This window comes from Ranitomeya imitator, chromosome 1 (assembly GCF_032444005.1).
Source record: "Ranitomeya imitator isolate aRanImi1 chromosome 1, aRanImi1.pri, whole genome shotgun sequence".
Lineage (NCBI taxonomy): Eukaryota > Metazoa > Chordata > Amphibia > Anura > Dendrobatidae > Ranitomeya > Ranitomeya imitator.
This window is the reverse complement of record NC_091282.1, coordinates 799,214,897-799,503,254: the sequence shown is the minus strand read 5'-3', so window position 1 is coordinate 799,503,254 and position 288,358 is coordinate 799,214,897. Positions and strand designations below refer to the sequence as shown.

Sequence of the window (288,358 nt, the reverse complement as noted above, 5' to 3'; positions counted from 1 at the left end):
GTGGAGGACAACTGGAATGAGAGGCTGACACAGAGAGTAGGCCCAAATCAGTAAGTAGTCGAAATGCAGTTCAAAATTGGCAACCATAGTAAACAGGCGGCACAGCTTTGTTCAGTGGAGGAGAACAGCAAGGAGTGGCAGACACCGATAGTAGGCCCCAACCCAACTAGTAGGCCAAATGCAGTCTAACATTAACAACTACTTAACGAGAGCCTGAAAATGGAATTTCAGGACAGGAAACCAGGAGAACAGCAAGGAGTGGCAGACACCGATAGTAGGCCCCAAACCAACTAGTACGCCAAATGCAGTTGTTCCGTTTAACCACAATTTAATGAGAGCCTGAAGATAGAAGTTCAGGAAAGGCAACCTGGAGAACACCTTGGAGTGTAACACACCATCTCTCTACACCCCATACCCAATTTGTAGGCCTAATGCAGCGTAGTTTCCAACAACTACTAAACGAGAGCCGGAAGATCGAAGCTCAGGAAAGGCAACCTGGAGAACACCTTGGAGTGGAACACACCATCTCTCTACACCCCATACCCAATTTGTAGGCCTAATGCAGTGTAGTTTCCAAGAACTACTAAACGAGAGCATGAAGATCGAAGCATTGGCGAGGAAACCTGGGGAACACCTTGGAGTGGAACACACCATCTCTCTACACCCCATACCCAATTTGTAGGCCTAATGCAGTGTAGTTTCCAAGAACTACTAAACGAGAGCCGGAAGATCGAAGCTCAGGAAAGGCAACCTGGAGAACACCTTGGAGTGGAACACACCATCTCTCTACACCCCATACCCAATTTGTAGGCCTAATGCAGTGTAGTTTCCAACAACTACTAAACGAGAGCCGGAAGATCGAAGCTCAGGAAAGGCAACCTGGAGAACACCTTGGAGTGGAACACACCATCTCTCTACACCCCATACCCAATTTGTAGGCCTAATGCAGTGTAGTTTCCAAGAACTACTAAACGAGAGCCGGAAGATCGAAGCTCAGGAAAGGCAACCTGGAGAACACCTTGGAGTGGAACACACCATCTCTCTACACCCTATACCCAATTTGTAGGCCTAATGCAGTGTAGTTTCCAACAACTACTAAACGAGAGCCGGAAGATCGAAGCTCAGGAAAGGCAACTTGGAGAACACCTTGGAGTGGAACACACCATCTCTCTACACCCCATACCCAATTTGTAGGCCTAATGCAGTGTAGTTTCCAAGAACTACTAAACGAGAGCCAGAAGATCGAAGCTCAGGAAAGGCAACCTGGAGAACACCTTGGAGTGGAACACACCGTCTCTACACCCCATACCAAATGTGTAGGCCTAATGCAGTGTAGTTTCCAAGAACTACTAAATGAGAGCCGGAAGATCGAAGCTCAGGAAAGGCAACCTGGAGAACACCTTGGAGTGGAACACACCATCTCTCTACACCCCATACCCAATTTGTAGGCCTAATGCAGTGTAGTTTCCAACAACTACTAAACGAGAGCCGGAAGATCGAAGCTCAGGAAAGGCAACCTGGAGAACACCTTGGAGTGGAACACACCATCTCTCTACACCCTATACCCAATTTGTAGGCCTAATGCAGTGTAGTTTCCAACAACTACTAAACGAGAGCCGGAAGATCGAAGCTCAGGAAAGGCAACTTGGAGAACACCTTGGAGTGGAACACACCATCTCTCTACACCCCATACCCAATTTGTAGGCCTAATGCAGTGTAGTTTCCAAGAACTACTAAACGAGAGCCGGAAGATCGAAGCTCAGGAAAGGCAACCTGGAGAACACCTTGGAGTGGAACACACCGTCTCTACACCCCATACCAAATGTGTAGGCCTAATGCAGTGTAGTTTCCAAGAACTACTAAATGAGAGCCGGAAGATCGAAGCTCAGGAAAGGCAACCTGGAGAACACCTTGGAGTGGAACACACCATCTCTCTACACCCCATACCCAATTTGTAGGCCTAATGCAGTGTAGTTTCCAACAACTACTAAACGAGAGCCGGAAGATCGAAGCTCAGGAAAGGCAACCTGGAGAACACCTTGGAGTGGAACACACCATCTCTCTACACCCCATACCCAATTTGTAGGCCTAATGCAGAGTAGTTTCAAACAACTACTAAACGAGAGCCGGAAGATCGAAGCTCAGGAAAGGCAACCTGGAGAACACCTTGGAGTGGAACACACCATCTCTCTACACCCCATACCCAATTTGTAGGCCTAATGCAGTGTAGTTTCCAACAACTACTAAACGAGAGCATTAAGATCGAAGCAATGGCGAGGAAACCTGGGGAACACCTTGGAGTGGAACACACCATCTCTCTACACCCCATACCCAATTTGTAGGCCTAATGCAGTGTAGTTTCCAACAACTACTAAACGAGAGCATTAAGATCGAAGCAATGGCGAGGAAACCTGGGGCACACCTTGGGGAGGCAGACACCGTTAGTAGGCCCTACCAAAGTTGTACCCCCAATGCAGTTTTAAAATTCCTAGAGGCTGAAAACAAGACTATTGACGCTCAGCTTTTTTCAAAGGAACACAGCTGAATTGAGTGGCGCAGACAGACACAGGTAGTAGGACTTAACCCAAAAATGTGGCTCACTGCAGCTTAAAAAAGTTACAGGGGTACACAAGCAGCAGTGCTCTGGGCAGTGGGGGACAATTTCAATAGTGGACCACAGACAGACTTTGTACGCCTATTATTAAAAAAAAGGATGCTCTATGCAATTAAAAATAGGTTCCAGGGGTCCACGGGCAGCAGTGGTGTGGTCAGTGGACGAGTATTGGAAGGAGGGACCGCAGACAGGCGTAGTAGGCCTAACATAACAAAATTAGGCTGTAGACACTGTAAAATTGGTTCCAGGGGTACACGGGCAGCAGTGGTGTGGTCAGCGGAGGAAAATTGGAATTAGGGACTGCAGACAGACTTTGTAGGCTGTCCCCTGTGGACCATGCATCCAACACATTAACCCAGTGCGCCGTAATGGACACGTAACTTTTTGTGGACATGCCTACTGGTCCATGCGTCTCTTGTCAGGTGCACCTTTCTACTGTTTGATTGCCTGAGTGCTATGACAATGCAGACTTTTTCATGCCGGTGGAGGGCTGGGATGGCTTTTCTCGCAAAAGAAATGTCGACTGGGTAGCTTGAACCGTTGCACAGCGTAGTTCATCTGGGCTTTCTAAATATAAAACAAAGAAAAAAAGGAGGCTACATGCACTTTCAGCTGGGTTCCAGGGGTACACGGCCAGCATTGGTCTGGTCAGTGGAGAACTATTGGAAGGAGTGACCGCAAACAGGCATCGAAGCCCTAACATAATAACACATTGCTGTTGGCAATTTTAAATTGGTTCCAGGGGAACACGGGCAGCAGTGGTGTGGTCAGTGGAGGCCTAGTGGAAGGAGTGACCGCAGACAGGCATCGAAGGCCTAAAATAATAACACATGGCTGTAGGCAATTTTAAATTGGTTCCAGGGGTACACGGGCAGCAGTGGTGTGGTCAGTGGAGGCCTAGTGGAAGGAGTGACCGCAGACAGGCATCGAAGGCCTAAAATAATAACACATGGCTGTAGGCAATTTTAAATTGGTTCCAGGGGTACACGGGCAGCAGTGGTGTGGTCAGTGGAGGCCTAGTGGAAGGAGTGACCGCAGACAGGCATCGAAGGCCTAAAATAATAACACATGGCTGTAGGCAATTTTAAATTGGTTCCAGGGGTACACGGGCAGCAGTGGTGTGGTCAGTGGAGGCCTAGTGGAAGGAGTGACCGCAGACAGGCATCGAAGGCCTAAAATAATAACACATGGCTGTAGGCAATTTTAAATTGGTTCCAGGGGTACACGGGCAGCAGTGGTGTGGTCAGTGGAGGCCTAGTGGAAGGAGTGACCGCAGACAGGCATCGAAGGCCTAAAATAATAACACATGGCTGTAGGCAATTTTAAATTGGTTCCAGGGGTACACGGGCAGCAGTGGTGTGGTCAGTGGAGGCCTAGTGGAAGGAGTGACCGCAGACAGGCATCGAAGGCCTAAAATAATAACACATGGCTGTAGGCAATTTTAAATTGGTTCCAGGGGTACACGGGCAGCAGTGGTGTGGTCAGTGGAGGCCTAGTGGAAGGAGTCACCGCAGACAGGCATCGAAGGCCTAAAATAAAAAAATTGGGCTGGCTGTAGGCAATTTTAAATTGGTTCCAGGGGTACACGGGCAGCAGTGGTGTGGTCAGTGGAGGCATATTGTAAGGAGTGACCGCAGACAGGCATCGAAGGCCTAAAATAATAACACATGGCTGTAGGCAATTTTAAATTGGTTCCAGGGGTACACGGGCAGCAGTGGTGTGGTCAGTGGAGGCCTAGTGGAAGGAGTGACCGCAGACAGGCATCGAAGGCCTAAAATAATAACACATGGCTGTAGGCAATTTTAAATTGGTTCCAGGGGTACACGGGCAGCAGTGGTGTGGTCAGTGGAGGCCTAGTGGAAGGAGTGACCGCAGACAGGCATCGAAGGCCTAAAATAATAACACATGGCTGTAGGCAATTTTAAATTGGTTCCAGGGGTACACGGGCAGCAGTGGTGTGGTCAGTGGAGGCCTAGTGGAAGGAGTGACCGCAGACAGGCATCGAAGGCCTAAAATAATAACACATGGCTGTAGACAATTTTAAATTGGTTCCAGGGGTACACGGGCAGCAGTGGTGTGGTCAGTGGAGGCATAGTGGAAGGAGTGACCGCAGACAGGCTTCGAAGGCCTAACATAACAAAAATGTCAATACAATGGTATTGTCAGTGGCAGGCATTGAAGGATGTCAGCGCATAGACTAAACATTGGTGGAGCTGTGAGATAATTTTGCAAGTGGTAGAGCACTGTTTGAGCTGGGGTGGGGGGAAACTGTCTTGTGGCCGGCGGTACAGGCCCAGGGCCCCTCATATTACAACGGTGTGTCTGACGTTGGGTGCGCACCACCACCGCCAGAGACACTTTATTGTACTAGGAGGGACCCAGTGGCAGTGCCGTCGACCAAAAGCGGGCTCACCCACCTCTTCAGACAAACTGCACTCTCACGGGTGCTGTCGCCAAGTGTCGATACCACGGCCCCGTGTAGGGAGTTTGGCCATTTAGTGAGGTGTAAACATGTCGTATGCTGGACAATCAGGTGCAGAAAATTACGAGATTGGAAAAGGCATTCAGAATAGTCCACAGGCAAGACCTTTTCATAGGAAAGCTAGGTGTCAGCCGGGCAAGGTGGGGCAAAAGATTTCGAAATCCAGTTGTGGTTCATTTTAATGAAGGTTAGATCATCTACATTTTGGGTAGCCAGACGAGTCCTTTTTTCTGTTAGTATTGAACCTGCAGCACTGAATACTCTTTCTGATAGGACACTAGCTGCCGGGCAAGCAAGCTCCTGCAATGCATATTCTGCCAATTCTGGCCAGGTGTCTAATTTTGATGCCCAGTAATCAAATGGGAATGACGGTTGAGGGAGAACATCGATAAGGGATGAAAAATAGTTTGTAACCATACTGGACAAATGTTGTCTCCTGTCACTTTGAATTGATGCTGCAGTACCTGTCCTGTCTGCGGTCATAGCAAAATCACTCCACAACCTGGTCAGAAAACCCCTCTGGCCAACGCCACTTCTGATTTCTGCCCCTCTAACTCCTCTGGTCTGCTGGCCCCTGCAGCTCGTGTGAGAACGATCACGGGCGCTGTGTGCAGGGAATGCCAGAAGCAAACGGTCAACAAGAGTTGATTGTTTGGTTGCTAATATTAGTTCCAAGTTCTCATGTGGCATTATATTTTGCAATTTGCCTTTATAGCGAGGATCAAGGAGGCAGGCCAACCAGTAATCGTCATCGTTCATCATTTTAGTTATGCGTGTGTCCCTTTTGAGGATACGTAAGGCATAATCCGCCATGTGGGCCAAAGTTCCAGTTCTCAAATCTGCGGTTGTGCTTGGTTGAGGGGCAGTTTCAGGCAAATCCACGTCACTTGTGTCCCTCCAAAAACCAGAACCCGGCCTTGCCGCGCCACCAATTTCCAGTGGCCCCGGAAAAGCTTCCTCATTAAAAATATAATCATCCCCATCATCCTCCTCGTCCTCCTCCTCCTCTTCGCCCGCTAACTCGTCCTGTACACTGCCCTGGCCAGACAATGGCTGACTGTCATCAAGGCTTTCCTCTTCCTCAGCTGCAGACGCCTGATCCTTTATGTGCGTCAAACTTTGCATCAGCAGACGCATTAGGGGGATGCTCATGCTTATTATGGTGTTGTCTGCACTAACCAGCCGTGTGCATTCCTTAAAACACTGAAGGACTTGACACGTCTTGAATCTTCGACCACTGCACACCTGACAACTCCATGTCTGCCATCCTACTGCCTGCCCGTGTATGTGTATCCTCCCACAAAAACATAACAGCCCGCCTCTGTTCGCACAGTCTCTGAAGCATGTGCAGTGTTGAGTTCCACCTTGTTGCAACGTCTATGATTAGGCGATGCTGGGGAAGGTTCAAAGAACGCTGATAGGTCTGCATACGGCTGGAGTGTACGGGCGAACGGCGGATATGTGAGCAAAGTCCACGCACTTTGAGGAGCAGGTCGGATAACCCCGGATAACTTTTCAGGAAGCACTGCACCACCAGGTTTAAGGTGTGAGCCAGGCAAGGAATGTGTTTCAGTTGGGAAAGGGAGATGGCAGCCATGAAATTCCTTCCGTTATCACTCACTACCTTGCCTGCCTCAAGATCTACAGTGCCCAGCCACGACTGCGTTTCTTTCTGCAAGAACTCGGACAGAACTTCCGCGGTGTGTCTGTTGTCGCCCAAACACTTCATAGCCAATACAGCCTGCTGACGTTTGCCAGTAGCTGCCCCATAATGGGAGACCAGGTGTGCAACAGTGGCAGCTGCGGATGGAGTGGTTGTGCGACTGCGGTCTGTGGACGAGCTCTCGCTTCTGCAGGAGGACGAAGAGGAGGAGGAGGGGGTGCGAACGGCTACAGCCAACTGTTTCCTAGACCGTGGGCTAGGCAGAACTGTACCAAACTTGCTGTCCCCTGTGGACCCTGCATCCACAACATTCACCCAGTGTGCCGTGATGGACATGTAACGTCCCTGGCCATGCCTACTGGTCCATGCATCTGTTGTCAGGTGCACCTTTGTGCTCACAGATTGCCTGAGTGCATGGACGATGCGCTCTTTAACATGCTGGTGGAGGGCTGGGATGGCTTTTCTGGAAAAAAAGTGTCGACTGGGTAGCTCGTAGCGTGGTACAGCGTAGTCCATCAGGGCTTTGAAAGCTTCGCTTTGAACTAACCGGTAGGGCATCATCTCTAACGAGATTAGTCTAGCTATGTGGGCGTTCAAACCCTGTGTACGCAGATGCGAGGCTAAGTACTTCCTTTTTCTAACCATAGTCTCATGTAGGGTGAGCTGGACTGGAGAGCTGGAGATCGTGGAACTAGCGGGGGTGCCGGTGGACATGGCAGACTGAGAGACGGTGGGAGATGGTATTGTTGCCGCCGGTGCCCTAGATGCAGTGTTTCCTACTACGAAACTGGTGATTCCCTGACCCTGACTGCTTTGGCCTGGCAAAGAAACCTGCACAGATACTGCAGGTGGTGCGGAAAATGGTGGCCCTACACTGCCGGAAGGGATGTTGCGTTGCTGACTAGCTTCATTGACCGAGGGTGCTACAACCTTAAGGGACGTTTGGTAGTTAGTCCAGGCTTGCAAATGCATGGTGGTTAAATGTCTATGCATGCAACTTGTATTGAGATTTTTCAGATTCTGTCCTCTGCTTAAGGTAGTTGAACATTTTTGACAGATGACTTTGCGCTGATCAATTGGATGTTGTTTAAAAAAATGCCAGACTGCACTCTTTCTAGCATCGGATACCTTTTCAGGCATTGCAGACTGAGCTTTAACCGGATGGCCACACTGTCCTCCAACAGGTTTTGGCTTTGCCACGCGTTTTGGGCAAGATACGGGCCCGGCAGATGGAACCTGTTGCGATGTTGATGCCTGCTGCGGCCCCTCCTCCTCCGCTTCAGAACTGCTGCCGCCTGCACCCTGTTCCCCTAATGGCTGCCAATCGGGGTCAAGAACTGGGTCATCTATTACCTCTTCTTGTAGCTCGTGTGCAACTTCGTCTGTGTCACCGTGTCGGTCGGTGGTATAGCGTTCGTGATGGGGCAACATAGTCTCATCAGGGTCTGATTCTTGATCATTACCCTGCGAGGGCAATGTTGTGGTCTGAGTCAAAGGACCAGCATAGTAGTCTGGCTGTGGCTGTGCATCAGTGCACTCCATGTCAGATTCAACTTGTAATGGGCATGGACTGTTAACTGCTTCACTTTCTAAGCCAGGGACGGTATGTGTAAAGAGCTCCATGGAGTAACCCGTTGTGTCGCCTGCTGCATTCTTCTCTGTTGTTGTTTTTGCTGAAGAGGACAAGGAAGCGACTTGTCCCTGACCGTGAACATCCACTAACGACGCGCTGCTTTGACATTTACCAGTTTCACGAGAGGAGGCAAAAGAGCTAGAGGCTGAGTCAGCAAGATAAGCCAAAACTTGCTCTTGCTGCTCCGGCTTTAAAAGCGGTTTTCCTACTCCCAGAAAAGGGAGCGTTCGAGGCCTTGTGTAGCCAGACGACGAACCTGGCTCCACAGCTCCAGACTTAGGTGCAATATTTTTTTTCCCACGACCAGCTGATGCTCCACCACTACCACTACCCTCATTACCAGCTGACAATGAACGCCCCCGGCCACGACCTCTTCCACCAGACTTCCTCATTGTTTTAAAAACGTAAACAAACTAACGGTATTTGTTGCTGTCACACAAATTACACGGTGAGCTATAACTTCAGTATGATTTAGCTACCCCTTTACAGGTGAGTGAGACCACAACGAAAATCAGGCACAATGTTACACACTCTGTTGTTGGTGGCAACAAATGAGAGAGATGCCACACACGCAGGACTGTCACTGAAGCACAAATGTAAATATTAATCTCCCACTGATTTGTTTTTTTTGTTTTTTCAGGGAGACTTTAGGAAAAAAAAAAATAGAATAAAATGATTTTTTCAGGAAGAATTTAGAAACCAAATAAAATAAAATGATTTTTTCAGGGAGAATTTAGAAAACAAATAAAACAAAAAAAGGCTTTCTATGGCCCACTGAGTGAGAGATGACGCACACAGGAGTCAGGAGTGGCACACAAGCCCAGAGGCCAATATTTATCTCCCACTGATTGATGTAGTGATTTTTTCAGGTAGATTTTGGAACCCAAATCAAGCTAAAAAAATAATAGGCTTTCTATGGCCCACAATTGGAGAGAGAGAGAGAGAGATGGCACACCCAGGAGTCAAGACTGGCACACAAGCAGAAAGGGCAATATTAATCTCCCACTGATTTGTTTTTTTTTTTTTTTCAGGGAGACTTTAGGAAAAATAAATAATAGAATAAAATGATTTTTTCAGGAAGAATTTAGAAACCAAATAAAATAAAATGATTTTTTTCAGGGAGAATTTAGAAAACAAATAAAACAAAAAAAGGCTTTCTATGGCCCACTGAGTGAGAGATGACGCACACAGGAGTCAGGAGTGGCACACAAGCCCAGAGGCCAATATTTATCTCCCACTGATTGATTTATTGATTTTTTCAGGTAGAATTTAGAACCCAAATCAACCAAAAACATAAATAGGCTTTCTATGGCCCACTATTTGTGAGAGAGATGGCACGCTCAGGACTGGCACACAAGCCCAGAGGCCAATATTAATCTCCCACTTTTTTTTTTTTGTTCTAGGGAAAATTTATAAACCCAATAAAAAAAATAATAAATAGGCTTTCTATGGCCCACTATCTGAGAGAGAGAGATGGCACGCTTAGGACTGGCACACAAGCCCAAAGGCCAATATTAATCTCCCACTGATTGATTTATTGATTTTTTCAGGTAGAATTTAGAACCCAAATAAAGCAAAAAAAAAAAAAAAAGGGCTTTCTATGGCCCACTGAGTGAGTGATGATGCACACAGGAGTCAGGAGTGGCACACAAGCCCTGAGGCCAATATTTTTCTCCCACTGATTGATGTAGTGATTTTTTCAGGTAGATTTTAGAACCCAAATCAAGCAAAAAAATAAATAGGCTTTCTATGGCCCACTATTTGTGAGAGAGATGGCACGCTCAGGACTGGCACACAAGCCCAGAGGCCAATATTAATCTCCCACTTTTTTTTTTTTTGTTCCAGGGAAAATTTATAAACCCAATAAAAAAAATAATAAATAGGCTTTCTATGGCCCACTATCTGAGAGAGAGAGATGGCACGCTTAGGACTGGCACACAAGCCCAAAGGCCAATATTAATCTCCCACTGATTGATTTATTGATTTTTTCAGGTTGAATTTAGAACCCAAATAAAGCAAAAAAAAAAAAAAATGGGCTTTCTATGGCCCACTGAGTGAGTGATGATGCACACAGGAGTCAGGAGTGGCACACAAGCCCTGAGGCCAATATTTTTCTCCCACTGATTGATGTAGTGATTTTTTCAGGTAGATTTTATAACCCAAATCAAGCAAAAAAATAAATAGGCTTTCTATGGCCCACTGAGTGAGAGATGGCACACACAGGGATGGCACTCTAGCAGAAATGTCAATCTTAATCTCCCACAAAAAAACAAAACAAAACAAAAAAAAAACAGGGAGTGTCCAACAATTACTATCTCCCTGCAGTAATCTCAGCCAGGTATGGCAGGCAGCAATAAGGAGTGGACTGATGCACAAATTAAATAAAAAGTGTGGACAAACAAAAAAGATAGCTGTGCAGAAAGGAAGGAACAAGAGGATTTGTGCTTTGAAAAAAGCAGTTGGTTTGCACAGCGGCGTACACACAGCAATGCAGCTATCAGGGAGCCTTCTAGGGCAGCCCAATGAGCTACAGCGCTGAGGGGAAAAAAAAAAAAAATGTAGCTTCCACTGTCCCTGCACACCAAAGGTGGTGTTGGGCAGTGGAAATCGCTACAGCACAAGCGGTTTGGTGGTTAATGGACCCTGCCTAACGCTATTCCTGCTTCTGACGAAGCGGCAGCAACCTCTCCCTAAGCTCAGATCAGCAGCAGTAACATGGCGGTCGGCGGGAACGCCCCTTTATAGCCCCTGTGACGCCGCAGACAGCAAGCCAATCACTGCAATGCCCTTCTCTAAGATGGTGGGGACCAGGACCTATGTCATCACGCTGCCCACACTCTGCGTTTACCTTCATTGGCTGAGAAATGGCGCTTTTCGCGTCATTGAAACGCGACTTTGGCGCGAAAGTCGCGTACCGCATGGCCGACCCGCACAGGGGTCGTATCGGGTTTCATGAAACCCGACTTTGCCAAAAGTCGGCGACTTTTGAAAATGAACGACCCGTTTCGCTCAACCCTAGACCAAACAACTCAATCTTGGTTTCATCAGTCCACAGGACCTTCTTCCAAAAAGAAATTGGCTTCTCCAAATGTGCTTTTGCATACCTCAGCCGATTCTGTTTGTGGCGTGCTTGCAGAAACGGCTTCTTTGGCATCACTCTCCCATACAGCTTCTCCTTGTGCAAAGTGCGTTGTATAGTTGACCGATGCACAGTGACACCATCTGCAGCAAGTTGATGCTGCAGCTCTCTGGAGGTGGTCTGAGGATTGTCCTTGACTAATCTCACCATTCTTCTTCTCTGCCTTTCTGATGTTTTTCTTGGCCTGCCACTTCTGGCCTTAACAAGAACTGTACCTGTGTTCTTCCATTTCCTTACTATGTTCCTCACAGTGGAAATTGACAGGTTAAATCTCTGAGACAGCTTTTTGTATCCTTCCCCTGAACAACCATGTTGTATAATCTTTGTTTTCAGATCATTAGACAGCTGTTTTGAGGAACCCATGATGCCACTCTTCAGAGGAGATACAAACAGGAGAACAACTTGCAAGTGGCCACTTTAAGTAGCTTTTCTCATGATTGCATACACCTGGCTATGAAGTTCAAAGCTCAATGAGGTTAGAAAACAAAAAAAAAAGTGCTTTAGTAAGTCAGTAAAAAGTAGGTAGGAGTATTTAAAACAAGAAAATGATAAGGGTGCCCATACTTATGCACCTGTCAAATTTTGTTTGAATGCAGATTGCACATTTTCTGTTAGTACAATAAACCTCATTTCAAGGCAGAAACATTATTGTGTCCAACAGTTATTAGATATATGAAACTGAAATAGCTGTTGCAAAAAAAACAATTTTTATAAAACATTAAGCTTAAGATTAATAGGGATGCCCAAACTTTTTCATATAGCTGTATATATTCTCAGATAGGGTCGATTATAAATTCATTTTTTCTGTCATATTTTTGTTGCATATTTTCCTATTTGCTACAGGAAATTATTATTGTTAGTATCTATTTAGGGTCTACAGAGGTTCCTAAGGTCGGACAACTCTGAGCGGGTGCCTTTTCTTCCGTTGCCTGTTGGGTGCTCACCTCTGTGGACAGGTAGGGCCATTATTTTTTCATAAAAATTGTCACCCAATTTCCCTTATATTACTTTTGTCCTCTATTAACTTGCCAGTGCTATATTTTTTTTCTGGTGCTTTTAATATCTATCCACTAAAGTATTTGATACTTTCATTCATATAACAGGGATTTTTTCTTTGGTTACTACTGGGTTTTGGTTTTTTTACTTTTTGGATCCATGGATGGATTATGTTTTGTTAGCTTTTTTTGAAAATAATAACGCATAGAATAAAATAATAGGTCATTTGGATGCCATTAAAAAACAAAACCCCAAATTATGGTGGGATTGTTTTTTTTTTTTCCTTTACACCTCAATTTATTATTTTTTATTATATATTATGCAGTACATTATTTTGGTCCATTAAAAGATACAACATGTTTTTCATTAAATAAAAATCAAATAAATAATCAAATAAAAACAAGCCCCCCTCCCCAATACAGCTATGTGATCACTGACTGTTCTGGGAAAATTGCCCTGCCCCTGTCCACAAACCCAGCCCCCGAGGAGCAGAGATGGCAATTCTGAGAGTCCGTGGAAATATAGGTTATATGTCCACTAGGATATTGAGCCAATTAATGGTTTATCATTGTACTTACTTGCCAGGGCTCAGAGATATGGCGCCATCGTCAGGATAAATGCCTTGCACAATGTGATGATTCTTCTGACTAGTCCTAATGGAGTAAAGGTACTGGACGAACAATGATGGGTCAATAAAGGGATTGCCCAGGAATAAAATAACAAAACATGTCTGCTTTCCTCCATAAACAGCGCCACCCCTGTCCATGGGTTGCATTGAAGATCAGTTTTATTAATTTGACTGAGTTGCAATACCCAACACAGCCAGTATATAAGGGTGGCGCTGTTTTTGGAACAGATCAGATTTTCTAATCCTGGATATAAAAACATTTCTTGATCCATTTTTTTTATTATAATGGTGCGCAGGAAATTCTGATGTCACCAAAATACACAAAGGACAACACCTATCGGCGGGCGTTCAGCCTCTTCGGTGTAAGGTTGGTGAACTAGTATTTTCTATGGACGATGGATGGCGCCATCTTGTGATGAAGCTCCCTTATGAAATTTCCGCTTTGTTTTATCCTTTTTCTCTCCAGGTTTCTGGGATCCGGATTGCTGACTGATTGCGACTATGACCACTGGCACAAGCAGAGGAGAATCATGGACCCCGCGTTCAGCAGAATGTAGGTTAACAGTAGCCTCACAGAAACAGGCAGTCCCATGTAAAAAAGAGGACTGTTTGTCGGAGGCGATATGTGATTAATCTGGTGTCGGATGTTTCTGGATTATCAGGCAATGTGCTCTAACCATGCCGGATAACCAGATGCAATATGGAGGGAAACATACAGGGGGCGCTGTACAATCAGACCTCTAGATGAAAATCGGCCATATTGATGACGTCGATCTTCCCTAGTTACATTATAGTCGCCTTCCATCTTCCAAATCTGCAGATACTTGATGGGACTGATGGGGACCTTTAATGAGAAGGCGGAGGAGCTGATGGAGAGATTGTCAGAAAAGGCGGCTGGCAAATGTGAGATCTCCATCCACGAGGTGATGAGCAAAGTGACGCTGGATGTCATCGCAAAGGTAAATCCTGCCGGGCATCACATGGGCCAAACAGTGAGAGGAGACTGGGCCGATGCTGGTCCTACTGGGGCGCCATACTGAGGAGGATCTGTAGGTTGGGGAGACCCGAGGGCTAAATGTCGGGGTTGTAGCCCCGGTATAACTGTCTTATGAACTGCAGGTGGCATTTGGGATGGACTCTGCAGGACGATCAGACGCCGTTCCCACGAGCGATCTCACTGATCATGAAGGGAGTGGCAGCGACACGAAACCCACTGGCACAGGTTGGTATCAGCACGAACAGCAGGGACTATTGATCGCCATCATGATACCGTCTGTCAGTGTATCTAATCAGTGGCATAACTTGAAACTCATGGGCCCTGATGTGAAAGCGCCAACGGGGCCCCCAAATATTATCTTTAATAGCAGTAGTCTTTTTCTATAGGCCAAAGGGACTTTTAGGGCCCCCTAGGCTTCAGGGCCCGGGTGCGAATGCAACCCCTGCACCTGTTGTAGTTACACCCCTGTATTTAATCCTGTCACGTGTGACACTGTCTGCTGAGCCATGTATCTAATCCTGTCATGTGCGATACTGACTGCTGAGCCGTGTTTGTAATCCATCATGTATGACACTGTCTGCTGAGCCATGTATCTAATCCTGTCACTTGTGATACTGTAGGATCTGTATCTAATCCTATCCTGTGTGATACTCACTGCTGAGCCGTGTATCTAATCCTATTCTGTTATACTGACTGCTGAGTTGTGTATCTAATCCTCTCCTATGTGATACTGTCTGCTGAATCGTGTTTCTAATCCTATCCTGTGTGATACTGTTTGCTATGCTGTGTGTCTAATCCTGTCAAGTGTTATACTGTCTGATGGACTGTGTATCTAATCCTATCACGTGTGATACCACCTTTCAGTGTATCTAATCCGGTCAAGTGTGATACTGACTGCTGAGCCGTGTATCTAATCCATCACGTGTGACACTGTCTGCTGAGCCATGTATCTAATCCTGTCACGAGTGATACTGTCGGATCTGTATCTAATCCTATCCTGTGGTACTGTCTGCTGAACTATGTATCTAATCATATCCTGTGTGATACTGTCTGCTGAGCAGTGTATCTAATCCTATCCTGTATGATACTGTCTGCTGAGCCGTGTATCTAATCCTCTCCTGTGTGATACTGACTGCTGAGCCGTGTATCTAATCCTATCCTGTGTGATACTGTCTGCTGAGCCATGTACAGTATCTAATGCTATCCTGTGTGATACTGTCTGCTGAGCCATGTATCTAATGTTATCCTGTCATACTAACTGCTGAGCCGTGTATCTAATCCTCTCCTGTGTGATATTCTCTGCTGAGCCGTGCATCTTAACCTAAACCTGTGTGATATTGTCTTCTGAGCCATGTACAGTTAGGTCCATATATATATTTGGACAGAGACAACATTTTTCTAATTTTGGTTATAGACATTACCACAATGAATTTTAACCCCTTTACCCCCAAGGGTGGTTTGCACGTTATGGACCGGGCCAATTTTTACAATTCTGACCACTCTCCCTTTATGAGGTTATAACTCTGGAACGCTTCAACGGATCCCGGTGATTCTGACATTGTTTTCTTGTAACATATTGTACTTCATGATAGTGATAAAATTTCTTCGATATAACTTGCGTTTATTTGTGAAAAAAACGGAAATTTGGCGAAAATTTTGAAAATTTCGCAATTTTCCAACTTTGAATTTTTATTCTGTTAAGCCAGAGAGATATGTGACACAATATAGTTAATGAATAACATTTCCCACATGTCTACTTTACATCAGCACAATTTTGGAGACAACATTTTTTTTTTCTACAAAGTTATAAGGGTTAAAATTTGACCAGCAATTTCTAATTTTTACAACAAAATTTAGAAAACCATTTTTTTTAGGGACCACCTCACATTTGAAGTCATTTTGAGGGGTCTATATGGCAGAAAATACCCAAAAGTGACACCATTCTAAAAACTGCACCCCTCAAGGTGCGCAAAACCAAATTCAAGAAGTTGATTAACCCTTCAGGTGTTTCACAGCAGCAGAAGCAACATGGAAGGAAAAAATTAACATTTTACTTTTTAGTCACAAAAATGATCTTTCAGCAATAATTTTTTTAATTTCCCAAGGGTAAAAAGATGAAATGGACCTCAAAAGTTGTTGTCCAATTTGTCATGAGTACGCTGATACCCCACATGTGAGGGGGAACCACTTTTTGGGCGCACGGCAGGGCTCAGAAGAAAAGGAGCGCCGTTTGACATTTTCAATCTAAAATTGGCTGGAATTGAGATCGGACGCCATGTCGCGTTTGGCGAGCCCCTGATGTGCCTAAACAGTGGAAACCCCCCACAAGTGACCCCATTTTGGAAACTAGACCCCCTAAGGAACTTATCTAGATGTCATGAGCACTTTTATCCCCCAAGTGCTTCACGAAAGTTTATAATGCCCGGGCATGAAAATAAAAAATCCTATTTTTTCCACAAACATGATCGTTTAGTCCCCAATTTTTTATTTTCTCAAGGGTAAAAGGAGAAATTGGACCCCAAAAGTTGTTGTCCAATTTGTCCTGAGTACGCTGATACCCCATATGTGGGGGGGAACCACTGTTTGGGCGCATGGCAGGGCTCAGAAGGAAAGGAGCGCCGTTTGACATTTTCAATCTAAAATTGGCTGGAATTGAGATCGGACGCCATGTCACGTTTGGCGAGCCCCTGATGTGCCTAAACAGTGGAAAACCCCTACAAGTGACCCCATTTTGGAAACTAGACCCCCTAAGGAACTTATCTAGATGTGTCATGAGCACTTTTATCCCCCAAGTGCTTCACGAAAGTTTATAATGCCCGGGCATGAAAATAAAAAATCCTATTTTTTCCACAAACATGATCGTTTAGTCCCCAATTTTTTATTTTCTCAAGGGTAAAAGGAGAAATTGGACCCCAAAAGTTGTTGTCCAATTTGTCCTGAGTACGCTGATACCCCATATGTGGGGGGGAACCACTGTTTGGGCGCATGGCAGGGCTCAGAAGGAAAGGAGCGCCGTTTGACATTTTCAATCTAAAATTGGCTGGAATTGAGATCGGACGCCATGTCACGTTTGGCGAGCCCCTGATGTGCCTAAACAGTGGAAAACCCCCACAAGTGACCCCATTTTGGAAACTAGACCCCCTAAGGAACTTATCTAGATGTGTCATGAGCACTTTTATCCCCCAAGTGCTTCACGAAAGTTTATAATGCTCGGGCGTGAAAATAAAAAATCCTATTTTTTCCACAAACATGATCGTTTAGTCCCCAATTTTTTATTTTCTCAAGGGTAAAAGGAGAAATTGGACCCCAAAAGTTGTTGTCCAATTTGTCCTGGGTACGCTGATATCCCATATGTGGGGGGGAACCACTGTTTGGGCGCATGGCAGGGCTCAGAAGGAAAGGAGTACCGTTTGACATTTTCAATCTAAAATTGGCTGGAATTGAGATCGGACGCCATGTCACGTTTGGCGAGCCCCTGATGTGCCTAAACAGTGGAAAACCCCCACAAGTGACCCCATTTTGGAAACTAGACCCCCTAAGGAACTTATCTAGATGTGTCGTGAGCACTTTTATCCCCCAAGTGCTTCACGAAAGTTTATAATGCCTGGGCGTGAAAATAAAAAATCCTATTTTTTCCACAAACGTGATCGTTTAGTCCCCAATTTTTTATTTTCTCAAGGGTAAAAGGAGAAATTGGACCCCAAAAGTTGTTGTCCAATTTGTCCTGAGTACGCTGATACCCCATATGTGGGGGGGAACCACTGTTTGGGCGCATGGCAGGGCTCAGAAGGAAAGGAGTACCGTTTGACATTTTCAATCTAAAATTGGCTGGAATTGAGATCGGACGCCATGTCACGTTTGGCGAGCCCCTGATGTGCCTAAACAGTGGAAAACCCCCACAAGTGACCCCATTTTGGAAACTAGACCCCCTAAGGAACTTATCTAGATGTGTCGTGAGCACTTTTATCCCCCAAGTGCTTCACGAAAGTTTATAATGCCTGAGCGTGAAAATAAAAAATCCTATTTTTTCCACAAACGTGATCATTTAGTCCCCAATTTTTTATTTTCTCAAGGGTAAAAGGAGAAATTGGACCCCAAAAGTTGTTGTCCAATTTGTCCTGAGTACGCTGATACCCCATATATGCGGGGGAACCACTGTTTGGGCGCATGGCAGGGCTCAGAAGGAAAGGAGCGCCGTTTGACATTTTCAATCTAAAATTGGCTGGAATTGAGATCGGACGCCATGTCACGTTTGGTGAGCCCCTGATGTGCGTAAACAGTGGAAAACCCCCACAAGTGACCCCATTTTGGAAACTAGACCCCCTAAGGAACTTATCTAGATGTGTCGTGAGCACTTTTATCCCCCAAGTGCTTCACGAAAGTTTATAATGCCTGGGCGTGAAAATAAAAAATCCTATTTTTTCCACAAACGTGATCGTTTAGTCCCCAATTTTTTATTTTCTCAAGGGTAAAAGGAGAAATTGGACCCCAAAAGTTGTTGTCCAATTTGTCCTGAGTACGCTGATACCCCATATCTGGGGGGGAACCACTGTTTGGGCGCATGGCAGGGCTCAGAAGGAAAGGAGTACCGTTTGACATTTTCAATCTAAAATTGGCTGGAATTGAGATCGGACGCCATGTCACGTTTGGCGAGCCCCTGATGTGCCTAAACAGTGGAAAACCCCCACAAGTGACCCCATTTTGGAAACTAGACCCCCTAAGGAACTTATCTAGATGTGTCGTGAGCACTTTTATCCCCCAAGTGCTTCACGAAAGTTTATAATGCCTGGGCGTGAAAATAAAAAATCCTATTTTTTCCACAAACGTGATCGTTTAGTCCCCAATTTTTTATTTTCTCAAGGGTAAAAGGAGAAATTGGACCCCAAAAGTTGTTGTCCAATTTGTCCTGAGTACGCTGATACCCCATATGTGGGGGGGAACCACTGTTTGGGCGCATGGCAGGGCTCAGAAGGAAAGGAGTACCGTTTGACATTTTCAATCTAAAATTGGCTGGAATTGAGATCGGACGCCATGTCACGTTTGGCGAGCCCCTGATGTGCCTAAACAGTGGAAAACCCCCACAAGTGACCCCATTTTGGAAACTAGACCCCCTAAGGAACTTATCTAGATGTGTCGTGAGCACTTTTATCCCCCAAGTGCTTCACGAAAGTTTATAATGCCTGGGCGTGAAAATAAAAAATCCTATTTTTTCCACAAACGTGATCGTTTAGTCCCCAATTTTTTATTTTCTCAAGGGTAAAAGGAGAAATTGGACCCCAAAAGTTGTTGTCCAATTTGTCCTGAGTACGCTGATACCCCATATGTGGGGGGGAACCACTGTTTGGGCGCATGGCAGGGCTCAGAAGGAAAGGAGTACCGTTTGACATTTTCAATCTAAAATTGGCTGGAATTGAGATCGGACGCCATGTCACGTTTGGCGAGCCCCTGATGTGCCTAAACAGTGGAAAACCCCCACAAGTGACCCCATTTTGGAAACTAGACCCCCTAAGGAACTTATCTAGATGTGTCGTGAGCACTTTTATCCCCCAAGTGCTTCACGAAAGTTTATAATGCCTGAGCGTGAAAATAAAAAATCCTATTTTTTCCACAAACGTGATCATTTAGTCCCCAATTTTTTATTTTCTCAAGGGTAAAAGGAGAAATTGGACCCCAAAAGTTGTTGTCCAATTTGTCCTGAGTACGCTGATACCCCATATATGCGGGGGAACCACTGTTTGGGCGCATGGCAGGGCTCAGAAGGAAAGGAGCGCCGTTTGACATTTTCAATCTAAAATTGGCTGGAATTGAGATCGGACGCCATGTCACGTTTGGTGAGCCCCTGATGTGCGTAAACAGTGGAAAACCCCCACAAGTGACCCCATTTTGGAAACTAGACCCCCTAAGGAACTTATCTAGATGTGTCGTGAGCACTTTTATCCCCCAAGTGCTTCACGAAAGTTTATAATGCCTGGGCGTGAAAATAAAAAATCCTATTTTTTCCACAAACGTGATCGTTTAGTCCCCAATTTTTTATTTTCTCAAGGGTAAAAGGAGAAATTGGACCCCAAAAGTTGTTGTCCAATTTGTCCTGAGTACGCTGATACCCCATATCTGGGGGGGAACCACTGTTTGGGCGCATGGCAGGGCTCAGAAGGAAAGGAGTACCGTTTGACATTTTCAATCTAAAATTGGCTGGAATTGAGATCGGACGCCATGTCACGTTTGGCGAGCCCCTGATGTGCCTAAACAGTGGAAAACCCCCACAAGTGACCCCATTTTGGAAACTAGACCCCCTAAGGAACTTATCTAGATGTGTCGTGAGCACTTTTATCCCCCAAGTGCTTCACGAAAGTTTATAATGCCTGGGCGTGAAAATAAAAAATCCTATTTTTTCCACAAATGTGATCGTTTAGTCCCCAATTTTTTATTTTCTCAAGGGTAAAAGGAGAAATTGGACCCCAAAAGTTGTTGTCCAATTTGTCCTGAGTACGCTGATACCCCATATGTGGGGGGGAACCACTGTTTGGGCGCATGGCAGGGCTCAGAAGGAAAGGAGCGCCGTTTGACATTTTCAATCTAAAATTGGCTGGAATTGAGATCGGACGCCATGTCACGTTTGGCGAGCCCCTGATGTGCCTAAACAGTGGAAAACCCCCACAAGTGACCCCATTTTGGAAACTAGACCCCCTAAGGAACTTATCTAGATGTGTCGTGAGCACTTTTATCCCCCAAGTGCTTCACGAAAGTTTATAATGCCTGGGTGTGAAAATAAAAAATCCTATTTTTTCCACAAACGTGATCGTTTAGTCCCCAATTTTTTATTTTCTCAAGGGTAAAAGGAGAAATTGGACCCCAAAAGTTGTTGTCCAATTTGTCCTGAGTACGCTGATACCCCATATTTGGGGGGTAACCACTGTTTGGGCGCATGGCAGGGCTCAGAAGGAAAGGAGTACCGTTTGACATTTTCAATCTAAAATTGGCTGGAATTGAGATCGGACGCCATGTCACGTTTGGCGAGCCCCTGATGTGCCTAAACAGTGGAAAACCCCCACAAGTGACCCCATTTTGGAAACTAGACCCCCTAAGGAACTTATCTAGATGTGTCGTGAGCACTTTTATCCCCCAAGTGCTTCACGAAAGTTTATAATGCCTGGGCGTGAAAATAAAAAATCCTATTTTTTCCACAAATGTGATCGTTTAGTCCCCAATTTTTTATTTTCTCAAGGGTAAAAGGAGAAATTGGACCCCAAAAGTTGTTGTCCAATTTGTCCTGAGTACGCTGATACCCCATATGTGGGGGGGAACCACTGTTTGGGCGCATGGCAGGGCTCAGAAGGAAAGGAGCGCCGTTTGACATTTTCAATCTAAAATTGGCTGGAATTGAGATCGGACGCCATGTCACGTTTGGCGAGCCCCTGATGTGCCTAAACAGTGGAAAACCCCCACAAGTGACCCCATTTTGGAAACTAGACCCCCTAAGGAACTTATCTAGATTTGTCGTGAGCACTTTTATCCCCCACGTGCTTCACGAAAGTTTATAATGCCTGGGCGTGAAAATAAAAAATCCTATTTTTTCCACAAACATGATCGTTTAGTCCCCAATTTTTTATTTTCTCAAGGGTAAAAGGAGAAATTGGACCCCAAAAGTTGTTGTCCAATTTGTCCTGAGTACGCTAATACCCCATATGTGGGGGGGAACCACTGTTTGGGCGCATGGCAGGGCTCAGAAGGAAAGGAGCACCGTTTGACATTTTCAATCTAAAATTGGCTGGAATTGAGATCGGACGCCATGTCACGTTTGGCGAGCCCCTGATGTGCCTAAACAGTGGAAAACCCCCACAAGTGACCCCATTTTGGAAACTAGACCCCCTAAGGAACTTATCTAGATGTGTCGTGAGCACTTTTATCCCCCAAGTGCGTCACGAAAGTTTATAACGCCTGGGCGTGAAAAAAAACAACCCTATTTTTTCCCACAAAAATGATCATTTAGTCCCCAATTTTTAATTTTCCCAAGTGTAACAGGAGAAGTTGGACCCCAAATATTGTTGTCCAATTTGTCCTGAGTACGCTGATACCCCACATGTGGGAGAAAACTACTGTTTGGGTACACTTCGGGGTTCGGAAGGGAAGTAGTGACGCTTTGAAAAGCAGACTTTGATGGAATGGTACGCGGACATCATGTTCCGTTTGCAGAGCCCCTGATGTGCCTGAACAGTAGAAATCCCCCACAAGTGACCCCATTTTGGAAACTAGACCTAACTGGGAACTTATCTAGGTGTGTGGTGAGAATTTTGAACCCCCAAGTGTTTCACTTAAATTTATAACGCCCGGGCGTGAAAATAAAATATCCTATTTTTTCCTACAAAAATGATCATTTAGTCCCCAATTTTTAATTTTCCCAAGTGTAACAGGAGAAATTGGACCCCAAAAGTTGTTGTCCAATTTGTCCTGAGTACGCTGATACCCCACATGTGGGAGAAAACTACTGTTTGGGTACACTTCGGGGTTCGGAAGGGAAGTAGTGACGCTTTGAAAAGCAGACTTTGATGGAATGGTACGCGGACATCATGTTCCGTTTGCACAGCCCCTGATGTGCCTGAACAGTAGAAATCCCCCACAAGTGACCCCATTTTGGAAACTAGACCTAATTGGGAACTTATCTAGGTGTGTGGTGAGAATTTTGAACCCCCAAGTGTTTCACTTAAATTTATAACGCCCGGGCGTGAAAATAAAATATCCTATTTTTTCCTACAAAAATGATCATTTAGTCCCCAATTTTTAATTTTCCCAAGTGTAACAGGAGAAATTGGACCCCAAAAGTTGTTGTCCAATTTGTCCTGAGTACGCTGATACCCCACATGTGGGAGAAAACTACTGTTTGGGTACACTTCGGGGCTCGGAAGGGAAGTAATGACGCTTTGAAAAGCAGACTTTGATGGAATGGTACGCGGACATCATGTTCCGTTTGCACAGCCCCTGATGTGCCCAAACAGTAAAAAAAAAAACCACAAGTGACATTTTGTAAACTAGACCCCCAATGAACTTACATAGATGTGCCCCCTTTTTGGAACTAATCTACTGTTTCCTGTAAAGTAAATTAGTAGTGCATGGAGGTGTGGTACAATCTGAAGCAATCCTTCATACACAGGCCAGGTTTTTCGGGGCAGGTGTCGCATTGATAAGTGGTGTCCTTGCGTATTCCCCTTTTGTAACACACTCGGCACCTTTTTTGCGACCTACCTCTTTTTGCAGTTTGCGGGACCTCCCCCGGGAAATGCTGACCTGGTACGATACGAGCACCTTCAGTTCCGGAAGTACTGGGGCCCGCTCCTTCCCTCGTGCCAAATAACAGGGCCTTAACCACTACCTCCTGGAACTGAAGGTACGACGTATCGCTGTGGCGTGCACATTGTGACAGCAGGAAAGCGTTGAGCATTGCCATTTGTACGATGTACACGGACAGCTTTTTGTACCACACCTTGGCCTTCCTCAAAGCACTGTACGGTTGGAGGAGCTGATCGGAGAGATCAACGCCCCCATGCTTTTGTTGTACCCCAGTACACAGTCCGGTTTGCAGACCTGTGTAGAGGTACCCCGTACAGTGCTGAGGGCACTGCCATCACCGTGTATGGTGGTCAAGAGAAGGACATCCCTCTTGTCCTTGTACTTGACCACCAGCAGGTGGTCGCTACATTGGGCTCTGCTCTCACCTTTTCTGAGCATCTGCCCAAGTAGCGTCTTTGGGAGGCCTCTCTGATTTTTGTGGACAGTACCGCAGGCTGCGGTACCTCGCGCAGAGAGGGATTTGTAGAGTGGGATGCTGGTATAAAAGTTATCAGTATAGAGGTGATAACCTTTATCCAGCAGTGGGTGCACCAAATCCCACACTATTTTCCACTCACTCCCAGGACAGGGGGACACTCAGGCGGTTCAATCCTGCTGTCCTTCCCCTCGTAGACTCTAAAGCTGTAGGTGTACCCTGAGGTACTCTCACACAGCTTGTAGAGTTTGATTCCGTACCTGGCCCTCTTGCTGGGCAGGTATTGACGGAATCTGAGCCGCCCCTTAAAATGAACCAAGGACTCATCCACGCAGATGTCCCTTTTGGGCACGTACACTTCACCGAACTTTTTGTTGAAGTGTTCGATGACAGGCCGAACTTTGAACAGACGGTCAAAGTTGGGGTCATCTCGTGCGGGACACTGTGCATTATCGGAATAATGCAGGAATTTATGGATGGCCTCAAAACGCGTTCGGACCATGACCATTCGGAACACTGGAGTGTTGAATAAAATATCAACACTCCAATATTGCCGAACTTCTGGCTTCTTCAGGAGCCCCATATGAAGCATCAGGCCCCAAAACTGCATCATTTCAACTGCGTCTACAGGAGACCAGTTAGAATATGATGAACTGGTGTTTTGCTCCAAAAATTGACGAGCATACAAATTAGTTTGCTCCACCATGAGGTTAACAAAATCCTCAGAGAAAAAGACTTTGAAAAAGTCTATTTCTGTGAGGCCGGTGGTGTCAAAACTGATTCCTGATTCTGCCACAAAATCAGGAATCAGTGGCTCGTAATTTTCGGGGGGCGAGGTCCATACGGGGTCCGAAGAGGGGCGCGCTGGTTCATCTTCAGGAGTGGGCCCTGCCTCATCTTCATCTTCATGAATGATGGGCACTTCTGTCCTGCGGCGTCTGCGTGGCGGTTCCGCAGGGCCGGAGGAGGAAGATGAGGAGGAGGAAGAGGATGAGGAAGAATCAGAAAAATAATGAAAAGTGGGATCCTCTCCCTCGCTATCAGTGTCGGAGGCAAGGAAAGCATATGCCTCCTCCGCTGAATAGCGCTGTTGGGACGAACGGGACGAGCGGGACATTTTTTTTATGAGTATGGTGCTTGGGTGTAATTTATTGGGAACTATGTGTACGTGTGGGGGGATAGTGTTTGGTGCAAACTATTCTTAAAAGAAAAAGCTAAAGGAAAAGAAAAAGTAAAGGGGAGAAAAAAATACCTGTGAAAGGAAAAGTCTAAAACAGCAGGCCCTAGCTCTGATAAGTGAACCGCGTCAAATTTCGGCGCCTGCTGGGTGTCCGAACGGGGATGTGGAAAAAGCGCCAGGCACGAGAGCTCTAAGTGACACGGTTCACTTATCAGAGTTCGGTGGCTGCTGGGTGTGCGAACGGGGATGTGAAAAGGGAAGGCACAGATTAGACGCGGCGGCTGGGGGAGCGCAAGGGGATGGGGGAAAAAAAAAAAGAAAAGGCACGGATTAGACGCAGCGGCTGGAGGAGCGCACGGAGATGGGGAAAGAAAAAAAAAGAAAAGGGAAGGCACAGATTAGATGCGGCGGCTGGGGGAGCGCAAGGGGATGGGGGAAAAAAAAGAAAGAAAAGGCACGGATTAGACGCAGCGGCTGGAGGAGCGCACGGAGATGGGGAAAGAGAAAAAAAGAAAAGGAAAGGCACAGATTAGATGCGGCGGCTGGGGGAGCGCAAGGGGATGGGGGAAAAAAAAAAGAAAAGGCACGGATTAGACGCAGAGGCTGGAGGAGCGCACGGAGATGGGGAAAGAAAAAAAAAAGAAAAGGGAAGGCACAGATTAGACGCGGCGGCTGGGGGAGCGCAAGGGGATGGGGGAAAAAAAAAAGAAAAGGCACGGATTAGACGCAGCGGCTGGAGGAGCGCACGGAGATGGGGAAAGAAAAAAAAAAGAAAAGGGAAGGCACAGATTAGACGCGGCAGCTGGGGGAGCGCAAGGGGATGGGGGAAAAAAAAAAGAAAAGGCACGGATTAGACGCAGCGGCTGGAGGAGCGCACGGAGATGGGGAAAGAAAAAAAAAGAAAAGGGAAGGCACAGATTAGATGCGGCGGCTGGGGGAGCGCAAGGGGATGGGGGAAAAAAAAGAAAGAAAAGGCACGGATTAGACGCAGCGGCTGGAGGAGTGCACGGAGATGGGGAAAGAGAAAAAAAGAAAAGGGAAGGCACAGATTAGATGCGGCGGCTGGGGGAGCGCAAGGGGATGGGGGAAAAAAAAAAGAAAAGGCACGGATTAGACGCAGAGGCTGGAGGAGCGCACGGAGATGGGGAAAGAAAAAAAGGGAAGGCACAGATTAGACGCGGCGGCTGGGGGAGCGCAAGGGGATGGGGGAAAAAAAAAAGAAAAGGCACGGATTAGACGCAGCGGCTGGAGGAGCGCACGGAGATGGGGAAAGAAAAAAAAAAGAAAAGGGAAGGCACAGATTAGACGCGGCAGCTGGGGGAGCGCAAGGGGATGGGGGAAAAAAAAAAGAAAAGGCACGGATTAGACGCAGCGGCTGGAGGAGCGCACGGAGATGGGGAAAGAAAAAAAAAAAAGAAAAGGGAAGGCACAGATTAGACGCGGCGGCTGGGGGAGCGCACGGGGATGGGGAAAAAAAAAGCGAGCACGAGTGTTGATAGGTGAACTGCGTCACCAATCAACGCTCGGCGGCTGCTAAATTTGGGCACGGATACGGCGCAAGGAGGGGGGATTGGAGAAGGGGGGATGGGAGAAGGGGGGATGGAAGAAGGGGGGATGGGAGAAGGGGGGACGGGAGAAGGGGGGATGAATAGAGATCGGGCCGGGATCAGGGTATCAACACTTACGGTTTGTAGTCTCTCTTCTTTCTTCTCTCTTCTTTCTTTAGCTAGAATTGTGGTGTCACAGGCTACTGTGGCACCACAATTCTCAGCACAGGAGGGGATCTCAAAGCGTGACCGCTCTGAAGGAATCCTCACCAAGTGTGAGGATTCCTTCAGAGCAGTTACACAGGTCAGGGGCAGGTGAGACAGGTCACAGAGCGGTCACACCGCTGCTGTGACCTGTGATTGGTGGGATCGATGATCACATCGATCCCACCAATCAAAGAAGGCCCTGGTGACGCTGGTGTTGCTATGCACCAGCCTATGATCGGAGCTCACAGCTCCGATCATAGGCAGGTCACCGGCAGGTCACCAGCAGGTGACAGGCAGGTGACCGGCAGGTCACCGGCAGGGCACCGGCAGGGCACAGCGCGGTCACACCGCTGCTGTGCCCTGTGATTGGCGCGATCGACGATCACATCGATCGCGCCAATCAGACTGGGAACACGGGGCTGCAGAGCGCGCAGGTAGGCAGGACACAGCAGCGGCGGTAACACCGTCGCTGTGTCCTGCGATTGGCGCGATCGATGTGATCGTCGATCGCGCCAATCAGAGTTGAATGCTCCGGAGCCATGGCAGGAGATCTGGAGCCATGGCCCGGGGCTGCAGAGTGCGCAGATAGGGGCAGGGCACAGAGCGGTAACACCGCCGCTGTGCCCTGCGATTGGCGCGATCGATCTATCGCGATCGCGCCAATCCCGGGGGGGTTTGGGCACATGCCTGGCATTGCCAGGCACTGGCCTAGGATCGAGTACATCGGTACTCGATCCTAGGCTGGGACCTCACTGTTTCAGCCAAATTGATTGGCTGAAACAATGAGAAAGGCTGCGATTGGCTGCTCAGAATTGAGCAGCCAATCACAGCGATCGGGAGGCCGGGGGGGCGGCGACAGGCCCTAGGATGCCGACACCATCTTCCTGCAGGTAAGATGGCGTCGGAATTTTAATGCGATCACTGCGACTTAAGTCGCAGTGTCGCATTAAAGGGCATGACGTACTATTGCGTCCTTGGGAAGTAGGGCCCACCCCACATGGACGCAATAGTACGTCAGATGGCAGAAAGGGGTTAAACAAAACAATTCAGATGCAGTTGAAGTTCAGACTTTCAGCTTTCATTTGAGGGTATCCACATTAATTAAAATTGGATGAAGGGTTTAGGAGTTTCAGCTCCGTAACATGTGCCACCCTGTTTTTAAAGGGACCAAAAGTAATTGGACAATTGACTCAAAGGCTATTTCATGGATAGGTGTGGGCAATGCCTTCGTTATGTCATTCTCAATTAAGCAGATAAAAGGCCTGGAGTTGATTTGAGGTGTGCTGCTTGCATTTGGAAGGTTTTGCTGTGAAGTAAACATGCGGTCAAAGGAGCTCTCCATGCAGGTGACACAAGCCATCCTTAAGCTGCGAAAACAGAAAAAAAACATCCGAGAAATTGCTACAATATTAGGAGTGGCAAAATCCACAGTTTGGTACATCCCGAGAAAGAAAGAAAGCACTGGTGAACTCATCAATGCAAAAAGACCTGGGCGCCCACAGAAGACAACAGTGGTGGATGATCGAAGAATAATCTCCATGGTGAAGAGAAACCCCTTCACAACAGCCTAACAAGTGATCAACACTCCCCAGGAGGTAGGCGTATCAATATCCAAATCTACCATAAAGAGAAGACTGCATGAAAGTAAATACAGAGGGTTCACTGCACGGTGCAAGCCACTCATAAGCATCAAGAATAAAAAGGCTAGACTGGACTTTGCTAAAAAACATCTAAAAAAGCCAGCACAGTTCTGGAAGAACATTCTTTGGACCGATGAAACCAAGATCAACCTCTACCAGAATGATGGAAAGAGAAAAGTATGGTGAAGGCGTGGTACAGCTCATGATCCAAAGCATACCACATCATCTGTAAAACACGGCGGAGGCAGTGTGATGGCTTGGGCATGCATGGCTGCCAGTGGCACTGGGTCACTAGTGTTTATTGATGATGTGACACAGGACAGAAGCAGCCGAATGAATTCTGAGGTATTCAGAGCCGCCATCCTGTGTGCTCAGATCCAGCCAAATGCAGCAAAACTAATTGGTCGTCGTTTCATACTACAGATGGACAATGACCCAAAACATAAAGCAAAAGCAACCCAGGAGTTTATTAAAGCAAAGAAGTGGAATATTCTTGAATGGCCAAGTCAGTCACCTGATCTCAACCGAATTGAGCATGCATTTCACTTGTTAAAGACTAAACTTCAGACAGAAAGGCCCACAAACAAACAGCACCTGAAAACCACCGCAGTGAAGGCCTGGCAGAGCATCAAAAAGGAGGAAACACGGCGTCTGGTGATGTCCATGAGTTCAAGACTTCAGGCAGTCATTGCCAACAAAGGGTTTTCAACCAAGTACTAGAAATTAACATCTTATTTAAAATTATTTAATCTGTCCAATTACTTTTGGTCCCTTTAAAAACAGGGTGGCACATGTTAAGGAGCTGAAAATCCTAAACCCTTCATCCAATTTTAATGTGGATACCCTCAAATGAAAGCTGAAAGTCTGAACTTCAACCGCATCTGAATTGTTTTGTTTAAAATTCATTGTGGTAATGTCTATAACCAAAATTAGAAAAATGTTGTCTCTGTCCAAATATATATGGACCTAACTGTATCTAATGCTATCCTGTGTGATACTGTGTGCTGAGCCGTGCATCTAATCCTCTCCTGTGTGATATTGTCTTCTGAGCTGTGTATCTAATCTTATCCTGTGTCATACTGACTGCTGAGCCGTGTATCTAATTCTATCCTGTGTCATACTGACTGCTGAGCCGTGTATCTAATTCTATCCTGTGTGATACTGTCCGCTGAGCTGTGTATCTAATCCTATCCTGTTTGATACTGTCTGCTGAACTACAGTGGGTACGGAAAGTATTCAGACCCCTTTAACATTTTCACTCTTTGTTTCATTGCAGCCATTTGGTAAATTCAAAATAGTTCATTTTTTTCTCATTAATGTACACTCTGCACCCCATCTTGACTGATAAAAACAAAATTGTAGTAATTTTTGCAAATTTATTAAAAAAGAATAACTGAACTATCACATGGTCATAAGTATTCAGACCCTTTGCTCAGTATTGAGTAGAAGCACCCTTTGAGCAGCCATGAGTCTTCTTGTGAATGATGCAACAAGTTTTTCACACCTGGATTTGGGGATCCTCTGCCATTCTTCCTTGCAGATCCTCTCCAGTTCCGGTCTTACATGTATTTGATATACTAAAGGGTCCAAAACAACTGCTTACTAACAAAAGCCCTTTCTAAAATATAACTTTTATTAAGTTTGGAATAAAACAACCTAAATACCCATTAAGTGAAGGTAAAGAAGGTGTGCACAACAAGGAAAAATTAAGGAAAAATTAAAAAGTAATTTTAAGGGGCTAGTTCCCGCCCTAGGAAGTAATAAAAAATAATTATTTACTTCCTTGGGCTACCTGTCTTGCCAGTATACTATTTTTCTGGCTGATAAATCTGGCCCTATAGCCCTGGGTACTTATTAGAACTTCTTCTCAATACTATAAACACATCATCGTGGTAACATAAAATTGTGCTCTGACCACCACACTCACTCAGCCGATGTGCAGAAATGAGTGATCAACCCCTACATATGCATCTGCCTGAACACCGACCTAGGTGCGGAGGTTGGCACCCTAAGGGCATGTGTCCACGTTCAGGATTGCATCAGGATTTGGTCAGCATTTTATGTCAGTATTTGTAAGCCCAAACCAGGAGTGGGCGATAAATGCAGAAGTGGTGCATATGTTTCTATTATACTTTTCCTCTAATTGTTCCACTCCTGGTTTTGGCTTACAAATACTGACATAAAATCCTGACCAAATACTGATGCAATCCTGAACGTGGACACATACCCTTAGATGACGAGAACTGGCATCCCCGCTCGTACGTCGGCTATCCCTCCGCTCCTATCTGACCCTATGAGAAGGTACAGTCAGAAAAACAGGGCCAGGTGGCCTGTGCCTGATATATGTACACAGTACGTTAGTAAATAGCCCCCAAAATTTTTGGGACCGAAAAAAAATGATGTGAGGAAAAGAAATAGTTCAGACAGCTGCAGATCATTCATAACAAATGCAGGGGATGAATACCAATATATTGATAGAGTACCCTAGGACCAGGGACACAGGATAGTCTGCTGATATCTCAGTACTACTTAACACCATGCAGATATATTACCAGATACAAAAAAATATATAATATATACAGTGGACATACATGTCACATAATATACAAACAGAGTTATACAGGATAATTAGCTCTCACATAAATAGATAACAGATATTCCCTAATGGAAATAATAATGACCGCACGAGGATACCACCATATAAATTCAAAAGTACAGTCATGGCCAAAAGTATTGACACCCCTGCAATTCTGTCAGATAATACTCATTTTCTTCCTGAAAATGATTGCAAACACAAATTATTTGGTATTATTATCTTCATTTAATTTGTCTTAAATGAAAAAACACAAAAAGAATTGTCCTAAAGCCAAATTGGATATAATTCCACACCAAACATAAAAAAGGGGGTGGACAAAAGTATTGGCACTGTTCGAAAAATCATGTGATGCTTCTCTAATTTGTGTAATTAACAGCACCTGTAACTTACATGTGGCACCTAACAGGTGTTGGCAATAACTAAATCACACTTGCAGCCAGTTGACATGGATTAAAGTTGACTCAACCTCTGTCCTGTGTCCTTGTGTGTACCACATGGAGCATGGAGAAAAGAAAGCAGACCAAAGAACTGTCTGAGGACTTGAGAAACCAAATTGTGAGGAAGCATGAGCAATCTCAAGGCTACAAGTCCATCTCCAAAGACCTGAAAGTTCCTGTGTCTACCGTGCGCAGTGTCATCAAGAAGTTTAAAGCCCATGGCACTGTGGCTAACCTCCCTAGATGTGGACGGAAAAGAAAAATTGACAAGAGATTTCAACGCAAGATTGTGCGGATGTTGGATAAAGAACCTCGACTAACGTCCAAACAAGTTCAAGCTGCCCTGCAGTCCGAGGGTACAGCAGTGTCAACCCGTACTATCCATCGGCGTCTGAATGAAAAGGGACTGTATGGTAGGAGACCCAGGAATACCCCACTTCTTACCTCGAGACAAAAAAGCCAGGCTGGAGTTTGTCAAAACTTACCTGAAAAAGCCTAAAACGTTTTGGAAGAATGTTCTCTGGTCATCAACATAGAGTTTACAGGAGAAAAAAAGAGGCATTCAAAGAAAAGAACACGGTCCCTATAGTCAAACATGGCGGAGGTTCCCTGATGTTTTGGGTTGCTTTGCTGCCTCTGGCACTGGACTGCTTGACCGTGTGCATGGCATTATGAAGTCTGAAGACTACCAACAAATTTTGCAGCATAATGTAGGGCCCAGTGTGAGAAAGCTGGGTCTCCCTCAGAGGTCATGGGTCTTCCAGCACACAATGACCCAAAACACACTTCAAAAAGCACTAGAAAATGGTTTGAGAGAAAGCACTGGAGACTTCTAAGGTGGCCAGCAATGAGTCCAGACCTGAATCCCATAGAACACCTGTGGAGAGATCTAAAAATGGCAGTTTGGAGAAGGCACCCTTCAAATATCAGGGACCAGGAGCAGTTTGCCAAAGAAGAATGGTCTAAAATTCCAGCAGAGCATTGTAAGAAACTCATTGATGGTTACAGGAAGCGGTTGGTCGCAGTTATTTTGGCTAAAGGTTGTGCAACCAAGTGTTAGGCTGAGGGTGCCAATACAATACTTTTTTCTGGCCCATTTTGGGAGTTTTGTGTGAAATGATCAATGTTTTGCTTTTTGCTCCATTCTCTTTTGTGTTGTTTAATTTAAGACAAATTAAATGAAGATAATAATAGCTAATAATTTGTGTTTGCAATGATTTTCAGGAAGAAAATGAGTATTATCTGACAGAATTGCAAGGGTGACAGAAAAAAGACTCGCACATCCAAACTAGTGTGAATAGGTGCATACCAGGAGCAGCTACCTCCATACATAAATATATAAAAAAGGTTGCACTCTATCGTGCAAAAGCATGTCTAATATGACATATGTGAAATATGAATAGCAAAATGGCTTTTGAACATTAGGAAAATATTTAAGAGACGCTTTGCACAGAATTTGATATAATCAAATAGTGTGAGCCCATCAACCAATCGTCAAGGTGGTCTCATAAAACTGATGGGTCCCTGATCTCCCTGTCCAAATGTGAACACTTACCGAAGGCCAATGTCTGTATGCCTGGGTGAATGTGGACACCTCTGTTCAGCAAAGCCTACATATGGGTTGACCGGGACCAAGTGTGATGAGATGCAATTAAAAACCACATGGTGATGGGAGGAGTGCGCAGTCAGTCAGCTAACATAGAAATGACAGAAAAAAGACTCGCACATCCAAACTAGTGTGAATAGGTGCATACCAGGAGCAGCTACCTCCATACATAAATATACAAAAAAGGTTGCACTCTATCGTGCAAAAACATGTCTAATATGAAATATGTGAAATATGAATAGCAAAATGGCTTTTGAACATTAGGAAAATATTTAAGAGACGCTTTGCACAGAATTTGATATAATCAAATAGTGTGAGCCCATCAACCAATCGTCAAGGTGGTCTCATAAAACTGATGGGTCCCTGATCTCTCTGTCCAAATGTGAACACTTACCGAAGGCCAATGTCTGTATGCCTGGGTGAATGTGGACACCTCTGTTCAGCAAAGCCTACATATGCTCCTGGTATGCACCTATTCACACTAGTTTGGATGTGCGAGTCTTTTTTCTGTCATTTCTATGTTAGCTGACTGACTGCGCACTCCTCCCATCACCATGTGGTTTTTAATTGCATCTCATCACACTTGGTCCCGGTCAACCCATATGTAGGCTTTGCTGAACAGAGGTGTCCACATTCACCCAGGCATACAGACATTGGCCTTCGGTAAGTGTTCACATTTGGACAGGGAGATCAGGGACCCATCAGTTTTATGAGACCACCTTGACGATTGGTTGATGGGCTCACACTATTTGATTATATCAAATTCTGTGCAAAGCGTCTCTTAAATATTTTCCTAATGTTCAAAAGCCATTTTGCTATTCATATTTCACATATTTCATATTAGAATTGCAGGGGTGTCAATACTTTTGGCCATGACTGTATATGTTGATAGATAGTATCACCAAGACTAAAAAGGCCTTATAGCGTATTTTACTTATCTGTCTGATTGTGGTACATTACCCAAGCGACTTGAGGCCATGATGATTTAGACTCTCATATCATACTTGTAAGCTCTCGACGCGTTTCCCCCATAGACAGGTTCATCAGGAGAGATTGATAAACGATAACATGGCAGTGGAGAGTTGTCCATACGATGAGGCTGCCATTTGTATATTATGTGACATGTATGTCCACTGTACACTGCGTGCAGAATTATTAGGCAAGTTGTATTTTAGAGGATTATTTTTATTATTGATCAACAACTATGTTCTCAATCAACCCAAAAGACTCAAAGCTTAATATTTTTGGAAGTTGGAGTGTTTTCTTTTTTTTAGATTTGGCTATCTTAGGAGGATATCTGTTTGTGCAGGTAACTATTACTGTGCAGAATTATTAGGCCACTTAATAAAAACCAAATATATTCCCATTTCACTTGTTTATTTTCACCAGGTAAACCAATATTACTGTACAAAAGTAAGAACTAAACATTTCTGACATGCAAAAACAAAACCCCAACAAATTAGTGACCAATATAGCCACCTTTCTTTATGATGACACTCAACAACCTCCATCCATAGATTCTGTCAGTTGCTTGATCTGTTTTCGACCAACATTGCGTGCAGCAGCCACCACAGCCTCCCAGACACTATTCCGAGAGGTGGACTGTTTTCCCTCCCTGTAGATCTCACATTTTATGAGGGACCACAGGTTCTCTATGGGGTTCAGATCAGGTGAACAAGGGGGCCATGTCATTATTTTTTCTTCTTTGATACATTTACTGGCCAGCCACCCTGTGGAGTAGTTGGAGGCATGTGATGGAGCATTGTCCTGCATGAAAATCATGTTTTTATTGAACGATACCTGTTGTGAATTCTGTGGCAGAGCTCCCTCCTGTGGTCACAAGTGGTACTTCGGCTGATTCTCTCTGTGAGCTTCCATTGGTGGAGGAAAGTGGTACTGCGGCTTCTGAGTTTCCTTCCTCAGGTGATGTGGTGAAGTCGTTCGGTGCTGCTCTATTTAACTCCACCTAGTGCTTTGATCCGGGCCTCCAGTCAATGTTCTAGTATTGGACCTGTTTCCTCCTGGATCGTTCCTGTGGCCTGCTGCTCTGCATAGCTAAGTTTTGCTTTGCTATTTTGTTTGCTGTATTTTTCTGTCCAGCTTGTCTATTTGTTTTTTCCTGCTTGCTGGAAGCTCTGGGACGCAGAGGGTGTACCTCCGTGCCGTTAGTTCGGTACGGAGGGTCTTTTTGCCCCTTTGCGTGGTTTTTGTAGGGTTTTGTGTTGACCGCAAAGTTACCTTTCCTATCCTCGCTCTGTTCAGAAAGTCGGGCCTCACTTTGCTAAATCTATTTCATCTCTACGTTTGTCTTTTCATCTTAACTCACAGTCATTATATGTGGGGGCTGCCTTTTCCTTTGGGGTATTTCTCTGAGGCAAGGTAGGCTTATTTTCTATCTTCAGGCTAGCTAGTTTCTCAGGCTGTGCCGAGTTGCATAGGGAGCGTTAGGCGCAATCCACGGCTGCCTCTAGTGTGGTTGGAGAGGATTAGGGATTGCGGTCAGCAGAGTTCCCACGTCTCAGAGCTCGTTCTATGTTTTTGGGTTATTGTCAGGTTACTGTATGTGCTCTGACCTCTATGTCCATTGTGGTACTGAATTACCTTATCAGAACAGTACTGGAGGCCAAAAGTACTAATGATTCTCAATAGAGGGAAAAAAGAAGTTCTGAGACCATTTTTTTTTCTCTGCACTGTGTTTTGCCTTTTTTTTCCCCTAGACATTTGGGTGGTTCAGGACACAGGTGTAGCGATGGACATTAAAGGTCTGTCTTCATGTGTGGATCAGCTCACGGCAAGAGTACAAAATATTCAAGACTTTGTGGTTCAGAATTCTATGTTAGAACCGAGAATTCCTATTCCTGATTTGTTTTTTGGAGATAGAACTAAATTTCTGAGTTTCAAAAATAATTGTAAACTATTTCTGGCTTTGAAACCTCGCTCCTCTGGTGACCCAGTTCGACAAGTTAGGATCATTATTTCTTTTTTACGTGGCGACCCTCAGGACTGGGCATTGTCTCTTGCGTCAGGAGATCCTGCATTAAGTAATATCGATGCGTTTTTCCTGGCGCTCGGATTGCTGTACGATGAACCTAATTCAGTGGATCAGGCAGAGAAAAATTTGCTGGCTCTGTGTCAGGGTCAGGATGAGATAGAGGTATATTGTCAGAAATTTAGAAAGTGGTCCGTACTCACTCAATGGAATGAAGGTGCGCTCGCAGCTATTTTCAGAAAAGGTCTCTCTGAAGCCCTTAAGGATGTCATGGTGGGATTTCCTATGCCTGCTGGTCTGTATGAGTCTATGTCTTTGGCCATTCAGATCGGTCGACGCTTGCGTGAGCGTAAATCTGTGCACCATTTGGCGGTATTACCTGAGCTTAAACCTGAGCCTATGCAGTGCGATAGGACTTTGACCAGAGTTGAACGGCAAGAACACAGACGTCTGAATGGGCTGTGTTTCTACTGTGGTGATTCCACTCATGCTATCTCTGATTGTCCTAAGCGCACTAAGCGGTTCGCTAGGTCTGCCACCATTGGTACAGTACAGTCAAAATTTCTTCTGTCCGTTACCTTGATCTGCTCTTTGTCATCATATTCTGTCATGGCATTTGTGGATTCAGGCGCTGCCCTGAATTTGATGGACTTGGAGTATGCTAGGCGTTGTGGGTTTTTCTTGGAGCTCTTGCAGTGTCCTATTCCATTAAGAGGAATTGATGCTACGCCTTTGGCCAAGAATAAGCCTCAGTACTGGACCCAGCTGACCATGTGCATGGCTCCTGCACATCAGGAGGTTATTCGCTTTCTGGTGTTGCATAATCTGCATGATGTGGTCGTGTTGGGGTTGCCATGGCTACAAGTCCATAATCCAGTATTAGATTGGAAATCCATGTCTGTGTCCAGCTGGGGTTGTCAGGGGGTACATGGTGATGTCCCATTTCTGACTATTTCGCCATCCATCCCTTCTGAGGTTCCAGAGTTCTTGTCTGATTACCGGGATGTATTTGATGAGCCCAAGTCCGATACCCTACCTCCGCATAGGGATTGTGATTGTGCTATCGATTTGATTCCTGGTAGTAAATTCCCAAAAGGTCGACTGTTTAATTTATCTGTGCCTGAGCACGCCGCTATGCGGAGTTATGTGAAGGAGTCCTTGGAGAAGGGGCATATTCGCCCGTCATCGTCGCCATTAGGAGCAGGGTTCTTTTTTGTAGCCAAGAAGGATGGTTCGCTGAGACCTTGTATAGATTACCGCCTTCTAAATAAGATCACGGTTAAATTTCAGTACCCCTTGCCATTGTTATCTGATTTGTTTGCTCGGATTAAGGGGGCTAGTTGGTTCACCAAGATAGATCTTCGTGGTGCGTATAATCTTGTGCGTATTAAGCGAGGCGATGAATGGAAAACTGCATTTAATACGCCCGAGGGCCATTTTGAGTATCTAGTAATGCCATTCGGACTTGCCAATGCTCCATCAGTGTTTCAGTCCTTTATGCATGACATCTTCCGAGAGTACCTGGATAAATTCCTGATTGTGTACTTGGATGACATTTTGATCTTACCGCTGTCTCTAACATCATGTCCTCCCTCTATCTGAAACTTAACCTGTCAAAAACTGAACTCCTCGTGTTCTCTCCCTCTACTAACCTACCTTTGCCTGACATTGCCATCTCCGTGTGCGGTTCCACCATTACTCCAAAGCAACATGCCCGCTGCCTTGGGGTCATCCTTGATTCTGATCTTTCATTCACCCCCCACATCCGATCACTGGCTCGCTCTTCTTACCTGCATCTCAAAAACATTTCTAGAATTCGCCCTTTTCTTTCTTTCGACTCTGCAAGAACTCTTACTGTTTCACTTATTCATTCTCGTCTGGACTATTGTAACTCTCTACTAATCGGCCTCCCTCTTACCAAACTTTCCCCGCTCCAATCTGTCCTGAATGCTGCTGCCAGGATCATATTCCTCACCAACCGTTACACCGATGCCTCTACCTTGTGCCAGTCATTACACTGGCTACCCATCCACTCCAGAATCCAGTATAAAACTACTACCCTCATCCACAAAGCACTCCATGGCTCAGCACCACCCTACATCTCCTCCCTGGTATCAGTCTACCACCCTACCCGTGCCCTCCGCTCCGCTAATGACCTCAGGTTAGCATCCTCAATAATCAGAACCTCCCACTCCCGTCTCCAAGACTTTACACGTGCTGCGCCGATTCTTTGGAATGCACTACCTAGGTTAATACGATTAATCCCGAATCCCCACAGTTTTAAGCGTACCCTAAAAACTCATTTGTTCAGACTGGCCTACCGCCTCAATGCATTAACCTAACTATCCCTGTGTGGCCTATTTATAAAAAAAAAAAAAAAAACTATCAGGTTCCTCGCATCATGTTCTCATTCACTTTATGCAGTTAATAGCCCACTGTGTCTGTACTGCTACATACTTAGGCAGTTAACTGGTTCATGCAGCTTTACATGAACACCCGAGCCTTACACTATGGCCGGTCCGAATAACTAAAGCAATTGTTACCATCCACCTCTCGTGTCTCCCCTTTTCCTCATAGTTTGTAAGCTTGCGAGCAGGGCCCTCATTCCTCCTGGTATCTGTTTTGAACTGTATTTCTGTTATGCTGTAATGTCTATTGTCTGTACAAGTCCCCTCTATAATTTGTAAAGCGCTGCGGAATATGTTGGCGCTTTATAAATAAAAATTATTATTATTATTATATTGATCTTCTCGGATGATTGGGAGTCTCATGTGAAGCAGGTCAGAACGGTGTTTCAGGTCCTGCGTGCTAATTCTTTGTTTGTGAAGGGATCAAAGTGTCTCTTTGGTGTGCAGAAGGTTTCATTTTTGGGGTTCATCTTTTCCCCTTCTACTATCGAGATGGATCCTGTTAAGGTCCAAGCCATCCATGATTGGACTCAGCCGACATCTCTGAAAAGTCTGCAAAAGTTCCTGGGCTTTGCTAATTTTTTTCGTCGCTTCATCTGCAATTTTTCTAGTATTGCTAAACCATTGACCGATTTGACCAAGAAGGGTGCTGATGTGATCAATTGGTCTTCTGCTGCTGTGGAAGCTTTTCAAGAGTTGAAGCGTCGTTTTTCTTCTGCCCCTGTGTTGTGTCAACCAGATGTTTCGCTTCTATTCCAGGTCGAGGTTGATGCTTCTGAGATTGGAGCAGGGGCTGTTTTGTCGCAGAGAAGTTCTGATTGCTCGGTGATGAAACCATGCGCCTTCTTTTCCAGGAAGTTTTCGCCTGCTGAGCGAAATTATGATGTGGGCAATCGAGAGTTGCTGGCCATGAAGTGGGCATTCGAGGAGTGGCGTCATTGGCTTGAAGGAGCTAAGCATCGCGTGGTGGTCTTGACTGATCATAAGAACTTGACTTATCTCGAGTCTGCCAAGCGGTTGAATCCTAGACAGGCTCGTTGGTCGCTGTTTTTTGCCCGTTTTGACTTTGTGATTTCGTACCTTCCGGGCTCTAAAAATGTGAAGGCGGATGCTCTGTCTAGGAGTTTTGTGCCCGACTCTCCAGGTTTATCTGAGCCGGCGGGTATCCTCAAAGAGGGAGTAATTGTGTCTGCCATCTCTCCTGATTTGCGGCGGGTGCTGCAAAAATTTCAGGCTAATAAACCTGATCGTTGCCCAGCGGAGAAACTGTTTGTCCCTGATAGGTGGACGAATAAAGTTATCTCTGAGGTTCATTGTTCGGTGTTGGCTGGTCATCCTGGAATCTTTGGTACCAGAGAGTTAGTGGCTAGATCCTTTTGGTGGCCATCTCTGTCGCGGGATGTGCGTTCTTTTGTGCAGTCCTGTGGGATTTGTGCTCGGGCTAAGCCCTGCTGTTCTCGTGCCAGTGGGTTGCTTTTGCCCTTGCCGGTCCCGAAGAGGCCTTGGACACATATCTCTATGGATTTTATTTCAGATCTTCCCGTCTCTCAAAAGATGTCAGTCATTTGAGTGGTCTGTGATCGCTTCTCTAAGATGGTCCATTTGGTACCCTTGTCTAAATTACCTTCCTCCTCTGATTTGGTGCCATTGTTCTTCCAGCATGTGGTTCGTTTACATGGCATTCCAGAGAATATCGTTTCTGACAGAGGTTCCCAGTTTGTTTCGAGGTTTTGGCGAGCCTTTTGTGGTAGGATGGGCATTGACTTGTCTTTTTCCTCGGCTTTCCATCCTCAGACTAATGGCCAGACCGAACGAACCAATCAGACCTTGGAAACATATCTGAGGTGCTTTGTTTCTGCTGATCAGGATGACTGGGTGTCCTTTTTGCCTTTGGCTGAGTTCGCCCTTAATAATCGGGCCAGCTCGGCTACCTTGGTTTCGCCGTTTTTCTGCAACTCTGGGTTCCATCCTCGTTTCTCTTCAGGGCAGGTTGAGTCTTCGGACTGTCCTGGTGTGGAAACTGTGGTGGACAGGTTGCAGCAGATTTGGACTCATGTAGTGGACAATTTGACCTTGTCCCAGGAGAAGGCTCAATTTTTCGCTAATCGCAGACGCTGTGTGGGTCCCCGACTTCGTGTTGGGGATTTGGTTTGGTTATCTTCTCGTCATATTCCTATGAAGGTTTCCTCTCCTAAGTTTAAACCTCGTTTCATTGGTCCGTATAGGATTTCTGAGGTTCTTAATCTTGTGTCTTTTCGTCTGACCCTTCCAGATTCTTTTTCCATACATAACGTATTCCATAGGTCATTGTTGCGGAGATACGTGGCACCTATGGTTCCATCTGTTGATCCTCCTGCCCCGGTTTTGGTGGAGGGGGAGTTGGAGTATATTGTGGAGAAGATTTTGGATTCTCGTGTTTCAAGACGGAAACTCCAGTATCTGGTTAAGTGGAAGGGTTATGCTCAGGAAGATAATTCCTGGGTCTTTGCCTCTGATGTCCATGCCCCCGATCTTGTTCGTGCCTTTCATATGGCTCATCCTGGTCGTCCTGGGGGCTCTGGTGAGGGTTCGGTGACCCCTCCTCAAGGGGGGGGGGTACTGTTGTGAATTCTGTGGCAGAGCTCCCTCCTGTGGTCACAAGTGGTACTTCGGCTGATTCTCTCTGTGAGCTTCCGTTGGTGGAGGAAAGTGGTACTGCGGCTTCTGAGTTTCCTTCCTCAGGTGATGTGGTGAAGTCGTTAGGTGCTGCTCTATTTAACTCCACCTAGTGCTTTGATCCGGGCCTCCAGTCAATGTTCTAGTATTGGACCTGTTTCCTCCTGGATCGTTCCTGTGGCCTGCTGCTCTGCATAGCTAAGTTTTGCTTTGCTATTTTGTTTGCTGTATTTTTCTGTCCAGCTTGTCTATTTGTTTTTTCCTGCTTGCTGGAAGCTCTGGGACGCAGAGGGTGTACCTCCGTGCCGTTGGTTCGGTACGGAGGGTCTTTTTGCCCCCTTTGCGTGGTTTTTGTAGGGTTTTGTGTTGACCGCAAAGTTACCTTTCCTATCCTTGCTCTGTTCAGAAAGTCGGGCCTCACTTTGCTAAATCTATTTCATCTCTATGTTTGTCTTTTCATCTTAACTCACAGTCATTATATGTGGGGGCTGCCTTTTCCTTTGGGGTATTTCTCTGAGGCAAGGTAGGCTTATTTTCTATCTTCAGGCTAGCTAGTTTCTCAGGCTGTGCCGAGTTGCATAGGGAGCGTTAGGCGCAATCCACGGCTGTCTCTAGTGTGGTTGGAGAGGATTAGGGATTGCGGTCAGCAGAGTTCCCACGTCTCAGAGCTCGTTCTATGTTTTTGGGTTATTGTCAGGTCACTGTATGTGCTCTGACCTCTATGTCCATTGTGGTACTGAATTACCTTATCAGAACAGATACCGACTTCTTCCTGTACCACTGCTTGAAGAAGTTGTCTTCCAGAAACTGGCAGTAGGTCTGGGAGTTGAGCTTCACTTCATCCTCAACCCGAAAAGGTCCCACAAGTTCATCTTTGATGATACCAGCCCATACCAGTACCCCACCTCCACCTTGCTGGCGTCTGAGTCGGAGTGGAGCTCTCTGCCCTTTACTGATCCAGCCTCTGGCTCATCCATCTGGCCCATCAAGAGTCACTCTCATTTCATCAGTCCATAAAACCTTTGAAAAGTCAGTCTTAAGATATTTCTTGGCCCAGTCTTGATGTTTTGTCTTATGTTTCTTGTACAAAGGTGGTCGTTTTTCAGCCTTCCTTACCTTGGCCATGTCCCTGAGTATCGCACACCTTGTGCTTTTTGTTACTCCAGTATTATTGCAGCTCTGAAATATGGCAAAACTGGTGGCAAATGGCATGTTGGCAGCTTCACGCTTGATTTTCCTCAATTCATGGGCAGTTATTGTGCGCCTTTTTTGCCCAACACACTTCTTGTGACCCTGTTGGCTATTTGCCATGAAACGCTTGATTGTTCGGTGATCACGCTTCAAAAGTTTGGCAATTTCAAGACTGCTGCATCCCTCTACAAGACATCTAACAATTTTGGACTTTTCAGAGCCCGTCAAATCTCTCTTCTGACCCATTTTGCCAAAGGAAAGGAAGTTGCCTAATAAATAAGCACACCTTATATAGGGTTCTGATGTCATTAGACAACACCCCTCCTCATTATAGAGATGCACATCAACGGATTTACTGTATTGGTAGTTGGCTCTCAAGCCTGAACAGCTTGGAGTAGGACAACATGTATAAAAAGTATCGTGATCAAAATACAACTTGCCTAATAATTCTGCACACGGTGTATATATTATATACATTTTTTGTATCTGGTAATATATCTGCATGGTGCTAAGTAGTACTGAGATATCAGCAGACTACTTAGCACCATGCAGCTATTTTAGGGAATATCTGTTATCTATTTATGTGAGAGTTAAATATCCTGTATAGCACCATTTGTAGCACAAGGAAGTAAATCATTCATTATTTTTTATTACTTCCTAGGGCGGGAACTAGCCCCTTAAAATTATTTGTTTAATTTTTCCTTGTTGTGCACATCTTTTTCACCTTCACTTAATGGGTATTTAGGCTGTTTTATTCCTCTCCAGTTCCGTCAGGTTGGATGGTGAACTTTGGTGGACAGCCATTTTCAGGTTTTTCCAGAGATGCTCAGTTGGGTTTAGGTCAGGGCTCGGGCTGGGCCAGTCAAGAATGGTCACAGAGCTGTTCTGAAGCCACTCCTTTGTTATTTTAGCTGTGTGCTTAGAATCATTGTCTTGTTGGAAGGTGAACCTTCGGCCAAGTCTGAGGTGCAGAGCACCCTGGAAGAGATTTTCATCCAGGATATCTCTGTACTTGGCCGCATTTATGTTTCCTTCAATGACAACCAGTAGTTCTGTCCCTGTAGCTGAAAAACACCCCCATAGCATGATGCTGCCACCACCATGTTTCACTGTTGGGATTGTATTGGGCAGGTGATGAACAGTGCCTGGTTTTCTCCACACATACTCCTTTGAATTATCACCAAAAAGGTCCATCTTCATCTCATCAGACCAGAGAATCTAATTTCTCACAGTCTGGGAATACTTCGTGTTTTTTTTTAGCAAACTATGTAGGCTTTCATATGTCTTACACTCAGTGGCGTAGGAAAGAGGGTGCGGGGGGGGGGGCCGGCCGCCCCGGGCGGCACAATGCAGGGGGCGGGCATCTAGCCCTGCTGGCACAAGCATCTTTTCAGTCAGTGCAGGCACATCGGGGTTAACAAGGCAGCCAGTGTGACATTGTTTGTGGGCGGAGAGTTCTCCTGCTCTGCTCTCCCGCCCGCCCCTCGCTGACTGCTGAACTTACATCAGGACAGGCAGATTCTGGAGGAGCTCCTTGGTTAGCCTTGCCGCCCTGAGTGAGTGCGATGTATCCCTGTATTCTGACAGTCTGGGTGACCTGGGGCGGCCACAGCTGATATACTGTATATTATATACTTCAGCAGCCGCCCAGGTTCCCAAGCACCTGTCCTGTATATGTATATACTGTATCTGTACAGCCTGTATGACAGTATATATAATATATATACAGGACAAGTGCTGGGGGCCTGGGCGGCTGCTGAAATATATACACTGCACAGTACCAATGCCCTGTATATATACACTGCACAGTACCTCTCCTCCTGTATATATACACTGCACAGTGCCACTGCCCTGTATATATACACTGCACAGTACCACTCCTCCTGTCCTGTATATATACACTGCACAGTACCACTCCTCCTGTATATATATACACTGCACAGTACCACTCCTCCTGTCCTGTATATATGTACACTGCACAGTACCACTCCTCCTGTATATATACACTGCACAGTACCACTCCTCCTGTATATATATACTGCACAGTACCACTCCTCCTGTATATATATACTGCACAGTACCACTCCTCCTGTATATATATACTGCACAGTACCACTGCCCTGTATATATACACTGCACAGTACCTCTCCTCCTGTATATATACACTGCACAGTGCCACTGCCCTGTATATATACACTGCACTGTACCACTCCTCCTGTATATATACACTGCACAGTACCACTCCTCCTGTCCTGTATATATACACTGCACAGTACCACTGCCCTGTATATATACACTGCACAGTACCACTGCCCTGTATATATACACTGCATAGTACCACTGCCCTGTATATATACACTGCACAGTACCACTGCCCTGTATATATACACTGCACCGTACCACTGCCCTGTATATATACACTGCACCGTACCACTGCCCTGTATATATACACTACACAGTACCACTGCCCTGTATATATACACTGCACTGCACCACTCCTCCTGTATATATACACTGCACAGTACCACTCCTCCTGTATATATACACTGCACAGTACCACTCCTCCTGTATATATACACTGCACAGTACCACTCCTCCTGTATATATACACTGCACAGTACCTCTCCTCCTGTCCTGTATATATACACTGCACAGTACCGCTCCTCCTGTATACACTGCACAGTACCACTGCCCTGTATATATACACTGCACTGTACCACTGCCCTGTATATATACACTGCACAGTACCACTCCTCCTGTATATATACACTGTAGAATTTACAATAGCTGTCACTCATGTAAGAAGTGAAATCTGGCATTGTACTATACCTAGATTTCTCTGCCGTATCTGGGCATCATGAATCGTGGTATGTGTTAAAGCGGGAGACCCACTGAGACTCTTTTGCCCGGGGCCCTCAAAAACCTGGAGCCGGCCCTGGGGGTGGGTCACCGGGCCGCGGCCGGCGCTGCAGCTGTTTAACGCTATTGACGTGTGGGCCCGCGCCCGCACGTCAATAGTTAACAGCCGCCAGCCAATCTGAGGCTGGCAGCTGACGTCAGTCCCAGTGTGCATGTCGCCGGCGTCTGACATCATTGTCAGTCGCCGGCGAGTGCACGTTTCAGCTGCGTGGAGAGAGCAGGAGCGCGGTCAGGTAAGCAGAACTTGTTTTTTTTTGCAGTCCCGATCATGTGATGGTAACATTCACCGGCGAAACAATTAAAGTTCTACATCTGAGGTCTTATTCCTGCTGGGGGGGGGGGGGGGGGCGCCAAGCTCGGGACCAGCCCCGGGCGGCAAAAGCTCTAGCTACGCCTCTGCTTACACTGAGGAGAGGCTTCCGTCATTCTGCCATAAAGGCCAAACTGGTGGAGGGCTGCAATTATAGTTGACTTTGTGGAACTCTCTCCCATCTCCCTACTGCATCTCTAGAGCTCAGCCACAGTGACAGTTCTTCTTTATCTCTCTCACCAAGGCTCTTCTCCCACAATTGCTCAGTTTGGCATGGACGGCCAGGTCTAGGAAGACTTCTGGTGGTCCCAAACTTCTTCCATTTAAGGATTATGGAGGCCACTGCGCTCTTAGGAACCTTGAGTACTGCAGAAATTCTTTTGTAACCTTGGCCAGATCTGTGTCTTGCCTCAATTCTGTCTCTAAGGCTACGTTCAGACTAGCGTTGTGCGCCGCTGCGTCACAACGCACGCAAAAACGCGGCAAAAACGCTGCGTTTTGCGACGCGTGCGTCGTTTTTTGCCAAAAATCGGACGCAAGAAAAATGCAACTTGTTGTGTTTTCTTGGTCCGACGCTTGCGGCAAAAAAGACGCATTTGTCGCAAAACGCAACAAACAAAAACGCATGCGTCCCCCATGTTAAACATAGGGGCGCATGACGCGTGCGTCGCCGCTGCGTCGCCCGACGCACACTAGCACAACGCTAGTCTGAACGTAGCCTAAGCTCCTTGGCCAGTTCCTTTGACCTCAAGATTCTGATTTGGTCTGACATGCACTGTGAGCGGTGAGGTCTTATATAGACAGGTGTGTGCCTTTCCAAATCAAGTCCTATCAGTTTACATTCATGTGAAAAAAATTAACTTTTTTGAATTTACCAAATGGCTGCAATGAAAAATTTAAAGGAGTTTGAATAAATTCCATACCCACTGTATGTATTATTTCTATCCTGTGTAATACTGACTGCTGAGCCGGGTGCCTAATCCTCTCCTGTGTGATACAGTCTGCTGATCTGTGTATCTAATCGTATCCTGCGTGATCTTGTCTGCGGAGCCGTGTATCTGAGCCTATCCTGTATGATACTGACTGCAGAGGTATGTATCTAAGCCTATCCTGTGATACTGCCCACTGAGATATGTATCTAAGCCCATCCTGTGTGATACTGTCCGCTGAGCTGTGTATCTAATCCTATCCTGTGTGATACTGACTGTTGAGCCACGTATCTAAGCCTATCCTGTGTGATACTGTCCACTGAGATGTGTATCTAATCCTATCCTGTGTGATACTGTCTGCAGTGGTATGTATCTAATCCTATCCTGGGTGATACTGATTGCTGAGCCGTGTATCTAATCCTATCCTGTATGAAACAATCCTTGAAGATGATTGGTGTGTTCACTATTCAGTACACCCCAGGGCGACGAGCTTTCATCAGAGACGTGCGGGAGAGCGGGAGACTGCTCCGCCAAACAGGGAAGGATTGTGAGAGAGGAGACGAAAGGCGATACAAGATGGAGACGACATCCCAGCAGACATACTGTCACAGATACTTACAGGGGCAGATACCGCACCGTAGGAGGAGGGAGTGGGTGATAAGTGGCTGATACAGGAAGAAGACAAAGGGTGGAGAATAAGGCTACGTTCACATTGGCGTTCCGCCAATGTGCGTCGCTGTTGCGCCGGCGACGCAGCGGCGACGCGCCCCTATGTTTAACATAGGGGACGTGTGCGTTTTTAGGGTGGCGTTTTTCGACACTTGCGTCGTTTCCGACGCTAGCGTCGGACGCAAGAAAATGCAACAAGTTGCATTTTCTGTGCGTCCGATTTTGGTCAAAAAACGACGCACGCGTCGCAAAACGCGACACGTTTTTTCGTGCGTTGCGTCGCCGACGCAGGGCGGCGCAACGCTAGTGTGAACGTAGCCTAAGTGTGGTTTCTTCTGAATCTTTACAGCCCCAGAAGATTCCTATGACCTGGAAATTCTGCTGGATAATTTTGTGACTTTCTTCATAGCAGGTCGGTATAAAGCTATTGCTGGAGACGTCAAATTTTCATTGCTATTACCTGACCTCTCCGCGACAACACACTGTACTATGCTTCTATGCCAAGAGACCACAACAAACGAGCTGGCTTTTGCTGTAATGGAGTTAGCATGGTATCCTGATGTACTGAAAAGGTGGGCCAAATGTTCACTAAGGGTACCGTCACACTATACCATTTCGATCGCTACGACGGTACGATTCGTGACGTTCCAGCGATATCGCTGTGTCTGACACGCAGCAGCGATCAGGGATCCTGCTGAGAATCGTACGTCGTAGCAGATCGTATGGAACTTTGTTTCATCGCTGGATCTCCCGCTGTCATCGCTAGATCGGTGTGTGTGACACCGATCTAGCGATCTAGCGATGCGATCCAGCGATGCGTTCGCTTGTAACCAGGGTAAACATCGGGTAACTAAGCGCAGGACCGCGCTTAGTAACCCGATGTTTACCCTGGTTACAAACGTAAAACTAAAAAAAAAACAAACAGCACATACTTACATTCTGGTGTCCGTCAGGTCCCTTGCCGTCTGCTTCCAGCACTGTGACTGCCGGCCGTAAAGTGAAAGCAGAGCACAGCGGCTGTGCTTTCACTTTCACTTTACGGCCGGCAGTCACAGTGCGGGAAGCAGAGACTGCAAGGGACCTGACGGACACCAGAACGTAAGTATGTGCTGTTTTTTTTTTTTTAGTTTTTCGCTTGTAACCAGGGTAAACATCGGGTTACTAAGCGCGGTCCTGCGCTTAGTTACCCGATGTTTACCCTGGTTACCCAGGGACCTCGGCATCGTTGGTCGCTGGAGAGCTGTCTGTGTGACAGCTCCCCAGCGACCACACTACGATTTACCTACGATCACGGCCAGGTCATATCGCTGGTCGTGATCGTAGGTAAATCGTATAGTGTGACGGTACCCTTAGTCCTGCGTATCAGGTGCTATTCTATCCGCCAGAGCTGCACTCACTATTCTGCTGGTGCCTTCACTGTGTACAAACATTACATTACTGATCCTGAGTTACATCCTGTATTATACTCCAGAGCGGCGCTCACTATTCTGCTGGTGCAGTCACTATGTACATACATTACTGATCCTGGGTTACATCCTGTATTATACTCCAGAGCTGCACTCACTATTCTGCTGGTGCAGTCACTGTGTACATACAAAGTCCATATATATTTGGACAGAGACAACATTTTTCTAATTTTGGTTATAGACATTACCACAATGAATTTTAAACAAAACAATTCAGATGCAGTTGAAGTTCAGACTTTCAGCTTTCATTTGAGGGTATCCACATTAAAATTGGAGCAAAGAAGTGGAATATTCTTGAATGGCCAAGTCAGTCACCTGATCTCAACCCAATTGAACAGCATTTCACTTGTTAAAGACTAAACTTCAGACAGAAAGGCCCACAAACAAACAGCACCTGAAAACCACCACAGTGAAGGCCTGGCAGAGCATCAAAAAGGAGGAAACACAGCGTCTGGTGATGTCCATGAGTTCAAGACTTCAGGCAGTCATTGCCAACAAAGGGTTTTCAATCAAGTGCTAGAAATTAACATATTACGAAACTGTAGATTTTGCCACTCCTAATATTGTAGCAATTTCTCGGATGGATTTTTTCTGTTTTCGCAGCTTAAAGGGACACTGTCACCTGAATTTGGAGGGAACAATCTTCAGCCATAGGGGCGGGGTTTTCGGGTGTTTGATTCACCCTTTCCTTACCCGCTGGCTGCAATATTGGATTGAAGTTCATTCTCTGTCCTCCGTAGTACATGCCTGCACAAGGCAATCTTGCCTTGTGCAGGCATGTACTACGGAGGACAGAGAATGAACCCGAAAACCCCGCCCCTATGGCTGAAGATTGTTCCCTCCAAATTCAGGTGACAGTGTCCCTTTAAGGATGGCTTGTTTCACCTGCATGGAGAGCTCCTTTGACCGCATGTTTACTTCTCAGCAAAACCTTCCAAATGCATGCTCCACACCTCAAATCAACTCCAGGCCTTTTATCTGCTTAATTGAGAATGACATAACGAAGGGATTGCCCACACCTGTCCATGAAATAGCCTTGGAGTCAATTGTCCAATTACTTTTGGTCCCTTTAAAAACAGGGTGGCACATGTTAAGGAGCTGAAACTCCTAAACCCTTCATCCAATCTTAATGTGGATACCCTCAAATGAAAGCTGAAAGTCTGAACTTCAACTGCATCTGAATTGTTTTGCTTAAAATTCATTGTGGCAATGTCTGTAACCAAAATTAGAAAAATGTTGTCTCTGTCCAAATATATATGGACTTAACTGTACATTACATTACTGATCCTGAGTTACATCCTGTATTATACCCCAGAGCTGCACTCACTATTCTGCTGGTGCAGTCACTGTGTACATACATTACTGATCCTGAGTTACATCCTGTATTATACCCCAGAGCTGCACTCACTATTCTGCTGGCGCAGTCACTGTGTACATACATTACTGATCCTGAGTTACATCCTGTATTATACCCCAGAGCTGCACTCACTATTCTGCTGGTGCAGTCACTGTGTACATACATTACTGATCCTGAGTTACATCCTGTATTATACCCCAGAGCTGCACTCACTATTCTGCTGGTGCAGTCACTGTGTACATACATTACTGATCCTGAGTTACATCCTGTATTATACCCCAGAGCTGCACTCACTATTCTGCTGGTGCAGTCACTGTGTACATACATTACTGATCCTGAGTTACATCCTGTATTATACCCCAGAGCTGCACTCACGTTGTGCTGCAGTGACATTATGACAGTTTCTACACTTATAACTTCCTTTCTTATAATTAGGGTCCAGGGTGAAATAGACGTCTTCGGATCACATAGAGACATTACATATGACGACCTGCACAAGCTGCAGTACCTGGCCCAGGTCAGTGTGAATTGCAGCTTCTATTGAATTAATCATTTCTATTTCTAACCGCTTTCTAATTTCGCCATTAGGTTCTTAAAGAGAGCCTCCGTTTATATCCCACGGCCCCGGGCACATCACGTCTTCTGGATAAAGAATTAGTGATTGAGGGGCTCCGCATCCCACCTAATGTCTCCTTAGTGGTAAGTGGGTAGACTACCCTATCCATTATCCTGCCACACATCCATGCACGCTGGTTAGCGGTTATCTTCTGGAACAATAGTATCAGATGATTTTCCGACTGCAGAATTTAATGGCCCCAAAAAGCGGCTGCAAAATGAGTCCCTCCGTCCGACCACGTGTAGTACAAATGGTGGGAGGGCCCCCTCAGGTATAGGGGTCCTGTGCGACTTGTACCTCCACATTCCCTGTAGATACACACCTGATACATGATATGATAGACTACTAACTTGCGTTCCCGTTATTGATTTCTGGGGTCATCCGCTCCACAGTTTAACTCCTATGTCTATGGGAGAATGGAGCAGCATTTTCAGGATCCTCTCAGCTTTGACCCAGATCGATTTGCTCCTTAATCTGAGAGGTGAGTGCACCCTACAATACCCAAGCTTGACATGTCCTCGTCATTATCCCCGAGTACGGGGGTCTCCAACTACAGTCCCCCGCATATAACATGTATCTCATTGCTCCCAGGCCGCACTTCACCTATTTCCCATTTTCCTTGGGGCCGCGGTCGTGTATAGGACAGGTGTTCTCACAGGTAAGGACACACCTGTATGTGTGAGCCATGTAGTGTGCGGCCAGGCCGCAGACCTGCTGCCTCCCACTACGGCCCAGCAGTAGGCTGGTCACCGCCACTGGTTGCTGGGAAGTGAAGGCTAAAGAGGGTTTCTCTTCTAACAGATGGAAGCGAAAGTGGTGATGGCAAAACTTCTGCAAATATTTGAGTTCCAGTTGACGGACGGACAAAGCTTTGACATGGTAGACAGCGGGACCCTGCAGCCAAAAGATGGAGTCATGTGCCGGGCGCGGCCACGAAGTACCAAGAATTAAGTAAACCCTGTACTTTATCACACTATTAAAGGATGAGTTGTATGATAAACAGATAATGGCATTAATAATGGAGTCTGCCTTCTTTTTGTGAAGGGTAATCTATAGCTAGCAGGTAGGATGGGTAACAGGAAGTGGGGGCGGAGCTTAGTGTGGCACTGTGAAGCAAGGGCGGGGCTTGGCACATCTGCAGGAAGTGGGGGCGGAGCTTAGTGTGGCACTATGAAGAGGGTGAGTCTTGGCGCATCTGCATGAGGAGAGAGCGAGGCTTGACATATCTGTAGAGGGCGGGCAGGGCCGGCGTCAGCACCCGGCCAAATGCCGGGGCCCTGGGAAGAGAGGGGGGCCCACTCACGCTGTCATAGATACAGCTGGGAGAGCAGAGCAGGAGAACATGCTCTATCCGCCCACAAAGTCACTGCTGGCTGCGTTCTCTTAACCCCTATGTGCCAGCTCTGACACAAGCATCTTCTCACTCAGTCAGTGCAGCCAGGCAGGCACACATAGGGGTTAAGAGAAGGCAGCCAGTGTGACATTGTTTGTGGGCGGAGAGCGCACATTCTCCTGCTCTGCTCTGGCCCCTGGCTGGCTGCAGTGCTGAGCTGAACTTATCAGGCAGATTCTGGAGGAGCTCCTACCAGTGCCTGAGTGAGTGCAAAGGTATCCAGCAATAATTGCAGTTGGACTTGTGGCTCAGTCTGCTGCTGTCTGTCTCCGCTGCCTAAAAATGTGGGTGATGTCTGGAGGAGCAGCTGGTGGGGTGCTGCCTGCAACCTGCAGCCGCCCAGCTCACCCAGAACCCCAGAATACATGCATGCCCCACCTGAACCTGCACCAGTGGGGTAGGAAGAAGCTTAGATAAAGGAAAGAGAAAAGACACTGCTACAAAATTGCACACCACCCAATATATGAACAAATAACAAAAAACACTTTATTGGCAAAACAATAAAAACAATTAAAAACACTATATCACCACAGACCACCTGGATACAAAATACATGTTCATATATTATAACAGTAATATAGCCTGTCACCAGTCCCATAGGATAAACTAGGCATATATAACAATATAGTCCTACCTAATGGCTCATGGGGAATCTAAGAGTCACCGAAAGGTAACTCACACACCCTCAGATGAAAAGGCCAAATAGCCACAAAACACCCATACGAACCGATGGAGACCGAAAATCCCAAACATGGATCAAAAAAGCATAATACCTGTAATCGAACACAAGCCAAACTAAATGCTGGCAGGCCAAAGTATCCAGGGAACTGGGTGGACCATAGCCCCACGCGTATCGCCTCCCAAATGAGGCTTCGTCAGGGGAAGTATGTGCCCAGCCAATAGACTAGTGTTTATATAGAACCTCAATTATGTCTTAAAGCTCTTACCGGTGTGAATACATGTCCGGCCATGGAAGCTGCAGCGCCACCTCCAAAACCGGAAGCGGAAATGACGGACCTAGAGGCTCGAAAGCCCGGCGTACAGAGTAGCCCCAGAATAATGCACACAAAACGCGCGTGCGCAAAAAAGTCCAAAGCCGCCCCATAGCAACAGGAGCTACGTCCCAAACAGCGCACCCAAATGATCATAAAGACCGGCGTACCAAGCGCCCACATATAGATGCCCACATATAGGCAGAGAGGTGCACACAAGGCACACCTACATAATATAACGCCATAATAACAAAAGGGAACTACAGTCACCCTCAAACCAAGGACAGCGTACCTTGAGGACTACATGGCCCAGCATGTCCAGCGCCACATCAAGGCAAAGGGCGCATAGGCCCGCGCATGCGCAATAATATTAGGGACGTATAACCAAAATACAGAAACGCCTGTATAGTATAAGCGCCTGTATAAGAATAGCACCACGGTGCAGAAACCAATTGAATAAATAAGTAAACTAGCGCGCGTCCGCGACTAGTATCAAACAGAGTATCTCTCATATGATGTATACCAACTAACATGAGTCGTATGATGTATACCAACTAACATAAGTCCCTCCCTGCGTATGCCCGGGAAATATTCCCGAGCCAGCGCAGTCAGGTTACAAAAATGAATAAAAAAAGACTGAAAAAGAAAAAGAAAAAGGGCCCATGTAGGGGAAAAGCAAAAGAAGAGAATGCATGACACTGCAGTCCCCCACAAATAAATGGAAGCCGAAAGGGCGATAGAACCTACAGATCAGGAGACATATTATATCTCACCCACATATGGATACTAATCCACACCTGTACACTCAAGGGACCACATATACAATCATACCCATATATACACCATCCATGTAGGGGTCTCACACATACCCATACCACCACACAACACATATACCCAAAACAACCCATATATACAACATGTATCCATACACCTAAAAAGGAGAGAAGGGAAGAGGTAAGGGTGGACGGGAAAGAGGAAAAGACATACAACATGAATCACCACACTACCAACATAATAATTAAATATTTATTGTATATAATATATAATATAGTGTATCTTAATTAGACACTAGTCCAAAATTAGGTCTATTCAAGGCCACAAAAGAGAATAGTTATGTGGGACCAGCCCATCCTAAATGAGACTATTTATATTTCCAGAGGCCTGCCTAAAAAAACTATCCCACATAACCGGAAGCCATACCACGAAACCCCCCCCATACATACCTCCATATGCATAAAATCCAAGCCCGTCCCCATGAGCCAACCTAAATCACCAATACTCCCTCCATGAGCGAAACAAACATATACACTGTACTCAATGGCACAATATCCAAGGAGGAAGGGCAAAGTTAGTGTTGAAAATAAGGCCACTATTAAAGTCCCACGGCAGCCTTGAATCCAAAATTGGGATGATATCCAAGTGAAGAAAGTCCATGATGTAAACTTCATGCTCATCTCAGATACCGTATATGTAGCATCTCGTCTCCGACTCCACATAAGGGCAAGAAGGAAGGACACAGTCCAATAGTCCACATATGCGTAGATTAACCAAGGAATCCGGTGAATAGCAGCTCCTCATTCAAACCTGTAGGAGCAACAGATCCCAAATTAAAAATCCACCGTGACTCTACTTGGAGTAAACGTTTTTTGGGGGAGCCCCCCCTCTCCGACATAAAGATCTTTTCTAATCCAATCACCCGTATGTTCCTGGTGCTCCCAGAATGGTGTATTAGGAAGTGGGCCACCACCGAGGTCAGGGTCCTCCCTTTATCCCTGTCACTTCTTGCCAAGTTGATAGTGGAGAAGTGTTTTTGGACCCTCCGTCGTAATTCCTGAGAGGTCTGGCCTACATAGACCATCTTGCAAGGACAGATAAGAGCATTAATGACACATCTAGTCCTGCAGTTGATATACCCCCCAAGCTTATATGTCACACCATCGACGGGATTTTGGAAAAATTCCCTAGTTGGACCCATGTGGGGACAGATGTTACAGTCCCCACAGGGAAAGGACCCCCTAAGCCTCACCCCACGATTAAGCCGGGTAGTCTGTCGTCTGTAATGACTTTTGACCAGGAGGTCCCTCAAATTGGGCGCCCTCCTGGCTACCAAGAGAGGCCGTTCACCAACAATATTAGAGGTGTTCAGATCCGTGGTGAGAATACCCCAATGTCTACGTAAAATGCCTCCCAATTGTGACCAGTGCGTGTTATAATTGGTTATAAACCTGGGAGCATTGTCCCGTACCTTGCGTGTCGAGTTCAATAAAGACTCCTGTGTCTCACTCCTCGCCCTCTGGAAGGCAGAAGATATACACCTCTGCGGATAGTTTCTCTCTTTAAAACGAGAAGTCAACGCCAGGGCCTCTGACTTAAAGTCTTCATCACGTGTACAATTCCTTCTTGTTCTTAGAAACTGTCCAATGGGGACTCCGTGTCTCGTGTGCTGGGGATGGAAACTTTTGAAATCCAGGAGACCATTAGTTGCTGTAGGTTTACGATACAATTTCGTAATAATGGTGTCATTTTCCATCACCACCTCCAGATCCAGGAAAGCGACTGAGGATGAAGATAACGAATATGTCAAAAAGATGTTATAGGAATTCTGGTTCAACCTTTCCATAAATGTCCTACACTCAGCCTCCGTCCCAGACCAAACGAAAAACACGTCGTCGATAAAGCGCATCCAATGATGCACTTTATCTTTAAACATGTCAAGCACATATACCACGGTGGCCTCCCACCAACCTAAAAATAGGTTGGCGAGGGCCGGGGCACATCTGGCCCCCATGGCCACACCTGAGGTTTGGAGATAATACGTCCTATCAAATGTGAAATAATTGTGCTTCAGGACAAATTCCATGAGGTCCACAATTAATGAATCGTGCATTCTATCAGAATGCCCTACCTGGTCCAAGAAATAGAGGACCGCTCTAACTGCATCATCATGATTGATGTTGGAGTAGAGGGCCTCTACATCACACGCAACCAGAAACGTCTCCTTTGGTAACACAATGCCCTGGCAACTCCTGATGAAGTGGGAGGAATCAAGTATAAAGGAAGGTAGTTTCTTAACCAGGGGCTGCAGGAAGTGATCAACATATATGCAGATTTTCTCGCATAGACTCCCAATACTGGCCACAATTGGGCGACCTGGTGGTTTACAAAGATCTTTATGTACCTTGGGGAGCATATAAAAGGTAGCTGTAATTGGGTATTCCACCCACATGAAATTAAATTCATGACCATTAATGATCCCCAGGTCCCGGGCCCTTTCCAAAAGACCCCTTAATTTAGCTGAAAACACCCCTGTAGGGTCAGATGGTAATTTTCGGTAAAACCGGGTGTTATCCAGCTGACGATGGGCCTCCTCCAAATAGAGGGTATGTGGCCACAAGACCACATTACCCCCTTTATCCGCCTCCTTAATTAAGAAGGCCGGATTGGATTTCAAATTAAAAATGGCTCGTTTTTCTTCTTTCCCCAAATTACTCGGTGTACCAGAAAAGGGACGTAACTGAAGAATATCCTTCTTCACCAGCTCAAAGAATACCCTTATAGCCGGCACTAGAGAGAAAGGGGGGGCCACCATGGATTTATTCTTATGGGGAAAACGATTCTTACCACTCTCGATGGTATCCTCCTGTAACAGTTGTAATAGATCTTGAAGCACTCGTTGGTCCGTTTGGTCCAATCCATCCCTGTCCTGTGGTCTGCTGTGAAGAACTTGTAGAACCAAGCACCTACAAAATAAATACAGGTCCTTGACCAATGTAAACTTATCTATATTATGTACCGGGGAAAATGTCAAACCCCTTTGTAACACCGATAGTTCAACCGAGGTGAGCTGGTATTCTGATAAGTTAATGACCTGCAATTTACCTGATGGTTCCTGTGAGGTAGGTGATGGAGACCCGGACTCCAATGGTGCTTCTATTTGTGGAAGAATTTGTGCCGTTTCGGTGTCCTGCGGCCCCCAAATCTGGTGAACCGTCGAGTCGGCTGGGCGGCGTTTGAGACCCCTTCTAGTCCGGCGTCTGGCTCGCTGTCGGCCGATGATAAAAAAATCACTGCTAGACGAATGAACACCTCCTCCTTCGCCCCTAGAAGGCCCTGATGCTGTCCCAGGCTGTCTGGAAATCTGAAGGACCTGCCTACGATTCCCTTGATGTTTCCACTGGAATGCTTGTTGGGTATCGAAGTCCTTACGATCACGAAAAAATGTAGACCTCTTCTTCTCCCTAATCTCATGGTCGTATTTATCTAAGGTATCCTTAAGCCTAATCTTGAAGGGCTGAACCTGCGTCTTATCGTCATAGTTGGACAATTTTGACTCCAGATCTTTAATATGGTTCTTAGTGCTCATAAGTAACTCCCTATCATGCTCAAGAGGCATGTTCATTATAATATTTGAACACCGTAGCAGTCCTTGTTCCCATGTAGAGCGAAAGGACACAGAAGGTTCCCATGCAGGATAAATGGGAACTAAGGCCCCGGGGTACAATATTGGCCTTGATATACTCTTCCAGGCTGCGGATGTTCCACCACAATCTGATCCCCAATCTGTGGGCCGAAGTTCATTCAGCTGACAATGTGGTAAACTCAGAGCCTGGTATATAAGTATCCGTGGAGGAGAAGACATTAATAGATTCAGCGCGCCAGGCTCCCTCCCGCGCATCCCAGTCCATGGCGTACTAAACACCGGAAAGAGCTACAAAACACAATTATATAATTACCTTTTCAGTAAACAAAAATAAATTTACTGATATAAATACCCCAAAATAGGGTGTGTGCTGCCAAAAAGAAAAACCTGCTAACAGAGCCAGGCTACAGATGATGTAAGAACTTAAAAAGGAGTAGGCGCACAACCATAATAATCATATATGAACAGGGGGTGCATGTAGCAGAAAAATAGCATAGATAAAGGAAAGAGAAAAGACACTGCTACAAAATTGCACACCACCCAATATATGAACAAATAACAAAAAACACTTTATTGGCAAAACAATAAAAACAATTAAAAACACTATATCACCACAGACCACCTGGATACAAAATACATGTTCATATATTATAACAGTAATATAGCCTGTCACCAGTCCCATAGGATAAACTAGGCATATATAACAATATAGTCCTACCTAATGGCTCATGGGGAATCTAAGAGTCACCGAAAGGTAACTCACACACCCTCAGATGAAAAGGCCAAATAGCCACAAAACACCCATACGAACCGATGGAGACCGAAAATCCCAAACATGGATCAAAAAAGCATAATACCTGTAATCGAACACAAGCCAAACTAAATGCTGGCAGGCCAAAGTATCCAGGGAACTGGGTGGACCATAGCCCCACGCGTATCGCCTCCCAAATGAGGCTTCGTCAGGGTAAGTATGTGCCCAGCCAATAGACTAGTGTTTATATAGAACCTCAATTATGTCTTAAAGCTCTTACCGGTGTGAATACATGTCCGGCCATGGAAGCTGCAGCGCCACCTCCAAAACCGGAAGTGGAAATGACGGACCTAGAGGCTCGAAAGCCCGGCGTACAGAGTAGCCCCAGAATAATGCACACAAAACGCGCGTGCGCAAAAAAGTCCAAAGCCGCCCCATAGCAACAGGAGCTACGTCCCAAACAGCGCACCCAAATGATCATAAAGACCGGCGTACCAAGCGCCCACATATAGATGCCCACATATAGGCAGAGAGGTGCACACAAGGCACACCTACATAATATAACGCCATAATAACAAAAGGGAACTACAGTCACCCTCAAACCAAGGACAGCGTACCTTGAGGACTACATGGCCCAGCATGTCCAGCGCCACATCAAGGCAAAGGGCGCATAGGCCCGCGCATGCGCAATAATATAAGGGACGTATAACCAAAATACAGAAACGCCTGTATAGTATAAGCGCCTGTATAAGAATAGCACCACGGTGCAGAAACCAATTGAATAAATAAGTAAACTAGCGCGCGTCCGCGACTAGTATCAAACAGAGTATCTCTCATATGATGTATACCAACTAACATGAGTCGTATGATGTATACCAACTAACATAAGTCCCTCCCTGCGTATGCCCGGGAAATATTCCCGAGCCAGCGCAGACAGGTTACAAAAATGAATAAAAAAAGACTGAAAAAGAAAAAGAAAAAGAAAAAGGGCCCATGTAGGGGAAAAGCAAAAGAAGAGAATGCATGACACTGCAGTCCCCCACAAATAAATGGAAGCCGAAAGGGCGATAGAACCTACAGATCAGGAGACCTATTATATCTCACCCACATATGGATACTAATCCACACCTGTACACTCAAGGGACCACATATACAATCATACCCATATATACACCATCCATGTAGGGGTCTCACACATACCCATACCACCACACAACACATATACCCAAAACAACCCATATATACAACATGTATCCATACACCTAAAAAGGGGAGAAGGGAAGAGGTAAGGGTGGACGGGAAAGAGGAAAAGACATACAACATGAATCACCACACTACCAACATAATAATTAAATATTTATTGTATATAATATATAATATAGTGTATCTTAATTAGACACTAGTCTTCTTTTGGGTAGGAAGAAGCTTAACCCCTTCCCATCGGTCTAAAGGTTATTGCTAAACCTTAAAGATAACAATCCGACCCGCATAAATGGGGTTAACCAGATGCCAGGAGGAAGGGGAGCTGCTTCCATGGATAAAACTGAGCTGTGGGCTGTACGTTGGGGCCCCGTGGCCCCAGGCTGGTGACTGGAGGGACTCTGCCCAGTGCTGGCATATGGGTGATTTCTGCTCTGGAGTCTCAGCTTCTCTCCTCCAGGTCACACTGTGCAGTCACAGCAACATTGGTTGTGTCTGTCCAGGTCCCAGCAGCTGCCACTGCTCCCACCACGGACATGGCATCACTTAACCCTTCCCCTGCAGCCACCGGCAACAAATCCACATTATTCCTTGATTAAATCAGGTTCCAACCCAATAGAGGAGCAGACATTTCCTGCTGCCATTAGGGTCCGGGAGGGGGTGACCTGTGATATTGGCTGCCCTGCTACTCTGTAGTGGGGGGTGACAAGTGTAACATGGGGTAACGATGAAGGAGAAATGCACAGGATAATAGTGAGCGCGACAGAGGGCAGTGTATGGTATGGAGCAGTCAGGGGGTGGGCTGCAGGATCCCCCATACTGTACATGACTGCTCGGGACAGGGAGGCGTTTAAAGGGACACTGTCACCTGAATTTGGAGGGAACAATCTTCAGCCATGGAGGCGGGGTTTTGGGGTTTTTGATTCACCCTTTCCTTACCCGCTGGCTGCATGCTGGCTGCAAAATTGGATTGAAGTTCATTCTCTGTCCTCCGTAGTACATGCATGCACAAGGTAATCTTGCCTTGCGCAGGCGTGTACTATGGAGTACAGAGAATGAACTTCAATCCAATATTGCAGCCAGCATGCAGCCAGCGGGTAAGGAAAGGGTCAATCAAAAACCCCAAAACCCCGCCTCCATGGCTGAAGATTGTTCCCTCCAAATTCAGGTGACAGTGTCCCTTTAATGAGCTTCTAATGACGGGGCACTAATTGGGTCATTAGGGTTTGTGGAAAGGATTCAGCATCAGGTCCCTCATTAATGCCAGAGCCGCCTGTTACTTTGTAGCACAGATCTGTTAGGGCCGCAAAACCAAACAACGTTGTTTATGTAGAAAAGTCTTTGTTTCATAGAAAAACTCAAAACAGAAAAGATTTTCTGATACAACAACGCCCTGCTCACGACACTGCACAGCACCTCTCCCCCTGTATATATAGGTATAACCAAAGGACTGAAAAAAATTAATCTTACCGATAATTGTATTTCCAGGAATCCATCCTGACAGCACCATGGAGGACGTCCTTCTTATACACAGTGGGACAGGAAACACGAGAGTTTAAAAGGACCCTCCCCCTTCCACCCTTCAGTGGCTTTCCAAAGTAACACATCTGGATGGATGCAAACAGAAAATTTATTTTGAACATAACAAGATTAATACAAATGTTACTTCACATAAGTATAACACATATTTGCCATGGGGAGGGAACTATCCGTGCTGTCAGGATGGATTCCTGGAAATACAATTATCGGTAAGATTAATTACCGTTTTCCAGGTCACCACCTGACAGCACCATGGAGAAGTACCAAAGGAAACTTCCTAGACCTAGGGTGGGACTACCGCCTGAAGCACTTTCCTGCCAAAGGCTAACTGAGAAGAAACTACGTCTAATTTGTAGTGTTTTGAAAAAGTGCTAATGTTAGACCAAGATGCTGCATTACAAATCTGATCTACTGAGGCCCCCCCTTTTTCGGCCCAAGATGTGGCCATAGCTCTAGATGAATGAGCTTTAAGGCTATCTGGAGGATCTTTTCCCTGTATCTGATAGGTCGTGGAAATAGTGGATCTAATCCACCTGGCAATAGTGGATTTTGATGCCTTTTTTCCCCTATTAGGACCCCCGTACAGGACAAAGAGATTACTATCTTGTCTCCAGGCCCTAGTCATGTCCAAGTATTTCAGTACCGTCTCCCTGACATCTAAGTTATGGAAGAAGGCTTCTTTTTGGTTTTTAGGAGATTGGCAAAAAGACGGAAGAACGACCTCTTGGTTAATATTTGATACAGAGGCTACTTTGGGAAGAAACCCTGGGTCAAGCCTCAAAACCAACCTATCATCAAATATCTGTAGATAAGGGTTTTTGATGGAAAGGGCCTGAAGTTCCCCCAATCATTTGGCTGATGTAATGGCTACTAAAAACACTGCCTTTAGGGACAGATTAGCGATATTTATATCCTTGTTTATATCAAAGGGCTCTTTGCATAGAACGTTAAGGACTAAATTTAGGTCCCATGGAGGTACAGACTTTCTAATTGGAGGCTTTAGCCTCGAGACCGCTCTAGAAAAACGAGCGATCCAAGGGTGGGCGGCAAGGGAAGAGTCATAAAATACGCTGAGGGCTGCAATTTGAACCCTCAAGGTACTTGGTTTGAGCCCGATCTTAAATCCCTGCTGTAGGAAATCAAGAATTTTTGGTATGTTAGGGTGATCAACATCGATTGTTGTGTCTCCACAAAAACTGCAGAATTTTCTCCAGGTTCTGAGGCATATTGCTGAAGTCACCGGTTTCCTACTTGCTTGTAGAATCGAAATTACTCCTTCTGAAAGGCCTTTTGCCCTTAGGATCTGCCGCTCAGGATCCAAGCTGTTAACCGCAACTTTCCTGGGTTCTGATGGAGGATCGGACCCTGAGAAAGTAAGTCCCCCCTGACTGGAAGATGGTAAGGACTGTCCACTGCCAGCTTCTTTAGAAGGGGGAACCAGCTCCTTCCAGCCCAGAAAGGGACCACCAGGATCACCCGAGCTCTGTCCTCGCAGATTTTCCTGAGTACCCTTGGTACTAATGCCAGAGGGGGAAAGGCGTATAGCAGACCCGAGCTCCACGACTGAGAAAGGACATCTACCCCTGCTGGATTCTCTTGAGGATTCAGGGAGAAGAAGGTCTTTATCTTTGTATTTCTTCTGGTCGCGAAAAGATCCACGGACGGGGTTCCCCAACGCTGACACAGGGTATCGAAAATTCCGCTGTTCAGTTCCCACTCTATGGGTGATAGTTTTTTCCTGCTCAGAAAATCCGCAACCTGGTTCTTTGAGCCTTCTAAGTGGACTGCTGAAATTGAAAGTACCGAACCTTCTGCCCATTCGAAGATCTGATCCGCCAGACGTTGCAGTTTCGGATGTCTCGGGCCCCCTTGATGGCGAAGAAAAGCTACCGCCGTCGTGCTGTCCGATAAGATCTTCAGATGTTTGTTCTTTAATAGGGACCGGGCTGCGCACAGAACCTTCCAAACCGCCTGTAGCTCTCTGTGGTTTGAGGAATTGTTGCTCTCTTCCGAATTCCACTGTCCTTGGTAATATCTTCCGAGTACCTGGCCGCCCCAACCTTGTTGACTTGCATCTGTGGTTACCATGACTGCTGGGGTCTGGATCCATGGGACCCCCACCTGAAGGTTTCCTGACACCATCCACCATCGTAGGGATTTTCTGACTCGATAGGATAGGACAAACTGTCTGTCCAACGAAGACTGTCTTCTGTCCCATGTTGTTAGAACCGCTCTCTGCAATTGACGAGAATGAAATTGGCTCCAGCTGACACATGGGATACAGGCTGTCATCAGGCCTAGGATCGTCATTGCATCTCGTATTGTTACCCGAGTTCTTGCAAACTGTCGAACCTTCTTCACCAAATCTGACCACCTTCTGTCCGGAAGAAAAGACTTCCTGATGTCTGAGTCTAGAATTATCCCCAGAAACTGACGTCTTGATTTTGGGGTTAAGTGTGATTTCTCCCAGTTTACCACCCAACCTAGTTTCTGCAGTGTGGAGATCACTAACTGAGAATCGATCTTGAGTTGGGATACTGAGTCTGCCACTAACAGGAAATCGTCTAGATATGGTATTATAATGATACCCTGTTTCCTTAAAAAAAGATACGATCTCTATTATGAGTTTTGTAAAAACTCTTGGAGCTGATGCTAGACCAAACGGAAGGCAACGGAACTGATAATGTAAGACTGAACCGTCTTTCTCTATCGCAAATCTTAGGTATTTTTGATGTTGCAAAGAAATTGGAACGTGATAGTACGCACTTTTTAGATCCAAAGTGCACATTACCACGTCCTTCCCTAATAGGGGAATTGTGGAGCGAATGGACTCCATCTTGAATCTCTTGTACGATAGCCATTTGTTTAGTGGTTTGAGGTTTATGATAGTTCGGGATTCCCCCGATGGTTTTATTATAGAGAAAAGACCCGAGTAGTGATCTGTTCTCCTTTGGTGAGGAGGTACGGGAGATATTGCCTCCATGCGGAGGAGATCCTGAATGTCTGACCACATTGGAGAGACTGAAGAGAGACGGGCGTTGGAGATGAAAAATCTTTCTGGGGGACGAGATATGAACTCTATCCTGTAGCCCAGAGATATAACCTGAAGGACCCACGGATTTGAAGTAATTTTTTCCCATTCCCCCAGATAATTCAACAACCGACCCCCTATTCTGGTGGCGTCACTTTCTCCGGAACTCAGATCTAGGGTTTGAGGGACCCGGATCTCTATTTCGGTTCCTATTATCCCCCCCTTTCTGGTAACTCCATCTCCCTTGTTTACCTTTACCCCTATAGTCTGACCTCTGACTGTAATAGGGTCTACGAAAGGGCTGGAATTTTTTCTTTTTCTCTTCTGGAAACCCCTTCTTTTCATCAGAAGCTTTTTCCAAAATGTAATCTAATACAGGGCCAAAAACCCGGCCACCCGAAAAGGGAATGGAACATAGTTTGTTCTTAGAGGGAACATCCCCCGACCAGCGTTTTAACCAAATAGCCCTACGGGCTGCATTAGATAGCGATTGCCCTCTGGCTGAGAACCTGACCGATTCTGCCGTAGCATCTGCTAGAAATCCTGTGGCTAGTTTAAGTAAGGGAATAGCACTAATGATAGACTCCCTAGAAGTTTTGGCTGACAATTGATCTTTTAAATCATCAACCCACAGATGCATAGCTCTCGCCACGGATGTCGCCGCAATATTTGTGCGGATCACCGCGGCCCAACTTTCCCAAGTTTTTTTTAAGGAGACCATCTGCCTTTCTGTCCATGGGCTCCTTTAAGTTTGAGGAGTCCTCAAATGGTATGGCAGTTCTCTTAGACACTTTCGCTAGTGGGATGTCAATCTTTGGTACATCTTCCCAGTCTTTGACCTCTCCATGGTCAAAGGGAAGACGGAGTCTAAAGTCTCTCGGTATTGATATCTTCTTCTCTGCCTCCTCCCACTCTTCCAAAATCATTGAGCGAATGTGGGCATTAACTGGAAAGACTTTTGAAGTCTGTGACCGCAACCCCCCGAACATCTCGTCCTGCACAGAAAGAGAGGTCGAAGGTTCCTCAACCAGCATAGTCTGTCTGACCGCTCCCAGTAGTTCGTCAATATCATTGGAAGAAAAAAGATACTTTTTCCCTTTCTGAGGGAAATCTCTACACACTTCTTCCTCTATGTCAGATTCTGATTGACTGTTCTCAGAAGACGAATCTGACTCTCTTTGCCCCTGGGTGGATGCTGGACCTCAGGCTGGAACTGCTGGGCGGCAGATAGGCTAGATATAGAAGCTTGTACTTCTTCTCTAACCATGGCTCTCATGTTTGTTATTAGAGAGGCCTGTTCCTCTCCTACAATGCGGGCGGTGCAGGGCTCGCACAGAGGCTTCTGGCACAAGGCATTAAGTTTTGAGGCACATATAGGGCATCTCCTGGTTTTACCAGTCTTCTTATCCCCAGATGAAGGACGCCCCTGGATTATATAAAAGGACCACCACTAGTACCTTTAATAGGACTATAAGGAGCGCACCTTTAAATGAGGACTCACATGTGCAAGGGAATCCTGCTTCCCCGTAGCCTCTAATTGACCGCTGGTATGGAGCCTGGATCCATTATAGCTGCGGTGTCTAGCGCTATATTCACTTACCTCTTTATCCTTTTCGCTTGTGTCCCGGCGCTCCTACAGGAGCGATGAGGAAGGCTGCCCCCCTGCTGCCGCTGTGACCCGGAAGTGACGCGGCAGCGGTAAACCGGAAGTCCAACGCACGCTCCGCCGACGAACCCATGTCTGGAGCGCTCTGCCGTACCTGCCCCTCCTCCGGACTGTCTGCCAAGGGACTACCCTGCAGAGATCCACGCAGGTACGCTTGGGGTAGCCATCCGAGGTCGAGAGCCCCCACCAGGGGGAAGCGACCTCTTAGCCAGGAGCAGCGCTACACCGGCGTCGCTGAGGGACCCAATAAATTAGGTGTCGGCGATACAGAGTTACGGCCATGGGAAGGAAGAGGCTGAGCCCCTCCGATCCGCACGCTCTGTAGGGACAACGCTCTCGTCGTTCCTATCCACAGTGGGACAGGAAAAACACTGAAGGGTGGAAGGGGGAGGGTCCTTTTAAACTCTCGTGTTTCCTGTCCCACTGTGTATAAGAAGGACGTCCTCCATGGTGCTGTCAGGTGGTGACCTGGAAAACCCTTTAAAATATAACTTTTAATAAATACTGAGTAAAAATACCCATAAAAACAGGTCAGGAGACAGTAACACCTAAATCTATCTTAACATAAACAATATATGAAAGGATAGAGACTAGACGGTGGGGGGGCGTGATCTTTCCTTCACTCACCCTACCTCACGCGGAGGTTGGCACCCTAAAATCGATGTGGCGCCCCCACTCGTCGACGGCTCTCCCTTGTGACCCTACAGGATCTTATCAAAAATGAAACCACCACCACACCATAACTTAATATAAAGTGTACAAACACTTATAAGGTGTAAAAGAATAGTTTTAAAGATCTAATGTGGGATAGTTTCCACAAGAAGAGGGTCATATAGACTGTTACCCTTCAATTGATCTTAATAAAGGAAAGGTGCACAAGGTGTCTAATATATAGAGGCAAAATAATCAGTTGCAGTATACAGGAATAATGAGCCTTTTATCAACACCTTGTGGTATACCCTAATCATAAGCACAGTGTGTTCACAGGAGTATACCTTATGTTAGCAGATTAATATACTACAGTGACAATTAAATGCCAATATGCCAAACACTAGCACCTCTCAAATAATAAAGCAATGGTCAAAAAAATAAAGGATGTACTCATGCATATGCTGCCGCCCATCCCGACGCGTTTCCCCCAGGATAATGCACCAGGGTTCATCAGGGGAAGGAGTGGGGCCTCTAGCGGACCGAGGAAGCTATAATAAGCTGCGTCCCGAAGTAACCGCTCAGCAAGTCCGGGGCAACTATAATGAGCTGCGTCCCGGAATGACCGCTCTCAGTGAAGGGCTGCACGTGTCTTACCAGAATGTGTTTCTTATACACCGCCATGACAGAGCGCCTGAAGAAACCGGAAGTGTCGCTTAGTCTATGACGCCAGAGCACTTCCGTTCTGTGGAGCACACAGCGTTCCACGCTGGTCTGTCAAACTTGTACCAAGCCTCATACAAGCTTGCTTGGCCTATGACATCAGAGCATACTCGGCCAATAGAGCTCACCACATTGTACACTGATAGAAGAAAGAGGTGGTACCATGTATTGTATACAACACCGCAAATATATAGGAGCTCTACTAATTCAAAACTTGTAATAAAGTAATACTAGAACTATAACCTGGGCCCAAAAATAAAGGGGAAGGTAATGTTTTAAAAAAAATGACCGTGCAGCAAAAATAAAATCAGTGAGAGGGTCGAAAACAGACCATCATACAAAATAGGTATGATTCCATTTAGAAAGATCTATTAATCATGTTCACACCATAGGGTGCTGAACAAATTGGTGGTCACTAGGAGGACCTATACCAATAAACAGCTCTCATCTTGTAAACCAAAGTGAACACAACTTTAAATAAAACTGGTAAAGCTAAGTTGCTCGTTTAATCCCAAAGGGGACATGGAGTCTAGGAGGTAAATCCACCTCGTTTCTCGCTGTAATATCTTGCGATCCCAATCACCTAGCCTGACAGATTGGGGGACGGTCTCGATAACTTGAAAGTGGAAAGATGTTAGGTCACATTTATGCTTCTCCACCCTGTATATATACACACTACACAGTACCGCTCCTCCTGTATATGTACACTGCACAGCACCTTTCCTCCTGTGTATATACACTGCACAGCACCTCTCCCCCTGTATATATACACTACACAGCACCTCTCCCCCTGTATATATACACTACACAGTACCGCCCCTCCTGTATATATACACTGCACAGTACCACTCCTCCTGTATATATACACTGCACAGCACCTCTCCCCCTGTATATATACACTGCACAGCACCTTTCCTCCTGTATATATACACTGCACAGCACCTCTCCTGTATATATACACTGCACCTTTCCTCCTGTATATATACACTGCACAGCACCTCTCCTGTATATATACACTGCACCTTTCCTCCTGTCCTATATATACACTGCCCAGCAACTTTCCTCCTGTATGTATACACTGCACAGCACCTCTCCCCCTGTATATATACACTGCACAGCACCTTTCCTCCTGTATATATACACTGCACAGCACCTCTCCTGTATATATACACTGTACCTTTCCTCCTGTCCTATATATACACTGCCCAGCACCTTTCCTCCTGTATATATACACTGCACAGTACCACTCCTCCTGTCCTGTATATATACACTGCAGAATTTACAATAGCTGTCACTCATGTAAGAAGTGAAATCTGGCATTGTACTATACATTTCTCTGCCGTATCTGTGCATCATAAATCGGGGTATGTGTTAAAGGTGGGGGCCCACAGACTCTTTCGCCCGGGGCCCTCGAAAACCTGGAGCCGGCCCTGAGGGCGGGATTTGGCAGGTCTGCAGGAAGCGGGGGGTGGGGCTTGGAGCATCTGCATGAAGAAAGGGCAGGGCTTGGCACAGCCGCATGAAGAGACAGCAGGGCTTAGCGCATCTGTATAAAGGGCGAGGCTTGGAAAATCTGAATGAAGAGGGCAGGGCTTGGCACATCTGCAGGAAGTGGTGGCAGGGCTGAATGTATCACTGTACAAAAAAGTAGAAGCTTGGATACATCGCTCTACAGGAAATGAAGTGTCCTTGTCTCTTTTACAGTAAGTGGGGTGAGGGATTTGTATTTAGAGAGTGGGTTCTTGCTTTTTTGAGTAAGGGACAGGGGTTAGCTGCGCTACATGAAGTGGTCCATGGCTGTCTCTGGGAAGAGTAGTCTCACAGAGTCGTGCGGCCTGGAAACTAAGCAGCATTTACAACATGACACCTGAATTAATATTTACAATGGCTACAGCTGCTCTTCAGCAGAGTTCCCCTTTATCCCGACCTCTATGTATCAGTATAGCAGATTTATTGCAGGAATTTACAGTAGAGTCCAGTAATGGATTGTGAGGGAACAGAACTTTACAGACTGTATCTGCGCTGTCACAGAGATTGGAAAAGTCACTAAAAATCGAAGGCCAGTTTCCTGGGAGTCATGAACTGTTTAACCGCTTCCTCCGTCAGCCCTTTCCTCCGCTCCTGGTGTGTTGCGATTATCGGTTGTAAGGTTTCGATCAGGATTTTCTTCAGTTCTCCAGTGAGTAAAGCTCCGCTGGTGTAATCCTGAGGAAGAGATCACAGAGAGGGGGCCAGTGTGACAAGTAATTCAGTACGGGGCAATCAGCGATATCCCAGTGGGTAGGTGAGAAGTAGAGATGAGTGAGGGTGCTCTGATAAGGTGTTATCTGAGCATGCTCAAGGGCGATTAGAGTGTCTTTGGCACGCTCTAATACTATGTTCGAGATCCTGAGGCTGTATGTCACACGCCTGTTTGTCAATACATAGTATTTGAGCATGCTCGCTCATCAATAGTGTTAAGTGCTTCAGGCTAGAAATCAGAGGCGTATCTAGGGGAGGCATAAGCTGGCAGGGGGGCGCAGTCAGACCGCCAAATGCGGTAGTCCGAAGAGCCTCCCCCGGCTCTGCTGCTCACCCAGACTGGGAGTGAGCTGTTCTCTGTGCCGGCTAAAAGAAGCTGCAGCGCCCCGGCCCCCACCCAACAATTGTACTTGCGTCTTTTAGATGCGAGTACCATTGGAGCTCTGACCGCTGGGTCAGAGTGACGTCAGCCTCGTGATCAGGTCACGTGATCACTTTTCTGACGTCACTCACTGGTGCAGAGAGCATTGGGGCTACGTGCTCCACATTAGTGGAGCGGAAGACATTGAAGATGGGGGGTGAGATTTAGTGTATTCCTTGCTTGGGAGGATATTTAGTGCCTGCCTATTTACTGTGATGGCGAGATTTAGTGTAATGAGGAGGATGATTTGAGGACACAAGTTTAAGGAGCAAACGAAGAGACAGGTGCAGGCACAACATGGGGAGCGGGAGAAATTTGAAGACACAATAAAAGAAGGAAGGTGTGAGATGGAGGCAGACAGAATGGCGGTATGGGTGCGGATACAGTAAGAGGAATTAAGGGAAATACATGTGGACACAGTATGGGATGGGTGCAGCCCCAGTATGGAATGTGAGAGTGGAAACGTGTGAGGAGACTATTGAAGGGAATAGTGTGCGGAGACAGTATGGGGGAAGAAAAGTGTGAGTGGGTACAGAATAAGAATGAGTAGTGTGTGGGGAGTAGCATGTGGGGAAAGGTATAAGGGCACAGCCAGGAGGGGACAGTGTGATGAGGGGTCACAGTATAGAGACTGGACTCTATAGGGGGTACACAGTATGTAGAGGGGGCCAAGTATGAAAAGGAGGGGGCAGTGTAGAGAGCATGTACCATTAATAGCACAGCGTGGGGTCATATTTTGTGCATGGAATATAGTGAGAGGCAATATTTATTCAGGGGCTCAGTGTAGGGCAGATACTTTTATTCAAAAGCGTTATAATAACACTGCTATCTTTACGGGCATCATGTCGGGATGTGCTGCAGGAGACCGGAGAAGATGGAAGTCTGCAGAGACAACCTGTGGATGAGAAAACTCATCAAGGAGTCTGGAAAAGATGAAGAAAAGAAGAACGACTCCAGAGACGACGTCATCTATAAGGTGACCTTATTTGTGATACTGACTAATTCTCATATTTTTGTTAGGAGCATTAAAGGGGTATTTCAAGTCTGTGATAATTCTGCAGTTATTCCATGTGACTGCAGACTTCTGGATTCTAACAGTGCGCACTGCACTGGTGATTTACATACATACATTCACATGCTGACTAGACATGCGTGGCCTAACTAAATGAAAATGAACTGAGAGAGGCCGGACACGTCTCATCGGAATGTGGACAGAAGTATACAAATCGCATGCTTGTGCAAGGGAAAATCCTAACAGTGTGCAGTGCATGCACTGTGAGAATTCAGAAGCCTGCAGCCACCTATAGTGACTTTAGACCTTCACATTAAACCTGGACAAGTCCTTTAATTATAATATGAAGCCTTGCAGCCCATCCCAACAGCGTGTACTATCCTCACTGCCAGGATTCAGCTCTGCAGGTTCCAAGTCACTCATATGCGATTTTCATACTTACGGTCACAACGAGCTTCTCTACTGCTTCTCTCAGTTTTACACTGAACATTGAATTAGGGCCCCTAAGTGTGCAAATCGCATATGTGAAGGGGAAGGAGGGGAGGGGGGTATGGGCGCCAAACTGAATTCTTGCCACGGGTGCCAGAAAACCTAGATACACCTCAGCTGGAAACCACAAGTCCCATGCAGCACTGGCAGGTGCAGTCTATCAGTGCATGCTGAGAGTTGTAGTTCCAGATGGAGAACTGCTTACTGTAAACCAGTGTTGTAGGAGGAGGGGGTTACGTGTTTTAGTGGGGTCTGTATTGTGACTGATACATATAATCTGCTTCTTCTCACCTGCTTGATTTTTTCCAGCTTCTCATCATCTTCAAGGAAGAAGGTCAGGTACATATAACAGACGTCGACTTCACAGTTGCCGCCATATTTCCGGTGGTCCTCAATTGTATCTTTACCCCCCGAAAATGCGTGTTTATTGATCTGTAACAGGGAAGAAAAGGGGTTACTGATATAATAGGGCAGAAATCTGGCTCCTCCATGCTCTCTGCGAGTGATGATGGGGACATAGTGTGCCCCGATCAGTTGATGCCATATGACTGAGAACAATGGTACAAAGCAGCTCGCGCTGGAGGATTTTACCGTCGGCTTTTACACGCGCAGCAACTATGATTTGCGCTTGCACAGCTAGATATCTAGTGCAGAAACAGGGGGAAATGTCTGGTCACATAGCCAATGAAGGGCACATGGCTCCAGAAATGGCGATAATGGCACAGTGATCACGCTACTAAATCACTTCTATTTGGTAATATTTGCTTCAACATCACCGATTCCCCCTGGAACTGAACATGAAATTCGCCCCATTCTCTGAGCCACACCTTATTCTTGATCTGCTTGGGGGTGTCTGTGAGAAATATGGATGAATTGGCATCGCTGGCGCTCATTTTTGTCTGTGCCCCTTGCAACGCGGGAAAGAAGGTTGAATGCAGTAGAGCTGGTTTAAGGTAATTGATCCTGGGCGCCACATCCCGGGTCATTCTGAAGTATGGATCCTGGAAAAAAAGACAGTATTTTAAGGCTTAGTTTTTCAACAGACTGAACCTACTTTGTAGTACAATAGAAAAGTTTTTTCTTTTAATATACTTATTCACAGCATCCACCCCTCCTCCCTCCATTATGTGTGAACTATAGGCAATTCCACAACATACAAGACAATAGAGGAACAAACCACTGCGCACCAATAATAGGGGTGGCTCGTGTGGGCCAAGACCTGAGCATTTTACCCTTTTTGAACTAGCGCCCTACCTGGTCGATGGCACAGGGAATGAGACACTGAATATCCTTTCTGCCATTGAATATCTGTGGGAAGGAGCTGCTGAAGGATGGAGCGGCCTGAATGGCTGGGAAACTGATTTTCCCTGAAAGACAATGGGACAATGAACAAATTACCACCAAGGACACCATCCGCAAGGAGTCTGCATGTTCTCCCCGTGTTTGTGTGGGAATTTAGATTGTGAGTCCCAATGGGGACAGTGATGATAATGTGTGCAAACTGTAAAGCGCTGTGGAATATGTTAGCGCTATATAAAAATAAAGATTATTATTATTATTATTATTACCGAGCACTGCAGGCCAGGATAACTACTCCCAGCAGACAGGTCAGATCTGGGGTATTCACACTTTCACTTACCAATGCAGTCACTGTCTGTGAAACCGAATATCCCTTTAACCTGGTTGAACGTCACGTGTTTCTGCACTCGGACAACATTTTTGTAGAAACCTGAACTCATCCTGTTGAACCAATGAATGCAGAATGTTATAAAGTGTTCACAAGCCGTCGGCTAACTCTCTAGGACTCCTCCACCTCTCCCCATACTCTGCTGCGCTTATTATTATTATTAAAGGAGAAACGATGGAAAGAATTAACTACGTGTACAGTGGATGTTCAGAAAGGGTTAATAATACAATTCTATCTGCCTGCAGCCACCACCAGGGGCAGCTTCCTGAATACGGATTCTGCATTGTACCCAATAATTCAGTACTCTGTATACAGGGAGCCCCCCCTTATTCTGGCTGCAGACAAATCTTATCCTGTATCTCTGTATACAGGGAGCTCCCCCTAGTGGTGGCTGCAGACAAAGCTCATCATGTATCTCTGTATACAGGGAGCTCCCCCTAGTGGTGGCTGCAGACAGGATCTTATGTATATCTGTGTACAGGGAGCTCCCCCTAGTGGTGGCTGCAGACATTATCTTATTATGTATCTCTGTATACAGGGAGCTCCCCCTAGTGGTGGCTGCAGACAAAGCTCATCATGTATCTCTGTATACAGGGAGCTCCCCCTAGTCGTGGCTGCAGACAGGATCTTATCCTGTATCTCTGTATACAGGGAGCTCCCCCTAGTGGTGGCTGCAGACAGGATCTTATCATGTATCTCTGTATACAGGGAGCTCCTCCTAGTAATGGCTGCAGACAGGATCTTATCATGTATCTCTGTATACAGGGAGCTCCCCCTAGTGGTGGTTGCAGACAGGATCTTTCTATCTCCGTATACAGGGAGCTTCCCCTAGTGGTGGCTGCAGACAGGATCTTATCATGTATCTCTGTGTACAGGGAGCTCCCCCTAGTGGTGGCTGCAGACATTATCTTATTATGTATCTCTGTATAAAGGGAGCTCCCCCTAGTGGTGGCTGCAGACAGGATCTTATCATGTATCTCTGTATACAGGGAGCTCCCCCTAGTGGTGGCTGCAGACAGGATCTTATCCTGTATCTCTGTATACAGGGAGCTCCCCCTAGTGGTGGCTGCAGACAGGATCTTAGAATGCATCTCTGTATACAGGAAGCTCCCCCTAGTGGTGGCGGCAGACAGGATCTTAGCATGTATCTCTATATACAGGGAGCTCCGCCTAGTGGTGGCTGTAGACAGAATCTTATCATGTACAGTGGGGCAAAAAAGTATTTAGTCAGTCAGCAATAGTGCAAGTTCCACCACTTAAAAAGATGAGAGGCGTCTGTAATTTACATCATAGGTAGACCTCAACTATGGGAGACAAACTGAGAAAAAAAAAATCCAGAAAATCACATTGTCTGTTTTTTTAACATTTTATTTGCATATTATGGTGGAAAATAAGTATTTGGTCAGAAACAAAATTTCATCTCAATACTTTGTAATATATCCTGTTAGCAATGACAGAGGTCAAACGCTTTCTGTAAGTCTTCACAAGGTTGCCACACACTGTTGTTGGTAAGTTGGCCCATTCCTCCATGCAGATCTCCTCTAGAGCAGTGATGTTTTTGGCTTTTCGCTTGGCAACACGGACTTTCAACTCCCACCAAAGGTTTTCTATAGGGTTGAGATCTGGAGACTGGCTAGGCCACTCCAGGACCTTGAAATGCTTCTTACGAAGCCACTCCTTCGTTGCCCTGGCGGTGTGCTTTGGATCATTGTCACGTTGAAAGACCCAGCCACGTTTCATCTTCAATGCCCTTGCTGATGGAAGGAGGTTTGCACTCAAAATCTCACGATACATGGCCCCATTCATTCTTTCATGTACCCGGATCAGTCGTCCTGGCCCCTTTGCAGAGAAACAGCCCCAAAGCATGATGTTTCCACCACCATGCTTTACAGTAGGTATGGTGTTTGATGGATGCAACTCAGTATTCTTTTTCCTCCAAACACGACAAGTTGTGTTTCTACCAAACAGTTCCAGTTTGGTTTCATCAGACCATAGGACATTCTCCCAAACTCCTCTGGATCATCCAAATGCTCTCTAGCAAACTTCAGACGGGCCCGGACATGTACTGGCTTAAGCAGTGGGACACGTCTGGCACTGCAGGATCTGAGTCCATGGTGGCGTAGTGTGTTACTTATGGTAGGCCTTGTTACATTGGTCCCAGCTCTCTGCAGTTCATTCACTAGGTCCCCTCGCGTGGTTCTGGGATTTTTGCTCACCGTTCTTGTGATCATTCTGACCCCACGGGGTGGGATTTTGCGTGGAGCCCCAGATCGAGGGAGATTATCAGTGGTCTTGTATGTCTTCCATTTTCTAATTATTGCTCCCACTGTTGATTTCTTCACTCCAAGCTGGTTGGCTATTGCAGATTCAGTCTTCCCAGCCTGGTGCAGGGCTTCAATTTTGTTTCTGGTGTCCTTTGACAGCTCTTTGGTCTTCACCATAGTGGAGTTTGGAGTCAGACTGTTTGAGGGTGTGCACAGGTGTCTTTTTATACTGATAACAAGTTTAAACAGGTGCCATTACTACAGGTAATGAGTGGAGGAAAGAGGAGACTCTTAAAGAAGAAGTTACAGGTCTGTGAGAGCCAGAAATCTTGATTGTTTGTTTCTGACCAAATACTTATTTTCCACCATAATATGCAAATAAAATGATAAAAAAACAGACAATGTGATTTTCTGGATTTTTTTTTCTCAGTTTGTCTCCCATAGTTGAGGTCTACCTATGATGTAAATTACAGACGCCTCTCATCTTTTTAAGTGGTGGAACTTGCACTATTGCTGACTGACTAAATACTTTTTTGCCCCACTGTATCTCTGTATACAGGAAGCTCCCCCTAGTGGTGGCTGCAGACAGAATCTTATCATGTATCTCTGTATACAAGGATCCCCCCCTAGTGGTGGCTGTAGACAGAATCTTATCATGTATCTCTGTATACAGGGAGCTCCCCCTAGTGGTGGCTGCAGACAGAATCTTATCATGTATCTCTGTATACAGGGAGCTCCCCCTAGTGGTGGCTGCAGACAGAATCTTATCATGTATCTCTGTATACTGGGAGCTCCCTCTAGTGGTGGCTGCAGACAGGATCTTATCATGTATCTCTGTATACAGGAAGCTCCCCCTAGTGGTGGCTGCAGACAGAATCTTATCATGTATCTCTGTATACAGGAAGCTATTCCTAGTGGTGGCTGCAGTCCCTCCTTGATTATAAGGTTGTAGGGTTAATATCCCTTTAAGTTTTATTCTAAGGACTCGCTCACCCCATATATTCCAGGTCGGAGAAGATGAAGGTTTTATTAACATCGAAGCCACATGCAATAATGTCCTTGGCGTTTTCTATAGTGTACTGATAGGCTTTCTCTAAGGTCAAGTCCTTCCACAGATACTTCTCATCATCGGTCATCTGGACGACCAGCGGGACATTAAAGACGTCCTGTAACCACCTGAAAAAAGAACAAGCTTGGTACCCTCCGAACAAGACCTTAAACCTAACATATACAGGCCTGGGAACCCTTCCCCCCTTTAAGGGACACTAAACTCAGTTATAAAAACTATGGCGCTTATCACAATTTAGAACTGGATGAAAACAGAGAACAATAGCTTTACTTTACCGTCCGCTACTTACTTGGTGAAGATGAATGGAACGAGGTGACCGACGTGCATCGAGTCTGAAGACGGGCCTCTCCCTGTGTAGAGGTAAAACGGCTGCTTCTTCTCAACAGCATCCAGAATCTGGTGCATGTCTCTGATGTATAAAAATAATCGCATATATAATTATTACTAAGTGTGCTGGGTGCGTAGACTTTTGCAATTATTTCATTTTTGATTCAGGCGATCGATAGATAACAAATTCAGAAACTCTATAACCAGTCGCTAGTAAAAATCTCCAGTTGTTTTAGGTACCGAGCTCCTAGACCTATGCGTCTCCATGGTGACAGACTACAAACTCTATGTAGTCTGATTCTCTGGTCAAGTGTTTCTAAATAATCTCTTTCCAGAAGCTGCGGAGTATAAGCGTGACTACACAGGATCAGACAGTACAGGCTTGGACTGTAACCGTAGAGACAAATAGTCTGCACTGGAGCTGTATACACAAAACTCTGCAGGTTTATTATTTTCATAGGATAGTTTACAGTCACTTCATTAAGCTGTTGCAAAACCCTATGTAAAGTTTGAAGTGAATCCTAGTTGTGGAGCCATCCCATAATACAATGCGCCAATAACATGTTTGCCGCCTTTCCTTCAGAGCTGTAAGCAGAACACAGGCTGGCGCTTACAGAAGCCTTGAGTCTGCCAATTAAGTATTCTTATCGGATACATTGATGATAAAGAAGACTGGGATTTGCCATCACTTATTTCCTTGAGAGTGAAGGGGCAGAAGCGCAGAATTAATGCTGGACCCCCTTCAGAGCAGCGCTCCTGCAAACATACAGGCGAAGGAGGAGGACTGCAGACCTCGGTCACAAACGCCTCTGTGAGGAAAAACCTCAAGCACTGAAGGCCACCCAATCAATGGGGACCCCAGAGGTCAGACCCCTAATGACAAGGTGGTTACCGCACCTGTGTGAAAAGAAGGTTCCTCTCCGTAAGAAGTGGTGCGCCTTGTTCCCCGTAACTCGCTCGATTCGATCAATCAGATCCTTGTCGATTTTGCTGCTTCCAAACCGAACTGCAGGAAAGGTACAACTATGTAGTACAGGGTATAAAGTACCGAAGTAGCATGAAGCTCATGAGAAAGTTAAAAAAAACCTCTGAAATTCCTGCAATCTGGCATCAAATGACATTTTCTATGATCATTTCACAATCCAGAATCTGATAGCCCAGCACCTGCTGATGCCAAATTAAATGGGCTGTGTACTTTAACCCCTTAATGACCGTCAATACGTCTTTTAACTGACCTGAGATATAAGAGAATAGCCTCCCCATACAGATGACAATCCAGCATCTGTCGGTTGTACACTATAGCTGACAACTTGCTGTACCAGCCACGATCAGTATTTGCACCATCTAAATCTGTTTAACCCCTTAGATGCTGCTGTCAATAGTGACTACATCATTATAAATGGTTAACAGAGTGTGGGGGCTTCTTCTTTGTCACAATTGGTGCCCTCAGATCATGATTTTGTTGTCCTGATGTTTGCGATGGCAATTCATGACCAAATCGCGGCCTTAGAGTCTGACGGCTGTAGTAATCTGTTTAGAAGTTAGCAACATTTAAGTGGTAAAAGTACACATTTTCATTTCTGTCATACCACTTTGCATTAATTCCTGTAAAGCACCTGAAGGGTTAATAAACTACCTGACAGCAGTTTTCAATATGTCAGGGGGTGCTGTTTTTAAAATGGTATCACGTTTGTGGGTTTCCCAATATCCGAGACCCCTAAAGTCACTTCAAACATGGATAAGTCCCTAAAAAAATAAATTTTGTAAATTTCTTTGAAAAAATGAAAAATTGCTGCTACATTTTTAAACCTCCTAAAATGCTAACAAAATGAAATAACATTTTACAAATGGTGCTGATGTAAAGCAGACATGTGGGAAATGTTATTTATTAATGGTTTGCTGTTGTATGACTATCTGGATTAAAGGGATAATCATTCAAATTTAGAAAATTGCTAATTTTTTAACATTTTTCTCAAATTTTTGATATTTTTTATAAATAAACATAAAAAATGTTGAACAAAATTTACCATTATCATAAAGTATAATGTGTCACGAAAAAACAATCTCAAAATCACTGGGATTTGTTGAAGCTTTGCAGAGTTATTACCACATAAAGTGACACTGGTCAGATTTACAAAATTTGGCTCGGTCACTAAGGGGTTAAGACAACCTGACCTCATTTGATAGGTAATGTGATAAACAGGCAATCTGCAGATCACTGTTACTCCCCCCCAAAAACCTCCGAAGTGCCGGCCACTAAGTGGCTCCTTTCTGTCTACAGTAACTTGTTGCCCACTGCCTGTCATCAAGCCTCGGACTCTTGGCTCCTTCTCTCCTGTCAGAGTCATACACAGAGGCAGCTTTCAGTTCAGCTCCAGTAAACCACTGGTCAGTGTAAGGACTAATGCATGCCAGGAAGGTCCAGCACCTATAGTGCTGGCAGAATGCTGATAAACAGGAACTGCCCCCTGAATAAGGATAGATGGCAAATTGCAGAGCAGGAGAATAGGGAGAGTTCCTGCACATGACGTGTATTGTGTATCGACTCTCACTTACCTATAAGTTTATCATAGTCCACCCCTTTTGCGCTGCCGGTTTGCACAGTCCAGGGATCCACAAAGTCGCTCTCATCACTTGTGGCAGGCAGCCCGTTGTAGGTAATGGGGGCGTCACTGGTGGGTGGGGAGCCCGGCTTGTAGTCCTCTCCTGTGGCATTCTTATATTCGACTTTCAGAGCCAGCAGAAGCTTCACCGCGGCATCGATTTCAGCCTTCAGAGAGAAAACAACGTAGGTTATCCAATAAGCCCCTCCGGCTCAGATAGGAGAGATGGGGGAGGGGAGAAGGCGGAGGCGACCCTCAGTGACAAGGAGCGATTCTTACAGTCAAAGCGATCACAATGATGGAACTGTACGGAGAGCCACTAGTGCCCACTGCAGGAGAGATGTGGTATTACATCACATGCAGTCCAATGGAATGGACGTCTAGTCACTCATGGTTGTGGGGAGTCTTTATGCGGAATGAGGATTTACACAGAGGTTTTCTTAATAGGTCAAAAAGTTTCTGATGTACTTTGCTTTTAAAAGGGTTGTCCCCAATCATACAGGATACATGGTAAGCTGCTGATCACTTCTGGCCTTCGATCACGAAAATAAGGGTCCCATCTCTCCTATCTGAAGGGATCTACAGTTGAGTGTGCAATCTATCCAATATCTATGAGACGGACTGCTATCCCCGTCAGTCCCATACTCAAGAATGGATCAGCAATAGCATGTGACCCCTGTTCTAATTATTTGTGGGGGTCTCAGTACACAAAGTACAAATATACAGAACCTATAGCCACATTACACACATACAGAACCTATAGGCAGACACAGCACACACACAGAACCTATAGACAGACGCAGCACACACATTACACACATACAGAACCTATAGACAGACGCAGCACACACACAGAACCTATAGACAGACGCAGCACACACACACAGAACCTATAGACAGACGCAGCACACACACACAGAACCTATAGACAGACGCAGCACACACATTACACACATACAGAACCTATAGACAGACGCAGCACACACACAGAACCTATAGACAGACGCAGCACACACACAGAACCTATAGACAGACGCAGCACACACACACAGAACCTATAGACAGACGCAGCACACACACACAGAACCTATAGACAGACGCAGCACACACACAGAACCTATAGACAGACGCAGCACACACACAGAACCTATAGACAGACGCAGCACACACACAACCTATAGACAGACGCAGCACACACACAGAACCTATAGACAGACGCAGCACACACACACAGAACCTATAGACAGACGCAGCACACACACAGAACCTATAGACAGACGCAGCACACACACACAGAACCTATAGACAGACGCAGCACACACACACAGAACCTATAGACAGACGCAGCACACACACACAGAACCTATAGACAGACGCAGCACACACACACAGAACCTATAGACAGACGCAGCACACACACAGAACCTATAGACAGACGCAGCACACACACAGAACCTATAGACAGACGCAGCACACACACACACAGAACCTATAGACAGACGCAGCACACACACACAGAACCTATAGACAGACGCAGCACACACACAGAACCTATAGACAGACGCAGCACACACACACAGAACCTATAGACAGACGCAGCACACACACACACAGAACCTATACACAGACGCAGCACACACACACAGAACCTATAGACAGACGCAGCACACACACAGAACCTATAGACAGACGCAGCACACACACACAGAACCTATAGACAGACGCAGCACACACACAGAACCTATAGACAGACGCAGCACACACACAGAACCTATAGACAGACGCAGCACACACACACAGAACCTATAGACAGACGCAGCACACACACACAGAACCTATAGACAGACGCAGCACACACACACAGAACCTATAGACAGACGCAGCACACACACAGAACCTATAGACAGACGCAGCACACACACAGAACCTATAGACAGACGCAGCACACACACACAGAACCTATAGACAGACGCAGCACACACACACACATAACCTATAGACAGACGCAGCACACACACATAACCTATAGACAGACGCAGCACACACACAGAACCTATAGACAGACGCAGCACACACACAGAACCTATAGACAGACGCAGCACACACACACAGAACCTATAGACAGACGCAGCACACACACACATAACCTATAGACAGACGCAGCACACACACACAGAACCTATAGACAGACGCAGCACACACACACATAACCTATAGACAGACGCAGCACACACATATAGAACCTATAGACAGACGCAGCACACACACACAGAACCTATAGACAGACGCAGCACACACATATAGAACCTATAGACAGACGCAGCACACACATATAGAACCTATAGACAGACGCAGCACACACACAGAACCTATAGACAGACGCAGCACACACACACAGAACCTATAGACAGACGCAGCACACACATATAGAACCTATACACAGATGCAGCACACACATTACACACACACAGAACCTATAGACAGATGCAGTACACACATACAAAACCTTTGAATATATATAGTACACATATTAGACAACCTATGGACACATAGATTACACACATACAGAACTTATAGACAAACAATACTTGCTTTTGTAGCCTTTTCGGTTTTCAATACTCGGACTTTCTCCCCTTGTTCTGACACCCTGTTATACAGTTCCAGGGGTGGGAGTGTGCCACCTGATCCAGGGTCAGCCATGATGGGGTGGTGTGTGATGAGAGAATCTGATCAAAGGTCAAATAAATCAGCACCACTGGAGATTCTTCCTAAACGGAAGAAAACTAAAAAAAAAAAAAAAAAATCACATCTCAGCTTTTATAATGATCTTAAGATTGTTATCTAATGATCTATAATCTATTATTGTAGAATATATATCTAGATCACGTGCAGTAATTGTCCCCCTCTTCTCCTCCTTGTTAAGTAAGTATGTCCTACGAAGAACGGTTAAAGGATTTGGGAATGTTTAGCTGCAAAAAGAAGGCTAAGAGGAGACTTAATAGCTGTCTACAAATATCTGTGGGCTGTCACAGTCTAGAGGGGTCATCATTATTCTCATTTGCACAAGGAAAAATGAGAAGCAATGGAATGAAACTGAAAGGGAGAAGATACAGATTAGATATTAGAAAAACTTTTTGACAGTTAGAGTGATCAATGAGTGGAACAGGCTGTCATGAGTGGTGGTGAGTTCTCCTTCAATGGAAGTCTTCAAACAGAGGCTGGACAGACATCTGTCTGAGATGATTTAGTAAATCCTGCTTTGAGCAGGGGGTTGGATACGATGACCCTGGACGTCCCTTCCAACTCTAACATTCTATGATTCTATATGTCTGTAGAATTATCAATACCCGACCGACTCCCAATGAAAAAATAACACTGTCAGATTTTCCGCTACGTACTTCATAGACTTAACTCTACTCTGTGACATAAAGGCCAGATTGAACCAAATTATCATTGGTCACATGCAATATCAAATTTCGGATCAAGTCTTGCAGGATGATTGTGTGATTCCTTCTCTTCGGTGGCAGTTACCGCTACTTACTACAAACGGAGAGGGACAGAATTCCTGTACAGAGACCCCTTGGTTTATCACACACCACGCATTGGAGGCCGCAATGCTCAGCTTTGCAGTGTTTAGGAGAACGATGATGAACTGGAATGACCACAAGAGGTGGCATGGAGGTCTGTCCTGTTCAGCAATGGCAGCCTATAATGGGTCTGGAGACCATGTGGCAACACCATGATGAAACCTTCATGCATGCGCACTAATGCTTTTTGGCTTTGCCCGCAGTTGGGCAAAGCATACTGCGCACGCGCAGAAGGCAATTTGAAGGCGCACGCGCGAGACGCTATTCACAGGACGGAGTGCGTACAGCACGCTGATTTGGGGTGGGGAGAGGGGCCAGAACAGCACGGGAGAAATATAAAAGGTTCATATGGGGATTCATGGGGAGTCAGGGGGCTTCACAAGTAGTTGGGGAAGTCACACTCTGTTAGATGATATTTTTAGTTGATAGGCAAAATAACTGGTGACAGGTTCCCATTAACCCCTTAAAAACATCAGTTACTTATTCAAATCTGTGAAAATGGGCTGTTTGCCCACTTTGATGCCAATTCTGGTGCCCAGAACCCATTCGGGCCAGGCTGGAAGGACCTGAGTTTGATGCAGGGCATCACTGTCTGTGCATTTTAAGTGTCAGATCAGTGGCCCAAGGGCATTTAACCCCTTAAAAACATCAGTTACTTATTCAAATCTGTGAAAATGGGCTGTTTGCCCACTTTGATGCCAGTTCTGGTGCCCAGAACCCATTTGGGCCAGGCTGGAGATAATTGGTTTGGATGTGGGGCGCCCTGTTCTATATGTCTGCAGTGTGAGATCCGTGACCCAAAGGCATTTAACCCTTTCTTCAGCGCTCTTTGGTGCCTACTTTGATGCCCATTTTTGTGCCAGTTTGATGGTTTTGGTAGCCGTTTTTAAGTGTATTCACATCAGGGCTCCTCACTGCATTGTCTTTTATTATTGTGATGCCTATTTTTGGTTGTTAAACCTATAAAAAAAAACAGAAAAGAAAAAATTGCCGATTAAGAAACTGAACGAATAAGAAACCAACTTCAGCCTCGTCTCATCTTTGTACTTTTGCCAGATGTTTTTACAACTGGAATAAAAGCTGTTTTATCTTGTGAGAATATTCTGGGGCCTCGGATCTTTCTGAATTCGTGTGAACGTGGCCGAATACACAGGATCAGACCAGTGACCCCGTGTAACACCCGGACCCGGGCAGGCTGCCCCCACACAAGCCGCTTACCTCTCATCAGCCGCCACCTTGCCTTCCCCGTGTGACACAAGCAGCCGGTGTCTGGATGCTGCAATCCCAGGTTCCGCCCACCGTGCACCCTGCAATACGTCCTTGCGGAAACATAGCGATGACAAAGGTTCCTACTCTCTCCCAGGAACCCCTCACAGCGGAACAGCTGCTGACAGAATTAAGCATATACCGCGTTATAGAGAACTGAGCTAGAGCGGAAGAGATTCCCAGTGCACAGCTTGGTGCTTGCAGATCGGAACTCTTTGCTCAGAGCTCTGTTTTCCGGGGGAATGGATTTGCATCTGGACATGATCAGTGCAGTGTCAGTGATGGATTAGAGCAGTTCCCAGCATGCAGTGCAGCTGTCACTGAGTGAGTGGGGTCCTGTGTGTACAGTGTGGGGCGATGGTGTCTCTCCTACCTGTCAGTGGCTGGATATGTAATGTACAGTGCTGGCAGAGTGGTGGTCTCTCATTACAGGTGCCGGCAGAGTGGTGGTCTCTCATTACAGGTGCCTGCAGAGTGGTGGTCTCTCATTACTGGTGCTGGCAGAGTGGTGGTCTCTCATTACAGGTGCCGGCAGAGTGGTGATCTCACATTACAGGTGCCGGCAGAGTGGTGATCTCACATTACAGGTGCCGGCAGAGTGGTGGTCTCTCATTACAGGTGCCGGCAGAGTGGTGGTCTCTCATTACAGGTGCCGGCAGAGTGGTGGTCTCTCATTACAGGTGCCGGCAGAGTGGTGGTCTCTCATTACAGGTGCCGGCAGAGTGGTGGTCTCTCATTACAGGTGCCGGCAGAGTGGTGGTCTCTCATTACAGGTGCCGGCAGAGTGGTGGTCTCTCATTACAGGTGCCGGCAGAGTGGTGGTCTCTCATTACAGGTGCCGGCAGAGTGGTGGTCTCTCATTACAGGTGCCGGCAGAGTGGTGGTCTCTCATTACAGGTGCCGGCAGAGTGGTGGTCTCTCATTACAGGTGCTGGCAGAGTGGTGGTCTCTCATTACAGGTGTCTGCAGAGTGGTGGTCTCTCATTACAGGTGCCGGCAGAGTGGTGGTCTCTCATTACAGGTGCTGGCAGAGTGGTGGTCTCTCATTACAGGTGTCTGCAGAGTGGTGGTCTCTCATTACAGGTGCCGGCAGAGTGGTGGTCTCTCATTACAGGTGCCTGCAGAGTGGTGATCTCTCATTACAGGTGCTGGCAGAGTGGTGGTCTCTCATTACAGGTGCCGGCAGAGTGGTGGTCTCACATTACAGGTGCTGGCAGAGTGGTGATCTCTCATTACAGGTGCCGGCAGAGTGGTGGTCTCTCATTACAGGTGCCGGCAGAGTGGTGGTCTCTCATTACAGGTGCCTGCAGAGTGGTGGTCTCTCATTACAGGTGCCGGCAGAGTGGTGGTCTCTCATTACAGGTGCCGGCAGAGTGGTGGTCTCACATTACAGGTGCCGGCAGAGTGGTGATCTCACATTACAGGTGCCGGCAGAGTGGTGGTCTCTCATTACAGGTGCTGGCAGAGTGGTGGTCTCTCATTACAGGTGCCGGCAGAGTGGTGGTCTCACATTACAGGTGCCGGCAGAGTGGTGATCTCACATTACAGGTGCCGGCAGAGTGGTGGTCTCTCATTACAGGTGCCGGCAGAGTGGTGGTCTCACATTACAGGTGCCTGCAGAGTGGTGATCTCTCATTACAGGTGCTGGCAGAGTGGTGGTCTCTCATTACAGGTGCCGGCAGAGTGGTGGTCTCTCATTACAGGTGCCTGCAGAGTGGTGGTCTCTCATTACAGGTGCTGGCAGAGTGGTGGTCTCTCATTACAGGTGCCGGCAGAGTGGTGATCTCACATTACAGGTGCCTGCAGAGTGGTGATCTCTCATTACAGGTGCCGGCAGAGTGGTGGTCTCTCATTACAGGTGCCGGCAGAGTGGTGGTCTCTCATTACAGGTGCCTGCAGAGTGGTGGTCTCTCATTACAGGTGCCTGCAGAGTGGTGGTCTCTCATTACAGGTGCCGGCAGAGTGGTGATCTCACATTACAGGTGCCGGCAGAGTGGTGGTCTCTCATTACAGGTGCCGGCAGAGTGGTGGTCTCTCATTACAGGTGCTGGCAGAGTGGTGGTCTCTCATTACAGGTGTCTGCAGAGTGGTGGTCTCTCATTACAGGTGCCTGCAGAGTGGTGGTCTCTCATTACAGGTGCCGGCAGAGTGGTGGTCTCTCATTACAGGTGCCTGCAGAGTGGTGGTCTCTCATTACAGGTGCCTGCAGAGTGGTGATCTCACATTACAGGTGTCTGCAGAGTGGTGGTCTCTCATTACAGGTGCCGGCAGAGTGGTGGTCTCTCATTACAGGTGTCTGCAAAGTGGTGGTCTCTCATTACAGGTGCCTGCAGAGTGGTGGTCTCTCATTACTGGTGCCGGCAGAGTGGTGATCTCACATTACAGGTGCCGGCAGAGTGGTGGTCTCTCATTACAGGTGCCGGCAGAGTGGTGGTCTCTCATTACAGGTGCCGGCAGAGTGGTGGTCTCTCATTACAGGTGTCTGCAGAGTGGTGGTCTCTCATTACAGGTGTCTGCAGAGTGATGGTCTCTCATTACAGGTGTCTGCAGAGTGATGGTCTCTCATTACAGGTGCCGGCAGAGTGGTGGTCTCTCATTACTGGTGCCTGCAGAGTGGTGGTCTCTCATTACAGGTGTCTGCAGAGTGGTGGTCTCTCATTACAGGTGCCTGCAGAGTGGTGGTCTCTCATTACAGGTGTCTGCAGAGTGGTGGTCTCTCATTACAGGTGTCTGCAGAGTGGTGGTCTCTCATTACAGGTGCCTGCAGAGTGGTTGTCTCTCATTACAGGTGTCTGCAGAGTGGTGGTCTCTCATTACAGGTGTCTGCAGAGTGGTGGTCTCTCATTACAGGTGTCTGCAGAGTGGTGGTCTCTCATTACAGGTGCCTGCAGAGTGGTGGTCTCTCATTACAGGTGCCTGCAGAGTGGTGGTCTCACATTACAGGTGCCTGCAGAGTGGTGGTCTCTCATTACAGGTGCTGGCAGAGTGGTGGTCTCTCATTACAGGTGCTGGCAGAGTGATGGTCTCTCATTACAGGTGTCTGCAGAGTGGTGGTCTCACATTACAGGTGCCGGCAGAGTGGTGGTCTCTCATTACAGGTGGTCATTACAGTGGTCAAGTATACCATTTGTGAATCAATATGTACACTTATTTCATTCACTGACTACAAGCATGGCTCTTGATAATGGAGAGGATATGTATTAGAAAGCTGCAGTAGGTTTTAATATTTGGTAACCCTGCACCTATTGGGCCCCTGATGCCGAACTATAAGAATGTCATTACGTGTGATGATGTATCCTGTGAATATGCATATATTTCTGTATATGTGTGTATATATACTTATGTTTCTCTGTATCTTTATATCATCAGGGTCTTTCCTTCTTGTTTCCAAGAATGAACCCTTTAGTGGCTTATGACGACTCCGATTCTGAGACAGAAGATGACGGACACCCCCATACACCCCAAGTCACTGAAGTTCCTTGCATGAATGTTTTGCATCACCAGACACAAGGTGACCCTTCTGTGCGCCCCACAAGCTTTGCTAGGTTGCTTGACTCCTCGTCTTGTGGTACAGACTTCATCCTGACACATCAGACCTCTGCGCACAGCTCAAACTATAATCCTACATATAAGAAGGGACTGAGTAATTCTGCAATGGAGACCTCTGTTCTGTCCTCTCAGAAGAGACCTCTGTCCTGCGGTGGAAGGGTGGTGAAGCCTTACGTTCCTAAAAGACAGAGATCGGAACAATCCAACATGGCTGCAGAGATTAAAAGTGATGCATCCACAGCATCTCATGACCACATAAGCCACTCTGCTAGGAACATCTACAGAGTCTCTGATTACCTTGGACCTCATTTACCTCTAAAATACAGCAGCAGTGGAATTCCTAAAAAGGTGATTTTCCAGATGAAGGGGCATACGGGTCCGGTGAACCGGGTCCAGTGGTGTCCGGTAAAATCATCCAGTCATTTACTGCTCTCCGCATCCATGGACGGAACATGCAAGGTAACAATATAACTCCTTCTAGATACATTATATAACTTTTTAAAGGGGTATTTCCATCTTACAAAGTGATGGCATATCAGTAGGATATGGTGATGGTTTGACAGCTGTGACCCCCGCTGATCCTGAGAACCAAGGGGCTGCAGTCCTGATAAAATGGTGTCGCCCCTTCATTTTCAGGATTGGTGAGGTTAGACCCCCTTCAATCATAAATTCTAGATCTCTAGAATTTGCCATTACTTTGAAATGAGAAAACTGTTTTTAAGTCATATTGACTACTTTAAAGGGAGTGTGTCACCTGTGTTATAGTGTAGATGTTGGTGCACTCTTGGTGTGGCCAAGAGTTCAGTGCACTATTACGCCCCCTCAATTATAATGCTGAGCACTGTCCTATCTTGATTGCCGATGCCGCAACTCTCTAGCCTTGCTCACATAGTGTTAGTGCTGGCTCCTGTCTGCAGTACTGTATCGAGCATTGGTCACAGACAGGAGGCAGCGATGAGTCAGCAATAACGCTACGTGAGTGTGGCTCCAGTGTCCATGCGGTGGTGCAGAGCCACTGATTAAGTTCAGCGCTGTCAATCAAGATATGATAATTGGTGTCTCTGCACCCCCTGCATGGACACTGGAACCTTCCTAACATAGTGATGCACTTTGTAGAAGCTTCAAATATTAATTGTGGATCAGGCAACTGTGATCTCCGACCTGTCCCTGTACCCTCATGTTATGGTGGTGGACAGGGTTCCTTCCCTGTCCTCTCGGGGTTAATTTGTAAAGCATTCTTTTGGTTCTGTTAGGGCTATATTTACCCGCCTTCATCTGGGGATCCTTGTCAGTTATACATCTGTGTTGGCTGTGTGTCTGACCCCCTGGTGTTCTTGCATACTGTTTAGTCCGATTGCTTTCTTGTGTATGACTCGGCCTGTTTTCTCATCCTGTGCTTTGCCTTGTGATTCTGTGCTAATTGTCTATTTCTGGCTTTGACCTTTGGCTTGGAACTTCCCTCCTGTCCGCCCCGTTTGTACTGCACCACTATCTTCGGCTCCCCGACCTTTTTGCTACGTCCCGACCACGCTTACGTCTCACCCTTTTGGCACTTCATCGACCTCCCGGCTTGACTTCGGCTCGTTCAGACTACTCTCCAGCTCCGCAGTTCACAGCCGCTACTCGACATCTGGCCCCGCCTCCGTCCACTCCCCCGGAGGTCACGTGCTTCAGGTCCTGCGCTCCGGCAGCTCACCACAGCGCTCCTACCCTCTCTCTGTCCTTCTGTAACACGTGCACAGACTCCTGCTGAAAGTCTGCAGCAGGGCTCTTGGTCATTCCATTCAAGCCTAAAATGGAATCACCCCTTAAAGTGCTCCTGTCAGCCGGACTGTGCTGAGTAACCTACAGACCGTGTCAGGTCGGAGCAGTTATACTGATTACAATGATACCTGGTGATGAACTCCGTCTTGTGGTTGTTTAATTTTTATTTTCAGTGTTGAGTTAACAATCTGTTCGTCCTCCGGGGTGGGCTGTGGGGGTCTTCATGTGATGCCCTGATTAGGTAGTCATAATGCAGCCTGCTGACAGGTCACTGACCTTTCACTGTCCCTTCCCCTAGTTTACTTAATGAATATTAAATACATATTGGAAAAAAAAACCATTCTGCAGGCAGGCTCCGGCCGTGGCCCCTGCACTGCAACATAATCACATGTGTAATGTGCATATAATTAATATGCTTCTGCTTATGCTGATAATCAAAAAAGAAAAAAAATCCATTTGAAAATGGCGCCCGCCGTGCCCGTGCAGTAGCAGCTATCGGTATATATTGAGGTGATCCGATAGCTACTACTGCGCAGGCACCGATGGCGCCATCTTGGAGGAGGATTTTTTTTTCTCTAGCTAGATGGTGCTGGATCACATCTCTATATACACCGATAGCTGCTACTGCACAGGCGCTCACCAGTTCGAGTTTGTCCACTCTGCCTCTTCCTACATACCTCTGTAACCTGCGTGTCTTGTTCATGTCCAGATCCCACAGTATGAAATGAAAGGACTATTGTATTACTCGAACTGGTGAGTGCCGCATACATTCTTTTTTCCACTTTGACAATTTTGTATATTCAATGCAGAGCACTTAACACTTGTTGAATCAGCTGCTGTAGCTCTAAAGTGTTGTCTATTCATCCTTCCATGGAACTTTTCCACGTTGTCTGGTGCTGCTACTTGCCTCTTTGAACATTTCTTATATTAATTATATACACATGTGATTATGCTGCAGCGCAGGGGTCACGGCTGCCGCCTGCCTGTGGAGGGGGATATTTTTTTCATTATGTATATATAATATTCATTATGCAAACTATGGGAAGGTCAGTGTGGGATCAGTGACCTGTCAGAAGCCATACTAATGAATACCTAATCAGAGCACCACATGCAGACCCCCACAACCCCACCCTGGAGCACGAGCAGACCATTAACTCAAAACTGAAAATACAGATTCCGCAACAACCACAAGACAGATTTCATCACCAGGTATCAGTGTAATCAGTATAACGGCGCCGACTGTAGTCGCTGAGCACAATCCTGCTGACAGGGGCAGTTTAAATTTACCTGGTTATATTCATTCCAAACTGTTCTTGGTGGCCATATTAACCAATCGCAGTGTAGTGAGTTCTGGCGGTTGTGTAAGGTGCAGTCCTATTGAAGAGATTACAGGTAACGCCACCCCCATAATTTTGCAATATGCCATAAATTGGAGAATAAATTCTAAAACTGTTGGCGAAACAGTAGCTTCAAATTAAATATTGGCATTTTATTTGTAGAGGTCATTCCACCTCTTAGAGATGACGAGTATCTACTTTTCTGTACCACCCCTAAAGGTACCGTCACATTTAGCGACGCTGCAGCAATCTAGACAACGATCCCGATCGCTGCAGCGTCGCTGTGTGGTCGCTGGAGAGCTGTCACACAGCTCTCCAGCGACCAACAATGCCGAAGTCCCCTGGTAACCATGGTAAACATCGGGTTACTAAGCGCAGGACCGCGCTTAGTAACCCGATGTTTACCCTGGTTACCAGCGTAAACGTAAAAAAAAAACAAACACTACATACTTACATTCCGGCGTCTGTCTTCTCCAGCGCTCTGCTTCTCTGCACTAAGCGCCGGCCGGAAAGCAGAGCACAGCGGTGACGTCACCGCTGTGCTTTCCGGCCGGCGCTTACACAGTGCAGAGAAGCAGAACGCTGGGGGACAGACACCGGAATGTAAGTATGTAGTGTTTGGTTTTTTTTACATTTACACTGGTAACCAGGGTAAACATCGGGTTACTAAGCGCGGCCCTGCGCTTAGTAACCCGATGTTTACCCAGGTTACCAGTGAAGACATCGCTGAATCGACGTCACACACGCCGATTCAGCGATGTCTGCGGGAGATCCAGCGACGAAATAAGGTTCTGGACTTTCTGCCCCGACCAACGATGGCACAGCAGGATCCTGATCGCTGCTGCCTGTCAAACACAACGATATCGCTATCCAGGATGCTGCAATGTCACGGATCACTAGCGATATCGTTCAGTGTGAAGGTACCTTAACACTAAGAGCACTGTACTCTTGAATAAGCCCCTCTTATAGTGGTAGTCGTCATTCTTGATGGCATAATCGTCAGGATTTGTAGAAGCATTGAAAAATCCTCAGGGCAGTCTCATGTGCTCCTAAATGTTGGCAGCACCCACCAAAGTGTCGAGGCTGACCGGCCATCTAATGTATGTAATGCCTCCTAACTTACCCTTAATGGCAGGTGTCTAAGGAAAGAAAGATTGGGCATGTTCAATTTCAACATGCTTGATCTTTTTTTTATTTTTATTATTATTATTTCTTTATCCTCATGGGAGATAAGCTGCCGCCAGAGTTATCTAACAGCTGCTTACCCCCTTGTCCTATAAACCAACCCGTGGTGCTGATTGACAGCCCCAGTATTAATTACCATGCTAAAGGGATTTTTTTCACTTGGATTTAAAAGTGAATTCTGTCCTAAAAGCCACCTAAAAATCCACTTCATTGAATATCTTTCCTATTCATCCCAAATGAATGCCCCGATTCATCAAGTCTGCTGCTGTATGATGCACCAAATTGTTTAGAAGTGCGCCTTTTGATGAATTTGTCCCGTTGCCCAGCTCTGGGGCGTCACTGTAAGAAATGTACGTAAGTCAGGAGCGGAGAACACTTTTGATGGAATTTACATCACTTTTATGGTATAAATTATGATGAATTTGGGGTGTTTATCTTTTACCTCAAGAGGGCGACATTTCATTTAAAATAAAATGGTATTTTTTTTACCGTTCTGCATTAGTGACCCTGACCGTGCATCATGGTCTAACTTTGGACCAGTGTCCGATTTCCTTTTTTTTTGCGTGAAAAATGTTAATATGTCGCACATTTCTCCGGAAAATACTATGTTGGTTCTTATTAGTTGGCCGCAGCATTGTGACGTTTAATTAAAGGGAACCTGTCACCCCCAAAATCGACGGTGAGCTAAGCCCACCGGCATCAGGGGCTTATCTACAGCATTCTGTAATGCATTCTGTAATGCTGTAGATAAGCCCCCGAGGTATCCTGAAAGATGAGAAAATTAGATTATACTCACCCAGGGGCGGTCCTGCTGTGGTCCGGTCCGGGGCCTCCCACCTTCTTACGATGACGTCCTCTTCTTGTCTTCACGCTCCGGCGCAGGCGTACTTTGCCCTGTTGAGGGCAGAGCAAAGTACTGCAGTGCGCAGGTGCTGGGATGGTGCTGGGATGCTTTAGATAAGTCCCTGATGCTGGTGGGCTAAGCTCACCTTCGATTTTGGGGATGACAGGTTCCCTTTAAGGCTGTGTAGCAGCCTACATCTTGGGCCTAGTTTCCCGGTACTACCTCAGAGAAGCTGGGACATTGTTGTTTGTGGCAACCAATGATATTGCAGCTTTCATTTTGTAAATCATCTGTAAAATGAAATGTTAGCTCTGATTGGTTGCTATGGGTGATGAGGCCAGCCATTTCTCTGTACATGAGGCCCAGTGTAGATAATGGCAGGGAACTGTATTCTTTGACGTCAGCTTATTCTGTCCTACCTATCTATTTATATAGAGCACGTCTCTGACAAAAGGCATGCAACATCAAAAAATGAATAGATGTCTTAAACATGCACAGTTCCCCTTAAATAAATACCGCACAGGGAATAGAGTTCTCCTGACAACTGTGACCGGACCCCCTAAATACAGATCCTAGAACAGATCCCTTAATAAATTAGACCCTGCATCCATCCCTACTGAAGAAATACAGACCCCAGACCGGACACCCTAAGCAAATACAGTCCCATAAATAATTACAGACCTGATCCCATTAAACCGTACCCTCAGACTAGATCCCTAAACTAAGAGAACAAATACAAGACTTCCTAAAATTACACACTCCATATCGGCCCACCCCTCAAAAATCCTCCCCAGACCAGATCCATTAAACTAAGAGAACACAGGTCAGACCCCACCACTGTAAAAATACACACCCTCTAAAAATAAAAAAGTACAACCTCCAATCTACAACAAAACCCTCTAAAAACGTCAGAACAGCCCCCCAAACTAATGCAGACCTAAATCAAGACCCGGTTGCAGACATTCTGATAACTGACCCTTATTTTTCCTCTATTCCCAAAGCCCAGGAGCTTTTCGTATGTATTTCAGCAACTGAATCGCCATCGATCAGTCCACTCATAGGAGAGCTGCCACCATTTGGGAGGACGTAAGGTTAGTTGTGGTTGGACATCCCCTTTAAGCAGCCGTTTAATACCTTGTTCCCTGCCTTCCCTGACTTGTGTTGTGCGGATCGCTGGAAATTAAGCCATCCAAATAATTTGTCTATTATTTATTTTGCACTTGCAGGACACTTAGGCTGTGTGCACACTTTGCAGATTTTTCGTGTTTTTTTTTCACATTTTTCACTATAAAAACGTGGTAAGAATGCGAAAAAAATACATACATTATGCATCCCATCATTTACAATGCATTCCACAATTTTTGTGCACATGATGCGTTTTTTTCCGCGAAAAAAAGGCATCGCGGTAAAAAACGCAGCATGTTCATTAATTTTGCAGATTTCCCACTATATTATTGCATTGGGAACCTCCAGAAAAATCCGCCAAAAAAAACGCACCAAAAAACGCGTTAAAATCGTGGTAAAAACGCATGCGGATTTCTTGCAGAAAATGTCCCGTTTTGCACAGGAAATTTCTGCAAGAAATCCTGAACGTGTGCACATAGCCTAAGTCTTAATGATGGCTGAATTGCTGACTGTTTATTTTGCTTGTTTGCAACAGAATAATCGTTACTTTTCTTCTGAAGTGTTTTTTTTTATATAAATATGGAGATCATGTTCTGTGGTGTAATTTCTCTCTTATACAGAAATGCCCAAAACTTACCAGACAAATATAAATCTTTGGGTTGTTTTCTTTTGTAAAACTATGAAAAATGTTATTCTAGCAGAGATACGTTTGATACAGAGTTGCAGAGTCAGCAGTTATACAGCATGGGATGACGGTAACATAGTAACATAGTTATTAAGGTTGAAGGAAGACTAAGTCCATCTAGTTCAACCCATAACCTAACCTAACATGCCCTAACATGTTGATCCAGAGGAAGGCAAAAAAAAACCATGTGGTAAAGAGTAAGCTCCACATTGGGTAGGTGGGTGTGGATCCACTGCGCCACGAGTTGGGCTTACACACGTGGGGCATGACTAAGCGACTGCCTGGTTTTCGCTACAGCCTCTGATGGTGAGGATGGGCTTGGCCACAGGTAGTCACCAGGCGTCACCTGCAGCATCTGACCCTCAGGTCAGAGCAGGTATGCGAGGTAAAAAGGGTGAGGCAGAAGCGTAGTTGCACTGTCCAAGGTCTGGGGCAGGTAGCACGGGTTCACTATACAAAGCTGGGGTCATGAATGGAGAGGTCAAGCAGAACAGGTAAACGAGCCAGGGCAGAAACAGTTGAGGTGAGACAAGAAAACACACAGACAGAGCGCTGGAGATGGACAGGAACCTAAGTTCATGCCAGGATCGGGAAGAGGAGCAGCCTAATATGCTGGCAGGGGATAGACTGGGGAAGGCAAAGCCTGCAGGACACAGCAGGGTTAAATTCTTGCAGGATCTTAACACTCCTCCTTATAGCCAGGTGGAGACGGCAGGGATAGGAAACAGAGTTGAAAATCCTGCATGAGGACTCAGTGCCTTGAAAATCCTGCATGAGGACTCAGTGCCTTGAAAATCCTGCATGAGGACTCAGTGCCTTGAAAATCCTGCATGAGGACTCGGTGCCGCGGCCTGACACGGGGAGGAGCAGAGCGGTGAAAGTTGTGCGAAGCGCCCTGAACTCTGGTGCATTACCGCCGCGACACATGGTTGACTCATCAATGTAGCAGAGATGAGGTTGTAATGGACCAGTGCAGAACTGGCAGCCTTAAAGCAGAGTATGCCGTGATATAGCAGAGCTGGGTTTGTCAGCCAGTGCAAGGCAGTATTGGCCAGTGATATAAGGTACCAAGATATATATCAGGATTTTTTAGGCCGCATATGCAGAACTGGCATAGAGAAGTGGTATGTACACAAACTGGACGAGCTCGCTTATGTGGCCTGTTAAAGTCATGTCACACGTGTGTGCAAGGTTGCCATTGCCACCTGACACATAGAAGAGCATTGGAATCCAACCATGACGGGAAGGTGCATTGCCCAGCACTGGAGTCAGTAACAGATCAGGAGGAAATCATCTTTTACGTTTGCTTCAAAGTGGAATTTCCCTTTAATCATATCCTTTTAGAAACTTCTAAGGCTACTGATTGACTCCAGGCTGAGGTGGGGGGACGCCCCGATCATCTGACAGCTGACCCTATAGCCAATCAGTAGCTTCAGCTATCAGGTGACTGAACAGATGAGACATCACCACGTGCAATCATGGCGGAGACCACTGGAGTGTTGGGACTAGAGTGATGGGGGACTGGAGAGGCAAGTAACACCTTATTATTCTTTAAACTTTTCATCACTCTGGCAAGGTGAGGGATTGCAGTGCTCACGCTTTTTTTATTTTTATGACCCCCTGAACATCCTTGCTGATGTGTAATGACTCCCGAGAGGCGAGGGGTTAAAAATCCGTTTTTGGTACTGACGTTTCCTCGCCAGTTTAACAAACAAGGGCAGACTTCATTAATTTTCAGCTCTATAGTCTAGAAATGATAGCGCAGGATTTCCAAACATAATTAAAACAGACCATTATTATATCTCTCGGATGAGACTCAATTATGCCCTTATATCGTGCCAGGGAGGATTGCTGCCTGCCAGTCACTGTGTCACATTTGATGACTTTGTTAGCAGACGTATGCAAATCTTCCGCTTGTTTATGAATTGACAATGAAGCTATAATTTCTTGCAATTAGCGGATAGAACGCCAACTGTTAATAAACCGAGGCTGAGAAATCACAAGAGGTGTGAGGTGTGGCGAATATACGGCTATACATGGCTTGTATTTAGGCTTGGGATAAGTTCTTTACAACTAGTGCTTTACTCAGAAGTTGGATACTTTCTAATACTGTATGTATCACATATAGTATCTGTTTTTATTTTCTAATTATTATTTTTATCATTATTATTTATATACATGATGATCTGGCGGCCACCTTACTTGAATGGTTGTTACCAGCTTTTAAAGATAAAGGGCCAGATTCATCAAAGATTTTACGCGTGCCAGAATTCTGGTGTAAAAAGTTTTGAAAAATCACAAAGTTTGGATGCAGTGCGCGACTGCTATAAAATTTTGCAAATATTGGTGATCTCGTGCCATTTCTACTCGACTCCAACAAAGTAGGCAAAACAGGGGTGTGGCAACCACTTCTCGTCAAATTCATGATGAATGTAAGCGTTTGTTGCACAACAAATCTTATTCCAGTCCCCAAAGAGAGTAAGATTTGTAGCAAGGTACACACGGAGGCGAACACCATTTTTCAGATGCTCATGATGGATTAGGAGTGTAGATGGGCGAATCTGAACAGTAAAGTCTTCACCAGGAATTCCGTGTTACGGTTCGGGTTCAGTCCTCTAAACACCGGGTGTTTCTCGCACTGTCATGTGCATGACAGCCTAGCAAACACTACTTCTGATTGGTGGTAAAATGACAGCGTGAGCCCACAACTGTGATGAGAAGTAAAAGGATTAACTCCGGTCACTGGCATTGTCTGATGGGACTACTACTCCCATTAGCCGATGCCTGCTGCCACTAATAAAAGCGAGAGCAGGCAGCGGCTGATGGGAGTATTTTTCAGCCAACACCTGAACTACAAATAAATAGTTAAAAAAACAAACAACAAAAAAAAAACAGCAGGGGTTCCCCCTTTATTTTTGATAACCAGCCAGACAAAACTGACAGCTGCAGGCTGCAACCCTGAGTTGTCGGCATTACAAAGGCTGGTTATCAAGAATGCAGGGGTCCCCACACTGTTTTTTTTTTTTTTTTTTTTTTAATGATTTAAATAACTAATTAAAAAAAAAAGAAAAAAAAGTGGTGTGAGGTCCCCTCCATTTTTGACAGCCAGCCAAGATAAGGCTGGTTTCACATTTGCGGATGGAGGTGCTGCAGAGGGCTGTGTACATCCTCCGTGCAGCTCCGCCCAGTGTCGCATCTCCTCCTGTCAGCTCCACCTACGTCGGCATGCGGCGTGCGTACTCTATCTTTACCATTAGGTACGCAGGCCATGCCGATGTATGCAGATGCTTCCGCATGCGTCATTTTGATGCAAAACGACGCATGCGGAGCCATCCGCATATATCGGTATGGCCTGCGTACCTAATGGTAAAGATAGGGTACGCTCGCCGACGTAGGCAGATCTGACCAGAGGAGGTGCGGCGGTGGGTGGAGCTTTACGAAGGACGTCCGTGAACTACCATGGCAAATATCAGGCCCACACAATCATGATCTCAGGGTGCCGATGCCGATAAATAGGAAGCCCCCACACTCTGTTGACCATTTATATGATGACAGCAGCATCTAAGGGGTTAAACAGATATGGACGGCACCAGCACTGATCATGGCTGATGCAGCAAGTTGTAAGCTTTAGCCGGCAGCTGCTGGATTGTCACCTGTATGAGGATGCTAGTCTCATATCTCAGGTCAGTAAAAAGACGTATTGGCGGTCATTAAGGGGTTGATAAAAAACAAAACCCAGTTTGTCAACTGTTACTGCCATAAACCGTTGAGCAATGCTCTCCCCTTGGCACCTATGAGGCTGTGATGTTCGGGTCAGAAGACCTGTGGCTGCAGGATATGTCACGGCCCATCCTCAGACTGTGACACATGGATGTTTGAATGGAGCATAAGAGTTTTCATGTGATCACTGGGTTTAATCGGCCATACATACTGAGGAGAGACGCGTTCTCTTTCCCGGTCACTATTTGCTGTGTGTATATACATACTGAGGAGAGACGCGTTCTCTTTCCCGGTCACTATTGGCTGTGTGTATATACATACTGAGGAGAGATACGTTCTCTTTCCCGGTCACTATTTGCTGTGTGTATATACATACTGAGGAGAGAGACGTTCTCTTTCCCGGTCACTATTGGCTGTGTGTATATACATACTGAGGAGAGATACGTTCTCTTTCCCGGTCACTGTTGGCTGTGTGTATATACATACTGAAGAGAGAGACGTTCTCTTTCCCGGTCACTATTGGCTGTGTGTATATACATACTGAGGAGAGAGACGTTCTCTTTCCCGGTCACTATTTGCTGTGTGTATATACATACTGAGGAGAGAGACGTTCTCTTTCCCGGTCACTATTTGCTGTGTGTATATACATACTGAGGAGAGATACGTTCTCTTTCCCGGTCACTGTTGGCTGTGTGTATATACATACTGAAGAGAGAGACGTTCTCTTTCCCGGTCACTATTTGCTGTGTGTATATACATACTGAGGAGAGAGACGTTCTCTTTCCCGGTCACTATTGGCTGTGTGTATATACATATTGAGGAGAGATACGTTCTCTTTCCCGGTCACTATTGGCTGGGTGTATATACATATTGAGGAGAGATACGTTCTCTTTCCCGGTCACTATTGGCTGTGTGTATATACATATTGAGGAGAGAGACGTTCTCTTTCCCGGTCACTATTGGCTGTGTGTATATACATACTGAGGAGAGATACGTTCTCTTTCCCGGTCACTGTTGGCTGTGTGTATATACATACTGAGGAGAGTGACGTTCTCTTTCCCGGTTACTATTGGCTGTGTGTATATACATACTGAGGAGAGACACGTTCTCTTTCCCGGTCACTGTTGGCTGTGTGTATATACATATTGAGGAGAGAGACGTTCTCTTTCCCGGTCACTATTTGCTGTGTGTATATACATATTGAGGAGAGAGACGTTCTCTTTCCCGGTCACTATTGGCTGTGTGTATATACATACTGAGGAGAGACACGTTCTCTTTCCCGGTCACTATTGGCTGTGTGTATATACATACTGAGGAGAGAGACGTTCTCTTTCCCGGTCACTGTTGGCTGTGTGTATATACATATTGAGGAGAGAGACGTTCTCTTTCCCGGTCACTATTTGCTGTGTGTATATACATATTGAGGAGAGAGACGTTCTCTTTCCCGGTCACTATTGGCTGTGTGTATATACATACTGAGGAGAGATACGTTCTTTCCCGGTCACTATTGGCTGTGTGTATATACATACTGAGGAGAGATACGTTCTTTCCCGGTCACTATTGGCTGTGTGTATATACATACTGAGGAGAGACACGTTCTCTTTCCCGGTCACTATTGGCTGTGTGTATATACATACTGAGGAGAGACACGTTCTCTTTCCCGGTCACTATTGGCTGTGTGTATATACATACTGAGGAGAGAGACGTTCTCTTTCCCGGTCAATATTTGCTGTGTGTATATACATACTGAGGAGAGAGACGTTCTCTTTCCCGGTCACTGTTGGCTGTGTGTATATACATACTGAGGAGAGAGACGTTCTCTTTCCCGGTCACTATTGGCTGTGTGTATATACATACTGAGGAGAGACACGTTCTCTTTCCCGGTCACTATTGGCTGTGTGTATATACATACTGAGGAGAGACACGTTCTCTTTCCCGGTCACTATTGGCTGTGTGTATATACATACTGAGGAGAGAGACGTTCTCTTTCCCGGTCACTATTGGCTGTGTGTATATACATACTGAGGAGAGAGACGTTCTCTTTCCCGGTCACTGTTGGCTGTGTGTATATACATACTGAGGAGAGAGACGTTCTCTTTCCCGGTCACTGTTGGCTGTGTGTATATACATACTGAGGAGAGAGACGTTCTCTTTCCCGGTCACTGTTGGCTGTGTGTATATACATACTGAGGAGAGAGACGTTCTCTTTCCCGGTCACTATTGGCTGTGTGTATATACATACTGAGGAGAGATACGTTCTCTTTCCCGGTCACTATTGGCTGTGTGTATATACATACTGAGGAGAGACACGTTCTCTTTCCCGGTCACTATTTGCTGTGTGTATATACATACTGAGGAGAGAGACGTTCTCTTTCCCGGTCACTATTGGCTGTGTGTATATACATACTGAGGAGAGATACGTTCTCTTTCCCGGTCACTGTTGGCTGTGTGTATATACATACTAAAGAGAGAGACGTTCTCTTTCCCGGTCACTATTGGCTGTGTGTATATACATACTGAGGAGAGAGACGTTCTCTTTCCCGGTCACTATTTGCTGTGTGTATATACATACTGAGGAGAGAGACGTTCTCTTTCCCGGTCACTATTTGCTGTGTGTATATACATACTGAGGAGAGATACGTTCTCTTTCCCGGTCACTGTTGGCTGTGTGTATATACATACTGAAGAGAGAGACGTTCTCTTTCCCGGTCACTATTTGCTGTGTGTATATACATACTGAGGAGAGAGACGTTCTCTTTCCCGGTCACTATTGGCTGTGTGTATATACATATTGAGGAGAGATACGTTCTCTTTCCCGGTCACTATTGGCTGGGTGTATATACATATTGAGGAGAGATACGTTCTCTTTCCCGGTCACTATTGGCTGTGTGTATATACATATTGAGGAGAGAGACGTTCTCTTTCCCGGTCACTATTGGCTGTGTGTATATACATACTGAGGAGAGATACGTTCTCTTTCCCGGTCACTGTTGGCTGTGTGTATATACATACTGAGGAGAGTGACGTTCTCTTTCCCGGTTACTATTGGCTGTGTGTATATACATACTGAGGAGAGACACGTTCTCTTTCCCGGTCACTGTTGGCTGTGTGTATATACATATTGAGGAGAGAGACGTTCTCTTTCCCGGTCACTATTTGCTGTGTGTATATACATATTGAGGAGAGAGACGTTCTCTTTCCCGGTCACTATTGGCTGTGTGTATATACATACTGAGGAGAGACACGTTCTCTTTCCCGGTCACTATTGGCTGTGTGTATATACATACTGAGGAGAGAGACGTTCTCTTTCCCGGTCACTGTTGGCTGTGTGTATATACATATTGAGGAGAGAGACGTTCTCTTTCCCGGTCACTATTTGCTGTGTGTATATACATATTGAGGAGAGAGACGTTCTCTTTCCCGGTCACTATTGGCTGTGTGTATATACATACTGAGGAGAGATACGTTCTTTCCCGGTCACTATTGGCTGTGTGTATATACATACTGAGGAGAGACACGTTCTCTTTCCCGGTCACTATTGGCTGTGTGTATATACATACTGAGGAGAGACACGTTCTCTTTCCCGGTCACTATTGGCTGTGTGTATATACATACTGAGGAGAGAGACGTTCTCTTTCCCGGTCAATATTTGCTGTGTGTATATACATACTGAGGAGAGAGACGTTCTCTTTCCCGGTCACTGTTGGCTGTGTGTATATACATACTGAGGAGAGAGACGTTCTCTTTCCCGGTCACTATTGGCTGTGTGTATATACATACTGAGGAGAGACACGTTCTCTTTCCCGGTCACTATTGGCTGTGTGTATATACATACTGAGGAGAGACACGTTCTCTTTCCCGGTCACTATTGGCTGTGTGTATATACATACTGAGGAGAGAGACGTTCTCTTTCCCGGTCACTATTGGCTGTGTGTATATACATACTGAGGAGAGAGACGTTCTCTTTCCCGGTCACTGTTGGCTGTGTGTATATACATACTGAGGAGAGAGACGTTCTCTTTCCCGGTCACTGTTGGCTGTGTGTATATACATACTGAGGAGAGAGACGTTCTCTTTCCCGGTCACTGTTGGCTGTGTGTATATACATACTGAGGAGAGAGACGTTCTCTTTCCCGGTCACTGTTGGCTGTGTGTATATACATACTGAGGAGAGAGACGTTCTCTTTCCCGGTCACTATTGGCTGTGTGTATATACATACTGAGGAGAGATACGTTCTCTTTCCCGGTCACTATTGGCTGTGTGTATATACATACTGAGGAGAGAGACGTTCTCTTTCCCGGTCACTGTTGGCTGTGTGTATATACATACTGAGGAGAGAGACGTTCTCTTTCCCGGTCACTATTGGCTGTGTGTATATACATACTGAGGAGAGATACGTTCTCTTTCCCGGTCACTATTGGCTGTGTGTATATACATATTGAGGAGAGAGACGTTCTCTTTCCCGGTCACTATTGGCTGTGTGTATATACATACTGAGGAGAGATACGTTCTCTTTCCCGGTCACTGTTGGCTGTGTGTATATACATACTGAGGAGAGTGACGTTCTCTTTCCCGGTTACTATTGGCTGTGTGTATATACATACTGAGGAGAGACACGTTCTCTTTCCCGGTCACTATTGGCTGTGTGTATATACATACTGAGGAGAGAGACGTTCTCTTTCCCGGTCACTATTGGCTGTGTGTATATACATACTGAGGAGAGAGACGTTCTCTTTCCCGGTCACTGTTGGCTGTGTGTATATACATACTGAGGAGAGAGACGTTCTCTTTCCCGGTCACTGTTGGCTGTGTGTATATACATACTGAGGAGAGAGACGTTCTCTTTCCCGGTCACTGTTGGCTGTGTGTATATACATACTGAGGAGAGAGACGTTCTCTTTCCCGGTCACTGTTGGCTGTGTGTATATACATACTGAGGAGAGAGACGTTCTCTTTCCCGGTCACTGTTGGCTGTGTGTATATACATACTGAGGAGAGAGACGTTCTCTTTCCCGGTCACTATTGGCTGTGTGTATATACATACTGAGGAGAGAGACGTTCTCTTTCCCGGTCACTGTTGGCTGTGTGTATATACATACTGAGGAGAGACACGTTCTTTTTCCCGGTCACTATTGGCTGTGTGTATATACACACTGAGTAGATGTAGTATTACATGCTGAGATGATCATTTATAAAGCAAACCTTAACCTCCCAACATATGATCACGGTAGCTGCGTCTCTGTGATGTTATCTTGTATGACCCCCGTAGCAGCGCACGTTATATCTGTGTGGTTTTAATGCTGCTCATTGATTTGCAGCCTTGTGGAAATGATGACAAAATCTTTTTCTTTTCTTTTATCTTCGTTCTGGATTGATGTTGATTCTGTGTTGCTATGGCAACACAAGCTTCCTTCAGCTCTGTCCTTCAGCTCTGGCGGCAGAGATGGGAACAGAGGGATATGCTGGGCTTCTGTTTGTCCTCTAGTCGGCACCATGAGCGTAGTTTTTTATATTTTCTCCAACTTCTCTTTTATATTTTTTGTTCTGTGAAATAAAGATCATCTCCCCATAGAATAAATTAATCCACTGTAAACAGAAGTTGCCAGCCGCCGCTCACTATTCCATTACCGTTGGTTCTTCATTGAATCAGTTTGTGGAACATCTTTGTTGCTGGCAACACTGAAGTCATTATAACCCAGTTAGTAGCATTCAGCTTTACCTGAGTGTTATGTAGTAATTATACCCTCCCCAAAAAACTCATGAAATGTCCTGGAGTATCCCAATAAAAAAGAAATCTCCTTGCCACCTTGAAGAGCTGGCCTGTCTTCTCTACACCCAGACATTCATCAATCCCTATGTCTGCAGATCACTCTGCTCCCGGGATTAGGCACTGCAGGCACTGTGTTTGGATCTGTAGTCGGTAAACTGGGAAGGGGCTCTTGGTCTGTAATTGTTGAGATGGGGGTTCTGGTCTGTGGTTTGTAAATAACGAGGGGTGGCGAGGATAGGTCCTTAGTCTGTATACTAGAGAGTTTGACATCTGTGGTTTGTAACCAGAGGGATATGGTCTCTGTAAATGGAGGGTTGTGGTCTGGGGTCTGTAAATGGAGGGTTGCGGTGTTGTCTCTGTAAATTGAGGATTGTGGTCTTTTGGCTGTAAATGGAGGGTTGTGGTCTGGGGTCTGTAAATGGAGCAGGTTCTCATCATAGTTTTGTAAACTATGATGGTTGTTTCTAGTCTGCAGCCTACGAGATGGGATGGTCATCCGTGAGGCTGGTGTCTGTGTCCAGAATTGGTATTCTAGGGTCTGTTGTCTATATTGAAAGCTGTGGTCTTGGGTCTGTAAATAAGTGTGTGTGTGTGTGGGGGGGAGGGGTGATTGCTGTACTATTTTTGTTTTCATTAAAGGGAACCTGTCACCCCCAAAATCGAAGGTGAGCTAAGGCCACCGGCATCAGGGGCTTATCTACAGCATTCTGTAATGCTGTAGATAAGCCCCCGATGTATCCTGAAAGATGAGAAAAACAGGTTGGATTATACTCACCCACAGGCGGTCCAGGTCCGATGTGCGTCGCGGTCCGGGGCCTCCCATCATCTTATGATGACGTCCTCTTCTTGTCTTCACACTGCGGCTCCGGCGCAGGTGTACTTTGCCCTGTTGAGGGCAGAGCAAAGTACTGCAGTGTGCAGGTGCTGGGCCTCTCTGACCTTTCCCCGCGTCTGCGCACTGCATTACTTTTGCTCTGCCCTCAACAGGGCAAAGTACGCCTGCGCCAGAGCCGCAGCGTGAAGACCAGAAGAGGACGTCATAGTAAGAAGATGGGAGGCCCCAGACTGGACCGCGATGCCCATCGGACCAGAACCGGACCGGGACCGCCCCTGGGTGAGTATAATCTAACCTCTTGTTTCTCATCTTTCAGGATACATCGGGGGGCTTATCTACAGCATTACAGAATGCTGTAGATAAGCCCCTGATGCCGGTGGGCTTAGCTCACCTTCGATTTTGGGGGTGACAGGTTCCCTTTAAATATTTGAACTGTTTTGTATCTGCAGCCTGCATGCATTACAATACAATCCTATGTGCCTGGTGCAATTCAGCTTAAATTTTTTTTTTAAACTCGTTTATTAATTTCAGAGTGGACAAACATTGCACATATTACATTTATCATTATTAAACATACCATCAGATACAAATGATTACAAAACATCATCGCATCCAAAGTTCAGAGGTAATAGACTGTGCATGTTGAATCACTAGTACCTATAAAATACCTACTATACAACTTAAACAACTTTAACCTTTAGTAATAAGTTGCCAAAAGAAAACAGATTCAAGTTTGCTCTGCAACGATGTCCCCGAACCACATGCCCTCCCTCCCGTGCATATATCTAATCCGCGCAGACTACAGAGTATGCTGAGATGAGTTCCATCTACCCCAAATTTTTTCGAATTTACCTGGGCATCCTCTATTATGGTACAGTGTTCTTTCATATGGGATAACCGAGTTCACCAGGTCAATCCAAGCTCCGAGAGACGGGGAGGAGCTACCCATCCACCTTAACGCCAGTACCTTTCGTGCTAAGAAGAGCGTTTCTCGAAGGAAGATCCCAGTATGGTGATCCCAGGTCTCTGTATCCCACACCCCAAATAGGCAAGTCAATGGTTCAAGTGGGACAGGGATTAACAATAAAGACGTTAACAATGTCGTGACTTCTTTCCAATAGTGAAAGATTACCAGGCACCTCCATATCATGTGGATAATATCCGCATCATACGCGTGACATCTTAGGCAGTCTGACGTCTGAAGGCGGCCCATTTTAAAAAGTCGTGTCGGAGTCAGATAAGTCTGATATATAATATATAGCTGCGTCATCCTATTGTTAACTGAGGGAGAAACTTTAGTTGGAGATTCCAAAATATCTTCCCACTCCTCTCCCAGTGTATCGGGAAGGAGTCCCTCCCATTTCTTTTTTAAGGAGTTAATAGTGAACCCATCTCCCACGGATAATAGATATGTGTATAAAGAGGAGATGAGTCCCTGAGGACCCTGTGATTTGAGAATGCCTATAAGGGGTAGAGATGAAATTGCTCGACTTGCACCCATATTTCGCATATGTGACTGGAAAGCTGACCTCAGCTGTAAAAAACGGAAGAATTGAGATCTTGGGATATTGTAGGTATCCCGCAATTGCTCAAAGGACACAAAAACATCCTGGTTATATAAATTACCTACCGAGAGAACACCATATGAGATCCAGAACTCAGTAGATGGGTGATTTAGTAATTCTGGAAAATAACTATTATACCACAGTGGCATTTCGGCTATTATATCTGTACATTTAATAACTTTTTAAATTTGCCTCCATATTAATCTCGCTTGTCGAAGCAATGGCAGCAAACGGGGAGCACTGACTTTCTCCATTTCCAAAAAAACCCAGTGGACAGTCAATCCGGGCAGAATGGATTATATGGCTTTCTGAATTGGGTAGGGGGTTGCTAGGCATCCACTTGCTTATCGCTCTAGCCTGCCCGGCAAGATAATATAGATAAAAGTCTGGTAAGGCTGCCCCTCCCCCCCTTGTCGGTCTCTGTAGAGTAGATAGCTTGAGTTTGGGTCTAGTCTTCCCCCATATAAAGGACGTGGTCAGGGAGTTTAAGTTTGCAAAGAAAGATTTGGGTATTGGCACAGCACTATGTTGGAGATAATAATTAAATTTGGGGAGCAATATCATCTTAACTAAATTAATGCGACCTGCAACGGAGAGAGGGCGTTTGCTCCAAGTTATGAATTTAGATTTGGCCAGGTCCAATAGTGGATAAATATTAAGTTGTAGATCCAGCTGACTATATTGAGACATATGTATTCCTAGATATTTGAAATTGGAGACTACAGGTAGTGACGAGAGATTTTTGAGACAGGGCATCGGCGCATGAGACAGAGGCATCAGAGCAGATTTATCCCAATTTATATAGAGACCAGAGAATTTGCTAAAATTATCTATAGTCGTTATTACTCGTGGTAGTGTTTCTTCTGTTTTATCCATAAATATGATCATATCATCAGCATATAGACCGATGGTATCCACACGATCCGCAATACTTATTCCTTTGATATCCGTGGAGGACCTTATGCGTATTGCCAAGGCTTCTATCGCGAGGGCAAAGAGGGCCGGGGACAGAGGACATCCCTGACGGGTTCCCCTATGTAAAGTAAAGGAATCAGAGATAGAGTTATTCACAATTACCCGTGCCCTAGGATTCCTATATAGTGTATCTATCCCTCTAATAAATTTATCTCCAAAACCGTATTTCTGCAGACATGCGGAAAGAAAAGGCCATTCGAGGGAGTCAAACGCTTTAGCTGTGTCTAGGGATGCCAGAGCCCAGTTATTGTCCAATTCTAGGGAACTATATTGAATCACTGATTGGACCCGCCTAATATTAATAGAGGTACTTTTCCCGGGCATAAAGCCTGTTTGGTCTGGGTGTATAAGGTCTAATATGATTGTATTTAGTCTAGTGGCCAATATTTTAGTGAAGATTTTATAATCTACGTTCACCAATGATATGGGGCGATATGATCCACATTCCAAGGGGTCTTTTCCCTCCTTCTTAAGTACAATGATATTTGCATCATAAAATGTTTCAGGCATAATTTCTCCCTCCCATATATTCTGAAGCACCTTCAATAAAAGTGGTGCCAGGTGGTCCCGATATTTTTTATAGAACTCAACGGGAAACCCGTCAGGTCCAGGGGCCTTCCCGGTGGCCATGTCCATTATAGCCTGTTCCACCTCCTCCAGAGTAAACTCGGCTTCCATAAAAGCTCGCTGGGTTGGGCTCAGTAAGGGGAATGCTATGTTTGATAAATAGTCTGTACATTCAGGGACCCCAAGACCACTACCCGATTTGTACAGTGACTTATAGTAATTACAAAAACTTTGAAGGATTTCCTCGGTGGAGGATACCAACGAACCATCGAGTGTCCTAATCTGTAGTACCGTGTTGGAGGTGTTATGCTGACGTACCAAAAAAGCTAGGAGTGTACTGGCCTGATTCCCCAATTCAAAATAAGACTGACGGGTAAAAAATAATTTACGTTTTGATTTAGTGTCTATATTTTGGGTGTATAATCTTTGGGAAGTGAGCCACTCCACCCTGTTGCCGTTAGTTTGATTGGCCACATAGGCGGCTTCCGAGTCCTTCAGCCGTCACTCCATCTCGTCATCCTCCCCCGCCGTCACCCTCTTTATATAGGAAATTGTAGAGGACAGACATCCCCTTAAATATGCCTTTAGAGTGTCCCAGAACAGATTGAGATTCGAGGGGTCTGGGTGAGTAGAGACAAAGCAGTTTAACTGATCAACCGTTCTATCACTAGCATCTATCAGTTTTAGCCAGAAGGGATTCAATTTCCAAGGTATATTATTATTTGACTGACCGTATTTAAGTTTGAGAACAACTGGGCTGTGATCTGATATCCCCCTGCTACCATGTTCGACACTATTCACCCATAGCGCTAGGTCACTAGATCCAAATATGTAATCTATACGGGATAGAGACTGCCTAGTTGAAGAATGACAAGTATATTCCTTTGTCTCAGGGTGACGTGTTCTCAATAGGTCTAACCATCCGCTACCGTTCATAAATGATGCCAATTGAGAGGGAGATTGAGAAAGGGGCCCCCTTGATATCTCGCCGTCTAGTCTCAGTCTGTCTTTAAGATTATCCATGACTAAATTAAAGTCTCCCATACAGATAACACTAGCATTAGGATAATTTAGGGAGAAACCCAGTGCCATGCGGAGAACCGATATGCCGGCCGGGGGTGGGTTATAAACACATAATATCAAATATTCCCGCATATTAATAAAGGCATGAACAAAAACAAAGCGACCTTCGGGATCGCGTCGTGACTCTCTAGCCTCCCACCTGACATTCCTATGTACCAACAGGGAGACCCCTCTGGAGTAACTGGTGTGAAATGCGTGAAGGGACCACTGCACCCACGGCTTTTGCGTACACTTAGCTGTGTCTCTGGTCAAATGCGTCTCCACAAGTGCTACAATATGTGGATGATACCTTTTTAATTTGTGAAAATACCTTAATTTTCTTTCGAGGAGTCTTAATACCCCGTATGTTCCATGTCATACATACAATCTCAGATTCCATATCTACGTTCGGGAAAAGGCATAATATACACCACAGCCTGGGCGGGAATCAGGAACATCATACAGAGCATAAGGTTATCACTGGCGACTAACAAACATAACAAACAATCAAAACTGGTGTAAAATACCAAACCAAACAACATTTAAACGGTGGGGGAGTGTAATCCTACACTCCTATAGTTGAGTAGAATAGGGGATACCCTCACTGGAATCAGCGTCCGGTATAGTTGACAAACTCAGCACCCACGTAGAGAGCTCTAGATTGCGTTGCCATCAGATAGAAAGAGCTACTCAAGAGTCCGGGGTACTAGGCCCCTTGTATGACCGTAACCACTCGACCGCCTCCGCCGGGTCAGTAAAGAACAAGGAGGAGCCTTCATGAACAATACGGAGTCGAGCTGGATAAAGCATGGAGTAAATGATGTTTTTATCCCTGGGCTGCTTTTTGACTTCCATAAATCGAACTCGCTGCTTTTGAAGTTCCATAGAAAAATCCGGGAAGATTGATATGGTGGCGTTATTGAATTTAATAGGGGTCTTCTGCCTTGCCAAGCGAAGAATTGCATCCCTGTCTCTGCAGTTAAGGAGACGTGCCAGAAAAGGTCGAGGCGGAGCTCCGGGGGGAAGAGGTCTCGTTGGGACCCTATGGGCCCTTTCCACAGAAAATGTTGAGGAGAATCCGTCTCCCAGGGAGGTTTTAAGCCAGTCCTCTAGAAATTGCTCAGGTTGCTGACCCTCCGAGCGTTCCGGCAGGCCAATAATTCGGATGTTATTACGACGCAGTCTGTTTTCCAGGTCATCTGCCTTTTGCTTCCAGGCATTCACAGAGCCAGTGGCCTTTGATAGCTTAGCCTCTATTGGGGCAATGGTGTCCTCTATCTGAGACACCCTTGTTTCAACCTCTGAAATACGCCCTCTCATAGTTTGTATATCTTGACGCAGACGGCCCACTTCAGTATGCACGTCTTCTATTTTCTCAGTGAGAGAGGACCTGGTGAGAGATATGGCCTGCATCAACTGCTCAGATGCTTGTTTAAGAGTCAGTTCGTCTTGTTCTCCCTCCTCATTACTGTCAGAAAGACGATTTTTGCGTTGACTCTGCGTAGGATTATTTCTGAGAGAGCGTGTATTATCTGGGGCATCGTCTCTGGCATATTTCCTCAACTTGTCAGCAGCCCCCGCTCCTTTAGGATGGTGCATGGTGATTAGCAGAAGATCCCCACCAAAGGACCAGATTTATTATTATGGCAGTCTATTCTCCACTAGCAGACCGGACAGGGCCAAACACCGGGATGCACCCCAGAGAGGCAGCAAACCAAGCAAAGAGTCTCAGATATTTGCAAATGTATCAACTTAGGAATTTGCCCAGGCACTGCGTCCCAGAGCAGCCACAGTTCCCCAGGCAGAACAGCAGGGAGGGGGGACGATCCCTCCAAAGTTATGGTGCAAGCAGGGGTTTTTGATAAGGGGAGTGCAGGGCCCAATTTTTTCAGGGCGCACACCGCTCTGCCCCTTTTAGCGTTTCAGGCCGGTAGCTCACCTCCTGAATGCACCGCAGTCTTGCTATATAGCGCCTCTCTCCTTGCTGCTGGAGAGTGCGCTGTGGTAATGACCGCCGTCCCCCAGGGCCCGCCCGCCGCTCCAGACCCGGCACCTGCCTCCTGCTCCTCGATGTTCCACAGCGTCCCCGCTGTATATAGGTGCCTGCCGCGCTCCCAGGAGATCCACCCGGCTTCAGCCGCCGCCGGCACTGCGTCCCGCCCGCCGGAGCCGCGCTCAAAGATGGCCGCCGCTGCTCAGGGACTTCGCTGCTCTTCCAGGCCGCCACAGATATCGGCTCTCCAGCGCTCCACCGCCACCGCTCGAGGGGTCGCCGGTCTCCCGAGCTCTCAGAGCACCGCTTCAGCCGGTTCAGCTGCAGTTCAGGGGGATTAATGGCCGGATTCGAGTCAGGATGATGGGAGCCTCCAAAAGGTGCGTCTTCTCTCTTGGCTTACATAGCCACGCCCCCAATTCAGCTTAAATTTTGATAACAAGATCCTTTTCTAAGTTCATTTCTGATCTTATCAAGTCATAGTTGAGTTTAGAATTGCATTCCTGAGGAAAGTTAATGACTGGTGACTGAGCTGCACAGGTAGCCAGCTACCGAAATAGGCACTGAACAGTCTTGAGCAGCTTGCAGTGTATTGTAATTCCTGCTTATTGCAGAAGCAAAAAGATTAACGATTTAATGGAAATGAATACAGAAATTGTTTGTTTGTCCCACATTATGTTGTGTAAGGTTTACAACTTATAACTTCCTCCATAGAAATGAGAAATGCCACTTCTACCCTAAATCTTATGGAAAGTAATGAGGGAACGCAAACCGTTAAACATCACACTTCCTTGCTGTCAACTATTTGTGTCGCTTGATTAAAACAGTTTGTCAATGCCTTTTGTCAGCACCATATGGCGGTCCAAGTTTCACAAATGTTTCAAATCTATGTAGAGACCATGCAGTAACCGGATGGAGAAATACAAGGCTACAGCGAAGTGGAAACATATGTTATCGCACCACCACAATGATGACCTAATCAGGGAAAGGATCGTTGTTGAGATTTTTTATGTCAAGGAAAGCCCGCTACTAAATGTAGATGTGAAGCCACTTCATTGCATGATCAGCAACTTTCTCTGTCCGTGCAGAGCTGACAATTTGCATAGCATGGGGATGCTGCTGCATCCCCATGCTATACAGGAGATCAGCCTGCAAAAAAAAGATTGTCCCATAGTGGGACAAAGTAGAAAAAAAAAAGCTTAAACAGTAAAAAAAAAATGTTTTTAAATAATTGTAAAAATAATACAAAAACCCAAATATATTGTATCTATAAATAAAATATATTTCTATAAATAAAAATAAGTAAGCAATAAAACTACGCATATTTTATATTGTCCTGTCTGGAATGACCTGACCTATAAAACTGTCCAACTATTTAACCTCTTTAGTGAACACCATAAAAAAAATAAAAAGCAATGCTTTATCTTCATACTGCTGAAAAAAAAAGTGGAATAAAACGCAACCAAAAAGACAGATATATATAAACATGGTGCCATTGAAAACCTTCTTGTCCCGCAAAAAAACAGCTGCCATACAGCTCCATCAGCAGAAAAATAAAAAAGATATAGCTCTCAGACTAAAGGGATGCAAAAATAATTATTTCTATATAAAATAGGTATCGCTGTAATCGTACTGACCTGAAGAATAAAATCTGCCTTATCAATTTTCCCACACATGGAACAGCATAGCCCCCCCCCCCCAAAATCAAAATAAAAAGCAATCAGAAAATGTCACGTGTCCGAAAATGGTACCAATAAAAACGTCAACTCATCCCACAAACAAGCAGTCACATGACTGTCAACCAAAATGTGGAAAAAAAATTATAGCTCTCAAAATATGGTTATGCAAAAACTGGTTTTCGCAATAAAAAGCTTATTTAAGTGTGTGACAGCAGCCAAACATAAAAACCCAATATTAATCTGGTATCGCTGTATTTGCACCAACCTGAAGAATAAAGTCACCTAATCACTTATACCGCACGAGGAACGGCGTAAAAAAATAAATCAAATCAATTCTTCACCTGCTGTTGATTTTTTTCATTCTGCCTCCCAAATATCGCAGTAAGGCTCGGCTCACATTTATCCTGTGCTCTGCACTGAGCACTTTCCCCTGGTTCTCGGTGTAAATCTCTGAAATACTTGACTCAGACAGAAAGCCCAGCGGAAGATTCCCTATAATGAGGCAGATGGAGGCACTGTGGACGCCGTCTGACCAGTGCCGTCTGTCACAGTTTTGTGCACATTTGAAAAGAAAGCGCCGCTAAACAGAGGCCAGAGTAACTCTGCTGCCTCATTATAGTAAATGGATCGCACAGGAGTTTCATCTGAATCATGACACTCGGAGATGGAAGCCACAAAGTAAGTGCTCAGCGCAAAACTCTGGATAAATGTGATCCCAAACATTATGTAAACTGTTCCCAATAAAAGTTTCAACTCAATCCACAAAAAAAAGCAAGTCCAAGCTCAGGTCCGTCATCTGTTAATGAAAATATATGGGGCCTCCACATTACTGGTAGCACAAAGGCTCTGGAAAAGCAAAACGGCTACTCACCCACCAAAAGAAGTTCAGCAAATTCTCTGCTCTCAAATCCAAATGCCCCCTCCCTTCTGAGCCCCACAGTGTGCCCAAACCACATATAGCATCCACTTTTGGCATTTCTGAAGCGATGAGAGCCCGCCTAACTTACGAATGCATGCCTCCAGAAGCACGGGCTGGGCATAACGTACTAGTGACTACATCACACTGGTCACTACAGCGTACTGGACACTACAATGGCAGTTTGCAATTTTCACTTGGCAACATTCATTGCTGCTTGTTTCAGGAAAACACCCATGGAGTCAAAATCATCACTACATCTTTAGATAAATTCCCCAAGGGGTATAGTTTCCAAAATGGGGTCACTTGAGAGGGAATTCTGCTCTTCTAGCAATTAGAGGCTCTGTATATTGAGTCCGCAAACTGTTCTAGGAAAATCTGCGCTCCAGGAGGCAAATAGCGCTCCGTTCCTCCCGAGTCTCTCCATATGGATAAGTAGTACAGTACAGCCACATATGGGGTATTGCCACGTTCAGTAAAAATGGTGGGACACATTTTGGTGCCATTTTTACCCACTTAGTGTGTGAAAATGTAAAATCTGGGGCTAAAACAGAATTTTGGTGGTAAAAAATGTAGTTATTTTTCTTCACCTCCCAATGGTATAAAATTCTGTTACACACCAGTAGGGTCAATATGATCACTGCACCCTTAGAATAATTCACTGAGAGGTGTAGTTTGTGAAATGGGGTCACTTATGGGGGGTTCTGCTGTTATAGCACCTTATGGGCTCTCCCAGTGGGTCACGGCACCTGCAAACCATAACAGTAAAATCTGGCGCTCCTTGCCTTCTGAGCTTTGCACTGTGTGTGAAAAATATTTCCCAATTACATGTGGGGTATTGGTGCACCCAGGAAAAACTGGACCTCAGTCTGTTGAAAAAAAAATCCTATTAGCCCTTAGAAAAAAATAAAAACTTGGGACTAAAACAACATTTTAGTGGTAAAAATGTAATTTATCCTTTCTTCACCGCTCAATAATATAAAACTATTTTGTGTGACCTATTTCTGTGATTTAAGGACCTGAAAATTCATCGTTGGAAAATTGCAACATTTTCAAAATTTTCGTTAAATTTCCCTTTTTTCACAGAGAAACGCTAGACATACCGAAGAAATTTTACCACTATCATGAAGTACAATATGTCCTGAAAAAACAATGTCAGAATCACCAGGATCCGTTGAAGCGTTCCAGAGTTATAACCTCATAAAGGGACAGTGGTCAGAATTGTAAAAATTGGCCTGGTCATTGACGTGCAAACCACCTTTGGGGGTAAAGGGGTTAAAAGTCAACTGCTCTTTCAATTTCCTATTTCTTTAATTAATAAGGATGGTTACAGGTTGTCATTGCAGATTTAGATGATACCATGATAAGCTCCAGACCTCTAAGGTTTAAAATGGTATTTAATTTGCCTGAAGTGCAGTGGAAATGTATAATGAATATGCGGGAACATGCCTCCAATACGACCATATGCCACATAGTGCTGCCGCGGTGGAATAATATCCTTGTGGTGGTCCTGCGTTCTCTCCGGCGATGCTGTTGTCATAGTTACGGGGATTGGTGTGCAATTTGTCTGGAGATATTTACATGTTTATCTGTTGTCTCTTATTTATCTTGAAGACACCCCCTTGTAAACGAAGGGACGGTGCGACCATCAGCTGTTACAACCGGGACAATGCCCCACTTTGTAATGCATGGATGTACTGAGCCCATCAGATCCAGTTTTTTTTTTTTTTTTCATTTATCTTGCCTGTTTCAAATTTAGTAAGACATGCACTCTAATGCTGCATTCATTGCATATGGTTCTGCCATAGAAAGCTGAGTATAGAGCTCCACAGTTTCCAGCAGTCCCATGGGCAATGAATTGGTGGAAAGTGATATGCATAGTCAACCCCGTCCTTGGTATCTCTGGGGGTCTCCATGAACCCAAAAAAACATGCTGACCCGTGACCAGTGATTAATTTTGCTGCAGGATGTGATGTTCGCTGTGATCGTATGATCCAGCCTCCAACAGCTGAAAAACTGTCTTGGGGTAACCTGCTTAATGTCTCTCACCTCTAAAATAAAATATTTTACTAGCATCACGCTGGGGACTCACTTGTATATTGCAATCCTCTAATGTAATATTCCAAGCTGGTTGATTGATGTTGGTCAAAGAGACGACTTCAATGTGAGCAGCCAGTATACAGATTATCAAGGCCGATCTGTCAGGAGCCGCTCATCTCCAGTGACAGCTTGTCATTTATGATTTTTAATTTTCGGTCTCGAGGCAATCATGGTAGCGTCTAATTAGTTTAAATTTGCATTTACCGGCAGTGTCAAAAGAGACATGAAATTCTGACGCTGCCTCTTTTCAAACAGTCTTTTCAAACAGAGATTCCACCCAGTTTATAAATACACACGGCTGTATACAGAATATATAAGATTATAGATGGTGGGCTGCTGTGGCTGCAAGATCTGGAAAGTGCGAAAGAATTTAGAAAGTTCCAGAACTTTTAGTTTTGAAATGATTGATCCTGGACAGTCGATGATGATGATTCTGGGAAGGTGGCGGAGTTTCGGCAGAGTATACACATACAACCTGGCACACTTTTTAATCAGTTTGTGCGGACAGTTATCGGAATATTTGCCCAGTTTATCTATAAATACCGTAGTTGTCCAGTTTCTATGACAATTCAGTTTTTGTATGCTCAATACTCCCAGCCAGCGGAGAACAACCTATCCGTGGTAAAAATATGTGTCCCCCACATTCCACCTCCCGGGAGGTTTTATAACCTCCTGTTCTACATCCATAGGCATTGATACAGAGTTGGTCCCTTTACAGCTTTAACAGCTTCCACTCTTCTGGGAAGGATTTCTACAAGATTTTTGGAGGAGTCTGTGAGAATTTTTGGCCATTTATCCACATGAATATTTGCAAGGTCAGACACAGAGAGTGTCTGGCCCATAATCCTGATTCTGGTTAATCGCACAGGTGTTGAATTGGGTTGCGTTTAGTTAGGTCTCTGAGCAACCGATCATATTCTTCACCCCCCCCCCCCCCCCCCAAACTCCTTCAACCATGTTTTTACCGATCTTGGACAAAAAAAAGGTCCTTCTCCAAACTGTTCTCACAAAGCTGGAAGCTACAGTTATTCAAAATGTCTTCTACTGAGGCATTATGATTTTCCTTCATTTGAATTAAGGGGTCGAGGTCGAAGACTGAAAAATAAGTCCATTGTATTATCTGTACTCCACCAAACTGTACGGGGGACACAATGCAGTCCTCTGCTCTAAAGTCTAGTGGTGTCTGCTTTACACCGCTCCATCCGACGCTCAGCATTGTGCTTGGTGATGTATGGCTGCATGCAGCTGCTCTGCCATGAAGCAGTATTTGTGCTGATGTTAATCCCAGAGGAGGTCTGGACTCTGCAGTTATGGGGTCAGTATATCGTTGGTGACTTTAATGCCCTCTGCTCCGCAGCACTCACTCTGTAACTTTACGTTAACTCCACATTGTGGCTGTGTTGCTGCTGTGGTCTTTAAAAACTCTCAGATTGGTAGTACCCACCAGCGTCGGCCTTGTTGTATTCCACATTTCTGTGGTCTGTACAGATCTGTGAATCTGGCCAGCGATCACCTCTGCAGTGCGATATAGAGCAGCAGTCCCATCCCCATAATGTGACTGGTATCATCATGTCTAGCCCTGAGCATTGTATCACAGTCTAAGCAGCCGCTTCCTCTAATGCTGCAGATTACTGGACCCACATCGAGTTCTGCGCTCTCCAAGGAGATCCGCATCCCCAGCTGCAGCTTTGTTCCTCTACTCCATACTTGTCAGGTTAGGGATTCACTTTTCTCACTCCAATTTCTGATCATCTTGTTAGTTATCAGAGCACATGGTCCTGGGGGCCAGCGAGGCCTTACTACATCACTGTGCACTAGTCTCAGGAAAGGGATGATCAAATCTGATGGTAAGCAGCAATCTGACCACTCATGATGTCAATGAGGACATTAGTATCCGGGTGTCAAAAGAGGTAATCGGGGCTAGTGGGAGCTCACATACAATTATGTTCTGGGTCACAGCAGCTAGAAATAGAAGCAAAATACTTTCTGCTGTTCAGGAAAAGCTTATTATAAGTGCAAGGTGAAATCAGCAGCCCTCTTTCTAAAATACCTTGCTGCTTACTGCTTCCGGTTCTGCTCTTTTGCCATTGCAGCTCTGTGATGCCCCACCTGTCTTTGTTCCTCTTGTGACAGCGGGATTTATGTCTATCCTGACTCAATCTTGGCTTCTTCTACATGCATGTTTCCTTGCAAGATGGGTTCTATGACCAGATAAGGTGGTCTCAGGGATGTCTTTGTCTAAATACATAGAGATAACAGAGAAAAAGGAAACTAAAGGTACCGTTACACTTAACGATTTACCAACGATCACGACCAGCGATACGACCTGGCCGTGATCGTTGGTAAGTTGTTGTGTGGTCGCTGGGGAGCTGTCACACAGACAGCTCTCTCCAGCGACCAACGATGCCGAAGTCCCCGGGTAACCACGGTAAACATTGGGTTACTAAGCGCAGGGCCGCGCTTAGTAACCCGATGTTTACCCTGGTTACCATTGTAAAAGTAAAAAAAAAAAACAGTACATACTCACATACCGGTGTCTGTCATGTCCCCCGGCGTCAGCTTCCCGCACTGACTGTGTCAGCGCCGGCCGTAAAGTAGAGCATAGTGGTGACGTCACCGCTGTGCTTTACGGCCGGCGCTCACAGTCAGTACGGGAAGCTGAAGGCGAGGGACAGACACCGGAATGTAAGTATGTACGGTTTTTTTTTTTTACTTTTACAATGGTAACCAGGGTAAATATCGGGTTACTAAGAGCGGCCCTGCACTTAGTAACCCTGATATTTACCCTGGTTACCAGTGAACACATCGCTGGATTGGCGTCACACACGCCAATTCAGCGATGACAGCGGGTTATCAGCGACCAAAAAAAAGGTCCTGATCATTCCCAGCGACCAACGATCTCCCAGCAGGGGCCTGATCGTTGGTCGCTGTCACACAGAACGATTTTGTTAACGATATCGTTGCTACGTCACAAAAAGCAACGATATCGTTAAAGAAATCGTTATGTGTGACGGTACCTTAAGGGTTGGTAGGACAACACCTAGACCGAAAAGCTGGGTGTCAATAATGTTAACTTAGCCAATTAGAAGTATTTATGCTAATGCCAGCACATATTTAGAGAGAATCTGAGCCAATTATATCGTTACAATGTATGAATACTAATAACCCATATAAAGACTGACCGAATGATTCCCTATAGAGAGATCTGCTTTGATGCCCAAAGTATCGGCGTAGTTTTTTCGTGCACGTATTTGAATTTTACAATGTCTCAGAGCGTTCCACATTACGTGGTGACAACACTCCAGATATTTAGCCTAAGTCCTAGAGAAGTGACCGTTCAACAATCCTGCAGTCAAACTTCTTTCTTTCTGCAAATGCGGTAAAGTTAGATGTGGGAAATACGACCACAGGATGAGGCTACAAAGGGCTGAGTTTTCTGTTACCATGAAGATGCACAAGCGTGCTATAGACACAGAATAGCAGGACTTATCATTAAGACCATTTTAATTTTAGCATTGGCTGCAAAGGTGGAGACAACCTGACATGCCGCATTAATCGAGCACCTGCCAAACCGGAAAGCGAGGGGCTAATGATGAATGTTTAAGAGCAAAATGATTAATGGATTGAGCTGCCCACGCAGGAACATTGGGTTCGGGGCTAAGCTGAGTAAATGTAGAAAAAAAAAAATGCAAAAATATCTAGGGACTGATGTACAGCAAGTCTAATAGCAGAATCAATGGGGGACGCTGTCGGGTACATGTGTCACAGGTGGACGGGAAAACTGAACCTGTAACACACAAGGACGCAGCGGGAAGGGCTTTATTTTCACTTTTTATTAGCCTTGGACTCGGGATCCGACGGTGGTAATCCATTATTATTTCTCACGGATACGTTCTCTTTTCTCTGCGGCTTTTGACCCACGATCGAAAATAAAACCTGCGAATAATAGAGGCTTGTGTAACACACACTGGTACTGAGTCTATAGGAAACTTAGTGGCAAGTTGATAATAGCTGCCGTGCTGGTATCGCAACTCCCCTCTCGTACGGAGAGAAGAAAAATCTATTTATAACGTCAGATTAAATACTTAATTATAGGCCATTAATGGAAAAAAAAACCCTTCTATGATGCTGTTTTACCAGGTTGGACATGTGGCTGTGAATCAGTTATAGAAATCTCATGTCGATATTTGGGGTCCTGCTGTCACTTTTGCCTGATTTCCATCTCCAGCAGTGGCCACGGATGTTGAGGTCGCTTTTCTCTTCTTCCACAAAGCTTCTCCATTTTACAATAAAAAAAAAGTTATTGAAAGTTCATGAAGAATTGCTCAAGGTCTCTGATTGCTGTAAGTGAATGGAAACTTTTATTTATTTTTTTTCATTCGGAGATTGAAACCCCTCCTGACCGAAATCTTAACTTCTTTTGTTTGTTTTTTTTTAAATTCACTTTAAAAAAAATTGCATACATGCACATTGTAGATGGGCTTAACCTAAAGGGGTGTTCTTACTTTGGTCTTTGGCTGATTCTAAACCATTTATTATGGAGGTGTTCGTTTCATCATCAAAGGCAGACCTACGTACAATTCTCTGCTTTATGTATGTTATGTAAACAGGTGCTGTCCCGAATCTAAGATCATAGAAAATATACAATTTATGCCTGGACAATGATGGTGGTCTATAGAAACCCTGAAACAAGTTTTCTATTCCTATGAACTCCCATTTTAGAGAAGCTTGATATATGGGTGGCCAAAGTGTTCAATAATTCATGCCCAACATTGATAATTCAGCTTAGATATGTTTACTGCTTTGAAAAGCATCTTTGAACAGGCTGTAATGTGACAGATCTTGTTGCTGTGTTCCAAGAAAAGCCTAATCAAGGATGAAGGATCACTGGCTGGGAAATACTGCACTAACTTCAAGCAAACAGCCCACTAAACACAAATAGGTCAGTACTGGTATATTGTATGTTAGTGTCTACAATTCATGAGGTTGCTTCCAGGTGTGCTGCTCTACCCAACAGCTGTTGCTGGATGGCTGTTTTTCCCTCCAAGGAAAATGTAGTTGGCAGATCAGATTCCTGCCAACTCTTAACCTTCACGCTTTTGCTTCTGAACATAACCTACGTGCATAAAGACAGGAGAGCAGAAATCCCTTATGTCGGTGTGCTACATAGAGAGGAGACAAGGGATCCCTGATATCTGTGTTAAATAGAAAGGAGACAAGGGATCCCTCAGGTCAGTGTGCTACATAGAAAGAGAAGACAAGGGATTCCTCATGTCTGTGTGCTACATAGAGAGAGGAAACAATTAATCCCTCATGTCTGTGTGGTACGTAGAGAGGAGACAAGTGATCCCTCTTGACTGTGTATTACAATGAGAGGAGTCAAGGAATCCCTCAAGACTGTGTGCTACATGGAGAGGAGACAAGGAATCCCTCATGTCTGTGTGCTACATGGAGAGGAGACAAGGAATCCCTCATGTCTGTGTGCTACATGGAGAGGAGACAAGTGATCCCTCATGTCTGTGTGCTACATGGAGAGGAGTCAAGGAATCCCTCAAGACTGTGTGCTACATGGAGAGGAGACAAGGAATCCCTCATGTCTGTGTGCTACATGGAGAGGAGACAAGGAATCCCTCATGTCTGTGTGCTACATGGAGAGGAGACAAGGAATCCCTCATGTCTGTGTGCTACATGGAGAGGAGACAAGGAATCCCTCATGTCTGTGTGCTACATGGAGAGGAGACAAGGAATCCCTCATGTCTGTGTGCTACATGGAGAGGAGACAAAGGATCCCTCATGTCTGTGTGCTACATGGAGAGGAGACAAGGGATCCCTCATGTCTGTGTGCTACATGAAGAGGAAACAAGGAATCCCTCATGTTTGTGTGCTACATGGAGAGGAAACAAGGAATTCCTCATGTCTGTGTGCTACATGGAGAGGAAACAAGGAATCCCTCATGTCTGTGTGCTACATAGAGGAGACGAGGGATCCCTCATGTCTGTGTGCTACATGGAGAGGAAACAAGGAATCCCTCATGTCTGTGTGCTACATAGAGGAGACGAGGGATCCCTCATGTCTGTGTGCTACATGGAGAGGAAGCAAGGAATCCCTCATGTCTGTGTGCTACATAGAGGAGACGAGGGATCCCTCATGTCTGTGTGCTACATGGAGAGGAAACAAGGAATCCCTCATGTCTGTGTGCTACATAGAGGAGACGAGGGATCCCTCATGTCTGTGTGCTACATGGAGAGGAAACAAGGAATCCCTCATGTTTGTGTGCTACATAGAGGGGACAAGGAATCCCTCATGTCTGTGTGCTACATGGAGAGGAGACGAGGGATCCCTCATGTCTGTGTGCTACATGGAGAGGAAACAAGGAATCCCTCATGTTTGTGTGCTACATGGAGAGGAAACAAGGAATCCCTCATGTCTGTGTGCTACATAGAGGGGACAAGGAATCCCTCATGTTTGTGTGCTACATGGAGAGGAAACAAGGAATCCCTCATGTTTGTGTGCTACATAGAGGGGACAAGGAATCCCTCATGTCTGTGTGCTACATAGAGGAGACAAGGGATCCCTCATGTCTGTGTGCTACATGGAGAGGAAACAAGGAATCCCTCATGTTTGTGTGCTACATAGAGGGGACAAGGAATCCCTCATGTCTGTGTGCTATATAGAGAGGAGACAATGGATCCCTCATGTCTGTGTGCTATATAGAGAGGAGACAAGGGATCCCTCATGTCTGTGTGCTACATAGAGGAGACAATGGATCCCTCATGTCTGTGTGCTACAATGAGACATGAGTCAAGGAATCCCTCAAGACTGTGTGCTACATGGAGAGGAGACAAGGAATCCTTCATGTCTGTGTGCTATATAGAGAGGAGACAAGGGATCCCTCATGTCTGTGTGCTATATAGAGAGGAGACAAGGGATCCCTCATGTCTGTGTGCTACATAGAGGAGACAAGGGAAACCTCATGTCGGTGTGTGCTGTATATGGGAGACATCTTAGCAGCTGGTCTTCACCCTCTAGCTTAGAGACAGCTGAAGTTGAAGGTTCTCTGCAGAGGCGAAAACTGGTAAAAGCAAAATGCAAGATGCAAGTCATAATGGCCATAGATAACGTTATTCCTCACGCACACACAACAGCTTATTCTGAATTGACAGGTACGCTTTAAATCTGTGGCTACGCAGGGGATTTGGATTTGTTAATTGTACCTCAATAAAGATATATAAAGAGGAAGTAGCCCACTTACAGTTTTGATCTTTTTTTGATTATTGTTTACAATTATGGAATTTATCCAATTTTCTTCTTTAGTTGTAACCAGGATATTACAGTACATCGTATTCCTTTAAGAAACCTGCAGAGCATTTGTACATAATTAAAGCCAAACCTTTTATACAAGGTAGCGATAATTATTTTCTAACACGGGTTGATACTTTTGAAGATTATGTTAAACCGCTCAACAATTAATGCCGATTGACAGTAAAAGAAGCAGTGGCCGATAACCGCGAGCACTGGTGGGAGTTTTTTTTTGTATTGTGAGTCTGTTATATAAGGTTCACATCACAATGCTGAGGGGAATTTATTCCTAATCTGAAACCTTCAAGTTTAAATGGATTCGGCTTCTTTCATCTCTTGGGAAACGTTAGGCTCATTTCTTTTTGTGTTTGAAGGCAATTCAACATATATTCATTGGCAGGAACTGTGCATTCCTCTTTAAATGTCCCATTTTAATTGCTTGTACTTCACCCGCTCGCTGGTAGCTTGTGCCACTGAACGGTTGCAAATGTAAAGTATCATTCACAAAAGAGAAGAAAGAGCGCTACAGCTGCCATTATTCACTTCCCCAAATGTGTTGACTAGCTTTCTGAATGTCCAGATGTGGCAGGTGCACCTAGGATTTGTTGCTTTAGGGGGTCCAATACCTCTTCTGCCACATAAGACAACACCAATGTTATAAAAGGCAAATTGTAGCCAAGGGCCTTTGTGGGGATGGGTGAGGGTGGGATTGGTTTAGGACCCCTATAGGTGGCTCCACCAATGTTGGCAATTATTTTGCTAAGTTATTGTTGCTCCATGCATCAAATGTTATATTGCACCATTGGCATAGCAGGACATGGTTGTGGCAATTGGACCACAAGGTTTCATATTGCAAACATGGAATCTAATATATAATTGCCTAGAATACTACTTCCTGCAATTTGTGCCAACTTCCGTGGCTTTGTCCGGAGCTAATGTCCGGAGCTAATGTCCGGAGATAAGTGACGTCAACAGTGTCCAGTGTCTGATTGGTTGCCGCCTGCTGCGAGCGACCAATCAGAAACGTGCCGTACTGTGACACACTCCGCCCGTCATTTTGGTGTGATTTTTGAATTTTTACCTCACAGCAAGTTTCTACTGCGTGGAGGCGGGCCCAGTGACGTTGCTCTTCAAGCTCCTGCCGAATTTCGTCAAAAAAATGATACCATTTACCAAAACTATATATATTTAGTTGTGGAGTGGTTCAGTGACATTTTCACACCAATTTTGAACTTTTATTTGGTGTTTTCTCCATATACTGCCTATTATTTTTGTTCTTTCTTACTATTATTTATTAATTGTATTATTCTTACATTTGAATAAATAAAGTATATATGGATTCTAGACTCCCGATTCTTTAGAATCGGGCTGCCATCTAGTAGTTAATAAACACTTTTCTCCATCTAACGAGGAGAGAAAAATAGAGGAATGCACAAGAGAAATAAAAATGTATGAAATTTATTACAAAATATTATACAATATGTAAATGGCAACAGATTCAAACAATACAAAGGAATCTAAATTAAAAACATACGGCAAATGGGCAAGTAGTAATCATATAGATATTTCATAGCACCTAATATACAAGAGAGAAATGATGGTATAATTCAGACCCTCTATATCCCAAAATCTGATGGAAAGCAACACGGCTATAGTCCTATACTGATATAGGCAACATATGAATTAACAGCAAAAAAATGTATTAATAAAAAATAAAGCAAGGGATAAATAGATATGGTCAAGGAAAGCCGACAAATAGGATATTTGAAAAATACACCGATAGTATAAAATATCAGAGGATCAATCAGTTCAAATTGAACAAACCTGATCACTCTATGGAGTGAGACAATGCATAGCTATGCCTATAAGACCTTAAGTCAGCTAGAGTGATGTGCTAAATACCTATCATAGTTGTTAAAACCAAAATATAAGTTAACTTACATGATATGTTTAGATAGTGCAAGTGCTGCGCCCGTGCCTTTACCCCGACAGCGCCGTTTCGCCTACCAGGCTTCTTCCATATGGGGGCCGAATGTGTGTCTGCCATGTGAGCCTTGCGTTATATAGTGCCTCATTAGATGTAATCTAGGAATCAGCTGAACCGTTACGTCGCATAGCGACCCACTTAGTAGCGCATGCGTCCTCCACATAGCTTCCCATGATAATCCAATACTGACTTCCGGTCTCCGCATCTGGAACGCAAGCGTGGAACGCTCGCGTCACCTAGTGAGCGGGACCGGAAGTCACTAGGAGCTAAGGACGAGGCATGCGCAGTCTGGATCAGAAGTGGCAGAGGACACCGCTAATCACAGGGGGCGTGTATATGATAATAAAGGGCGTGTATAACAAGGAAAAGAAAAGAAAAAGGGGAAGGTGTAAGTATGATAAATATTGTGCAGTAAATAAGGACGGGAGTGTACCGAACTAAAGAAACAAAGGGGGGGAAGGAAGTGAATGAAGGTAAAAGAACGTGTCTAATAAAGTGTCTTTTATATTTTGCCTGGAAGCGATTCAGACATAGAAAGAACATGCCTTTACCAGCATTGTAACGGATCACAGAGTACAGACACCACTAATGGTCACAATTAAACAATACTGGATATATATGCATAGAGAACATATATATATGAACTTGCACATATAAATATATCGCTTCCAAGCCATAAAAAATTCCAAAAGCACACGAATATATATATAAACAAATGTAAGTGTGCTATAATAATACAGGTCCTTCTCAAAAAATTAGCATATAGTGTTAAATTTCATTATTTACCATAATGTAATGATTACAATTAAACTTTCATATATTATAGATTCATTATCCACCAACTGAAATTTGTCAGGTCTTTTATTGTTTTAATACTGATGATTTTGGCATACAACTCCTGATAACCCAAAAAACCTGTCTCAATAAATTAGCATATTTCACCCATCCAATCAAATAAAAGTGTTTTTTAATAACAAACAAAAATACCATCAAATAATAATGTTCAGTTATGCACTCAATACTTGGTCGGGAATCCTTTGGCAGAAATGACTGCTTCAATGCGGCGTGGCATGGAGGCAATCAGCCTGTGACACTGCTGAGATGTTATGGAGGCCCAGGATGCTTCAATAGCGGCCTTAAGCTCATCCAGAGTGTTGGGTCTTGCGTCTCTCAACTTTCTCTTCACAATATCCCACAGATTCTCTATGGGGTTCAGGTCAGGAGAGTTGGCAGGCCAATTGATCACAGTAAAACCATGGTCAGTAAACCATTTACCAGTGGTTTTGGCACTGTGAGCAGGTGCCAGGTCGTGCTGAAAAATGAAATCTTCATCTCCATAAAGCATTTCAGCCGATGGAAGCATGAAGTGCTCCAAAATCTCCTGATAGCTAGCTGCATTGACCCTGCCCTTGATGAAACACAGTGGACCAACACCAGCAGCTGACAAGGCACCCCACACCATCACTGACTGTGGGTACTTGACACTGGACTTCAGGCATTTTGGCATTTCCTTCTCCCCAGTCTTCCTCCAGACTCTGGCACCTTGATTTCCGAATGACATGCAAAATTTGCTTTCATCAGAAAAAAGTACTTGGGACCACTTAGCAACAGTCCAGTGCTGCTTCTCTGTAGCCCAGGTCAGGCGCCTCTGCCGCTGTTTATGGTTCAAAAGTGGCTTTACCTGGGGAATGCGGCACCTGTAGCCCATTTCCTGCACACGCCTGTGCACGGTGGCTCTGGATGTTTCCACACCAGACTCAGTCCACTGCTTCCTCAGGTTCCCCAAGGTCTGGAATCGGTCCTTCTCCACAATCTTCCTCAGGGTCCGGTCTCCTCTTCTCGTTGTACAGCGTTTTCTGCCACATTGTTTCCTTCCAACAGACTTACCATTGAGGTGCCTTGATACAGCACTCTGGGAACAGCCTATTTGTTGAGAAATTTCTTTCTGGGTCTTACCCTCTTGCTTGAGGGTGTCAATGATGGCCTTCTTGACATCTGTCAGGTCGCTAGTCTTACCCATGATGGGGGTTTTGAGTAATGAACCAGGCAGGGAGTTTATAAAAGCCTCAGGTATCTTTTGCATGTGTTTAGAGTTAATTAGTTGATTCAGAAGATTAGGGTAATAGGTCGTTTAGAGAACCTTTTCTTGATATGCTAATTTATTGAGACAGGTTTTTTGGGTTATCAGGAGTTGTATGCCAAAATCATCAGTATTAAAACAATAAAAGACCTGACAAATTTCAGTTGGTGGATAATGAATCTATAATATATGAAAGTTTAATTGTAATCATTACATTATGGTAAATAATGAAATTTAACACTATATGCTAATTTTTTTAGAAGGACCTGTAGATATCACAAAATTACCAATAAAAACACCGTTTATATTATATACATGTTGTACAGACTAGTATCATATAAATATTGAGATAGAAAAAGATCTCCTATTAATAAAATGCTATATGCAAATTTACCACAAAGTGACAGGAATTGTGATATACAAAAGAATATAATTAATAATATACACATCCTCCCTATAATGACAAATTAAGACTTCACATAAGGGCAGAGATAACAGTCCACAACTATATTAAATAAATACACATAAAAACACAGAAATGACTTCAACCAATCTTCTTTATTATTGATAGTAGAAATTACGGTCCACCTAAGTTTCAGCTTCCGCCATGACTCAAAAAAGGCTGAATACGGCTCCATGTAAAGAACCATAGGAGAAGAACCGCAAAAGGATTAAAACTGCAAAAATAAAAAACACAATGAAAATCATACCACAAGACACACACACATATAATAAAATTAAAATCAGGAACCAGGATGTGGAAAAACAATGGAACATTAATATTAAACCAAGTAAAGGTAGGTAAAGAAAAAAAACAAGAGGAAATCACCATATCTACAAAAAGGAGCTAAAACCCATGGTTTCATTCAAACCTTGGGGTGCCATGGTGCCCAATTGGACATGGAATAGTATAGTGCATATAAAGCCTGTGCAACACTGTGTCTTTCCATACTTTAAAAAACTTACGGAAAATCTTCTAGATATGTTGGCGATTTTGGAGTTTTCCCACCTGCAAAGAATGCAGAGGTTTGTAATTTTTACTGTAGGTACACTTCACCTGTAAGAGACAGAATCTAAAAAAAACCCCAAAAAAACAGAAAATCACATTGTATGATTTTTAAATAATTAAATTGCATTTTATTGCATTAAATAAGTATTTGATTTCCCACCAAATAGCAAGAATTTTGTCTCTCACAGATCTGTTTTTCTTTAAGAAGCCTTCACTCCAACCTTTCCACCATGGCCAAGACCAAAGATCTGTCTGGTTTCACATTTGCGTTTTTGCCGCTGCGTTTTAGCGCAAAAAACGAATGCGTTTTTTCCCCTATACTTAACATTAAAAACGCATGCTTTTTTTTGCATGCGTTTTGCCGCCGCATGCGTCTTTTGTATGCATGCGTTCTGTTGCAGAAATGCAACATGTAGTAATTTTTAGCGCATGCGTTTTTTTGACGCAAAAAATGTATTGCTGTCTATGTAAACGCATGCGTTTTTAAGCACATGCATTTGGTTGCGTTAAAAACGCATGCGTTTTTATAAAAAAAACAAGAAAACACACTGATAAGCCACCCCACACCATAAAATTGATAAAGGGATCCTAACCCTAACCCTTGGGATCCTAACCCTAACCCTAACCCTAAGGGTTAGGGATAGGGTTAGGGTTGGGTTAGGGTTAGGATCCCTTAGGGTTAGGATTAGGGTTAGGATCCCTTATGTTTAAGGGTAGGGTTAGGGGTAGGGTTAGGGTTAAGATCCCTTAGGGTAAGGGTTAAGGTTAGGATCCCTAGGGTTACTAGGGATCCAAACCCTAAGCCTAACCCTAACCCTAGCTATTTCTGTTTATAGTGGGTTTTCTTGTTGATTTTGATGATTGGCAGCTGTCACACACTTCTCATCATGCGTTTAAAAAACGCAAACGCATGAAAAACGCATGTAAACGCGTCAAAACGCCGCGTTTGTAATAAAACATGCAAAAACGCATGCGTCTAAAAAAACGCGGCATTTTACCGCGTTTACATGCGTTTTTTTCACCACATGCGTTTGCGTTTAAAACGCTGCGTTTTTAAACACAAATGTGAAACCAGCCTAAGGACACCAGGGACAAAATTGTAGACCAACTTAAGACTGGGTTGGGTTGCAGGACAATAGGCAAGCAGCTTGGTGAGAATGCAGCAAATGTTGGCACAAGTATTAGAAAATGGAGAAACACAAGATGAAGGTCAATCTTTTTCGCTCTGTGACTCCATGCAAGATCTCGCCTCATGGGGTAAGGATGATTGTGAGAAAGGTCATGAATCTGGGACCACAGTCTCAAACATTACCATTAGTAACACACCATGCCATCATGGATTAAAATTCTGCAGGGCACGTAAGGACCTCCTACTCACGCTAGCACATGTCCAGGCCTGTTTGAAGTTCGCCAATCACCATCTGGATGATCCAGGGGTGGCATATGATTAGGTCATGTAGTCAAATGAGACCAAAATAGAACTTTTTGGTATCAACTCCACTCGCCATAATTGGAGGATGTGTACAACCCCAATAATACAGTCCAATCCATGAAGCATGAGGGAAACATCATAGATTGGGAGTGCTTTTCTGCAAAGGGGACAGGATAACTGCCAGGGCTGGCATCAGCAACTGGCGCACCCAGGCAAGTGCCGGAGCCCTTAGCAGGTGCACTATGGGATCCCAGTGCCCGCACCCGCAAGTGGGCCCCCCCCGCACCACTTGGTCAGGGCCGCAGACCTTGCAATACTTATCTCTCCTTGTTCCTCCTTTTCATTGTCTTCCGCCTCTTCTGACTCTGAAGTTTCAGGTCAGAGGGCACGATGACGTCACGTCTGTGTGCCCTCTGCCTGAACAGCCAGTGCAGAGAGCTGCAAGACGACAACGCTGAGGAGTCCGGAGCAGAGCAATGGCCAGCTAAGACAGGTGAGTATTTATTTATTTTTGTAATGTTTGAAGCAATATGCGGCCCATTATATACTGGAGCATCATATGGGGCCCATTATATACTGAAGCATCATATGGGGCCCACCATATACTGAGGCTTTATATAGGGCCCATCATATACTGGAGCATTATATGGGGACCATCTTAATACTGCATGGTGCATTATATGGGGCTCATTATTATGGAGCAACATATGGAACCTATCATATACTGTATGGAGCATTATATGGGGCCCATTCTGTATGGAGCATTATATAGTTGTGCTCAAAAGTTTACATACCCGGCAGAATTTTTGCTTTCTTGGCCTTTTTTCAGAGAATATTAATGATAACACCATAATTTTTTCTCCGCTCATGGTTAGTGGTTGGGTGAAGCCATTTATTGTCAAACTAACGTGTTTTCTCTTTTTAAATCATAATGACCCTGATCAAAAGTGTACATACCCTGGTGATTTTGGCCTGATAACATGCACAGAAGTTGGCACAAATGGGTTTGAATGGCTGTTTGCTTGTAATCAGTGTGTGTGCATAAAAACTGAGTGATTTTCTGGGATCCAGGCAGACGTGCATCTTTCATCCAGCCACTGACATTTCTGGATTGTGAGTCACGGGGAAAGCAAAAGAATTATCAACGGATCTACGGGAAACTAGTTGAACTATGTAAAACAAGAAAGGGATACAGAAAGATATCCAAGGAACTGATAATGCCAGTCAGCAATGTTCAAACTGTGATTAACAAATCGAATGTAGGGGCCCTGTAAGAACAAAACCACGGTCCGGTGGACCAACAAAAATGTCATCCACAACTGCTAGGAAAATTGCTCGGGATGCAAAGAAACACCCACAAATAGTATCACCTGAAATATAGGACTCTCTGAAAACTAGCGGTGTGGCTGTTTCAAGATGCACAATAATGATGCACTTGCAGAAACATGGGCTGCATGGTCGAGTCACCAGAAGAAAGCCATTGCTGCACAAATGCTACAGAGTATCTTGCCAACAATATGCAAAACAGCACAGAGACAAGCCTCCAAACTTCTGGAACAAGGTAATTTGGAGCAGTGAGACTAAAATTGAACTTTTTGGCCACAACCATAAACGTTACATTTGGAGAGAGGTCAACAAGGCGCATGATGAAAGGAACACCATTCCTACTGTAAAGCACGGAGATGGATCACTGATGTTTTGGAGATGTGTGAGCTACAAAGGCACAGGAATCTTGGTCAAAGTTGAAAGAAAAATGAATGCAGCTTGTTATCAGAAAATACTGGAGGCAAATTTGCAATCATCAGCCCGGAAGCTGCACATGGGACGTTGTTGGATGTTCCAACATGACAACAATCCAAAACACAAGGCCAAGTCAACCTGTCATTGCTTGCAGCAGATCAAAGTGAAGGTTCTGGAGTGTCCATCTCAGTCTCCTGACCTCAGTATCATTGAGCCACTCTGGGGAGATCTCAAGCGCACAGTTCATGCTAGACAGCCCAGGAATTTACAGGAACTGGAGGCTTTTTGCCAAGAAGAGGGGGCAGCTTTGCTATCTGAGAAAATTAAAGAACCTCATCCACTACTACCCCAAAAGACTACAAGCTGTCATTGATGTTAGAAAGGGCAATATACGATATTAAGAAATGGGGTTATGTAAAGTTTTGATCAGGGTCATTTGGATGTTTTGGGTTGTCATTATGATTTAAAAAGAGAAAAAACAGTAGTTTGACAATATGGCTTCACCCAACCACTAACCCAGAGTTAAGAAAATTTTTTGAATGCAATCATTCATATTCTCTGAAAAAAAGGCAAGAAAGCAAAAATTCTGCTGGGGTATGTAAACTTTTGAGCACAACTGTATGGGTCTAATTATTTATGGAGCATTATATGGGTCTAATTATGTATGGAGCATTATATGGGGCCCATTATGTATGGAGCATTATATGGGGCCCATTATGTATGGGGTCCATTATTCTATATGGAGTATTATATGGGATCCATTATATTGTATGCAGCATTTTATGGTGCTCATTATATTTATAGAGCATTATATGGGGTCCGTTATTCTGTAAGGAGCACTATGTGAAGCCCATAATACAGTATGGAGGACTATACTGTTCGGTTTCTGAGCCTTTCATATCACTCATGTAATGTAAGAAGTAAGTGAAATTTTTGACATTGTACTATGCCTATATTTATCTGCCGTATCTGTGCATCATCAATTATTATTATTTATTTATATAGCACCATTAATTCCATGGTGCTGTATATGAGAAAGGGGTTACATACAGGGTTATAGATATCGTTTACAGTAAACAGGTTTACAGTGACAGACTGGTACAGAGGGGAGAGGACCCTGTCCTTGCGGACTTACATTCTATGGGATACTGGGGAAGAGACAGAAGGTAGGGGTGAGGCGCCGGTGAGGCGGCGGCTCTGGCGGCGGTGAGGCGGCGGCATGGTTATTGTAGGCTGTAGGCTTTCCTGAAGAGATGGGTTTTCAGGTTCCGTCTGAAGAATCCGAGGGTGGTGGATAATCGGACGTGTTGAGGCATGGAATTTCAGAGTGTCACGGATCCCTACTACGTGGTGTCGCTTATTCATCACGTGCCTGCTCTCACACGTGACTTGGGTTGTGCCTGCAAGGGTTAATCTATCTCCCCACTCTCAGTCCAGCATTCAACCTCTGTCCTATGCTGTAATGGGAGCATAAATCACACACCGACCCAGGCCACACACCCGCTCATAAGCGCTGCCACCACTCACCGAATACACGGGCGATGAGTCCCAGAAGTAATAATACTAATAAAAATATGTCTATCACTCATAAGGCTCACACACCTTAGGCTAAGGATTCTTTTAGAACATTCAAGGTTCAACTTGTTAAAGTTTTATACTTTAATAACAAAAGGGTCAGTGCTTACAATAAGAAAAGGTATAAAAATATGATAATAAAAAGACATACAACTTATGCAAAACAGTGTCAAAATAAACAGGAGAAAAACTTACAGAAATCATCTAACTGGTAGTTTGCTTTCTGCTCCCTGAGGGGGGTGAATGGAGTTGGTGGAACACATCAGCTTCTCAGGCTGCCCTCACATGTGAACACACTTCTCTGTCGGCAGCCTAAATTTATAACTTTGGTCTGAGGTCAGTTTTCTAAGCCGGCCCCTCAGGTTAATATCATAATTGCGGGCTGTTTGATTGGCCACGGCCGCTCTACTAATGAATATATTATTTTCTCTTTTGAGACACTTGTGAAAAGGTTTTCAGGAATAGATCACCTCAGGCCGCAAGAGGTGCCAAATGTTACCTTCTTCTTGGCTCTAGCTAGACCTCCTGGTGAGATATGGAGACCGAATTTCTACTAGTCCCAAGGAAGTACCTATTAACACCTAGGTGCGACTTGCCTTCAGGACAGATGTTACATTATCACTAGTCACACATATAACCCTAGATGTCACACATATAACCCTAGATCACTACACACACACACACACACACACACACACACACACACACACACACACACACACACACACACACACACACACACACATATATATATATATATATATATATATATATATATATATATATACACACACATATTTCACCACACAGAGGATGGGGGATATTCGGGAGAAATCTTGGAGGCAGTTGTGTGAGGAATGAATAAGTATGGAGGAGAGTAGGAGATCTTGGGAGGATCGAAGATTATGTGAGGGAAGTTATTGGGAGATTATTTCAGAGATATAGGGAGGGGACAGGTTGTGGATGGCTTTGTAGATCAGTGTTAGTAGTTTGAACTGGATTCATTGGGGAATTGGGAGCCAGTGGAGGGATTTGCAGAGGGGAGAAGCAGGGGAGTAGCGAGGAGAGAGGTGGATTAGCCGGGCAGCAGAGTTAAGGACAGACTGGAGTGGTGCAAGAGAGTTAGCTGGGAGGCCACAGAGGAGGGTGTTGCAGTAATCGAGGCGGGAGATGGTGAGAGCATGCACAAGAGTTTTGGTAGATTGTGGGCTGAGGAAGGAACGGATTCTGGCAATATTTTTGAGTTGGAGGTGGCAAGAGCTTGGACGTGAGGCTTGAAGGACAGGGCAGAGTCAAGAGTTACCCCGAGGCAGCGGATTTCAGGTGCGGGAGAGAGCGTGATGCCATTTACCATAATACATAGATCGGGTAGGGGGGATACGTGAGGTGGGGGAATACGTGAGGGGGAATATGGGGGAATACGCAATTATGATATGTATTAAAGGAGCCCACTGAGACGAAAACCTGGTGCTGGCCCTGACAACTGCACTTTATTGAAGAGGATGAATGGGGTCATGTATCGTGAGATTTTGGACAATAACTTCCTTCCTTCAGTAACCACATTGAAGATGGGTCGTGGCTAGGTCTTCCAGTATGATAATGACCCGAAACACACAGCCAGAGCATCTAAGGAGTCGCTCCGTAAGAAGCATTTCAAGGTCCTGGAGTGGCCTAGCCAGTCTCCAGAGTTGAACCCAATAGAAAATCTCTGGTGGAGCTGAAACTCAATGTTGTCCAGCGACAGCCCTGAAACCTGAAAGATCTGGAGAAGATTTGTATGGAGGAGGGGGCCAAAATCCCTCCTGCAGTGTGTGCAATCCTGGTCAAGAACTACAGGAAAAGTCTAACCTCTGTAATTGCAAACAAAGGTTTCTGTTCCAAACATTAAGTTCTATTTTTCTATTGTATCAAATACTTATTTCATGCAATAAAATGCAAATTAATTATATACAAATAATACAATGTGATTTTTTTTTTTTAAATAGATTCTGTCTCTCACAATTGAAGTGTACCTATGATTAAAATTACAGACCTCTCCATTCTTTACAAGTGGGGAAACTTGCAAAAAAATCTAACAAATATTACAGGGTGAAATTGGTTTGTGCCAAGAATATGGAGAAATTGAGTAATAGGTTGCAGGATTGTGGCCATTAGGTGCAATATCGAATAACAATGGTTTGGAGCACAATACGCACCCATGTAAAACTATAGGGGGTGCAGTGATACCCCTGACCCTTATGCCAGAGAAGTACAAAAACTCCTCTTTCCCCAGAGAAGATGGCAGTATCTTAAATTAATAGGTGCTTCTATTGCATGGTGTAGAGCTTTTATTATTTCCAGCTATTTTGGGACTTGTCTGTTGCCCGTTAAATCTCAGCTTGCCAGGTAAATACCAGCTATTTTTCCTATTATAGAGAACAGTCGCTTACAATCTGTCACTGGCAGAATTGTTTTTGTCCCTGTAATTCTCAATGAAAAAGTAAATGATCATTACATAGTATGTAACCACTCCAGCAATATTAAGAGCAGTGGCCTAATCCACCACTGCTGAGCCAGGATTATTGGGCGGTGAAGACCCATATTTCTTCTTTATGCTGGCTTGTGTTTTCTAAGATTGCTGCAGAGAAAAAGGTGAAGATTGTTTCTTAAAGTGGCAGTCATATACAAAGGCTGAAAGCTACACATCACATGTTTTATTTATGTATATTGTTGCAAAGAATGTCCTCTATAATATAATGTCCTCTATAATAATATAATATGAAGCTTCATATCCGCACTTGTGTTCCCGGGACTCATGTGAAGTTATGTCATGTGAGCCCTATGCCCAACCAGCACTGCCATCACTGTCCCCGCCTTTGGACAAGTCGAACATCAAGATGAAATGCGAAACCAGCCACAGCCCTGGCTTCCTTTTGATGTTTAATACGTCTGAAGGCGGAGACAGTGAACTGGCACTGATTGGGCGTAGGGCTCACGTGACGTAACAACCTCACTTGAGCCCTCATGTGAATACTTGCACACCATCGTTGAAATCTTAAACACCTTGATCTACACTCGCTGCCTGAATTCCTTCTCCCTCTTACAGACATAAGTTCCCTACACAATGCAGATGCCGCTTTATATGACAATAGCTGTAGCTTTGGAGTCGGTTGCCTCTCTCACACATACCAAAGCTCGTAAAATCAACAACTGCCCTGGCACACCAGCCTGACCAAAGAACTGAGATGGGCTACTGGGGTTGCTGGGCGGAGATGGAAAAGATCCACTCGAACGAGCACTTTGTTGCATTCAATCAATCTCTCACTACTTTCAAGGCTACACTTGCTGCAGCAAAATAAACCTACTTCTCTTCTCTCATATCCTCCATGTCTCACAATCCTAAACAGTTATTCAACACTTTCAATTCTCCCCTCCATCCCTCAGCACCCTCTCACTCATCAAAGCTGAAGACTTTGATGTTATCAATCTTTTGCTTGAAAAATGAGGCAGAGACAGTTTTGGTCGACAATCCCCAGAACCCTTCCTCCTAACTGCTCAGCCCTCCCCCTTCAAAACCAACTTCTGCACCACCATTAGAGAAGATCGACTCTCAACCCTATTCTCAAGATCACATCTCACCACCTGTGCACTTGACCCGATCCTATCCCACTTCATCCCAAACCTCACCATAGTCTTTATCCCAACCCTAACCCATCTCTTCAACCTATCACTAATAACTAATGTTTTCTCCTCAAGCTTTAAACATGCTTCAATCACACCCATCCTCAAAAAACCCTCTCTTGACCCATCTTCTTTATCTAGCTATCGACCCTTATCACTTCTCCCCTATACCTCAAAATTGCTGGAACACGTGCATGTGGAACTGTCCTCCCACATCTCTTCTTGCTCCCTCTTCGATTGCTTACAATCTGGCTTCCGGCTGCATCACTCCACTGAAACTGCCCTAACTAAAGTCACCAATGACCTATTAACTGCAAAAGCCAAGTGACACTACTCTGTCCTCCACCTGGACCTGTCCTCTGCCTTTGACACAGTGGACCACTCCATATTACTACAAACCCTATCATCTCTTGGCATCACTGACTTTGTCCTATCTTTGATCTTGTCATACCTAACAGACCGGATATTCAGTGTCTCGCACACCACCTCCTCACCTCGCCCCCTATCTGTTGGAATCCCGCAAGGTTCAGTCCTAGGGCCCTAACTTCTCCATTTACACCTACGGCCTCGGACAGCTCATATAATCTCACGGCTTTCAGTATCATCTCTATGCTGATGACACACAGATCTTCATCTCTGTACCAGATATCACCTCCCTACTAACCAGAATCCCACAATGTCTGTCTATTTCATCCTTCTTATCCACTAGATTTCTAAAACTTAATATGGACAAAACAGAATTCTTCATCTTTTCCCCATCCTACTCAACCTCCACAACGGACCTATCCATTAAAGTAAATGGCTGCTCTTGTTCCCCAGTCCTACAAGCTCGCTGCCTTGGGATAATACTTGACCCTGATCTCTCCCTCAAACCATATATCCAAGCCCTTTCCACTTCCATGCCCTCATCATCTCCCGCCTTGACTACTGCAACCTCCTGCTCTGTGGCCTCCTCTCTAACACTCTTGCACCCCTCCAATCTATTCTAAACTCTGCTGCCCGACTAATCCACCTGTCCTCCCGCTATTCCCCGGCCTCTGCCCTCTGTCAATCCCTGCACTAGCTCCCCATTACCCAAAGACTCCAGTTCAAAACCCTAACCATGGCATACAAAGCCATCCGCAACTTGTGTCCTCCATACATCTGTGACCTCGTCTCCAGATATTTACCTGCACGCAACCTCCGATCCTCACAAGATCTCCTTCTCTACTCCCCTCTTATCTTCCCTTCCCACAATCACATACAAGATTTCTCCCACGCAACCCCCCCTACTCTAGAACTCTCTACCACAAACATATCAGACTCTCACCTATCGTGGAAACCTTCAAAAAGAACCTGAAGACCTACCTCTTCCGTCAAGCCTACAACCTGCAGTAACCAACGATCAACCAAACCACTGCACAATCAGCTCTACCCTTGCCTACTGTATCCTCACCCATCTCTTGTAGGCCTGTCCCACACGTCCAGATAATTCCGGTACCGGAAAAATCGGTACCGGAGTTATCCGTGTCCGTGTGCTCACGTGGCAGCCGTGTGCCGTCCGTGTGCCGACTGGGTACCACACGCACCGTGCAGGAGACAGCGCTAGAGTTAAGCGCTGTCCCCTGCTTTGGGTGCTAAATCCAGAATTCATTCCTTCCCAGCAGCGTTCGCTGAAGCAAAGGAATGAAAAATCATTTTATTTTATTTTTTGCGGTGTAAATAAAGTTCCCGGTAATCTCCCCCTTCCCTCCCCCTGTGTGCCCGCCCACTGACATTAAAATACCTCCCATAGGGGTGGAGCCGCATATTCATCACTGTAATAAGCGGCACCACGTGACCGCTCATACAGGAAGAGCTGCGACGCTGAGAGGAAGCATCGAGGGAGCTGGGTAAGTATTTTAATGCCAGTGGGCGGGCACACAGGGGGAGGGAGGGGGGAGATTACCGGGAACTTTATTTACACCGCAAAAAAAAAAAAATATGATTTTTCATTCCTTCGCTCCAGCGAACGCTGCTGGAGAGAAGAAATGAATGGGACTTCAGCACCACAAGCTGGGGGGACAGCGCTTAATGTAGCGCTGCCTCCTGCACGGCACACGGACTGCACACGGACGGGCATCCGTGTTCAGTACGTGTTTTACACGGATCCATTGACTTTAATGGGTCCGTGTGTTCCGTGCGATCCCACAAACACTGACATGTCTCCGTGTTTTTCAAACGGACACACGGTCCGTGAAAACACGCTGACATGTGCAGAGACACATTGATTTTAATGTGTCTACGTGAGTCAGTGCCTCCGGTACGTGACACCTCACGTCCTGGAGCCACTGACGTGTGAAACCGGCCATAGATTGTGAGCCCTTGCGGGCAAGGTCCTCTCTCCTCCTGTACCAGTTGTGACTTGTATTATTTAAGATTACTGTACTTGTTTTTATTATGTATACCCCTCATCACATGTGAAGCACCATGGAATAAATGGCGCTATAATAATAATACTATAATACTGCTCCTATGTGCAAGAATATAACTACTATAAACTGCCCCGTGTACAATAATATAACTATTATAATACTGACCCTTTGTATAAGAATATGACTACTATAATGCTGCCCCCTATGTATAAAAATATAACTACTACAATACTGTCCCCTATGTACAAGAATATAAGTGCTATAATACTGTCCCTGTGTACAAGAATATAACTACTATAATACTGCTCCCATGTACAAGAGTATAACTGCTATAATACTGCCCCTATGTACAAGCATATAACTGCTATAATATTGTCCCTATATACAAGAATATAATGATTATAATACTGTCCCCTATGTATAAAAATATAACTACTACAATACTGTTCCCTATGTCCAAGAATATAGCTACTATACTACTGTCCCCTTTGTACAAGAATGTAACTATAATACTGCCCTCTATGTCCAAGAATATAACTACTACAGTATTGCTCCTATGTACACGAATTTAACTACTATAATACTGCTCTCTACAGTTGTGGCCAAAAGTATTGACACCCCTGCAATTCTGTCAGATAATACTCAGTTTCTTCCTGAAAATGATTGCAAACACAAATTATTTGTTATTATTATCTTAATTTAATTTGTCTTAAATGAAAAAACACAAAAATAATTGTCCTAAAGCCAAATTGGATATAATTACACACCAAACATAAACAAGGGGTGGACAAAAGTATTGGCACTGTTTCGAAAAATCATGCTTCTCTAATTTGTGTAATTAACATCACCTGTAACTTACCTGTGGCACCTAACAGTTGTTGGCAATAACTAAATCACACTTACAGCCAGTTGACATGGGTTAAAGTTGACTCAACCTCTGTCCTGAGTCCTTGTGTGTACCACATTGAGCATGGAGAAAAGAAAGAAGACCAAAGAACTGTCTGAGGACTTGACAAACCAAATTGTGAGGAAGCATGAGCAATCTCAAGGCTACAAGTCCATCTCCAAAGACCTGAATGTTCCTGTGTCTACCGTGCGCAGTGTCATCAAGAAGTTTAAAGCCCATGGCACTGTGGCTAACCTCCCTAGATGTGGACGGAAAATAAAAATTGACAAGAGATTTCAACGCAAGATTGTGCGGATGTTGGATAAAGAACCTCGACTAACGTCCAAACAAGTTCAAGCTGCCCTGCAGTCTGAGGGTACAACTGTGTCAACCCATACTATCCGTCGGCGTCTGAATGAAAAGGGACTGTATGGTAGGAGACCCAGGAAGACCCCACTTCTTACTCAGAGACATAAAAAAAGCCAGACTGGAGTTTGCCAAAACTTACCTGAAAAAGCCTAAAACGTTTTGGAAGAATGTTCTCTGGTCAGATGAGACAAAAGTAGAGTTTTTTGGGCAAAGGCATCAACATAGGGTTTACAGGAGAAAAAAAGAGGCATTCAAAGAAAAGAACACGGTCCCTACAGTCAAACATGGCGGAGGTTCCCTGATGTTTTGGGGTTGCTTTGCTGCCTCTGGCACTGGACTGCTTGACCGTGTGCATGGCATTATGAAGTTTGAAGACTACCAACAAATTTTGCAGCATAATGTAGGGGTCAGTGTGAGAAAGCTGGGTCTCCCTCAGAGGTCATGGGTCTTCCAGCAGGACAATGACCCAAAACACACTTCAAAAAGCACTAGAAAATGGTTTGAGAGAAAGCACTGGAGACTTCTAAGGTGGCCAGCAATGAGTCCAGACCTGAATCCCATAGAACACCTGTGGAGAGATCTAAAAATGGCAGTTTGGAGAAGGCACCATTCAAATATCAGGGACCTGGAGCAGTTTGCCAAAGAAGAATGGTCTAAAATTCCAGCAGAGCATTGTAAGAAACTCATTGATGGTTACCGGAAGCGGTTGGTCGCAGTTATTTTGGCTAAAGGTTGTGCAGCCAAGTATTAGGCTGAGGGTGCCAATACTTTTGTCTGGCCCATTTTTGGAGTTTTGTGTGAAATGATAAATGTTTAGCTTTTTGCTTCATTCTCTTTTCTGTTTTTTTCATTTAAGACAAATTAAATGAAGATAATACCAAAGAATTTGTGATTGCAATCATTTTCAGGAAGAAACTGAATATTATCTGACAGAATTGCAGGGGTGTCAATACTTTTGGCCACAACTGTATGTACAAGAATATACGGCAAGGAAGAGAAAACTGAGTTGATGTCCATAAATCTTAACAGTATTTATTGGTTACAAAATGACAACCATAGCCATAAACATACATAATTCATAATTCAATAAACATTAAATATAAGCAAAAAGAAGAGGGTGAAGGTAGCAAAAGATGGAAAACAAGCACGGTGTGGATAATCCTTAGGATCCTTAGGATTATCCACACCGTGCTTAGGATTATCCACACCGTGCTTGTTTTCCATCTTTTGCTACCTTCACCCTCTTCTTTTTGCTTATATTTAATGTTTATTGAATTATGAATTATGTATGTTTATGGCTATGGTTGTCATTTTGTAACCAATAAATACTGTTAAGATTTATGGACATCAACTCAGTTTTCTCTTCCTTGCTGCTAACTAGAGGAGTGTCCGCTTGATAATTGCATTCTAAGAATCTCCCCGGGTGGCTCCCCCACTTGGGGTGTGAGCATGGTGGAGGTATTTGGTAAAATTTCTTCCAATTTGGTCTTTTTATGTTATGTACAAGAATATAACTGTTATAATAGTGCCCCATATGTACACATATATAATTACTAGAATACTGCTCCTATGTACAAGAATATAACTACCATAATACTGCCCCCTGTGTACAAGAATATAACTGTTATAATAGTGGGGATATGTACAAATATATACGGTAATTACTAGAATACTGTTCCTATGCACAAGAATATAACTACTATAATACTGCCCTATATACAGGAATATAACCACTATAATACTGCCCTGTGAACAAGAATATAATGATTATAATACTGTCCTCTTTGTACAAGAATGTATCTACTATAATACAGTTCCAGAGGGTGGTTATAAATGGTATAGTCTCTAACTGGGTCGCTGTGACCAGTGGGGTACCGCAGGGGTCAGTATTGGGACCTGTTCTCTTCAACATATTCATTAATGATCTGGTAGAAGGTTTACACAGTAAAATATCGATATTTGCAGATGATACAAAACTATGTAAAGCAGTTAATACAAGAGAAGATAGTATTCTGCTACAGATGGATCTGGATAAGTTGGACACTTGGGCTGAAAGGTGGCAGATGAGGTTTAACAATGATAAATGTAAGGTTATACACATGGGAAGAAGGAATCAATGTCACCATTACACACTGAATGGGAAACCACTGGGTAAATCTGACAGGGAGAAGGACTTGGGGATCCTAGTTAATGATAAACTTACCTGGAGCAGCCAGTGCCAGGCAGCAGCTGCCAAGGCAAACAGGATCATGGGGTGCATTAAAAGAGGTCTGGATACACATGATGAGAGCATTATACTGCCTCTGTACAAATCCCTAGTTAGACCGCACATGGAGTACTGTGTCCAGTTTTGGGCACCGGTGCTCAGGAAGGATATAATGGAACTAGAGAGAGTACAAAGGAGGGCAACAAAATTAATAAAGGGGATGGGAGAACTACAATACCCAGATAGATTAGCAAAATTAGGATTATTTAGTCTAGAAAAAAGACGACTGAGGGGCGATCTAATAACCATGTATAAGTATATAAGGGGACAATACAAATATCTCGCTGAGGATCTGTTTATACCAAGGAAGGTGACGGGCACAAGGGGGCATTCTTTGCGTCTGGAGGAGAGAAGGTTTTTCCACCAACATAGAAGAGGATTCTTTACTGTTAGGGCAGTGAGAATCTGGAATTGCTTGCCTGAGGAGGTGGTGATGGCGAACTCAGTCGAGGGGTTCAAGAGAGGCCTGGATGTCTTCCTGGAGCAGAACAATATTGTATCATACAATTAGGTTCTGTAGAAGGACGTAGATCTGGGGATTTATTATGATGGAATATAAGCTGAACTGGATGGACAAATGTCTTTTTTCGGCCTTACTAACTATGTTACTATGTTACTATGTATGTACAAGAATATACTAGAATACTGCTGCTATATACAAAATATGGATCTGATATGAGGTTCTTCATATTTTAACCTCTCGCTTACAGTTTTATTCTACACTAGATGGTGGCCGATTCTAATGCATCGGGTATTCTAGAATATGCATGTATATTGCCCAGCCACGTAGTATATTGCCCAGCCACGTAGTATATTGCACAGAGCCACGTAGTATATTGCCCAGTGACGTAGTATATTGCCCAGCTACATAGTATATTGCCCAGTCACGTAGTATATTGCCCAGCCACGTAGTATATTGCCCAGCCAAGTAGTATATTGCCCAGCCACGTAGTATATTGCCCAGTCACTTAGTATATTGCCCAGCTACGTAGTATATTACCGAGCCACTTATGTCACAGGTTAAAAAATAAAAAATAAACATACTCGCCTTCAGATCCAAGGGCCCTTGTAGCACGCGGCTGCCGCCATCTTCCATTCCCAGGATGCATTGCGAAATTACCCAGATGACTTGGCGGTCTCGCGAGGCCGCTACGTCTTCAGCGTAATTTCGCAATGCATCGCCGGGAACGGAAGATGGCGGCCGGCTCGGCGAACAAGGGTGAGTATAGCAGGTTTTTTGTTTTTTTTATTATTTTTAATATTACATTTTTTACTATTGATGCCCAATAGTCAGCATCAATAGTAAAAAAGTTGGGGACACACAGGGTTAATAGCGGCGGTCCGTTACCGCCGGCATTAACCCTGTGTTAGCGGTGGCTGGACGGGAGTATGCGGGCGCCGGGCAGTGACTGCGGAGAGTAAGGAGCGGCCATTTTCTTCCGGACTGTGCCCGTCGCTGATTGGTCGAGGCTGTTTTGCCGCGACCAATCAGCGACTTGGATTTCCTTGACAGACAGAGGCCGCGACCAATGAATATCCGTGACAGAAGGACAGAAAGACGGAAGTGACCCTTAGACAATTATATAATAGATTTCTTTGCCTTGACTTTCTATAATAAATATATATATATATATATATATATACAGTATATATATATAATATAGGTGCCTCTCACAAAATTAGAATATCAAAAAGTGAATTTATTTCAGTTCTTCAATATAAAAAGTGAAACTCCTATATTAGATAGTCATTACAAACAGAGTGATCTATTTCAAGTGTTTATTTCTGTTAATGTTGATGATTATTGCTTACAGCCAATGAAAACCCAAAAGTCATTATCTCAGTAAATTAGAATACACCAGCTTGAAAAAATGATTTTAAAATCCAAAATGTTGGCCTACTGAAATGTATGTTCAGTAAATGCACTCAATACTTTGTCGGGGCTCCCTTTGCATCAATTACTGCATCAACGCGGCGTGGCATGGAGGCGATCAGCCTGTAACACTGCTGAGGTGTTATGGAAGCCCAGGTTGCTTTGATTGCAGCATTCAGCTCGCCTGCATTGTTGGGTCTGGTGTCTCTCATCTTCCTCTTGAAAATACCCCATAGATTCTCTATGGAGTAAAGGTAAAGTTTGCTGGCCAATCAAGCACAATGATACTTTTTAAACCAGGTATTGGTACTTTTGGCAGTGTGGACACGTGCCAAGTCCTGCTGGAGATTGAAATTTCCATCTCCAATAAGCTTGTCGGCAGAGGGAAGAATGAAGTGCTCTAAAATTTCTTGGTAGACTGCTGCGCTGACTTTGGTCTTGATAAAACACAGTGGACCTACGCCAGCAGATGTCATAGCTCCTGAAACTATCATTGATTTTGGATACTTCACACTAGACCTTGTAAATCAAGGTCCCAGAGTCTGGAGGAAGAGTGGAGAGGCACACAATCCAAGCTGCTTAAGGTCTAGTGTGAAGTTTCCACAATCAGTGATGGTTTGGGGAGCCATGTCATCTGCTGGTGTAGGTCCACTGTGTTTTATCAATATCAAAGCCAGTGCAGCCATCTACCAGGAAATTTTAGAGCACTTCATGCTTCCCTCTGCCGACAAGCTTTTTGGAGATGAAAATTTCATTCTCCAGCAGGACTTGGCACTTGTCCACACTGCCAAAAGTACCAATACCTGGTTTATAAACAACAGTATCACTGTGCTTGATTTGCGAGCATACTCGCCTGACCTAACCTTATAGAGAATCTATGGGGTATTGTTAAGAGGAAGATGAGAGACACCAGACCCAACAATGCAGATAAGCTGAAGGCTGCTATCAAAGCAACCTGGGCTTCCAGCACACCTCAGCAGAGCCACAGGCTGATCGCCTCCATGCCACGCCACATTGATGCAGGAATTGAACATACATTTCAATAGGCCAACATTTCGGATGTTAAAATAATTTTTTTCACGCTGGTGTTAAGTATTCTAATTTATTGAGATAATGACGACTTTTGGGTTTTCACTGGCTGTAAGCCATAATCCTCAACATTAACAGAAATAAACACTTGAAATAGATCATTCTGTTTTTAATGACTCTATATTTAGGAGTTTCACTTTTTGTATTGAAGAACTGAAATAAATGAACTTATTGATGATATTCTAATATATAATACATATACTGCCTGCTATATAGCAGAATATAACTACTATAATACTGACCTCTATGTACAGGAATATAATCACTATAAAATCGCTCCCAATGCACAAGAATATAGCTACTATAATAAAGCCCCCTATGTGCAAGAATGTAACTATTTTAATACTGACCCTTTGTCTGAGAATATAACCACTATAATACTGCCCCCTATTTATAAAAAATATAACTACTACAATACTGTACCCTTTGTACAAGAATATAACTACTATAAAACTGATCCCTATGTACAGGAATTGTACTACTATAATGCTGCTCACTATGTATTACAATATAACTACTATAATACTGCCCTCTATGTACAGGAATATAACTGCTATAATACTGCCCCTGTGTACAAGAATATAACTGCTATTATAGTTCTGCCGACTATGTACAGGAATTGAACTACTGTAATGCTGCCCACTATACATCAGAATATAACTACTATAATACTGCCCTCTATGTACAGGAATATAACCACTATTATACTGCTCCTATGTACAAGAATATAACTACTATAAAACTGCCCCTATGTACATGAATATAACTACTATAATACTGCTCCTATGTACAAGAATATAACTACTATAATACTGCCCCTATGTACAAGAATATAATTACTATAATACTGCCCCTATGTACAAGAATATAACTACTATAATACTGCCCTATATGAACAAGAATATAACTACTATAATACTGCCCCTATGTATAAGAATATAACTACTATAATACTGCCCCCTATGTACAGGAATATAACTACTATAATACTGCCCCTTATGTACAAGAATATAACTACTATCATACTGGCCCCTATGTACAAGAATATAACTACTATAATACTGCCCTATATGAACAAGAATATAACTACTATAATACTGCCCCTATGTATAAGAATATAACTACTTTAATACTGCCCCCTATGTACAGGAATGTAACTACTATAATACTGCCCCTTATGTACAAGAATATAACTACTATAATACTGCCCCTATGTATAAGAATATAACTACTATAATACTGCCCCCTATGTACAAGAATATAACTACTATAATACTTCCCCTATGTACAAGAATATAACAACTATAATACTGCTCCTATGTACAGGAATATACGTAACTACTATAATACTGCTCCTATGTACAAGAATATAACTACTATAATACTGCCACTATGTACAGGAATATAACTACTATAATACTGCTCCTATGTACAAGAATATAACTACTATAATACTGCCCCTATGTACAAGAATATAACTACTATAATACTGCCCCTATGTACAGGAATATAACTACTATAATACTGCTCCTATATACAAGAATATAATTACTATAATACTGCTCCTATGTACAAGAGTATAGCTACTATAATACTGCTCCTATGTACAAGAATATAGCTACTATAATACTGCTCCTATCTACAAGAATATAACTACTATAATACTGCTCCTATGTACAAGAGTATAGCTACTATAATACTGCTCCTATGTACAAGAATATAGCTACTATAATACTGCTCCTATCTACAAGAATATAACTACTATAATACTGCCCCTATGTACAAGAATATAACTACTATAATACTGCCCCTATGTGCAGGAATATAAGTACTATAATACTGCTCCTATGTACAAGAATATAACTACTATAATACTGCTCCTATGTACAAGAATATAACTACTATAATACTGCCCCTATGTACAAGAATATAACTACTATAATACTGCCCCTATGTACAGGAATATACGTAACTACTATAATACTGCTCCTATGTACAAGAATATAACTACTATAATACTGCCCCTATGTACAAGAATATAACTACTATAATACTGCCCCTATGTGCAGGAACATAACTACTATAATACTGCCCTCTATGTACAAAAACATAACTACTATAATACTGCCCCTATGTACAGGAATATAACTACTATAATACTGCTCCTATGTACAAGAATATAGCTACTATAATACTGCTCCTATGTACAAGAATGTAACTACTATAATACTGCCCCTATGTACAAGAATATAACTACTATAATACTGCCCCTATGTACAGGAATATAACTACTATAATACTGCTCCTATGTACAAGAATATAACTACTATAATACTGCCCCTATGTACAGTAATATAACTACTATAATACTGCCCCTATGTACAGGAATATAACTACTATAATACTGCTCCTATGTACAAGAATATAGCTACTATAATACTGCTCCTATGTACAAGAATATAGCTACTATAATACTGCTCCTATGTACAAGAATATAACTACTATAATACTGCCCCTATGAACAAGAATATAACTACTATAATACTGCTCCTATGTACAAGAATATAGCTACTATAATACTGCTCTTATGTACAAGAATATAACTACTATAATACTTTCCCCTATGTACAGGAATATAACTACTATAATACTGCCTCTATGTACAAGAATGTAACTATTATAATACTGCTCCTATGTACAAGAATATAACTACTATAATACTGCTCCTATGTACAAGAATATAACTACTATAATACTGGCCCCATGTACAAGAATATAACTACTATAATACTTTCCCCTATGTACAGGAATGTAACTATTATAATACTGCTCCTATGTACAAGAATATAACTACTAGAATACTGCTGCTATATACAAAATATGGATTTGATATGAGGTTTTTCATATTTTAACCTCTCTTTTACAGTTTTATTCTGCATTTCTTTCCTTTGACTTTCTATAATATTATTTATATATACTAGTTGAAGAGCCTGGCGTTGCCCGTGCATAGTAACAAACTGTCGTTAGTTATAACAAATTATAATGATTATATTGCACATAAAAACATTTCACATCATATATTCAACACTACTGATTTCCAACACAAATTAACTAAATGATTACCCAAATATTGTTTAGTGATGTATGTCACCTGGACCTGGTTGCATAGTGTGAGGAGTGTATTATCGGTAGATACTTTGTTGCAGATCTTGATTCCTTTAAGCAGGGGTCAGCTCTTCATTTGTCATTATCTCTCCAGTGCTGAGGAGAGTTTATAACTCTTTCAATGCTTCAACTGTTAAGAGATTTATATCTTGATGTTCCCCGTGGGAGGTGATAGCCCTCATCTTCTGAGTCGACCATTCATATTTTGGTAATTATTGTATCAAGAAAGACCTTCAGACTCTACTGAAAGGATCAGACAGATCTGTAACTTGGATTTTTGATGGATGATGGATCTGTTGGCCATGACTGTCTGAAAGCAGTCTGTCCATGTATCTCTGCTGTCTTCACGGGTGCCCACGTAATTTTCCCTAGCAATGTCCAGTTAACCATAGGTCCACCTTCACACCATAGATGTTTTTTTGCCATGTGAGATTACAGCTCCCAGTAAGACCTGAACAATTGTAATGGATTTTGAGAGAACTTGTGATACCTTCCCATCTAGTACTGAACCTATGGAGTCAGAAGTAGAATATACAGTGACATCCAATGATCCACGGGTGACGCCTTTTATGATTTGGAGCAATAATTTTGTTCTCCGTCTGATCCAGATATTCATTACTTCTTAGGCTATGTGCATGCGTTCAGGATTTCTTGCAGAAAATTCCTGAGAAAAACCTGAAATTTTCTGCAAGAAATCTGCATGCGTTTTTTGTGCGTTTTTTTCCGGACATTTCCCAATGCATTTTATAGTGGGAAATCCGCAAAAAAACCCGCAAAATTAATGAACATGCTGCGTTTTTTACCGCAATGCGTTTTTTTTCACGGAAAAATGTGCACAAAACATGAGGAATTCATTCTAATAGATGGGATGCTTATTGTATGCTGTTTTTTTGTGGTTTTATAGCGTTTTTATCGCGAAAAAAACCGTGAAAAATCAGCAACATGTTCACACAGCCTTATAGTGAGTGCCCCCTGAAAATAATGCTTCCACATACTGTGCTCCTTTTGGAGACCATAGTGGCATAAGCTGTGCCTTCTGAAAATATTAGCACCAGGTACCCTAAAAGAAATCTTTAATCTACACCTTGACCCCAGAAGTGAAAAAGTTGCAGTGTACCAAAGAAATTAAATTATACACTCTGCCTCCTGAAATTAATCTGAAAACACACTATGCCTTCTGAAATAAAACCTAATATAACTACGCAACCTTCAATAAAATCCACACAGTGCTGCACCCTAAAATTAAAATGCACAATGTGCCACTTTGGGAAAATGAGGATACTCTTCCCCTCCCCCAGCCCTCCTAATACTCAGCTGATCTTGTATAGTCCTCGCCTGTTATAGGGAGGTGACGGTACTGCACTGTCCGATTCTTGAAGCACTGGTGGTGAATAGTGGGACAGGCAGCTGGCTACTGGCCAAAATGGTGCCATAAAAAAATTCTGTACCTTTTTTTCTGTAAAAGGAAGCAAGCCTTATGGTTATGTTCATGACAAAAGCAAAAAAAAAAAAGCTTTTTCAAAGCTTCCTAACATACCCCTTATATGTACCGCGCATACTGGGTGCAGATTTATGGAGCTGACTCAGGCTGAACCTGCGCCATTCTCAGCAGATGCTGGCTGTATTATACAGCTAGCATCTGCCAGTAACAGCAGTGACTGGAGCTAGCTCCGATCGCTGATGTTGAGCCAGATAAATGGCATTGTCAAGGTCTCACTGCGTCACTTAAGGTGCGATCCTGGGGCCATGCAGTTTCAGGTGCTCTTCGACCACATAATGATCACAAGGTGCCAATTGGTTGTTGTTGGTTCAAATCCCTAAGTGGACAGGAATAAAATACAGTAGTTAAATATTAAAATAACAAACTCGAGTCATCCCTGTTTCCCCCTTTTAAAGATATACAATGTGTACAGAAAATAATCAGACCCCTTTACATTTTTCACTCTTTGTTTAATTGCAGTCATTTGGTAAATTCAAAAAAGTTCATTTTTTTTCTCATTAATGTACACTCTGCATCCCATCTTGACTGAAAAAAACAGAAATGTAGACATTTTTGCAAATTTAATAAAAAAAAACCTGAAATATCACATGGTCATAAGTATTCAGACCCTTTGCTCAGTATTGAGTAGACGCACCCTTTTGATCTAGTACAGGCATGAGCTGGCCTCCAATGAGGGAGTAGAACCATCTCAAGGAGGATCACAAGGAAATGGACAGCATGTGACTTAAATATGAGTGTCTGAGCAAAGGGTCTGAATACTTATGACCATGTGATATTTGTTTTCTTTTTATTAAATTTGCAAAATTTCTACTTTTCTGTTTTGTTTTTTTTTTCCAGTCAAAATGGGGTGCAGAGTGTACATTAATGAGAAAAAAATGTTACAGAAAACTGTGATACAAACTGATTTTTTTTTTTTGTTTTGAACAAACTTCAAAAAAATGTTATGACTATGTGAAGAAGGGGAGTAAAAAGCGAAAATGAAAACTGTCTGGCATTTAAGGTTGAGGGGAGAAAAATAGTGCAGTCTTGTTCATTCCAGATTTCTTTTTACATGATTTTATCTTTTTTTTCGCTTAAATTCTTTATTTTAATACATAAGCGTTAGATGACAATGTTCTGTCTCTACAATCTGCGACCTTCACTGCCCGTCCAATGTGGCAGCCGCCTGTAAATTTATGAATCGCTATTTTATGCCTAACGACCTTCCTGCAAGTTGTCACTCACAAGTGGATGTCGATACTGGCATATTTATTTCTAGGGGAAAACCATATTTTAGGTTTTCACTAGTGACATCCACTTTTTCTAATTAAACTTTTGCAGACAGTCTAACTTTCTGGAGTGTCACATTCATTATCTTAGTTTTTCAGAAATATATTTTTTCCCCCAAGTATTTCATTTCATATTTAAAGAGGAACTTCACTATTCGGGTCAGCAAATGTAAAATCCAACCATGAAGAATGGCAATGGCTATTACGTCATGCAGATCACGTAATGCGGTCTCCCCACTTTTACCAACTTGATGTTCCGTACCCCATGGGGGACACGCAAGGTCAGGTTGGTACAGTTTTACACAGACACCCACTGTCCCCACAGGCCAAGGAGGCCCGGGAAGTGAGATGTGGCCCATGCAGTCACGGACGTGGCACCACCCTCGCTCACAAACTTGACAGGCTGAGAGGCCCCTTTCACTAGCATCAGTGAAACAGTGCCTAGACAATCCTGTAGGATTGCCATTAGTTCCTCGTTAGGTATAAAACGGGTTGTATCAGACCAGAAGTCGAGAATAGGGACGTGTGGATTCGTGGATCGAGAGCTGCCCAAGGTAAAATTATTCATTTAATTCCCTTAAGGGCACACTAGACAAAACACAATATACACAATGGTTATACATATACAATGGTCAGATGTGCAAATACAGATGGCGATAGGACAAAAGATATAAGCAGATGGATCATGTCAATTAACAGGTTGATGTTCAAGAATTTGTGTGCTGGGCCGCGGGGGGCATGGGCTGCCAGCTTTTTCCTACGTCTTTCACAGCACGTTACTTGAAATGACCCACCTTTCGGAAGTTGACCACACGCATAACAGAGAGAGGGACTACGTGGCCTTACACTAGCCTATATCCCCTTTAAGTCACTCCCTTCCTGCCATCTGGGATTAATCTAAATCCCATCCCCTTGTCTCTAGCAGCTAAAAACTCCAAAAATTAAGATGGGTCATAAATACTTAATGGACGGTTCCAGGTAGGCAGTTTTAGCCCCATCGAATTTGGCCAGGCCCCTGCTACTCGTTGACACTAAACACATCTTTTCTAGCTGTTTTTTTCTAGCCATGCTACATATCTTCCCGCCCTTTGCTGGTAGAACGGATCGAGACCCTGGAAGGTGTTCTTCCCGTTCCAGAGATCTCGAAAACGGTGTGGCCAGGACGTACAAGAAGTCCATATCCTCCTTATGAAATCATAGCTGTTGAAACAAAGAAGTTACATTTCAAAAACCTGACCGGCACATCCAAACATAGACTCAGCGTGAACAGGTGCCGAACCCAGAGTCGCCAACTCGTACATAGTTAAGTAAATAAGGCAGCACACTGCAGCGCTAGAACATACAAACTTGAAAAACGAAATTTGAACTGCATTACTGAAAGAGGTAAGGCAAGTTTAGGACCTGGTATAGGAGAGATGCCGTAACGGGGCTACCAGGTACACATGGAATTGGCCATTTTTGCGCGCTAAGAGCTCTCATTTTTCATATTTCTAGTGCAGTAATGCAGTTCAAATTTCGTTTTTCAAGTTTGTATGTTCTAGCGCTGCAGTGTGCTGCCTTGTTTACGAAACAAAGAAGTTAGACTGCATGGTACCCACATGGCAAGCTCATCTTTTGTTCTGAGCTTAGCTGGCTCAAGGCATGAGATCTGTCACTCAGAGCCTTTGGAGGCTTGATCCCCCTTCCTCCGCTGAGCTAGGTGTTGTCATACAGCTGCATACTGAAGGGGGGTTTTATGATCACAGCCAAATAGGATACAAATTATTGACTTGAAATGATATCTTTCATATTCTTCACACCACCATTTTCGGGATATATTTTAAATTCAGTTAGGTTTTTGTTTTTATCACTTCTGTGCATATTGAAATTGGTTGTGAAATGGAAACAATAATCAAGCTGGTACTGATGGATCTGGTATATTCTGGATGCAACTTTAGTATTTTTAGTTGCACTGGGTCTCCAGACCAATCTTCTTCTGTCATTGCATCCAAGACAAGATTTGGATTCATCGCTGAAGAAGACTCCACTCCAGCCTTTATTACTCCGTTTCATCCTCCAGGAGTTCGCATATGCAATTTCATGAAGAGGCCTGCACTAAGAAACCTCACATAGGACTTGTACTCGGGAATAAGGTGTGAGTTCGCATAACGTACGATAGATGGACCCATCTAGTCTTTATTCCAGGTAAACAAACAGCTCGGTGTTAAATTGATTTTCATGGAGCCAGTGATGCAGGCATTTCTCCAGAGTCTCAAGAGCTGTTTTTCAACAGTGCCACGCCAAGCTGCTTGTTGCTAGTGCTACTATTAGCAACCTGTGTGGCCTAAACCTGCTATCATGCCTGCAGCATCTTTGGACTTGTCTGCTATTGAGCACGTCAGTGATTACACAGGAGCTGCCAGCAGCAGATCTTGATGATTTACCCAAGTGCATTCAGCAGCAGAACCTTCCTCAGACGACCATTAATGACCTCATTGTTAGCGGCCGAGGCTGTAAGGCTAGTTTCACATTTGCGGTTGAGTCTTCAGCGTCTTATCCGAAACTGCAAACACATGCAAAAACGCATGATAACGCAGTATTTTTTATCCGCATCAGCTTACGCATGACGGGGAAAAAAACACTGCGTTTCCATGCGTTTTTGCATGCATTTACGTTTTTTTGCACATGCGTTCGATAGGAAAATGATTTTCCAGGAGAATTTCCTTGACACAAGCCACGCCAAATCAGCATGTCTGATGGGATTTCTGTATATAGACCTTTGTACAGATGATATCCTCAGATTTTGCTTCTGTATCCAGCGTCAAGATGGATCTTCGCATGCAGAGTTTCTATCGGAATCTGGATATGGATGTCAACTTGTTTCTTGCATTTGCTTGTGAGCAAGAACGGAAAAGAGACAGAGAAGACGGCGTCGGCGCTTTTGGCAGCACCCCATTGTTGAACTCTGACAGAGCCGTGGAGCCTACCACTCCTTATACAGTGAGCTCCGTGAAAACCCAGAGAAATATTTTGAGTACACGAAGATGAGAGCTTCATGGATTTGATGTACAAGGAGCCATCAGCAGGCATGACACCCAGCTCCGTAGAGCGATTCCTGCTGAGGAACGTCTGCTGGTGACACTAAGGTACGTAATATTTAAAAATTAACGCCTGTCATAATTATTATTGTTCTGCAATTAACTTCATTATTTTTCCTTTTTTTGTTTTGCAAAAAACTGTCCTAAATATTATTGTTCTAAAGGCTGTCCTTGTCCTTTTCCTTTTTCTGTTTTTCTTTCTCTGTTTTGCAAAACCCCCTGTGATAAATATTGTTCTGAAATTTTTTTTCCTCTTTTCTTCTCTCTCTGTTCGGCAGATTCCTGGCTACAGGAGAGAGCCTATCATTGCTCCATTTCCAGTTCCGATTGGAATTTCAACACTATCTGGGATTGTTGCAGACACCTGCCGGGCTTTGTGGGATGTTCTCCGTGAGGAATTTATCCCCCTACCCACCACGGAAATCTGTCAGGAACCTGCAGAAAATGTTTTTGAAGTTTGCAATTTCCTCAACTGTTTTGGAGCAGTGGATTACTAAACCGGCTGGAAGCGGATCCGAGTACTTTAAATATTAAAAATATTTTTCCATAGTGCTCATGGGTTTGTCGCCGTGGATATTGGATCTTTTGGCCATGGTAATGACTCCTTTAATGTTTGCTGAAAATAAAACACCTCTAGTGAAACACTTGTTCCAAATGCCCTCTACGTAACAATTCTTTTTTTTTTTTACAGTTTTAATAAGGTGATCACCGGTTCACAACTACAGTCTTTATAAAATCCACTCCCAGTTTAATGCAGATGGCATGAGACATAACCCAAATACCACCTGTGGCTCCTGTAAGTACTGAGTCTACTGCATAGCCTGAACGTAAGCAGCATTGCAGGACTGCATCACATTGTGCTGGAGTTCAGGCGTAGCCGCGTAAGGTGTTCCGACATGCCCCGCTCTATCTTATTTAAAAAATGGTGTGCCGGTCTCTGGAGGTTGGCTTCCAGACGGTCAAGGCGTTGATTGACAACCTGGAAAAGTGTGTTAATATGGGTCTGACCACTTTCCAGTCTATCTCCCAGCGCCATCAGGCCATTCTGGAAGACCGAGCTCAAGTGAATAAACTCCTGCATCAGTGACCTGTCCGAGGCCGCCTGCCGCTGGCGGGAAGACCCCCCCCCAAAAAAAAGAGGCAGAAGACTGGGACAGGGGAACAGTTGAAGGAGCAGCTGCCTGTTCTCCAGCCTGTGATGCCGGCGCACTTGCTGCATCGCTGGTGGATGGCTTGGATTGGCCCGTGGCTATTCGATGAGGGACCGCTCCAGAAGACAATCCAGGTTCGAGGGTGCTGCTCCATGGTTCTGTGAAAAGAAAAGTAAAACATTACTACCAAAAATTAACAATTGTAAAAGTGCCAACTCCTGTGGAATACAATGGAATACAACACAAAAATACTTACGTTCTCTGAGCAAGAACAGGCCTCAGGAAAGCCAGCATCCGGAGGTACTTATATTTCCCGATCCTTGCTGCAGCACCACTGCGAACTTGGATCTCCTGTCTAAGGTCCTTGTTGAAGCGATCCTTCATCGAACGCCAACGGGTTTTGACTTTGTTCACTGTGAAGGGGGAAAAAAATTGTTAAACAATGCACTTGAGGCCGGGATCACACAACCGTGTGTGATGCGAGAAACTCGCAGGAGTTTATCGCATCACACACGGTTGTGTGATCCTGGCCTTCCGGTTCACTGCTGCATCAGACCACATAGCAATGCTACAAAATTCCTTTCAGACTCATGGCGTGGCATTGTCCCAGTCATCCATCAGCGCTTCGGCCACCTCATTCCACAGCCGCCGAATCACCACAGCGTCTGAGTGCTGCTTCTCCTGGGTGTCCCACAACGCAACTCGCTCCTGCACAAGTGTGATGAGGAGGTCATTGTCAATCGCTTCCTCCTCCCGTTGTAGAACCTAGAAATGGAAGAAAGACATTAATGTTGTAAAGATAAAACACTTAAGCCAAAAATAGTCAGGAATAACCCAAAACAGTCAAGAATAACTAAAAACAGTCAAGAATACTTACACGCTGTCTTGCCACCGGAACTTAGGCCAGAGTCTGCTGCTCCTGCTCATCTGCACTGGAATGGTTCTGTAAAGAAAAATAAATATTTTGCCACATGTGTAATAGTGACAGTGAATACTTACCAATCAGTAGCAAATGTACTCACTTCAGTCTCCTGTCCACTGTGTGAGGTCTGCTCTGCACTGGAGGACATGATGAGGAATGCTGCAAGAGAGGCAGAAATAATTACAGACTGCAGGGAGGAAAAACAGACAGGCAGACATATAGCTTGTATACTCAAATTTTGATAGGGTCTTCCAAAAAAGATGCTGCAATGCCTTGATTCGCTTCCAGAGTGAGAGAAATGGACTTCTATTGCCCACACCTTTTATAAGATTTGTTTTGGGGGGGGGCTTAAAACCAGTTCCTGGACATGTTTACTCATAAAAACGCATGCGTACACAAACGCAATCGTACGCATGTCCTTGCGTACCAATGCGTTCCCATAGATTGTAATGCGTTTTTTATGTACTCCTTCCGCAAGCTTCCTCATGCGTATGGTGACGAAAATTTGACACCTCAAAAATTACATCATGTTGCATTAGCCGCGCTCGCCGCACACTGTGAAACGACGCATGCGTAAGCAAATGCAGGCGAACGCATTCAAACGCATGTACCTGCGTCCACAATGTAAAAGATATGAAATCAAGACGCATGCGGATATATGCGTCAGAAACACTGCGGACACAACCGCAAATGTGAAACCGGCCTTAGTACGTGTTCTTTATTTTGGACTGTGGTGGGGATCGTTGGTAGATCTCCTTGTTATTTATTTACGGTAGACCCCTTTTGGATTATTTTATTTTTAAATATTATTAAATGGGTAAAAGAGGGTCGGAAAGTGCCTTTTACAATCAAAGGACTGTTCTCTGTGTGTTTTTTCTTTTGACTACAGTGTTAGTAATTCGGGGTGTCTTATAGATGCCTCTTCGTTACTAACCCCTGGGCTTGATGTCATCGGACATTACACAACTGACATCAACCCCAAAACCATTACCCTAATTGCCAAGGCACCAGCGCCATCGTGAAGAGCATAAGCGCCATTTCTGTGGTGGCTGATGACTTGTGTTATTAGTTTGGGAGGGAGGCAATATCTCCTTTCCAGCCTATTAACCCTTTCACCCTGATGCCTGTTTTTACCTTCCTGACCAGTCCATTTTTTTTTTATTCCGACCACTGTCACTATGAGATCATAACTCTGGAACGCTACTATAGATCCCACTGATTCTGAGATTTTCTCATGATAGTGGTAACATTTATTTGATATGACTTTAGGGGGTGACTGTTAGGTATATTAGTGCACAAAAGATACTATTCTGTATGCAGCGTTATTCACATACAGGTGATGCAGAGCATCTGGGTTATAGCCTATTAATGACGCCCATACGCTTAGATCAGGCAGGCTGCCCAGTGCTAACCAAAAGCGTCCTGTGCGAACAGAGGCCACAGTTTACACAGTTTACAGAGCCATCTGGGCCCAACTGCACCCTGCAAACAGAATAGTATCTTTTGTGCACTAATATACCACACAGTCACCCCCTCCATGGATTGGTAGGTTGAGAGCGGCTGTTCATCGGTATTACTGCACCTGTGTTGCTGCTGTCTATAATCGGGTCCACTGCACCCTGATAGTGCATTTGTTTGGAGGCCTGGGCAGGTAAGGGCTCTGCCTTTTTTCTGGTGTTTTTTTTATATGTTTCATAATTTACTTACAGTTTGTAAAGTGGCGCTGTGCTTCTTTTTTCAGGTCATGTGATCACTGGGCACTTTCCCCAATTTATGTCTTGCTGGTTTTCCATTCAGGAGGGCCAATAAAGTAATTCTAACAAATAGGCATGTTTGTTGTCTCCAGCAGTGTGCTGTTAAATGCTCTGCAGGGGACGGCATGCAGCAAGTGGGTGCAGCAGTTGCATAACAGAAGCTCTATTTTACAGCAAGACATAGCAGGAGTTGCTGTGAGATATAATATCTTTGGCCTAATGTCTTGGGAAAAAAAATAGATAAAACAACCTGGAAGAATACTGAATGCAGCTTTGGATGTGACCAGAGTAAAACATAATTTCAGCAAAGTATTTACAAAATTGCGTGACATTTGTGAGAATGTAGAACAATAGAGCGCTGGCTGTATCCTGCCTTGTGCTGTTCATATTACCTTCTGCAGATGTTATCCAGTATCTACAAAGGATTCGTCTCCTGCTGCTACAAGCCTTCGGAAGGCGCCAATTTGTGGAATCCTTCTGTGTTTGATTCAGTTGTGATAAGGAATAAAAAATAGTTCACAAAACTGTCAAGCCGTCATGGATCGGCACATCAGACGCAATGCTTTATTTCTGTGCTCGAGAGGAAGCTGGCGACTGAGCGTTGATATTCCAGTGGCATCCCCTCTGAGCGGAGCGCCAAATAATTTAATTTTGGTCTAAGAATTTTTTATTGTCTTGCAGAACACTCTGTACTTCACACAACCAATGAAACTAAATAAGTGTTTACATATTTTATGTCACGCATGAACGGTTGCAGCCCTGCACTGCGTTCAAGCCGCAGATAGCAGACGCCCGTCATGTGGGATAAAGACAAATATCCCTTGTTCAGTTCATCAAAACTTATCATGCCCCATAATATGTAGTCATACTGCACAAGAATTTTTTATTAAACACACTGGCGCTCACCCAACAAAATAATCCATCAGCTTGGATCAAGACAGATAAAGTGCCAATTCTGCCACTGGAAAAGCTTAGAAGTGATAATAGATGATACCGCGCTTAAGGATGAATGGTCAGGAAGAACACCTAGATAGACACAACCAGTGCCCACTTAGTGATACAGTATGGTACTCCACAATGAAGACCCCTTGCTGCAATACCACTGAGTTTCTAATTGTGGTTACTACAAATTACCTATCAAAGAGGGTTAATACATATGGCCCCTTTAAGAATTGGTGCAGATTCAATGCTGCCCGGAGTGTTTGGAATACTTCATGCGGTAGAATGCAAAATTAAGAGAAATGGCACTCACCACAAAATGGGGCAGACCTTTAACCCCTTCATGACCCAGCCTATTTTGACCTTAAAGACCTTGCCGTTTTTTGCAATTCTGACCAGTGTCCCTTTATGAGGTAATAACTCAGGAACGCTTCAACGGATCCTAGCGGTTCTGAGATTGTTTTTTCGTGACATATTGGGCTTCATGTTAGTGGTTAATTTAGGTCAATACATTCTGCGTTTATTTGTGATAAAAACGGAAATTTGGCGAAAATTTCGCAATTTTCACATTTTGAATTTTTATTCTGTTAAACCAGAGAGTTATGTGACACAAAATAGTTAATAAATAACATTTCCCACATGTATACTTTACATCAGCACAATTTTGGAAACAAAATTTTTTTTTTGCTAGGAAGTTATAAGGGTTAAAATTTGACCAGCGATTTCTCATTTTTACAACGAAATTTACAAAACCATTTTTTTTAGGGACCACCTCACATTTGAAGTCAGTTTGAGGGGTCTATATGGCTGAAAATACCCAAAAGTGACACCATTCTAAAAACTGCACCCCTCAAGGTACTCAAAACCACATTCAAGAAGTTTATTAACCCTTCAGGTGCTTCACAGCAGCAGAAGCAACATGGAAGGAAAAAATGAACATTTAACTTTTTAGTCACAAAAATTATCTTTTAGCAACAATTTTTTTATTTTCCCAATGGTAAAAGGAGAAACTGAACCACGAAAGTTGTTGTCCAATTTGTCCTGAGTACGCTGATACCTCATATGTGGGGGTAAACCACTGTTTGGGCGTACGGCAGGGCTTGGAAGGGAAGGAGCGCCATTTGACTTTTTGAATGAAAAATTGGCTCCACTCTTTAGCGGACACCATGTCACGTTTGGAGAGCCCCCGTGTGCCTAAAAATTGGAGCTCCCCCACAAGTGACCATTTTGGAAACTAGACCCCCCAAGGAACTTATCTAGATGCATATTGAGCACTTTAAACCCCCAGGTGCTTCACAAATTGATCCGTAAAAATGAAAAAGTACTTTTTTTTCACAAAAAAATTCTTTTAGCCTCAATTTTTTCATTTTCACATGGGCAACAGGATAAAATGGATCCTAAAATTTGTTGGGCAATTTCTCCTGAGTACACCAATACCTCACATGTGGGGGTAAACCACTGTTTGGGCACATGGTAAGGCTCGGAAGGGAAGGAGCGCCATTTGACTTTTTGAATGAAAAATTATCTCCATCGTTAGCGGACACCATGTCGCGTTTGGAGAGCCCCTGTGTGCCTAAACATTGGCGCTCCCCCACAAGTGACCCCATTTTGGAAACTAGACCCCCCAAGGAACTTATCTAGATGCATATTGAGCACTTTAAACCCCCAGGTGCTTCACAGAAGTTTATAACGCAGAGCCATGAAAATAAAAAATAATTTTTCTTTCCTCAAAAATGATTTTTTAGCCTGGAATTTCCTATTTTGTCAAGGGTAATAGGAGAAATTGGACCCCAAATGTTGTTGTCCAGTTTGTCCTGAGTACGCTGATACCCCATATATGGGGGTAAACCACTGTTTGGGCGCATGGCAGGGCTCGGAAGGGAAGGCACACCATTTGGCTTTTTAAATGGAAAATTAGCTCCAATCATTAGCGGACACGATGTCACGTTTGGAGAGCCCCTGTGTGCCTAAACATTGGAGATCCCCCAGAAATGACCCCATTTTGGAAACTAGACCCCCAATGGAACTAATCTAGATGTGTGGTGAGGACTTTGAACCCCCAAGTGCTTCACAGAAGTTTATAACGCAGAGCCATGAAAATAAAAAAAAAAATTATTTTCTCAAAAATGATCTTTTAGCCTGCAATTTTTTATTTTCCCAAGGGTAGCAGGAGAAATTTGACCCCAAAAGTTGTTGTCCAGTTTCTCCTGAGTACGCTGATACCCCATATGTGGGGGTAAACCACTGTTTGGGCACATGCCGGGGCTCGGAAGTGAAGTAGTGACGTTTTGAAATGCAGACATTGATGGAATGCTCTGTGGGCGTCACGTTGCGTTTGCAGAGCCCCTGATGTGGCTTAACAGTAGAAACTCCCCACAAGTGACCCCATTTTGGAAACTAGACCCCGAAAGTAAATTATCTAGATGTGTGGTGAGCACTTTGAACCCCCAAGTGCTTCACAGAAGTTTATAATGCAGAGCCGTGAAAATAATAAATACATTTTCTTTCCTCAAAAATAATTATTTAGCCCAGAATTTTTTAATTTTCCCAAGGGTAACAGAAGAAATTTGACCCCAATATTTGTTGTCCAGTTTCTTCTGAGTACGGTGATACCCCATATGTGGGGGTAAACTACTGTTTGAGCACATGCCGGGGCTCGGAATTGAAGTAGTGATGTTTTGAAATGCAGACTTTGAGGGAATGCTCTGCGGGCGTCACGTTGCGTTTGCAGAGCCCCTGATGTGGCTAAACAGTAGAAAACCCCCACAAGTGACCCTATTTTGGAAACTAGACCCCGAAAGGAACTTATCTAGATGTGTGGTGAGCACTTTGAACCCCCAAGTGCTTCATAGAAGTTTATAATGCAGAGCCGTGAAAATAATAAATACGTTTTCTTTCCTCAAAAATAATTATTTAGCCCAGAATTTTTTATTTTCCCAAAGGTTACAGGAGAAATTGGACCCCAAAAGTTGTTGTACAGTTTCTCCTGCGTACGCTGATACCCCATGTGTGGGGGTAAACCACTGTTTGGGCACACGTCGGGGCTCAGAAGGGAAGTAGTGACTTTTGAAATGCAGACTTTGATGGAATGGTCTGCGGGCGTCACGTTGCGTTTGCAGAGCCCCTGGTGTACCTAAACAGTAGAAACCCCCCACAAGTGACCCCATTTTAGAAACTAGACCCCACAAGGAAGTTATCTAGATATTTGGTGAGCACTTTGAATCCCCAAGTGCTTCACAGACGTTTACAACGCAGAGCCGTGAAAATAAAAAATCATTTTTCTTTCCTCAAAAATGATGTTTTAGCAAGCAATTTTTTATTTTCACAAGGGTAACAGGAGAAATTGGACCCCATTAATTGTTGCGCAGTTTATCCTGAGTATGCTGGTACCCCATATGTGGGGGTAAACCACTGTTTGGGCACACGTCGGGGCTCGGAATTGAGGGAGCACCATTTGACTTTTTGAATACGAGATTGGCTGGAATCAATGGTGGCGCCATGTTGCGTTTGGAGACCCCTGATGTGCCTAAACAGTGGAAACCCCTCAATTCTACCTCCAATACTAACCCCCCCACACCCCTAACCCTAATCCCAACTGTAGCCATAACCCTAATCACAACCCTAACCACAACCCTAATTCCAACCCTAACCCTAAGACTATGTGCTCACGTTGCGGATTCGTGTGAGATTTTTCAGCATCATTTTTGAAAAATCCGCGGGTAAAAGGCACTGCGTTTTACCTGCGGATTTTCTGCGGATTTCCAGTGTTTTTTGTGCGGATTTCACCTGCGGATTCCTATTGAGGAGCAAGTGTAAAACGCTGCGGAATCCGCACAAAGAATTGACATGCTGCGGAAAATACAACGCAGCGTTTCCGCGTGGTATTTTCCGCACCATGGGCACAGCGGATTTGGTTTTCCATATGTTTACATGGTACTGTAAACCTGATGGAACACTGCTGCGAATCCGCAGCGAAAGCCGCACCGTGTGCACATGAAATGCGCAGAAGAAACGCGGTAAATCCGCCATAAATCAGCAGCGGTTTAGCACTGCGGATTTATCAAATCCGCAGTGGAAAAATCCGCAGAGGAACAGAATACGTGTGCACATACCGAAACCCTAGCCCTAACCCTACCCCTAACCCTAACCCTAGCCCTAACCCTAGCCCTAACCCTAGCCCTACCCCTAACCCTACCCCTAACCCTAACACTACCCCTAACCCTAACCCTACCCCTAACCCTATTCTAACATTAGTGGAAAAAAAAAATTCTTTATTTTTTTTATTGTCCCTACCTATGGGGGTGACAAAGGGGGGGGTCATTTATTATTTTTTTTATTTTGATCACTGAGATAGATTATATCTCAGTGATCAAAATGCACTTTGGAACGAATCTGCCGGCCGGCAGATTCGGCGGGCGCACTGCGCATGCGCCCGCCATTTTGGAATATGGCGGCGCCCAGGGAGAAGACGGACGGACCCCGGCAGGATCGGTAAGTATGATGGGGTGGGGGGGGATCGGAGCATGGTGGGGTGGATCGGAGCGTGGGAGGGGTGGAACGGAGCATGGGGGTGGTGGAACGGAGCACGGGGGGGCTGGAACGGAGCACGGGGGGTGGAACGGAGCATGGGGGGGTGGATCGGAGTGCAGGGGGGGTGATTGGAGCACAGGGGGGTGATTGGAGCACGGGGGGAGCGGACAAGAGCACGGGGGGGAGCGGAGCACAGTACAGAGGGGAGCCGGAGCAGTGTACCGGACAGATCGGGGGGCTGGGGGGGCGATCGGTGGGGTGGGGTGGGGGCACATTAGTGTTTCCAGCCATGGCCGATGATATTGCAGCATCGGCCATGGCTGGATTGTAATATTTCACCCGTTATAATAGGTGAAATATTACAAATCGCTCTGATTGGCAGTTTCACTTTCAACAGCCAATCAGAGCGATCGTAGCCACGGGGGGGTGAAGCCACCCCCCCTGGGCTAAACTACCACTCCCCCTGTCCCTGCAGATCGGGTGAAATGGGAGTTAACCCTTTCACCCGATCTGCAGGGACGCGATCTTTCCATGACGCCACATAGGCGTCATGGGTCGGATTGGCACCGACTTTCATGACGTGGCGTCATGGGTCGGGAAGGGGTTAAAAGTAGCTCCACCACTCCACCACAGGGAGCTAATTATAATAATAATCTTTATTTTTATATAGCGCTAACATATTACGCAGCGCTTTACAGTTTGCACACATTATCATCGCTGTCCCCGATGGGGCTCACAATCTAAATTCCCTATCAGTATGTCTTTGGAATGTGGGAGGAAACCAGAGTGCCCGGAGGAAACCCACGCAAACACGGAGAGAACATACAAACTCTTTGCAGATGTTGTCCAAGGTGGGATTAGAACCCAGGACTCCAGCGCTGCAAGGCTGCTGTGCTATCCACTGAGCCACCGTGCTGCCCGATTGCACCAAAGAAACTAAATAAGTGTTTACATTATTTATGTCACGCAAGAACGGTTGCAGCCCTGCACTGCGTTCAAGCCGCAGATAGCAGACGCCCGTCATGTGGAATAAAGACAAATATCCCTTGTTCAGTTCATCAAAACTTATTATGCCCCATAATATATAGTCATACTGCTATATACAAACTAATGCTAGTCATCATCATGTAACTAATGGGCAGTTTTAGGCTATGTGCACACACGTTGCAGATTTGCCTGTGGAATTTTCTGCGCAGATTGTGCATCTCTTGGCAGAAAACGCAAGTAAAAATCCGTGTGGATTTGATGCATTTTTGATGTGGATTTTCTTGCGTTTTTTTCATGCGGATTTGTATCCATTTTTGTAGGCTAAATAAAGATCTATTATTTAACAAAAAAAAAAAGAATTCTGATGTAATTTCTTGTCCAACCTCTTCTTTTACATACTCCATTGAAGGATAGTGTTTACACACAGATGGATTAGATATATCTATAGATAGATCGATATATCGATAGCTAGATGGATAGAACGATCTATAGATAGATGGATAGATCATACCAAGCCCGATGTTTAGTAATAAATATAATTAAAGGGTACATAAAGAGTTAAATAGAGAGACACACAAAATCTGCGTTAGGCTGGGGTCACACTTGCAAGAAACTCGCACGAGTCTCGCACCTCAGTACGTGCGAGGGCTCCCACGCAATTTTCTGTGCCAGAGAGGGAAAGCCAGCGACTGGGGGCCAATGTTTATAGCGTAGGAAGGGGTTAATACCCATAGATCTTCCCAGGCTATGAATATCAGCCCGCAGCCGTATATTTAGCCTTTTACTGGCTATTAAAATAGAGGGGGCCCCCCAAAAAAACAACATGGGGTCCCCCTATAATTAATAGCCAGAAAAGGCTATGCAGACCGCTGCGGGCTGATATTAATAGCCTAGGAAGGGGCCATGGATATTGCCCCCCCGGCTACAAACACCAGCTCACAGCTGCCCCAGAAATGGCGCATCTTTAAGATGCGCCAGTTCCAGCACTTAACCTCTGTCTTCCCACTGCCCTGTAGCGCTGGCATATGGGGTAATATTTGTGGTGTTGATGTCACCTTTGTATTATAAGGTGACATTAAGCTGGCTTAGTAATGCAGAGGCGTCAATAAGACACCTATCCATTACTAATCCTATAGTTGTTAAAGGGTTAAATAAAGACACAGCCAGAATAAAGTATTTTAATGAAATAAAACATTAAGGACAGTTTGCCATCTTTACTGTTCTCCTAATCCATGCGACGCCCTCTATCACCTGTAAAAATAAATAGATAAACCAACACAAATACTCCCTGGTCCGACGTAGTCCATTTAATAACGACTGTCCCACGATGATCTCCTCTATAGAGCTGTCACATCAGAAGATGTGACCGCTCTACAGGGCCTCCAGTGTTATCACTGAGGGTTCAATGAGTTCATGCTCTCACTTTACAGCACTGCTGCGTGAGAATTTTCCCACACAGCGGTGCCACAAGTGACATCTTGAATTCAATTGACCTCTGACGGCAGAGTGAAACACTGCAGAAGGATACCTGCCATCATTGTATCACTGGAGGCCCCTGGAGAGCGGTCACATCTCCCAAAGTGACAGCTTTACACGGGAGATCGTCGTGGGACAGTCGTTATTAAATGGATTATGTCGGAACAGGGAGTATACTGTTGGTTTATTATTACTTTTTTATTTATTTTTTTTACAGGTGATCAAGGGCGTCGGGATTAGCTGTATGGTGAGTATGTGTACTGTATATGTGTGTATCTGTTTTTTTTTTTTTTTTTACACTTGAACACAGTAGCCGGATGATGGGACTACTGTCACTGTAGCAGGCATAGCCGGATGGGACTAGTAGTCCCATCGGACGATGCCTGCCTACATACAGTCATGGCCAAAAGTAATTTGTGTAATTAACAGCACCTGTAACTTACCTGTGGCACCTGTGTTCAGGTGATGGCAATAACTAAATCACACTTGCAGCCAGTTGACATGGATTAAAGTTGATTCAACCTCTGTCCTGTGTCCTTGTGTGTACCACATTGAGCATGGAGAAAAGAAAGAAGACCAAAGAACTGTCTGAGGACTTGAGAAACCAAATTGCGAGGAAAAATGAGCAATCTCAAGGCTACAAGTCCATCTCCAAAGACCTGAATGTTCCTGTGCCTACCGTGCGCAGTGTCATCAAGAAGTTTAAAGCCCATGGCACTGTGGCTAACCTCCCTAGATGTGGATGGAAAACAAAAATTGACAAGAGATTTCAACGCAAGATTGTGCGGATGTTGGATAAAGAACCTCGACTAACGTCCAAACAAGTTCAAGCTGCCCTGTAGTCCGAGGGTACAACAGTGTCAACCCGTACTATCCATCGGCATCTGAATGAAAAGGGATTGTATGGTCGGAGGCCCAGGAAGACCCCACTTCTTACCCCGAGACATAAAAAAGTCAGGCTGGAGTGTGCCAAAACTTACCTGAAAACGCCTAAAACGTTTTGGAAGAATGTTCTCTGGTCAGATGAGACAAAAGTAGAGCTTTTTGGACAAAGGCATCAACATAGAGTTTATAGGAGAAAATAAGAGGCATTCAAAGAAAAGAACACTGTTCCTACAGTCAAACATGGCGGAGGTTCCCTGATGTTTTGGGGTTTCTTTGCTGCCTCTGGCACTGGACTGCTTGACCGTGTGCATGGCATTATGAAGTCTGAAGACTACCAACAAATTTTGCAGCATAATGTAGGGCCCAGTGTGAGAAAGCTGGGTCTCCCTCAGAGGTCATGGGTCTTCCAGCAGGACAATGACCCAAAACACACTTCAAAAAGCACTAGAAAATGTTTTGAGAGAAAGCACTGGAGACTTCTAAGGTGGCCAGCAATGAGTGGAGACCTGAATCCCATAGAACACCAGTGGAGAGCTAAAAATGGCAGTTTGGAGAAGGCACCCTTCAAATATCAGGGACCTGGAGCAGTTTGCCAAAGAAGAATGGTCTAAAATTCCAGCAGAGCATTGTAAGAAACTCATTGATGGTTACGGGAAGTGGTTGGTCACAGTTATTTTGGCTAAAGGTTGTGCAATCAAGTATTAAGCTGAGGGTGCCAATACTTTTGTCCGGCCCAATTTTGGAGTTTTGTGTGAAATGATCAATGTTTTGCTTTTTGCTTCATTCTCTTTTGTGTTTTTTTCATTTAAGACAAATTAAATGAAGATAATAATACCAAATAATTTGTGTTTGCAATTATTTTCAGGAAGAAAATGAGTATTATCTGACAGAATTGCAGGGGTGTCAATACTTTTGGCCATGACTGTACATACAGACACACACAGCCCCGCAGACACCCGCACACAGACATGCGCATCTTTTCCGCACACGCACAGTCTCCGCCCACATACTCTTCCTCCTCCCGATCTGCAGTGTTTCCTGCACGCAACTCCGCAGCAAAACCACAGATCTTTTTAAACCTGCAGTTTTGCTGTGGATTTGCCTAACTCAAAAGTAAGTCAATTGGGTGCAGAAACGCTGCAGATCGCAAAAAGAATTGACATGCTGCGGAAAATAATACGCTGCAAATCTGCGCGTATTTTTCCACAGCATGTGTACACCAATTCTCAATTTCCCATTGACTAACATTGGTTGTGCACTACACTGCAGATTTGATGCAATTCCGCATGTCCAAAAACGCAAGGGAAACGCATCAAAATCCGCAACGTGTGCACATAGCCTAATAGTGGTTATATTCTTGTACATAAGAGGCAATATTATATAAGTTATATTCTTGCACATAGGGGCTGTATTATAGTAGTTTTATTCTTGTACGTATGAGCAGTATTATAGTAGTTCTATTCTTGTACTTAGGGGCAGTGTTATAGTAGTTATATTCTTGTACATACAGAAGGGAAAAAAGTATTTAGTTAGCCACCAATTGTGCAAGTTCTCCCACTTAGAAGATGAGAGAGGCCTGTAAATGACACCATAGGTAAGCCACAACTATGAGAGTCAAAATTGAGAAAACAAATGCAGAAAATCACCTTGTCTGATTTGGCAAGATTTATTTTTCAAATTATGGTGGAAAATAAGTACTGTATCTGGTCACCTAAAAACATGCAAGATTTCAGGCTGTCACAGACCTGTAACATTCTTTAAGATGCGCCTCTGTCCTCTACTCTGACTGTAGTAATTCCACCTGCTTGAACTTGTTATCAGTATAAAAGACACCTGTCCACAACCTCAAACAAACAGTCACACTCCAAACTCCAGTATGGTGAAGACCAAAGAGCTGTTGAAGGACATTAGAAACAAAATTGGAACTCTGCACCAGACTGGGAAGACTGAATCTGCAATATGCAAGCAGCTTGGTATGATGAAATCAACTGTGGAAGGAATAATAAGAAAATGGAAGACATACAAGACCACTGATAATCTCCCTCGATGTGGGACTCCACGCAAGATCTCACACCGCGAGGTCAAAATGATCACAAGAACGGTGAGCAAAAATCCCAGAACCACATGGGGGACCTAGTGAATGACCTGCGTAGAGCTGGGACCACCGTAACAAAAGCTCCCATCAGTCACACAAAACGCCGCTAGGGACTCAGATCCTGCAGTGGCAGACGTTTCCCCCTGCTTAAGCCAGTACATGTCCGGGCCCATCTGAAGTTTGCTAGAGAGCATTTGGATTATCCAGAAGAGTATTGGGAGAATGTCATATGGTCTGATGGAAAAAAAAAAAAAGTAGAACTCATCGTGTTTGGAGGAGACAGAATGCTGAGTTGCATCCAAAGAACAACATGCCTACTGGGAAGCATGGGGGTGGCAACATCATGCTATGGTGCTGTTTCTCTGCAAAGGGACCAAGACAACTGATCAGTGTACATGAAAGAATGAGGGGCCGTATATTGTGAGATTTTCAGTGCAAACCTCCTTCCATCAGTAAGGGCATTAAAGATGAAATGTGAATTGGTCTTTCAGCATGATAATGATCCCAAGCACACCACCAGGAGATCGAAGGAGTGGCTTCGTAAGAAGCAAATGAAGGTTCTGGAGTGGCCTAGCCAGTCTCCAGACCTCAACCCCAGAGCAAACCTTTGGAGGGAGTTGAAAATCTGTGTTGCCCAGCTACAGGCCCAAAACATCACTGCTCTAGGGGAGATCTGCATGGAGGAATGGGCCAACATACCACCAACAGTGTGTGCCAACCTTGTGAATACTTACAGAAAACGTTTGGCCTCTGTCATTGCCAACAAAAGATATATAACAAAATATTGAGATGAACTTTTGTTAATGACCAAACACTTATTTTCCACCATAATTGCCAATTCAGACAAGTTGATTTTTTGGATTTGTTTTCTCAATTTTGACTCTCATAGTTGTGGTCTACCTATGATATCAATTACAAGCCTCTCTCATCTTTTTGAATGGTAGAACTTGCACAATTGGTAGCTGACTAAATACTTTTTTCCCCACTGTAGGAGCAGTATTATATTACTTATATTCTTATACATAGGAGCGGTATTATAGTAGTTATATTCTTGTACATAGGAGGCAGTATTATAGTAGTTATATTCTTGTACATAGGAGGCAGTATTATAGTAGTTATATTCTTGTAAATAGGAGCAGTATTATAGTAGTTATATTCTTGTACATAGGAGCAGTATTATAGTAGTTATAGTCTTGTACATAGGGGCAATATTATAGTAGTTATATTCTTGTACATAGGAGCAGTATTATAGTAGTTATATTCTTGTACATAGGAGGCAGTATTTTAGTAGTTATATTCTTGTACATAGGAGCAGTATTATAGTAGCTCTGTTCTTGTACATAGGAGCATTATTATACTAGCTATATTCTTGTACATAGGAGCAGTATTATAGTAGTTATATTCTTGTACATAGCATCAGTATTATAGTAGTTATACTTTTGTACATGGGGCGGTATTATAGTAGTTATATTCTTGTACATTTGAGCAGTATTATAGTAGTTATATTCTTCTACCTAGGAGAAGTATTATAATAGTTATCTTCCTGTACATAGGGGCAGTATTATAGTAGTTATATTCTTGTACCTAGGAGCAGTATTATAGTAGTTATATTCTTGTACTTAGTAGCAGTATTATAGTAGTTATACTTTTGTATATAAGGGCAGTATTATAGTAGTCATATTCTTGTACATAGGAGCAGTATTATAGTAGTTATATTCTTGTACGTAGGAGCAGTATTATAGTACTTATACTCTTGGACATAGGAACAGTATTACAGTATAGTAGTTATAGTCTTGTACATAGGAGCAATATTATAGTAGTTACAGTTATATGAAAAAGTTTGGGCACCCCTATTAATCTTAAGCTTAATGTTTTATAAAAATTGTTTTTTTTTTTTGCAACAGCTATTTCAGTTTCATATATCTAATAACTGTTGGCCACAGTAATGTTTCTGCCTTGAAATGGTTTATTGTACTAACAGAAAATGTGCAATCTGCATTCAAACAAAAATTGACAGGTGCTTAAGTATGGGCACCCTTATCATTTTCTTGTTTTAAATACTCCTACCTACTTTTTACTGACTTACTAAAGCACTTTTTTTGGTTTTCTAACCTCATTGAGCTTTGAACTTCATAGCCAGGTGTATGCAATCATGAGAAAAGCTACTTAAAGTGGCCACTTGCAAGTTGTTCTCCTGTTTGAATCTCCTCTGAAGAGTGGCATCATGGGCTCCTCAAAACAACTGTCTAATGATCTGAAAATGAAGATTATTCAACATAGTTGTTCAGTGGAAGGATACAAAAAGCTGGAACATAGTAAGGAAATGGAAGAACACAGGTACAGTTCTTGTTAAGGCCAGAAGTGGCAGGCCAAGAAAAACATCAGAAAGGCAGAGAAGAAGAATGGTGAGATCAGTCAAGGACAATCCTCAGACCACCTCCAGAGAGCTGCAGCATCAACTTGCTGCAGATGGTGTCACTGTGCATCGGTCAACTATACAACGCGCTTTGCACAAGGAGAAGCTGTATGGGAGAGTGATGCGAAAGAAGCCGTTTCTGCAAGCACGCCACAAACAGTCGGCTGAGGTATGCAAAAGCACATTTAGAGAAGCCAATTTCTTTTTGGACGAAGTTCCTGTGGACTGATGAAACCAAGATTGAGTTGTTTGGTCATACAAAAAGGCGTTATGCATGGTGGCCAAAAAACACAGCATTCCAAGAAAAACACTTGCTACCCACAGTAAAATTTGGTGGAGGTTCCATCATGCTTTGGGGCTGTGTGGCCAATGCCGGCAGCGGGAATCTTGTTAAAGTTGAGGGACGCATGGATTCCTCTCAGTATCAGCAGATTCTTGACAATAATGTTCATGAATCAGTGACAAAGTTGAAGTTACGCAGGGGATGGATCTTTCAGCAAGACAATGATCCAAAACCGCGCTCCAAATCTACTCAGGCATTCATGCAGAGGAACAATTACGCAATGGCCTGCGTAGTGTTACTGGCTTTCAGGAAGTGCTTCACTGAATTCCACATGCTGTGGTCTGCACACAGCTGCGACCAGGACAGACATCATCAAACTTTTATTTAAGGTAAAGCTCACACAGCGGTAGGTACCCTGACGAAGCCTCCTGAGTGGGGCGACACGCGTTGGTTCTCCGCTTCACCTGCGCCATTTTTTGACCAGTTACACACTTCTAGCCCATGGTATTATATTTGCTGGGCTGGTTTCAGGGCTCTGTGATATTTTCACTTGCATTTAACCCCTTGTGGTGATGCAAGTTAGCATTATTGCCCATGGTATTGTATTTGCAGGGCTGGGTTTAGGGCTCCGTGGTATTTTCACTTGCATTTAACCCCTTGTGGTGATGCAAGTTAGCATTATTGCTCTTATGCTATGCCAGACAGGGACTTGTTTTCATTTAGGGGCAGTCCTTTACGGCTGCATTAGTTATTGTGTTCATTGTATTATGTGATACTCTGGTAAAGTTGCCCTTTACTCTGTCTTCTGTTATACATATAACAAGCTTGTTTTATTGAACTGTGTGTATTTTTGTGGTGATGTCCACATAAGTATTGCCTCATTAGGTATTGATCTATGGTCTATGGCGCAGGTGTTAGTCCTATTTCGGGCTGAAGTTACAAGGGACAAGAATGTTGCCTTTTTTAATTTGTTTTTAAGTGTGTGTTCACTTTATTACCTGTTTTCATGTGTACTGTAGTGTACTAATAAAAATTGTATATATCCTAGCTGAATCCTTGTTGTGGTGATCCCCATTTGTATGACCTTTACTTTTTCTCTTGTGTCCTACTGTTCTGGAATGGCCATCCCAGTCTCCAGACCTGAATATCATTGAACATCTGTGGGATCATTTGAAGAGGGCTGTCCATGCTCAGCGACCATCAAACTTAACTGAACTGGAATTGTTTTGTAAAGAGGAATGGTCAACAATACCTTCATCCAGGATCCAGGAACTCATTAAAAGCTACAGGAAGCGACTGAGGCTGTTATTTTTGCAAAAGGAAGATCTACTAAATATTAATGTCACTTTTCTGGTGGGGTGCCCATACTTATGCACCTGTCAAATTTTGTTTCAATGCAGATTGTACATTTTCTGTTAGTACATTAAACCTCATTTCAAGGCAGAAACATTACTGTGTCCAACAGTTATTAGATATATGAAACTGAGATAGCTGTTGCAAAAAAAAACAAACAATTTTTAAAAAAACATTAAGCTCAAGATTAATAGGGGTGCCCAAACTTTTTCATATAACTGTATATTCTTGTACTTAGGAGCAATATTATAGTAGTTATATTCTTGTACAAAGGGTACAGTATTGTAGTAGTTATATTTTTTCATAAATAGGGGGCAGTATTATAGTGGTTATATTCTTAGACAAAGGGTCAGTATTATAGTAGTTATATTCTTGTACATACTGGCAGTATTAAAGTACCGTAGTTATGTTCTTGTTACACCAGTATCTCATTGAGTTGTTTTTTTATGGTGCTATGTTGTATTTCAGGTGTGGGATGCAGTGGACTCTGGTAAATCTTTATGTACACTCTCCTGCCACCGGGCCGCAGTCCGAGATGCACAGTGGTCACTGTGCGGAAGGAAAATCCTTACTGGGGGCTTTGACTCCTTCTTGCATTTAACAGATGTAGAAACAGGTCAGTTCAATTGGATGTGACAATTGATCACAATGTTTCTTGGTTTCTATATATGTACCGTATTCATGGTGTTGAAGTAAATATCTTCCTCTGTTTCTCAGAGAATACTCCATGAACCACCTTGCAGGGTTTATGAATATAATACTACTAGATGGTGGCCCGATTCTAACGCATTGGGTATTCTAGAATATGCATGTCCACGTAGTATATTGCACAGCCCACGTAGTATATTGCCCAGCCACGTAGTATATTGCCCAACCACATAGTATATTGCCCAACCACGTAGTATATTGCCCAGCCAGGTAGTATATTGCCCAGCCAGGTAGTATATTGCCCAGCCACGTAGTATATTGCCCAGCCACGTAGTATATTGCCCAGCCACGTAGTGTATTGCCCAGTGACGTAGTGTATTGCCCAGTCACGTAGTATATTGCCCAACCACGTAGTATATTGCCCAACCACGTAGTATATTGCCCAGTCACGTAATATATTGCCCAACCACGTAGTATATTGCCCAGTCACGTAATATATTGCCCAGCCACATAGTATATTGCCCAGCCACATAGTATATTGCCCAGTGACGTAGTATATTTTCCAGTCACATAGTATATTGCCCAGTCACGTAGTATATTGCCCAGCCACATAGTATATTGCCCAGTCACCTAGTATACAGCACAGAGCCATACAGTATATTGCACAGCGACGTAGTATACAGCACAGAGCCACATAGTATATAGCACAGCGACGTAGTATACAGCACAGAGCCACATAGTATATTGCCCAGCTACGTAGTATATTGCCCAGCCACGTATGTCACAGGTTAAAAAATAAACATATACTCACCTTCCGAGGGAGCCCTTGTAGTCATGTCGCCTGTGTGCGGTGCACTCGGCAGCTTCCGGTCCCAGGGTTGGTAGCGCAGGACCCGTGAGACGTTGCGGTCGCATGACCGTGATGTAATGGCAGGTCCTTCTCGCGCAGGACCTGTGATGAGGTCGCGGTCACATGACCGTGACGTCATAGCAGGTCCTCGTCGCATACCATCCTTGCCACCGGAACCTGCTGCTTGCATGGAGCGGTTACCGGAGCGTCGTGAGGTGCGGGAAAGGAGGCAGAAGGTGAGTATATAATGATTTTTCATTTTTTTAATTATTTTTAACATTAGATCCTTTTACTATTGACGCTGCATAGGCAGCATCAATAGTAAAAACTTGGTCACACAGGGTTAATAGCGGCGGTAACGGAGTGAGTTAACCACGGCATTACGCGGTCCGTTACCGCTGGCATTAACCCTGTGTGAGGGGTGACTGCGGGGAGTATGGAGCGGGCGCCGGGCACTGACTGCAGAGGAGTAGGAAGGGACTAATTGGACTGTGGCCATCGCAGATTGGTCACGGCAGCCATGACAGGCAGCTGGCGAGACCAATCAGTGACTTGGATTCCATGACAGACAGAGGCCGCGACCAATGAATATCCGTGACAGAAGGACAGACAGACAGAAAGACGGAAGTGACCCTTAGACAATTATATAGTAGAAATGCAGTAATGAATGACACACACAACAGAAGGTGTTCGGGAATATAACGTTTTTTAGTGAAGCTCAGTCAACGATCGCTGTATCAGTGGTTACTTGTTGCTTTTCACCCACGGCTCTTGGTGTCTAATGGGTATGTGACACGATCAGAAATGGCTCAGTGTTTGGTCAGGATTTGACGCAGGTGATATCTGCACCAAATCTGCATCTGGACTGGCAGGTCACCTGCGTTTTTTATGCGTTTTTCCGCGTGTGTTTTTGATGCGTTTTTTCATTGCATGCATTTTTTTGCCACTTGAAATAAAGCTAATTGAAAGTTGGCTTCTGGGAAGGAAAAAAAAGTGATTTCCTGTTAGCAGATATATTGAGGTATGTTCCCACGGTCAGTAAACGCTGCAGGTTGGACCCTGCCTTCATCATCAGCGTCCAACCTGCAGCATCCAGCTGTTACAGGATAGTGGATGGGATTTCAAGAAATCCCATGCCCCCTATGCGTGCACAGATGCCCGCGGCTCACCCACAGAGACGGACATGAGGCGTGTCTTTCCAGAGCACAGCATGTCAATTTATGTAGAGGAGGCGCTCAGTCTCTGCTGCGTAAATGACCTATAGACTTTCATTAGATGCAGTAAAGCCGCATTATCTTCCTAGTCATATGCGTATTAAGTGCGGTAATGCAGCTTACTACGCATGTGTACTAATTTAAATAATGGTGAATTTTGGGACACAGCCTGAAGTACATGACACAGGAAGTGGAAGAAAGCACAGAGAGAGGTCCCCTCCTTTTTTAATAAATAATAATAATAAAAAAATAAAAAAATAGCGTGGGGTCCCCCTATATATGTTAACCAGCCAGAGTAAACCAGACTACTGGGACTGGAATTTCAGGCTGGCAAGGATCCAATATCCATGAACCTTACCATTCTGATAATAATTATCAGGCTGCAGCAGTCTGCTTACCTTGGATGGTTAGCAAAAATAGTGGGATCCCCTACAAAGAGAATAGATTGGGTTCCCCCTATTTTTTTTTTTTTTTTTAACCCGCCAAGGAAAAAGCAGGCAGCTGCGGCCTGGTATTCTCAGGCTGGCGAGGCCATGGATTTTGGCCCTCACCAGCCTAAAAAATAGCAGCCCCCTGCCGCCCCACAATTGGCACATCCATAGATGCACCAATTGTGGCACTTTACCCGGCTCTTCCCACTTGCTCTGTAGCAGTGGAAGTGGGGTAATATTTGTGGGGTTGATGTCACCTATGTATTGTCAGGTGACATCAAGCCCATGGCTAAGTAATGGAGAAGCGTTTATTAGACACCAATCTATTACTAATCCTATAGTTGTGTGGTAAATAAAGGCACAGCCAGAATAAAGTCATTTAATTGAAATAATGACACAGACTCCTTTAATAGATCGTAATTAAACCATACTTACTGCATCGCCTATTCCACCAACGTCCTTGTCTCCTGGAAGAGAATTAAAATAAAAAAGCAACAATATTGTTACCTGTCCGCCGAGAAGATATACATACTGTCCCACAATGAGTCCAGCTCTGCTACATCTGGATGCCTTTGGCTGAACGGTGGCATTATGCCACCATTCAGCCTGACATCCAGAACACAGATGATGAAGATGTTGACCGGTGATAACCCGATCCCCGGCGGTCAAGTGCACTGTAATTCTCGTGATCAGCTGATCTTGAGAACTTGGCTAGTGACCGAAGATAACCTCGTCCCCGGTGGTCACGTGCACGGCAGTTCTCGTGATCAGCTCAGCTCATCGCGAGAATTGGAGTGTATTTGTACACCATTATTTAAATTAGTACACATGCGTAGTAAGCTGCGTTCCCGCACTTAATACGCATGTGATTAGGAAGATGCCAGATCTAATGAAAGTGAATGGATAATTTAGGCAGCGGAGACTGAGCATCTCCGCTACATAAATTGACATGCTGCGTTCTGGAAACTGGAAAGACGTACAGCATGTCCGCCTTCGCAGGTAAGCCAGAGGCGTCTCAGTACGCATAGTGGAGACGGGATTTCTTGAAATCCTTTCCACTATGCTGTAACATCTGGCCACTGCGGGTTGGAGGTTGCAGATGTACGCAGCGTCCAACCCGCAGCATTTACTGACCGTGAGAAACATATCCTCTGAGTAATTTATTGCCCATTGTCCTTTTTAACATAACGCCGAGGCATTTAGCTCTGTGACGTTCCCGTGATTTCTACTTGACTGTGATCTCATCAGATTTTGTGCGCACAATTACCTGCCCCATTTCGGCGCCTCGCTATACTGCGTGGCGGCACTGGTAGGCTAATTACTAAGTCAGGTGCAATTTGTTACATCCTGTCAGTACAATACTGGGTGTGAAAACTGTTGTGAGTTCTGTTTTTGGGCTCCCTCTGGTGGTTACTGATGGTACTGGGTGACTTGTGTTCTCTGCGGTCTCTGGTGTCCACCTGTTCCATCAGGTTTTGGGAGTTTCCTATTTAACCTGTCTTTTTTGTCATTTCCTCGCCGGCTATCAATGTAATCAGCGTGTCTTTTTACCTCTGCTCCCTGCGTCTGTTATCTTCAGGACAAGCTAAGTTTTGATTTTCCTGTTCCACGTTTTGCTTAATTTTTGTCTTAGTCCAGCTTGCAGATATGTGATTCCTTGCTGCTGGTTGCTCTAGTGGGCTGAAATTACTCCTCATGTTCCATGAGTTGGCACATGAGTTCAAGTAATTTCAGGATGGTTTTTTGAAGGGTTTTTCGCTGACCGCGCAGTTCACTTTTGTATCCTCTGCTATCTAGCTTCAGCGGGCCTCATTTTTGCTGATTCTATTTTCATAACTATGTATGTGCTTTCCTCTCATTTCACCGTTATTACACGTGGGGGGCTGCTATTTCTGTGGGGTGTTTCTCTGGAGGCAAGTGAGGTCTGTGTTTCTTCTGATAGGGGAAGTTAATCCTTCGGCTGGCGCGAGACGTCTAGGAATCATCGTAGGCACGTTCCCCGGCTACTGCTAGTTGTGTGTTTAGGTTCAGGATCGCGGTCAGCTCAGGTTCCATCACCCTAGAGCTTGTTTTGTTTTTGTGCTTGTCCTTTTGTGATCCCCTGCCATTGGGATCATGACCGTATAGCCGGCCGCAAAAAAAAAAAATTGGTCATCGTTTTGGCTGAAGTAGGAGGAAAAGTAGTCTGATGAAGTTTTTTTTTTTTTTTTTCTCCTCTTAATCCTTGAATGGCTCTGACCTCAGCTGTTTATCATGGACGTCCAGAGTTTGGCTTCCAGCCTGAATAATCTTGCTGCTAAGGTTCAAAATATACAAGATTTTGTTGTACATACGCCTATGTCTGAACCTAGAATTCCTATCCCAGAGTTTTTTTCTGGAGATAGATCTAGTTTCCTGAATTTTAGGAACAATTGCAAGTTGTTTCTTTCCTTGAAATCTCGCTCCTCTGGAGACCCTGCTCAGCAGGTCAAGATTGTTATATCTTTCCTGCGGGGTGACCCTCAGAATTGGGCATTTGCATTGGCACCAGGGGATCCTGCGTTGCTCAATGTGGATGCGTTTTTTCTGGCATTGGGTTTGCTCTATGAGGAACCTAACCTAGAGATTCAGGCTGAAAAAGCTTTATTGGCTCTCTCTCAGGGGCAAGATGAAGCAGAAATATATTGTCAGAAATTTCGGAAATGGTCGGTGCTTACTCAGTGGAATGAGTGCGCTCTGGCTGCAAAATTCAGAGATGGCCTTTCTGGGGCCATTAAAGATGTTATGGTGGGGTTCCCGGCGCCTGCAGGTCTGAGTGAGTCCATGACTATGGCTATTCAGATTGATCGGCGTTTACGGGAGCGCAAACCTGTGCACCATTTGGCGGTGTCTTCTGAACAGGCACCTGAGATAATGCAATGTGATAGAATTCAGTCCAGAAGTGAACGGCAAAATTATAGGCGGAAAAATGGATTGTGTTTTTATTGTGGTGATTCAGCTCATGTTATATCAGCATGCTCTAAACGCACAAAAAAGGTTGATAAGTCTGTTGCCAATGGTACTTTACAGTCTAAGTTCATTCTGTCTGTGACGCTGATTTGTTCATTATCATCCATTTCCGTCGATGCCTATGTGGATTCAGGCGCTGCCCTGAGTCTTATGGATTGGTCATTTGCCAATCGCTGTGGGTTTAGTCTGGAACCTCTGGAAGTTCCTATTCCTTTGAAAGGAATTGACTCTACACCTTTGGCTATGAATAAACCTCAGTACTGGACACAAGTGACCATGCGTATGACTCCCGTTCATCAGGAGGTGATTCGCTTCCTGGTACTGTATAATTTACATGATGTCTTAGTGCTTGGTCTGCCATGGTTACAAACTCATAACCCAGTCCTGGACTGGAAAACAATGTCTGTGTTAAGCTGGGGATGTCAGGGGGTTCATGATGATGCATCTCCAATTTCTATCGCTTCATCTACTCCTTCTGAGGTTCCGGTATTTCTGTCTGATTATCGGGAGGTTTTTGAGGAGCCTAAGCTCAGTTCGCTTCCTCCTCACAGGGATTGCGATTGTGCTATAGATTTGATTCCTGGCAGTAAATTCCCTAAAGGTCGTTTGTTCAATCTGTCAGTGCCAGAGCATACTGCTATGCGGAATTATGTTAAGGAGTCCTTGGAAAAGGGACATATCCGTCCATCTTCGTCCCCTTTGGGAGCAGGTTTTTTTTTTGTGGCCAAAAAAGATGGTTCCTTGAGGCCTTGCATAGATTATCGTCTTTTGAATAAGATTACAGTCAAATATCAGTATCCTTTGCCATTGTTGACTGATTTGTTCGCTCGCATTAAGGGGGCTAAATGGTTCACTAAGATTGATCTTCGGGGTGCATATAATCTTGTGCGGATAAGGCAGGGTGATGAGTGGAAAACCGCATTTAATACGCCTGAGGGCCATTTCGAGTATTTGGTGATGCCTTTTGGACTTTCTAATGCTCCTTCTGTCTTCCAGTCTTTTATGCACGATATTTTCCGTGAATATCTGGATAAATTTATTATCGTGTATTTGGATGATGTTTTGTTTTTTTCTGATGACTGGGAGTCTCATGTTCAGCACGTCAGGAAGGTGTTTCAGGTCCCGCGGGCCAATTCTTTGTTTGTAAAAGGGTCTAAATGTCTCTTTGGAGTCCAGAAGATTTCTTTTTTGGGGTATATTTTTTCCCCTTCTACTATTGAGATGGATCCCGTCAAGGTTCAGGCTATTTGTGACTGGACGCAGCCTAAATCTCTTAAGAGTCTACAGAAGTTCTTAGGCTTTGCTAATTTTTATCGTCGCTTCATAACTAATTTTTCTGGTGTTGTTAAGCCTTTGACGGATTTGACTAAAAAGGGTGCTGATGTTACTGATTGGTCTCCTGCGGCTGTGGAGGCCTTTCAGGAACTTAAGCGCCGGTTTTCTTCTGCTCCTGTGTTGCGTCAGCCAGATACATCGCTTCCTTTTCAGGTTGAGATTGATGCTTCCGAGATCGGAGCGGGGGCGGTTTTGTCACAGAGAAGCTCCGATGGCTCAGTGATGAAGCCATGTGCGTTCTTTTCTAGAAAATTTTCGCCCGCTGAACGGAATTATGATGTTGGTAATCGGGAGCTTTTGGCCATGAAGTGGGCATTTGAGGAGTGGCGTCATTGGCTTGAGGGTGCTAGACATCGTGTGGTGGTCTTGACTGATCACAAAAATCTGATGTACCTTGAGTCTGCCAAGCGTCTGAATCCTAGACAGGCTCGTTGGTCACTGTTTTTCTCCCGTTTCAATTTTGTGGTTTCATACCTGCCAGGTTCAAAGAATGTGAAGGCGGATGCTCTTTCTAGGAGTTTTGTGCCTGACTCCCCTGGAAATTCTGAGCCCACTGGTATCCTTAGGGATGGGGTGATTTTGTCGGCTGTCTCCCCAGACTTGCGACGTGCTTTGCAGGAGTTTCAGGCGGATAAACCTGATCGTTGTCCGCCGGAAAGACTGTTTGTTCCGGATAATTGGACCAGTAGAGTCATCTCCGAGGTCCATTCTTCTGTGTTGGCAGGTCATCCTGGAATATTTGGTACTAGAGACTTGGTGGCCAGGTCTTTTTGGTGGCCTTCCTTGTCGAGGGATGTGCGTTCTTTCGTGCAGTCTTGTGGAGTTTGCGCTCGGGCTAAGCCTTGCTGTTCTCGGGCCAGTGGATTGTTGTCACCTTTGCCTATCCCGAAGAGGCCTTGGACGCACATTTCCATGGACTTTATTTCGGATCTCCCTGTCTCTCAAAAAATGTCCGTCATATGGGTTGTGTGTGACCGCTTTTCTAAGATGGTTCATCTGGTACCCTTGCCTAAGTTACCTTCCTCCTCTGAGTTGGTCCCTCTGTTTTTTCAAAACGTGGTTCGTTTGCATGGCATTCCGGAGAACATCGTTTCTGACAGGGGATCCCAGTTTGTGTCTAGATTTTGGCGGACGTTCTGTGCTAAGATGGGCATTGATTTGTCCTTTTCGTCTGCATTCCATCCCCAGACGAATGGCCAGACGGAACGAACTAATCAGACTTTAGAAACTTATTTAAGGTGTTTTGTTTCTGCTGATCAAGATGACTGGGTTTCCTTTTTGCCGCTTGCCGAGTTTGCCCTTAATAATCGGGCTAGTTCTGCTACCTTGGTTTCTCCTTTCTTTTGTAATTCGGGGTTTCATCCTCGTTTTTCCTCTGGTCAGGTGGAGCCTTCTGATTGTCCTGGAGTGGACATGGTGGTGGATAGGTTGCATCGGATTTGGAGTCATGTGGTGGACAATTTGAAGTTGTCCCAGGGTAGGGCTCAGCAGTTTGCTAATCGCCGTCGCCGCGTGGGTCCTCGACTTCTTGTTGGGGACTTGGTGTGGTTGTCTTCTCGTTTTGTTCCTATGAAGGTCTCTTCTCCTAAGTTCAAGCCTCGGTTCATCGGTCCCTATAGGATCTTGGAAATTCTTAACCCTGTGTCGTTTCGTTTGGATCTCCCGGCATCGTTTGCTATTCATAATGTGTTCCATCGGTCGTTGTTGCGGAAGTATGAGGTACCTGTTGTTCCTTCGCTTGAGCCTCCTGCTCCGGTGCTGGTGGAGGGTGAATTGGAGTATGTTGTGGAGAAGAGCTTGGATTCTCGTGTTTCCAGACGGAAACTCCAGTATTTGGTCAAGTGGAAGGGTTATGGTCAGGAGGATAATTCTTGGGTGATTGCCTCTGATGTTCATGCTGCCGATTTGGTCCGTGCTTTTCATAGGGCTCATCCTGGTCGCCCTGGTGGTTCTCGTGAGGGTTCGGTGACCCCTCCTCAAGGGGGGGGTACTGTTGTGAGTTCTGTTTTTGGGCTCCCTCTGGTGGTTACTGATGGTACTGGGTGACTTGTGTTCTCTGCGGTCTCTGGTGTCCACCTGTTCCATCAGGTTTTGGGAGTTTCCTATTTAACCTGGCTTTTTTGTCATTTCCTCGCCGGCTATCAATGTAATCAGCGTGTCTTTTTACCTCTGCTCCCTGCGTCTGTTATCTTCAGGACAAGCTAAGTTTTGATTTTCCTGTTCCACGTTTTGCTTAATTTTTGTCTTAGTCCAGCTTGCAGATACAGTGTGGCAAAAAAGTATTTAGTCAGTCAGCAATAGTGCAAGTTCCACCACTTAAAAAGATGAGAGGCGTCTGTAATTTACATCATGGGAAGACCTCAGCTATGGGAGACAAACTGAGAAAAAAAAAATCCAGAAAATCACATTGTCTGTTTTTTTAACATTTTATTTGCATATTATGGTGGAAAATAAGTATTTGGTTAGAAACAAAATTTCATCTCAATACTTTGTAATATATCCTTTGTTGGCAATGACAGAGGTCAAACGTTTTCTGTAAGTCTTTACAAGGTTGCCACACACTGTTGTTGGTATGTTGGCCCATTCCTCCATGCAGATCTCCTCTAGAGCAGTGATGTTTTTGGCTTTTCGCTTGGCAACACGGACTTTCAACTCCCTCCAAAGGTTTTCTATAGAGTTGAGATCTGGAGACTGGCTAGGCCACTCCAGGACCTTGAAATGCTTCTTACGAAGCCACTCCTTCGTTGCCCTGGCGGTGTGCTTTGGATCATTGTCATGTTGAAAGACCCAGCCACGTTTCATCTTCAATGCCCTTGCTGATGGAAGGAGGTTTGCACTCAAAATCTCACGATACATGGCCCCATTCATTCTTTCATGTACCCGGATCAGTCGTCCTGGCCCCTTTGCAGAGAAACAGCCCCAAAGCATGATGTTTCCACCACCATGCTTTACAGCAGGTATGGTGTTTGATGGATGCAACTCAGTATTCTTTTTCCTCCAAACACGACAAGTTGTGTTTCTACCAAATAGTTCCAGTTTGGTTTTATCAGACCATAGGACATTCTCCCAAAACTCCTCTGGATCATCCAAATGCTCTATAGCAAACTTCAGACGGGCCCGGACATGTACTGGCTTAAGCAGTGGGACACGTCTGGCACTGCAGGATCTGAGTCCATGGTGGCGTAGTGTGTTACTTATGGTAGGCCTTGTTACATTGGTCCCAGCTCTCTGCAGTTCATTCACTAGGTCCCCCCGCGTGGTTCTGGGATTTTTGCTCACCGTTCTTGTGATCATTCTGACCCCACGGGGTGGGATTTTGCGTGGAGCCCCAGATCGAGGGAGATTATCAGTGGTCTTGTATGTCTTCCATTTTCTAATTATTGCTCCCACTGTTGATTTCTTCACTCCAAGCTGGTTGGCTATTGCAGATTCAGTCTTCCCAGCCTGGTGCAGGGCTACAATTTTGTTTCTGGTGTCCTTTGACAGCTCTTTGGTCTTCACCATAGTGGAATTTGGAGTCAGACTGTTTGAGGGTGTGCACAGGTGTCTTTTTATACTGATAACAAGTTTAAACAGGTGCCATTACTACAGGTAATGAGTGGAGGAAAGAGGAGACTCTTAAAGAAGAAGTTACAGGTCTGTGAGAGCCAGAAATCTTGATTGTTTGTTTCTGACCAAATACTTATTTTCCACCATAATATGCAAATAAAATGTTAAAAAAAACAGACAATGTGATTTTCTGGATTTTTTTTTCTCAGTTTGTCTCCCATAGTTGAGGTCTACCTATGATGTAAATTACAGACGCCTCTCATCTTTTTAAGTGGTGCAACTTGCACTATTGCTGACTGACTAAATACTTTTTTGCCCCACTGTATGTGATTCCTTGCTGCTGGTTGCTCTAGTGGGCTGAAATTACTCCTCATGTTCCATGAGTTGGCACATGAGTTCAAGTAATTTCAGGATGGTTTTTTGAAGGGTTTTTCGCTGACCGCGCAGTTCACTTTTGTATCCTCTGCTATCTAGCTTTAGCGGGCCTCATTTTTGCTGATTCTATTTTCATAACTATGTATGTGCTTTCCTCTCATTTCACCGTTATTACACGTGGGGGGCTGCTATTTCTGTGGGGTGTTTCTCTGGAGGCAAGTGAGGTCTGTGTTTCTTCTGATAGGGGAAGTTAATCCTTCGGCTGGCGCGAGACGTCTAGGAATCATCGTAGGCACGTTCCCCGGCTACTGCTAGTTGTGTGTTTAGGTTCAGGATCGCGGTCAGCTCAGGTTCCATCACCCTAGAGCTTGTTTTGTTTTTGTGCTTGTCCTTTTGTGATCCCCTGCAATTGGGATCATGACAGAAAACATAAGGACATCAAGACATGCAACAGCTCCACCGGCAATACTGACGTACGCTGCTGAAATATATTTCATACAAGGTAATGCACAGTGATTGTGTCAGTGGCATCAGAAGTGCACAATACCAAATATGTGCTGTATATAGGAAAAAAATGTTAAATCTGATCTGTGCTAGTGTTTAATTTACCCAATATTCCTCAATCTGTGATTTCTGAGCAGATCTGCGTCCAGGCTGTGGAGGACGCCGCTCTGTCGCCTCTTCCAGAACCAGCCAGTAGTTGAAATGGCGCTGTATTCTATATAAACAGAGCCATATTTTGTACTTTGATCCCCTGTGGCGATACAGACCACTTATAAGCCGGACATTAGCTCTTCATGCATATTTAGCAATGCATCTATGCTCAGTCGGGTTGTAACATTAAATTCTCCTATGCACTTAACTAGTAGCAAAGCCACAAAAGAGGACTGAAAATCCTGCATAAAATTCTAAAATACAACTGAAAAAGGGGGAGCACCGCTTACCTGCCCAGGTCTCTGAACAAATGCACTACAGGGTGCAGCCAGCTCATGTAGCGAAGATGTTTGCAACACAGGTGCAAAATACTAAAAAGACAGCCACTCACAGCCTCCCAATTAATGGAGGATTTTCAGTCCTCTTTTGTGGCTTTGCTACTAGTGTAGTGATAGGACTCGCATGCGTGAGGATCCTTGACGTTGGGTTGTGACCTTGCATATCTTGGCCAAAATATCGACCAATACCTCACATATTTATATGTATTTTGTGCACTTTATTTTTCAGGGTGAAGCCAAGCCCAGCATGTTGAGTCTTGTATACAGGGGTGTTCACATGGGATGCATTGAGAGAGTGCTGGCCAACCTGCCTAATTGAATAGTATGGGTGTGACTAGTAGACTGTGAACCAGACACTATGCATTACCTGCATGAGAACAGAGCCCCATGCAGGCCTTTATTGTGCAAACATATACTAAGCAGTCACCCTCTCCATTAATTTGGTAGGCTGTGAGTGGCTGTCTATTTAGTATTTTGCACCTGTGTTGCCAACATTTTTGCCACATGGGCTGGCTGCATCCTGTAGTGGATTTGTTCAGAGACCTGGGCAGGTAAGCGGTGCTGCCCCTTCTCCTATGCACTTATAGAGGTAAATCTGTGACTTGTTCATTTACCAAATGTAATGAGCTAAATTCTGAATACTGCACCAATGGCCCAATTTCAGAGCCCCTCTTGTAGTCCCGGAAGCTCCAGATCTCTAGGCATAGAGCTTTCTTCTCCAATTTGTGTAGGCGCTGTGCTAAGCCATCCCCCTTTTCTGTCTCAATTGGTACAACGTTCTGGCCTACAAATGAAGCTTAGCCCCAAAAAACAATATGTCGGCTTTTTCTGTCATACTCTCTTCTCAGTCTTTACATCAGCCATAGGGAAAGAAATGGTCTGATCAACTGGAAATTATATGTGCCCAAAAGAATGACCTCAGGTCAAAAAGTATGAGTCACTTTGGCTCTGAAAAAAATGCAAGAAAGGTTGATAGTCTCTTCAGTCTCCCTGGCCTTTGTCAAGGTTTATCTGAATGGTGCCGATGTCGGCGTCTATGTGGGGTGGTCAGTATATGGGACTCAACTTTCTTGCATTTTTTCAGTGCCAAAGTTACTTTAAAAAAAAAAAAAAAAAATCCAAGTCTGGAGTCTTATGTGATGATGTCATATGGACCCATGATGAGCTCCCTACAGTGGTGTCTCGTGATGATGTCATATGGACACACGATGAGCTACCTCAAGTGGTGTCTGATGTGGTGATATCTCATGGACCCACGATGAGCTCCCTCTAGTGGTGTCTGATGTGATGTCACATGGACAAATGAGCCTCCTCTAGTGGTGTCTGATGTGATGTTGACAAGTAAAATGGTGTGCACTCAGGTCAGGGACAAGGAGGTGCTGGTAAACTGACCGTGAGGTCAAGTCAATCATTCAAAAAAGATTACCGCACACTCAAGACTGGTAAGATGCAAAAGGTGTATGCCAATTTTATTGAAGAAAACAAAACAAAAAAGAAGTGGTTGCCACATTCATATTCATTTGAAATAGACAAAAACCCGACGTTTTGACCCTCCCGGGTCTTACTCATGGGGTTACTCAAGTCCTTTGACATAGATGCATAATAGTGGCAGTGGTAGGGGTTGTACGACCGATCCCTTGTTAAGGCACAACCTTATAATAAAGCCAGTCCGGGCAGAAGTGTCCCGGGAGCACAGAATCTGGGTGGTGAGGGCCGTCAGACACCTAGTGGATCTGAAAAGGGTCCCTGGGAGGATTAGCGGCGCATCCCGCGCCTTGCTGATGTGATGTTGTCACATGGACAAATGATTAGCTCCCTCTAGTAGTGCCTGTTGTGATGTCACATGGACCCATGATGAGCTCCCCCTGGTGGTATCTTGTGTTCATGTGACAAGGACAAATGATGAGCTCCCTCTAGTGGTATCTCGTGATCATGTCACATGAACCTATGATGATCTCCCTGTAGTGGTGTCTGATGTGATGATGTCACATGGACACATGATGAGCTCCCTGTAGTGGTGTCTGATGTGATGTCACATGAACCTGTGATGATCTCCCTGTAGTGGTGTCTGATGTGATGATGTCACATGGACACATGATGAGCTCCCTGTAGTGGTGTCTGATGTGATGTCACATGGATCCATGAGGAGCTCCCTCTAGTGATGTTTGATGTGATGTTGTCACATAGACAAATGATGAGCTCCCTGTAGTGGTGTCTGATGTGATGTTGTCACGTAGACAAATGATGAGCTCCCTCTAGTGGTATCTCGTGATCATGTCACATGGACACATGATGATCTCCCTGTAGTGGTGTCTGATGTGATGTCACATGGATCCATGAGGAGCTCCCTCTAGTGATGTTTGATGTGATGTTGTCACATAGACAAATGATGAGCTCCCTGTAGTGGTGTCTGATGTGATGTCACATGGATCCATGATGAGCTCCCTCTAGTGATGTTTGATGTGATGTTGTCACATAGACAAATGATGAGCTCCCTGTAGTGGTGTCTGATGTGATGTCACATAGACAAATGATGAGCTCCCTCTAGTGGTGTTTGATGTGATGTTGTCACATAGACAAATGATGAGCTCCCTCTAGTGGTGTTTGATGTGATGTCACATGGGCCCATGATGAGCTCCCTCTAGGGGTGGCTGCAAACTACTAGAGTTTCAGTCTTTCCTCTGTCTTTGCAGGAGATTTGGAGCCCTGTATAGGGTGTAAATCTGATGTTGGAAGCAGTTAATAAAATTGCCAGGAGGGCGGATTGTGACATCAGAACATGTCGCAGCGAACACAAGCTGTAATTAGGCTCGAAAGCCGTTATAAATTACAGTGGGCGCCGAGTCTTCTACCACCGTTTATATGGCGCAGTCTTCCTCAGCTGTCAGACATTGTGCTAAAGGTTTTGTTAATAAACTTTTTGTATCGAACTGTGCTCTCATAATTCCATACATAATTACATCTCAAGCAGTGTCGGCATGGTAACGGTGTCCCCCCCCCCCCCTTTCTTTAATATCGCAATGCAATTTTCCTTGGGGAAATTAAGTGAGTCCGTTCACACGTTTAGTTTTGTACATGAAAACTCGGGATTGAATGCAATTTGCTCTTAATTTGATGCATGGATGGAAAAAAAAAAATAAAAATGAACCTGAAGTTATACACTTACTATTTTAATAATGGGTTAATTAAAGAAGTTGTTAAGTTATTTAGTCATTTGCACTTTTTTTTTTTTGTTCCAGGGAAAGACCTGTTCACTGCCAAGAATGAGTGCAGAATTAGTGCCGTACGGTTTCACCCATGTGACCCGAATCTGTTCCTATGTGGAGGATTTTCTCCTGTGATAATGGCCTATGACGTACGGGTGGATAAGGTAAGTTACCGGTTCATTAATTGCTACCCTGTTTCTGGCATTGGTTCCACTTTATAGGGTGCTGCAAGTCTAGAAAGAGTACAGTATTTGTGCCGTCTGTCCAAGTATCTGCATTGTTAAGTTATATGTGGGAAAAGTCTGTGCACCCTTGTAATATCTGTATTATTTACACATCATAAAACTTGGTTCAACCATTTTTTTTTTTATTTCCCCTTTAAATATAAAAGAAGAGACATTTTCTTCCGCTTTGTTCGAACTTCTTTCAGTATCAATCTGTGCAAAAAAAAGAGAAGCGCAAGGAAATAAAAGGGTCTACAAAGGCGCGCTCCTCTGTGCAATATATGCAAATTGGTAAATCGTAACTTCAGAGGCGTCGTCATAGTAACTACTTTGCTAATGATTGCATTTTTATTTATTTTTTCTTTTTTTTTCTTTTTTTTCCAGTTTTCCATTATTTGTTCTTTGTATCTTCATGAATCCGGGACGGCTGCGAGTTGTATACAAAATCCGAAGTGGCAGGAGAAATAATGTTTTATTGTGGGGATCGGGTGAGCTGAGGTTGTGACATGTCCCGGTAGTTACGTAGGGCTAGCGTAAGGTCCCTCAGCGACCGATGCGAAGTAAAGGCGACAAGCACTGGGTCAGATGTCACTTTTGAGGTCTTTTGCTACAATATTTCTAAGGTTTTTCAGTTTGCCTCTGTATTCTCCCATACCCGATCATAGACACCGTTAACGCTTTTAACCGCTTTAAAGTTTCACATTAGTGATTCCTGTTGTGAATTCTGTGGCAGAGCTCCCTCCTGTGGTCACAAGTGGTACTTCGGCTGATTCTCTCTGTGAGCTTCCGTTGGTGGAGGAAAGTGGTACTGCGGCTTCTGAGTTTCCTTCCTCAGGTGATGTGGTGAAGTCGTTAGGTGCTGCTCTATTTAACTCCACCTAGTGCTTTGATCCTGGCCTCCAGTCAATGTTCTAGTATTGGACCTGTTTCCTCCTGGATCGTTCCTGTGGCCTGCTGCTCTGCATAGCTAAGTTCTGCTTTGCTATTTTGTTTGCTGTTTTTTTCTGTCCAGCTTGTCTATTTGTTTTTTTCTGCTTGCTGGAAGCTCTGGGACGCAGAGGGTGTACCTCCGTGCCGTTAGTTCGGTACGGAGGGTCTTTTTGCCCCCTTTGCGTGGTTTTTGTAAGGTTTTGTGTTGACCGCAAAGTTACCTTTCCTATCCTCGTTCTGTTCAGAAAGTCGGGCCTCACTTTGCTAAATCTATTTCATCTCTACGTTTGTCTTTTCATCTTAACTCACAGTCATTACATGTGGGGGCTGCCTTTTCCTTTGGGGTATTTCTCTGAGGCTTATTTTCTATCTTCAGGCTAGCTAGTTTCTCAGGCTGTGCCGAGTTGCATAGGGAGCGTTAGGCGCAATCCACGGCTGCCTCTAGTGTGGTTGGAGAGGATTGCGGTCAGCAGAGTTCCCACGTCTCAGAGCTCGTTCTATGTTTTTGGGTTATTGTCAGGTCACTGTATGTGCTCTGACCTCTATGTCCATTGTGGTACTGAATTACCTTATCATAACAGATTCCGTGCCAAATGCCCCTCAACCGCTTATCCCTCCATAATTGTCCGCGCCATGGATCCTCCACGAGCCGAATGCCAGTTGTGTGGTGAACGTGCACAAGCATTTCATGATCAAAGGCGCGGAATATTTGGCCACAGTCCTGAGCTGAATTATACTGGGCAGGAATAATCCTGAGTAATTACCGTGGACGCGCCACTAATTACCATCATGTTGGCTTGACGAACCCAGACAAAGTTCTGGCCGAGGTCTCGCCTGTTCCTGTGATGATATGTTCATTTTTTTCTTTTGCTAATCTAAACACCTTTTTATATGAGTCATGTTAAACAGGGGAACACTTGGCCCCTCCAGACTGAGGGCTGTGGCAGGAGGGGTCCGAATCCATCTGGGGTCTAATCTATTCCTATTTGTAGATACCCAATCATGCTCAAGGGTTGGTTCATATTAAAAGATGTGCGTTAGTAGCCGTGCCACATTGTATAGAGACGCTAGAGAAGGGAATGTGTGGAGCAAAGGTTACATAGGGGCGTGATGACCCATATCTTCGGCTGGCTCCATGTCGTCCCCACCATTCTTGGACTAAAGGGTTGAATGCTTCTTCCAACTCATCCATCTTATCACTTTGCTGAAGGGGAGGATCTTGCAGAGAATGGGACCGACGTAGGATTGGGACTCCATCTACATGATTACCATAAAGTGGATATTTTTGGCCACATCTGGCTATCCCGCATCCTTTATGATTAAGACATTACAGTGGATTCCTCATAGACTTTGACGTTCTATTAATACCATGTGCCAGCAACATCCAAGCGGCGGTGGTCTGTCCCCTCACAAAGAAGTGACTGGATTTAGGAATGTGCTCTGACGAGTCGTCCCCATAATATCCAACCACGTAGCTTCCAATGAAACCCAAGTGGATGATGATGACCCTCTGATCAGAGGGGATATGACCACCCATACTTTGACATTAGTGGATAACCCATAGACCAGCCATTGGCCTCCAATTATCATACAAAGACAACCCCTTTAATAGATCCAGTAGGGGCTCCTGTTATGGATACTGAGTGAATGTGGTCTGTTTAATTCCACTTCTTATATGGTGATAATAGAAGATATTGCCACCACCAGGCTCTGGTCTCACTTAATCCCATCAATACAAAAAAATTGCACAGTTGCCTGTGACATGGATGAGGCTGCACCCAGCGCAGTCTGCAGCCTCTCCTGAGCTTTTTCTAGCATCCCTTAATCTCTAGCGTTTTGCCCAAAATTTGGAGCCCTCCGAATCAGGGACAGGATAGAGGTAGAATATAAGGAGATACTGTAGATGGGCGTTATATTGGTGGTGGATGGGAATGATTTAGTGTTAGCTTTAGATAAGTGATGGGACCCGCATCCATCACCCACCTGTGCCATAAATATGTGAGACTGGAATACCCGTTTAAGAGACCTACCATATGCACTAACTAAAATCTCCTTCAATTGCCGCAGAAAATGTAGATTTTTCAATACTCGACCAGTGCGGAGACTGCAGTGAAAGGAGTTAGGTTTTATGTTTGTCCCCATGACAACCCTCCCTGTTCTCTCTTGTAAAATGTATTTATTTAATAACTTAAGATGTAGTATTGCATGCTATGTGAGGAGGGGGTTAATAGGACATAATTATGAGATTGATAAGGGTCCACCACCCCCTTTCACCCCGGTGATTAACTGTGTAAGGGGTCCGCAGTGGTCATGTGATTGCTGCGGCCTCGTCTATGTTTATATTGCGCCGTGTAGTACCTGCACGCCATCTACTATATAATTGTCTAAGGGTCACTTCAGTCTTTCTGTCCTTCTGTCTTTCTGTCTGTCACGGATATTCATTGGTCGCGACCTCTGTCTGTCATGGAATCCAAGTCGCTGATTGGTTGCGGCAAAACAGCCACGACCAATCAGCGACGGGCACAGTCCGGAAGAAAATGGCTCCTTCCTCCCCGCAGTCACTGCCTGGCGCCCGCATACTCCCCTCCAGTCACCGCTATTAACCCTGTGTGTCACCAACTTTTTACTATTGATGCTGCCTATGCGGCATCAATAGTAAAAAATTGTAATGTTAAAAATAGTAAAAAAACAAAAAACCTGTTATACTCACCCTCCGTACTCCTCCGAGCCGCTCGCGCCTGCTGCCATCTTCCGTTCCCAGCGATGCATTGCAAAATTACCCAGAAGACTTAGCGGTCTCGCGAGACCGCTAAGTCTTCTGGGTAATTTCGCAATGCATCCTGGGAACGGAAGATGGCGGCAGCCACGCGCCCGTCGCCACTGCGCCGTTGGATCCCAGGGGGTGAGTATGTAACTATTTTTTATTTTAATTCTTTTTTTTTTTTTTTTTTAACAGGGATATGTGCCCACACTGCTAAATACTGCGTGGGCTACATGGCTGCTATATGCTACGTGGGCAGTACTATATACTACATGGCTGCTATATACTACGTGGGCAGTACTATATACTACATGGCTGCTATATACTACCTGGGCAGTACTATATACTACATGGCTGCTATATACTACGTGGGCAGTACTATATACTACATGGCTGCTATATACTACCTGGGCAGTACTATATACTACATGGCTGCTATATACTACGTGGGCAGTACTATATACTACATGGCTGCTATATACTACGTGGGTAGTACTATATACTACATGGCTGCTATATACTACGTGGGCAGTACTATATACTACATGGCTGCTATATACTATGTGGGCAGTACTATATACTACATGGCTGCTATATACTATGTGGGCAGTACTATATACTACATGGCTGCTATATACTACGTGGGCAGTACTATATACTACATGGCTGCTATATACTACGTGGCCAGTACTATATACTACATGGCTGCTATATATACTACATGGGCAGTACTGTATACTACATGGCTGCTATATACTACGTGGACAGTACTATATACTACATGGCTGCTATATACTACGTGGGCAGTACTATATACTACATGGCTGCTATATACTATGTGGGCAGTACTATATACTACATGGCTGCTATATTCTACGTGGGCAGTACTATATACTACATGGATGCTATATACTACGTGGGTAGTACTATATACTACATGGCTGCTATATACTACGTGGGCAGTACTATATACTACATGGCTGCTATATACTATGTGGACAGTACTATATACTACATGGCTGCTATATACTACGTGGCCAGTACTATATACTACATGGCTGCTATATACTACGTGGCCAGTACTATATACTACATGGCTGCTATATACTACGTGGCCAGTACTATATACTACATGGCTGCTATATACTACGTGCGCAGTACTAGATACTACATGGCTGCTATATACTACGTGGGCAGTACTATATACTACATGGCTGCTATATACTACGTGGACAGTACTATATACTACATGGCTGCTATATACTACGTGGATAGTACTATATAGTACATGGCTGCTATATACTACGTGGCTAGTACTATATACTACATGGCTGCTATATACTATGTGGGCAGTACTATATACTACATGGCTGCTATATACTACGTGGGCAGTGTTATATAATACATGGCTGCTGTATACTACGTGGCCTGTGTTGGATACTGCGTGGGCTGCGTTATATACAACGCATCGGGTATTCTACAATATGTATGTATGTATATAGCAGCCACATACTATATAGAACAGGCCACGTACTATTTGTATGCTATATACTACATGGCTCCTATTTACTACGTGGCCTGTGCTATATAGTATGTGGCTGCTATATACATACATATTCTAGAATACCCGATGCGATAGAATCGGGCCACCATCTAGTCTTACTAATAATCATGGTGCAGTGTTGTAGCTTGGTCTTCTACTGTAGAATCAGCTCATTTGTGAGGATGCCCAGAATTGGCCCCCACAACTTGCAGTGTACAGGGATGAAATTTATTGGGAATCTACAGCAAATGTAAGCACAGACTTTGCAGCCAATCTCGAGATTTCGTCTGTCTCTACACGCCAGGGGCATAACTGTAGGGAAGCTGATGACACATAAGCCCCAGGTGTCAGGGTCACCAAAAAGCCACTCTACCGGGGCAAGTGGAGCAGCCGGGTCCTGTACCCTTCACCACGCCTGTGCCAGAGCCGCCTATGTATGATTCCTATAGGAACACTGATGTATTTATCACCCATTAATACTACAATTCAGAAATAATCCTCAGCAAAAACCCCAAATCCCGGTTTACAAAGGCAAGAACCGAATCCTCAGTTTCCATAGTAACCATTTGTGCACATTAGGGCCGAGTGTTACCGACTACTCCACCGCCGAGGTGAGAATGCGTGCAGTAATTGTTTGTGCTCAAGAGCACACAGTAAACCCCTCAGAGTCGCCATTTTTGACCTTATTATCTTCTGCTCTCTCACCGTAATTACGTTTGCCATTAAACTCTACCAACAAGGTAACGGGAGTTAATGCTCCGCTCGTCACTTCTACAAGACGTCTGCGAAGTGTCCTGAGAGCATCGGAGCTTGGCGCCTATTTACTTGGCAGTCTTTGTATTTTTCTTCATGGAGTATTCACACACAGGAAATACTAATATGCCAATAATACAGCAATAATGGCCGCCCGACTATCAGACGTCGTGCAGGTCTGGGCCATACTGCCACCATTTTTGGATCCATGAATAGATCACTCCCTCATTGACACTGTGGCTCAATTCTTCACCATTTTTCAGATCTCTGAGTGGTACCTAAATGTATTGGCTATCCGGAGGATATGTGACCACCTGCGAATCAATGGGGGCCTGACGGCTGGTCTCAGAATGGCCCCTCGGAGTGTGCCACCGCGCCACTCATTCCTTGTCAGTGCCTAAGATAACAACCGAGGACATTGAGAAGCTGGAGACCTCTCACCTCCCGCTTCTGCCTGGGGCCGGTCTCCATGCTTCCTGCAGCTGAAGCCGTGTTCATACGCAGTCTGCAATGGCCCCAAGATTTTTAAGATAATGTCCAATTAGAACCATAAAATCATGTGCCCATTGTCCACGTCGGAACAGTAGCCCAACCATAGCACACCGTAACGAGCCATTTGGCAGGTTCTCTTTGACATGTTCAGGATAGAGATTACCGGACTACTGGGAAAAAGAAAAGTTTTAAAACAAAAAAACTCTCTTCCTTCCTCCAGGGGTAACGCTCCGACAGTGCCCTTAGTCTGTAGGTACAGGTGTCCAGCTGGTGACTGCTGCCGGTCAGTGGGGTTCAGCGAACACCTGCCCTATTATCAGTAGCGATGCCATGAAATTACCACCCATGGTCACTGTGGCCAGCTGCTTGCAACCAAAGCCTGAGGGACCAGTAGAGCATCTGAGCGAGATTGCTGGGGGGAGAAGAGGGCAGCGAGTTTATCTTTTGTTTTAGTTTTTTTGTTAAAAACATTGGACAGCAACAATAAATGTTTCCATTCACTGATAGCATTCAAAGATTGCAAAAATAGTGAAAAATTTCAACACAGAGAAATTGGCTGCTGTCAATTTTCTGATACAGACAGCTCAAAAGATGCCCCAAATTTATTAAGAGGAAGATGTCAATTAAATGTTGCTTATTTAATGCAAGTGGATGGACCTAATATCATGCCCCGTCTGTCTCTCATTTCTGTGGTAAAGCCTGGCACATGATATGTATACATAGTAACATTGTGTATGGAAGAGGCCATGTAGGATTCAAGATCTGGGAGATTTCTGATCAAACTACTGAGACATTTCACCCTCAAGGGAATGTTGCACTTTCATTCCTGCAGCCCGGAGCTACGCAGCGAAACCACTGACCTCCAATTACTGCAAATCAATACGTGTCCGTTTAATTATTTCCTGTCACATGGGGACGTGCAAAGTAAATGGGTTGTATCTGATTATAGAAGTACAGTCTGGTGCTGTCCTGATTATAAACCCACATTAAAGGGCTGCACAATGTAAGAGAATGGTCAGTCATAATATACTAAACAGCAATTAGAAAAACATGGCGGCTTTCTTCTAGAAACAGTGCCAGGTCTGGGCATAGGTTGTTTACTATTGCAGCTCAGCGCCATTGAAGTGAATGAGACTTACAATACCAAACCCAATCTTTGTACAGGTGAGAGCAGTACCTGAAAGAAAGCTGCTGTTTTCCTAGTACTGTACAACCGCGTTTAAAGTAGTCACTCAGCTCCTGCATTGCATTGAAATATTATTGCCAAGGGGATCCACATATGCCCATGCATTGCCGGGTGGAAATCACTCCTCAGTAGTTTCACCTCTCCCTTTCTACCAAATCTCTGCATCAGACCCCCCATCTTTTTTCCAGCACTCTGCAGCATATCTCCCATTCTTTCCCTGCCACTCTGCGGCAGATCCCCAATCCTTTCCCTGCCACTCTGCAGCAGATCCCCCATCCTTTCTCTGCCACTCTGCGGCATTTCCCTAATTCTTTCCCTACCACTCTGCAGCAGATCCCCCATCCTTTCTCTGCCACTCTGTGGCAGATCCCTGATCCTTTCCCTGCCACTCTGCAGCAGATCCTCCATTCTTTCCCTGCTACTCTGCAGCAGATCCCCAATCCTTTCCCTGCCACTCTGCAGCAGATCCCCCATCCTTTCTCTGCCACTCTGCGGCATTTCCCTAATTCTTTCCCTACCACTCTGCAGCAGATCCCCCATCCTTTCTCTGCCACTCTTTGGCAGATCCCTGATCCTTTCCCTGCCACTCTACAGCAGATCCCCCTTTCCCTGCCACTCTGCAGCAGTTCCCGCATCCTTTCCCTGCCACTCTGTGGCAGATCCCCTATCCTTTCTCTGCCACTCAGCAGCAGATCCTCCATCCTTTTCCTTCCACTCTGCAGCAGTTCCCGCTTCCTTTCCCTGCCACTCTGCAGCAGATCCTCCATCCTTTTCCTTCCACTCTGCAGCAGTTCCCACTTCCTTTCCCTGCCACTCTGCAGCAGATCCTCCATCCTTTTCCTGCCACTCTGCAGCAGATCCTCCATCCTTTTCCTTCCACTCTGCAGCAGTTCCCGCATCCTTTCCCTGCCACTCTGCGGCAGATCCTCCATCCTTTTCCTTCCACTCTGCGGCAGATCATCCATCTTTTTCCTTCCACTCTGCGGCAGATCCTCCATCCTTTTCCTTCCACTCTGCGGCAGATTCTCCATCCTTTTCCTTCCACTCTGCAGCAGTTCCAGCTTCCTTTCCCTGCCACTCTGCAGCAGATCCTCCATCCTTTTCCTTCCACTCTGCAGCAGTTCCCGCTTCCTTTCCCTGCCACTTTGCAGCAGATCCTCCATCCTTTTCCTTCCACTCTGCAGCAGTTCCCGCTTCCTTTCCCTGCCACTCTGCGGCAGATCCCTCGTCCTTTCCCTGCCACTCTGCAGCAGATCCTCCATCCTTTTCCTTCCACTCTGCGGCAGATCCCCCATCCTTTACCTGCCACGCTGCGGCAGATCCCTCATCCTTTCCCTGCCACTCTGCGGCAGACCCCCCATCCTTTACCTGCCACGCTGCGGCAGATCCTCCATCTTTTTCCTTCCACTCTGTGGCAGATCCCCCATCCTTTTCCTTCCACTCTGCGGCAGATCCCCCATCCTTTACCTGCCACGCTGCGGCAGATCCCTCATCCTTTCCCTGCCACTCTGCGGCAGACCCCCCATCCTTTACCTGCCACGCTGCGGCAGATCCTCCATCCTTTTCCTTCCACTCTGTGGCAGATCCCCCATCCTTTTCCTTCCACTCTGCGGCAGATCCCCCATCCTTTTCCTGCCACTCTGCGGCAGATCCCCCATCCTTTACCTGCCACTCTGCGGCAGATCCCCCATCCTTTCCCTGCCACTCTGCGGCAGATCCCCCATCCTTTACCTGCCACTCTGCGGCAGATCCCCCATCCTTTACCTGCCACTCTGCGGCAGATCCCCCATCCTTTACCTGCCACTCTGCGGCAGATCCCCCATCCTTTACCTGCCACTCTGCGGCAGATCCCTCATCCTTTCCCTGCCACACTGCAGCAGATCCCCCATCCATTGTCCACTAGACCTATTGCACTATAACAAGATGGACATGATTTTTTGTCTCCAATAGAGCCAAGAATTTAAAACAACTTTTTCTTTTGGGGCAGGGGCCCTTTAATGTTGGATACAACAAATCCGTCCATATTGTCATAAACCCAAGCAGCTGTCAGCAATCAGCCTTCACATATGAGGGATGACAGTTTTGCTTCACCCTCCTAGCAGCCCCTTCTCCGTGACATATTGCAGAACAAAGCATTTCTGAGATGAAGGTTTCATCTCTACAAAGGTGTTTTATTTCTGCTCAGCAGGAGAAAAAATGGAAGAAAGCCAAATCTGTGCCTTGTGTATTCTAAATATAGTGCCAAGCAGGGGGGCATTGCATTCCCCAGTGTAAATCTGCAAGCAAATATAAGCCAGCATCCCAAATATAACCTAGTAACATCGACTATTAGTTTGTGGTTAGGTAGAAACTGATGATCACGTGTGCAGGGGCAGGGTGATTGGCTTATGTAAGTGTTTCTGGTGACTTTTCAGAATAAGTTGTGTGTTGTGACAAAGTCACTGGAAAAGTGCTGGAGGGGAGATGTTTTTCACTTAGACTATTAGCTTCAGTGATTTGAAACCCAGAAGATTTTTCCAGCACACTGTGTGTAGAGAGGGGTGAATCAGCCACTTTAAGGGCTGGGTTTTTGTGGACAACCATAGAGCGGGTGAGGGTTGTCCACCTTCGTTCCACCTGAGTGTGTGGTCTGGGGTTTAAATAGTCAGTCTTCTGAGGCATTCTGTCATTACTCTGTTTGGTGTTCTGGGAGCAGGTGCACCTTCACTGTCCCTAACGCTAGGGGGCAGACTAGCCCGCCTTGCTCCCCGGATTACTTCTGATGTGAGGTACCTTGCTTTAGGTCCTGAATCTGCCCTCAGTCTGTACCCTTCCCCCACCCATGGAAGAGGGGAGTAGTAGTGTACTGTAATATACCAACCAGACTAACAAGGTAGTATGAACAGAGATAACGAAATTTACCACACATACAAATATATTCACACATACAACAGAGGAATGCACTGGGGAGTGGAGGATGGGGTTAAACCAAAATAGAAGAAAGGGAATTATCACACTCTCAAAACCTAGCAAGTCTGAGATAAATCCACCAAACACCTTCTCCATCAACAACCATCATCATCATCAGCCATGCAACATAAGCTCGCTCTGACAATGAGTGCTAGCCAGGACCCAGATTATATAGGAGATGAGAGTGGCTAACAGTGCACAGCTGAGAGCCTAAACGCTCCAGGAGCTCTCAACAGAGCAGATTACCCCGTGCACTGCCAAAAAAAATGTACACCATTTAATAAGAAAGTGAAGTGCTTCTAATCAGTGCCGGAGTAGGAGAAATCAGACGTTTACTAGAAAGCAACAGCATGGTTTTTCTTTGTTTTTTTTTCTCTCTGCTCCTCCACACGTCCTATATCATTGAGCTTTCATTCCAACTTGTATTGAGCAGGACTGATTTTAGCAGTTTTTCTGAGTAGATGGTGAGTTCAGATGGTGAAGATGAAGTGGTTTATAAGTGAAGCAAGCAGGTTTCTCTGATAAGATATACAGTCATGGCTGAAAGCGTTGGCAGTCTTGAAATTGTTCCAGAAAATTAAGTATTTCTCCCAGAAAAATGTTGCAATTTCACGTTTTGTTATGCATATGTTTATTTACTATGTTTGTATTGGAATAACATAAAAAAAGAAATCAAGGCTTATTGGCCATAATTTTACACTCAAAAATGGTCTGGACGAAATTGTTGCGCTCTATTAATTGGCCTCCCCCTCACTCGACTTTCCCCTCTCCAGTCCATCCTTAATGCAGCAGCCAGGGTCGTCCATCTGGCTAATCGTTACTCGGACGCGTCCGCTCTTCGCCAGTCGTTACACTGGCTGCCCATTCATTACAGGATACAATTCAAAGTACTTGTTCTCACCCACAAAGCTCTCCACAGTGCGGCACCCCCTTACATCTCCTCCCTCATTTCTGTCTATCAGCCTAACAGACCACTGCGCTCTGCAAATGACTTTCGGCTAACCTCTGCACTAATCCGTACCTCCCACTCCCGACTCCAAGACTTCTCCCGTGCTGCGCCAATCCTCTGGAATGCTCTACCCCAAGATATTAGGACCATCCATAATTTGCATAGTTTTAGGCGCTCGCTCAAAACACATTTGTTCAGAGCGGCCTATCACGTTCACTAATCAAAGTTATGTTATGTTTGTGTGTAGCCCATTCACTATCCCCATCTATTCCCCAACCCCTGAAGATGGCTGGACCATGATTGTAAATACATCATTGTAAATACACACCTGTACTTTGTATCTCCCCCACCTCATTGTAGATTGTAAGCTCTCACGAGCAGGGTCGTCTTATTTTGCTTTAATTATTGTATTGTTAACGTTGTTACTTATGACTTTTGTGTTTGAAACTGTTAAACTGTAAAGTGCTGCGGAATATGTTGGCGCTATATAAATAAAGATTATTATTATTATTATTATTATTGTTGGCACATTTCCAAAATTGTAAACAACTTTTGTTTCAAGCCTGTGATCCTTGTTCAAACTCATCTGTGGCAAGTAACAGATGTAGGCAATATGAAAATCACATCTGAAACCAGATAAAAGGGGACAAGTTGACTCAACTCAATCTTTACATTGTGGGTCTGTGTGTGCCTCACTAAGCATGGAGAACAGAAAGAGGAGAAGAGAACTATATGAGACCTTGAGATCCAAAATTGTTGAAAAATATCAACAATCTCAAGGTTACAAGTCCATCTCCAGAGATATTGATGTGTCTTTGTCCACGGTACACAACATAATCAAGAAGTTAACAACTCATGACATTGTAGCTAATATACTGAACGTGGCTGGCAGAGAAAAATTGATGGAAGGTTATTACTTACTACGCAGGATGGTCAGGATGGTGGATAAGCAGCCCCAATCAAGCTACAAAGAAATTCAAGCTGCCCTGCAGGCTCAGGGTGAATCGGTGTCAGAGCATACTATCCGACCACATTTGATTGAAATGAAACGCTATAGCAGGAGATCTAGAAGGACCCCACTGACTGCTGACACAGAGACATAGAAAAGCTAGACTCCATTTTTCCTAAATCTTTGTGGGAAAGCGCCTTGTGGACAGATGAGACTAAGATGGAGCTTTTAGGTAAAGCACATCATTCTACTGTACCAAAAATGGAATGAAACCTAAAAAGAAAAGAACACAGTACCTATAAGCAAATATGGTTGAGGTTTAACCCCTTAACGACTGCCGATACGCCTTTTAATGGCGGCAGTTAGGGGGACTTATTCCTCAGCGCTGCTTTTTAATGATGGTGAGAAATAAGGCTATAGTTCCCCCCGTGTCTGAAAATCTCCATGGTCTCGGCTAATGAGGGTAGCTGAGACCTCGGAAAACATGATTCAGGTCGGTTTTTACCGTCCCCTGTGTTGCGATCTCCGGTATTCACCAAATAACATTGACCGCAAAAAAAGTCAGATTTCCCATTTATTTCTCTCTCCTCTGATATTATCTAGCATACCGGTGTGCCTGGCTCTGTCTCCCGACCCTCGGTGTCTTCCTGGAAGAAAATGGCCGGCGCATGTGCAGTGCGCCCGCTGAGAACTGATGGCCGGCACCTGGCAACAATCGGATATTTTCCCTATTGGTTCATTTTGATCACTGTGATAGACTTTATCACAGTGATCAAAATAAAAAAATTGTAAATCGAACCCCCTTTATCATCCCCTTAGTTAGGTAAAATTAATAAACTAAAAAAAGTTTTTTTTCCCTTAGAATTGGGTTTGGGGTTAGTTGAGGGTGGGCTAGTGTATGGTCTGGGGCTAGGGTTAGGGTTGGGATTAGGGTTGTGTTGGGGTTAGGGTTGTTGTGTTAGGGTTGGGGTTAGATCTAGGGTTACGGTTGGGCTAGTGTAAGGTTTGGGGCTAGGATCAGAGCTAGGGTTGGGGTAGGGGTGTTGGGGTTAGGGTTGTGGTGTTGGGGTTGTTGTGTTAGGGTTAGGGTTGTTGTTATGATGGGGATTACGGTTAGGGTTGAGATTAGCATTAGGGGTGTGTTGCGTTTAGGGTTATGGTTGTAGTTGGGATGGGGATTAGGGTTAGGGGTGTGTTGGGGTTAGGGCTGTGTTAGGGTTGAAGTTAGAATTGGGGAGTTCCACTGTTTAAGCACATCAGGGGATCTTCAAACGTGATTCCAGCCAATTTTGTGTTCAAAAAGTCAAATAGTGCTCCCTCCCTTCTGAGCCATGCCATGCAGCCAAACAGTGGCTTTTCCCCACATATGAGGTGCCAATGTACTCAGGAGAAACTGCACAACAAATTTTGTGGTCCATTTTCTCCTTTTACCCTTGTGAAAATAAAAAAGTTTGGGTCTAAAGTAAATTTTTTGTAAAAAAAAAAAAAATTAAAAGTAAAAATGTTCATTTTTTCCCACATTGCTTTAGCCCCTTAACGGCCGCCGATATGCCTTTTAACCTCAGCAGGTAAAGGTACTTATTCTTTGCTTTTTGCTGAGAAATAAGGTTATAGCGCCCACCAGTGTCCGAAAATCTCCAGGGTCTTCAATTTCCCATTTTTTTCTCTATCCTCTGATATGATCTAGCACATCAGAGGAGAGAGAAATGGGGTCACCTGAGCCCCCCGGTACTTCTGGCACCTCCTGCATCCCCCGGTACCGTTCACCGGCCGTTCGGGTCTTCTTCCCGGAAGAAAATGGCGGGCGCATGCGCCAAGATCTGCCACCCGGCAACAGTAGAAGATTTTTCCTTTTGATTAATTTTGATCACTATGATAGACCCTATCACAGTGATCAAAATGAATAAAAAAATAGTAAATCAAACCCCCTTTATCACCCCCTTAATTAGGTAAAAGTAATACAATTAAAAAAATGTATTTTTTTTCCATTTGGGATAGGGTTGGGGTTAGAGTTGGGGTTGGGCTAGGGTTGGGATTAGAGCTAGGGTTAGGGTTGGGGATAGGGTTGGGGCTAGAGCTATGGTTAGGGATGGGGCTAAGGTAGGGTTAGGGTTGGGGCTAGGGTTAGGATTGTGTTGGGGTTGTGGTGTTGGGGTTAGGATGGTGTTGGGGTTAGGGTGGTGGTTAGGGTTATGGTTAGGGTTGGGATTAGGGTTAGGTGTGTGTTGGGGTTAGGTTTCGGGTTAGGGCTGTGTTAGGGTTGGAGTTAGAATTGGAGGGTTTCCACTATTTAGGTACATCAGGGGGTCTCCAAACGCGACATAACGGTCGCTATTGATTCCAGCTAATTTTGCTTTCTAAAAGTCAAACGGTGCTTCCTCCCTTCTGAGCCCTGCTTTCCCCCACATACGGGTATCAGCGTACTCAGGAGAAATTGCACAACAAATTTTTGTGGTCCATTTTCTTCTGATACTCTTGTGAAAATAAGTTTGGTTGCAAAGCAAATTTTTTGTGAAAAAAGTAAAATGTTCATTTTTTCCTTTCTCATTGTTTTTAGTTTTTGTGAAGCACCTGGAGAGTGATAATCTACTTGAATGTGGTTTTGCGCACCTTGAGGGGTGCAGTTTTTAGAATGGTGTCACTTTGGGGTATTTTCTGTTATATTGACCTCTCAAACAATTCAAATGTGAGTTGATCCCTAAATAAAATGGTTTTGTAAATTTTGTTGGAAAAATGAGAAATTACTGGTCAACTTTTAACCCTTATAACGTCCTGACAAAAAAAAATTGTTACTGCCCCTTGTTTTTAAATTCTTTTTACAACCATTATGGTTCTCAAATCCGCAGCCTTGTAGCGTTATCGTTGTGGCTTATTATGATTGTATTTTTGTTTGTTAGTTTTTCTATACTTTTACTATTTCTGGAAATTATTTACCTTTTTTCCTTTCCTGTTATATTATTGAAATTTTCTAAATAAAGAATATATACAAAAAAAAATAAAAATAAAAATTGTTTGCAAAATTGTGCTGATGTAAAGTAGACATGTGGGAAATGTTATTTATTAACTATTTTGTGCAATATGACTCTCTGATTTAAGGGCACAAAAACTAAAAGTTTGAAAATTGCAAAATTTTCAAATTTTTTGCCAAATATCCGTTTTTTCATAAATAAACGCAAGTTATATCGAAGAAATTTTACCACTAACATGAAGTGCAATATGTCACAAAAAAAACATTCTCCAAATAAGTGAAATACTTTGAAGCGTTCCAGAGCTATAACCTCATAAATTAACAGTGGTCAGAATGGTAAAAATTAGTTTGGTCATCAAGTACAAAATTGGCTCAGTCACTAAGAGAAAGATGTTTTGGCCTCTGGCACTGGGTGCCTTGACTGTATTCAATGCATCATGAAATCAGAAGATTACCAATGGATTTTTGGTGGCAATGTAGTGCTCAGTGCCAGAAAACTGGGTTTGCGTCCTAAGTCATGGGTCTTCCAGCAGAACAATGACCCCAAACATACTTCAGAAAGCCCCCAGAAATGGATGGAAACAAAGCACTGGAGAGTTGTGAAGTGGCAGCAATGAGTCCAGTGTTGTGAATTCTGTGGCTGAATTCACTCCTGTGGTCACAAGTGGTACTGCAGCTTCTGAGCTTCCTTCCTCAGGTGTTCTGGTGAGCTCATTAGCTGCTTCGTTACTTAACTCCACCTGATGCTGCTATCCTTGCTCCTAGTCAATGTTCCAGTGTTGGATCTGAGCTTCTCCTGATTGTTCCTGTGACCTGCTGCTCTGTATAGCTAAGTGCTTTTTTGCTATTTTGTTGCCTTTTTTCTGTCCAGCTTGTCTTTTGTTTTGCTGGAAGCTCTGAGACGCAAAGGGTGTACCGCCGTGCCGTTAGTCCGGCACGGTGGGTCTTTTTTGCCCCCTTTGCGTGGGTTTCGCTTTAGGGTTTTTTGTAGACTGCAAAGTTCGCTTTACTGTCCTCGCTCTGTCTAAGAATATCGGGCCCCACTTTGCTGAATCTATTTCATCCCTACGTTTTGTCTTTTCATCTTACTCACAGTCATTATATGTGGGGGGCTGCCTTTTCCTTTGGGGTATTTCTCTGGGGGCAAGTCAGGCCTATTTTTCTATCTTCAGGCTAGCTAGTTTCTTAGGCTGTGCCGAGTTGCATAGGTAGTGGTTAGGCACAATCCACAGCCACTTTTAGTTGTGTTTAGGATAGGATCAGGTGTGCAGTCTACAGAGTTTCCACGTCTCAGAGCTCGTTCTTTTGTTTTTGGGTATTTGTCAGATCACTGTGTGCGCTCTGATCGCTAGGCACACTGTGTCTCTGGATTGCCTTCATTACACCTTTCATTAGCAGACATGGCAGTACTAGGAGCCTACTAATGATTCTCAATAGAGGGAAAGAAAAAGTTCTGACATCATTTTTTTTTTTTTTTCTCTGCTCTGTGTTCACTTTTTTTTTTTTTTTTTTTTTCCCCTAGACATTTGGGTGTTTCTGGACACAGGTGTGGACATGGATTTTCAGGGTCTGTGCTCTTCAATGGATAATCTCGTTATAAATGTACAAAAGATTCAAGATACTATTGATCAGAAATCTATGTTAGAACCAAGAATTCCTATTCCTGATTTGTTTTTTGGAGATAGAACTAAGTTTCCAAGTTTCAAAAATAATTGTAAGCTATTTCTGGCCTTGAAACCTCATTCTTCTGGTAATCCTATTCAACAGGTTTTGATTATTATTTCTTTTTTGCGCGGCGACCCTCAAGACTGGGCATTTTCTCTTGCGCCAAGAGACCCTGCATTGAGTAGTGTCGATGCGTTTTTCCTGGTACTCGGATTACTGTACGATGAGCCTAATTCAGTGGATCAGGCTGAGAAAAATTTGCTGGCTTTGTGCCAGGGTCAGTATGATATAGAAGTATATTGTCAGAAATTTAGGAAATGGTCAGTACTCACTCAGTGGAATGAATCTGCGCTGGCAGCTTTGTTCAGAAAGGGTCTCTCTGAGGCTCTTAAGGATGTCATGGTGGGATTTCCTATGCCTGCTGGTTTGAATGAGTCTTTGTCTTTAGCCATTCAGATCGGTAGACGCTTGCGCGAGCGTAAATCTGTGCACCATTTGGCGGTATTGCCTGAGGTTAAACCTGAGCCTATGCAGTGCGATAGGACTATGACCAGAGTGGAACGGCAGGAATACAGACGTCTGAATGGGCTATGTTTCTACTGTGGTGATTCCACTCATGCTATTTCTGATTGTCCTAAGCGCACTAAGCGGTCCGCTAGGTCTGCCGTCATTGGTACTGTACAGTCCAAATTCCTTCTGTCCATTACCTTGATATGCTCTTTGTCGTCGTTTTCTGTCATGGCGTTTGTGGATTCAGGCGCTGCCCTAAATCTGATGGATTTGGATTATGCTAAACGTTTTGGGTTTTTCTTGGAGCCTTTGCGGTGTCCTATTCCATTGAGAGGAATTGATGCTACACCTTTGGCCAAGAATAAACCTCAGTACTGGGCCCAGCTGACCATGTGCATGGCTCCTGCACATCAGGAAGTTATTCGCTTTCTGGTGTTGCATAATCTGCATGATGTGGTCGTGTTGGGGTTGCCATGGCTACAAACCCATAATCCAGTATTGGATTGGAATTCCATGTCGGTATCCAGCTGGGGTTGTCAGGGGGTACATGGTGATGTTCCATTTTTGTCGATTTCGTCATCCACCCCTTCTGAGGTCCCAGAGTTCTTGTCTGATTATCAGGATGTATTTGAAGAGCCCAAGTCCGATGCCCTACCTCCGCATAGGGATTGTGATTGTGCTATCAATTTGATTCCTGGTAGTAAATTCCCTAAAGGTCGATTATTTAATTTATCCGTGCCCGAACACGCCGCTATGCGCAGTTATGTGAAGGAATCCCTGGAGAAGGGACATATTCGCCCATCGTCATCACCACTGGGAGCAGGGTTCTTCTTTGTAGCTAAGAAGGATGGTTCGCTGAGACCGTGTATTGATTACCGCCTTCTTAATAAGATAACTGTTAAATTTCAGTATCCCTTGCCATTGTTATCTGACTTGTTTGCTCGGATTAAGGGGGCTAGTTGGTTCACTAAGATAGATCTTCGTGGTGCGTATAATCTGGTGAGAATCAGGCAAGGAGATGAATGGAAAACTGCATTCAATACGCCCGAGGGTCATTTTGAGTATCTAGTGATGCCGTTCGGACTTGCCAATGCTCCATCAGTGTTTCAATCCTTTATGCATGACATCTTCCGTGAGTACCTGGATAAATTCCTGATTGTTTACTTGGATGACATTTTGATCTTCTCAGATGATTGGGAGTCTCATGTGAAGAAGGTCAGAATGGTTTTTCAGGTCCTGCGTGCTAACTCTTTGTTTGTGAAGGGATCAAAGTGTCTCTTCGGTGTGCAGAAAGTTTCATTTTTGGGATTCATCTTTTCCCCTTCTACTATCGAGATGGATCCAGTTAAGGTCCAAGCCATCCAGGATTGGATTCAGCCGACATCTCTGAAAAGTCTGCAAAAGTTCCTGGGCTTTGCTAATTTTTATCGTTGCTTCATCTGTAATTTTTCTAGCATTGCCAAACCATTGACCGATTTGACCAAGAAGGGTGCTGATTTGGTCAATTGGTCTTCTGCTGCTGTGGAAGCTTTTCAGGAGTTGAAGCGTCGTTTTTGTTCTGCCCCTGTGTTGTGTGAGCCAGATGTTTCTCTTCCGTTCCAGGTCGAGGTTGATGCTTCTGAGATTGGAGCAGGGGCGGTTTTGTCACAGAGAGGTTCTGATTGCTCAGTGATGAAACCATGTGCTTTCTTTTCCAGGAAGTTTTCGCCCGCTGAGCGTAATTATGATGTGGGCAACCGAGAGTTGCTGGCCATGAAGTGGGCATTCGAGGAGTGGCGTCATTGGCTTGAAGGAGCTAAGCATCGCGTGGTGGTATTGACTGATCATAAGAACTTGACTTATCTCGAGTCTGCCAAGCGCTTGAATCCTAGACAGGCCCGTTGGTCGTTATTTTTTGCCCGCTTCGACTTTGTGATTTCGTACCTTCCGGGCTCTAAAAATGTGAAGGCGGATGCTCTGTCTAGGAGTTTTGTGCCCGACTCTCCGGGTTTATCTGAGCCAGGGGTATCCTCAAGGAAGGAGTCATTGTGTCTGCCATCTCCCCTGATTTGCGGCGGGTGCTGCAAAAATTTCAGGCGAATAAACCTGATCGTTGTCCAGCGGAGAAACTGTTCGTCCCTGATAGGTGGACTAATAAACTTATCTCTGAACTTCATTGTTCGGTGTTGGCTGGTCATCCTGGAATCTTTGGTACCAGAGAGTTAGTGGCTAGATCCTTCTGGTGGCCATCTCTGTCACGGGATGTACGTACTTTTGTGCAGTCCTGTGGGATTTGTGCTAGGGCTAAGCCCTCCTGTTCTCGTGCCAGTGGGTTGCTTTTGCCCTTGCCGGTCCCAAAGAGGCCTTGGACACATATTTCGATGGATTTCATTTCTGACCTTCCCGTTTCTCAAAAGATGTCAGTCATTTGGGTGGTCTGTGATCGCTTTTCTAAAATGGTCCATCTGGTGCCCTTGGCTAAATTGCCTTCCTCCTCTGATTTGGTACCTTTGTTCTTTCAGCATGTGGTTCGGTTGCATGGCATTCCTGAGAATATTGTTTCTGACAGAGGTTCCCAGTTTGTTTCAAGGTTCTGGCGAGCCTTTTGTGGTAGGATGGGCATTGACCTATCCTTTTCCTCGGCTTTCCATCCTCAGACTAATGGCCAGACCGAACGAACCAATCAGACCTTGGAAACATATCTGAGATGTTTTGTTTCTGCAGACCAGGATGATTGGGTGTCCTTTTTGCCGTTGGCTGAGTTCGCCCTTAATAATCGGGCCAGCTCGGCTACCTTGTTTTCTCCATTTTTCTGCAATTCTGGGTTCCATCCTCGTTTCTCTTCAGGACAGGTTGAGTCTTCGGACTGTCCTGGTGTGGATTCTGTGGTGGACAGGTTGCAGCAGATCTGGACTCAGGTAGTGGACAATTTGACCTTGTCCCAGGAGAAGGCTCAACTTTTCGCTAATCGCAGACGCCGTGTGGGTCCCCGACTTCGTGTTGGGGATCTGGTTTGGTTATCTTCTCGTCATATTCCTATGAAGGTTTCCTCTCCTAAATTTAAACCTCGTTTTATTGGTCCGTATAGGATTTCTGAGGTTCTCAATCCTGTGTCTTTTCGTCTGACCCTCCCAGACTCCTTTTCCATACATAATGTATTCCATAGGTCATTGTTGCGGAGATACGTGGCACCTATGGTTCCATCTGTTGAGCCTCCTGCCCCGGTTTTGGTGGAGGGGGAATTGGAGTATATTGTGGAGAAGATTTTGGATTCTCGTGTTTCTAGACGGAAACTCCAGTATCTGGTTAAATGGAAGGGTTATGCTCAGGAAGATAATTCCTGGGTTTTTGCCTCTGATGTTCATGCTCCCGATCTTGTTCGTGCCTTTCATGCGGCTCATCCTGGTAGGCCTGGGGGCTCTGGTGAGGGTTCGGTGACCCCTCCTCAAGGGGGGGGGGGTACTGTTGTGAATTCAGTGGCTGAATTCACTCCTGTGGTCACAAGTGGTACTGCAGCTTCTGAGCTTCCTTCCTCAGGTGTTCTGGTGAGCTCATTAGCTGCTTTGTTACTTAACTCCACCTGATGCTGCTATCCTTGCTCCTAGTCAATGTTCCAGTGTTGGATCTGAGCTTCTCCTGATTGTTCCTGTGACCTGCTGCTCTGTATAGCTAAGTGCTTTTTTGCTATTTTGTTGCCTTTTTTCTGTCCAGCTTGTCTTTTGTTTTGCTGGAAGCTCTGAGACGCAAAGGGTGTACCGCCGTGCCGTTAGTCCGGCACGGTGGGTCTTTTTTGCCCCCTTTGCGTGGGTTTCGCTTTAGGGTTTTTTGTAGACTGCAAAGTTCGCTTTACTGTCCTCGCTCTGTCTAAGAATATCGGGCCCCACTTTGCTGAATCTATTTCATCCCTACGTTTTGTCTTTTCATCTTACTCACAGTCATTATATGTGGGGGGCTGCCTTTTCCTTTGGGGTATTTCTCTGGGGGCAAGTCAGGCCTATTTTTCTATCTTCAGGCTAGCTAGTTTCTTAGGCTGTGCCGAGTTGCATAGGTAGTGGTTAGGCGCAATCCACAGCCACTTTTAGTTGTGTTTAGGATAGGATCAGGTGTGCAGTCTACAGAGTTTCCACGTCTCAGAGCTCGTTCTTTTGTTTTTGGGTATTTGTCAGATCACTGTGTGCGCTCTGATCGCTAGGCACACTGTGTCTCTGGATTGCCTTCATTACACCTTTCATTAGCAGACATAACAGTCCAGATCTAATTCCCATGGATCACCTGTGGAGAGATCTTATAATTGTTGTTGGGAGAAGACGCCTTCTGATGTGAGAGGCCGGGAGCAGTTTGCAAAAGAAGAATGGTCCAAAATTAAAGCTGAGAAGCACAAGAAGCTTGTGGATGGTTATAGGAAGCTATTGATTGCAGTTATTTATTCCAAAGGGGGTGCAACTAAATATTAATTTGAGAATGGCAATCATTTTGTCGGGCTCATTTTTGGGGTTTAGTAAAATTATGTCCAATTTGCCTTTTTTTGTGTGGTTTTTTTTTGTGTGTTCCAGTGCAAACAAAAGAAATAAAAGTGTTTATAATAGAACATGTGTAATTGCAATAATTTTCTGGGAGAAATACTTCAATTTCTGGAACAATTTCAAGGGTGTCAATACTTTTTGCCGTGACTATACTATAATATATTGTCTTGTACTACAGATTTATGCACAGTTTGTACAAACATCAGTGACTCTTAGTCCCTATTTTCCATGCATGTCCTTCCACAGTGTCGTACAATGCCTAGAAAGTGCCACACAGTACCCTAGAGCCAATGCATGCACATAAAGTGCCAATATTTGCTTATATAGTCGTACAGTGCCCAAATGGTACTATGCTGTGGACAGATAAATATTCATGTAGTGCCAACGGTGCCCATACTGTACCTAGAATAACGTGCAAGTTCCATGCTTTACCAACGTAATCATACAGTGCTGACAACGCTATGGTACGCACAGAATAGAAGTGCATTTAGTGCCCTGGACTCCTGTGAATCACTGTGTTATTATTGTAGTATAATGCTAGTTACATTTGGTTACCCTATAGTCCCCTCGCTGTTTACCCTCGTTTTCGCTCCTGGTAGGTGTCCCCTTCGATAGATCTTTGGGCAACGAACACCAAGAGCGTTGTGAGGATTTTATATGCTACTGCCGTTTCACATGCAAAACAAATGGAGCAGATATCTCAGTGATCCACAAGCCACTTCCATGGACTTGCCGTGTTATTATTCCCGATCCCCGTGGAGTGGCGATGCACTCACTGAATTTTGTCTGCAAAAATCACAGCTGGAAAACACATCAAAATGTTTTAAAAAAAAATAGATATAAAAAAGAAATCCATAGAGAGTTTTGCTTTCTTTCTATTACCGTATGTTTTTATAGGCATAAGCACTTAATGTAGGGCTGTATAGCACTGTGTGCACTGTATGGCGCTAGGTGGTCACTATATAGCACCATGATGAGGCGAGAACAGATGGGGCTAGATAACTCCCAAAATCAGAACTTTTAAGCCCCTTCCCCAATTTACTGTAAAAGGGAATCTGTCCCTCCCTGGATCATTTTGATTTATTACTATGGGCACACAGGTAATTGAATGACACTGCCCATAGGAAGGCGCACTTGGTTCACATAACCGCGTGATAAATTAGCGCCGACCAGGTCAGTGTGACTCTGATGGGAGGGGGACCATTATAATGATGTCAGGAGGCAGCGATTATTTCCAGGCACCACATGCCCTGAAGCCTGGAAGATATCATTAGCATATAACATTATAAATGAATTTCTTCAGATCTACAACCCAGCTATGAGGCATAAAGGTAAAACTGGGTTAACCATTCATTTACCTGTATGCCCATGGTAATAGCTCAAAATTGCCAGGGGGACAGATTTCCTTTAAAGTCATATGTCCTCACATGCTGTATGCATTTAATAGCCCTCTGTGTCTGTACTCTTACACATACTGGTTGATAACCGGTTCATGCAGCATTACATGAACACCCGATTTATTACATTATGGCTGGACTTGAAGACACAAAAGTGCACAGAGAGGTCAAAAAATACTCTGTTGTAAAAAAGTCACAGTAAATAAGCAAGTGCTAGTCAAAAAATGAAAAAATACAGGGTATTTAGTTAATACGTTTTTTTTGCAAAAAAATGTATGTTAACCCCTCTGTGACCTTAGACGTACTATCCCGTTGAGGTGCCCTGGGCCTATCTGACCCTGGACGGGATAGTACGTCATAGCGATCGGCAGCGCTCACGGGGGGAGCGCCGCCGATCGCGGCCGGGTGCCAGCTGCTTATCGCAGCTGACATCCGGCACTATGTGCCAGGAGCGGTCACGGACCGCCCCCGGCACATTAACCCCGGCACACCGCGATCAAAGATGATCGCAGTGTGCCGGAGGTATAGGGAAGCATCGCGCAGGGAGGGGGCTCCCTGCGGGCTTCCCTGAGCCCCCCGCAGCAACGCGATGTGATCGCGTTGCTGCGAGGGTCTTACCTCCCTCCCTGGTTGCTCCAGGCCCGGATCCAAGATGGCCGCGGATCCAGGTCCTGCAGGGAGGGAGGTGGCTTCACGGAGCCTGCTCAGAGCAGGCACTGTGAAGCCTGCAGTGCTGCATGTCAGATCAGTGATCTGACAGAGTGCTGTGCAAACTGTCAGATCACTGATCTGTGATGTCCCCCCCCCTGGGACAAAGTAAAAAAGTTAAAAAAAATCTTTCCAAATGTGTAAAAAAAAAAATAAAAAAAAATATTCCTAAATAATGGAAAAAAAAAAAAATATTATTCCCATAAATACATTTCTTCATCTAAATAAAAAAACAAACAATAAAAGTGCACATATTTAGTATCGCCGCGTCCGTAACGACCCGACCTATAAAACTGGCCCACTAGTTAACCCCTTCAGAAAACACCGTAAGAAAAAAAAAAAGAGGCAAAAAACAATGCTTTATTATCATACCGCCGAACAAAAAGTGGAATAACACGCGATCAAAAAGACAGATATAAATAACCATGGTACCGCTGAAAACGTCATCTTGTCCCGCAAAAAACGAACCGCCATACAGCATCATCAGCAAAAAAATAAAAAAGTTATAGTCCTGAGAATAAAGCGATGCAAAAATAATTATTTTTTCTGTAAAATAGTTTTTATCGTATAAAAGCGCCAAAACATAAAAAAATGATATAAATGAGGTGTCGCTGTAATCGTACTGAACTGAAGAATAAAACTGCTTTATCAATTTTACCAAACGCGGAACGGTATAAACGCCTCCCCCAAAAGAAATTCATGAATAGCTGGTTTTTGGTCATTCTTCCTCACAAAAATCGGAATAAAAAGCGATCAAAAAATGTCACGTGCCCGAAAATGTTACCAATAAAAACGTCAACTCGTCCCGCAAAAAACAAGACCTCACATGACTCTGTGGACCAAAATATGGAAAAATTATAGCTCTCAAAATGTGGTAACGCAAAAAATATTTTTTGCAATAAAAAGCGTCTTTCAGTGTGTGACGGCTGCCAATCATAATAACCCGCTAAAAAACTCGCTATAAAAGTAAATCAAACCCCCCTTCATCACCCCCTTAGTTAGGGAAAAGTAAAAAAATGTATTTATTTCCATTTTCCCATTAGGGCTAGGGTTAGGGCTAGGGTTAGGATTAGGGCTAGGGTTAGGGCTAGAGTTAGGGCTAGGATTAGGGCTAGGGTTAAGGTTATGGCTAGGGTTAGCGTTAGGGCTAGGGCTAGGGTTAAGGCTAGGGTTGGGGCTACAGTTAGGGTTGGGGCTAAAGTTAGGGTTAGGGTTTAGATTACATTTACAGTTGGGAATAGGGTTGGGATTAGGGTTAGGGGTGTGTCAGGGTTAGAGGTGTGGTTAGGGTTACCATTGGAATTAGGGTTAGGGGTGTGTTTGGATTAGGGTTTCAGTTATAATTGGGGGGTTTCCACTGTTTAGGCACATCAGGGGCTCTCCAAACACGACATGGCATCCGATCTCAATTCCAGCCAATTCTACGTTGAAAAAGTAAAACAGTGCTCCTTCCCTTCCGAGCTCTCCCGTGTGCCCAAACAGGGGTTTACCCCAACATATGAGGTATCAGCGTACTCAGGACAAATAGGACAACAACTTTTGAGGTCCAATTTCTCCTGTTACCCTTGGGAAAATACAAAACTGGGGGCTAAAAAATTATTTTTGTGGGAAAAAAAAGGATTTTTTATTTTCACGGCTCTGCGTTATAAACTGTAGTGAAACACTTGGGGGTTCAAAGTTCTCACAACACATCTAGATAAGTTCATTGAGGGGTCTAGTTTCCAATATGGGGTCACTTGTGGGGGGTTTCTACTGTTTAGGTACATTAGGGGCTCTGCAAACGCAATGTGACGCCTGCAGACCAATCCATCTAAGTCTGCATTCCAAATGATGCTCCTTCCCTTCCGAGCCCCCCCCCACATATGTTAAGCTGCTCCACCAATCGCCAAGGTATACCCATAATAGAGCAGTCCTGTCTAATGTATATAATCCCTATCTGATGTATTTAAATATTGGTGGCGATTGGTGGAGCAGCTTAACATACTTTTTTTTGTAAAAAACCGTATTAACTAAATACCCTGTATTTTTTCATTTTTTGACTAGCACTTGCTTATTTACTGTGACTTTTTTTACAACAGAGTATTTTTTGACCTCTCTGTGCGCTTTTATGTCTTCAAGTTCTTTGGTGGTGTGAACAGGTTTCTACAGACTTGTTCACTGTGCAAGTAGCCCATGTGTTTTTGATTTTATATTTGTTCTCTTGTTTCTACAAGACTGGGGAGTCCACCACTCCTCTGTGGGTCATTTGCATTGTAGCTGTTCCATCATGCAAGTTCTACATGGATATTTTCTCTCTGAACCCTGTTCATACAGGTACCATACAGATGATCAGGTTTTTAAATACATCAGATAGGGATTATATACATTAGACAGGACTGCTCTATTATGGGTATACCTTGGCGATTGGTGGAGCAGCTTAACATACTTTTTTTGCAAAAAAACGTATTAACTAAATACCCTGTATTTTTTCATTTTTTGACTAGTACTTGCTTATTTACTGTGACTTTTTTACAAAAGAGTATTTTTTTTACCTCTCTGTGCGCTTTTGTGTCTTCAAGTTCTTTGGTGGTGTGAACAGGTTTCTACAGACTTGTTCACTGTGCAAGTAGCCCATGTGTTTTTGGTTTTATTATGGCTGGACTGTACAATACAAGCATTTGTTACCATCCACCTTTCAAGTCCCCCCCTATTTCCTCTCAGATTGTAGCTTCTAAGCAGCCGTACCCTCACTTATCGTGGTCTCTGTTGATTTATGTTATGCTGTAATGTCTTTTATTGTCTGTACAAGTCCCCTCTAAAATGTAAAGCGCTGCGGAATATGTTGGCGCTATATTAAAGTATTTGACATGTAGTTGCCTTCCCTTTTTTGTACTGCTTTCATGCCCCTTGCTGCAAAACTTGCCTGTGCCAATAATACTGCTTCCCTGTCTCTTTGTAAATTCTGCAGACTGATAGTACTGTCTCCCTGTATCTTTGTAAATTCTGCAGACAGATAGTATTGTCTCCCTGTATCTTTGTAAATTCTGTAGACTGATAGTACTGTCTCCCTGTATCTTTGTAAATTCTGCAGACAGATAGTATTGTCTCCCTGTATCTTTGTAAATTCTGCAGACAGATAGTATTGTCTCCCTGTATCTTTGTAAATTCTGTAGACTGATAGTACTGTCTCCCTGTATCTTTGTAAATTCTGCAGACAGATAGTATTGTCTCCCTGTATCTTTGTAAATTCTGCAGACACATAGTACTGTCTCCCTGTATCTTTGTAAATTCTGCAGACAGATAGTACTGTCTCCCTGTATCTTTGTAAATTCTGTAGACTGATAGTACTGTCTCCCTGTATCTTTGTAAATTCTGCAGACAGATAGTATTGTCTCCTTGTATCTTTGTAAATTCTGCAGACAGATAGTACTGTCTCCCTGTATCTTTGTAAATTCTGCAGACAGATAGTACTGTCTCCCTGTATCTTTGTAAATTCTGCAGACAGATAGTACTGTCTCCCTGTATCTTTGTAAATTCTGCAGACAGATAGTATTGTCTCCCTGTATTTTTTTAAATTCTGCAGACAGATAGTACTGTCTCCCTGTATGTTTGTAAATTCTGTAGACAGACAGTACTGCTTCCCTGTCTCTTTATAAATTCTGTAGACCGATAGTACTGTCTCCCTGTCTCTTTATAAATTCTGTAGACCGATAGTACTGTCTCCCTGTGTCTTTATAAATTCTGTAGACAGATAGTACTTTCTCCATGTATGTTTGTAAATTCTGTATACAGATAGTACTGTCTCCCTGTATCTTTGTAAATTCTGTAGACAAATAGTACTGCTTCCCCGTCTCTTTGTAAATTCTGTAGACAGATAGTACTGTCTCCCTGTATGTTTGTAAATTCTGTAGACAGACAGTACTGCTTCCCTGTCTCTTTATAAATTCTGTAGACCGATAGTACTGTCTCCCTGTCTCTTTATAAATTCTGTAGACCGATAGTACTGTCTCCCTGTGTCTTTATAAATTCTGTAGACAGATAGTACTTTCTCCATGTATGTTTGTAAATTCTGTATACAGATAGTACTGTCTCCCTGTATCTTTGTAAATTCTGTAGACAAATAGTACTGCTTCCCCGTCTCTTTGTAAATTCTGTAGACAGATAGTACTGCTTCACCGTCATTGTAAATTCTGTAGACAGGAAGTACTGTCTCCCTGTCGTTTTGTAAATTCTGTAGACAGATAGTATTGTCTCTCTGTTTCTGTGCATAAATGATTTAGATTACAGTAGAATTACCTAATTTTCTTGTAACATTGACAAGGAAAGACTGGGTATCTGTAGCGTCTGCCCCTAATTGGTTTGCACTGATTGTAATACGTCCTTGTCACTCTCTGTAAATGATGCCTCTCTGGCTATATCTGTAAATGTTGCAGGCACAGATACTACTGCATCTCTATTTCTCTGTAAATTATGTACGAATAGAGGCTACTTGTTCCTTAAGCCCATCCCCCTTCTTGTAATTGTTGTTGGCACAGATAGTGCTGCGTCTTTGTTTTACTGTAAATGAAGCATGCTTAGAACCGTCTCATTTGTTTGTGTGAAAATTACGTATGCACAGATAGTACTGCTCCTCTATTCCCCTGTAAATGATGCAGATAATGATGGCACTGCCTTCTTGTCTCTGTAAGTGATGCAAACACAGATAGTACGGCCTCCCAGTCTCTCTGTAAATGATATACAGTATCTAGATGGTAGTGCCTCCCTACTGCATGAATGAAGGAAATGTTCATAACATTGCCTTCTTGTTAGGCCTCTGTAAATCAAATAGGTACAGATAGTACTGCCCACTTGTCTCTCAAATTATGGAGACACAGATAGTACCGCCTCTTTGTCTGTCACTTTGAATGAGGTAGCCTTAAAATGACCTTTCCCATAATTCACTTAAAAAAAAATACTATGACTGCAATAACTTCTGTAACTTAATGTTACCTTCTGCAATGCTGAATAGACCATTCAAAGATTTCTCACAAATGTTCTGTTTCACATTTTATACTAAAAGGAAATTCCCTTGGAGATTTTTTTTATTGTGTTTTTTTTGTGTTCTCAATAAATTGTAAAAAATAAAATGGATTGAATGAACATTGATCGTTGTAATCCAGCCGAATGATGTTTTTAACTAATACTGTAATGGTGGGGAGCCCTGACCTGTGCTTAGTGATGTCAGAGCAGCTGCATTATTATTAAGGCGACCATCTCAATAAGCAGCAATTTTATTTTCTCCTAGATTATGTTCAATCACCTTCCCTCGTGAGGCTTGAACCAAGCAGTTATTTCTAGAAATACCAGGTGGAAGTGGCATTTAATTGTGTGTGAACCCGAGAGCCAAGCGGAAATTAGTCCCTGAGAATATAAGGCTATTTCTGTGCACAAGAACCGCTTACAGGCATCATCCTGACACCAGGCACATACGTACAATGTGCATGGTCAGCCTCATGTTTACAGCTGGATCCCGGGGCCGGGTCATGACAATTCATTATAGGTTTCAGTCCTGATGTGTTATATGTTGCGCTGCTACACAGAACCTTCCACTTGCTATAAATACATTTTTTTACCTGGCATCAATGACGTTGTTATCCTTAATTTGGAGTTGTGTTTCTTTTGTTCTTGCACCACTCCGTTTCCTATATGTAAATCTAGCCTTGTTGGCTATATAGCTGTGGTCCTTAAGATGACTCCAGTAGAGTAGAGTTTTTGACAACGCCCACTTGGCTATAAAAAAAAATCAATTTATATACAGGGAAGAGAGTAAAGAGCGCAAAATAAAGGGGCAGTACACTGAGACCATATTCTTATAGATAGGAGGCAGACTATATTACTGTCCCCCATGTACAAGAATATAACTACAACAATACTGCCCCCTATATACAAGAATACAACTACTATAATACTGCCCCCTATGTACACAAATATAACTACTATGCAGCCCCTGGCAAAAATTATGGAATCACCGGCCTTGGAAGATGTTCATTCAGTTGTTTAATTTTGTAGAAAAAAAGCAGATCACAGACATAGCACAAAATTAACCCCTTAGCGACCGCCGATACGCCTTTTAACGGCGGCCGCTAAGGGTACTTAAACCACAGCGCCGTTAATTAACGGCGCTGTGGAAAAAGTCCATAGCGCCCCCCAGAGGCCGATTTTCTCCGGGGTCTCGGCTGCCGAGGGTAGCCGAGACCCCAGAGAACATGATTCGGGGTTTTTTTTAACCCACCCCGCATTTGCGATCGCCGGTAATTAACCGTTTACCGGCGATCGCAAAAAAAAAAAGAAAAAGCGATCTCTTTTTAATTTCTCTGTCCTCCGATGTGATCGCACATCGGAGGACAGAGAAAAGGGGTCCCAGGTGGCCCCCCAATACTCACCTAGCTCCCCCGATGCTCCGGCCGGCACCGGGAGAATCTTTGGGGTCTCGGCTGCCGGGGGTAGCCGAGACCCCAAAGAGCACGATCGGGGTCGGTATTACCGACCCCTGTTTTGCGATCGCCGGTAATTAACTGTTTACCGGCGACCGCAAAAAAAAAAAAAAAGTAAAGTGTAATTCTCTGTCCTCTGATGTGATCGCACATCAGAGGACAGAGAAATAGGGGGATTCGGGGACTCTAGCATACTCACCTAGGTCCCTGGATCCTCTTGCTGCTCCTCCTGGCCGCCGGCAGCAGAACATGGCGGACGCATGCCCAGTGCGCCCGCCATCTGTCTCCATCTGCCGGCCGGCAGGAGAACAGCAGTTGGGGCTAAAATTAGGGTTAGGGGTAGGGGTAGGGTTAGGGGTAGGGTTAGGGGTAGGGTTAGGTTAGGGGTAGGGTTAGGTTAGGGGTAGGGTTGGGTTAGGGGTAGGGTTAGGGGTAGGGTTAGGTTAGGGTTAGGGGTAGGGTTAGGGGTAGGGTTAGGTTAGGGGTAGGGCTAGGGTTAGGGCCAGGGTTGGGGCTAAATTTAGGGTTAGGGTTGGGGCTAAATTTAGGGTTAGGGTTGGGGCTAAATTTAGGGTTAGGGTTGGGGCTAAACTTAGGGTTAGGCTTCTTTCACACTTACGTCGGTACGGGGCCGTCGCAATGCGTCGGCCCGACATACCGACGCACGTTGTGAAAATTGTGCACAACGTTGGCAGCAGCTGTTGTTTTTCAACACATCCGCTGCCCAATCTATGTCCTGGGGAGGAGGGGGCGGAGTTACGGCCACGCATGCGCGGTCAGAAATGGCGGATGCGACGTACAAAAAAAGTTTCATTGAACTTTTTTTGTGCCGACGCTCCGCCAAAACACAACTGATCCAGTGCACGACGGACGCGACGTGTGGCCATCCGTCACGATCCGTCGGCAATACAAGTCTATGGGCAAAAAACGCATCCTGCGGGCACATTTGCAGGATCCGTTTCTTGTCCAAAACGACGGATTGCGATGGAATGCCAAACGACGCAAGTGTGAAAGTAGCCCTAGGGCTAGGGTTAGGGTTGGGGCTAAAGTTAGGGCTAGGGTTGGGGCTAAAGTTAGGGTTAGAGCTGGGATTAGGGTTAGGGTTTGGATTAGGGTTCGTATTAGGGTTAGGGTTGGCATTAGGGTTACGCTTGGGATTAGGGTTAGGTTTGGGATTAGGGTTAAGGTTAGGGTTGTGATTAGGGGTGTATTGGGATTAGGGTTAGGTTTGAGGTTAGGGTTGAGATTAGGATTAGGGGTGTGTTGGATTTAGGGTTTTGATTAGGGTTATGGTTAGGGTTGACATTAGGGTTGTTTTGGGGTAAGGGTTGTGATTATGGTTAGGGTTAGTGATTAGGATTATGGATGAGGTTGGGATTAGGGTTAGGGGTGTGTTGGGGTTAGGGTTGGAGCTAGAATTGGGGGATTTCCACTGTTTAGGTACATCAGGGGGTCTCCAAATACGACAGCCAATTTTGCGCTCAAAAAGTCAAATGGTGCTCCCTCCCTTCTGAGCTCTGCCGTGCGCCCAAACAGTGGGTTACCCCCACATATGGGGCATCAGCGTACTCAGGATAAATTGGACAACAACTTCTGGGGTCCAATTTCTCTTGTTACCCTTGTGAAAATAAAAACTTGGGGGCTACAAAATCTTTTTTGTGAAAAAAATAATATTTTTTATTTTCACGACTCTGCATTCTAAACTTCTGTGAAGCACTTGGGCATTCAAAGTTCTCACCACACATCTAGATAAGTTCCTTGGGGGGTCTAGTTTCCAAAATGGGGTCACTTGTGGGGGGTTACTACAGTTTAGGTACATCAGGGGCTCTGCAATCGCAACATAATGCCCACAGACCATTCTATCAAAGTCTGCATTCCAAAAAGGCGCTCCTTCCCTTCCGAGCTCTGCCGTGCGCCCAAACAGTGGTTTACCCCCACATATGGCGCATCAGCGTACTCGGGATAAATTGGACAACAACTATTGCAGTCCAATTTCTCCTGTTACCCTTGTGAAAATAAAAACTTGGGGGCTACAATATCTTTTTTGTGGAAAAAAATATTTTTTATTTTCACGACTCTGCATTCTAAACTTCTGTGAAGCACTTGGGCATTCAAAGTTCTCACCACACATCTAGATAAATTCCTTGGGGGGTCTAGTTTCCAAAATGGGGTCACTTGTGGAGGGTTTCTACTGGTTAGGTACATCAGGGGCTCTGCAAACGCAACATAATACCCGCAGACCATTCTATCAAAGTCTGCATTCCAAAACGGCGCTCCTTCCTTCCGAGCTCTGCCGTGCGCCCAAACAGTGGTTTACCCCCACATATGGGGTACCAGCATACTCAGGACAAATTGAACAACAACTTTTGGGGTCCAATTTCTCTTGTTACCCTTGTGAAAATACAAATTTGGTGGCTAAAAAATCTTTTTTGTGGAAAAAAAAAATATTTTTTATTTTCACGGCTCTGCATTATAAACTTCTGTGAAGCACTTGGGCATTCAAGGTTCTCACCACACATCTAGATAAGTTCCATGGGGGGTCTAGTTTCCAAAATGGGGTCACTTGTGGGGGATTTCTACTGTTTAGGCACATCAGGGGCTCTCCAAACGCGACATGGCGTCCAATCTCAATTCCAGCCAATTCTACATTGAAAAAGTAAAACGGCACTCCTTCTCTTCCAAGCTCTGCGGTGCGCCCTAACAGTTGTTTACCCCCACATATTGGGTATCCGCGTACTCAGGAGAAATTGCTCAACAACTTTTGTGGTCTAATTTCTCCTGTTACCCTTGTGAAAATAAGAATTTGTGGGCGAAAAGATCATTTTTGTGTAAACAAAAGCGATTTTTTATTTTCACGGCTCTACGTTATAAACTTCTGTGAAGCACTTGGGGGTTCAAAGTGCTCACCACACATCTAGATAAGTTCCTTAAGGGGTCTAGTTTCCAAAATGGTGTCACTTGTGGGGAGTTTCCACTGTTTAGGTACATCAGGGGCTCTCTAAATGTGACATGGTGTCCGATCTCAATTCCAGCCAATTCTGCATTGAAAAAGTCAAACGGCGCTCCTTCACTTCTAAGTTCTGCGGTGCGCCCTAACAGTGGTTTACCCCCACATATGGGGTATTGGCGTATTCAGGAGAAATTGCATAACAAAATTTATGGTTACATTTCTGTTTTTACACTTGTGAAAATAAAAAAAATGGTTCTGAATTAAGATGTTTGCAAAAAAAAGTTAAATGTTCATTTTTTCCTTCCACATTGTTTCAGTTCCTGTGAAGCACGTAAAGGGTTAATAAACTTCTTGAATGTGGTTTTGAGAACCTTGAGGGGTGTAGTTTTTAGAATGGTGTCACACTTCATTATTTTCTATCATATAGACCCCTCAGAATGACTTCAAATGTGATGTGGTCCCTAAAAAAAATGGTGTTGTAAAAATGAGAAATTGCTGGTCAACTTTTAACCCTTATAACTCCCTAACAAAAAAAAATTTTGTTTCCAAAACTGTGCTGATGTAAAGTAGACATGTGGGAAATGTTATTTATTAACTATTTTTCATGACATATCTCTCTGATTTAAGGGCATAAAAATACAAAGTTTGAAAATTGCAAAATTTTAAAATTTTTCGCCATATTTCCGTTTTTTTCATAAATAATCGCAAGTAATATCGAAGAAATGTTACCACTAACATGAAGTACAATATGTCACGAAAAAACAATCTCAGAATCAGCGGGATCCGTTGAAGCGTTCCAGAGTTATAACCTCATAAAGTGACAGTGGTCAGAATTGCAAAAATTGGCCTGGTCATTAAGTACCAAATTGGCTCTGTCACTAAGGGGTTAAAGTAATTTCAAATGGCAACTTTCTGGCTTTAACCACTTTCTGCCATTGGATGCACTATTCCGTCCATGTGGGGTAGGCCTTACTTCCCAAGGACGGAATAGTACGTCCAGCGCGATCAGCCGCGCTCACGGGGGGAGCGCAGCCGATCGCGGCCTGGTGTCAGCTGACTATCGCAGCTGACATCCGCCACTATGTGCCAGGAGCGGTCATGGACCGCCCCCGGCACATTAACCCCCGGCACACTGCAATAAAACATGATCGCAGTGTTCTGCCGGTATAGGGAAGCATCGCGCAGGGAGGGGGCTCCCTGCGGGCTTACCTGAGACCCTCGGAAGAACGCGATATGATCGCATTGCTCCGAGGGTCTCCTACCTTCCTCCCTGCAGCAGGCCCGGATCCAAAATGGCCGCGGGGCTGCATCCAGGTCCTGCAGGGAGGTGGCTTACAAGCGCCTGCTCGGAGCAGGCACCTGTAAGCCTGGAGCTGTGCACGTCAGATCACTGATCTGACACAGTGCACAGCAAAGTGTCAGATCCGCGATCTGTCACTTTACTGTGATGTCCCCACCTGGGGCAAAGTAAAAAAGTAAAATATATATATATATATATATATATATATATATATATATATATATATATATATATATATATATATATTACATGTGTAAAAAAAAAATAAAAAAATAAAAAAAAATCCCTATATATATATATATATATATATATATATATATATATATATATATATATATATATATATATATATTGTTCCAATAAATACATTCCTTTATCTAAATAAAAAAAACAATAAAAGTACACATATTTAGTATCGCCGCGTCCGTAACAACCCGACCTATAAAACTGTCCCACTAGTTAACCCCTTCAGTGAACACCGTAAAAAAAAAAAAAAAAGAGGCAAAAAACAACGCTTTATTATCATACCGCCGAACAAAAAAGTGGAATAACATGCGATCAAAAAGACGGATATAAATAAACATGGTACCGATGAAAACGTCATCTTGTCCCGCAAAAAAAGAGCCGCCATTACAGCATCATCAGTTAAAAAAATAAAAATGTTATCGTCCTCAGAATAAAGCGTTGCAAAAATAATAATTTTTTTCTACAAAATAGTTTTTATCGTATAAAAGCGCCAAAACATAAAAAAATGATATAAATGAGGCATCGCTGTAATTGTACTGACCCAAAGAATAAAACTGCTTTATCCATTTTACCAAACGCGGAACTGTATAAACGCCCCCCCAAAAGAAATTAATGAATAGCTGGTTTTTGGTCATTCTGCCTCACAAAAATCGGAATAGAAAGCAATCAAAAAATGTCATGTGCCTGAAAATGTTACCAATAAAAACGGGAACTCGTCCCGCAACAAACAAGACCTCACAATGATAAATGTAAGGTTATACACATGGGAAGAGGGAATCAATATCACCATTACACACTGAACGGGAAACCACTGGGTAAATCTGACAGGGAGAAGGACTTGGGGATCCTAGTTAATGATAAACTTACCTGGAGCAGCCAGTGCCAGGCAGCAGCTGCCAAGGCAAACAGGATCATGGGGTGCATTAAAAGAGGTCTGGATACACATGATGAGAGCATTATACTGCCTCTGTACAAATCCCTAGTTAGACCGCACATGGAGTACTGTGTCCAGTTTTGGGCACCGGTGCTCAGGAAGGATATAATGGAACTAGAGAGAGTACAAAGGAGGGCAACAAAATTAATAAAGGGGATGGGAGAACTACAATACCCAGATAGATTAGCGAAATTAGGATTATTTAGTCTAGAAAAAAGACGACTGAGGGGCGATCTAATAACCATGTATAAGTATATAAGGGGACAATACAAATATCTCGCTGAGGATCTGTTTATACCAAGGAAGGTGACGGGCACAAGGGGGCATTCTTTGCGTCTGGAGGAGAGAAGGTTTTTCCACCAACATAGAAGAGGATTCTTTACTGTTAGGGCAGTGAGAATCTGGAATTGCTTGCCTGAGGAGGTGGTGATGGCGAACTCAGTCGAGGGGTTCAAGAGAGGCCTGGATGTCTTCCTGGAGCAGAACAATACTGTATCATACAATTATTAGGTTCTGTAGAAGGACGTAGATCTGGGTATTTATTATGATGGAATATAGGCTGAACTGGATGGACAAATGTCTTTTTTCGGCCTTACTAACTATGTTACTATGTATGTTACTATGTTACATGACTCTGTGAACCAAAATATGGAAAAATTATAGCTCTCAAAATGTGGTAACGCAAAAAATATTTTTTGCAATAAAAAGCGTCTTTCAGTGTGTGACGGCTGCCAATCATAAAAATCCACTAGAAAACCCGCTATAAATAGTAAATCAAACCCCCCTTCATCACCCCCTTAGTTAGGGAAAAATTACAAAATTAAAAAAATGTATTTATTTGCATTTTCCCATTAGGGTTAGGGCAAGGCTAGGGTTGGGGCTAAAGTTAGGGTTAGGGTTTGGATTACATTTACGGTTGGGAATAGGGTTGGGATTAGGGGTGTGTCAGAGTTAGGGGTGTGGTTAGGGTTACCGTTGAGATTAGGGTTAGGGGTGTGTTTGGATTAGGGTTTCAGTTATAATTGGAGGGTTTCCACTGTTTAGGCACATCAGGGGCTCTCCAAACGCGACATGGCGTCCGATCTCAATGCCAGCCAATTCTGCGTTGAAAAAGCAAAACAGTGCTCCTTCCCTTCCGAGCTCTCCCGTGCGCCCAAACAGGGGTTTACCCCAACATATGGGGTATCAGCGTACTCAGGACACATTGGACAAAAACTTTTGGGGTCCAATTTCTCCTGTTACCCTTGGGAAAATATAACACTGGGGGCTAAAAATAATTTTTGTGTAAAAAAAAAATATATATAGATTTTCAGGGCTCTGCGTTATAAACTGTAGGGAAACACTTGGGGGATTAAAGTCCTCACAACACTAGTTTCCAATATGGGGTCACTTGTGGGGGGTTTCTAGTGTTTAGTTACATCAGGGGCTCTGCAAATGCAACGTGACGCCTGCAGACCACTCCATCTAAGTCTGCATTCCAAATGGTTCTCCTTCCCTTCTGAGCTCTGCCATGCGCCCAAACGGTGGTTCCCCCCACATATTGGGTATCAGCGTACTCGAGACAAATTGGACAACAACTTTTGGGGTTCAATTTCAACTGTTACCCTTGGAAAAATACAAAACTGGGGGCTAAAAAATAATTTTTGTGGGAATTAAAAATAATTTTTATTTCACTTGGGGGTTCAAAGCTCTCACAACACATCTAGATGAGTTCCTTAGGGGGTCTACTTTCCAAAATGGTGTCACTTGTGGGGGGGGTTTCAATGTTTAGGCACATCAGTGGCTCTCCAAACGCAACATTGCATCCCATCTCAATTCCAGTCAATTTTGCATTGAAAAGTCAAACCTTCGCTTCCGTGCTCTGCCATGCGCCCAAACAGGGGTTTACCCCCACATAAGGGGTATCAGCGTACTCAGGACAAATTGTTCAACAACGTTTGGGGTCCATTTTCTCCTGTTAAAATTCTTGGTAAAATAAAACAAATTTGAGCTGAAGTAAATTTTTTGTGAAAAAAAGTTAAATGTTCATTTTTATTTAAACATTCCAAAAATTCCGGTGAAACACCTGAAGGGTTAAAGGGGTTGTCCACTACTTTCAATTAACCCCCCAATGTATCCCCCCGGGGCCCCTAATGAATTGTGCCATTACTTGGCGTTGCCGTTTTCGCCTGTGAGCGGCGCTATTCTGCCTGCTGAGTCCGGGTCACGTGACCCCCAGACTGCAGCCGCCGCTCATTTCCGCCGACGTCACGTCAATTTCCAGACTCTAGAAATTGACGTGACGTCAGCAGCAGGCGTGACCAGCCCCCACAGTCAGCAGTCACTCAGCAAGAGTGACTGGGATGTGGGCGGTGCTGTGGGCTGCCTGCATAGCTGTGCTGGGGGTGGGCGGGGCTCTGTGTGCTCACTGCTGCTGGGATCATGATGTGCGGGTGGGGCTGTGCTGCGGTCGCCGGGGATCTGCCCGCCGGCGTGTGCGGGTGCCTGCCCGCCGGCGTGTGCGGGGGTCTGCCCGCCGGCGTGTGCGGGTGCCTGCCCGCCGGCGTGTGCGGGGCTCTGCCCGCCGGCGTGTGCGGGTGCCTGCCCGCCGGTGTGTGCGGGTGCCTGCCCGCCGGCGTGTGCGGGTGCCTGCCCGCCGGCGTGTGCGGGGGTCTGCCCACTGGCGTGTGCGGGTGCCTGCCCGCCGGCGTGTGCGGGTGCCTGCCCGCCGGCGTGTGCGGGTGCCTGCTCGCCGGCGTGTGCGGGTGCCTGCCCGCCGGCATGTGTGTGTGTGTGTGTGCCGGCGATGTGTGTGTGCCGGCACTGTGTGTGTGTGCAGGCATCGTCCGATGGGACTGCCTGCTACACTGACAGTAAGTGACACATTAGCCAATGATGGGACAGTAGTAGTCCCATCATCCGGCTAATGTGTTGAATGTAAAAAAAAAACATACACAGTACATACATACATACATACAACACACACCATGCAACGACATGCACCATGCGACATGCGACGACATGCTACATGTGACGACATGCACCATGCGACGACATGCATGCACCATGCGGCGACATGCACCATGTGACGACATGCGACATTCGACGACATGCACCATGCGACGACATGCAACATGCACCATGCGACGACATGCTGCATGCGACGACATGCACCATGCGACGACATGCTGCATGCGACGACATGCAACATGCGACGACAAGCGACATGCACCATGCGACATACACCATGCGACAACATGCGACATGCTACATGCGACGACATGCACCATGCGACGACATGTACCATGCGACGACATGCTGCATGCACCATGTGACATGCACCATGCGACAACATGCAACATGCACCATGCGTCGACATGCTGCATGCGACGACATGCACCATGTGACATGCACCATGCGGCGACATGCTGCATGCACCATGCGACGACATGCACCATGCGACGACATGCACCATGCGACGACATGCACCATGCGGCGACATGCACCATGCGACGACATGCAACATGCACCATGTGACATGCACCATGCGGTGACATGCACCATGTGGCGACATGCACCATGCTACATGCACCATGCGACGACATGCACCATGCGACGACATGCACCATGCGACGACATGCACCTTGCAACGACATGCGACATACAGTACATACATACATACTACAGACATACAGTACATATAACATAGGGTACATACTCACCATCACTTGTCACTTTGTTCCCCGAAGCCATTGTCACCTGTAAAAAATATTAAAATAATAAACAAACAATATACTCCCTGTCCGCAGAAATCGAATTAAAACGAGTGTCCCACGACGATCTCCCGTGGAGAGCAGGAGCATCAGTTGATGCGACCACTCTCCAGGGGCTCCAGGAACACAATGATGGAAGGTATCCTTCCATCATGTATTCCTCACAAGGTATTTCTACGCCCCTGTGAGAAAATAGTCCCTAGTCTCTCATAAAGTGAGACCAGTGAACTAGAGTAACCTCAGTGATGCACTGCAGGAGCCATTGTCTCCTGTCAGTGTGTCACTGAGGGTCCTATAGAGCAGTGACATCACCCGATGTCACTGTTCTATAGGGGAGATCGTCGTGGGACACTCGTTATTAATTGGACTACGGCGGAAAGGTAGTATACGGTTTATTATTTTACTTTTTTTTTGCAGGCGCTGAAGTATGGTAAGTATGGTTAAATGAAGAATATTAAAATACTTTTTTCCAAATGTGTGTGTGTTTTATTAACCCTTTCTTACTATTGGATTAGTAATGGATAGGCGTCTTATTGACGCCTCTCCGTTATTAACCCGGCTTAATGTCACCTTACAATAGCAAGGTGACATTAACCCCTTATTACCCCATATCCCACCGCTACTCGGGAGTGGGAAGAGAGGGGTTAAGTGCCGGAATTTCTGGGGTGGCTGCGGACTGGTATTTGTAGCCGGGTGGGGTGGGGGGGGTGCAATATCCATGGCCCCTCTCTAGGCTATGAATATCAGCCTGCAGCTGTCTGCTTAGCCTTTCTGGCTATAAAATATAGGGGGACCCCACGTCATTTTTTTGGGGGGGGTCCCCCTCTTTTAATAGCCAGTAAAGGCTATGCAGACAGCTGCGGTCTGCTATTCATAGCAGGCTACAGATATTGGCCCCGGCCGTCGGCTTTCCCCCTCTGGCACAGAAAATTGCGCGGGAGCCCACGCCGTTTTTTTTCCGCTTTTTTTTTTCTTTTTAAATTCATTGCTCATTAAGGCCTCTTTCACTCTTGCGTCAGTACGGGTCCATCGCTATGCGTCGGGCCGACGTACCGACGCACGTTGTGAAATTTGTGCACGACGTGGGCAGCGGATGCAGTTTTTCAACGCATCCGCTGCCCATTCTGAAGTGCGGAGAGTAGGGGGCGGAGTTTCTGCCGCAAATGCGCGGTAGAAAATGGCGGGCGAGCCGGCCAAAAAATTTTTCAATTGAACGTTTTTTTGTGCCGACGGTCCGCCAAAACACGACGGATCCATAGCACGACAGAGGCGATGTCTGGCCATCCGTCACGATCCATCGCTAATACAAGTCTATGGGTAAAACGCATCCTGCGAGCACATTTGCAGGATCCGTTTATTTGCACCGGATCGTTTTTTCCGCCAGATCCGTTTTTTTCAACCGGATCCGGTTTTTTCCGCCGGATCCATTTTATTCCACCGGATGTTTTTTTTTCCGCCAGATCTGTTTTTTCTCATAGAGTTGTATTAGCGCCGGATTGCGCCTGGTGGCCACACGTTTAATCCGTTTTTGCAGGATCCGTCAAAAAAGCTGTTTCCACCGGACGGAAAACACATACAGAGGAACGGTTTTTCGGTATGTTGAAAAAATGCACAGCGACTGATCTAGCAAAAAACGAATGAAACGTGTGGCCATCAGACGCACTCCGGCGCTAATACAACTCTATGAGAAAAAAACGGATCTGGCGGAAAAAACGATCAGGTGGTAAAAAACGGAAACGGCGGGAAAAAAAAGATCCGGCAGAAAAAAAAAGATCCGGCGAAAAAAACGGATCCTGCAAATGTGCTCGCAGGATGCGTTTTGTACCCATAGACTTGTATTAGCAACGTATCCGTCGTGTTTTGGCGGACACAACGCACAAAAAAAAGTTCAATGTAACTTTTTTTGTGCAACGTGTCTGCCATTTCCGACCGAGCATGCGTGGCTGGAACTCCACCCCCTCCTCCACGCTCATCACAATGGGCAGCGGATGCGTTGTAAAACTGCATCCGCTGCCCACGTTGTGCTAAAGTTAGCATAACGTCCGTCGGTACGTCTGGCCGAAGGTTTGCGACGGCCCCGTACCGACGCAAGTGCGAAAGTAGCCTTACATCTGAATTTGCGGAGTATAATGCAGCCACCCCAGAGTATAATGTAGCCCCCATAGAATATAATGCAGCCCCTCATAGTATATGACAGCCTCCCCCATAGAATAGAATATACCCCCGCAATAGTATATAACACAGCCACATAGTATATAACACGGCCTCCCCCATAGAATATAATATACCTCCCATAGTATATATCAAAGCCCGCATATAATATAGCACAACTTGCATAGTATATAGCACAGCCCACATAATATAGCACAGCCCGCGTAGTAGTATACAGCACAGCCCGGGTCATAGTATATACAGCACAACATGCGTAGTAGTATATACAGCACAGCCCGTGGAGTAGTATACACAGCACAGCCCACACAGTGGTATATACACAGCACAGCCCACACAGTGGTATATACACAGCACAGCCCACACAGTGGTACATACACAGCACAGCCCACACAGTGGTATATACACAGCACAGCCCACACAGTGGTATATACACAGCCCACACAGTGGTATATACACAGCACAGCCCACACAGTGGTATATACACAGCCCACACAGTGGTATATACACAGCACAGCCCACACAGTGGTATATACACAGCCCACACAGTGGTATATACACAGCACAGCCCACACAGTGGTATATACACAGCCCACACAGTGGTATATACACAGCACAGCCCACACAGTGGTATATACACAGCACAGCCCACACAGTGGTATATACACAGCCCACACAGTGGTATATACACAGCACAGCCCACACAGTGGTATATACACAGCACAGCCCACACAGTGGTATATACACAGCCCACACAGTGGTATATACACAGCACAGCCCACACAGTGGTATATACACAGCCCACACAGTGGTATATACACAGCACAGCCCACACAGTGGTATATACACAGCCCACACAGTGGTATATACACAGCACAGCCCACACAGTGGTATATACAGCACAACCCACATCTCATCCCCCCGATAATGGCTCCACACTCTCCTCACCTTTCCTCTTGCCTGCGCTGCTCCTGTCTCGGCGGCTGCAGTCTGCCCGGGACACAGCAGGTGTGCGATGATATGACGCACCCGCAGTGTCAAAGCAGAGCGGGGAATGATGGGAGAGGGAACGTCAGCGGACGCTCTCTCCTCCATCATTGCAATGAACTATACCGGCGTCATAGACGCCGGTATAGTTGAATGCGGCGGCGGCACTGGCGGGAGTAGGGGGGAAAGAGTGCAGCGGCCCACTACTGGCACCGGCCCTTCTAGCATTTGCCAGAAGTGCCCGATGGCCAGTCCGGCCCTGGTCACCGCCCACACACTTCCCTCCTCCTGAACTGCAGCGTTTCTTGGACCCACATCCGCAGCAAAACTGCAGATATTTGTTACATCTCAATGAAAGTTTGAGGCCGGAGTCACACTACAGCGAGATACGGCCGAGTCTCGCAGGTTAAATCCAAGCTCTGGCACCAGCACTCCGGAGCGGAGCGTGCGGCTCCATGTATTGCTATGCGGCCTTATGCTCCGCTCCAGAGTGCCGGTGACAGAGCTTGGTTTTAACCTGCGAGACTCGGCCGTATCCCGCTGTAGTGTGATCCCGGCCTAAGGTGCAGAAACGCTGCAGTTCGGCACAAAAGAAGTGACATGCTGCGGAGAAAAAAATAAAGCTGCGTTTCGGTGCGGCCTTTTCCGCAGCATGTGCACAACAAGTCTGCGGCTCCCATAGACTTACATTGGTTGTGCACAACACTGTGGATTTAATGCAATTCCGTACGGCAAAAAACGCTGCAGATCTGCAATCAAATCCGCAACGTGTGCACACAGTCTTAGCATTTAGTGAACCTAGCAAAAAGGCAAGCAAAAAACAAGTGTGGGATTGCACTTTTTTTGCAATTTCATCGCACTTTGAATTTTTTTTCACATTTTCTGTTACATGACATGGTAAAACCAATGGTGTCGTTCAAAAGTAGAACTTGTCCCGCAAAAGATAAGCCCTCACATGGCCATATTGACGGAAACATTATGGCTCTGGAAAGAAGGGGAGCGATAAACAAAAAAAGCTCCAGGGGTGAAGGGGTTTAGAAACATGGATATGGACATATCTATGGAAATAGATATATAGATATATCTGTATGTATCTATCTATCCCATATCTATCTAATTCTATCTGTCTGTGTCTATCTATCTATCTAATATCTATCTATCTATCCCACATCTATCTATCTATCCCACATCTATCTATCTATCTATCCCATATCTATCTATCTATCTATCTATCTATCTATCTATCTATCTATCTATCTATCCCATATCTATCTAATTCTATCTGTCTGTGTCTATCTATCTATCTAATATCTATCTATCTATCCCACATCTATCTATCTATCCCACATCTATCTATCTATCTATCCCATATCTATCTATCTATCTATCTATCTATCCCACATCTATCTATCTATCTATCTATCTATCTATCTATCTATCTATCTATCCCATATCTATCTATCTATCTATCTATCTATCTATCTATCCCATATCTATCTAATATCTATCTATCTATCTATCTATCTATCTATCTATCTATCCCATATCTATCTATCGATCTATCTATTATCTATCCCACATCTATCTATCCCACATCTATCTATCCCACATCTATCTATCTATCTATCTATCTATCTATCTATCTATCCCATATCTATCTATCTATCTATACCATATCTATTTATCTATCTAGTATCTATCTATCTATCCCACATCTATCTATCCCATATCTATCTATCTATCTATCCCATATCTATCTATCTATCCCAGATCTATCTATCTAGTATCTATCTATCTAGTATCTATCTATTTATCTATCTAATATCTATCTATCCCATATCTATCTATCTATCTATCCCATATCTATCTATCTATCTATCTATCTATCTATCTATCTATCTATCTATCTATCTATCTATCTATCTATCCCATATCTATCTATCTATCTATCTATCCCATATCTATCTATCTATCTATCTATCTATACCATATCTATCTATCTATCTATCTATCTATCCCATATCTATCTATCTATCTATCTATCTATCTATCTATCTATCTATCTATCCCATATCTATCTATCCATCTATCCCATATCTATCTATCTATCTATCTATCTATCTATCTATCCCATATCTATTTATCTATCTATCTATCTATCTAGTATCTATCTATCTATTTATCTATCTAATATCTATCTATCCCACATCTATCTATCTATCTATCTATCTATCTATTTATCTATCTATCCCATATCTATCTATCTATCCCAGATCTATCTATCTATCTATCTATCTATCTATCTATCTATCTATCTATCTATCTATCTATCTATCTATCTATCTATCTAGTATCTATCTATCTAGTATCTATCTATCTAGTATCTATCTAATATCTATCTATCTATCCCATATCTATCTATCTATCCCATATCTATCTATCTATCTATCTATCTATCCCATATCTATCAATCTATCCCATATCTATCTATCTATCTGTAATGGAGTGTGGGTTGGACAAATGTAAAAGAGGAGTTGGACAGAAATGACACCACAAATCTTTTTGAAGAGCGAGGAGGGAGAGGAGGGAGGGGTTTGGGTGTGTTTTTGGAGTGGGTGTTTTAGGTTCGGGCTTAGTGGCAGTGCAAAGCATCATGGAACTTGTAGTATTAGAGCACAATGACTCAGGAGAAAGGAAGTTGTCGATTAACCCCATGAGAGCTGAATCCAGCACTGAAGATGTGCTGCTACAGCATGATAACAGCTAATATTGCTAAAATAAACAAAGTAGATGTTTTCAGTGGCACATAATAGCAAGATTTATGAAAAAAAATAAAAACTTTATAGTAGTGGACAACTTCTTTAATAAACTTCTTGAATGTGGTTTTGAGCACCTTGAGGGGTGCAGTTTTTAGAATAGTGTCACACTTGGTTATTTTCTATCATATAGACCCCTAAAAATGACTTCAAATGAGATGTGGTCTCTAAAAAAAAAAAGGTGTTGTAAAAATGAGAAATTGCTGGTCAACTTTTAACCCTTATAACTCCCTAACAAAAAAAATTTTTGGTTCCAAAATTGTGCTGATGTAAAGTAGACATGTGGGAAATGTTTCTTATTAAGTATTTTGTGTGACATATCTCTGTGATTTAATTGCATAAAAATTCAAAGTTGGAAAATTGCGAAATTTTCAACATTTTCGCCAAATTTCCGTTTTTTTCACAAATAAACGCAGGTAATATGAAATAAATTTTACCACTATCATGAAGTACAATATGTCACAAGAAAACAATGTCAGAATCACCGGGATCCGTTGAAGCGTTCCAGAGTTATAACCTCATAAAGGGACAGTTGCTAGAATTGTAAAAATTGGTCCGGTCATTAACGTGCAAACCACCCTTGGGGGTAAAGGGGTTAAGTAACACTAAAATAAATCAAGAACAAAAAATGTGGTAATGAGTAATGGTTACTTTTTTAACCAAGCATAGGGGAAAAATGATGGAATCAATCAATTCTGAGGAAACAATTATGGAATCACCCTGTAAATTTTCATACCCAAAAATAGCATCTGCATCAAATTAGATCTGCTCGTTCGTCTGCATCTAAAAAGAAGTGATCACACCTTGGAGAGCTGTTGCACCAAATGGACTGACTTGAATCATGGCTCCAACACGAGAGATGTCAACTGAAACAAAGGAGAGGATTATCAAACTCTTAAAAGAGGGTAAATCATCATGCAATGTTGCAAAATAAGTTGGTTGTTCACAGTCAGCTGTGTCTAAAATCTGGACCAAATACAAACAACATGGGAAGGTTGTTAAAGGCAAACATACTGGTAGACCAAAGAAGATATCAAAGTGTCAAGACCGGAAACTTAAAGCAATATGTCTCCAAAACAGGAAATGCACAACAAAACAAATGAGGAACGAATGAGTGGAAAATGGAGTCAACATCTGTGACTGAACTGTAAGATACCGCCTAAAGGAAATGGGATTTACATACAGAAAAGCAAAAGGAAAGCTATCATTAACACCTAGACAGAAAAAAACAAGGTTACAATGGGCTAAGGAAAGTGATAATGCATCCTGCCATAGAGCAAAAACTCAGAAAACATTCCTTGAAAAAAGACACATAAGGTCAATGTCATGGCCTGCAAATAGTCCGGATCTGAATCCAATTGAAAATCTTTGGTGGAAGTTGAAGAAAATGGTCCATGACAAGGCTCCAACCTGCAAAGCTGATCTGGCAACAGCAATCAGAGAAAGTTGGAGCCAGATTGATGAAGAGTTCTGTGTGACACTCATTAAGTCCATGCATCAGAGACTGCAAGCTGTTATAAAAGCCAGAGGTGGTGCAACAAAATACTAATGATGTTTTGGAGTGTTTTTTGTTTGTTTGTTTTTCATGATTCCATTATTTTTTCCTCAGAATTGAGTGATTCCATAATTTTTCCCCCATGCTTGGTCAAAAAAAGTAACCATTACTGACTACCACATTTTTTGTTCTTGATTTCTTTTACTGTTTCTTAAAGTCAGAAAGTTGCCATTTGAAATGACTTTAGTTGTGTGCCATGTCTGTGATCTTCTTTTTTTTCTACAAAATTAAACAACTGAATGAACATCCTCCAAGGCCCTTGATTCCATAATTTTTGCCAGGAGTTGTAATACTGCTCCTATGTACAAGAATATAACTGCTATAATACTGCCCCTTATGTACAAGAATATAACTACAATAATACTGCTCCTACAGAGCCTTGCAAAAGTATTAGGCTCCCTGGAACTTTTCATCCTTTTCCCTCATATCATGCTTCAAACATAAAGATACCAAATGTAAATTTTTGGTGAAGAATCAACAAGTGGAATACAATTGTGAAGTTGAACAAAATTTATTGGTTATTTTAAATTTTTGTGGAAATTCAAAAACTGAAAAGTGGGGCGTGCAATATTATTCAACTCCTTTAACGTAATACTTTGTTGCACCACCTTTTGCTGCTATTACAGCTGCAAGTCGCTTGGGGTATGTCTCTATCAGTTTTGTACATCGAGAGACTGAAATTCTTGCCCATTCTTCCTTGGCAAACAGCTCGAGCTCAGTGAGGTTTGATGGAGATCGTTTGTGAACAGCAGTTTTCAGCTCTTTCCACAGATTCTCGATTGGATTGAGGTCTGGACTTTGACTTGGCCATTCTAACACCTGGATACGTTTATTTGTGAACCATTCCATTGTAGATTTTGCTATGTTTGGTATCATTGTCTTGTTGGAAGACAAATCTCCATCCCAGTCTCAGGTCTTTTGCAGACTCCAACAGGTTTTCTTCAAGAATGGTCCTGTATTTGGCTCCATACATCTTCCCATCAATTTTAACCATCTTCCCTGTCCCTGCTGAAGAAAAGCAGGCCCAAACCATGATGCTGCCACCACCATGTTTGACAGTGGGGATGGTGAGTTCAGGGTGATGAGCTGTATTGCCATTACGCCAAACATATAGTTTGGCATTGTTGCCAAAAAGTTCAATTTTGGTTTCATCTGACCAGAGCACCTTCTTCCACATGTTTGGTGTGTCTTCAAGCAGAACCATGAGACTATCATAGAGAAGGTGCATTTATGCGGAGATTTGATTATACCCAGGTGGATTATATTTATCATCATTAGGCATTTAGGACAACATTGGATCATTCAGGGATCCACAATGAACTTCTGGAGTGAGTTTGCTGCACCGAAAGTAAAGGGGCTGAATAATATTGCACGCCCCTCTTCTCAGTTTTTGAATTTCCACAAAAATTTAAAATAACCAAAAATTTTTATTCAACTTCACAATTGTGATCCACTTGTTGTTGATTCTTCAGCAAAAATTTACATTTAGTATCTTTGTTTGAAGCATGATATGTCAATGGCCCTTTACCAGCCTGAGAATACCAGCCTCCAGCTGTGAGCTTTAGCAAGGCTGGTTGTCAAAAATTGGGTGTACCCCATGCCATTTTTTTAAATTAAATTTAAAAAATTTTAAATTAAAAAAAAAAGTGTGAGGACCTTTCTATTCTTGATAGCTAGCCTTGTAGTCTTGCATCCCCCAGCTGTGAGTTTTATCTGGCTGGTTATGAAAAATAGGGGGGAACCCACACCGTCTTTTTTTTATTTTTTATTATTATTTATTTATAGCGCAGGAGCGACAGATGATAACTCCATTCCTCCACTCCTGCTATCACTGTAATTAGCAGCTGTAGGTATCAAATGATGGGAGCAGTAGTCCCATCAGCTGATATTAGTGACCGGGGGTAAACTGTATACCCCCAATCACAGCTGAGCACTCGCCGCTGTCTTCTGACAGCGTGGGAAGTGCGGCTCTCTGTCCGGCGGAGATTATTTCCCCGCCGTTCAGAAGCGGTGTTTGCCCCGCTGTCATGCATATGACAGCGTGTCAAACCCTGTTTTGTCGGACCCCCCATTCAAGTGGCTCTGCTGGATGACAGGCTGCATGGACGCATCATGCAGCCTGCCATCTTAACCCTGCTGTTCTGTTGGTCAAAAATGACCGACTTTGAACTTCAATATTCTTTAAAATATTCAAGATGCGGCTCTGAAACCCGTGGCCGACCGACCCATCCTCATTTAAGTCAATCAACCACAAGTTTCAGAACCGCATCTTGAACACCCCAAAAAATACCAAAGTTCAAAATAGGTCTCCCCAGACCGAACAGAACAGCAGGGTTAAGGTAACATAGCGAGTGTGAGGTCACATCCAGCTGTCCTTGACTTTTCTGCAGCAAGTACGCTGCAAAAAAAGTCAACCTGCGTATTTGGGTGAAAAATGCTGCAAAAACGCTGAAAGAAGTGACATGCTCCAAAAAAAAAATGCTGCAAAGCACAAAATCCTGATGACATAAAAAACAGTGTGTATGAGATTTCTGAAATCTCATAGGGTTTGCTGGTACTGTAAAAAGCAGCTGAAAATTAACATAAAAAAGCAGCAAAAACACCCTGTGTGAGCTTATCTTGTCTGTTTTTTCAAGTAATTATTATCTTATGCATAATTAGTGTGCAAAATTCTTGTTATACTATTATTAAGGTTTTTTTTGTTTTTTTTTTACAATTAAATGAAGATACCTAATGGGTGTAGGTACCTGTGGGGAAGATTTTTTTGATGACCTTTTGTCTTTTAACCCCTTCACCACCTTGGGTTCTTCCATTTTTGCGTTTGTTTTTTGCTGCCTTTCTTTCCAGAACCGTAACTTTTTTAATTTTTCCATCAATGTGGCCATGTGAGTGCTTGTTTTTTGCCAGACGAGTTGTACTTTTGAACAACACCATTGCTTTTGCCATAGAGTGTACTGGAAAAAGGGAAAAAAATCAAAGTGTGGTGAAATTGCAAAAAACTGCAATTCCACAATTTTTTTTTGTTTTGCTATTTTACCATGTTCACTAAATACCGTACTACAACTGACCTGCCATTATGATTCTCCAAGGCAGTATGAGTTCTTTTAGAACAGAAAAAGAGTAGCAAAAACACCACCAAATAATACAATGAATAAACAACCTTTATTAGGTAATCAGACACACAGACTAGACATAATACAAGGACAAATAAAGGGGAAGGACAAATGTCTTTTTTCAGCCTTACTAACGATGTTACTATGTTACTGTGTTAAGCTTGGTAAAGTACTGGGTCTGCTCCAGTCACTCAATCAGCTCGTCCACCCAGGGCATTGAATAAAGGTTGAATTTCAAAACCTCGTTTAACTTACGGAAATCATTGCAGAACCATAATGATCCGTACGGCTTCAGGATCAGTGCAGTGGGGCTAGCCAACTCACTTCGGGACTCCTGAATTACTCCTAATTGTAGCATTTGTTTCACCTCACTGACAGTGGCTTTTCTCCGGGCCTTGCACACACGGTATGGTTTCATTTGCACCCTTATGTGAGGCTCGGTGACAATTTCATTCTGGATGACATAGGTACGACCAGGTAGTTCCGAGGATACATCCGTATTCTCTTGTACTAATTTCCGTAACTTGCGAAGCTGCAGTTTCAAGAGAGTGTCTCCTATCTTTACCTCTCTCGGCCTCCATCCAGTCCGATATCGGAGGGTCTCCAGATGGTATGTCAGGGTCGCATCCGTAAGCATACACTCCTGGTCCTTCCATGCTTTTAACAGTATAACATGATATAACTGTTCGGGTTTTCTTTTCCAGGGATGGTATACTCCGAAGTTCACTTCCCCAACTTTTTCCCAAACCTATATGGTCCTCACCACTTGGCCATGAATTTACTCTCTGTGGTGAGCACTAGTACTAATACCCAATCCCCTTCTTTACAGGGTCTGAAAATGGCTCTTTTATTATATGTGCTTTTCTGTGCTGCCGGGGAATCCATTAGATGCTCTTTTACTATGGGCATGACTGCCGCAATCCGGTCCTGCATGCTTGCCACGTACTCGATTACACTCTTATGCGGTGTTGGCTCCTGTTTCCACGTCTCCTTGGCTACATTTAGCAACCCCCTCGAATGCCTGCCGTACAACAACTCAAAGGGGGAGAAGCCAGTGGAAGCCTGTGGTACCTCGCGGACAGAAAACTTCAAATAGGGCAGTGATATATCCCAATCCCTCCCGTCTTTGGAGACCACTTTCTTTATCATGGATTTAAGGGGAGGTACACCGATGTGGGCAACTGTTTATTCAGGAGCGGCTTGCATAATTTACTTGTGACCTTGGACATAAATGGAGTCCTCTGATCTTTAAAGATCTCCTTTGGTAGCCCAAGGCGGCAGAACATTGAAAACAGCTCCCCGGCAATCAGTTTTGCCGAAGTGTGGCGAAGTGGTATTGCCTCGGGGTAACGAGTGGCATAATCCACTATGACTAGAATATGCTGGTGGCCATGGACGGATTTCACTATAGGCCCCACCAGATCCATTGTTACCTGCTCAATTTACAGGGCTTTGGAGTCGGTAAGCCACAGTTGCGACTCCGACTCTGACTCCTGGATTTAATCAGGTTCCGGCTCCGACTCCGGCTCTGACTCGGACTCCTTCATAAATGGCCAATTCGTAACAATAAATTTACTGTTGTAAAATATTAACATCGTGCTTATTCAGTTTCTCGCCATCATATAAGTAATCAGACCACTTAGAGCAAAAACTATATTTATTAGAATACAATTAGAATATAGCAAATATCTTTTATAAACTTTTATAAACTCTTGTAAGTAAATATGCAATAAACACTGTTATGCAGTCAATAAGAAGAAATCTATAAATTTGTCCTCAGAAAAAGTATTGCCTCTGTCAGATCCTCCTTCATGGATGCCCTCAAATCTGATCTACCGTATTTTCAGGTGTATAAGACGACCCCCAACTTTTCCATATAAAATATGGAATTTGGGATATGCATGCCGTATAAGACGGGGGTCATCTTATACGCCCAGTCATCTTATACGGCGTGTGGTTCCCAGGGTCTGGAAGAGAGGAGACTCTACTTCAGGCCCTGGGATCCATATTCATGTAAAACATAAAGAATACAAATAAAAAACATGGATATACTCACCCTCGGACGGGCCCTGGCTCACAGCGCTGCTAGCGTCTCCCTGCGTTCCTGAGAATGCGGTGAGTGAACAACCTCTCTACACTAACTTGGGTTGGTGGCAAAGCAGTAACCACTCGGGCAACATCTCTGACAATGTCAGGATACAGAGGAATCGCTCGTTGCACTGTTATTTTTGATGAACGGTCAAATTTCTCAATTTCTTTTAGTGCACATTTCATACATTGTAAGTAGGGGGGTTGGGACAGCATAAGGTTAACCAAGTATATGATTAGATAAGGGCAGTGGAGAACAGTGACACACAAGAAGTAAAGGTACCTTCACACTAAACGACGCTGCAGCGATCCGGATCGCTGCAGCGTCGCTGTTTGGTCGCTGGAGAGCTGTCACACAGACCGCTCTCCAGCGACCAACGATGCCGGTAACCAGGGTAAACATCGGGTTACTAAGCGCAGGGCCGCGCTTAGTAACCCGATGTTTACCCTGGATACCATCCTAAAAGTAAAAAAAACAAACGCTACATACTTACCTACCGCTGTCTGTCCCCGGCGCTGTACTTCTCTGTACTGGCTGTGAGCACAGCGGCCGGAAAGCAGAGCGGTGACGTCACCGCTGTGCTTTCCGGCCGCTGTGCTCACAGTGAGTGCAGGAAAGCACAGCGCCGAGGGACAGACAGCCGAAGGTAAGTATGTAGCGTTTGTTTTTTTTACTTTTAGGATGGTAACCAGGGTAAACATCGGGTTACTAAGCGCGGCCCTGCGCTTAGTAACCCGATGTTTACCCTGGTTACCAGCGAAGACATCGCTGAATCGGTGTCACACGCCGATTCAGCGATGTCAGCGGGAGAGCCAGCGACCAAAGAAAGTTCTGGCCTTCTAGCTCCGACCAACGACATCACAGCAGGATTCTGATCGCTGCAGCGTGTCAAACTGAACGATATCGCTAGCGAGGACGCTGCAACGTCACGGATCGCTAGCGATATCGTTTAGTGTGAAGGTACCTTAACCCCTTTACCCCCAAGGGTGGTTTGCACGTTAATGACCGGGCCAATTTTTACAATTCTGACCACTGTCCCTTTGTGAGGTTATAACTCTGGAACGCTTCAACGGATCCCAGTGATTCTGACATTGTTTTCTCGTGACATTTTGTACTTCATGACAATGGTAAAATTTCTTTGATATTACCTGCGTTTATTTGTGAAAAAAACGGAAATATGGCAAAAATGTTGAAAATTTCGCAATTTTCCAACTTTGAATTTTTATGCAATTAAATCACAGAGATATGTCACACAAAATACTTAATAAGTAACATTTCCCACATGTCTACTTTACATCAGCACAATTTTGGAACCAAAATTTTTTTTTGTTAGGGAGTTATAAGGGTTAAAAGTTGACCAGCAATTTCTCATTTCTACAACACCATTTTATTTTAGGGACCATATCTCATTTGAAGTCATTTTGAGGGGTCTATATGATAGAAAATACCCAAGTGTGACACCATTCTAAAAACTACACCCCTCAAGGTGCTCAAAACCATATTCAAGAAGTTTATTAACCCTTCTGGTGCTTCACAGGAATTTTTTGAATTTTTAAATAAAAATGAACGTTTAACTTTTTTTCACAAAAAATTTAATTCAGCTCCAATTTGTTTAATTTTACCAAGGGTAACAGGAGAAAATAGACCCCAAACATTGTTGTACAATTTGTCCTGAGCACGACAATACCCCACATGTGGGGGTAAACCACTGTTTGGGCGCATGGCAGAGCTCGGAAGCGAAGGAGCGCCATTTGACTTTTCAATGCAAACTTGACTGGAATTGAGATGGGACGCCATGTTTCGTTTGGAGAGCCCCTGATGTGCCTAAACATTGAAACCCCCCACAAGTGACACCATTTTGGAAAGTAGACCCCTTAAGGAACGTATCTAGATGTGTGGTGAGCACTTTGACCCACCAAGTGCTTCACAGAAGTTTATAATGTAGAACCGTAAAAATAAAAAATCATATTTTTTCACAAAAATTAACTATCCGAACCCAATTTTTTATTTTCCCAAGGGTAAGAGAAGAAATTGGACCCCAAAAGTTGTTATACAATTTGTCCTGAGTACGCTGATACCCCATATGTGGGGGTAAACCACTGTTTGGGCGGATGGGAGAGCTCGGAAGGGAAGGAGCGCCGTTTGACTTTTCAATGCAAAATTGACAGGAATTGAGATGGGACGCCATGTTGCGTTTGGAGAGCCCCTGATGTGCCTAAACATTGAAAACCCCCACAAGTGAGACCATTTTGGAAAGTAGACCCCTTAAGGAACGTATCTAGATGTGTGGTGAGCACTTTGACCCACCAAGTGCTTCACAGAAGTTTATAATGCAGAGCCGTAAAAATAAAACAAAAAATTTTTCCCACAAAAATTATTTTTTTAGCCCCCAGTTTTGTATTTTCCCTAGGGTAACAGGAGAAATTGGACCCCAAAAGTTGTTGTCCAATTTGTCCTGAGTACGCTGATACCCCATATGTTGGGGGGAACCACCGTTTGGGCGCATGGGAGGGCTCGGAAGGGAAGGAGTGCCATTTGGAATGCAGACTTAGATGGAATGGTCTGCAGGCGTCACATTGCGTTTGCAGAACCCCTAATGTACCTAAACAGTAGAAATCCCCCACAAGTGACCCCATATTGGAAACTAGACCCCCATGGAACTTATCTAGATGTGTTGTGAGAACTTTGAACCCCCAAGTGTTTCACTACAGTTTATAACGCAGAGCCGTGAAAATAAAAAATCTTTTTTTTTCCCACAAAAATTATTTTTTAGCCCCCAGTTTTGTATTTTCCCAAGGGTAACAGGAGAAATTGGACCCCAAAAGTTGTTGTCCTATTTGTCCTGAGTACGCTGATACCCCATATGTTGGGGTAAACCCCTGTTTGGGCACACGGGAGAGCTCGGAAGGGAAGGAGCACTGTTTTACTTTTTCAACGCAAAATTGGCTGGAATTGAGATCGGACGCCATGTCGCGTTTGGAGAGCCCCTGATGTGCCTAAACAGTGGAAACCCCCCAATTATAACTGAAACCCTAATCCAAACACACCCCTAACCCTAATCCCAACAGTAACCCTAACCACACCTCTAACCCTGACACACACCTAACCCTAATCCCAACCCTATTCCCAACTGTAAATGTAATCTAAACCCTAACCGTAACTTTAGCCCCAACCCTAACTGTAGCCTTAACCCTAGCCCCAACCCTAACTTTAGCCCCAACCCAAACTGTAGCCCTAACCCTAGCCCTAACCATAGCCCTAACCCTAACTTTAGCCCCAACCCTAACTGTAGCCTTAACCCTAGCCTTAACCCTAGCCCTAACCCTAGCCCTAACCCTAGCCCTAACCCTAGCCCTAACCCTAGCCCTAACCCTAGCCCAAACCCTAGCCCAAACCCTAGCCCAAACCCTAGCCCTAGCCCTAACCCTAACCCTAATGGAAAAATGGAAATAAATACATTTTTTTAATTTTTCCCTAACTAAGGGGGTGATGAAGGGGGGTTTGATTTACTTTTATAGCGGGTTTTTTAGCGGATTTTTATGATTGGCAGCCGTCACACACTGAAAGACGCTTTTTATTGCAAAAAATATTTTTTGCGTTACCACATTTTGAGAGCTATAATTTTTCCATATTTTGGTCCACAGAGTCATGTGAGGTCTTGTTTTTTGCGGGACGAGTTGACGTTTTTATTGGTAACATTTTCGGGCACGTTACATTTTTTGATCGCTTTTTATTCCGATTTTTGCGAGGCAGAATGACCAAAAACCAGCTATTCATGAATTTCTTTTGGGGGAGGCGTTTATACCGTTCCGCGTTTGGTAAAATTGATAAAGCAGTTTTATTCTTCGGGTCAGTACGATTACAGCCAAGTAAATAAGGCAGCACACTGCAGCGCTAAAACATGCAACCATGAAACATGAAAATTGAGCTGCATTACTGCACTAGAAATATGAAAAATGAGAGCGTTTAGCACATAAAAATGGCCAATTTTATGTGTACCTGGTAGCCCCTTTACGGCATCTCTCTTATACCAGGTCCTAAACTTGCCTTACCTCGCTGAGAATAAACGTCTCCATCTGAATGGGTACATGTGAAACCTCTTCCTAGACTAAAATTCTCTCTCTATGGAGGGGTATTGGACCTGCTGTAATTAAATGTGATCGCGTTGCTGCGGGGGGCTCAGGGAAGCCCGCAGGGAGCCCCCTCCCTGCGGGAAGCTTCCCTATACCGCCGGCACATCGCGATCATCTTTGATCGCGGTGTGCCAGGGGTTAATGTGCCGGGGGCGGTCCGTGACCGCTCCTGGCACATAGTGCCGGATGTCAGCTGCGATAAACAGCTGACACCCGGCCGCGATCGGCGGCGCTCCCCCCGTGAGCGCCGCCGATCGCGCTGGACGTACTATCCCGTCCGTGGTCATGGGGGCCCACCCCACCTCGACGGGATAGTACGTCCCATGTCAGAAAGGGGTTAAGAAATGTCTCTATCTCCAGCAGAACTGCTTATCACTGTTGTTCATAGTTTGATAGAACATATATATTTGAGTAACATTTATAAAATTCATATGAAAGTTCAATTATGAAATATTAATACATTTTTTTAAAAGCTGGAGTCGGTACATTTCTACCGACTCCAACCAAAACTAACTCCGACTCCATGACTCCGACTCCGACTCCACAGCCCTGTGCTCAAATGGCACTTCTATATTGGGTAGAGGTACCAATGGGCTCTGGAAATTCGCAGTGGGTGTGGTAAGTTGACACTCAGGACATGACTCACAATACCTCCTCACCTCAACATAAATCCTGCGCCAAACGAACCGCTGCAGAATTAGTTCCTGGGTTTTCTTTAGCCGTAAGTTTCCCCTCCCCAACATGTGGGTGTGTGCCATCTCTAGCACAGCCTGAAGGTAGGATTGGGGCACCACCAGCTGTTCCACCACTTTATTACGGATTTTATCAACCCTGTGTAACAAATCTTGGTTGACCGCCATGCGGGGGAATACTGCCTCTGCACCCTGTTGCTGAGCCACCCCATTTATTTCCACCACTCTTTCTCTTACCCGGGCCAGAGTGAGATCCTGGAGCTGAGCTGTCCCAAATGTACCAGGGGACACTTCCAGCTTGGGGATCGATGGGGTCTCCTCGACCTCTCCTGCCAATATCTTTATAGGTTGGTGACCCCTATGGCAGGAATCCCTGACTTGGGATCTTCAGGTTCCGTTCTGGAATAACATTTAACCTTGGAGGGTTAACCCTGGTCTCCCACAGAGACCAGAACAGGGGCAAGTTTCTTCCCATCACAGTCTTATATGGAAGGGTCTTCACCACTCTCACCACATGTTTTACCTCTCCACAGGGGGTGAAAAAAGTAACCTCATCTGTCAGGTACTCTCAAAGTTCACCATGTATACAAACCACACCCACTTTCTTTCCAGTGGGTTCCAAGCTTGAGATCAACGACCCATGAACCAGTGTCACCAGGCTTCCTGAGTCCAGGAGGGTCTCAGCCTGGTGTCTGTCTATGCGCCCCTGGTACAGATGTGGTTCACCCACCGTAAACATTGGATCCACGGCGGAAACGGCCTGGGCGTACATCGACACACGCCAAGTAAACCCAGTTCATGGGTTCAGCTGTCAAGAGGCAGTTGGCAGCCACATGTCCTGGCTCTTGGCACCGCCAACACCTAATGGCTGCGGTACGACTGGACCCTGGGACCAGTTTAGGGGAAACGGGTCTTTTGTCACTCTCACTTTGAGGTACCCCCACAGTATGGGTTCAGTCCTGATTGGCCCCAGCTGAGGGCCGTGGACCTTTCCCACGAGGCCTGATGTGATAACTGAAGTAGAGCAGAGTCCCTTATAAAGTCCTGAGTGGCCGTATACCGCTCAGTTAGACTGACCACCTGGTCTAGGGTGCGGGGATCCCCTTGTCCCACCCAATGCTCAATAGCGGCTGGCAGAGTCCTCACTAGCCGATCAACCACCACCCCCTCTACCATCTGGAATGGGGTTGAGGTCTCAGGCTCAACTTGTTTTTTTACCAGCTGCAGAAAGTCATATGCCTGAGATTGGCAGGGCGAGACTCCACAAATGATCACTGAAACACCTGTTGGGCCTGCATATATGTATTAACCCCCAGTCGGGCAAGGATCTCACTTCTCAGCTTCTCATAGTCCAATGCATCGTCCCAACTGAGGTCCAAGTAGGCCCCTGGGCATCTCCCATCAGGAAAGGGGCCAACACTTCAGCCCACTGGGACATCGGCAAGCTCTCCCGCTTTGCTGTGCGCTCGAACACGGTGAAGAACGCCTCCAAATCGTCTTCTGGACTCATCTTCCTCAGCGCTGACCATACTTTATACCGGGCCTTCGAACGGACCGTGGTCACTGGGGAGGATGTCTCTCGCAGAGCCGCAATCTGTTTCAGAATCAAATTGTTGGTCTGCTGCTGAAACTCCTGCAACTTCTGCTGCACCTGAGAGAGGGCCAAATGTCTTAGTATTTACTCCATCTTGTCAGCAGGCTTGGACTGCAGAATCGCAGGCCTAATAACCGACATGAAGCGGGCGTTGGGGTGTGCCTCAGTTCACACTGCCTGCATTCTCCACCAAGTTGTAGTGCGATGGTGTTCACACTGTGCAGAATGAGGCAGTGACCCAGTAACGTTCAAAGCAAAATGTCTTTACTGTCCAAAAACTTACAAATGAAAAGCAGACGGTATCTTCCGGATTGCAGCCAAGGCATAAAAAGCAGTCCATATCAGAGACCGGTTGCCGTGGGCGACCGCACCACCACGTCATGTTGAGGGGGCACCATACGTTCGCTTCCCTTGGCTCTGTGTTGACTGCACACATGTTGCAGCTTGCAAAGCAAAACTGACACTTCCAAACCTTTGCTGCAGTGTTTTTTTATATGGAATCTGGCCATGAGTCACTTGCAAGACCCGGCATCCTGTATTTCACTCTAAAAATAAAAGCCGTTAACGGGTTTTCCTACAAATCTGACTGAGTCTCTACTTGGACCCTTTCCACTCTTTCTTTTATTTTGCCTTGTGACTCACAGGCATCCTGATGTGAACACAAGGCACTCCAGTGGATTTAATAGGACTCCATCCACATTCTGGGGGCCACATATCGAGCCACACATATGATCCTCTCCTCACTTCCTCACCATAGGGAGTCGTATTATAGTAGTTATATTCTTGTACATAGGGGGCAGTATTATAGTAGATATATTCTTGTAAATAGAGGCAGTATTATAGTAGTTATATTCTTATACATAGTGGCAGTATTATAGTAGTTATATTCTTGTACATAGGAGCAGTATTATAGTAGTTATATTCTTGTAGATAGGGAAAGTATTATAGTAGTTATATTCTTGTACATAGGGACAGTATTATAGTACTTATATTCTTGTATATAGGGACAGTATTATAGTAGCTATATTCTTGTACATATGAGCTGTATTTTAGTAGTTATATTGTTGTACATAGGCGCAGTATTATAGTAGTTACATTCTTGTACATAGGGGCAAATATTATAATAAAGTATTGTACATAGGGGCAGTATTATAGTAGTTACCGTATATTCTTGTACAAAGAGGCAGTATTCTAGAAGTTAAGGGATGCGTTTCCCTCCATCAAATACTAAATTATAGTTATTAAGCGGGAACTCTCCCTGCACCTCTATTGAGGTCCGACATTAACTATTAAAGCCGAACTTGACTATTAATAATTAATATCCACTTAATAATGTCTCAATGTTATCTTTTTCCTTATAATATATACTAGCTGAGACAAAACAGTGTATCAATAAAGGATGTTTATAACACACACAAGTTTACAGTCTATTACATCCATATATATTTATACCCAAGCTGGTGACTATATATATATATATATATATATATATATATATATATATATATACATACATACACGGATACTACAACTCTAATACAGTAATGTCACAACAGTATCACACATTCAAAACCTACAATTAACTGCCCAAATTATCCAAATCACAAATGCCATATTCACCCTTCCTTCTATCACTCAATATCCCTAAGGAGCTAGGGTATATAATGCTTGCGTATAGGGCCTAGTTTATACAGTCATGGCCAGAAGTTTTGAGAATGACACCAAAATTATATTTTCACATGATCTGCTGCCCTCTGGTTTTATTAGTGTTTGTCTGATGTTTATATCACATACAGAAATATAATTTCAATCATATTATGAGTACCAATAGGTTATATTGACAGTTAGAATGAGTTAATGCAGCAAGTCAATATTTGCAGTGTTGACCCTTCTTCTTCAAGACCTCTGCAATTCTCTCTGGCATGCTCTCAATCAACTTCTGGACCAAATCCTGACTGATAGCAGTCCATTCTTGCATAATCAATGCTTGCATTTTGCCAGAATTTGTTGGTTTTTGTTTGTCCACCCGTCTCTTGATGATTGACCACAAGTTCTCAATGGGATTAAGATCTGGGGAGTTTCCAGGCCATGGACCCAAAATCTCTATGTTTTGTTCCATGAGCCATTTAGTTATCACCTTTGCTTTATGGCAAGGTGCTCCATCATGCTGGAAAAGGCATTGTTGGGCGCCAAACTGCTCTTGGATGGTTGGGAGAAGTTGCTCTTGGAGGACATTCTGGTACCATTCTTTATTCATGGTTGTGTTTTTAGGCAATACTGTGAGTGAGCCGATTCCCTTGGCTGAGAAGCAACCCTACACATGAATGGTTTCAGGATGCTTCACAGTTGGCATGAGACAAGACTGGTGGTATCGCTCACCTCTTCTTCTCCGAATAAGCTGTTTTCCAGATGTCCCAAACAATCGAAAAGGGGATTCGTCAGAGAAAATGACTTTGCCCCAGTCCTCAGCAGTCCACTCCCTGTACTTCTTGCAGAATATCAGTCGGTCCCTGATGTTTTTTCTGGAGAGAAGTGGCTTCTTTGCTGCCCTCCTTGAAACCAGGCCTTGCTCAAAGAGTCTCCGCCTCACAGTGCGTGCACAAGCACTCACACCAGCCTGCTGCCATTCCTGAGCAAGCTTGGCACTGCTGGTAGTCCGATCCCGCAGCTAAAACAGTTTTAAGATACGGTCCTGGCGCTTGCTGGTCTTTCTTGGGTGCCATGGAGCCTTTTTGACAACAATGGAAGCTCTCTCCTTGAAGTTCTTGATGATGTGATAGATTGTTGACTGAGGTGCAATCTTTGTAGCTGCGATACTCTTCCCTGTTGGGCCATTTTTGTGCAGTGCAATGATGGCTGCACGTGTTTCTTTAGAGATAACCATGGATAACTGAAGAGAAACAATGATACCAAGCACCAGCCTCCTTTTAAAGTGTCCAGTGATGTAATTCTTACTTAATCATGACTGATCGCCAGCCCTGTCCTCATCAACACCCACACCTGTGTTAATGGATCAATCACTAAAACGATGTTAGCTGCTCTTTTTACGGCAGGACTGCAATGATGTTGAAATGTGTTTTGGGGGTTAAAGTTAATTTTCTGGGCAAATATTGACTTTGCAAGTACAGTAATTGCTGTTAAGCTGATCACTCTGACATTCAGGAGTATATGCAAATTGCCATTAGAAAAAATGAAGCAGTAGACTTTGGAAAAATTAATATTTGTCTCATTCTCAAAACTTTTGGCCATGACTGTAGATTAAACTCAGCTATGTGATCCTCATTTGTCCGGAAGAAAGCGAGCGAGAAAAGCACACCTCTTGCTATGTCCAGGTAAAAAGAAGTGTGTCCAGCCCCAGGTGTGGGAGATGATGTCACCAGTATACCCTCCACTGGCTAAGGTACATCCCCTGCATCCTGATTAAACCTGTTTTACTAGAATACAGTGGCATGTAAAAGTTTGGGCACCCATAGTCAAAATAACTTTTATTGTGAACAATTTAACAAGTTGAAGATAAAATGATCTCCAAAAGGGCTTAAGTTAAAGATGACACATTTCCTTTGTAGTTTAGGAAAATATATATATTGTAATTTTTTTACATTTTAAAAATTACAAAAAGGAAAATGGGCCGATGCAGAAGTTTGGGCACCCTGCATGGTTAGTACCTAGTAGCTCACGCTTTTGAAAGTATCACAGCTTGTAAATTCTTCTTGTAGCCAGCCAAGTGTCTTTCAATTCTTGTTTGAGGGATTTTCATCCATTCTTCCTTGGAAAATTCTTCCAGTTCTGTGATATTCTTGGGTCATCTTACATGCACTGCTATTTTGAGGTCTAGCCACAAATTTTCAATGATGATCAGGTCTGGGGACTGTGAGGGTTATTGTAAAACCTTCACCTTGCACCGTTTGAGGTAGTCTATTGTGGACCAGCTACTTGGAAAGCATCACCAAACCAGGGATTCAAGCTTGAGGAGGCTAATTTGCATATTTCAGGTGCCTTCTGGGAAAAGCGAAGTCTCCCTAAGCTAGAAGATCATTGGGTACAGCCGGGACCAGCTGCTTGGAAAGCATCACCAAACCAGGGATTCAAGCTTGAGGAGGCTAATTTGCATATTCCAGGTGCCTTCTGGGAAAAGTGAAGTCTCCCTAAGCTAGAAGATCATTGGGTACAGCCAGGACCAGCTTCTTGGAAAGCATCACCAAACAGGGATTCAAGCTTGAGGAGGCTAATTTGCATATTCCAGGTGACTTCTGGGAAAAGCGAAGTCTCCCTAAGCTAGAAGATCATTGGGTACAGCCGGGACCAGCTGCTTGGAAAGCATCACCAAACCAGGGATTCAAGCTTGAGGAGGCTAATTTGCATATTTCAGGTGCCTTCTGGGAAAAGCGAAGTCTCCCTAAGCTAGAAGATCATTGGGTACAGCCGGGACCAGCTGCTTGGAAAGCATCACCAAACCAGGGATTCAAGCTTGAGGAGGCTAATTTGCATATTCCAGGTGCCTTCTGGGAAAAGTGGTCTCCCTAAGCTAGAAGATCATTGGGTACAGCCGGGACCAGCTGCTTGGAAAGCATCACCAAACCAGGGATTCAAGCTTGAGGAGGCTAATTTGCATATTCCAGGTGCCTTCTGGGAAAAGCGAAGTCTCCCTAAGCTAGAAGATCATTGGGTACAGCCGGGACCAGCTTCTTGGAAAGCATCACCAAACCAGGGATTCAAGCTTGAGGAGGCTAATTTGCATATTCCAGGTGCCTTCTGGGAAAAGCGAAGTCTCCCTGAGCTAGAAGATCATTGGGTACAGCCGGGACCAGCTGCTTGGAAAAGCATCACCAAACCAGGGATTCAAGCTTGAGGAGGCTAATTTGCATATTCCAGGTGCCTTCTGGGAAAAGCGAAGTCTCCCTAAGCTAGAAGATCATTGGGTACAGCCGGGACCAGCTGCTTGGAAAGCAGGATATGCCTGTAGGATATTATTGCAAGAGAGCTTGGCTGAGTAGATTACACAAGAGGGAAAACACACAGCAAGTCAGAGGATCTAGGATCTAGGAGCAACATGGCAGATGTGACAACCTACATGGTGAGCTGCAGCATGTGCTACATGTTCACAGATCGACCAGAAGAAGAATCAAATTTCACCTGTCAGAAGTGTAGACTAGTGGCCCTTTTAGAAGAAAAGGTGCGGGGTCTGGAAGAAAGAATAGCAACTTTGAAACTCATCAAAGAGAATGAAGACTTTCTAGACAGAACAGAAGCATCTCTACTGGTCACAGAAGGTGAAAAAAGTGTCAGAGAACCTCCAAAAGCAGATGAGTGGAAGCATGTGACCAAAAGAAGCAAGAAGTCCATGGAGAAATCACCAACCACACAACTGAAGAACCGATATCAAATCTTTGTAGAGGATGAAGATGGCACACCTAAGGATGAAGCAATACCAGCAAGCAAAAAAGAAAAGGGCACACAGCAACAAGTGACAGCAAAAAGTACAGCCAAGAAGCAACGAAGAGTGGTGGTGGTGGGAGACTCACTACTGAGAGGCACAGAAGCAGCCATCTGCAGACCGGACATAACTGCAAGAGAAGTATGCTGCCTTCCAGGTGCGATGATCAAGGATGTGACCGATAGGATACCAAAGCTCTTCAGCTCCAAGGACGTCCACCCATTTCTTCTGATACATGTTGGCACCAATGACACGGCAAGGAAGGACCTACCGACAATCTGCAAGGACTTTGAAGAGTTGGGGAAGAAAGTAAAGGAACTGGATGCACAGGTAGTTTTTTCTTCTATCCTTCCAGTAGACGGGCATGGCACCAGGAGATGGAACAGGATCCTTGATGCAAACAACTGGCTAAGACGATGGTGCAGACAACAAGGATTCGGATTCCTGGACCACGGTGTGAATTACTTGTACGATGGACTCCTCGCCAGAGACGGACTACACCTCAACAAACCTGGGAAACACACATTTGCCAGAAGACTCGCTACACTCATCAGGAGGGCGTTAAACTAGAAGAAGAGGGGACGGAAGAAAAACATTAGACTTGAACAAAGAAGACCCAGGAAAACATACTCAGATGTGAGGTAAGAACATTTCTAAAACAATCCACAGCGAGGAGATTGGAACAAAACAAAATCCTCTAAACTGCATGCTCGCAAACGCCAGAAGCCTGACAAGCAAGATGGAAGAACTAGAAGCAGAAATATCTACAGGTAACTTTGACATAGTGGGAATAACCGAGACATGGTTAGATGAAAGCTATGACTGGGCAGTTAACTTACAGGGTTACAGTCTGTTTAGAAAGGATCATAAAAATCGGAGAGGAGGAGGGGTTTGTCTCTATGTAAAGTCTTGTCTAAAGTCCACTTTAAGGGAGGATATTAGCGAAGGAAATGAGGATGTCGAGTCCATATGGGTTGAAATTCATGGAGGGAAAAATGGTAACAAAATTCTCATTGGGGTCTGTTATAAACCCCCAAATATAACAGAAACCATGGAAAGTCTACTTCTAAAGCAGATAGATGAAGCTGCAACCCATAATGAGGTCCTGGTTATGGGGGACTTTAACTACCCGGATATTAACTGGGAAACAGAAACCTGTGAAACCCATAAAGGCAACAGGTTTCTGCTAATAATTTTTCTTGGTTATCTTTCACAATTGGTGCAGAATCCAACCAGAGGAGCAGCACTTTTAGACCTAATACTATCTAATAGACCTGACAGAATAACAAATCTGCAGGTGGTTGGGCATCTAGGAAATAGCGACCACAATATTGTGCAGTTTCACCTGTCTTTCACTAGGGGGACTTGTCAGGGAGTCACAAAAACACTGAACTTTAGGAAGGCAAAGTTTGACCAGCTTAGAGATGCCCTTAATCTGGTAGACTGGGACAATATCCTCAGAAATAAGAATACAGATAATAAATGGGAAATGTTTAAGAACATCCTAAATAGGCAGTGTAAGCGGTTTATACCTTGTGGGAATAAAAGGACTACAAATAGGAAAAACCCAATGTGGCTAAACAAAGAAGTAAGACAGGCAATTAACAGTAAAAAGAAAGCATTTGCACTACTAAAGCAGGATGGCACCATTGAAGCTCTAAAAAACTATAGGGAGAAAAATACTTTATCTAAAAAACTAATTAAAGCTGCCAAAAAGGAAACAGAGAAGCACATTGCTAAGGAGAGTAAAACTAATCCCAAACTGTTCTTCAACTATATCAATAGTAAAAGAATAAAAACTGAAAATGTAGGCCCCTTAAAAATAGTGAGGAAAGAATGGTTGTAGATGACGAGGAAAAAGCTAACATATTAAACACCTTCTTCTCCACGGTGGAAAATGAAATGCTAGGTGAAATCCCAAGAAACACTGAAAACCCTATATTAAGGGTCACCAATCTAACCCAAGAAGAGGTGCGAAACCGGCTAAATAAGATCAAAATAGATAAATCTCCGGGTCCGGATGGCATACACCCACGAGTACTAAGAGAACTAAGTAATGTAATAGATAAACCATTATTTCTTATTTTTAGGGACTCTATAGTGACGGGGTCTGTTCCGCAAGACTGGCGCATAGCAAATGTGGTGCCAATATTCAAAAAGGGCTCTAAAAGTGAACCTGGAAATTATAGGCCAGTAAGTCTAACCTCTATTGTTGGTAAAATATTTGAAGGGTTTCTGAGGGATGTTATTCTGGATTATCTCAATGAGAATAACTGTTTAACTCCATATCAGCATGGGTTTATGAGAAATCGCTCCTGTCAAACCAATCTAATCAGTTTTTATGAAGAGGTAAGCTTTAGGCTGGACCATGGTGAGTCATTGGACGTGGTATATCTCGATTTTTCCAAAGCGTTTGATACCGTGCCGCACAAGAGGTTGGTACACAAAATGAGAATGCTTGGTCTGGGGGAAAATGTGTGTAAATGGGTTAGTAACTGGTTTAATGATAGAAAGCAGAGGGTCGTTATAAATGGTATAGTCTCTAACTGGGTCGCTGTGACCAGTGGGGTACCGTAGGGGTCAGTATTGGGACCTGTTCTCTTCAACATATTCATTAATGATCTGGTAGAAGGTTTACACAGTAAAATATCGATATTTGCAGATGATACAAAACTATGTAAAGCAGTTAATACAAGAGAAGATAGTATTCTGCTACAGATGGATCTGGATAAGTTGGAAACTTGGGCTGAAAGGTGGCAGATGAGGTTTAACAATGATAAATGTAAGGTTATACACATGGGAAGAAGGAATCAATATCACCATTACACACTGAATGGGAAACCACTGGGTAAATCTGACAGGGAGAAGGACTTGGGGATCCTAGTTAATGATAAACTTACCTGGAGCAGCCAGTGCCAGGCAGCAGCTGCCAAGGCAAACAGGATCATGGGGTGCATTAAAAGAGGTCTGGATACACATGATGAGAGCATTATACTGCCTCTGTACAAATCCCTAGTTAGACCGCACATGGAGTACTGTGTCCAGTTTTGGGCACCGGTGCTCAGGAAGGATATAATGGAACTAGAGAGAGTACAATGGAGGGCAACAAAATTAATAAAGGGGATGGGAGAACTACAATACCCAGATAGATTAGCGAAATTAGGATTATTTAGTCTAGAAAAAAGACGACTGAGGGGCGATCTAATAACCATGTATAAGTATATAAGGGGACAATACAAATATCTCGCTGAGGATCTGTTTATACCAAGGAAAGTGACGGGCACAAGGCGGCATTCTTTGCGTCTGGAGGAGAGAAGGTTTTTCCACCAACATAGAAGAGGATTCTTTACTGTTAGGGCAGTGAGAATCTGGAATTGCTTGCCTGAGGAGGTGGTGATGGCGAACTCAGTCGAGGGGTTCAAGAGAGGCCTGGATGTCTTCCTGGAGCAGAATAATATTGTATCATACAATTATTAGGTTCTGTAGAAGGACGTAGATCTGGGGATTTATTATGATGGAATATAGGCTGAACTGGATGGACAAATGTTTTTTTTCGGCCTTACTAACTATGTTACTATGTTACTATGATTTTGACATTTGTAGAAGCCATCCTCTTTTCAACTTCAGCATTTTTACAGATTGTGTTATGTTTGCATCAAGAATTTGTTGAAATTTCATTGAATCCATTCTTCCCTCTACCCGTGAAATGTTCTCCGTGCCATTGGCTACAGAACAACCCCAAAGCATGATTGAGCCACCCTCAAGCTTAATGGTTAGAGTAGGACTATCAGCTGTGTATCCACCAGACTTCTGCACAACACAACTGATGGCCCCAACACCATTTATAAGGCAAGAAATCCCACTTATTAAACCTGACAGGGCACACATGTGAAGTGAAAACCATTCCCGGTGACTACCTCTTGAAGCTCATCAAGAGAATGCCACGAGTGTGCAAAGCAGTCATCAAAGCAAAAGGTGGCTACTTTGAAGAACCTTGAATATAAGACATAATTTCAGTTGTTTCACACTTTTTTGTTAAGTATATAATTCCACATGTGTTAATTTATAGTTTTGATGCCTTCAGTGTGAATTTACAATTTTCATAGTCATGAAAATACAGAAAATCTTTAAATGAGAAGGTGTGTCCAAACTTTTGCTCTGTACTGTATATGTACACAAAACAGGCACTATACATATCTCTATGTAAAGATGTACATTTTGGGGCACTTCCCTTCTACAGTAGTTTTATTCTTATTATTAATGTATATTTATCTTATGTATTTTAGGTAATCCATTTATACAGCGCTTCTGTACAGCAACACTTTGACATCCTCTTCCTCCCTGATGGTAAAGAATTTTTGAGCACCACAGACTGTGTGAGTCGAGACTCCGCTGACCGCACCATCATCGCTTGGGATTTCGCCACAACTGCCAAAGTCTCTAATCAGATATTTCATGTATGACTCTTGTTTATATGTCTGAACAGCACATCTGTATAAATGTGTACCTTTAGAGAACAGATGCTTAGTTGGATTTTCTGTGAAAAGTTATGAAAAGTTTGGTATCTGTCCCTGTTGAGTTTTTATGGCAGGAGTATTGATTCTCACCCAGCTTTTTTAGAAACCAATTTAAGAGAAGAATGAATAGAATTTGGTTTTTCCTGTTACCCATAAAAGCACCAACGAGAGAGGGGATCTGCCCTTCAAGGACAGTAAACCTTCAGGATAAAAAGGGCGGCTCCTCTCTCTGCGTCAGTGGTTTCCTGTCCTTGATGGGGGAACCTTCAGTTGTCAGCAGCAGGAGCTGTTGGCACGGTGGCAGAAGAAAGGAAGACAAAAGGCAAAGATCCCAAACCTGGGCCGGTCGGTTGCTGCAGAGCACCGTCTCTGCTTCGGCTGGCGCCAGAGGTACTGGAAGCTCCGCACAGGGGGAAGGTGATGGGGTTTTGACCGCCAGTCGTGCAGGAGCCTGCGACGCCATCACAGCATGGTTAACCAACAGCCCAGCATACCGGCGAGGTGACGGAAAGCGGCCGGAATTCGGAAGTTGCGCACTGATGATGCGGCTACGACCTTTCGCCCAGAGCACTTCCGGGGGCGGTTACCAGAAGCTGCAAGAGACGCCGGCCAGCAGATCCCCTAAAGGCACAGTATTTAAGGGTGGATCGCCGGCCAGGCTGGGGCACTAGTGCAGCTGTGGAGGCACAGCAGCCCTCTCCACAGCGCCAGCAGCAACAGCTGCAGAATCTGCAGCCACAGCAGCAACATTGGGAGACAGAACAACCGTAGTGACCCCGACACCAGCCTCACCAGGATGGAAGTTCTGGACACTCCAGCGGGACAGTGCAGGTCCAAAGATTCTAGGACAAGTTGGCGCAGCTCTACCAGGATGGAAGATTCCGCGGTCCCTAAAGGAGACCTTTCGGATGAAGTCCTGCCTCGTATTCCGGTACCCTCCAATTTCCTCTGAGTGGTGAGTGAGTTTCGAGACTGCCATTTTTATAATGCAAATCTCTCTCGCCTTTTCTGTCTGGCCTTTCTGATAGGAGCGGGCAGAATTTGGCTGACACATGGGTCAAACGATTATGCCAGGCATGTATCAATGACACGGTGGCTACTGAGTCCCCTGACTTCTTTTTCACCTTAAGAACTCTCATCAGAGCTGAGGTGGAGAACTCATAAAAGTCACAGTCCCTCCCAGGATCACCAAGAAGGGATAGGGCTGAAGTGTCTCCCTCATCATCGATGGCATCGGGCGAGGGGGTTCTGCGAGATACTTCAGAATCATCCTCATCAGAAAGACACTTGGGCTCGGGTTATTGCTTCCCTCTGGAAGAGATGGACAATTTAGTTAAAGCCGTAAGGTCCACTATGAGACTAGTAGAAAAGAAGGCCAAAAAATCTATCCAAGATGTCATGTTGGACAAAAAAAAATATAGAGCTTTTCTTATTAATGGGAAATTGCTGAGTCTCATTAGTAAAGAATGGGAGAAGCCTAATAGGAAAGGCACCCTGCCAACCTCCTTCAAAAGGAAGTACCCCTTTGAGAAAGAGGCCACCACGTTCTGGAATAAAACTCCCAAATTGGATGTTCCCAATCCAAGGCCTCAAGAAGTTCATCTCTCCCCTTTGAGGACTCAGGGTTGTTGAAAGACCCTCTTGATAGTAAGGTTTACTCCGTCCTTAAAGTAACATGGAAGTGATCGGCAGGTGCGCTGAGACCAGCCATCACTGCAACCTGCATAGCGAGGTCCCTCATAGTCTGGCTGAGCACATTGGAAGAACAGCTGTGCGGGGATTCATCCAGGGATTCCATTCTGGCCACGCTCCCAGTAATCAGGGGAGCAGCAGCCTTTTTGGCAGATGCATCGGCTGACTAAGCCAGACTGGCCGCGAGATCTGCCACATTATCTAATGCAGGCAGGAGAGCTGTCTGGTTAAATAGTTGCCTAAGGGACGTTCAGTCAAAAGGGAAGCTATGCTCTCTCCCCTGTGAAGGTCAGTACTTATTCGGCTCAGCTTTGGATGATATCTTGGAAAAAGTGACCGATAAGAAGAAAGGGTTCCCAAAACCTCCCTTCTCATCCTTCAGGCAGTCCTTTCAGAGGGGAAAAGATACAACTGAAAGAGAACATCCACAGAACATAAGAGGTGAGAAGATAGACCAAAAAAGAGCAAGGGTTCCTCTTTTGTGCTTCTTCCCGAAATGATAGAAAGTCCTCCAAATGATTCTCTGCCTCACGAAGGAGGAAAGCTCTCCTTCTTCCTTCCAGCCTGGGAGAAAATATCATCCAATCCTTGGATCCTCAACCTGGTGGGGGCAGGGTTGAAACTGGAGTTTGGGAGACATCCCCCAAACAGGTTTGTCGTGACAGCCCCACAAGTGTCCGACTCAGAGCAAAAAGCATTAGAGGCAGAGGTACTGAGCCTCTTAAAGAAAAACGTTCTGCAAGACGTACCAGCAGGAGAAGGAGTAGGCTTTTATTCTCCCCTGTTTCTAATAAAGAAGCTGGACAGCTCATATAGAACGATTTTCAACCTAAAGGGTCTGAACAAATTCTTGAATACTCCAAAATTCAAAATGGAATCAATAAAGTCAGCAATTCAACTGCTCTTTCCGGGTTGCTATATGGCCATCCTAGACTTAAAGGACGCATATTACCATGTGCCAATACATGTAGCATTCCGGAAATATCTCAGAGTGGCGGTACCAGTAGAGGGCACCACAAGGCACCTCCAGTACAAGGCCCTTCCCATTGGCCTGGCAATGACACCTCATGTATTAACACAGTTAATAGCGGAGGTTACGGCACACGTCAGGGAAAGGAACAGACTGGTCATCCCTTTCCTGGATGACTTCCTGATAGAAGGCCGTTTTTTCGCTCACTGCCACAATCAAGCGAGAGACATAACCACCGTCTTAGAAGGCTTAGGGTGGTGTTTGAACCTAGAAAAATCAAAGTTGGACGCACAAAAGACTCAAATCTTTCTAGGACTCTTGCTCAACTCTTGCCAGCAAGAGTGTCGCCTGCCAGAGCAAAAGAAAGAAAAGTTGCTCAGTCTTCTTTCCAGGTCGATACGAAATCCAGTAATGTCTCTCAGAAGTGCTATGTCCCTCCTTGGCTCCCTGACCTCATGTATCCCGGCAGTGAAGTGGGCCCAGATCCACTCAAGAGAGTTGCAGGTGTTTGTCTTGGAAAGCCAACATTCCTTGCAGGGGTATCTGGAGGGTACACTGACTCTACCTCAGTAGGTTATACATTTACTCCGCTGGTGGTCGCAAATACATTTTCTTCAGGAGGGGATCCTGTGGTTTCCTCAAGTCACCAGGGTAGTTTACCACAGACGCCAGTCCCAGGGGGAGGAGAACACATCTGTACGACCATCTGTTTCAGGGAATGTGGCCACAACAGAGAAGGAAGCCTCCTCAAATATGTGGGAACTTCTGGCGGTAGAGAATGTGTTGCAGAGTCTCCTACCATTCCTGCAAGGCCATCATGTGAAAATATTGTCAGACAACCAAGTCACTGTTGCATACCTAAACCATCAAGGGGTACACGGTCCTGCTCCCTAATGTATGTTACCGAGCAGATTTTCAGCCTTGCGGAGAGAAACATCCTTTCACTGTCTTCACATCAGAGGAAAGGACAATATAACAGCAGATTTTTTGAGCCGCAGACCACTTCTGCAGGATGAATGGTCCCTCAAAACGGCAATATTCAGGCGTCTGGTGGACATGTGGGGACGGCCGGAAATCGACCTTTTTGCCACTCGCCAGGACAGCAGAGTAGAGAGGTTCTGCTCCCTGAAACCAAGAGAAAATCCTCAGGCGGTAGACGCCTTTCGGATCAAATGGGACTTTACTCTGGCCTACACCTTTCCCCCTGTCTGTCTAATACCAGCAGTTCTCAGGAAGATCAGACAGGACAGGGCAAGAGTTGTGCCCCCTTTTGGTCCAAGAGGCCCTGGTTCTTCTAGCTCAAGGGCCATGTTCCATCCTCAGGTGACTGGGCTGCAATTAACAGCCTGGAACTTGAGGTCAGTGCTAGCGGGTAAGGGGTTTTCTGACAACATGGTCTCTACCTTACTTACTAGTAGGAAGCCGGTCACTACAAAAATTTACTGTAGGACCTGGAAAAAAATGTCATCTATAGAGTGTTTTCTGGAAGGAAAGGTGCCCCTAAAATAAATCCTGGAGTTCCATCAGAAGGGGCAGGAACAGGGCATGGCGGTTACTACCTTGAGAGTTCAGGTATCAGCCTTAGAGGCTCTTACAATTACAACCTCACGGGTAACCGATGTGTGGTCAGGTTTTTTAGGGCATGCGCTAGATCCAGACCTGTTCCACTTGCCAGGGTCCCTCCATGGTCTTGAATGCTTTAACAGAACCCCCCTTTGAGCTTTTATCTGAACGATCCATAAAGCCATAACAATAAAAAGTATACTCTTAGTAGCCCTTACATCAGCACGGTAAGTAAGCAATATACAGGCCCTATCAGCAGATCCTCCCTTTACCATGGTGATGGACGATAGGCAGGGTCAGGTTTTAAAACTACTCTATCTGCCTAAAGTAGTATCTAGGTTCCATAGGTCACAAGATATATCACTACCTTCCTTCTGTCCTAACCCAAAGAATGATAGGGAAAGGTAATTCCATACCCTAGATGTTAGAAGATGCCTTTATTATTATTATCATTATTATTATACATTTTTATAGCGCCATTTATTCCATGGTGCTTTACATGTGAAAAAGGGGGCACATATAGACAAGTACAATAAACATGAGCAAAAAACAAGGCACACAGGTACATAAGAAGGGAGGACCCTGCCCGCGAGGGCTCATGCCTTCATTATTTGTCGGCAACAAAATCTTGGAGGAAGGATAGGGCTCTGTTTATCTACTTCCAGGGTTCTAGAAAGGGGATGGGAGTCTCGAAGGGTACTCTACCCAGATGGATTCGGGAAGCTATACGATTGGTCTATGTAGGCGCAGGAAGACCGGTCCCTGATGACCTGAGGGCCCACTCTACAAGAGTGATGGCAACGTCTTGGGCTGAAAGATCAGACGTATCCATAGAACAGATCTGTAAGGCAGCTACATGGTTGTCATCTTCCACCTTTTATAGCCACTATAGACTGGACCTTTCTGCCTCTTCTGATCTCATGTTTGGGAAGAGGGTTCTACAGGCTGTGGTCCCTCCCTGAGTAATTCTCTGTAATTCTCTAGTTGGTGCTGTCGTGGGTGACAAGAAAACACGTACATTACTTACCGGTAATGTGTTTTTACGGAACCCATGACAGCACCCCTATATTCCCTCCCGTTGCTAAGCCTTCACCTTCTGGTTGGTGGGTTATTGTATAGGGTTTACCACTTAAGGTGGGGTTAAGGATAATTTGTATAAACATGTGTGTGCACTAACTCGGAGGTCCTCTCATGCTCTGTAATCCACTGATGCGGAGAGAGGAGCCGCCCTTTTTATCTTGAAGGTTTCCTGTCCTTGAAGGGCATATCCCCTTTCTCATTGGTGCTGTCATGGGTTCCGTAAAATAATAATAATAATAATAATTTTTATTTATATAGCGCCAACATATTCCGCAGCGCTTTACAAATTATAGAGGGGACTTGTACAGACAATAGACATTACAGCATAACAGAAATACAGTTCAAAACAGATACCAGGAGGAGTGAGGGCCCTGCTCGCAAGCTTACAAACTATGGGGAAAAGGGGAGACACGAGAGGTGGATGGTAACAATTGCTTTAGTTATTCGGACCAGCTATAGTGTAAGGCTCAGGTGTTCATGTAAAGCTGCATGAACCAGTTACCTGCCTAAGTATGTAGCAGTACAGACACAGAGGGCTAATACTGCATAAAGTGTATGAGAACATGATGCGAGGAACCTTTTTTTTTTTTTTTTTATTATAAATAGGCCACACAGGGATCGTTAGGTTAATGCATTGAAGCGGTAGGCCAGTCTGAACAAATGAGTTTTTAGGGCACGCTTAAAACTGTGGGGATTGGGGATTAATCGTATTAACCTAGGTAGTGCATTCCAAAGAATCGGCGCAGCACGTGTAAAGTCTTGGAGACGGGAGTGGGAGGTTCTGATTATTGAGGATGCTAACCTGAGGTCATTAGCGGAGCGGAGGGCACGGGTAGGGTGGTAGACTGATACCAGGGAGGAGATGTAGGGTGGTGCTGAGCCATGGAGTGCTTTGTGGATGAGGGTAGTAGTTTTGTACTGGATTCTGGAGTGGATGGGTAGCCAGTGTAATGACTGGCACAGGGTAGAGGCATCGGTGTAACGGTTGGTGAGGAATATGATCCTGGCTGCAGCATTCAGGACAGATTGGAGCGGGGAGAGTTTTGCAAGAGGGAGACCGATTAGTAGAGAGTTACAATAGTCCAGACGAGAATGAATAAGTGAAACAGTCAGAGTTTTTGCAGAGTCGAAAGTAAGAAAAGGGCGAATTCTAGAAATGTTTTTGAGATGCAGGTAAGAAGAGCGAGCCAGTGATCGGATGTGGGGGGTGAATGAAAGGTCAGAATCAAGGATGACCCCAAGGCAGCGGGCATGTTGCTTTGGAGTAATGGTGGAACCGCACACGGAGATGGCAATGTCAGGCAAAGGTAGGTTAGTAGAGGGAGAGAACACGAGGAGTTCAGTTTTTGACAGGTTTAGTTTCAGATAGAGGGAGGACATGATGTTAGAGACAGCGGTAAGACAATCACTGGTGTTTTCTAAAAAGGTCGGTGTGATATCGGGAGCAGAAGTGTATAATTGGGTGTCGTCAGCATAGAGATGGTACTGGAAACCAAATCTACTGATTGTTTGTCCAATAGGGGCAGTATACAACGAGAAGAGTAGGGGGCCTAGGACTGATCCTTGAGGAACCCCAACAGTAAGGGGAAGGTGAGAGGAGGAGGAACCAGCAAAACATACAGTGAAGGATCGGTCAGAGAGATAGGAGGAGAACCAGGAGAGAACGGTGTCCTTGAGGCCGATGGAGCGGAGCATAGTGAGGAGGAGCTGATGATCCACAGTGTCGAATGCTGCAGAGAGATCCAAGAGAATTAGCATGGAGTAGTGAGCATTAGATTTAGCTGTTAGTAGGTCATTAGAGACTTTAATGAGGGCAGTTTCAGTAGAGTGTAAAGAGCGGAAGCCAGATTGAAGAGGGTCGAGAAGAGAGTTATCTGAGAGATAGCGGGTAAGACGGGAGTGGACCAGGCGTTCGAGGAATTTAGAGATGAAGGGAAGATTAGAGACAGGTCTATAATTAGCGGCACAGTTTTGATCGAGGGATGGTTTTTTAAGTAATGGATGTATGATGGCATGCTTAAATGAGGAGGGAAAAATACCGGAAGTGAGGGAAAGGTTGAATATTTTTGTTAGGTGAGAGGTGACAGCCGGGGAAAGGGACTGGAGGAGATGTGACGGAATGGGGTCACTGGTGCAAGTGGTCGGGCGAGAAGATGCAAGGAGCCTGCTTACTTCTTCTTCTGTAACTGCTTCAAAGTCAGAGAGTGAACTAGATGCAGTGGGGGAGGGAGAACAGTGCATGGTATGAAGAGATTGGGAGATGATTTCCTGTCGAATGTGGTCAATTTTTTCTTTGAAGTAATTGGCCAGATCGTCAGCACGGAGATCCGTGGTTGGGGCCTGCTCTCTTGGGTTGAGTAGGGACTGGAACGTGTCAAAGAGACGTTTAGGGTTATTGGACAGGGAGGTGATGAGGGTGTTGAAGTAGGTTTGTTTGGAGAGGTGAAGGGCACACATTACCAGTAAGTAATATGCATGTTTACCAGCTTGAGAACAAGAATTTACTTATGGACCAAGAGGTGTTTTTGGATATGATCTTTGCATGTTTTTCCTCCTTATGATGTGTTTAAGGTTAATATTTTTTTACTATGTCATTTTTTTACCTATATCTTCTGAGGCGTTTGATCTCCGTTTTTCCCATTCCAAGTTCATACCCCCTGTTGATCTGTAGCGTTAAATGACAATATTCTGGCCACCTAGAGCAATCACTCCAGGGAGTTTACAGCATAGAGTCCCGGAATAACACTGTGCGCAGTGAGCGCCCCCTAGTAGTGACTGACTGCAGGTTCAATGTTATATGTTAGTGAAATCGGAGTTCTGCACCTATCACCTATTCAGGTGACACTGCCTCTTTAAAATGTATGGAGCCACACCGTTCTACCACATACATTGTTTACATCCGTGCGCAGGAGATAACTGGGTTCAACACCGGACATCTCGATCAATGTTAGTCTCAGACACCCCCTTTAAGTTACACTTCTGTTTTTGGCATTTGGTGCATATCACGTGTTCAACTAGAATTTTTCAGCATTGTACATTTTCAAGGACTGGCTGCAGGGGGAAAACAAATAAATGAAAAAAGTGACATAACTAAGAAGAAGAAATCTAAAACCTGAAAATTGAGAAGTGTAAGTTTATGCAGGGCTGAGAGCCACCTCCATAAAACCTTCATAGTCCTGGTATAATGAACATCTCCACCGATCCTGATCACTTGTAGTAAACCCTATTAATATTCCCCGTCCTTCCGCCTCTGCCGCGCCTGATACTGTTATTTATTGATTGCAATTCGTGAGATTTTATTAAATGTGAATGCGTCCGGCTCTTGTCATAAGTGAAGTACACAATGAGACACACTTGACTTTCATCGTATTGCTGGAGCTTGAAACAGATATTTTATTTATTTTTTCCAGAAAGTAAGATTTCCAAGCTGTTCTTTGCTTCTACATCCTGCTGTATGCAACTAGTTTGTAAAAACGTATGCTAGACTACAACTCCCAGTATGCTGACAATAGTTGTAGTATAGATTAGCATATGTCCCCAGCAGCCCTTCAGCAGTGACATTACGTTCATCATTGAATCATGCATTACAGCGGTGATGTTTGCTCATATAGCACATGGCTGCCGTTTCCTGCAGCACTATATTAACAAACCTTCACAATGGTGTAAGCAGCGCTAATGTTTAGGTCATAGAACCATTTACAGCATGATGACTTACAGCTGTGGTAATTTATTCTGATTTGCTCTTGTCACCATTGGATACTATGTTTTCTTTTATGTATGCACTAATGAAAAGAAATGTAATGGATGTTGGATGTTTTTCTTTATTTTAGGAACGATACACCTGCCCAAGCCTCGCACTGCACCCAAAGGAGAGTGTATTTGCTGCACAGACTAATGGGAACTACATTGCTTTATTTTCTACTCAGCGCCCTTACAAAATGAATAAGAAGAAAAGGTTTGAAGGACACAAGGTAATAAATGTATAATATAGAGTTCTACCACTCCTATACTTAGGAGGCAGTATTATAGTAGATATATTCTTGTACATAGGAGCAGTATTATCTTCTATATACATAATTGTCTAAGGGGTACTTCAGTCTGTCTGTCTGTCCTTCTGTCACGGATATTCATTGGTCCTGGCCTCTGGCTATCATGGGAATCCAAGTCGCTGATTGATCGCCGCAAAACAGCCACGACCAATCAGCGACGGGCACAGTCCGGAAGAAAATGGCCGCTCCATACTCCCCGCATATCAGTGGCCGGCGCCTGCTCCCCGCAGTCACTGTCCCCGGCGCTCCGCTCCCCGTAGTCTGTGTCCCCGGCGCTCCGCTCCCCGTAGTCTGTCCGCTCCGCTCCCCGCACTGTGTCCCCGGCGCTTCGTTCTCCGCACTGTGTCCCCGGCGCTCCGCTCCCCGCACTGTGTCCCCGGCGCTCCGCTCCCCGCACGCTCCATCCTCCCCTCCGGTCACCGCTAACACAGGGTTAATGCCGGCGGTAACTCATTCCGTTACCGCCGCTATTAACCCTGTGTCCCCAACCTTTTACTATTGATGCTGCCTATGCGGCATCAATACTAAAAATGTCATGTTAAAAATAATAATAATTAAAAAAAAAAACCTGCTATACTCGCCCTCCGCCGCCTTTCTCGCTCCTCTCCACGCTCCCGGCACCGCTCCATTGCAAGCGGCAGGTTCCGCTCCCGTCCCAGGGCTGGTGTGGGACAAGGACCTGCCGTGACGTCACGGTCGGTCATGTGACTGCGACGTCATCATAGGTCCTGCTCACACCAGCCCTGGGACGAGACCGCAAGCTGCCGCTTGCAATGGAGCGGTGCCGGGAGCGTGGAGAGGACCGAGAAAGGCGGCGGATGGTAAGTATAGCAGGACTTCGACGGGCTATAGGTGAGTATATGTTTTTTTTTTGTTTTTTTTTAAGTCTCTATACTACGTGCCGCTGTGCTGGGCAATACACTTCGTGGCTCTGCTATATACTATGTGGCTGGGCAACACGTGGCTGAGCAATATACTACGACGCTGGGCAATATACTACGTGGTTGGGCAATATACTACGTGACTGGGCAATTTACTACGTGGCTGGACAATATACTACGTACCTGGGCAATATACTACGTAGCTGGGCAATATACTACGTGGTTGGGCAATATACTACGTGGCTGGGCAATATACTACGTGGCTGGGCAATATACTACGTGGCTGGGCAATATACTACGTGGACATGCATATTCTAGAATACCCGATGCGTTAGAATCGGGCCACCATCTAGTATATACATAATTGTCTAAGGGTCACTTCCGTCTGTCTGTCTGTCCTTCTGTCACGGTTACTCATTCGCTGATTGGTCTCGGCAGCTGCCTGTCATGGCTGCCGTGACCAATCAGCGACGGGCACAGTCCGATTAGTCCCTCCCCTATTCCCCTGCACTCACTGCCCTGCGCCCGCTCCATAATCCCTTCTACTCACCGCTCACACAGGGTTAATGGCAGCTGTAACGGCCCGCGGTGTAACGCACTCCGTTACCGCTGCTATTAACCCTGTGTGTCCCCAACTATTTACTATTGATGCTGCCTATGCGGCATCAATAGTAAAAATATGTCATGTTAAAAATTATAAAAAAAAAAAAAAAAACCTGCTATACTCACCCTCCGCCACCTTTCCCGCTCCTCGCCACGCTCCCGGGACTGCTTCATTGCAAGCGGCAGCTTCCGGTCCCAGGGCTGCTGTGCGACAAGGACCAGCCGTGACGTCACGGTCATGTGACCGCGACGTCTTCATAGGTCGTGCTCATACCAGCCCTGGGACCGGAAGCTGCCGCTTGCAATGGAGCAGTCCCGGGAGCGTGGCGAGGAGCGGGAAAGGTGGCGGATGGTAAGTATAGCAGGACTTCAACGGGCCTTCGGAAGGTGAGTATATGTTTATTTTTTTTTACGTCTCTATACTACGTGGCTCTGTGCTGGGCAATATACTACGTGACTGGGCAATATACTACGTGGCTCTGCTATATACTACGTGACTGGGCAATATACTACGTGGCTGGGCAATATACTACGTGGCTGGGCAATATACTACGTGGCTGGGCAATATACTACGTGGCTGGGCAATATACTACGTGGCTGGGCAATATACTACGTGGCTGGGCAATATACTACGTGGCTTTGCTATATACTACGTGACTGGGCAATATACTACGTGGCTGGGCAATATACTACGTGGCTGGGCAATATACTACGTGGCTGGGCAATATACTACGTGGCTGGGCAATATACTACGTGGCTGGACAATATACTACGTCGCTGGGCAATATACTACGTCGCTGGGCAATATACTATGTGGCTGGGCAATATACTACGTGAACATGCATATTCTAGAATACCCGATGCGTTAGAATCGGGCCACCATCTAGTACTATGTTACATTATGTTATCTAGTTATATTCTTGTACATAGGAGCAGTATTATAGCAGCTATATTCTTATACATAGGGACAGTATTATACTAGTTATATTCTTGTACATAGGGGCAGTATTATATTAGTTATATTCTTCTACATAGGAGCAGTATTATAGTAGTTATATTCTTGTACATAGGAGCAGTATTATAGTAGCTATATTCTTCTACATAGGGCAGTATTATAGTAGTTATATTCTTTTACATAGGGGCAGTATTATATTAATTATATTCTTGTACATAGGGGCAGTATTATACTAGTTATATTCTTGTACATAGGGGCAGTATTATAGTAGTTATATTCTTGTACATAGAGAGCAGTATTATAGTAGTTATATTCTTGTACGTAGGAGCAGTCTTATAGTAGTTATATTCTTGTATATAGGGTCAATGTTATAGTAGTTATATTCTTGTACATAAGGGCAGTATTATAGTAGTTATATTCTTGTACATAGGAGCAGTATTATAGTAGTTATATTCTTGTACATAAGAGCAGTATTATAGTAGTTATATTCTTGTATATAGGGGACAGTATTATAGTAGTTATATTCTTGTACATAGGAGCAGTATTATAGTAGTTATATTCTTGTACACGGGGCAGTATTATAGTAGTTATATTCTTGTACATAGGGGCAGTATTATAGTAGTTATATTCTTGTAAATAGGAGCAGTATTATCGTAGTTATATTCTACTATATACAAGCAGTATTATAGTAGTTATATTCTTGTAAATAGGAGCAGTATTATAGTAGTTATATTCTTGTACATAGGAGCAGTATTATAGTAGTTATAGTCTTGTACATAGGGACAATATTATAGTAGTTATATTCTTGTACATAGGAGCAGTATTATAGTAGTTATATTCTTGTACATGGGGGCAGTATTATAGTTGTATTCTTGTACATAGGGGGCAGTATTATAGTAGTTATGTTCTTGTACATAGGAGCAGTATTATAGTATTTATATTCTTGTACATAGGGGCAGTATTATAGTAGTAATATTCTTGTAAATAGGGGCAGTATTATAGTAGTTATATTCTTGTACATAGGAGCAGTATTATAGTAGTTATAGTCTTGTACATAGGGACAATATTATAGTAGTTATATTCTTGTACATAGGAGCAGTATTATAGTAGTTATATTCTTGTACATGGGGGCAGTATTATAGTTGTATTCTTGTACATAGGGGGCAGTATTATAGTAGTTATGTTCTTGTACATAGGAGCAGTATTATAGTATTTATATTCTTGTACATAGGGGCAGTATTATAGTAGTAATATTCTTGTAAATAGGGGCAGTATTATAGTAGTTATATTCTTCTAAATAGGAGCAGTATTATAATAGTTATAGTCTTGTACATAGGGGCAATATTATAATAGTTATATTCTTGTACATAGGAGCTGTATTATAGTAGTTATATTCTTGTATATATGGAGCAGTATTATAGTAGTAATATTCTTGGACATAGGAGCAGTATTATAACAGTTATATTATTTTACATAGGAGCAGTGTTATAGTAGGTATATTATTGTACATAGGGAGCAGTATTATAGTAGTTATATTCCTGTACATAGGAGGTAGAATTATAGTAGTTATATTCTTGTACATAGGAGCAGTATTATAGTAGTTATATTCTTGTACATGGGGTCAGTATTATAGTAGTTATATTCTTGTACATGGGGTCAGTATTATAGTAGTTATAGTCATCTACATTGTCTTTCTATTTCCCCTGTTCTGCAGTTTATATACCTTACGTTACTCCACACGGATTGACGTTGCCAACAATTTTCCATCCTTAGAGTATAGAATGAAAAAAAAAATGGTATAGGAGCAGTGTTATAATTGTTATATTCTTGTACATAAGGGGCAGTATTATAGTAGTTATATTCTTGTACATAGGAGCAGTCTTATAGTAGTTATATTCTTGTATATAGGGTCAATGTTATAGTAGTTATATTCTTGTACATAGGGGCAGTATTATAGTAGTTATATTCTTGTACATAGGAGCAGTATTATAGTAGTTATATTCTTGTACGTAGGAGCAGTCTTATAGTAGTTATATTCTTGTATATAGGGTCAATGTTATAGTAGTTATATTCTTGTACATAGGGGCAGTATTATAGTAGTTATATTCTTGTACATAGGAGCAGTATTATAGTAGTTATATTCTTGTACATAGGAGCAGTAATATAGTAGTTATATTCTTGTACATAGGGGGCAGTATTATAGTAGTTATATTCTTGTACATAGGGGCAGTATTATAGTAGTTATATTCATGTAAATAGGAACAGTATTATCGTAGTTATATTCTACTATATACAAGCAGTATTATAGTAGTTATATTCTTGTACATAGGGGAAGTATTATAGCAGTTATATTCTTATAAATAGGAGCAGTATTATAGTAGTTATATTCTTGTACATAGGAGCAGTATTATAGTAGTTATAGTCTTGTACATAGGGGCAACATTATAGTAGTTATATTCTTGTACATAGGAGCAGTATTATAGTAGTTATATTCTTGTACATAGGAGCAGTATTATAGTAGTTATATTCTTGTACATAGGGGGCAGTATTATAGTAGTTATATTCATGTAAATAGGAACAGTATTATCGTAGTTATATTCTACTATATACAAGCAGTATTATAGTAGTTATATTCTTGTACATAGGGGAAGTATTATAGCAGTTATATTCTTATAAATAGGAGCAGTATTATAGTAGTTATATTCTTGTACATAGGAGCAGTATTATAGTAGTTATAGTCTTGTACATAGGGGCAATATTATAGTAGTTATATTCTTGTACATAGGAGCAGTATTATAGTAGTTATATTCTTGTACATAAGGGGCAGTATTATAGTTGTTGTATTCTTGTACATAGGGGGCAGTATTATAGTAGTTATATTCTTGTACATAGGAGCAGTATTATAGTATTTATATTCTTGTACATAGGGGCAGTATTATAGTAGTAATATTCTTGTAAATAGAAGCAGTATTATAATAGTTATAGTCTTGTACATAGGGGCAATATTATAGTAGTTATATTCTTGTACATAGGAGCTGTGTTATAGTAGTTATATTCTTGTATATATGGAGCAGTATTATAGTAGTTATATTCTTGTACATAAGGGGCAGTATTATAGTAGTAATATTCTTGGACATAGGAGCAGTATTATAACAGTTATATTATTATTTTACATAGGAGCAGTGTTATAGTAGGTATATTATTGTACATAGGGAGCAGTATTTTAGTAGTTATATTCCTGTACATAGGAGGTAGAATTATAGTAGTTATATTCTTGTACATAGGAGCAGTATTATAGTAGTTATATTCTTGTACATGGGGTCAGTATTATAGTAGTTATATTCTTGTACATGGGGTCAGTATTATAGTAGTTATAGTCATCTACATTGTCTTTCTATTTCCCCTGTTCTGCAGTTTATATACCTTACGTTACTCCACACGGATTGACGTTGCCAACATTTTTCCATCCTTAGAGTATAGAATGAAAAAAAAATGGTATAGGAGCAGTGTTATAATTGTTATATTCTTGTACATAAGGGGCAGTATTATAGTAGTTACCGTATATTCCTGTACATAGGAGCAGTATCATAGTAGTTATATTCTTGTACATAGGAGCAGCATTATAGTAGTTATATTCTTGTACATGGGGGGCAGTATTATAGTAGATATATTCCTGTACATAGGAGTAGTATTATAGTAGTTATATTCTTGTACATAGGGGGCAGTGTTATAGTAGTTATATTCTTGTACATAGGGGGCAATATTATAGTAGTTACATTATTGTACATAGGGATCAGTATTATAGTAGTTATATTCTTGCACATAGGGGGCAGTATTATAGAAGATATATTCCTGTACATACGAAGCAGTATTATAGTAGTTATATTTTTGTACATTGCGGTCAGTATTATAGTTGTTATATTCTTGTACATAGTAGCTGTATTATTGTAATTATATTCTTGTATATACGGAGCAGTATTATAGTAGTTACATTCTTGTACATAGAGGCAGTATTATGTACTATATAATTGTCTAAGGGTCACTTCCGTCTGTCTGTCTTTCTGTCTGTCTTTCTGTCTGTCTATCACGGATATTCATTGGTCGCAGCCTCTGTCTGTCATGGAAATCCAAGTCGCTGATTGGTCGTGGCAAAACACCCACGACCATTGCCACGACCAATCAGCGATGGCCATAGTCTGGCAGCGAAATGGCCACTGCTTTACTGCCCTGCAGTCAGCGCTGACCGCTCACACAGGGTTAATGCCAGAGTTAACGGACCCCGGTGTAATGCACTCCGTTAACGCAGCTATTAACCCTGTGTGACCAACATTTTACTATTGATGCTGCGTATGCAGCTTCAATAGTAAAACGATCTAATGTTAAAAATAATAATTTAAAAAAAAGGTTATTCTCACGCTACGACGTCACCTTCTGTCCTCGGCAGTGCCAGCGGCAGGTTCCGGTGCCAAGGATGCCAGGGATGCTATGCGAGAAGGGCCTGCCATGACGTCACGGTCATGTGACCGCGACGTCATCACAGGTCCTGCGCTCATACCAACCATGGGACCGGAAGCTGCCGCGTGCACCGCACACTGGCGCAAGGACTTCAAGGGGCCTTCGGAAGGTGAGTATATGTTTATTTTTTATTTTAAGTCTTTTTTAACCACGCATATAGTGCCCACATTGCTATATACTACATGGGCTGTGTTACATACTGCGTGGGCTCTGTTATAGACTACATCTCTGTGCTATATACTATAGCTTGGCAATATACAACGTGACTGTGCAATATACAACATGACTGTCCAATATACTACGTGGCTGTGCAATATACTACGTGCTCTTTGCTATATACTACGTAGCTGTGCAATATACTATGTGGCTGTGTCGGTTTCAGTTATATACCACGTCGACTGCAATATACTATGTGGCTCTGTTACGGTATATACTGTGTGGCAATGCAATATACTACGATATACGACGTGGCTATGTTATATACTACGTGGCTGTGCTATATACTACGTGGCTGACCAATATACTACGTGCCTGTGCAATACACTACGTAGCTGTGCAATACACTATGTGGCTATGTTATATACTATGTGGCTGTGTTATATACTACGTAGCTCTGCTATATACTACGTACGCTGTGTTATATACTACGTAGCTCTGTTATATACTACGTCGGTTGTATTATATACTACGTCACTGTGCAATATAATACGTAGCCTGTGCTATATACTACCTACATAGTCTAGAATACCTGATACGTTAGAATCGGGCCACCATCTAGTAGTAGTTATATTCTTGTACATAGGAGCACTATTATAGTAGTTATATTCTCGTACATAGGAGGCAGTATTATAGTAGTAATATTCTTGTACATAGGGGCAGTATTATAGTAGTCATATTCTTGTACATAGGAGCAGTATTATAGTAGTTATATTCTTGCACATAGGGGCAGTATTATAGTAGTTATATTTTTGTACGTTTGGGGCAGTATTATAGTAGTTATATTCTTGTACATAGGGGCAGTATTATAGTAGTTATATTCTTGTGCAAAGGAGCTGTATTATAGTAGTTATATTCTTGTACATAGGGGCAGTATTATAGTAGTTATATTCTTGTACATGGGGTCAGTGTTATAGTAGTTATAGTCATCTACATTGTCTTTCTATTTCCCCTGTTCTGCAGTTTATATAACTTACGTTACTCCACACGGATTGACGTTGCCAACAATTTTCCATCCTTAGAGTATAGAATGAAAAAAAAAATGGTCGCTCTTAATTGCAATATTCTGTTTGAAACTTAACAGCAGATTTAGGTGTTGAGTAGACGGTCTTGAATTTGCACCACTGCACTGAAGTTTCTTTTCCTTTGCTGCAGCATTTTTTGAGCAGAGGTCTTAGTACAGTCATGGCCAAAAGTTTTGAGAATGACACCAAAATTATATTTTCACATGATCTGCTGCCCTCTGGTTTTTATTAGTGTTTGTCTGATGTTTATATCACATACAGAAATATAATTGCAATCATATTATGAGTACCAATAGGTTATATTGACAGTTAGAATGAGTTAATGCAGCAAGTCAATATTTGCAGTGTTGACCCTTCTTCTTCAAGACCTCTGCAATTCTCCCTGGCATGCTCTCAATCAATTTCTGGACCAAATCCTGACTGATAGCAGTCCATTCCTGCATAATCAATGCTTGCATTTTGCCAGAATTTGTTGGTTTTTGTTTGTCCATCCGTCTCTTGATGATTGACCACAAGTTCTCAATGGGATTAAGATCTGGGGAGTTTCCAGGCCATGGACCCAAAATCTCTATGTTTTGTTCCATGAGCCATTTAGTTATCACCTTTGCTTTATGGCAAGGTGCTCCATCATGCTGGAAAAGGCATTGTTGGGCGCCAAACTGCTCTTGGACGGTTGGGAGAAGTTGCTCTTGGAGGGCATTCTGGTACCATTCTTTATTCATGGCTGTGTTTTTAGCAAGACTGTGAGTGAGCCGATTCCCTTGGCTGAGAAGCAACCCCACACATGAATGGTTTCAGGATGCTTTACAGTTGGCATGAGACAAGACTGGTGGTAGCGCTCACCTCTTCTTCTCCGAATAAGCTGTTTTCCAGATGTCCCAAACAATCGAAAAGGGGATTCATCAGAGAAAATGACTTTGCCCCAGTCCTCAGCAGTCCACTCCCTGTACCGTTTGCAGAATATCAGTCGGTCCCTGATGTTTTTTCTGGAGAGAAGTGGCTTCTTTGCTGCCCTCCTTGAAACCAGGCCTTGCTCAAAGAGTCTCTGCCTCACAGTGCGTGCAGAAGCACTCACACCAGCCTGCTGCCATTCCTGAGCAAGCTCGGCACTGCTGGTAGTCCGATCCCGCAGCTGAAACAGTTTTAAGATATGGTCCTGGTGCTTGCTGGTCTTTCTTGGGCACCCTGGAGCCTTTTTGACAACAATGGAAGCTCTCTCCTTGAAGTTCTTGATGATGCGATAGATTGTTGACTGAAGTGCAATCTTTGTAGCTGCGATACTCTTCCCTGTTAGGCCATTTTTGTGCAGTGCAATGATGGCTGCACATGTTTCTTTAGAGATAACCATGGTTAACTGAAGAGAAACAATGATACCAAGCACCAGACTCCTTTTAAAGTGTCCAGTGATGTCATTCTCACTTAATCATGACTGATTGATCGCCAGCCCTGTCCTCATCAACACCCACACCTGTGTTAATGGATCAATCACTAAAACGATGTTAGCTGCTCCTTTTAAGGCAGGACTGCAGTGATGTTGAAATGTGTTTTGGCGGTTAAAGTTAATTTTCTGGGCAAATATTGACTTTGCAAGTACAGTAATTGCTGTTAAGCTGATCACTCTGACATTCAGGAGTATATGCAAATTGCCATTAGAAAAAATGAAGCAGTAGACTTTGGAAAAATTTATATTTGTCTCATTCTCAAAATTTTTGTCCACGACTGTAGTACCCTGATAGGCATATAGAAGTATCATTTGCGTTTCCCCTTTAAATCCTGGTGCTTGGTGTTACAAAGGTAGTATGTAGTTAGTTTCCTGGGCTGCGTACATGAAGGGAGCTCCGAAGGTTATAGACAATAGACCTCCGCCATTCAGTAAGCAGCGCTCTGTATCCATGTCTGGGTCATATATTATTCATGCAAAGCTCGATGTCTGAATGTAAATGTTTTACCTGTGGCTGCGAAATCAGGAGGCTTTGTGCCTGTGTGCTGCTCAGTAATGCAAGTTAATATTTAGTTTGTTACGTTTTCTTGCAGGCTGTGGGTTTAATTCTTAATGTATTTTTTATTTTACTGTTCTTTTCTGCTCCATTCTCCACTGCAAATGAGTCATTTTATAATAAGTATTCTTTCAACTTTCTAATAATTTTGTGCGTTAAATCATCTGCATTTCAGGGTCTGTGCTTGCTGAAAGTAAATTGAAACAATATCAAAAAGCTTATATAGAACCAATAATGTTGTTTATGTTATCAGATCTGTGTACACCAGGGTACAGAGAAGAAGCTGAGCATAGTGAGGTGTAGGCTTATTGGAAAATTATTCATTAACACATTTTACTCATTGACATCCCTGATGTCTGCATGTAAAGGAGTCCAGTGGGCGGTCCTACTCTGTGCATGCAAAGAAAGCTGTTAGTCACTGACATACAGGAAAGACTATCATTGAGTAGGACCACTCACTGGTATAATGCAAATTTTACTGAAACTTTTTCCCAAAAAATTACATCAATCATCAGCTCCAGCTTTTCTGTAACATCCTGCCTTCAGATCAGATACCATTTACAACATGACAGGTTCAAATTTAAGCACCCAACATGACCAAAACTGTTCAGAGCTGAGTGTTTACCAGTTTAAATGATCCAATGTGGATTCCGGGCTAAAACACTGCTCCTGCTCCCCTACACTGCTCCCGCACCCCTACATTGCATCCACACCCTACGCTACGCAACCCACCATTACACGGCGCCCCCACCTCTACACTGCTCCAGCACACATACACTGCGCCCCCAGCTTTATACTGCTCTCGTACCCCTACACTGCTCTCGCACCCCTACACTGCTCCCGTACCTCTACACTGCACCCGCACTCCTATACTGCTCTTGTGCCCCTACACTGCTCCCGCGCCCCTACACTGCTCCCGCGCCCCTACACTGCTCCTGCGCCCCTACACTGCTCCCGGGCCCCTACCCTGCTCCCGCGCCCCTACACTGCTCCCGGGCCCCTACCCTGCTCCCGGGCCCCTACACTGCTCCCGCGCCCCTACAGTGCCCCCGCACCCCTTTACCGCCCCCGCACCCCTTTTCTGCTCCCGCACCCCTACACTGCCCCCGCACCCCTACACTGCCCCCACACCCCTACACTGCCCCCGCACCCCTACATTGCATCCACACCCTACGCTACGCAACCCACCATTACACGGCGCCCCCACCTCTACACTGCTCCCGCACATATACACTGCGCCCCCAGCTTTATACTGCTCTCGTACCCCTACACTGCTCTCGCACCCCTACACTGCTCCCATACCCCTACACTGCACCCGCACTCCTATACTGCTCTTGTGCCCCTACGCTGCTCCCGCACCCCTACACTGCTCCCGCGCCCCTACACTGCCCCCGCACCCCTTTACCGCCCCCGCACCCCTACACTGCCCCCGCACCCCTACACTGCCCCCACACCCCTACACTGCCCCCGCACCCCTACACTCTTGCACCCCTACACTGCTTTCGTACCCCTACACTGCCCCTGTGCCCCTACAGTGCTCCCGTGCCCCTACACTGCCCTAACACCCCTACACTGGCCCCGCACCCCCTACGCTGCCCCCGCATCCCTATGCTGCCCCCGCATCCCTATACTGCCCCCGCACCCCTATACTGCCCCCCCACCCCTACACTGCTTTCACATGTTTACACTGCTTTCGTACCCCTACACTGCCCCCACACCCCTACACTGCACCCGCACCCCTACACTGCTCTTGTGCCCCTACACTGCTCTTGTGCCCCTACACTGCTCCCACACCCCTACACTCCTCCCGCTCCTCTACACTGCTCCCGCACCCCTACATTGCATCCGCACCCTACGCTGCGCAACCCACCATTACACGGCGCCCCCACCTCTACACTGCTCCCGCACATATACACTGCGCCCCCAGCTTTATACTGCTCTCGTACCCCTACACTGCTCTCGCACCCCTACACTGCTCCCGTACCCCTACACTGCACCCGCACTCCTACACTGCTCTTATGCCCCTACACTGCTCCCGCGCCCCTACACTGCTCCCGCGCCCCTACACTGCTCCTGCGCCCCTACACTGCTTCCACGCCCCTACCCTGCTCCCGGGCCCCTACACTGCCCCCGCGCCCCTACACTCCTGCACCCCTACACTGCTTTGTACCCGTACACTGCACCTGTGCCCCTACAGTGCTCCCGCACCCCTACGCTGGCCCCGCACCCCTACGCTGGCCCCGCACCCCTATACTGCCCCCGCACCCCTATACTGCCCCCGCACCCCTACACTCCTGCACCCCTACACTGCTTTCACATCTTTACACTGCTTTCGTACCCCTACACTGCCCCCACACCCCTACACTGCCCCGCACCCCTACACTGCTCTCACACCCCTACACTGCCCACGCACCCCTACACTGCACCCGCACCCCTACACTGCACCCGCACCCCTACACTGCTCTTGTGCCCCTACACTGCTCTTGTGCCCCTACACTGCTCCCGCACCTCTACACTGCACTTGCACCGCTATACCGCCCCCACACCCCTTTACTGCCCCCGCACCCCTTTACTGCCCCCGCACCCCTACACTGCCCCCGCACCCCTACACTGCTTTCACACGTTTATCCTGCTTTCGTACCCCTACACTGCCCCCGTACCCCTACAATGCTCCTGCGCCCCTACACTGCCCCAACACCCCTACACTGCCCATGCACCCCTACACTGGCCCCGCATCCCTACGCTGCCCTCGCATCCCTATGCTGCCCCCGCACCCCTATACTGCCCCCGCACCCCTATACTGCCCCCGCACCCCTATACTGCCCCCGCACCCCTACACTGCCCCCGCACCCCTACACTGCCCCCACACCCCTACACTGCCCCCGCACCCCTACATTGCATCCACACCCTACGCTACGCAACCCACCATTACACGGCGCCCCCACCTCTACACTGCTCCCGCACATATACACTGCGCCCCCAGCTTTATACTGCTCTCGTACCCCTACACTGCTCTCGCACCCCTACACTGCCCCCGCACCCCTACACTCCTGCACCCCTACACTGCTTTCGTACCCCTACACTGCCCCTGTGCCCCTACAGTGCTCCCGTGCCCCTACACTGCCCTAACACCCCTACACTGCCCATGCACCCCTACACTGGCCCCGCACCCCTACGCTGCCCACGCATCCCTATGCTGTCCCCGCATCCCTATACTGCCCCCGCACCCCTATACTGCCCCCCACCCCTACACTGCTTTCACATGTTTACACTACTTTCGTACCCCTACACTGCCCCCACACCCCTACACTGCACCCGCACCCCTACACTGCTCTTGTGCCCCTACACTGCTCTTGTGCCCCTACACTGCTCCCACACCCCTACACTCCTCCCGCTCCTCTACACTGCTCCCGCACCCCTACATTGCATCCGCACCCTACGCTGCGCGACCCACCATTACACGGCGCCCCCACCTCTACACTGCTCCCGCACATATACACTGCGCCCCCAGCTTTATACTGCTCTCGCACCCCTACACTGCTCTCGCACCCCTACACTGCTCCCGTACCCCTACACTGCACCCGCACTCCTACACTGCTCTTATGCCCCTACACTGCTCCCGCGCCCCTACACTGCTCCCACGCCCCTACACTGCTTCCACGCCCCTACCCTGCTCCCGGGCCCCTACACTGCCCCCGCGCCCCTACACTCCTGCACCCCTACACTGCTTTCGTACCCGAACACTGCACCTGTGCCCCTACAGTGCTCCCGCACCCCTACACTGCCCATGCACCCCTACGCTGGCCCCGCACCCCTACGCTGCCCCCGCACCCCTATACTGCCCCCGCACCCCTATACTGCCCCCGCACCCCTATACTGCCCCCGCACCCCTACACTCCTACACCCCTACACTGCTTTCACATCTTTACACTGCTTTCGTACCCCTACACTGCCCCCACACCCCTACACTGCCCCGCACCCCTACACTGCTCTCGCACCCCTACACTGCTCTCGCACCCCTACACTGCCCACGCACCCCTACACTGCACCCGCACCCCTACACTCCTCCCGCGCCCCTACACTGCTCCCGCGCCCCTACACTGCTCCCGCACCGCTACACTGCACCTGCACCGCTATACCGCCCCCACACCCCTTTACTGCCCCCACACCCCTTTACTGCCCCCGCACCCCTTTACTGCCCCTGCACCCCTTTACTGCCCCCGCACCCCTACACTGCCCCCGCACCCCTACACTGCTTTCACACGTTGATCCTGCTTTCGTACCCCTACACTGCCCCCGTACCCCTACAATGCTCCTGCGCCCCTACACTGCCCCAACACCCCTCACTGCCCATGCACCCCTACACTGGCCCCGCACCCCTACGCTGCCCTCGCATCCCTACGCTGCCCTCGCACCCCTATACTGCCCCCGCACCCCTATACTGCCCCCACACCCCTATACTGCCCCCGCACCCTATACTGCCCCCGCACCCCTACACTCCTGCACCCCTACACTGCTTTCACATGTTTACACTGCTTTCATACCCCTGCACTGCCCCCGCACCCCTACACTGCTCTCGCACCCCTACACTGCCCACGCACCCCTACACTGCCCACGCACCCCTATACTGCCCCCGCACCCCTATACTGCCCCCGCACCCCTATACTGCCCCCGCACCCCTACAATGCTCCCATACCCCTATACTCCTCCTGCACCCCTACACTGCTTCCATACCCCTACACTGCCCACACACCCCTACACTGCTCCCTTACCCCTATACTGCTCCCTTACCCCTATACTGCTCCCTTACCCCTATACTGCTCCCCCACCCCTATACTGCTCCCCCACCCCTATACTGCTCCCCCACCCCTACACCGCTCCCGCACCACTACACCGCTCCCGCACCTCTACACTGCTCCCGCACCCCTGTACTGCCCCCGCACTTCTGCACTTCCCCCGCTCCCCTGCACTTCCCCTGCACTTCCCCCACACCCCTGCACTGCTCTTGCACCCCTGCACTTAAACCCTGCACTGCCCCCACACCCCTGCACTGCTCTTGCACTTCTGCACTGCTCTTGCACCCCTGCACTGCCCCCACACCCCTGCACTGCTCTTGCAACCCTGCACTGCCCCCACACCCCTGCACTGCGACTGCACCTCTACACGGCTCCCTCACCCCTGCACTGCTCCCGCACCACTGCACCGCTCCCGCACCCCTGCACTGCCCCCGCACTTCTGCATTTCCCCCGCACCCTTGCACTTCCCCTGCACTGCCCCCACACCCCTGCACTGCTCTTGCACCCCTGCACTGCTCTTGCACCCCTGCACTGCCCCCGCACCCCTGCACTGCTCTTGCACCCCTGCACTGCCCCCACACCCCTGCACTGTGACTGCACCTCTACACCGCTCCCGCGCCCCTACACTGCTCCCACGCCCCTACACTGCCCCTGCACCCCTATACCGCCCCCGCACCCCTTTACTGCCCCCACACCCCTTTACTGCCCCTGCATCCCTACACTGCCCCCACACCCCTACACTCCTGCACCCCTACACTGCTTTCACACATTTACACTGCTTTCGTACCCCTACACTGCCCCCGTGCCCCTACACTGCTCCTGCGCCCCTACACTGCCCCAACACCCCTACACTGCCCATGCACCCCTACACTGGCCCCGCATCCCTACGCTGCCCTCGCACCCCTATACTGCCCCCGCACCCCTATACTGCCCCCTCCCCCCTACAATGCTCCCGTACCCCTATACTCCTCCTGCACCCCTACATTGCTTCCATACCCCTACACTGCCCACGCACCCCTACACTGTTCCCTTACCCCTATACTGCTCCCTTACCCCTATACTGCTCCCTTACCCCTACACTGCTCCCTTACCCCTATACTGCTCCCCCACCCCTATACTGCTCCCCCACCCCTATACTGCTCCCGCACCCCTATACTGCTCCCGCACCCCTATACTGCTTCCGCACCCCTATACTGCTCCCGCACCCCTATACTGCTCCCGCACCCCTATACTGCTCCCGCACCCCTGCACTGCTCCCGCACCACTACACCGCTCCCACCCCCTGCACTGCCCCCGCACCACTACACCGCTCCCGCACCCCTGCACTGCCCCCGCACTTCTGCATTTCCCCCACACCCCTGCACTTCCCCTGCACTGCCCCCACACCCCTGAACTGCTCTTGCACCCCTGCACTGCCCCCGCACCCCTGCACTTCTCTTGCACCCCTGCACTGCCCCCACACCCCTGCACTGCTCTTGCACCCCTGCACTGCCCCCACACCTCTGCACTGCCCCCACACCCCTGCACTGCTCTTGCACCCCTGCACTGCTCTTGCACCCCTGCACTGCCCCCACACCCCTACACTTCCCCCGCTCTGTCCCCACACCCCTACACCACTCCTGCACCGCTCCCGCACCCCTGCACAGCTCCCGCACCTTTACACCGCTCCCGCACATAATGACATACTGATACAGACAATCCCTTCAAGATGTTACCATTTAAAAAAATAGTTACTCTGTGGCCATCCAGCCCAGCACCCGTCAAAAGGGCAGTTTTCTGGCATACTATTAGTGAATGAGTCAATGAGGATATGTTCCATGTAGGCGCCAGGAGCTCTCCACATGCATACACTGAATCAGTTAAAAAAAGAAGTGATACCGCCCTAATAATGGCTCTTTTTTCGCATGTGCTATGCCCACCAAGCATAGGGTGATTGAGCTTAGCCGGTTGACTAGCGTCGATCACACGGCTGGATCACCACCAGCTCCCTCTGTGCTGGATTGATGGCCTTGGCTCTGAGAAGTGAATCATTGTATTTTTTTTCATGTTTCTTAAGCTGTTTTTTGTAGGAAACGAAGAAATTGGGGGAGGGCGGACCCTGCAGGAGATACAAATGCCGGAGGTTGTAACAAAAACTATTGTAGTGTTTCCCTCTGTGTATCCCATAATCTCCTCACCGGCTTGTAAAACAACAACAATGTTGTCGAGCAAATTGAATTGATGCCGTTGATTAGGAGTCTGCCGGTGTAAGGAGCCTAGATGAGGGAGCAGAGATGCCTTCCAGAAAAGAGAGATGGTTTCTCTGTGATCCCCAGTGAGAGGGAAGGATTATCGATGCAGGAAAACTCATTAAGGTGCTCCATCTCTTACAGGTGGAGGGATTTGCCGTGGGATGCGAGTTTTCTCCAGATGGATCCATCATCGTAACAGGAAGTTCCGAAGGAAACATCGTCTTCTACAATTATCATACGTCCAAAGTCATCCAAACTCTCCCCAGCCATGGGAGTCCCTGCGTAGGGGTCCATTACCACTCGGTGCTGCCGTCACTGCTGGCGACCTGCTATTGGGACGGAGAGGTCAGAATCTGGGAATGAGCAGCTATGGACCGATTTTAATTCCTAATTATCAACTCCAAAATGAATCTTAATTGCCACTGTAGGTTAGATTCAGCAATAAATGTGTCTTGTCTGCAGATTTGGGATATTTCCGTCCCTCTACTGGTTCCTATTCCTGGCACACCTTCTGTCTTCCTGCTTACTGGTGCCATGTCCCAGGTTGTGCTGCTCCCTCATTCAGACACTTCAGCTCATTTTGGCACAGAATGAGTCTTCAGCCCGAGCACGGGTACTTGGTTCACCCTCAGTGGGGGGCATACAGTTCACTGCATGTTCCCACCTACTATTTGCCCCATCTATTTCTGCCCCCCTTGGCTTTTGTAAAGTCAGAGCTGTTAATCAAGGAAGAGGAGGTTGCAGTTGGATACAGACCAAATAGGTGGGAAGGTGCCCTGAACTGTATGAACTGCTTTTCCCAGATGCCTGGTACGTGTCGTGCTGATGACACACAATAATAATAATAATTTTATTTATATAGCGCCAACATATTCCGCAGCACTTTACAAATTATAGAGGGGCCGAGAGCCGCTAAGCTCCACTATTACTGTAACTCGTATTCATTTCTCTGTGACGTTTGGGAACCGCACCGCTCTGCTAAGATTCACCTCCCGTGCCCATAAGGGGACAAAATTAACCCACGAAAGACTGAGTTGGGAATAGCCCCTTTATTGGTCTACAGTGACGGAGAGAACTATTCAGGCTAAAAATCACTGTGGTCATTACATGATATCGAGACGATTGTTAGGTCTTTTCCCCCTTTAGAGCAAGTGTTGTCCAGAGCACCATATCTTTTAATTCATTATTGGTCCACATTTTTTATGGGCCAATATATTTATTATTAGCTGTATTATAGGTGTACATGTGCATGTATATATTATATGTAGGTATGTGTGTGTACTAGAGAAAGACTTCACATGAGGAGCTGAAATGTCGCATTTATCTGTGTGAATAAAGTCCACTGCTTTCAATCTATGTTTTCTACCTTTGGAGACTTCTTGGCTGGTTGCTGCCAAAGTATTTCACCCACGACATTAGGACTGTGCTGCTATTATACCTTAATATTATATATATTTATTTATAATATATATATTGTTTTATAGGATAAGAGGTTTCCAGTAATAAATAGATTTTTGAATTTAACAGTTGTTCAGGTGCAGCATCATGCAGAAAATACTGTATTCCCAAGCTTGTATACATTTACATGGGTCAAGTCATTTTCTGGGGAAGACGCAATGGCTGCTCCATCTCCTTCCATGTGCTGGAAGAGACTGGTGGTGATGTACCCAGTCTGTAAGATTTCATCCAAACCAGGAGGGGGACCAGCCCACTTAAAGGGGTTGTCCGGTCTTATACTACAAATTTACTGTCACTCTATTTGACTGCAGACATGTGAATCCTTACATCTCACACACTGTGCACTGTGAAGATTCTCCGCTGCTGGTAACGGGAATGGCGGTCATGATTCTCCGGTGCCGACCATATTGCAACTAGATTCACTCTCTCAATACACAGATACTTGTGGTCACATGACTGCTGTTCCCCGCGCAGGCTCCGCAGAATCGTCAGGGCGCAGTGCGCAAAATGTGAGGATTCACCTAAAGTGACTACAGACTTGTACTTTAAGACCCGAGAACTCTTTTAAAAGGGGTCTGTCACTCCCAAAATGCTAATTAAACCACTTATACATACAGGTGCTTCTCACAAAATTAGAATATCATCAAAAAGTTAATTTATTTCAGTTCTTCAATACAAAAAGTGAAACTTATATATTATATAAAGTCATTACAAACAGAATGATTTATTTCAAGTGTTTATTTCTGTTAATATTGATGATTATGGCTTACAGCCGATGAAAACCCGAAAGTCATTATCTCAGTAAATTAGAATACTTTATAACACCAGCTTAAAAAATGATTTTAAAATCCGAAATGTTGGCCTACTGAAATGTATGTTCAATAAATGCACTCAACTGTGATTATCCAAGTTGCTTGTGCACCTTTTTCTACCACACTTTTTCCTTCCTCTCAACTTTCCATTATGCTTGGATACAGCACTCTGTGAACAGCCAGCTTCCTAAGCAATGACCTTTTGTGGCTTACCCTCCTTGTGGAGTGTGTCAATGACTGCCTTCTGTCAAGTCAGTTGTCTTCCCCATGATTGTGGAACTACTGAAACAGACTAAGGGGCCTTTATAAGTGCTTAGGAAGCCTTTGCGGGTGTTTTTTAATTATTGTAATTTACTGAGATAATGACTTTTGGGTTTTCATTGGCCGTAAGCCGTAATCATCAACATTAACAGAAATAAACACTTGTAATAGATCACTCTGTTTGTGATGACTAATAATGTCTAATTTATGACTTTCACTCTTTGTATTGAAGAACTGAAATAAATTAACTTTTTGATTATATTCTAATTTTGTGAGAATCACCTGTATATGTAGGGATAAAAAAAATCATACCTGTAATAAATATTTTTTTGTATGTAAATGAAGGGGCTTTGGTGCACTCTTGCTATGGTCTTGCTTGGCATTTCCATAAGAACATTTTTTTTTCTTTGCAATTGTGCCTATAAAATCTATAACACAAGTATGATTTTTATTGGGGACAAATTCTTTTTCATCATATCTGTATAAGTAGCTTAATTATCATTTTGAAGGTGATTGACTCCATTTCACTTCTAAGAAGGTCGCTGCCACCCCTCTGACAGACACTACACAACCCTTCATCCAGAAGAAAGTAATGCAACATCACTGAGCACCGTATACCGTCCTGGATAAAGAGGGTTTGGATGGCCTAAACTAGTGTTACAAGTTCCCTTTAAAGGAGTCTGGAGGAATCATTGTGTAATGAAATATTATGAAACTTTGTAACATCTTTTTTGTCCATTTCTCATCATTTTATTTTAGAGATCTCTGCTTGCTGTGAGCAAGTAAATGGGGATATCCTTGTTGCCATCCAATGGCTGTTCTCAGTGCTCATGTACAAAGCTGATGGGTCGTTACAATGTATAAACAAGCCTCTGTGAGTGAAATGGTAGACGGAGACATTGTAGCAAACGATCAGGATGAGAGATTTGTGAAGCTCCCAGGGGCTTGTCTACACTTCACGATTGTAATAAACCCTCAGATGTGAGCAGCATTAGGGCTGTGCGCGCTTCCAGCCTCTGGATGGCTTTTCTCTACAGGTCAGTGACTGTAGATGAATGTTTTTTTCCGTCTAGGGTTTATAATCAAGTTATAATAGCATCAAATTTGCATTTTTTTTTCTATGATACATTAAAATGATTTTTGGTTGCATGTGTGTGCACTATTTACCTATAACGTCTATTTCCTCATTGGACGTTTAGTGGTTAGGTAATGTTCACATTAGCGTTTCCCGACGCAGCGTCGGGAAACGCTGCGGAGACGCATGTGCCATGCGCCCCTATATTTAACATGGGGGACGCATGGACATGCGTTGTGCTGCGTTGTGCGACGCATGCATTTTTTTGCCGCAAGCA

General features: G+C 44.6%; 4 protein-coding genes, 1 long non-coding RNA gene and 1 pseudogene across 7 annotated transcripts; 3 read left to right on the top strand and 3 right to left on the bottom strand.

The window, feature by feature from the left end:
* Positions 1-13,133: 13,133 nt before the first annotated feature.
* LOC138648450 (uncharacterized) lies at positions 13,134-13,711 on the top strand. The gene is made up of 3 exons (XR_011315107.1): positions 13,134-13,194; positions 13,452-13,522; positions 13,622-13,711. It is a non-coding gene; the product is annotated as an uncharacterized lncRNA (long non-coding RNA).
* Positions 13,712-50,251: 36,540 nt separating this feature from the next.
* On the top strand, positions 50,252-51,639 carry LOC138648444 (cholesterol 24-hydroxylase-like; annotated as a pseudogene).
* Positions 51,640-52,489: 850 nt separating this feature from the next.
* Positions 52,490-60,325, bottom strand: LOC138648412 (uncharacterized). Of its 2 annotated transcripts, XM_069738167.1 has the most exons (3): positions 56,641-60,325; positions 55,265-55,575; positions 52,490-54,603 (listed from the first exon to the last, which is right to left on the bottom strand). In XM_069738167.1, exons 1-3 carry the CDS (start codon positions 57,692-57,694, stop codon positions 54,598-54,600), a joined length of 1,371 nt encoding a protein of 456 aa, XP_069594268.1. In that variant the 5' UTR covers positions 57,695-60,325; the 3' UTR covers positions 52,490-54,597. The 2 variants fall into 2 exon arrangements, with proteins under 2 accessions (XP_069594268.1, XP_069594258.1); XM_069738157.1 differs by having other exon boundaries at positions 52,490-55,575.
* Positions 60,326-60,523: 198 nt separating this feature from the next.
* On the bottom strand, positions 60,524-68,806 carry LOC138648419 (uncharacterized). Its single transcript, XM_069738180.1, has 2 exons — positions 68,210-68,806; positions 60,524-68,150 (listed from the first exon to the last, which is right to left on the bottom strand). Exon 2 carries the CDS (start codon positions 64,303-64,305, stop codon positions 61,777-61,779), a length of 2,529 nt encoding a protein of 842 aa, XP_069594281.1. The 5' UTR covers positions 64,306-68,150; positions 68,210-68,806; the 3' UTR covers positions 60,524-61,776.
* Positions 68,807-68,931: 125 nt separating this feature from the next.
* WARS1 (tryptophanyl-tRNA synthetase 1) lies at positions 68,932-84,045 on the bottom strand. Its single transcript, XM_069738212.1, has 11 exons — positions 83,916-84,045; positions 81,703-81,893; positions 79,064-79,277; positions 77,405-77,513; positions 76,470-76,589; positions 76,105-76,287; positions 72,800-72,900; positions 72,415-72,527; positions 71,988-72,161; positions 71,452-71,592; positions 68,932-69,202 (listed from the first exon to the last, which is right to left on the bottom strand). Exons 2-11 carry the CDS (start codon positions 81,808-81,810, stop codon positions 69,044-69,046), a joined length of 1,422 nt encoding a protein of 473 aa, XP_069594313.1. The 5' UTR covers positions 81,811-81,893; positions 83,916-84,045; the 3' UTR covers positions 68,932-69,043.
* A 129-nt stretch (positions 84,046-84,174) lies between these two features.
* WDR25 (WD repeat domain 25) lies at positions 84,175-285,924 on the top strand. Of its 2 annotated transcripts, none has more exons than XM_069738202.1 (7): positions 84,175-84,287; positions 87,333-87,971; positions 173,564-173,711; positions 188,717-188,847; positions 257,672-257,761; positions 267,038-267,178; positions 284,617-285,924. In XM_069738202.1, the coding sequence occupies exons 2-7, from the start codon at positions 87,357-87,359 to the stop codon at positions 284,836-284,838; spliced, it is 1,347 nt and encodes a 448-aa protein (XP_069594303.1). In that variant the 5' UTR covers positions 84,175-84,287; positions 87,333-87,356; the 3' UTR covers positions 284,839-285,924. The 2 variants fall into 2 exon arrangements, with proteins under 2 accessions (XP_069594303.1, XP_069594294.1); XM_069738193.1 differs by having other exon boundaries at positions 257,672-257,842; positions 284,617-285,922.
* Positions 285,925-288,358: the final 2,434 nt, after the last annotated feature.

Bases quoted from the DNA above. Each gene is read 5' to 3' on its own strand.
- LOC138648412 (XM_069738157.1), bottom strand. From the start codon at position 57,694: ATGCGCGGGAGGGAGCCTGGCGCGCTGAATCTATTAATGTCTTCTCCT. The intron at 55,576-56,640 runs GTAAGAATCGTT...CTTCATCCTCAG, and splicing joins GGAGGATACCATCGAGAGTG to TCGCTTTCCTGGATCTGGAG.
- LOC138648419 (XM_069738180.1), bottom strand. From the start codon at position 64,305: ATGAAAAGAAGGGGTTTCCAGAAGAGAAAAAGAAAAAATTCCAGCCCT.
- WARS1 (XM_069738212.1), bottom strand. From the start codon at position 81,810: ATGGCTGACCCTGGATCAGGTGGCACACTCCCACCCCTGGAACTGTAT. The intron at 76,590-77,404 runs GTGCGGTAACCA...TTTATACATCAG, and splicing joins GGAACCTTCTTTTCACACAG to AGACATGCACCAGATTCTGG. The intron at 76,288-76,469 runs GTAAGTAGCGGA...TTCTTTTTTCAG, and splicing joins GTTCCATTCATCTTCACCAA to GTGGTTACAGGACGTCTTTA.
- WDR25 (XM_069738193.1), top strand. From the start codon at position 87,357: ATGAACCCTTTAGTGGCTTATGACGACTCCGATTCTGAGACAGAAGAT. The intron at 87,972-173,563 runs GTAACAATATAA...GTTGTATTTCAG, and splicing joins CCATGGACGGAACATGCAAG to GTGTGGGATGCAGTGGACTC. The intron at 188,848-257,671 runs GTAAGTTACCGG...TATGTATTTTAG, and splicing joins ATGACGTACGGGTGGATAAG to GTAATCCATTTATACAGCGC.